General features: G+C 38.6%; 8 protein-coding genes across 19 annotated transcripts; 5 read left to right on the top strand and 3 right to left on the bottom strand.

Moving 5' to 3' along the window:
• Positions 1-14,455: 14,455 nt before the first annotated feature.
• On the top strand, positions 14,456-18,212 carry LOC129724257 (uncharacterized). Its single transcript, XM_055678985.1, has one exon. The coding sequence runs from the start codon at positions 15,016-15,018 to the stop codon at positions 16,018-16,020; it is 1,005 nt and encodes a 334-aa protein (XP_055534960.1). The 5' UTR covers positions 14,456-15,015; the 3' UTR covers positions 16,021-18,212.
• Positions 18,213-23,786: 5,574 nt separating this feature from the next.
• LOC129723483 (cleavage and polyadenylation specificity factor subunit 1) lies at positions 23,787-28,955 on the top strand. Its single transcript, XM_055677724.1, has 6 exons — positions 23,787-24,114; positions 24,171-24,711; positions 24,776-25,026; positions 25,087-25,268; positions 25,330-27,599; positions 27,681-28,955. The coding sequence occupies exons 1-6, from the start codon at positions 23,946-23,948 to the stop codon at positions 28,537-28,539; spliced, it is 4,272 nt and encodes a 1,423-aa protein (XP_055533699.1). The 5' UTR covers positions 23,787-23,945; the 3' UTR covers positions 28,540-28,955.
• On the bottom strand, positions 28,530-30,818 carry LOC129723486 (dipeptidase 1-like). The gene is made up of 4 exons (XM_055677725.1): positions 30,602-30,818; positions 29,914-30,076; positions 29,091-29,851; positions 28,530-29,022 (listed from the first exon to the last, which is right to left on the bottom strand). The coding sequence occupies exons 1-4, from the start codon at positions 30,618-30,620 to the stop codon at positions 28,664-28,666; spliced, it is 1,302 nt and encodes a 433-aa protein (XP_055533700.1). The 5' UTR covers positions 30,621-30,818; the 3' UTR covers positions 28,530-28,663.
• On the top strand, positions 30,604-33,198 carry LOC129723487 (dipeptidase 1-like). Its single transcript, XM_055677726.1, has 4 exons — positions 30,604-31,232; positions 31,303-31,447; positions 32,001-32,764; positions 32,821-33,198. Exons 1-4 carry the CDS (start codon positions 31,208-31,210, stop codon positions 33,177-33,179), a joined length of 1,293 nt encoding a protein of 430 aa, XP_055533701.1. The 5' UTR covers positions 30,604-31,207; the 3' UTR covers positions 33,180-33,198.
• Positions 33,199-37,805: 4,607 nt separating this feature from the next.
• On the top strand, positions 37,806-41,194 carry LOC129722554 (ribosome biogenesis protein SPATA5L1). Of its 4 annotated transcripts, XM_055676083.1 has the most exons (5): positions 37,816-37,876; positions 37,939-38,188; positions 38,249-40,012; positions 40,073-40,185; positions 40,239-41,194. In XM_055676083.1, exons 1-5 carry the CDS (start codon positions 37,833-37,835, stop codon positions 40,243-40,245), a joined length of 2,178 nt encoding a protein of 725 aa, XP_055532058.1. In that variant the 5' UTR covers positions 37,816-37,832; the 3' UTR covers positions 40,246-41,194. The 4 variants fall into 4 exon arrangements, with proteins under 4 accessions (XP_055532056.1, XP_055532057.1, XP_055532058.1 ...); XM_055676082.1 differs by lacking the exon at positions 40,239-41,194 and having other exon boundaries at positions 37,809-37,849; positions 40,073-40,235; XM_055676080.1 differs by lacking the exon at positions 40,239-41,194 and having other exon boundaries at positions 40,073-40,235.
• A 518-nt stretch (positions 41,195-41,712) lies between these two features.
• Positions 41,713-97,530, top strand: LOC129722940 (phosphatidylinositol phosphatase PTPRQ). 5 transcript variants are annotated; one of them, XM_055676811.1, is made up of 13 exons: positions 41,713-41,978; positions 56,209-56,466; positions 56,523-57,773; positions 77,865-79,064; positions 79,127-79,281; positions 79,414-79,573; positions 79,641-79,997; positions 80,062-80,403; positions 80,463-80,936; positions 81,001-81,674; positions 96,628-96,776; positions 96,834-97,030; positions 97,095-97,530. In XM_055676811.1, exons 2-13 carry the CDS (start codon positions 56,274-56,276, stop codon positions 97,262-97,264), a joined length of 5,322 nt encoding a protein of 1,773 aa, XP_055532786.1. In that variant the 5' UTR covers positions 41,713-41,978; positions 56,209-56,273; the 3' UTR covers positions 97,265-97,530. The 5 variants fall into 5 exon arrangements, with proteins under 5 accessions (XP_055532786.1, XP_055532785.1, XP_055532784.1 ...); XM_055676810.1 differs by having other exon boundaries at positions 41,713-41,997; positions 56,212-56,466; XM_055676809.1 differs by having other exon boundaries at positions 41,713-41,997.
• Positions 97,370-163,758, bottom strand: LOC129722942 (tyrosine kinase receptor Cad96Ca). 5 transcript variants are annotated; one of them, XM_055676813.1, is made up of 7 exons: positions 162,919-163,758; positions 121,157-121,955; positions 99,631-99,854; positions 98,758-99,570; positions 98,307-98,695; positions 98,140-98,245; positions 97,370-98,088 (listed from the first exon to the last, which is right to left on the bottom strand). In XM_055676813.1, the coding sequence occupies exons 2-7, from the start codon at positions 121,251-121,253 to the stop codon at positions 97,582-97,584; spliced, it is 2,136 nt and encodes a 711-aa protein (XP_055532788.1). In that variant the 5' UTR covers positions 121,254-121,955; positions 162,919-163,758; the 3' UTR covers positions 97,370-97,581. The 5 variants fall into 5 exon arrangements, with proteins under 5 accessions (XP_055532788.1, XP_055532789.1, XP_055532790.1 ...); XM_055676814.1 differs by having other exon boundaries at positions 162,923-163,758; XM_055676815.1 differs by having other exon boundaries at positions 163,080-163,758.
• LOC129720565 (uncharacterized) lies at positions 126,817-127,479 on the bottom strand. Its single transcript, XM_055672045.1, has one exon. The coding sequence runs from the start codon at positions 127,477-127,479 to the stop codon at positions 126,817-126,819; it is 663 nt and encodes a 220-aa protein (XP_055528020.1).
• Positions 163,759-243,793: the final 80,035 nt, after the last annotated feature.

The raw sequence follows: 243,793 nt of genomic DNA, 5'->3' as shown, positions 1-243,793 counted from the left end.
CCCATTCCCGGCGAAATGATATTCTAATTTTAATTTGAGTTTAACAATTATACTTGAGAATTTTCACGATGGAACTTTTCAGTATGGTTAGAGAACAGATTGATCTTTAATATGCAATGCAGTTTGTTCGTCGATGACAGTTTTTTTTAAACTGTCCAGCAGTTTCGAATTTCCTACCCTGTGCAAATATATTTGCTAGTAAAATTCTCCAATCATTCTTCATAGAATTCGAGAAACTGCACGATGGTCATCCATAAAAGGAATTTTGTGGGCCACAAGAATTTTTTGGTGTTACTGGCTGTATGAAATGAAGCAACTTATTGCTGAAAAATAACCTTTTCATACATAACGTCTTCCGTGAAAAATATCAGAGCTTCCTTTAGCAATTCGGAGTACTTTTTGGAATTCATTCTGGTTTGCATGAAGTTTTTCCAGTGCCATTAATGCCTGTCTAAACTATTACGGTTCTTCTACTGGAAATTCGAGAATCACTCGCAGTTTTCTTTCTTTGGTCTTTGGACAGTCTCGAGAACCATCAAAACTGTTGAGATTAAAACTTTTTTGCTGACTGAAAATTTAGCCCATCCATTATGATAATTTAAAAAATGATAAAACAACTTTCGGAAGAAACCGCGGGGCAGCGATTGTTCAGGACAGCGAAAGGTTCGTCTCGGAGTTTGAAACTTGTCAGATACGACGACTGATTACTGGAATGTTCATTTTACTTTATTTTAGCCTATGGAACCTTGCACTCCTTGGCTAGACTGCCGTTTGTCTCTACCTGTTAAGCATGGACGTCGGCTAGAATGCTTCTTTGGGCACCTAGCTGGACATTATGTTATACGGTATCCCTACTCCTATCAATTTTACGAGCAACCTCCGCGGAAGAAACCCTTTCTTCTTTCCAAACATACTCCGCTCGTTTTTCGTTAAAGCCGTTTCCTTCAGGATGGTCCCTAAAAATCTGGAAATTACCATTATTTTAAAGTACGTATACTCTAAGCAGTATCTTATAACCTTCGATTATTCTGGCTAACAGTTATTTTGAATAATGTTGAAGTCAGATGCATGCTAGCGAATTCAGTTTTTAAACTGTCATGGTGGCGTTATAATTATTTCCATCTCCTAGCAAATATTTTATGCTCACAAACACAGTTATAGCTCAAAATGTTTCCATTATTATGCTGGCTATACTCGTGTGAGTATAATGATAAACCATTGAAATTGGCAATCACACTGATTAGCAAACACTGAGAAAAAAAATAACACCGAAAGTGATGGTGGTGTTATAATTATTCCCACTAGTGTATGTTCTGAAAGAGTGTACATTTTCATTACATTTTGCAAAGCCGCCGCAGCCGCAGCTGCAGAATACAACACTGAACACCGTGATATGCTGTTGCGTGCCTGAGAGTGCACTGCACTCCCTGCTATCTGCCTTACATATAGAATTTAGTTGTTCACCAAACGCAGCGAAAACAAAAGGCAATACAAACGGCAATTATCCTAAAAGGCTCCACTGTTCATCGACAGTGGCAATGTAGTGTTCACTTGGCTTGGCTGCACACAAATAGAAATCGAGTACCGCTGTGCGATGCTGTTGCATGTGCCAGCATGTTATCCTTCAAGAAATCAGTTTTGATAACTTTCTAACTGCAGATCGTTGAATTGTCTGATAAAAGAGGTTGTTACGAACTTTCCGATAAAGCTTTACTTTCGAGACATCAAAATAATCTACGAAGCAAACATTAATTGACCTATTGGAAAGGGAAAATTCTGTCAATTTTTTTGGCGCTGATATAGAGGATACTACAGCAGGCAGTTGGTGTCTACTCATGAAGTCTGTGCCAGATGTGTTCACACGTATCACCCAACCAAACAGAAACTCAAATCGACCACCGTTTGATAGATGAGTGGCACTTTCCAGAGCACTTCGTCGTCAAAACACGTCAGGGCGCTAACATCGAGTCGGACCACTACCTAGTGATAGTTAAGATACACCAAAAGCTATCCGTTGTGAAACACGGCCGTAGCCCGCCAAAATATAACCTCACGCGGCTAAAGCAGCCCGAAGTCGTCAAAAACTATGCGCTTTATCTCGAAGCAGCACTGCCAGAAGAGTACGAGCTGAAGGAAGCCCCTCTAGAGGTCTGCTGGAACCGTTAAGTCAGCCATCAGCAGTGTAGTGGAGTACGTCTTAAGTCGCGAAGCACCGAGTCGACGTAATGAAGGGTTTGACGAGAAATTAAATGCTGCCAGAACGTGGAACGATATAAACAAAAACGGAGACATCAAACCCAGCTCTTCCAGAAAAAAAAAAACGCCGCCAGGAGGACGAACAGTGCAAAGAACTACAACAGCTGTACCGTTCTCATGAAATACGAAAGTTCTATCAGAAATTCAATGCTCCCCGCAAAGGTTATGTTCTACAAGCCGAAATGTGCTGGGATAAGGATGGCAGTATCTTGACAGATGATCGTAAAGTGTTCGAAAGGTAGAGACAGCACTTCGATGAACGATGAACAGGCAGGAGAACAGAACAGCGACGCAGGAGACTGTTGGTGCGGCAAGCGACTGAAAAGTGCCCCCCTCATCGATAGGCGAAGTTAATGATGCTATTCGGTGGCTTAAGAACAACAAGTCAGTTAGAAACAACAGTATCAGAGCGGAGTTTCTCTAGATGGGTTCGGGCATTTTGGCCATAGTTGTCTGTATCGGCTTTGGGTAACGAAATGCTTACTGGAGGATTAGATGGATGGGGTTATTTGTCCCATCTACAAGATCGGCGATAAACTAGATTGTGAAAACTACCGTGCGATCACTATCCTGAATGCCACCTACAAAATGATACTTCAAATAATTTTCCAGCGACTGTCACCACCAACCAACAGATTTGTGGGAAGTTACCAAGCCAGCTTCATGGAAGGTCGGTCAACAACGGATTCAATCTTCACTCTGCGGTAGGTCCTCCAAAAATGCCACGAATACAGAGTCATCTCTATAGATCATCTCTTCACTGACTTCAGAGCTGCTTCTTGCACAATCAATCGTGAAGAGCTATGAAGAATACTCGACGAAAATGGCTACGATGGAGGGTGTGCAGTGTTGTGTGAAGATTTCGTGTGGTCTATCAAATTCATTCGGATTCCCCAGAGGACTTCGACAAGGTAATGGCCTTTCCTGCCTGCTGTTCAATATTGCACTAGAAGGTGTTGTGAGACGAGAGGAAATAGACACGCGGGTCATGACTTTCGTTAAATCCGGTCGATTACTCTGCTTTGCGGACGACGCGTGGGCACTGTCGGCAGAACATTTGAAGCGGTGGCAGATATTGTACCTCAGACTAAAATGTGAAGCAGACAACATTGGATTGAAGACAAATGCGTCTAAAACGAAGTACAGTCGAATCCCTCTATAACGACACTTCTTGTAGCGACAAATCTCGCTATAACGACATTCTCAACAGTCCATTCTGTTTTATACTAACATTCTTCGTTTTATTGCGACATTTCGCTATCACGACCTTCCTCTATAACGGCATACCAAAACTAATACTTGTCCTTTTTTATTGCGACAATAGTACAGTCGAATCTTTCTATAAGGGGCCATCCACATACCACGTGGACAGTTTTTTAACGATTTCACCCCCCCCCCCTCTCCCTCCGTGGACAACTGCCCAAATAAATTCTAAAAAAAAATGTATGGACCGTGGACATTAGCCAAACCCCTCCCCCCCCAAAGCTGTCCACGTGGTGTGTGGATAGCCTCTAACGACATTGCTAAAACTATTACGACATTCTCAACGGTATCTTCTGTTTTACATATACGGTAGATCTGCTTGATATAAACCACTTCTTTTAGTGGACCACCTGAACTTCTTACACCAAATTACACATTATAAATATACTTATTTTGATTTATGCTTTGACAACTTCAATAATGTTCTTCATTAGAAATGATGTTGCAACAGACGTTTACTATAATACTCATCATTAAAGCTGCAATAAATATGTCTTTTAATAACAGTTACCTGTTTTGCCATGGTTCGTTAACGTTTTCATAGGAAATGGCTTTACCAAAAACTGCACTGACATCACACTTTCCGAGCGAAAATAATCAGATTTCTGATGAAACACCTAAAATATTGAAAAAAATAGTGGCCCAATTAAGGGTGGAAATAATACTGTTTCCGTTATTCCGGCATGCTTCATTTCGAACAAGAGCTATCATCGAAATAACGTCGCGAATCAAAGTTACCATAAATTTGTTACGATTGTGTTATTGTATAAAATTGCTGCTAAAATGAGAAAAACAGGAGGGTTGTGTGCAAAGCCACGACCGCAAGATTGAAGTAGAATACTTTTACAAGAAAGATAACCCGGCTGCTTGCGTGTCAGTCATTTTTTCTAGTAAATAAACGTTGACTAATCAAAACAATCGAATTTTACGCTTCAACAAGGATTGACCATTTTCAATAACATAGTAAGCTGCTTGTCATGGTTGGGGCTTGACAATTTTTAAACTTTGAGATGAAATTTTTTCGGATGTCGTGCTCATGACTGAAGGAAAAGATAATTCAGTACGTTCTGAGACACGGAAATAAAGTAAAATTTATAACTTTTACAAATTTAAAAATGTAAATAAACTCAAGAGAAAACATTAACGCTTTAATCATCAGGTTTTCATTTCATCCTGACAAGGACAATTTGTTGTTCAATTTAGTATCGGATAAGATGCCGATTACATCTTTGCGTTATCATTGACAGTGCGAACAAAGTATTCCTTGTGATAAAATAAACAGTGAAAAGCTGATTTAACACTCAAAACTAGACGGCTCACGTGTTGTCAAAAAGAGTCAACTTTTCATTGAATGCATTTACTAGTGCCCACTATCGCACAGAGACTGCATTTCATCAAAGTGCCTCACTGCATTAGCCGCTATCGTTGCTGGAATCCGCTGCAACTAGTGGGCTATCCATTGCTACGCCACAGCTGTGGCCGCTTTCCGCCATCGCTGGTATCCACTGCACTGCTAGTGCTTCTGCTAAGGGAGGACGACTGCTGTTGTCGCTGTCTCGAACTATTATGAGCAGCTTCGGCTGAAACAGGCTCTTATATAGGCCAAATAGCATGTTTTCAATTGCAAGGTATATGATTTTGTCGACCGTGCTTGGGAAGCAATCATAAAACGACCAATCAGAGGTCGAATTTTTCGTTTTGACAAGGCTTGACTATTTTCAAAAGTACAATAGTGTGAATAATAAAATTACAATTATCTTCTTTTGGGAAGAATCTTAGAAGATTTTCCAATCTATTGCTGCAAGAACGAAGGAAATCCATCGAATATTAACCGATATTTTAGCATTTGAAATTGGACATATTTTTCACATATTTCGGTTTTAGATTTTCATTTCACATCCCTATGTAGCCGAACTTCCTGAGAGAAGTATTCTACTTCAAAACGCCGGAAATCGGTAAAAAATATACTGAAGCAGCTGTTACTGAGTGTCTTCAAGCAATAAAAAGTGGTATTTCGACTAGAGAAGCTTGCAGGCGCTCTAATGTTCCACGATCCATCGTAATGTTCCGTGCAAGCAGCAAGTGGTCAGGTAAACCACGAAAAGGTAAACAAACTGCATTGACTGCCGCGGAAGAGGACTCAATTGTTCGCTGGATAACTCGGATTGCACGTAAAGGATTCCCTATTACGGAAGAACGGGTGCAGTCTACAGTTGATCAAGATCCAGAACTCTCAGAGCGTAAGCCAGAGTTAGTTTCACCAGCGGCAGCTACGGTTGAAGAGATGAGACCTGACCCAAATTAGGAAATTGTTGTGGTCCAAATAAGAAATCGGTGGCCCATTAAAGGAAACTGAAACGATGATTTATTTCTTTTATTATGAGAAAATAGAGGTATTATTTAGTTGTTTCTCATGCAGAAAAGATGATAAACATGTTACTTCATGTTCATACATAATGAAATACTTAATTCAGTTTAGATATCAAAAATACACTTTTTCTTGCAAAATTTGCAGCTACGCTACTAAGTGGTCCATTAAAGGCAGTTATACCCTACAATAGTTCTTCGTATTATTGTGACATTTCGCTATAACGACAGTCCCTTGCGATGTCGCTATAAAGGGATTCGACTGTACAAGCTAGCGGGTGGTGCTGAACGCGACAGGGCACGTCCAGGTAGTGTTATGATAATCGACAGTGATGAGTATGAGGTAGTCGACGAGTTCGTGTTCCTTGATTAAATAGTGACTGAGAACAACGATACCAGCCTTGAGATTAGGAGGCGTATTATGAGCGGGAGTTGAGTCTACTATGTGTTCCACAAAAAATTTCCCCATGCAAAGTGCACCTTGCCAAATTTACCCTGCTTACCCTTAAACTAACCCTGCAGAATCTGTTCTCACCTGGTTGTTACGAGACAAAGAGGAGCGCAAAGAGCAAGGTGATTAGACCAAATGGCAAGTACGGGGTGCTGGCAGGATTGGAGGCGGGCAGCCATGGACCGATCAAGTTGGCGGTATTATGTTATGCAGGCCATGTCGGACGCACAGCCATTGAGGTAAGTATGTCTTGGGCCTGAACTCTTTCAGTTTTATGTTTTCTAACTAGACAGGTAATTTAATTTTTGATTTGATTCATTTTTACAACGTGATTTTTCGTGGACTAATATGCTGTTAATCACACTCGTTTTGAGTCTGTTACTGGCTTTCGTGTTAGTTAAATTGTAGAATGGAAAAACCTTTCAACAGCAACTAAAATCAATAGTTTTAAAATTCGGAAGCTATGGACTGCGTTCAAAATCATTAAAATTTAGCATATTTTCGTTATACAAACAAAGCTTCAATTCCAAGCTCTCTGAGTTTGTGATGAAATTTATTATTAGAAACGTAACAGAGGAAAAATTGAGCGATGCATTCTGTGTATCATATTTTTGAGATCAACATATTAATATATGATTGGATCTTTTCAAAAGTTAATTTGATAATGTTATGGTGAACCTTATTATGTTTGCTTGACTGCCAACATACAGTCACTCCTGTTCAGACATTCTTCAATTACTACCTCTTATCTGACTCTTCATTTCTTTCAATGAAAACATGCTATGCTGCCATTAATTTGGCTGAGTTTCGTGCGGGAAGAAGATAGAAAGGGGGAAATACACACAATGCTGATTTAATCAACTTAGATTTATAAGAGAGATAGGTCAGTTTACAAATTTTACGATATAAAAATATAAATAAATAAAATATAAAATAGACAAAAACATTCGCTCAACAAATCTGATTTATATTCAACTGGATCATTTGAAAAAGGTTGGAAGAATGCAGTTTATACTGGTACAGTGGCATACCTAGATTTAAGTGTTTGTTAGTAAGACGAAAAAAAATTATCAAAGATTTATACTGCCCATAACCGCATATTTGTAACATTTGCAAAATTGGTTGTTCGAGCAATTCGCACTTTTATAATTTGACCTTAAATGCATTGTTACTAATATATTCTCGCAAATAGACACTTTAACTAAACTTAGTATCATGAAGAAAGCACTACTTTACACTATGTATACATTGAATATTACTTTTGAAGTCAAATTGGTTGAAATTTTTGCAATGATACATTTATGCCATCACTTTCAAGCTACTTTTGGAATATATCACATGGAAAAAGAAGTTTTTCATGTATTCAACAAGCATGAGCTGAACATCAGAAACGGATCACCGGTGGTTGGTTACCGGACCAGAATAACTTCCGAGTTCCAAAGGATGCAGATGTGGATTTGGATGGAAACTTTTTTGACAAAAAAGATGAAAAGTTAAGTAGTGTGACAATTATGCGGTTATTTACGCTATGTGACGAAACAACTTGGTATTTTTTACGACTTTTTTCACACAAACATAAGCATATTTTTCCAGATGTAAAAAGTACATACTATTCTAAGCATTTCCCAATAAAAAGCACGAAATCCATAAAATGTCGAATGTTACAATTATGCGATCACAGGCAGTATAGTACATACATAGAGCTTGGGAATCAGAGTTAATTGTCACATCCTCATAATTCTCTGCAGTTTGCTTAATACTCCGTCCGGCTGTAAATACCACATCTTAATACAATCAATTGGAAAATTGCCAGAACAAACACGTATATGCCGGAAGGAATCTCCGTCATAACTTGTCCCTGCTTGTTTCAACATCATTTCATCACATTTACCCCGATTGAGGGAACAATATAATGTGTCATTTCCCCCTGTGACGAAATACGATTTTTCCACAATTATCATCTGTCGCCGTCGGTTTTTGTGTGACTCATGGCGGTATAAGGGCATCAAAACTTTGTTAAAATCGCACTCGCCCCTCATTCACTGTGTTGTAGAATTAAAACTCTACTGAGTGATCACCCCATGTGTTTTGCTGTTGCGAGTACCTAATATTTAAAATTTGGGTAAAGAACTTCCCCCTGTTGCATTTGTCGAGTGACGTACCACAATGCGTGGGACCGTGGCTATGTGTGTATGTTCAGTGGCATTAGCAAACCGTAGCGATAAATGATCTTGTTTTCCAATGGTTAACGCGCCACTTAGTTCTACTCAATGACATATTATATCGGGTCTGCGTTATAAGTTTGTTTTATTGTTTTTGGAGTGGTAGTAGTGTGTACTTCTGGCTAGCTGCTGTACTATTTCTACGATGTTGCTTCTGTTTCGAATGGGTACTGTACCCCGTTATTTCGCTTCTCGTCGGGTAATTATCGCTTGGTAAGGTAATTGAAAGGTCATCTCAGGAGATGCTTTCCGCTAGGCATGTGCACAGTAACATATTCTCGTGCCTAGCTTTATTGGGGTGGAAGTAATTACAATATTATATTGCTGATTCATCCGTATGCGAAGACGCTTAGGGCAAAATGTCTGCTGTTTTGTGAAGCCAGCATCAAGGCAAATCGCGACGGTATCATTGTGTTTGTCTCCTGCTTGCATACTTTATTAACATACTCGTTCTCGGCGCTCTCGTCTTGTGAACAACACATATAATTACAAACATTGCCTTTGCAAAGTGCCTATGGTCCACTGAAAGCCAGTGCCACAGTTGTTACGGTTGTCGTAATTCGCTGGTCGATTTGGCTCCTTTAAACGCTGGTTTTTTCTTCTCGCGGCACCTTTTAACGTGCGCGTAAATATTTCTGCTCATGTACCAAGACGAGTAGGCTTTTTTATGACGACGAACGGTTACGCTCGGATGAGCATTTTTAATTTACATTCGAAATTGAAATTATGAAAATCTTTATCATCAGTAGTGGTCGTGTTGTGCAGCTCTCTTTTTTTTTGAATCCATTCCTTACCCCACCCCTAGCCTTTCAGATCTCAGGGACTTTTATGGTATGACTTAGCCATTATGTCTTTCTGATGGGGTGATCGAGCAGTGGGTAGTTTTATTGAACAAACTTACACTCGATATTTTACACACTAGCATACTTTTGTTTGATGGTTTTTATATGCATAAATATAACACGCTTACGAGGGTGTATTGATGACTTCTCGTAATTTCCTCCTCATTCTCTCGCACTTTGGCTCGACACGGTGGCCGGTAAAAGCAATGTATCTTGCGGAGAGCACCGGCCTTGCCTGGTTTTCTTTTGCATTCTTTTGTGTACTCCATTCGATTTGTACAATCACTTCGGCGCTCTTCGGGTGATGCGTTTTGTTAAATGTGGGAGATTGGTAGTCAAGTATAACTCTTGGCAATAACCAGCAAAACGGGGGTAATTATAGTCGCGCACGTGTGTGAGTGCAGATACGAAGCGTTGTACATGCTTTTGACTCTGTACAGTCGTCGAAATCAATTTGAAATTAGAACTGCTATGTCAAATGATTATTTTTCATTCAAGTGTAATTTCTTTTGATAATTGCGTCAAGGGGCGTTATGTTATATTTTTGCGGTGTGCTTACTGTCAAAAAGCTGGAAAATTTTTACCATGCAAATGAATTTTAGAAAAATCGTAATCTTATTTCGATATGTATTTCCTATTTATAATTGTACAACAAAGAATCTGAATGCCAATCTCAGCTATAAAACGCAACATATGCCCTGAGCAAATCGATTAAATCACACACATCAGTCACAAGCTCGCATTAGCTGGCAACGTCAGCGGTAAATCGAACGTCCTTGTTATCGCTTGGAGATACACGACGTTGGGGTGACGTAACTCTGTTCTCATTGTCGTCAGCACACAATCAAGATTTTAAAATCAACTTTGTTTCTACAGTAATGGAATAATGCTTCATCGAGCACATGTCTCTGTTCTTGGCTTGAGGTGTGAATGTTCGTCTTATTTTCTAACGATGTAACTAAGCAGTGGAATAGAAGAGAATTGGACATGTTGCTTCACTTCTATCAATTAAACTGACAGTAATTTAAATTAGTTTTGATTTTTCTATTGTATTCAGATTTTTTTTCTCATCGCATTGTTTGTAGAAGGTCAGAAACCTGCCATTAGCGAATGTGTCACGCGACAGCAACGATTTCAAATTCACATAGTCATTGAATCGAGCATTTGCTGACTGGCCACGCCGTGCGAGAGCGTAGCCGTCTGTCGTAACATCAGTTCAAATGTCGTAAAGCACGCAGGCACTGAATTTTTTGCGCTTCAAATGGCATTTATAACTCAAACCCTCACTAATTAAAGAAGAATAGGTGGAAAACACGAAAATCTACACATACAACGCAACCGCCAAGCAAACGTACTGCCGACGGTCGATGGGATGGAACGGAAGGGAAAATCAAGCGGTATATCCAATCGAAATGAGCTAGATACAATACAGTTTCGCTTTACCTTCACAACCGCAGCAACAAGATACAACTTGTGATCGGCGCTTGATTATAACTCGTGCACACCGTTTAAAGGCATGCCCGCGCGATATCCGCTAAACAGGCCATCACACGTCGATACACGAGGAGAGCCGCACAGAACCGTAAACACCTCGTGTGTTCACTCCCTTTCTCTCGCGTGCGGTTATTCTCTTTTTTGTCTACTTTGCGCTCTCTGATGCTGAGGCTGGCCGTCCGAAATTACGTACGTCTCGTCAGCCTGACACTGTTGTCGTTGCTTTGCACTTCATCCAATTTCAATCCATTACAAAGTCCCATGAAACCTCGTGTCATATCAGGTCTTCATGTTTGAGGGAAACATAAGTGGGTACAGGAATACGGTTCTGTTGATGGAAAAGCGTTGGGATTGTCGTTATTGTATTCTTCGTAGAATAAAATATTCGTAATAAATTAGCGTTTATTCATTCAAAATATGAAATTAAGGTGAAACCTCATTGAATCCAAAAATGGCCTACTTCGAGTCACCACTTCGAATTTTCATAAGCACAAGACTCGGAAATACTCATTGCGTTCCCTATGAAAATTCTATTTTATGTTTGCTTTACCACAGTAAACATAAAATAGCATTTTCACAGGGAACGCATTACCTTGTCTTTCCGAGTCTTGTGCTCTCGAAAATTCGAAGTGGTGACTCGAACTCGGCCATATGTGGATTCAATGGAGTTTCGCCTTAAGCATTAGATACATTTTTATGGCGTGCTAGGCATGTATAGTATAAGAGCCAGTTTTTTGAAACTCATTACTGACAATCATTTAAAATAGTTTCGATTTTTCAACTTGTTATTTTAGAAACAAAATCTCCTGGTAAACTTTGATATGCTAAAATGGTCTTCGAGATATATACAAACAGCAATGGAACATAGTAAATGACGTTTGAAGGAAGCTTCGTTTTATTGAAAAAAAAATAATAAATGATAGGAGAAAAATTCAAACAGAAAAAGTAATATTTCGTACATGAGTACATTACCAGAGGTAAGTCGTAAAATATTTCTGTTTATACGTTTGTTTTGGCGCTGTTTTAGTAATCCACAAGATCACAACACTGTGGACTTAGCAGCGAAATAATAGAAATAAAATTTAAAAAGAAAAAACATGTTTTATGTGAGAACAGTTACCATTTATTTCGGTTTTAACAAACCAAGGATTCAAAACGAGCTCTATGTAAGGTAAGTTTAAATAGCTTGAAAGGTAAATGTTGCTAACAATCTATTACTTCTGCTTTTTTTTATTTCAGGACGTATGGAATTGATAATTATGAAATACGAGAATGATCTTCAAGCGGTGATGGTCATACACGAAAGGACATAGAATCAGCGATTGCAGGCAAGCTTTTGAAAAAGTAATAGAAATAAAATTTATAAAGAAAAAGCAACATGTTGTATATAAGAATAATTATCAAAGGTAAGTCATAAATATAATTTCATTTTAATATGTGCTTTGGCAACATTCTAAGTATTGGTAATAACTATTATCACTGTAATTTGGTCAATTTTATGACAGGTTTATCTTACACAAAACAACACATTGCATCATTCATTCATAACTTTTAAAGTGGACAATGAGTAAGTCATGCGCGCTACGGCATCGTGGGTATTTTCCGCTTTACGTTTTTGTTTATTTTGCTATCGTCAGCAACTCTCCGTTAAATGTCTCTCTCTATATCTCTCTCTCGTTGTGTATGAATTTCATTTTTGTTTCTTTATTTGTGAATTATTTTCGGTTGATTGTGCCCGCTCGGTACGATGATGACTGAGCGAGCGGGTGAGTGCAAGCATTGGTTCACATCAATACAGCGAACAAAAGGCGTCCGCCACCGAATGGTATCCATCCATCGGCCGCCTGCTGCTGCTGCTGTTTTGTGGTGAGTGATAGTCACCTAATAAGATGGTGTTTGTGATGGGATTTACGCGATGGCAGTAATAAAGAGGAAGAGGCTTGGAGGGAAATTATCGGAAGGAAAAAATCTCATTCAAAAGGGTACTTTGTACGAATTTACGTTTCAATATGTCATTCGAAAATGATTTAACAACAATTGTTTTCAATTGACAAACAGTAAACTTTGATATTTTTATGTGAGATAAGTGTTTGTAAACAATATTTTAACTTACGCATTTTAACGAAAGCGTTTATTTAATTTGACGTTGAACAGCCATTAGTTTACCGAAAATTGGTTTTCTAATTTTTTCATTCTCAACTTGTTTTGCTTAGCAGTAATAAGTTTATTTTTAGTTTTGAACAAGAATTTTCATTTATATTCAAATGAGTATGAGACAATTTCTCACACGCTCGCCACGAGTATCGATCGCATGTTTTTTGATGCTCATTCCCACAAACAAGCGTTCGTCATACGTGATGCTTGGCAAAAAAAAGAATCAACTTATAGGGTGCAATGCTATATAGAAGAACACGAAAGAAAACGTTTAATAGTGTGCTCGGGAAATCCGAATGCAGCATACAATGCCACGCGCGAGCTTGACTACAAGAGGAGTGCAGCGCTAATATGTAAGAATGTATGCAGATTGCAGCAGATAAATGACATTGGAAGCTACATGAGAGTGCAAATAGGCAGGGTAACTCCCAGGTGAAAATATAATGATGCCATGTTTTGCAACGAACGATGTCTTTTATGGCTCCCTTGTTTTTTTTTTACTTTTATTGTGAAAGATCAATCACGACAACTGTACACGTCAACTACATGTTTTAATCGGATTTAATTTGTCCAAATGTTCGCTTATTCATTCATAGAAAAGTGGAACGAAGCAATATTCTCTCGAGTCCACCAACACAAATGTGTGCCATGTAAGAGAGCATCTCATGCCTAGCGGTCGGCGATGCTGAACAGATGAATAAAAAAAAAACACTCGCTTTGTTGATACTTGCCTCATAATAAGTGCACGACATCCGATCAGTGAGGTACCATTGAACCGAGAGCAGATGTTGACTTTTGTTGGAAAATTTTCTGAATGAATAATATTAAGTGATGTTGTAATGTTTGAGTTTATTAGTTGGGAAATTAGTATAATTTTCAAATCGGTTATTCTTTTTAAGAAAATAACCCCTATGGCTATTTACGCAACATGTAGTACAATAATGTATTGTGGATAGTGGTTTACGTCAAGAAAATATCTTATATCTAATAAGCACCAGGCAGCATAAACTGTTGCAGCATATTTTAAAATATAAAGTACGTGTGTAAAATATGCAGAAAACAATTTTGACCATCGGCTCTCGCACCAAACAAAAACCTGACTTGACTCCGGAGACTACCGACTGCGGTGGCAAAAGAACCCAAAGCGGAATTTTTCTGTGACAACAACAGACCGCACCAGACACCCGAAGTGTATAGGGTCAATCATCGCGTTTTATCGCTTTGTTTACACGCACACACACAATTGGGAACGAGTGCGGCAGAGTGCTGTTTTGAGGAGTGAGAACGTAAAAAAGTGCATTCGGAAAACACGATTGCGATTTCTTCGTCTCGTGCGAAGACGAACGATCGGATTCTCGCGCGCGCGGTCCGCCTCTCAGCGCCATAATCGCCACATGTCCATGTGAATAGACGTCCGAAACCGAAGGTACGCTGAAGGCTGTCGCTCTTCCTCTTTGTATTATCTTTACTCACTGCTTGTCTCTGCTGGAAATAAATACACCCGTAAAAAATGTAGGCCGTGACGTCACTTTCGTGGAGTTTATAAATATATGCAGGCGCTCACAAAACTTTCAATTTAGTTTCGTCTTTCAAACGGTGCAGATCAGCGTGACCCTCGCTTCTGACGATTGATTTTTGTGTGGGGTGAAAACAGAGAGGAGATTCATATTTCCATTGGTATCAGTGCACTCTTGTGCGATTGGGAAGTGAGAGGAAAGTGAATAATTACTAATAAGCATACATACAAACAAATAAGCGTAAGAAGAAGGGGCAAGGCGCGAAAGAGTACGATTTGTGGACAGACAGAGTGTGTGAAGACTACAAGGCAAACACAAAACTGATTCGAGAGTACATTTGGACGTTAGTAGTTTAGTGGTTTCAATCTACGAGCGCCAATTAGATAAACCCCAGTGCGACGGTGAACGGTTTATGTGTGTGTAGCGGAACATTATCGATAAAATATTATATGCGGACAAATAGCAAGGTACGCGAAAGCAGCAGTGCTAGCAGCGGCCGTTGTGAGTCATCGGATATTTTTGAACAAGGAAGCGGTTCAGCGTTCAACGAAGCAACAACTTCTGGTTCAGTAGTCGATCCGCTGAGGGCCATCAAGATTGATACCATGGCAGAAGCACAGCGTTTGATTGGCATTTCCCTGGCCAAGATAGCTCAATCGCGGGTCTGTCGAGGCGGAGTGTCCTTACATAAAAATTTGCTGGTGGCAACTGTCTTGCAAAAAGCACGCTACATATTCATGGAAGAAGCTTATCATATTGTGCATGGGCATTATCTCCAGCAGAATAAGTGCATGGAGCTGGAGATGGAAAAGCAGCGGAATGCAGCAGCAGCAGCAGCCGCGGCAGCCGCTGCAGCGGCTTCAGTGAATAATGTTGACGACGAAAGTTGCAGTGAAAGTGAAGATAGCGATGAGTCGGAATCTTATGCATCAAGTGAAAATAATGACGAAAGCGATAGCGACGACAAGGAAAATAGTCCGCCCACTTCCAGCAGTGGGGACGATGAGTCGTCATCGGTGTTGTACTTCGATATGGACGTGAAAAAGGTGGAAAAATCAAGTGTCGAAAACAGCAACAAACGTAGGCGCGAAACCACGGAGTGGGAAACTGACGAGGCTGTTCAATCAATCTTACCCAAACGCTTGAAATCGGAGCCCAGCAGTAATTCAACTGATGAGGGTGCTTCTAAGAACGAACCTGGAACTATTCCAGAATCACTCAACCACCAGCTAGAAGCGGAAGATTTGTCACGGCAAGGTGATTCTACCTTACAACATACACCATCTGTCGAGAGCATTGATCGGATAACTTCGCTGGTTTCGATATTTAGCTTTGGCAACCTAAGCCGCTCGGTGTCCACGCCTGATTTTTGTGCAGCACAAGCAAAAGATTCTGAAAGCTCGCTGACTCAACTCCAGCATACGCAGCGAGGTTATCTAACTATGACCGTATAACTATTGCTGCAACAAGCTTCACACTACGACGCCAAGTATTAGAAATTACAAAACTCATACTCCTATGATCCGCGCACATTGTGATATGTTATGCAGTGGCACTGAGGCAGGTGCTACCGCTAACTAAACGATCCAGGACAGCGCACTGTAAGCATGGTGCTGAGCAAGGTGGCTCGTGATCTCGTGCGAGAGGTACAATTTACATACACCTGACGACTATGGCGGTTTTGCACCCGGACTGGTGCTAACCCGAGGTATCAGCGTGAATCAGTATCATCACGGTCATCATATGTGTTGTTCGCGATACGAACTAGACGCCTCTGAAATGATTAATATTTATGACGCGTCAAGACGAAGTGATCTGTTGCTAACCTGAATTCAACGTATCAACATTTGATGACTAATTAGTAACTGTAGTGAGCAGGCAGGTGTGAAAAGGACTATTAGAGCAGATTATACCAACAATTGTTCAACGGTTTCTTGTCGAGTAAAAGTTATTCAGCAGGAAATTAAAATCTCCTGTAAGCAAAGTTAGCGTAGTTCAAGCAGAAATACGAAACGCAATTCGTTCAGGGACAGCGATCTTGCGATGAATAATTGCGCCTCATTCTATTTACTACATATCTGTAGTGCTCCATGCTCTTTTTTGCTCGCTCATTACTACGTCAACCGAAAAGAGAGATTGCACTACTAACATCTTGAAAGATTAAAATCGGTTGACGATGTACAAGTTCAAATAAACTTGATATGTATGTGAAATGAAACGAAACCTAATCGAATAAAAACTGAAAAAATCTATTAGGCTTTGTTTACATTTACAATGCCAAATACCGTTGATAGTAAATCAAACATAATCGTAACGACCAAACCTTGTAGTTATCTACGAAGCTATACGAAATGTAACTGTTTAGCGGTAGCACGTGAGAAATGAAGTACATTTAAAACCATTTTCGCGGTACGACCTATAGCATAAACTCTTTTGCTTTCTTTCTTTCTTTCGATCGCCTTCTAAAGTGGTACCTGTACGCCGATTGTAGACCAAAGGTGATTGATGGTGCCTAGCAGGAAACAAAAAAAAAATGCACAAAAGAGAAAGAGTGCAGGCAGAAGAAACATAGGCATAACTGTTTCGTCTCTACGTCAGCTCCCGTTGATCGCACGATAGTCGAAACATAAGCATTGATGAAGAAAAACCGCTGCAGAGAGTTTTATTGGCGAGAGTTTGTCCACGAGCTTCAATATGTTGTTGCTTCGCCATCGCTGGCGATGGTGTGCTGCTGCATATCTTTTTCTCTCCGTCCGTTACGCGGAGTGCGATGAACTCGCTTAAGTAACGTCACATCTATTCGTATTTTTTTCTCTTTTCGGTGTCAATATAATGGTCCACCGTGTGCCCACTCGGCATGCTGAGGATACGTAGTTTGTCTTGCTACCGCTGCTGTGTTTACTGGTAAATAACCCACCCTGCAGCTAAATAATGCACTGTGAAAGTCTAAATGTCTAAAGTCTAAATAAGTTTATCTATTTGCCTTCGATTTGGACGTGCAAATCTTAAACATATGTTTTGAACCTGGCAAAACTATACGCCAATAATATGTAACATTGAAGAGTAACCCCACTTCAAGTGCCAATATATCTGTAGTGCGCAATCATTCTCACGTAACGCTCTCTGACATGAATTCAAACCAGCACAGGAAAAAAACATTTCGAATGCCTTTGTCGAGATACAAGCGTGCCAGTAGACGAAGCAATTATTGACCGATTATGTAAACGTTAGGGTTTCGAGCTTCATTGGCGATACTACTTTGAGTTGATCAAAACAATACGATGCGGAGTGAAATAAGTATGGTTTCGTTTTAAAATGGCAGCAATGGTTCAGAACTTCTACAGGTAACTGACCACTGAACTGCAAGGTCGTGCGATGCGATGATAATTAACTTTGAACTTTATCCTCGTCAAATAATAATTCATAGTTTTAATTGAGAGTAAACGAAGTGGTACTTTAGCTCTGTACTTTTAAATAGTGTTAAGCGTTAAAATATAATTGATTATTAACTCCGTTTTAGGAGCATTTAACATGTAAAATTTCCATTTAAATGCGATTCAACGTTAACTTATTGAATAGAACATAAACTGTACGATAGTGTAATAAAGCGAGTTTTAATATATGGTATATATCTATATGAATTTTACACTAATAGTTGTTTGTTGTTTATTTTATGATAATATCACTAAAGTCCGTTTACAGGAAAGCGAAACACTGTTGATTGTAAGTTGTGGTCCCAAATCCTATATTAATGTAGTTCGGAACAAGTCATGCCTTGTCGTGCAGCCTAGTTGTTCTGTGAATAAAAATCGAATCCAAAATAACAGTGTATTCACATAAAAATGGTTTCTAAATTCTATACTGCAGTTTTTACCACACGCGGTTCTTTTGGTTCCAATGCGGATGCATTTACAAATTTTCAGCATAAATCAATAACCTCTAACGTAACTTTGAAAACTACAAATCCAGAACCATATATTTGAATAGTGCTCAGCGCTTCTAACAAAGCCTTGTGAATAATCATTTTTCATTCTGGCAGCTTCAACGTATTTTTCTTGTTTACTTATAAATTATCTCATAATAGAATTGTCACCTTGAACGCTAATAGCATTTTTATTAAACACAAAAGTATAAATTGAATAAATAAACTGAATTTCGTCTCGTCGACAGAAAGAAGACGCATTCACACCTCTTTCTTCAACACTGCTGTAACTCAGCTCCTGTAATTGAAAAATGAAATGGAAAAAACTTGCTATGTTACTGTTAGAAAAAAATAAGGCTATAGATTCCCGGTATTTTCTGAGGAATGGAAAACAAAAACTTCATGTAGTTTTCAAAATAAAAATCTTTCTATCTAAACACTTTGTGTACAGGTAGGAAACTCATGAATATCATGCTAATGGGACCTGAAATTAAAATCTGACAAAAAACATTACCAATTGGAAAGAAACTTGTCCGAGACACAATTTTGCTGACTCGAAATGCTATTATTTTGTGGATTTCGGCCAAACTAAAGCTTAATAATTTATAAAGCAACCAGATTGTTTGTTGGGTAATATTCAGACTGGCTTATTAGTCTTTCAGTCTTTGAACTGATGAGCCAAAAATCCAAGCAATAATAGATACACGTCACAGTCGATAGCATTCACATTATTTTTACATAGTTAAAACCATTAATTTGGAATTGGTTATTTTTCAGAATCTGGTGTTTTATGAGATAACAATTCCAAAATGTTATTCAAACTTTTACAATTTGAAGAAGAAAACTCGAATTCTCTGTTCCTTTTTTCTCGATGTGATTTGAAATATATAGAGGTTTGATAAACACTCGAAACATTCGGATCGAGTTTTATAAAACCTTCCAAATTGTTTATTCAGAGTGTCTGTTACATTTCCATAATCACATTTCCGAATTCTCTACGCGTATTTTCACATGTTTTCTTGTGTGCCACTTGTTATACAAGTAAAAGCCATTGAATAAATCTTGATCAATATTTTGTTAGAACGTCACCTTTGTCTGCTTATAGAAAAATACGACTATGTTAAGTACTAGTTGCATAAATTAATAAATTAAGGAAAAAAACGCTGATCTTCATATCCAGTTTTAGAAAACTCTTGTTTAAAAACCTAAATTAATCCACCTAGCGGTCAGTCCCAGCCTTTCTCATTCAATTTTTTATTTGTAAAAACAGATTTACATGAACGCTTCAACCCAATTAATGTATATTCACTCTTTAGGTTCTAAAATATTGATGTTGTAATCTATACATATAAAAATGCAGTCCGGTCTGTCTGATCCATATAGGCTCGTAAACTACCGAACCGATCGACGTGAAAATTTTTATGTAGGGGTTTTTGGTGCCGATAAAGGTTTCTATGATAGTTTGAGACCCCTCCCTCTTCTGGAAGGGAGGGGTCCCATACAAATGAAACATAAATTTCTGCACAACTCAAGAACAAACCAAGCAAATGAAACCGAATTTGGCATGTGGATGTTTTAAGGGGTTACTAATATGTCCATAATAGTTAGATGAAACACAAATTTGTGCACATCTCGAGAACTAACCAACCAAATGGAACAAAATTTGGCAGGTGAATGTTTTTAGTGGTAACAAATATGTACATAATGGTTTGACACCCGAATCCCTCTTTTATAAGGGAGGGGTGCCATAAAAATGAAACACAAATTTCGCACAGTTCAAGAACCAATCAAGAAAATACAACCAAATTTGGTATATGAATGTTTTTAGAGGTAACAAATTTGTCCATAATGGTTCGACGCCCCTCCCTCTTCTAGAAGTACATGTTTCTTCACAAATTTCTGCACATCTTGCGAACTAATCAACTAAATGGAACCATATTGGCAGGTGAATGTTTTTAGTGGTAACAAATATGTTCCATAATCGACCTCAGACAACATTTTGGATTGTAAGATGGCAACTTCCGGTTTCTGGAAAACAGCCAAAAATGGCCGATTTCCACCCAATATAATAATATCCGGATCTAGAATAATATACAGGAGCTAAAATCGACCACAGATAGCATTTTAAATTCTGAGATGGCGACTTCCGGTTTCTGAAAACAGCTGAAAATGACCAAATACCACCCAATATGAGTTTTTCTTTAACCAGTATGCCAGAAATTGTCTCCAAATGCCATTATGAAATTCAAAATGGCGACTTCCGGTGTCGGACACCGCAAACGACCGAATACCACCCAATATGGGTATTTCCGGAACCGTAATGGTGCACTGGAGCCACAAATCGACTTCGGACAACATTTTGAATTGTAAGATGGCAACTTCAGGTTTCTGGAAAACAGCCTGAAATGGACGATTCCCATTGAATATGAGTATTTCTGGAACCAGAAAGATGCACAGAAGCTAAAAATTGATCACAGACACAGTCTTGAATTTCAAGATGGTGACTTCCGGTGTCTGTCAAACAGCCGGAAATGACTAAATACCATTCAATATGAATGTTTTCGGAACCAGAATTACGCCCAGATGACAGAAATTGATTTCACAGGCAATTTTAAAGTCCAAAATGACGACTTTCGGCTTCTGAAAAACAGTCCAAAGTGACCAAATATCACCCAATATGAGTTTTTTTTAACCAGTATCCTAAATACCATTTTGAAATACAAGATGGCGACTACCGGTTTGTGAAAAACAGCCTAAAATACTATCCAATATGAGTATCTCTGGAACCAGAATGATGCAAGGAGCTAACAATTGTCCTCAGGCACCATTTTGAATTGCTAAATGGCAACTTCTAGGCAACAGTGAGAAATGACCGAATAATACTCAATATGGATATTTCCGTAAACGTGATGATGCATAGAAACCAAACATTGACCCTGGACATCATTTTGAATTTAAAGACGACCATTTTAATTTTTGGAAAACAACCTGAATAACTAAATACCTCCCAATATGGGTATTTCCGGTGTCAGATTGATGCCAGAAAATCTGCTGAAAATGACCGAATACCACTCAATATAAATATATTTAGAGTCAAAGCGATGTACACAAGCCAACAGTCGAGGATGTTGTCATTTCGATTAAAACCAATCATTTCGAATGAGTTGTTATTTGACTTTGATCATATCCTATGGCCGATTGATTAAGCATTTGCAGACTTTAAACACATCGCAAGGAATCAATGAATTTGAAACGTTCAAATAGTACGTGTACGATACCACACTTAAATTATGTTAAGGCCACATATATCGATTTGAATTTATTTTCTTTCCATAACTTTTGAGCCGCATATCAAATTGTTATGAAGTTTGTTATTTGTGAGTTTAAGAGATGACTCGTTCGTATGACACTAGTAATGTTCAAATAAGTCATGTACTCTTTGAGATAATAGACTTTCGTTGTATTGTTAACAATTTAATACATAACAGTTGCTTAAGTTCGATTATAATCAAATGAAATGGGAACGTATAGGGCAGCCAAACTTTGAAACCACGTGTTCGATCATAATTCATCAGTTAACCCTTAACTAGCCCGCTCATCTGATATCAATATTGATCAAATCGGTTGTGTAGTTTCTGAGATAATGAAGTTTCGTGATTTTCACAAGTCGGTACATTACAGATGAAGTTACAGTTTGATTACAGTAAAATTCAATAGGGTCTTCTGAGGCAGCTAGACCATTCATTTGACACTAATTTTGAGGAACTCGGGTTAGCCATCTCTGAGAAAAGTGAGTGAGTCCAAGTAGTCATCGGAATATGTTCCTTTGCATAGCTGGATTTCAAATTTTTAAACATAACAGGCAATCTAATAGTCCGATTGCAAAACAAATCAATAGGGTCTTATGGGGCAACCAGACCTTCCATTTGACACTGATTTTATGAAAATCGGTTCAGCCATCTCTGAGAAACATGAGTGAGATTAAACAGTCTTCAGAACACGTTTCTTTTCATAACTTTTGAAAAACATGTTCAATCTTTATAAAATTCAAAACTTAAGGGTTTTCCAGGTAGCCCGTTCTTTTGAGAACAATTTTGTTCAAATCGGTTGTGTAGTTTTCGATATAATGATGTTTTATGATTTTTACTATTTGATACATAACCTCGAAACTAAAAATCCGATTACAATGAAATTAAATAGGGTCTTATGGGACAACAAGACCTTTCATTTGCAATTAATTTCATGAAAATCGGTCCAGCCATCTCTGAGAAAAGTGAGTGAGAATAAAAATCTGCACATACACACACACATACAGAAAATGCTCAGCTCGTCGAGCTGAGTCGAGTGATATATGCCATTCGGCCCTTTGGAGCACTTTTATACTTTCGGTTTTGTAAGTGATTGCTATACCTTTCTAGGAGAAAGGCAAAAAGGCCATTTGCATCAGTACGTCATCCTGGTAAAAAAGCTGTTAACTAATGAATAAAAACAATTCAAAAGTATGATTCCTCTGCTTGTTTTTATCGAACAAGAATCAAAACAAATATCTACATGTCATCAGAGTAAACTCGGCAAAATCTTCACATATCCATACACCTATTTTCGCGCTTTTGAGATAATCAGAGATACCATATGTTTTTGAAAAATCGAGGTGGCGAAATTCTCACAAAAGTCTGCACACATTTTTAGAAAATCTACGCAAATATAAGGAGACTCTGATAAAAATCGGCAAAAATTCTTGACAATATGCAAACATATGCAACTCAGTAGAAAACTGCACACGAACTCTAAAAATCTGCGTTTTGCAGACAAATCCGCACATCTTGTACCCCGAAATAATTTAATATATAAAACAAGGTAAAAATCGGAAGCTTAGTTTTAGTTGTAAATTATTCGCATACTATTTGAAGTATTGTCTTATGGCTTCGGTGAGGCGGATTAGAACCGAAATTGCGGTTATTTAGAGCGCGCTACTCCTTGAAAATTGTTGAGTTACCATGTACACCACAAATGTTATAAGTGACGATGTTTCCCGCTATAAGTTTTTTTTTTAAATTAAAGATATGATCATATATTACGCAACGCACCTAGGGGAGGGGACACCCAACGCGAGGCCGACATGCAAAATTGCGTTATGTAAGTCTTGGGGGATATTGAAAGTTTCTTTGGTGAAATACTCAAATAAATTCTAAAAATACGCCTCTTCACACCTTTTGTAGGCCACATTGTACTCCAGTTCTTGATTGACTTTTCCCTCCGCGCGAGTTGAAAAATTTCAATTCCACAGCTGTCAAAAAAGCCACAAGAAGCCGACGCTTCACGCATGTTTTGTAATCATTCGCTTGCCCGTTCTGGTGCAAATATTGTGTTTTAAGGCGTTTTTTTACCAAATTTAACAGTGAAATATGCATTAACAGATCGTTGATTCTATTCTAAACTTAACAAAAGGTAGTGAAAATGTTTTCGATCTGCAAACAAACCCACGAAGCCACTGCGGTAGAGTTTTCACTCACCTGCCATTTCTTCAACAACAATGAAAAATCGCTGGTTACCGGTGGGGCCAACGTTTTAAAGGTGTACCGGCTGATACCGGACGCTGATCCGGCCACCAGAGATAAATACACGAGTGAGTATGAGCTGCTTAATTTGAACATTTCTTAGCATAACTGTATCCCGCTTCAGCTGTTCGTCCTCCTAATATGAAGCTGGAATGTATGGCTTCGTATACGCTTTGCGGAAATATGATGTCTATGCAGTCGGTGTCCCTGGCCGGTTCACAGCGAGATGCTCTGCTGATTAGCTTCCAGGATGCAAAACTGTCGGTGGTTCAGTTTGATGCGGATAACTTCGAACTGAAGACACTTTCACTGCACTACTTCGAAGAGGAAGACATTAAGGGAGGTTGGACGGGGAACTATCATACACCGATTGTACGCGTCGATCCGGATAATCGGTGTGCCGTTATGTTGGTCTACGGTAGGAAACTGGTGGTGTTGCCGTTTCGCAAGGACAGCTCCTTGGATGAGATAGAGGTTCAAGATGTGAAACCGATGAAGAAAGCTCCCACACAGTTGATTGCGAAGACTCCGATTTTGGCGTCATACGTGATCGAGTTGAAGGAGTCGGAGGAGCGGATAGATAACGTTATTGACATACAGTTTCTGCATGGGTATTATGAACCGACGCTGTTGATTTTGTACGAACCGGTTAAAACTTTTCCTGGGTCAGTTTCAATAAGTCTTTTAGGGAAAATATGATTTCAATGGATAACATTTTCTAATCAACAGTCGAATAGCGGTTCGTTCAGACACCTGCACCATGGTGGCACTATCGCTCAACATTCAACAGCGAGTGCATCCGGTCATTTGGACGGTCAACAGTTTGCCTTTTGATTGTTTGCAAGCGGTGGCCATCAGTAAACCGATCGGGGGCTGCCTGATATTGAGCGTCAATGCGCTGATCTATCTTAATCAGAGCGTACCGCCCTACGGTGTCAGCCTGAATAGTATAGCAGATCATTGCACTAACTTTCCGTTGAGTAAGTAACCGGCGAAAATTAGTTCTTCCACGAGATGATAATTAAATTTGGTTTTCATAGAACCCCAGGATGGCGTTCGCATTAGTTTGGATGGAGCGCAGGTGTGTTTTATCGAGCCGGAAAAAATGGTACTCTCACTGAAGGGTGGTGAATTGTACGTACTAACCTTGTGTGCGGATTCGATGCGAAGCGTACGCAGTTTCCACTTTAGTAAAGCAGCGGCTAGTGTACTGACATGTTGTGTGAGTATCTCCGTTTGAAGTATTTTGTTCCAAAAACCAATTAGTTTTGCTTCGATTTTAGATTTGCGTTGTGGAAGAGGAGTACCTGTTTCTGGGTTCCCGGCTGGGTAATTCTCTGCTGCTACGTTTTAAGGAGAAAGATGAAAGTATGGTTATCACTATTGAAGACAACGAAGTTGTCGAGCCAAAAGAGCCCAAGCGACAGCGGCTGGAAGAGGAAGAATTGGAAGTATACGGCACGGGACAGAAAACATCCGTTCAATTGACAAGCTACATTTTCGAAGTTTGCGATAGCATTTTGAATATTGGTCCTTGTGCCCATATGGCCGTAGGTGAGAGGGCCTCGGAAGAGGAACAAGACGAAAATAAGGACATTCAGTATGTGCCGAGCAAGTTGGATTTGGAGATTGTGACAAGCAGTGGACATGGCAAAAACGGGGCACTCTGCGTTTTACAGAATTCGATTAGGCCGCAGGTCATTACAAGCTTTGGACTATCGGGCTGTCTTGATGTGTGGACGGTTGTGAGCGATAAAGGGGATGATATGCACACTTTCATGATACTCTCGCAGGAAGCCGGAACCATGATTCTTCAGACTGGTGAGGAGATTAATGAGATCGAGAATACGGGATTTGCAACCAACGTACCGACTATCCACGTGGAGAATATCGGAGGGAATCGATTTATAGTGCAGGTGACAACTAAATCTATTCGTTTACTGCAGGGCACCCGCTTGTTGCAAAATATTCCAATCGATTTGGGTTGCCCACTGGCGGCAGTTTCTATAGCCGATCCCTACGTCTGTGTGCGGTCTTCGGAAGGCCGCGTTATAACGTTGGCGCTGCGAGAGGGCAAAGGAACTCCCCGTTTGGCTGTCAACAAGAACACAATTAGTACGACTCCTCCGGTGGTTTCTATTAGTGTCTACAAAGACGTTTCCGGGATGTTTACCACTAAGTATGAAGATTTCTATGATGTGACTAAAGGCGGTTCTTCGTCGTACTCCAGTGGATTTGGTTACATGAAGCCTGAGCCTCATATGAAAATCGAAGACGAAGAAGATCTGCTTTACGGCGAAACTGGTCGCTCTTTCAAAATGACATCAATGGCCGATATGGCGATTGAAACGAAGAAAAAGAATCCAGACTTCTGGCGAAAATTCATGCAACCGGTGAAACCAACTTACTGGCTGTTTGCAGTTCGTGATAATGGAAATTTGGAAATTTATTCCATGCCAGATTTGAAGCTTGTCTACTTGATAACGAACGTCGGTAATGGAAACAAGGTGTTGTCCGATTCGATGGAATTTGTTCCATTGGTTGGTCAGGGTGGAGCGGATCCTGATGTGACTGCTGGTAGTTTCACTAGTCCGTTCGGATTCAATGCCAATTTGTTACCGAAGGAAATCTTGATGGTTTCCTTGGGTCATTACGGCACTAGACCTATGCTTTTCATTCGCCTGGACAATGATCTGCTCGTTTATCGTGTGTACCGGTATTCAAAGGGTCATCTTAAGCTACGCTTTAAGCGTCTTGCTAGCGGTGTGACGGGTCCCATCTTTCGAGTGAGTCGTCAAACCGCCCCGACAGACCAAGAAGGTGAAAAGCAAGACGAAGAATCTACACAAATTCTATATGGAAACGTAGCCATGATTCGTTATTTCACAAACGTTTCCGGCTACAGTGGAGTAGCTGTGTGTGGTGAGAAACCGTATTTTGTGTTTCTAACATCTCGCGGAGAACTTCGTAGTCACCGTTTGTATGGTAAAACCATCGTTAAGGGGTTTGCTCCTTTTAACAACGTAAACTGTCCAAACGGCTTTCTGTACTTCGATGAACATTACGAGCTGAAAATCGCCGTTTTTCCGGGTTACCTTTCGTACGACTCTATTTGGCCGGTGAGGAAAATCCCACTGCGAAGCTCGCCGAAGCAAATTGTCTATCACAAGGAGAACCGGGTTTACTGTGTGGTAATGGACACCGAAGAGATCTGCAACAAGTATTACCGATTCAACGGCGAAGATAAGGAGCTGACCGAGGAGAACAAAGGCGAACGGTTTCTATACCCGATGGGGCACTCCTTTTCGGTGGTCCTTGTAACACCTGCGGCCTGGGAAATCATCCCAGAGACGGCGATCAATTTGGAGGAGTGGGAACACGTCACGGCACTGAAAAATGTCAGCTTGCCGTACGAGGGGGCTCGGTCCGGTTTGAAGGAGTACATTGCGGTAGGCACGAACTACAACTACAGCGAGGATATTACCTCCCGCGGTCGGTTGCTTCTATACGACATCATTGAGGTCGTTCCGGAACCGGGGAAACCGCTGACAAAGTGAGTACATATTAGTAAGAATTGCTGAATTATTTAGTGATTTTTATTTGCGTTATTTTTAATCTCTTACCCCACTTCTAGGTACAAATTCAAGGAAGTGATAGTGAAAGAGCAGAAAGGTCCCGTGTCGGCGATCACTCATGTTTCCGGTTTCTTGGTAGGCGCCGTGGGTCAGAAAGTATATCTGTGGCAGTTGAAGGATGACGATCTTGTCGGAGTGGCCTTCATCGATACGAACATCTACGTGCACCAGATGATGTCGATCAAATCTTTAATTCTGGTGGCGGATGTTTATAAATCGGTGAACTTGCTGCGTTTCCAGGAGGAATACCGTACGCTGTCACTGGTCTCACGTGATTTTCAGCCGCTGAATGTATACCAAATCGAGTACATTGTCGACAACCACAATCTGGGCTTCCTAGTGTCCGATGAGCAGTGCAATCTCATCACCTACATGTATCAACCAGAATCACGGGAATCGATCGGCGGTCAACGTTTACTGCGGAAGTGTGATTACCATGTAGGTCAGAAGATTAATACCATGTTTCGCGTACAGTGCGATTACCACGAAAGTGATTCATCGAAACGCAACCTGAACTACGATTACAAGCACACCACATATTTTGCCACACTGGACGGAGGACTGGGGTTCGTTCTACCGCTGCCGGAGAAAACCTACCGTCGGCTATTCACGTTGCAAAACGTTCTCATGACACACAGCCCGCATTTATGCGGATTGAATCCGAAGTCGTTCAGAACAATCAAAACCGTTCGCAAAACGATCAACCCGGCCCGCTGCGTAGTGGACGGCGATCTTCTGTGGACTTTCCTGACGCTGCCAGCTAACGAAAAAGTAGAGGTTGCCAAGAAAATCGGTACGCGAATCGATGAAATTTGCGCCGATCTGATGGAGATAGAAGCCGTTACGCATACTTTCTAACTCAGTTTTATTTCCTATTATACTATGTATAATACAAAACAACAAAAAAACAACGCTTTACAAACAGCAAACAACTGGTTTTTCGGTAAGTAACACATCTAGTAGGTACAAGTGATGACTTTCCTCAAGGTTTGTGAATATCCATATCGCTCATGCACGGTTGTTCCTCAACACCGGCTTCAACAAAATCCTGGTATGGAATCAAATCTTCGTACGGCGGCACGTCCAACATGCTGTCGCGCACTTGCTCAACGTCTCGGAAAACGCGCAGCAAATTCAGACCCGCCAGCTTTTGCAACTCATCTCTGGTCCAGGGCTCGAAGGTAGTGCCGTTTCGAAAAACACCGTCAGCCAGAATGTCGAACAAATCCGGATACTTGGACACATCGTCCAAACCATCGGGGCTGCTTTCGATTCCGTCGTAGTCGCCCCCGATGCCGATGTGTTCCGGACCGGTAACAGATTTAATGTAGTTTAGGTGATCTGTTTGATAAAAAGGTATGTTTTTTCATTTATTTTGAAACAGACGAAAAATTTATGTAGTAACTTACGAACAACATCGTCAATCGTTTTTCCACCGATGAAACCCGTGTAGAAATTCACCATTATTATTCCGTTGTTTTCAATGAGCTTTTTCAACACATCATCCTGTACGTTTCGATGATGTGGGAAGACATGGTGTGACGAGGAATGGCTAAAGATTACCGGTGATCTACTGTGCTCCAGTACGTCGATCATGACTCCGTAACTCACGTGCGATATATCTACTAACATGCCCAGACGGTTCATTTCCCAGATCACATTTTTACCCCAATCGGTGACATTCTTCAAAATAGCAGTACTGTTATCGTCTACTGGTGAGGCATCCGCCCACGGTGTGTTACACGTGTGCGTTAGAGTCATATAGCGAACACCCAACTCGTAATAGATACGCAACATGGCCAGCCGAGAATCCATCGAATGACCACCTTCAACAGCAATCAATGAGCCTATTCGCTTGTTCTCGAACGCTTCCATGATACCGTCCGCGGAGGTCACATACTGCATGTACTGCGGGTACTTTGCTATCATCCGTTTGATGACGTCGATCTGTTCCAGTGTTCGCTCGACGGCATCCCGGTACTGGGTGCCACAACCCACATACGCAACCCAAAACTGCGCACCCACTTTACCCTCCAAGAGGCGTGGAATATCTGTGTGGCTGTTGGTGGCCGGACCCCACACGGGATCCTCCTTCAAATCTCTGTCCAAGTTGAAGTTATTGATTTTATTGCGTTCGTATGCATACAGATTATAGGGTAAATCGTTATGTCTGTGGTGAAGGAAAAATGAGAGATAGATAAGATTTTTTGCAGTGATTAGACTAAATATTACCCGTCGATAAGTGGCACTTCGTCCAGTACGGTTCGACCGAAGAGTGGATTTACCCCGTCATTGTTGCTGGAAGAGTTGATGGTCAAGGGGACTGCAATTGACACTGCAACAATGGCGACTAGAATGATTATGCCGCCTGCGAGGTATTTGGGGTTCGATAAAGCTGCGGAGAAGGTTGATATGTGAGGTGTGAGTGGAATTAAGTACAGTTGAGAGGTAATATTGTTTTTCTCCGTCAGAGGCAGATTCGCTGAATTTTTGGGGATCTTGGTGTTAAACTGAACTGTTATTAATAAACTGAACTTATATACACGGGGTACAAGTCTGGTCTGGCTATAGAGAATCTAAGCAGAGAGCTGCTTTGAAAGAATTTAAATATAATCCTAAGAATAATTCTAAAGCATTACGGTATTATAAGCGGAGAATTATGGAATATTGAAAATTAAATGTTGAAATGCATTACAGAAATAGTCCAAGGTATCACAGAAAATTCATCAATTTTGAATCTTGCAAACTATGGTTTCCGCTTACACATTGTCGACTACCTACAACTACAGCAATCTCAGTAGCAATCTTTAAGATCTATTGGAGTTTTAACTAGTAAGAAACAATAACGCTATCTAGAACCGTTGCAGTAGTTAAAAATTTTCAAGTTCTAAATTGCCTCTCAATAAATGCATCAACTCACCTGCTCTGATAAATCCCATGCTTGTAACCTACGGCCAATATCTAGCGGCTCAGCGGGTAGCTTGTTATTACGGCGAATATACTAATCACTGCTTATTACGTACGACCGGTGAGACGACCGATCATCTTCGCATCGTCCAGCGATGTCCACGTTTTCAGCAATACTGTGCGCAATTCACTCGCATACGAGAGTTATGATATCAGATGTTCGCGTACAGCGTGGCTGACGGGGCGATAATCAAATTCTTTAGTCTATGTAGATGCTAAACATAGACCTGCTACTTGGGGCGTCCCATTTCAAGTACAATTAGCGAACCCTTCTAGTTATGATTCGCGCTAGTTCTGGGAGCTTTGTATGAAAACGAACTAAAAAGAAATCATATTTTGTTCACTTCATCAGCTTGAACAGATACAAGCAGTTCACATTACTTGATTTGTGATTTGATTTATCACCAAGACGTCACACTACTTTATCTAGTATTCAATCAGTTATTAGTCGGATTATGGCCATCAAGCGAACAATTTACTGGAGCTTATCAAAACCGTGTGGACAAAGCTTTCGAGTAGACCATCAATCATATTTAACACTGTTGATAGACCAAACAACATGAAGTTTTTTCAAGTAAAATCTAGTAAGTTTGAATCGAGTTATTTTTAATAAAAAGTTGTGTGAACGACATGGCGATTAATTGCGTTTACTAGTTCTAGGGAATAAAAAGTTGATGCTAGCATGTATAGCCGCTGCCGTGATTACGATTTGTGCAATTGCGATTCCGCTGATTGTTGTGTCTTCGTTGGACGATTTTTATGGTAGAGATATCCTGGACGAAGTTCCACTAATTGATGGGTAATTTCGAATGTTTTATTCAGTGATCGACATAGGAAAAGTTGAGTCGAGAATCTCACCTTATTTCAGAGTCTTTGAATGGAGACCTAAAATGAAGATACGCTGACTACACTTCGGGGGAATACAAAATTCCTCCGAAGTGTAGCCAGCTTATCGACCTTTGAATTGAAATCAAATAAAAAAAATGGAATCTCCCGAACATTATCTGCTTCAAAAATTTATAACCCATAAGACAAACACCAATAACAGTAAATGATTTTTAGTTCAATATTTAAAGCAATTCGTAAAAAGTTATCTGAAAAAAATTTAAACTTTTTATGGTGAAGGAAAATTGAGAAAAGGCAAACATTATGATTTAAAATCATGGACGGATTGCAAAAAAAAAAATGGTCCGGGAAAATTTTGAAAGTGAACTTCTGTTCTCGAATAATATTCCAATTTTCCTCCGAAAATAACCCGATCTGTTACCTGTTTCGGAGCCCTCCCAAATTTCCGAAACCGATGTCGATCCCTAGCCTGTGGCACACAGACAAAAATTTAATCCTTTTTACAGCCACAACGATCTTCCCTTTAACATCTACAAATACGAACGAAATCTGCTGGCGAACTTCAATTTGGACTCAAACCTGAAACTGCACCCAGTGTGGGGCGAAGCGAATACCAGTCACACTGATCTTCCCCGGTTACGGCAAGGTAAGCTTGGCGCCCAATTTTGGGTGGCATATGTTCGATGCGCCGACACGCAATACTTGGACGCAGTCGCCAGGACACTAGAGCAGATCGATGTGGCCAAACGATTGATCGCCAAGTACCCAAACGACTTGAAATACGTAACAACGGCCGATGGAATTCTGGATGCCTTCGAGGAGAAGAAAATAGCTTCACTGTTGGTGGTTGAGGGAGGTCACTCGATCGACTCTAGACTTGCGGTGCTTCGATTGTTCTACGAACTCGGTGTTCGATATCTAACGTTGACCCATTCGTGCAATCAGCCGTGGGCCGATGCTTCGCCGATCGATGCGATGACGGAGCCGCAGCTGAATAATCTGTCCTCGTGGGGTCGCAACGTAATTTGGGAAATGAACCGTCTGGGAATGATGATCGATGTGTCGCACGTTAGTCACGGAGTGATGCATGATGCTATCAAGCACAGCAAAGCTCCAGTCATTTTCAGTCATTCGTCGTCACATGCTGTCCACGAGCACCATCGTAACGTTCAGGATGATATTTTGCAAGAACTTGTAGAGAATAAGGGAATTATTATGGTCAACTTTTACCCCCAGTTTGTGGGTGGAAACTCCATCGATGATGTCGTTAGTGAGTAAACAACTAACTATAATTAGACAGTAACTTGCATGGATTAACTTTCACAGGACATTTCAATCACATCAAGTCAGTTACCGGATCTGATCACATAGGAGTCGGAGGAGATTACGATGGTGTTTCCGAAACTCCGGTTGGATTGGAAGATGTTTCTAAGTATCCGGATTTGTTTGATATGTTGGCAGCTGGTCGGCTGACATCTGGTGAAACTTTTAAACCCTGGACTAAGGAGGAGCTACGCAAACTGGCAGGTCTTAATCTGTTACGAGTGTTCAAGGCTGTTGAGCAGGTTCGAGATGATATGGCAGATGTAGCACCGTACGAAGATATCATTCCATTCGAGGAGTTCGAAAAGGCGGGTGTTTCAGAGCAGCCGTGTATGACAAACATGGAAATACATAAGCAATGAAATTAAATTGTTTACCAAATTTTTCATCGTTATGTGCTCGACTAGAAAACATCTTTACATGCCCAACGGGATAACCGGGTACCTACAAATTGAAACTCTTGTAACTTTGATAATTTTCATGCGACTACATTAATTTTAGTACTAAAAAAATCAGCAGCTTATTTACTTTTATTTGATTTGCCAATTCCGGAAATATACCCATATTGGGTGGTTTACGGCCATTTGTTGCCCTTTTTCAGAAACCGGAAGTCGCCATTTTGATATTCAAAATGGCCACTAGGGTCATTTTTAGGTCTCTGGACATCATTTCGATTCCGAAAGTGCTTATATAAGGTATTTGGTCAATTTTGGCTGTTTTCCGAAAATCAGAAGTCACTATCTCAAATTTCAAAATGGCGTCTGGAGATGATTTCCGGTTTCTCGGTATCATCGCGATTCCGGAAATATCTATATTCGATGGTCTTCGGTCGATTTCGGTTCTCTTCCAGATATTGGAAGTCGCCATTTTGAAATCTATAATGGCGTCGGGGATTGTCTAACGGTATCCAGATATCATTCCGGTTCTGAAAATACTCATGTTGGATGGTGTGTGACGCTGAATAATTTAATTGTTTCTATGGCCTCTAGAAGCCCCGGTGGAATCTTTTCCGGAAGGACCATTTTGAGGGCATATTACCATAACACCTAAAACCATAAAAATGGCCTGTGGAAGTGATTTTATGAACTTCGGACCAATAGTTGTAATTTTCATGAAATTCCCAAATTTTGAAACATATCCCTGGAAAACCGGATTTCCGGCAATGAGAAAAATCTTTCTAGACACCGCTAACTCTGATTTCAAAGTAGAGAAGTTACTGAATCTTTTAATGCTAAAAGTCTCGAAATCGGATGAAAATTGCCAAAGTTACAAGAATCGCAATTACCCCGTCAGGCATTTAAGGGGTAAAAAAATCAACTCTCCCCCATCGACTACTCTTTGTTAATAAAAACTAATGTTACCAAAAGGGAAGGAAGAAGACGACCACACGGTGTTCAAATTTCGATTATTACCGATTTTTCATGTACCTCTAATTTTTTTTTCGCAGAAATGTTGCCAACTGAATAAGAATCAAGGATCGGAAAGTTAGAAAATATTCCATCGGCGATTTTTTTTGAAAAATTGAATTTATTTGTTTAAAAGACGTTCAGCGCAAAAAAAATTGAGATGTAACAATTTTTGTGGGAATGCAGGAAAAACGTTCGGGAACCCAGAGAACAAGTTTGTCTTTATGTTTTCGTAGAGAAAATTTACTTTAATATTCAATCTTGGTCGGATTAGGTAAATAATTTCATTAAAAACATTTTTCCTTTGAAAAATTCAATTTATTTATAAGTATCTTTATTGTAGTCGTGGACGTGCACATCTCGATGCTTCAGGCCGTGTTCGAAAAGGTGCGTCAACAATAAGTAATTTGACAATAATTAGATCACATTCCACTTAACTTTGGACTTTCAGTAAACCCCCAGATAACAACTTCCGCACAAAACACTAGGATACTTTTTATCATTTTCGTTATTCATAGGCAGAAAGTGAGAAAAGAGCATTTTCTTCCACTGCTCGCCTATTCTCTTCGTAGATTTGGTTTTTTGAAGCACAAGGCTCAAACCAAATTTTACATTTCTCGTGGTCAAGCTTCATGGTTTATTCGTAAAGTTTTTGAAATGAAGTGACATTGCACTATCCTCAAATGCATTGGTTGCTGTGATTTCCTATGGTTAAATCACATACAAACAGAGGTACCTTGAAATTCATATTCATGGATCAAAATAACGGTCAATTCAAATGAGTTTCAATTACGCGGAATAAAATAAAAAAAAAATAAAAAATAAAATCCAAGTTTTTCAAAAAAACGCCGATGAAATATTTTTCAACTTCCAGATCCTTGATACTTATCCAGTTGGCAACATTTCTGCGAAAAATCAGAGGTACATGAAAATTCGATAATAATCTAAATTTTGACACCGTGGACCAGGGGCGCAGCGGGTAAGATGGGTAGACCAGGTGGAGCTAGATCTGGCAGAGAGTACACGGTGTCCCAGGCCATGTCGTTATGAGGGAATGCCACATAAATAAAATAATAATAATGTTACTAAAAGTAGTCATTAATTGAGCTTTGAGATGTCATTGAGTCTTATCACATTTGAATACAGTGAACTATGAAATTTCGTCTAATGAAACCTAAAAAGGTACCCGGATACCCCGTCGAGCACATAACGGTTAAGCCGAATGTCTAGAATCTCTGAAAAAGGTAAATTTCCTTCAATGGGTGCAACTTCATTGTTTGCTATCTAAAGGTTGCAGAGGATTTTCCAAAAACATCTTTACTACATCATCAAAACTTGATTACTTGAGTTATGTATAAGATTTTTCTCGAATCTTTCTTAAAATGGTCGTCTATCAAAGAATACAATTGCATATTTTGCAAGAAAAATCATATATTTAGGTCGCTAGGACTACGGTCATCAACCCCGGCATCTGTAATTTGGATGAAAACCAGAAAACGCCAAAAAATAAAATGATTATGAATTAGGCTCAGAAACGCCGAAAACCCCTTCTAAAGGTCAGAAAAGGCCAAAAAGAAAATGATCCCAAATTAAGCTCAGAATCGCCGAAAAGTGCTTTTAAAGGCCAAAAAAGCAAACGATCACAAATTGAGCTTAGAATCGTCGAAAGACCAAAAAAGAAAATGGTCCCAAATTAAGCTCAGAATTGCCGAAAAGTGCTTCTAAAGGCCAGAAAAGGCCAAAAAAGCACACGATCCGAAATTGAGCTCAGAATCGTCGATAGACTAAAAAAGAAAACGATCCCAAATTAAGCCCAGAGTCGCCGAAAAGTGCTTCTAGATGCCAAATAAAAATAATCCCAAATTAAGCTCAAAATCACCGAAAACCCCTTTTTAACGGCCAGAAAAGGCCAAAAAGAAAATGATTCCAAATTGTGCTCTGAATCGCCGAAAAGTGCTTCTAAAGGCAAGAAAAGACAAAAAAAAGAAAATGTTCCTAAATTAAGCTCAGAATCGCCGAAAACCCTTCTAAAGACCAGAAAAGGCCAAAAAAGAAAATGATCCCAAATTGAGCTCAGAATCGCCAAAAAATGTTTTTAAAGGGCAAACCAGAAAATGATCCCAAATTAAGCTCAGAATCGCCGAAAACCCCTTCTAAAGGCAAGAAAAGGCCAAAAAAGAAAATGATCCCAAATTAAGCTCAGAATCGCCGAAAATCCCTTCTAAAGGCAAGGAAAGGCAAAAAAAAAAAAGAAATAATCCCAAACTAGGCTCAGAATCGCCAAAAGATTAAAGAAGAAAATGATCCTAAATCAAACTCAGAATTGTCGAAAACCCCTTCTAAAGGCCAGAAAAGGCCAAAAAATAATATGAAAAAAATAATATGGTATCATTAGTGTGACGGTTGATGACACTTTGGGCTTAGGAAAATACGGTCAAACCAACCAAGAGACGGTGGTTGAGCTGAGTAATATCACTTTCAATTCGGAATTTTCTAAAACTCTTGGAGGATTATCCGTTACAAAAAATGACATCCGAGCTATCCTGAATCGTACCACAAGAGAAAACATTCTGCTTACGGGCCCAGCTGGATCAGGAAAAACTTCCCTAGTAAAGCAACTGGCGCAGGAGCAAAATAGTCCAGTATTCTATGTGCGTGGGTTGGATTTTATAAAATCACTACCCGGCGAGACAGAGCTAGAGTTAAAAAATATTTTCGAACGTGTGCAGCGTTTTGGTAAAGCATTCGCACCAACGGTGAAGTCTATTCTACTTGTCAAGGATGTAGAGAGTTTGTGTTCAAAACTAAGCAGTAGGAAAGGTGAAGATTTATCCAACATTAGCCGAATTTCCAGTCAATTTATCGCTTTGCTGGATCGTTACCAGCTTGATGGTAATTTCGTTACCCAGAAAAGGCCAAAAAATAATATGAACCCAAATTGAACTCAGAATCGCTGAAAAGTGCTTCTGAAGGCAAGAGAAGGCCAAAAAAGAAAATGTTCCCAAATTAAGCTCAGAATCGCCAAAATCCTCTCTTAAAGGCCAGAAAGGCCAAAAAAGAAAATGATCCCAAATTGTAAAGGCCAGAAAAGGCCAAAAAAGGAAATGATCCCAAAATGAGCTCAGAATCGCTTTTGAAGGGCAAAAAAGAAAATAATTTCAAATTTAGCTCGGAATCGCCAAAAAACCCTTTAAAAAAAGAAAATAGTCCCGAAATTGAGCTCAGAATCGCCGCAAACCTCTTCTAAAGGCCAAAAAAGAAAATGATCCCAAATTAAACTCAGAATCGCGGAAAACCCTATCTTATCTTATCTTTACACATAAATCTCATACAAAGATAAGAACCAGGAAAATGACAAATATTAAAGATTTTATGTAAGCTCCCAAAAAATCATCCTCACTGAATAAACAAATTGGATGCGGAATTGTAAAAAAAAGCTGAATATATTACGCTGTATGAAATTTAATTATGAACGTACAAGTGTACATTATGAATCACCCTGTTCTCACCGCACATTTCTCACGATCTCACCAGTCGGAACTGTCAAATTCACGTGCGTTTGTTATTGTTTACCGTTCAAGCTACACACATTGCCGTTATCAGTTGCCAATGCGAACGCCGCAAGGGTACCGTTTTACGTTTGTTTTTAGTCGGTAATCTCTAGTTTTACACAAAAAATGCTAATTACTATTAATCTTCCAATCACATCCGATAGTGGACAAATATTTCACGCGGCACAAATATGTGAAATAGCTTCTCACTGCATTGCCGAATCAAACGAAGGAAAACGGCTGCGACCGGGTGCCTCGGTAGTGTGTCGGATTTTCGGCAGTAATAGGCAGTTTTTGTGTAAATGGTTTGCTCCCTCCGGGGAGCGGTTGCGCCGAAAAGATCCTGTGTGTTACGTTGATCAATGTGTTGAGTTGTTGAATGATAATGTTAGCGCTGAACATGGGATTCCATTGGTAAGAAAAATGAAGTTGAATTATTAAAACTTATGTAAAATTGTTTATGTTTCTATTCAGGTACAAGATCTGCTGATGATAACTGAGGACCTATGCTGCTTTCAAAAAATAACAATTGAAGTTAAAGTTGATTGTATGCGACTTAATTTAGATTTGGTCAAAGATCGGGAACAATTGGTGGCACTTTTGAAGGACATATTACAAACGTTCTACTTCAGTAAAGGCTGTCTGATACGATTCAACGATCAACTAGCCTGGAACTATGGTATCATTAGTGTGACGGTTGATGACACTTTGGGCTTAGGAAAATACGGTCAAACCAACCAAGAGACGGTGGTTGAGCTGAGTAATATCACTTTCAATTCGGAATTTTCTAAAACTCTTGGAGGATTATCCGTTACAAAAAATGACATCCGAGCTATCCTGAATCGTACCACAAGAGAAAACATTCTGCTTACGGGCCCAGCTGGATCAGGAAAAACTTCCCTAGTAAAGCAACTGGCGCAGGAGCAAAATAGTCCAGTATTCTATGTGCGTGGGTTGGATTTTATAAAATCACTACCCGGCGAGACAGAGCTAGAGTTAAAAAATATTTTCGAACGTGTGCAGCGTTTTGGTAAAGCATTCGCACCAACGGTGAAGTCTATTCTACTTGTCAAGGATGTAGAGAGTTTGTGTTCAAAACTAAGCAGTAGGAAAGGTGAAGATTTATCCAACATTAGCCGAATTTCCTGTCAATTCATCGCTTTGCTGGATCGTTACCAGCTTGATGGTAATTTCGTTACAATAGCAAGCACTAGTCAAATAGAAGCCTTAGATTTGAGAGTCCGTCGTCCTGGCAGGCTGGGGGCTGAGATTTTCATTCGAATGCCGTCGGAACAGCAAAGGATAGAAATAGTTAAGACCGTTTTAGAGCACTGTAATTTTCATTTAGACTCGTCTTCGTTGGATGACATCGTTGCAAGAACGTCCGGCTACGTCGGGGCAGATTTGGAACTGCTGATCAATTCAATTAGTAGATCAATTAGCGGAAATCCATCGAAAAGTGTTCAAAGTTGTATAGACGAGAGTTTGAGGAAGATTCGGCCAAATGCATTGAGGGATTCTATTGGTCTTATTAGTGGGTTGAGTGAAACATTAGACGTCATCGGTGGAATGGATCAGCTTAAAAAGTCACTAAGGACATCGGTTCTAGGGCCGCTGCGACATCGGCAGGCATTTCGAAGATTCGGTATGCGCCCTCTGAAAGGTATATTATTGTACGGACCTCCGGGCTGTGCTAAAACAACCATTGCTCGTTGCTTGGCAGCTGAATCCCGTATGACCTTCGTGTCGGTTTCCGCTGCAGAAGTCTACTCGCCTTACGTGGGTGACGCAGAGAAGTTGATTGCTCGCCTCTTCAACCAAGCCCGGCTGAGCGCTCCAGCTGTGATTTTTCTTGACGAAATTGATTCCTTGGTTGGTAATCGCAGCACGCAAGGTATTCGAGCCAATGATGTTCATGTACGGGTGCTGTCTACGCTGCTCACAGAAATGGATGGAATCGGATCGAGTGTTCAGTCAGCAGTCGGCAGCAGGGAAGACTCGAAAAATATTCTTGTCATTGCGGCCACGAATCGACCGGATATGATCGATGATGCTTTGCTGCGGCCGGGTCGTTTGACCAAGCTCATTCATGTTCCCGCTCCGGACGAGCTAGGAAGACTAGCAATACTGAAAAAGGTGTCCGAAAAGATTCCTCTGGCGGAAGATGTTTGTCTAGAGGAGCTAGCCAAACAGACGGAGCGATACTCGGGAGCTGATTTGCAGAATCTGTGTTCGCAGGTGTGTGTTTAAGGGTGTAATATGAAACTGAGGACAAAATTGCATTAATTTTATTTACAGGCTGCCCTCCACGGTGCTGCACTGGACGAAAACATACAGCAGGTAACGATGGATCATTTTCAGCACGTCATGCAGGAGAGTCGTCCATCGCTCACTAGGGAACAGATTGAATGGTATTTTCGGTATGAAACAAAGCATAAAATTATCTGAGTTTCGCAATTTACAGCGTATGAGGTCATTGAAATTTGTCCACTGATGACGACCCGCCTACCAGAATAGCGAAACTTTGAGATTTCGTATTCTGGAAGCTTGCTCGATCTTATCAAAACATGGCAGACAAAGATAGCTAAAAGAATTGCATTGCCGTTCTCAGTGATACCGAAAGTTCATCTTTGATAGAAATGGAATGTTGTGCGTTCCACAGTATCTTGTGTTAGTTGATAAGAGGTATGTCATTGATGATTTTACATTGCAGTGGGAGAATGCATTTGAATAATTAAAAACGGAAATCGGTTGCTTGGAAGCTTTTGAAAACCTTCACAACGGAAAAATGACGAATAAGTCATAAATCTAACAGTAGCACCTAAAGCCCAGATTATATACTGTTGTTGTGTTGACGAATAGTTTTTCCAGAAACCAATAAGTATTTTTCAATGAATACCATCTATGGTTATATTACAGTAAGTCGCAAAGTGCTGAAAGAATAACAAGTTCATAGAGCAATTGTCCGCAGGGAAAATTGAAAATGAGACTTCTTGATAGGAAAACTTTCCAATAAGCTTGGTTTAATTACATTGGTAACAGAAGTTTAAAAAAAAAATCGTTCGATAAACGTTTCACACCAGCTGGAACCTGGTGCAACAAAAAACGTTTTGGAGGAACCGCTGAAAGGACGCCGAGGCAAAGAGAATATTACAGAAATGACCAGATCTTTTGGAAAATTGTTCCGAACTGCAATGATGACATAATTGGATGGCTAAAATAACGCTTTGCTTAGTTGTACCGTGGATGATGTAATTTTTCTTCGCTTTGCTGTGGTTAACGACAGAGTCTATCGCTTCCAGGGAAGTCTCCGTGTACTCTCACGACTTGAGTAAACTCAAGTTCGTCAATTTTTTATTTAGCACAATTTAGTTATGATAATCTGTTCTGAGTCAGCTCCGTTTTGGGCTATATAGCGGAAAAAAGAAAAAAATTGTATTTGAAGCCACATGAACGCTGTTCGAGAATTCCTTTTGAGAAATATCAGCATTGTGTTGAAATCCATAGCATCAACAATCGAAGATGAATGAAAATGTTTTCAAAATAATACAGAATTATCAGAGGATTTCCGCAACGTGGAGTACTGTCCTGTCCTTATCATAGGAAAATTCAAAATATTCTCTTCGTCTAGACGTCTTTATACCCTCACTATCCGTGCCATGCAAAGTCGAAATCTCCATCTCTATACTGGAGTATGACTGCAAAACAGGATTAATTTGATTAACCCAAAACTTCGATCCCTAGTAGACCGACCATTTCAACGTTAGTTGTGTGTGTTAGTCACGGGTCACCGTTTTGAGCAGTGACCTTTTCGTAGGATGTTGGCAACTTTTAGCCACTATATCAGCTCTTCGATAGCAAAATGGTTCCCGTTAGTCATCTGGTACTGTTACCCCCCTCACATTATCAATTGGGGTGCGAACACTAAATGTACTAAAAGATAAACCGCCCAGACGTACTTTCCTCAGTCTAGTGGCAACCGCGCAAGGGAAAAGTCGTTTCGAACCATTGAAAGCCAATTGTCGGACGGTCGTTTTCGAAGGAAGTGATAAGAGCTCAAATACACTTGGAGGAGGAGTAATAACAAAAAGAATTAAAACTTGTCGTACATGGACCAATGATTGATTGTTTAGTGTTCCGGAGCAGTTGTGACATAAATGATTCATAAACAAAAGCGCGAAATCGTTTGCTGATGGTTGATTCGGTGGCTACAGATTTTGCAAGTACGCAAATATAGTCTAGCAGTATAAAAACGAAAAAAAAGCACCCGGGACAGCAAAGTGCTTTTCGAGTGCTGGACAAATTGTTCCAGATGCGAACACACCGATCGTCTCTGTTATCGTGGTGTGAAAGGCTGTTATCAGAGCAGCACGCGGTCGGTGTCGTTCTGGTGCTGAGTGACATTGCGCGAATGATTACCAATCGATAGGGGGACACTAATTATGGATTAATTTATTTGGAATAAGTTGACTGGATAGAGTAGTGATGGTGGGGCGGGGGCAGGGATGGTAGACAGATGCAGGGGGCGGTAATGCTTGTTTGTACTGATAGTGAACGTATTCGGTTCTGGGTCTTACTGATCGGCACACATGTGATGCTGATGCGTCAATAGGATGTTTCTCGATAAGTTTCGTTTGATTCGCATGGTGTACCTCAAGGAAAACAGGTGATGCATGGATTCTTTATCATCTAGAAAATGAGCAATACAACAGTTGGGAGGACAAAACGGAAGTAGTCATTTTTTCAACAGAACAATTCAAAATTGTTCGGCAGGTTGACAGATAGATGATACCCCCACTTAACAATTTTCGAGAAAACTCGTTCAAGGCTTTAATATACTTTAACAATAACTATGAATCAACTTTAATTGAAAAAACTTGTGATCAGGGCTATCAATAATTTCGACTCTAGTATAGAAGTACTTGTCCAGATCCGTATTTGTTCAGCTTTCCGTGGTAAATTAGTAAAGGATTAGTTTTATCAAGTATCTTACTTAGGCGTTCATTGGTTCGATGCAGTCTGAGGTAATCAGATTTCTTTCTTTTATAGCAAAATGGGATTCTTATTCAACTGCAATGGAAAACTGTTCTATGTTTTATCTCGATTTTTCTTTTTTTTTCCTGTTGGGTACATTTTCCACTGCGACCAGTTATTTGATCTATTGCGGCGGGCCCCGTTTGATGTGAGCCTCATCAGGGTGTCCTACCACTATTTGATTGAGTGGTTTTCTCTTGCTGATTATAGGCATCGTCCCAATAAGGTATTATTGAACGAATAAAGTTCACTGCCTTATTTGAAGAAGTAATCCAAAAAATCTCCTCGATTGTCGAGCTGTTTCATTGTTTTTTCCAGATGTTATCTATTATTGATTTTTCCTACTTCTTGAGTTCCATTCTGAAATCCCACAAAATGGTTCTGGTCCTATGAATGGTTGCGTTGATCCATTTCGCGCCAACAGATCAGCTCTTTCATTTCCTTCAATACCACAATGTCCATGTACCCACAATAGATTTTTCCTGCGTGTGAATGAAATAATGTTAGTTTTCTTCGGATTTATCGATAGTCCTTCTTTTTCACACCACATTGTGGTTAGATTAAGAGCATGTTGAAGTCTATCTCTGATTACGTGCTCATATTTTCCACGAACTATAACTACTCTGCTGGTGCAGATTCGCTACAAGTGGCTATTAGCAGAACCTGCGATTCAGGGTTGTAGCAGAGTTCTATCAGACTAGTATATTGGTCTATGCTAATCGTAAGTATTTTTAAATGCTGTTTTAATTTTATTTCTGTTGAAATAAAACATACAATACACATCAAACTGGTGGATAGTTGCGTCAACAGCTCATCAACTACTAATGACCGCAATAGGGGTGAGAGAACCCCTCCCGGCATCCCTTTGCAGCCTTTACTGTGACTGTTGAGCTTCCATGATTGCAAGTTATTTCTCTTTTTTGTAGCATTTCAAATATCCAATCGACGATTGTTATATCGAAGTAACATTTTCTCATTACATCTTTCATTGAGTTATGAGATGCGTTATCGAATGCGCCTTCGATGTCTAGAAACGCAGATGACATAATCTCTTCGACTTTAATTGTTTTTTCAATTTTCGTTACTAGTGCATTAAGCGCTGTTACTGTTGATTTGCCACTTTGATAAGCAAATTTGTATATATTTAGAGGTTTTAGTTTTAGATATTCTAACTTTATATAGTTATCAATAAGTTTTTCCATTATTTTAACATAAACGACGAAAGACTAATTGGTCTAAACGATTTTGGGCTCGTTTTATACTTTTTATTAGCTTCGGGAATGAAGACAACACGAACTTGTCGCCAACTTTTTGGAATATACTTTAGTCTCAAGGTTGCTTCAAACATTTCAGTTGAGCATGAGTTGAACTCCCTCTACTTTCCTGAATCATGAATTTTATTCCCATGTAACATTCTCGTGAGTAAAAATGCGACTTGCTGGATCTTGTATTTGCTCTCTGGTCGTATCTGGCCCAGATGCACCTGCAATAACATTAGGCTAATCGGAATCAATCATGCTTACCGTCTCTGATCTATTATGTGATCCCTCTTTCGATTTTTCTTTACTCCTTTTTGATTTTTGGCCGTCCTTTGAAGAAGTTGTAGATTTACACTACTGTATTTTGCACCGGACTCCAATCTCGTGCGCCAGTTTATATTCTACACACTTAAATTTTTTTGCCGGGTCTCGGTAATTTTTGCCGAGAACGGCACCACTGAGTGCTCGTTTCACATTTTTTCGAAAATCTCGGTTCAACCTAACTGAAGTTTCGGCACAAAATATTAACGAGCCGAAATATCAGTTAGGTAAACCGAGATTCACGAAAAAATGTGACAGCTGTCCTTATTTTTTTAACCGAGCACTCAGTGGTGCCGTTCTCGGCAATAAATTACCGAGACCCGGCAAAAAATTTTAAGTGTGTAGTAACTTTAGGACCAACATCATAAAACCAGCATCGAAAAATTGAAAAGAACATCTACTAACAATTAGGCTTAAGATGCCAAATACCATGCCATCGAAAGTTGGAAAGCAATAAAATGAAAGTGAAGTGACTCCCGTAATAGGCACCAATATCTAATAAGTCTGATACAAATTTTTAACAGTTTTCATGTCCACGGCTGGCTAAGAGGAGGGCAAAAAATAAATAACACTGAGAAAAAAAAGGAATAGCTTTCATAAAAAATTGTGTGCAAGTTACGACGTTTGTAACTTGCATGCAAAAGTGAGTTGAAAAATATTATTATTATCATTATTAAGGGGTAATATCTACCAAATGCTCAGAAAACAAGGCTTTTTCATGAATTTTTCTAAAGGACATTTGAGATATAAGGTATATAAATAATATATCATTGGATTGAGCAACTCTTGCAGAATAGAAAGAATATTTTTATTGATATTTTTGTTACAAAATGACGGCTGTGCAGCGATTGCCGCGAAGCGCTTTTTTTGAAAGTTGTTCCGCGGCGAGCAGTAGAAGTCGTGCCCAACTCCACCTATCCCTTGTATGAACTTATGACCACTGCTACCATTAGTTAGATATATTGTGGTATGAACTCCACCTATAACCAAAACAAATTTTTTTTCATTATCTACATAAATAAGTGTCGCTAGTGAAGTACACATGATAATATTTTTAGAATTTTTCATCGCAAAATGGCAACGGTTTGAAAAAAAAAGTTCTGTTTCGACAAAAAATATCGATTTTAATTGTTTATAACTTTAGTTGTTGTTAATCAATCGTTAAAATCGTGTGTACTTCACTAGATAATCTAATTAAGAAGCTTCAGGTAAAATTTCAAGTCAATCGGATGTAAATTTTTTCAGTTCTACTGCTCGCCGATTTTAAAAACACGGTTTTGAGAAAAACGCGTTCAAAGTTTCAAATTGCTATAAATCTCAAGAATCGCAACAGTAAAACCCTTAATAATTTTTTAACCTTCAGTCAGCTATCCCTGCATCGTAAAGTCGTCCTTTCTGGGATTTATTTTCTTCTTCTTCCTTTTTTTATCTGATCTAAGACTGCGCCTACCCTCTTTCGCGCTATGAGACAGGCAACGCTCAGTAACTTTGACGCGGTTGGCGTCCGATCCCACGTAAAAACTCAGACTTGTCATTCATATTTAAGTACCTTTGAGTAAAACTCATAGTTGAAAAGTTTAAAAAAACTCAAACAAAGAACGTACACAACGAGAACGGCTGGTCGACTAAACAAATGGAAATTATGAGTTAACACGTGCTCTAGAGCGCTGTATCGGTTGAAACTTGACGCAGCGACCTCTATACTTCAAATTTGAAACACGATATCGATCATAAGTAACTTCTACTAGTTTACAAAGCCTCGAATTCAAAAACAAAAACGAGCATTGCCAAAATAAACGAAAAATGTTATTTTGGAACATAAAAGTTTTTCGGTAAAAATTTGTTTAAACGAATTTTGAGTTTGGATCAGTACTTGGGCGATATAGATTTTGATTCTAGGATAGTTTTAGCATGATTTGAGCCAAAAAGAAATGACAAGAAAAAAAATTATAGATATTACCCCTTAATCATTTGGCTTGCCTTTTGATGACACGTTCACTATCACTGGACTTGTTTGTTGCTATATTAGGCATATAAGCTGTCGAAAAGTCAATAATGTTAGCAAAACGGCTTGAACTTTTTTGTTCTTCCCCTTCCAATTTTCAACATTTTTGAAGGGGGGGTGACATTAAATGAAAATGAAATTTGGATCGGCCTAACTTGGAAAAGCAATAAAAAAGCAGAAAATACAAAACTCAAACTCAAGAAGCAAACTATTTCGAATTAATTGAAAATGTTTGAGAACGCTTTTGGAATCAAAAAAAAAAAAAAAAAAAAAAAGAAAGTGATCTTAAATTTAGTTCAAATTAATAATGAAGTAATTCTACTGAGACGAAAAGTCCAAAAATTATTTCCAATTCAGCCTTAAAGAAAAGAGCAAAGCAGAAATCGATTCCAAATTTATCTTAAAATGATTCCATAGATGAATGAAACTAAAGTGAAAACTGGTTTCAGATTCAACCCACAGCTAAAACAGAAGTACCTCAAAGAGCTACAACAAAGTTTATGAAGAATGATTTCAAATTAGCCTCAGGAAACTTAAGGCTTACGAAGCATTTTTTTACATAACGTTTATTTGACACGGTACAATACATAAAATGTTTAACGTAGCAAAATAACAATTGCATACCTGACCCCTCCAGAGCTTTTAAAAGTAGTTCCATTCCTGCCATTCCGCAAGATCTCAACCGAATATGATCCAACCTTATTTGATAGATCACAAATTTATCAAAGTTTTCGAATCAGCAGGGGACATTTCGAAATCTTTCGTAGAACCGGATTTATTGAGATTCCAGATACACAGGTCAGGTTAAAAATGATACCGAAGCCTTACTTGAGCCATATCAAACTTTAAGAGCCAGTTCGCGAGAGGAGCAACCGCATGTTGTTTTGATACTCTCCGATTGGGCTGAAATTTTCAGCGTTTGTTTGTATATTCAAGGTGGAAAGTTTTGCAAAATTTAAATTTTTTTCATTGAGGTTAAGTGGGGTAAAACGGCCCTTGAAAATGATATGTCCAAAAACGTCCAAAATCTTAAAAGTGCAATAACTCCTGCTAGACTTGATGGATTTTTCTAAAAATTTGTGATATTATTCTACACTAAAAGTACTTCAAAATGCGTGGTCACAATACATTGCAAAGAGGTAAATTGACGAAAAAAACGCATTTTTCTTTTAAAAATTGTCAATTTTCAGGGTCATCCTACTCTTTTAAACATCGCTACAAAAAATATCTGAATATGGCGTTTTGTAGAGCAACTCAAGAGCTTTGATGTCATGTATAAGCCAAGTGTGCCAAATGGGGTGAACGGCCCTAGAAGGTTTTTTTCAAAAAACCGTCAAAATCACCAAAATCACTATAGTTCCTGCTAGACTTAATAGATGTTATTGAAAATTTGGATTATCACTGTACCTTACCAGAACTACCTACTTTACCAGAAGATGCGCAATTTGGGGTAAAACGTTTCTTAAAGATTTTTTTTTCGAAAAAAGCCGTCAAAAGCACCAAAACTGCAAGAACTTGGGTTAGACTTGATAGATTTACTGAAAATTTAGATTATTACTCTAAGTTAATACGAACTTAAGGGCAAGCTAACAAAAGTGACAAATAGATTGACATAACAAAAACAAAAATTTTCTTGAAAAATACTTGTTGATTTTCGGGGTGCTATTTTCTCTACAGAAAAGGTCCAGAACCCGAAGTTAGCATTATATAAAACAACTACAGAGCTTTTATTTGGCATAATATCCAGATGCATCTTTTGGAAACTACAATTTTTCTTGGCTTTTTACTAGGTTTCAAGAAAAGCATCAAACCTTGTAAAAAACAATATCGATGAGACGGTTGCTGAAAGACTGCAATATTTCGAGTTTTGTTAAAGCAATTAAGTAAGTTATTGTTTGAGTTTCATGTTCATCTTTTTAATTTGATTATTTTTAAATTCATTGACATCGGTCTTATTCTTCGCTTTTTTTCAGAGTGTTGGCCAAAAAATCATGTTACTCTATTTGCTGTTGTATCAATGAAAATAAACAATCATTTAAAAAAACACGACTGCGAACATTTATGCTTTACAATTTGTACTCATGATGTTCTTCAACGTTCATCAAAGCACCATCTTCCTTTACGCTAAGTTTTGCCTACATAAATATTGCAGGGAATCGTGCAAATAACGATTTTATTTCCTCCACGGATAAGTAGGAACTCGGTTGGGATTATTTATTTTCGCAACCGTCATATCGATAATATCTTTTACCTTGTTTGATGCATTGACTGAAGTCAAGGAAAACTTTAGTCCTTTTTAGTCAGTTTCCAAAAGATGCATCTGGATATTATGCCAAATAAAAGCTCTGTAGTTGTTTTATATAATGCTAACTTCGGGTTCTGGACCTTTTCTGTATAGGAAATAGCACCCCGAAAATCGCCAAGCATTTTTCAAGAAAATGTAAATCTTTTTGTCACTTTTGTCATCTTGCCCTTAAGTTCGTATTAACTTAGAGTAAAAATGCAAAGCAAAGCCTTGGTGCTACATTCCGTATCGGAACTCGACCTTCTGTTTATTATACACAGACTTCGCAGCCAACTGTTGAGTGTACAGGACAATTGCGGGGCTAGCGCTACGATCCTACTGACACTAACAGTCTCTCCCGAGCCGAGACTCGAACCTACGACGACTGGCTTGTTAGGCCAGCATCGTACCTCGAGACCAGTTGGGAGATTATTAACTTAGAGTAATAATCTAAATTTTCAGTGAATCTATCAAGTCTAACCCAAGTTCTTGCAGTTTTGGTGCTTTTGACGGCTTTTTTCGAAAAAAAAATCTTTAAGGAACGTTTTACCCCAAATTGCGCATCTTCTGGTAAAGTAGGTAGTTCTGGTAAGGTACAGTGATAATCCAAATTTTCAATAACATCTATTAAGTCTAGCAGGAACTATAGTGATTTTGGTGATTTTGACGGTTTTTTGAAAAAAAAAACGCCCTAGAAGCCGTTTACCCCATTTGGCACACTTCGCTTATACTTGACATCAAAGCTCTTGAGTTGCTCTACAAAACGCCATATTCAGATATTTTTTTCTAGCGATGTTGGAAAGAGTAGGATGACCCTGGAAATTGACAATTTTTAAAAGAAAAATGCGTTTTTCGTCAATTTACCTCTTTGCCATGTATTGTGACCATGCATTTTGAAGTACTTTTAGTGTAGAATAATATCACAAATTTTTAGAAAAATCCATCAAGTCTAGCAGGAGTTATTGCACTTTTTAGATTTTGGACGTTTTTGGACATATCATTTTCAAGGGCCGTTTTACCCCACTTAACCTCAATGAAAAAAATTGAAATTTTGCAAAACTTCCTACCTTGAATAGACAAACAAACGCTGAAAATTTCAACCCAATCGGAGAGCATCAAAACAACGTCCCTCAGAAAGGCGGTTGCGGCTCTCGCGAACTGGCTCTTGAGTTGTCGAACTAAAATTTATGATCACTTAAAGCATATTTGGTCACCTGTACCTATATTGGCCATAATGGTTTCGGAACTGTTGTGGTTGTGGATACAGCTAGCTTCACCGGAGCACCCAATCCCCGGAATTCGACCAGAAGTTCAAGTGGCTAAATCAAGAAAACCAGACGTGCTGATTTGTCTGCAAAACGCAGATTGTTAGAGTCCGTGTGCAGAGTTTGAATCACGGATAGACTTTTTTCAGATTTCAAGCAGATTTTCGGTTTTTCGAGCAGTTGCAGATAGTTTTCAAAAACATCTTGCATCTCTGGGCCAAATACCGATCGCCAACAGTGTTATTTTGCAAAAACTTGTAGTTTGATATGTCGCAAGCAAGGTTTCGGTACCATTTTTAATCTAGCCTATGTCCCTGAACGGTACTTACTTCCCCTTAATAAATCCGGAACTACGAAACATTTTGAGATGTCCCTTATTTTTCCAATAACTATGATAAATTTGTGATCTTTTAAAGAAAGTTGGATCAGATTTGGTTGAGATCTTGCGGAATGGCAGGTAAAAGATTTTTCATTTTTTCTGCTCTCGAGGGGTCAGGTACGCAAGTGATAAATCTAATTTCTAGGGTTTCTTTGGGGCCGTTCAACAATTACGTATGTATATTTCTTCACTTTTTTCCCCCTGTATCAATACCCTTTGCTCCACGTCTGAGCTTCAGTTTCCTCATCCTGAGGCAAGCACAATACTTCGTTTCCTCTTCTGTCATTAACCCTTAAATGCGCAATGTTGTTTTAAAACAACACTACTAAAAACGTTTTAAAATATACGGATTTTAGTATTTTTCAGAAATATAATTCATTAGAACAGCTCTCTAGACTCTAACGAAGAAAACTTAACAGCTGGAAGTACTGTATTTGAATGTTTTGTTTTTATTTTTGCTGTTAAAATCTCGGAAACGAAAAAAAAACATGGCGAGATTCCCGGCTGATGGTGACTGTCTTTAAAAATAAATTTTAAAATAAGGTTAGTGGTTAGTGAAAATGTCTGAATTATCAGTAATTATACTAACAAAAGGTCAAGTTTAAAGTTACTGTTAAAAAAAGTAATTGTTTAGACTTTATTCTGCGAAAATGTCACAGTGTTGTTTAAAAACAACATGGTAATATTTGCACATTAAAAAGTAAATCTTTCAATTTTTTTATGCATATTGGTTAGTTTTAAGGCAGTAAACCTGTTAAACATAGACTTTATGTTTTTAGATGATTTTTTAACGTCGTGCGCCTTTAAGGGTTAAATCGAGTTAATCGTCCTTCCGTAATTTTCCTTTTATGAATTTTTCCGTCCATTTTTTAATTAACAAGGTTATTTAAACAGCTGCATTAACAATATTTTTCTTACGTAAGATAATCAATTCACCCCCTTTCCCCGAGGGAATGCCTCTTCCTATCCCTCGCTGTACATTTGACAGAGTATAACATCGAAGATACAAAAACGTCAAACCTGATATGAAAACGTCAAATCTGATGCAAAAACGTCAATGTCGGTCGGATTGTTTTCATTGTTTTGCTGTTTCGGTTGGAACTTAGCCCTTGCGCTTCTTCGGTAGACACAATAAATTTGATTATTAACCAAGAAAATGATGTTATCCAAGTAAAAACCTCTTCATAATTTATATATGAGCACTCCGCTCGGAAAAAAGGAACGGCAAGGTTCATATCTACAGCAAACACAAGCAAGGAAACAGGTAAGAGCAAAAACATTAGATTTGACGTTTCTATGTTGTACTCGATGTTATAACTCATAGCACATTCCCTCGCCTTTTCCCCCCTTGTAAGACAACGTAAGAAAATTGCACAGCCCCCCACCCCCCGTTTTGCTTACGTAATTATTGAACGGCCCCTTATAAGCTGATCAATGATCAATGTGTCAGGATGTTACGAACTGGGACATAGAATCGTATTTCTCGGGCCCTGAGGGAGTCCGAAAGTTGGGATCTGGTGTTACGGAATTCAGCACACACTTTAGATATTTTTTCTTCCTACTTGCAAAAGTGAAAAATCTCTCCCAATGCTTCTAAAACTCAAATGATAATTTTTCCGCATAAGCCTAGCCCAAGTAACAATTTATGTCGTATTGCATTCTTTTAGCGGTTTTCATGACCAATTTCGCAAAACTGCTGTTAAAACTAGAAATACTATCAGAACCTCCTGATAACCGCTATAAGTTTGCTTTAAAGCCAGTTGGCCCACCTTTGCCAAGCTAATTGAAGCAATTATAAGAATGGCAATGAACCTGCTGTAAAACCACATGGAAAGAGTACCGCATACTGTAAGCAGCTGGCATTAGCTCTTTAAGAGCGCAATAAGTTTGGTTGCATTATTGCGCTCTGCTGCTTGCCACAATAAGTCCAATTCAACTTTTCATTGCTTGACAGCAACCGTAATAAGTTGATTTGTTGTGCCGTTCCTGCACACACACCAGAACATCACGCCACTTTTTTTAAAAAGGAAATCTCTCGTCGCGCGAGAAATGTTTCACCTGTGTTGGATATTGTAGAAAGATAAGGAATAAAGAGGGGTTTTTGGTAGGTTTTGTAGATCTCAAGCATATGCGCATGAAATTTTGTCGTGCATTTTGAGAACATAGGCGCTTAAAATTTATGCGCCATCAAAATAGTACGGGCTTACAAAAATGATTTCATTATTAGCAAAAATGAATTGGATTGTTTCAGCTCAGTTTTTCAGACAAAAAATCTAGCCGTGTTCTTTAATGCAGAGATAGATCAAAATCAACTTTGGATGTTCAATTTATTTGTTAGTCAGACGATTATTCGATTTTCGTTTCAAGATCATAGAAAGTTTCAAAAATATCAATATGGCGCGGTTGGTAATTAGTTTGTATCAATCGTAGCCGCAATAAGCCTAGTTTAATGATATATATGTTGTAAGGTGCGGCAAAGGTTGGATATGGTAAATCCCTGGGGCCTAGACAACTTTATTTTTATGAAAAAACTGACATCACACCGACGATAATGAGGAATCAACGAGCTTTGATATAAATAGAGAGGTGCACGAAAAATGCAACGATACATACCTACTTAGTTTAATTGACTATTGAATATATTTCGAAATATATCAATAGTGTCTTGTATATCATTGCTTGCACATATTTGTTTACAAGTTTGTCAGGTTAAAACTGGGCACTTATTACAATTTTATGAGATATTTGTCATAGCCAACTAGTAGTTTTTTAGATTTTGAATGACCGCAATAAAGCTGGTTTCTATGTTATATGACAGCAAGCTGGAGTGGTTTTATGGGCCAATAGATAGTAATAATAAAACCAATAATAAAGCAAAATCGCATTGACTCTTGCCGGTTTTATTGTAAGTTTTATAAGAGTTTCATTGACAGCTATCAGTGTTCATTACGACTTTTGATTTTGGCAACGGGTTTAACCGCCATAAAAACGTTGGTAATATTCATTGCTGTTATAAAACCGTTAGAAAACCAAGTAGCTATAGAATTGTTACTTTGGAGGGCTTCTCTCCTCAAGCCAAAAAATAATCACGTTGTCAAGATGAATGGGGTTATTTTTAGTTGGTCTGATAAGGTTAAGTCGTTGGGACTTGGTTTGGTACACTCGAATTACATAGACTTACTGGTGTTGAACCATTAGAAGCTATGTCAAATAAAATTATTAACAATTTTCGACAAAAATCGTTGCAATCCTCTATTGCTACGATAAGCTCTCTTTATAGCCAATAAGTTAGCAATTAAGTTAGCTATAAGTTTACTTCCCCTTTTCTGACAAGTAGGTTTAAATCCCTACGAACGATAAGTCCTAATTGCGAAAGCAAACAAATCCTAACAATTCAAATTACAAATTTTTAACAGTGTTGAGAAGTCACCATTTGTGATTGGACACACATACTCATTATTCACTAATATTTATCATAAATCATAAATCGGCCTGCCAACAGTATATCAGTACAGTACAGCACGGTTTTTTTTCCAAAGCGGTCCGTAGAAACTAATCTGGTAAATTTTGTGTCTTTTTGCACGCAAAACATGAGTGAAAAAGCTCAAGTCGACACAATATATACAGATCTGAGAGCAGCTTTTGATACTGTTAGTCATACAATTCTTTTGAACAAGTTAAACAAGTTGGGTTGTTCTACGCGATTCTGTAAATGGTTGGAGACATACCTCGTGGACAGGCAACTATTCGTACAGCTTGGTAACTGCCGTTCCAGCCCATTCATAAATAGCTCTGGTGTACCTCAGGGTAGCAATCTTGGGCCATTGCTATTCAGTTTGTATATAAACGACGCAGCAATACTACTCAACCGAGGTGGAAGACTGTTTTTTGCGGATGATCTGAAAATCTACTTGGTGATTAGGCGTATTGAGGACTGCAGAGAATTGCAAAAACTTCTAAATTTGTTTAGTAGTTGGTGTATGAGAAATTGCTTGTTTCTGAGTGTGGAGAAATGTTGTGTCATCAGCTACTATCGAACCAGGGATGCTATCCGCTCCGACTACGAAATCTCTGGAGTGAAACTGGACAGAGTAGTCCAGGTAAAAGATCTCGGAGTAATACTTGACGAGAAGCTAACTATGAAGTCTCACATTTCGGCTACGATCGATAAGGCAAATCGAAGTCTTGGCTTCATTTTCATGGTGACTGTCTTTGACGATCCACTTTGTTTTAAAGCGCTGTATTGTTCCATCGTTCGTTCGACACTAGAATTCGCAAATGTTGTTTGGTGTCCTCACGAGACAATGTGGTCAAACAGAATTGAAAGTGTTCAACGTAAATTCGTCCGTTATGCGCTAAGGCGGCTTCATTGGAGAGAGCAACAGTTTTCAACACCGTATGAAGATCGCTGTCGGTTACTGGGCATAGATACGCTTGACAAACGAAGGCATGTGTCCCAGATCAGTTTTATCTCCAAATTACTGACTGGCGAGTACGATGCACCAGATCTACTGTCACAGATTGGTTTTTATGCTCCCACGCGAGCTTTGCGACCGAGAATGATGCTGCAGGAAGGAAATTATTCGACACAATATGCTGCCAACTCGCCTTTAGCTTCGATGGTTCGCCAGTTTAACCGACATGCAAATTTATTTAGTTTTAACGAGCCGTCCTATTTGTTCGGACAACGTGTAACTGCATCTGCCAACCAAATTATGTTTAGTTAATTAATTTTAAGCATTCATTTAGACACATTCAGTCCGATGAATAAATAAACAATAATAATAATAATAATAATAAATACTTAAGCTACTAACAAATCCTTGAAAAAAAAAAAGAATTCAGCACACACCCAAACTAGGTGTTTACAACTAAGTTTCTAAATAAAGTGTATAGCCCGTTTGGAAAATTACTCTTGAGTAAAAGCGCAAATTTCATTTCAACCGATTTGCGTATTTTCGGCTCATTTGGGTTTGAACCGATTAGGGTGCTAGGAGATAAAGTGAAAACCAAATTATCATCAGACTTCCGCATCGAAAGGTATGGAACATAGGTCGTCTGTCCTCCAGTTAGGTATCTTCGGAACATGGCGGTTTGAAGCTGCGCAGGTTCAAAGTTCCTTTATTGCCCAATTGTTTTATTGAAGCCCGTTTTTCTTTTATCGCCATTCGAACTGTTGTTGTATGATGCAAAACAAGTTTCTTATCTGTTAGTCAACACGCTCAGCACCGGTAGCTAGTAGTACCAATTGAGGGTTGGCAGCTTCGTCAATCAAACCGACAGTTGCTAACTAAGTGTGTGGGTGTGAGTTTAGCCTGCGTTAATGTTCCGATAAAAGTGCCATTGATAGAATTGTTTGGCACCCATTAGAAGAACATTGGTAACCATATATATATATTCACTGTGTAGTAAAAAGTTTGAAGTGTCGGAAGGTTGGAAGACTCTCTCCTTTGCCATTGATAACTGGAAACGGGCACTTAACGGGGCACTGTTATGTAGTTGTCACGATTTGCGCTTATCTTGATGTCTGCCGATTCATTGTAATCGACAGTATCAGCGCTAATTTCTTGATAGACACTACCAGACCCGAAACGCCATAAACGTGAGAGTTTACTTGGCGAATCCGTAAAAGATTGTTGGCAAATAGCTTTACGACTCACGGAAACACTGGAGCTCATTACAGTTGTAAAAGAAAAATTGACACTTTTAAACGACAAACAAAAGACAACATTTATTGGTGAACACTGTGTACACGCGAGATAATTCACTAAGGTTTATTGGGGGGGCTCTTTTCCTCTATCGATTGGTGTGATCAATTATTGTTAAAGTTGCTGATAAAATTGCCAGACCGCCGGTTATTTACTTTGGACCGAAACCTTTCTGATAGCAGGCGGAAATGAAGAGCGTGCAGCAACTCATCTTGGATAGAATTGTTAGAGTAACGTAATAGTAATGCGTTCTGTTGAAAGAAGAAAGTTACGTTTATTGATATTAGTAGCAATTTTAAAACTAGTGACAGCCGAGAAAACGGAAAATGTTACAGAAAGTCCTTCGACTGTCTCAGCAATGTCGCTTGTTGGAACTGCTGCGTATGTCGAGGAGACAACCCGTTCCGGGATAAACACTGACAATCCTTGCCTGACAGGTTAGTATTATTTTTGAAACACCCACGAGCAAAATATAATCCTATCATACTTTCAGGAACAGTAGAAAACTTGAACACGCAACTAGTGTCCAAGTATTCCATTCAGTTGAGTTGGACATTGCCAGACGCTGTTCGGCCATGTGTCCAATACATTCAAATTGGCAGTTCTACTTGGACTGTCAACATCAGCAAGGAGTTGACTGTTTACACCTTTGACGATCTCAAACAGTGCGAACCATTCCAGCTGGATGTACGAATCGTATCCGTGGATGGGACGGTTGGTCCTCCAAAGGTAGCTGAGGTTGCCGAAGTCATGAGTATAAGTGTTACCTATGTATCCACTTCGGAAGCGGAGATCGGTTGGAATTTTCTGTCGGAAGCGGTGCAGTGTTTACAGAATGTCACCGTCGTTGGTGAGCAGTTTGAACAAACAGTGAAGTTTAATGAAACTGTGATTATTTCTGAACTAAAGGTGTGTCATAGTTATCATTTTAATGTGACGGTTAGTTTCACGAATGGTAGATCCTACGCGCAATCTGTTGTAGTAGATAACCGTGATCAGTTACAAATTGAGATGTCGATTCAATCAGATCGTGTTGGCTGGACATATCCACAAGAAGCATTGGGTTGTTTAAAAAGTTTTTTTATTAGGCAGATGATACCGTTGAAACGAATGATATCTGAAAACAGCTACGTATTGACAAACGAAAGTACTACTGGATTATTTTCGTATCAGCTAATCGATCCGGCCGAAGTTTGTGTGGCTCGGGTGATAACTATAATTCCTCAACGTGAAGCAGGATCCGTCAGTGGGAGGCGATCTACGAAAACTTTCGCACCTGCAGAAATCGAACAGTTGAAGTTCGAAGATGTGTCGGTCGAAACTGTGCCCGGAAGAAAAGTGCTACTGTCTTGGAAGAAACCCACTTTGTATGGTGAATGTGTTAAGGAATACAGAGTATCTTTTCTGAACCAGTCAGTTACAGTGCCAGCCCAAGAAAGCAGTGTGATAATCAGTGGATTGGATGCGTGTCGAACTTATTGGCCCATTCTCGAGCTGTTCGATGTAGAAGGGGGGATTAGGTCAAGAGTTTGGAAAAATGTCACTGTTCAAGAAGAAGCCATTGGCAGTGTGCAGTTCCTAGAGCTGGTCGAAAACGATGCAGGAATTCCATGGTTACAGTGGGAAGTGTCCAATGAATGGGCCTATTGTGTAAGCTCTTATAAGGTGGAAGAGAACTACTATGATGCTGCGGAACAAAAAGAGATGCGGAACATTCTCGAGAAGCTTGTCGAAGAACCAAGTGGTGAGTATCGAAATTTTAATCTTTACTTAAGTTATGTTCATAGATAGAACATAAACGTTCATATCAGAACATTGTAAACAACAATAACATGTTTCTTGTAAAAAAAATAATGTCCAAAAATTTTTATGTTCCTAAAAATTATGTCAAAAAATTGTCCGTACACTAGCGCTCTTCTAAAATGTTAGTCTAGTAAACAAGCTTCTGTCGGTCTGTCAGAAGCTAGAGTATGTATTGCATTTCGACGATTTAAGCTAGAGTGTGTATTGAATTTCGATGATTTACGGAAATATCTACTTCTTGTAGCAAAATACCCGTTGAAATCTGGAAACTAATTATTGACCTGAGGAATGGCGCGAACCAAATACTTCATTTCCAATTTTTCCAATGTGTCAATATCAAATGAGCTGTGTGCACGCTAAAATTCAACCCTTAACAACCAATGTGTCTTCTCATTCGCACAACTTTCGCTATGATTTCGCACAAAAAATGTGTAAAAAGCATAACGCAAGTATTGTACAAACAATACAATAACATAGATCGGAATCAAAATCGATCCTATATTTATCTCAACATTTATATTCATTTCATCACTCTTCTCTGTCCAACTTACTTTACCATATTTCTAAGTGAAATTTTCGACTAAATTAAGAAGTAGAACATTTACCTTGATAATTTGAGGAATTTGGATTTAACATCCAGAACAAATGAGAGTGATGAGATGAATTAAAGGGGCGATTACACTCAGAACGGGTGACAACTTAAACTCTGGTGTTTAAAATCTCAAAGAAAGCTTCGATTCGACGACACTGAGACAGATTCGATGGGTTGCGTAAATTAGATGCAAATGTGTTTGAATGGTTCAGGAAGGAAAATTTCCTTCAAACATTCGTTTTGGTACGCATCTTGATTGATAGCCAAACCAATGGACTTGAAACATAATTTAGACTAGAAAATCCATTACTTTAGCCGGTCTTTTATCATCTTCCTGGCGAACTGTTGTTGACATTTGCAGAAATTATACACAGTCCAGGCCGGCAAACTTTCGCTTTAAGGATGGTATACCGTGAACTTCTTGCCAAAAAAAATGTTAGAACTGAGAATAACGTTTGCATTCACACAATGAAAGACCTTCACATGCACTAACAAAACTATTCATGTAGCATCAATCATAGTAACCCATGAGTTAAAAAAATTAACAGCTCTATCAGTCGAACTCTAACCGTGATGGCGAACTACATCGTTACACGCGCTTGACCGGGGTGGTGAAAAAGTACTTGGCAATAATATACATATTAGGAAGCGGCAGTCCCGTCTACTGCACAGTGGGGCGACTCCATACAATTGCTGGCCAAGCAAAAGAATGTCTTCAAATCATGGAAAATACATCATTTTTATGTAACTTTTGGATGCTGAGTCTGAATTTGATATTATTTTTGCATAAAAAATGCATATTTTTGACGACAGGCAAATTTTCATGTTTTATGTATATATTATATGAGGAAAATTTTAAGTTATGACTTGTTTTTTTTTTTCAAAGTGACTATATTGTTCTATTTATCGCATTCTTCTTTTTATTCACTTCTACCTGCATCTTCATTTTTCTGTTCTTTTTCAATATATTTTCAATATATTCAGGGAGGGTTTTCAAAAAGCGGTTTCTAACGTCAAAATAATAATTCACTCTTTGCTCTGTAGAAATTAGCAGGCGATGTATTATGTCATGGTTTGTGCTTACACGATTGTTTTTACATGTGACTGGTATGATAAAGGTATACTTCGATTTTACGCACATTCTCGTTTTTAAAATGTGCGTAAAATCGAATTGTACATAAAATCGAATCAAAATTTTTAATTTTTTTTATAGCCCAGAATTAACTTCCGTGATCGGAAATGTGCAAGAAAACATGTAGGGGTCATCCAATTAGTATGTAACGTTCAAAAGGGGGGATGTAAAGCTTGACAACTCATAGAAACAATATTAGGGGTCCAAAGAAGAGAGTGACATAGGAGCGGCGTCGAAGAAGCAGGCTTCGAAATGATCACGGTAGAACCACTTTTCACTGCGATAAACGTCTTCTTCTTCCTCTGACGCTATCAAGGCTCGCTGTCGGAATACATTCTTAAACAAACATGTCAAATGAGTATCGCCATCACGACGTTATTTTCCTCAAACGTATTTTGACATTTTTTCTAGAAATGAGAATTACGCACGTTGAGTGCGTGTATTCTGGAAATCATTTATATCATTGATCTTGTAATAATATTCCTCAACATAAATGAACGAAGTAGACAGAAATAGGCCGAAATAGCATCGCTTAACGATTGTCAGTGTGCATTTCTTTGATACGCGAGTGTCGTTTGACTATCTTTTTCTTTCTGTGAGCTAGGCGGCGATGGTTTGGTTATTTGACATTTACGAGCGAAAGCCGACTGTGACGCACGCTAAGGAAGCGAGATCAAATGAAAATGGTGACCGTTTACAAGCCTGCGAAGAAGGTAATTATTTGCGTTACATAAATAATAGACGTTCTCTAATGTGCCGTGGGAAACTTACCCAGAACATATGCAAAATGCTTGAAAGGAATTACTTAAAACAATGAAATGGGCGTGTGTGCATGTGAGTATATATGTGTATGTGTGTTTGCGTGTGTACGTGTGCGTATATGTGTGTGGATGTGCGTATATGTGTGTGGATGTGCGAATATGTGTGTGTATGTGCGTATATCGTCCCCTTAATGCTAGAACTAGATAACTCTAAAATTAACGTTTCGAGATAAACGAGTTTGAAAAATTGATCTATTCTGTGATGACGATTCAAATGCCATTTTCAATGGTTCATATTTTATGAAACGCATCCATATCATTTCAGGCCGGTTATAGCAACGAAAAAATCAACAAAAAACCGAGTTATTTAGTTTTATCACAAAACACACTTGGTTTATGTTAAGATATCTAGTTTTTTAATTGATGAATAACATTTTGATGAATATGATGAATAACATTCTTGCAGTGGTGGGCACCGCTAACCGAAAATTTAGCGACGCTAATCGCTAAGTCGCTAACCGGAAAATTTAGCTCGATAATCGCTAAACGCTAAACGCTAAACCCACATTAGCGGAACTTTCGCTAATCGCTAATCGCTAACTTTTTAATATGTTAATAGTCATATCGCTATATTCATTGCTCGTGTTTTGTAAGATTTGGACCACTTTGATCTTTTTTGGTTAAACAAACTATTTACAGTAAGAGGTTTACGAAACGGTATTCATATTTGATTTTGTAAAAACAAGAATAACAAAAGTTATTTAGCTTGCATTGAAAATAGATACTCTTAGGAATGTTTTCATAAAAATTCAATTATTATCTGAATCGAAAAAGTACAACCAAAGTTGTCATAATTTCAAGCGCATTGCAATTTACCAAAGTTTATGGTGTGCCGAAAATTCAATCTAGACCTTGTGCTTGTTTTTCAAAGAATAACAAAAGTTATTTAGCTTGCATTGAAAATAGATACTCTTAGGAATGTTTTCATAAAAATTCAATTATTATCTGAATCGAAAAAGTACAACCAAAGTTGTCATAATTTCAAGCGCATTGCAATTTACCAAAGTTTATGGTGTGCCGAAAATTCAATCTAGACCTTGTGCTTGTTTTTCAAACTGCTCCTGTGACTTGTACGATAACTGGAACTCCATTCTAGGGTAAAAAACTGACAAAAGTAACTTTCGCAGTGAAGCATGTTCATCTTTCGAAGCAATTTACGTACGCCATCAGCAATTCACAGTTTTTCTGAATATTTCTACTGTCGCTTTTCTACAAAATTTAGCGAATTAGCGATTAGCGTTTCGAAGGCCAAAATTTTAGCGACGCTAACAGTTTCGCTAACCAGCTCAAAAATTAGCGAAATCGCTAAATCGCTAACTGAACTTTAGCGTCGCTAATTAGCGAATTAGCGGAATGGTGCCCACCACTGCATTCTTGTAATCGAGGTTCAACGAGTTTTGGATATGCTATAGAGCTCGATGCGATAAATATGTTGGCTAGGGCGGTTCGATTTGTAGGGGATCAAAAAATCGCTTAGGCACATATGATTTTCGGATTCTAGGGATCAAAATAAGATACTTTGCTCAAAAAACCATACCTCTAAAATGAATTCTGATGTCCCTTGTACTAACGTGTAGGTACCCAAAAGGTCAAATTTCAAAAAATCCTGTTTTGACCCATTTAGAGTGACCCAATCGAGTCCAAATGTATGACCGTCCCCCACTAACTTTGGAGGGCCGACCCACCCATGCTAGTGTTACCCCCCCGGGGCCCCTCCTAGGGGGTCTCCCATACAAAAATATAAAAAAATATCAAAAAATCACCATTTTTGGCACTTTATATGCCAAAAATCAGTGAAATGGCTATTATTTTTCCGCACAAATGAAGTTTCTAGGAAAAAAATGTTTTTTTTTGTTTTTGGATTTTTGTTTTCTCCTGCTTCGCATGGGATTCGGTCCTGAGTCTTCAGCGCATACATACACAATTACACATATTTCTGAGCCATTCTCATTACAGATGGCGTTTGCAGTTGGCGTCCTTTTGAACATAAAATCGTATATCACTATGTTACATCATATGTAATATTTTTATTTCGACCAGTCAGGCGAGCACCGCTGGTATGCTACCACAACGGCTACCACGCACGGACGCTCCGTTTCCACTGTTCCCACGCACACTGTAGAACCAGAGTGAATAAATAGAGTGACGCAGACAGCGTTGCCAGGTCATTTTTTTAAAATTTGAAAAAGGCAAAATAAAATTCTGGAAAAAATCTGGCAGTCATTTCGTGAGGTGAAAGGTTAATTTTTCGGATAAAAGTCTTGGGGTACGCAAAATTTGATGTGACAAAATTGCAAAATTTCGCGCCAAAATTGAAGTGATGACCTTTTTGCGGAACAGAGAAAATAAAATCTGGATAAAATCTGGATCATCCATGAAAAATCTGGATAATTGGACATCAAAGCTGTTTACCTGGATACATGTTCAAAAATCTGGATAATCCAGCTAAATCTGGATACCTGGCAACGCTGGACGCAGAGTCTGAAACCAGAAAAACCAAACGAACACTGCAAAGTCGGGTGTTTTCGTCAATGAAATAGTCTGCTGGGAGGCAACAAAAATCCATCCACTGTTTCCTCACAATCGGATTCTTCGGGAACCGAAAAAAACTCACATTCCTTACTGTTTTTTGTTATTACACAAAACGCACTTCATTTTATCTATCTCTATCAAACTTTATCAAACGAACTTGTTTTAAATTTAAATACAATAACTATCTTTTCACTCTGACAATAACAACACTCCGTTGAAGTCAACTGGAACTTGAGCAAAAAGGTGCTGCCAGAAAAATATTTTGGTGGATACATAAAAAACCGTGTTGCTGTTTTGACTGAATTTCTCTCTGCGTCACTCTATCTATTCACTCTGTGTAGAACTAGTGTAGGTTTCGTATAGGATAGAAACGTCCACATAAATCATTCTACATCGTCCGCCAAAGAGTCAACACCTAAAATAAAAACCTGAAAGTGAAAGTGAAAATTGTTAGTCAAAATATATTTTTTTTAGTTTACAATGAACCCGCAAGATGAAATAGCAACAACATCATCAGCTATCGAAAACCCAATGAGTCATATACCCAAGCATGATGTTGCTGTTTTTGGTGTGTCTTCTGATTTGAATGATATTAATTTACCAACCGATCTGGATATCTTGAGATATTATTTTTACTTAAGCGAACGTGCAAAAACAGAACAAAAAAAGTTTTCTTATAAACAATTCTCTAATCACGTAACAGATAGGTTGGTTGGAATTTGGGAAAAACTTGGTATGGAAATAATTTCAAAAAAATATGTTACTGTTAAATTGAATAGATTGGTTGACAAATACCAAGCCGAAATTAAGAAGACGAATAGAGACCCTTTAGTGTTTACCGGTACTCTGAACGAAATTTTTTTTATTGGAGCATGTAAATGCGATTTGACGGCAGCTCAATGTAACTGCGGTTTGGTTCCAGAACGCCTCGAAGAGTTTATGCACGATCAACATAAACAGAGAAGACTAACAATTGATGCATTTCTGATGGAAATTGAAGAGCAAGAGACATCGTCATCAATGTCAACAATGCCAACATACGAAGATCCCGATGATACAACATACGTAGACGTACCGATGACGGTTGATGAAGATGTTATGAATAGAAGCACAAGTTCACAATACACAGAAAGATACGATTGTTTTAACTTTGCCTTGATGTGTGACAGATTTGGTGTGTCTGATAGAGTAGCGTCAGCATTGGCAACCAGTCTTTTCAAAGATTTTGAAATGAAAGATCAGCATGGCGAACCTCTCATCATGGATAAATCGAAAGTTCGTAGAGAAAGAGAGAAATGCAGACGAATAGTGCTCCGCAAAAGGTTTGATGATTCCAGTTTAATAGCGTTTTCATTCGACGGCAGAAAAGATGATATTTATACGAGAGAAAAAATTGATGGTAAGTATCATAGTAGGATGGTAAAAGAACCTCACCTTGTTATTTTGAGAGAACCGAATTCTCGATTGATTGGTTAGCAAGACTGGTAGAGGAAAGTGCTGAATACAAAACAACAAAATTGAATGAATTTTTCAACGATAAAAACATATCTCTGGATGCATTGATTGGCATATGCACTGACGGTGAGCCAACAAACACTGGCACACACGGTGGAATTATACGAAGATTCGAATTGCTGCTAAGAGACCATTGCATTGGTTTGTTTGCCTTCTACACTTCAACGAACTTCCGTTTCGACATTTGTTTGGGGTTTTGGATAAATCATCCACCACTGGACCAACATCAACAACCGGGAAACTAAGCAAGCAAATTGAAAATTCCGAAGCTCTTCCGGTAAGTCATTGCTATCACTCATTTATTATAATTTTCTAACATTTTGAATGGTGAAATCATAATAAATTTATTTAATTATTATATATTTTTAGGTGGTGAGCGACTTTTAGAGAATTGCGTTGGAAAATATGCCTCCTGTTGCAGAACAGCACGAATATTCCACCGATTCGCAGTACTTATACGACATGGCACATGCAATTTCTAATGGCGTGGTTTCTTTGGATCTGGCTAACATAAAACCAGGGAAAATTGTACATTCTCGCTGGCTCACCAAGGCCGCTAGATTATTACGATTATATGTGACAATGAAAAAACCACCTAAAAATTTAAAAATTCTGGTTGAATTTATAATTAAGGTTTATGTGCCAATGTATTTTAATATCAAGTATTACAGCTCTGTCGTGTACGGTAGTGTATTATTTTTCAAGTACATTACTTGGGCACAATTTCTGGAGCCAAATTTACGCACTGTTGTCAATCATGTAATTAAAAATAATCCATATTTTGCACATTCGGAAAATATCTTGCTATCAATGTTGTTTGATGATAGGAAAGAGGTGCGCGACTCTGCTATCAAGAAAATTTTACGATATCGAGACAATGTTGAAGACCCATCGGAACTTAGAGAATATAAAAAACCAGATATAAACTTCCATTGCTTCGATTACACGAAAATTATCGATTTGACTGATAAAAATAACGTATTTGAACCACCATTCACGCGAATCATTCCGTATGAAACATTGATAGCATATTTAAATGAAGATGATTCACCATTTACTGATCCGCATATTCCATTACATATACAAGGAACGGAACAACACGTTCAACTGCTAGCTAGCGTTTCCAAACGAGTAATATCGGAAAATGTAGAGGCTGTTATGGAGGCGACATTAGAGAGCCGTGCGAAATTGCCCAGCGTTGAAACCAAAAAAGACTTCAAACAATAATTTTTTAGTTTCTTTCCTATGTTCTGATCGAATAAATTTTTAAAGAGAAAACAAAAAAAAAAACATTTTTTTCCTAGAAACTTCATTTGTGCGGAAAAATAATAGCCATTTCACTGATTTTTGTCATATAAAGTGCCAAAAATGGTGATTTTTTGATATTTTTTTATATTTTTGTATGGGAGACCCCCTAGGGGGTCCCAGGGGGGTAACACTAGCATGGGTGGGTCAGCCCTCCAAAGTTAGTGGGGGACTCGATTGGGTCACTCTAAATGGGTCAAAACAGGATTTTTTGAAATTTGACCTTTTGGGTACCTACACGTTAGTACAAGGGACATCAGAATTCATTTTAGAGGTATGGTTTCTTGAGAAAAGTATCTTATTTTGATCCCTAAAATCCGAAAATCATATGTGCCTAAGCGATTTTTAAATCGACCCACCCTAATGTTGGCATACTTAACTCAAAATCGACAAATTTCGAGTTATCTAGTTCTAGCATTGTGGGGACGATATGTGTGTAGATGTGTGTATGTATGTGCGTATATGTGTGCGTATATGTGTGTGTGTATGTGTGTGTGTGTGTGTGTGAGAGAGAGAGTGTATATGTGTGACTCACACATTTATTTTTACCCACATACTAATGCTAAGGAGGCATTGAAAACAGCTCCTCTATCTTGTAACAGTACACGTTTTATATAAAAGTTTTAGTAAATACTCCAAAAGAGATTGTGTGTGTACGACGTCAAATATTTTACGCGTTAGACACGTATACAACCTTTAAAAAGTTCGCTGTTTCGCAACAGAGGTCTTGTTGTTACTGTCTCCCGGTTTTCGGCAGATTTCCCAGTCTATATTGACGGCCCTTTATTATATTTATTTTTCTTTATTATATATATAACCCTTCAATACGCACAATTTAATGAAGAAAACATACGAATTTAAAATGTGTTTGAAAAAAGTGTGCGTAAAATCGAAGTACGTAAAATTAAGGATGCGTATAATCGAGGTATAACTGTATAAACTTAAAACATGATTTTGGTAGTCAGTGCTGGTGATCCAAAACATAAACAATGATTAGTTTTTGATACTTCGTTAGTTATCGGAATATAGATGAGTTAAACTTGTAAATATGAAAATAGTATGATTAATTATACTAAAACATGTTCGAAAACGTTGTTATTATCAAACTAATACGAGCCATTTGTTATTCTGTTAACTGTTTGCAATGTGCAATTTAAATTTACGTTTTTAAAGTCCGATATGTGCCGAACACTCGTTATTTCTCTTCGGAAGAAAAGTACTCTGCGCAGGATCGGACTAGATGCATTTTATTTTCCAAGCTTTTTTTTAAAACTAGTGCCAATAGTGTCAAACCCTGCCGTCCAAACTTTAAACGCTGTTTTATGCAGAAAATACGTAATTTTTTTATTTCGCCTAATTTTTTTGAGTATTACAATGAGATTATACATTGTCCAATGATGAGGATTTATTCTCCACTATTTTATATAAAACTTTTCTTTAGACGTCATCAAGATTCAAGTTACCCTTGAGGCTCCAACAAGTTTCGCAACATTGCATTTTTTTTTTCAAGAAAAACGCTAAAAACGCTGATTCAGTACACTTTGGAAAATCATAGAAAATTCAAATTTTGTCGTAAAGCTCTAAAAACTTGGTTTCTAACACTTCAATAGTATACAACTATAGGAAAAATAAAATTGAAATGAAATTCGCATTTTCAATTCTGGGTCGATGGCCAGCGATTCCCCACTGTGCACTGGTCTAGAAGCTGCAGGGAATGACGCAGCGGCAGCGGATGAATATGATGGTCAAGATGATTTTCCCGGCGAATCTCGATGTGGCGGTGGTAATGGACGACTTCATATTTTACTTCCCCCACGAAGGAAGTGAGCTCCGAGGTGAACTTTATTTCACACTCCTAGTTCCTCAAGAAGGTGCTGCTGTGGCTGACAATCATTAAGAAGGGGATGTCAAAGCCGCTCTTCTTTTGTTCTGGACTGAAAATTTAAAGGAAATTTTAATAAAGGATCTTAATGAGCGCCGGGCTCGACTCAATTGACTTCCGAAAATGCACAGGACTTCTATATGGCTCAACCTAGCTCAATTCACGACAAGGTAAAAGCTCAAGAATTAGCCAGTGTAATATTCACGACGTCAAGAGTTGAAAGGGCAGTGGATTCCTTAAAGCCCTTTAAATCGCCGGGGCCAGATGGGATTTATCCAGTGCTTTTACAAAAAAGCAAGGATATTATAGTCCCCTGTCTGGTGGAGATGTTCAGGGCTAGCATGACACTAAGCTACATTCCGAGTAAATGGCGAGAAGTCCGCGTCATATTTATTCCTAAGGCTGGAAAACGTGATAGGACGAGTCCCAAAGCATATAGACCAATCAGTCTAACTTCTGTCATTTTGAAAATGATGGAAAAAATCATTGATATACATATCAAATTATCTTACTTAAAAAGTAGACCATTAAACAAATTTCAGTTTGCCTATCAAACTGGTAAATCAACTGAAACAGCACTCCACACGCTGGTTTCAAAACTAGAGAAGTCTTTTGAGGCTAAAGAAATTTCACTGACAGCCTTTCTTGATATTGAGGGAGCATTTGACAATGCTTCTCACGAATCTATAAAAAATGCTATGAAAAAACGCGGTTTTGACATGTGCATCTTGAATTGGACTATCGCTATGTTATCAAACCGGTTGATAACAGCCAATTTAGGAAGATCAACTTTAACGACAAAACCAACAAGGGGTTGCCCACAATGAGGGGTTTTATCTCCCTTATTGTCTCTCTTGTTGTCGATGATCTTCTTAACAACTTAACGAACCTAGGATACGAAATCATCGGATTCGCTGATGACATTACTATTTTAGTTAGGGGTAAATGCGGATCTGCTATTTCCAATAGAATGCAATACGCCTTAAACTACACACTTAAATGGTGTAACCTGGAAGGACTAAGCGTCAATCCTTCTAAAACAGTCATAATCCCATTCACAAGAAATAGAAAGTAGATTATTGCAACTCTTAAGTTGGGAGACACACAGTTGGTGCTATCCAAGCGAACCAAGTACCTAGGTGTTATGCTTGACCACAAGCTCATCTGGAACGACCATCTAAAGTATGCGATCTCAAAAGCAAACAACGCTCTTTGGGCTTGCAGCAATACATTTGGCAAAAAATGGGGACTCAAGCCGAGGATGATTCACTGGATATACTCGGCAATAGTGAGACCCAGAGTAACTTATGCCTCGCTAGTGTGGTGGCCTAAAACTTCACAATTATCAGCTCAGAAAAAGTTAGATAAACTACAACGTCTGGCATGCTTATCAACAACAGGAGCAATGGCCAGTGCACCATCCAAAGCCTTAGAAGCTCTTTTATATCTTCTACCCTTACATCAGTATGTACAACTTGAAGCCGAAGAAGGTGCTCTTAGGCTAAAACGTGTTAAATTCTTTCAGGAAGGAGATCTACAGGGACATTTACGAATCCTCAAAAATTTCCAACTGAACACCTTAGTAACCATGAATGAAGATCGAATGGACTCTAAGACTAACTTCAGTGTTCCTTTCGAAGTGATTGAATCCAATCGCACCGAATGGGATGAAGGAGATCCTAAGGTTCGTCCAGGATCAGTCATTTTTTATACAGATGGCTCTAAAATGGGCGAGTCTACAGGCGCTGGGGTCACTGGACCAGGAATCAATATATCAATTCCAATGGGGCAGTGGCCCACAGTTTTTCAAGCGGAAATAAATGCTATTCTAACATGCACGAGTATTTGCTTGGCTAGGAAATATAGGTATGCCAATATCTGCATTTTCTCAGATAGTCAAGCAGCTCTCAATGCTTTAAAAGCATACACATGTCAGTCGAAGTTGGTATGGGATTGTATTCAATCCCTACGACAACTAACTGTAACAAACGTTGTCAATCTATACTGGGTGCCTGGTCACTGTGGTATAGAAGGAAATGAAAAAGCCGATCTCTTAGCGAGAATTGGTTCTTCAACTGCTTTCGTCGGGCCGGAGCCATTCTGTGGGGTATCTTCATCCTGTATGAAATCTGAGCTAAGAGGCTGGGAATCAATGATGATTGATGCCAACTGGAAGTCTTACTCCAAAGCAAGGCAATCTAAACTATTCATAACACCATGTAAAAGAATCACACGGAACCTACTCAGTATGAATAAAGCTGATCTGAGTACGTTAACTGGCCTACTTACTGGGCACTGTCCGAGTAAGTATCACCTTAAAAAGTTAGGTAAACTGACAGATGACTTATGTCGTTTCTGTAATTCTGAAGTAGAAACCTCGGAACACTTACTGTGCCAATGCAACGCATTAATTCAGCAAAGACTGCGTATTCTTGGAAAAGGTATCCTCACGCCTAACGAGATATGGTCTGCTGAACTAATGAAGGAACTTCATCAAAGAAGTCATACCTTCTTGGGGTGAAATGCAAAGTCTGGGTGCGACTATCACTGATACCCATAGTGATGGTACGAACTGACAGTGCATAAAAATTAACGCAGAGTATACCACAATATATCTAACTAATGGTAGCAGTGGTCATAGGCTACTACAGGAAAAAAAAAAATGAGCGCCGGGCTGAAAAAGTTTCCTTTTGACTTCTGCACTGAATCACGAAAATTTAATCTTAATCGGAGTTCATTTAATAGACCCACCAAGCGCTTACAATCTTTCGCACGGTTACAATCTTCCGTAAATTTAACACCAGCGTCGTTTACAATGAGTATTTTTTTTCTATTACGTTGGATCACAGTAGAAAAAATCAATATAAGGTTCAAAACTCGAAGAGAAAGCATTGGTTTTGTATGAAACAAGATGGGCTAAATCAAATACTAGTAATTGTTTAGGATTTGAATGCTTGTGTTATTCGACAAAAGCTACCGAAGGATCTTTCGGTTGAATCGTCTGACCATTTTTCGTTTTAAAAAAAGCCAATCCAAATTGTTCTGAGCTCAAAAACCACAAAAGATTCTTAATTTTTTTCCATTACAGAATCACGTTTTGCCTTTCTCCTAGAAAAGTATAGCAATCACTGAAAAAACCAAAGGTATAAAAGTTCCCCTAGGGTCGAATTTCGTATATCAATCGACTTAGTTCGACGAGCTGAGCATTTTCTGTATGTGTGTGTGTGTGTGTGTGTGTGTGTGTGTGTGTGTGTGTGTGTGTGTGTGTGTGTGTGTGTCTGTATGTGTGTAACGGTCTCCCAATCCACTCGATTTTCTCAGAGATGGCTGGACCGATTTTCATGAAACTAAATGCAAATGAAAGGTCTAGTTGCCCATAATGGGTGTTCTTATGGGCAACTAGAATTTTATTGTAATCGGATTTTTAGTTTCGAGATTATGTATCAAAATGTGAAAATCACAAAACTTCATTATCTCAGAAACTACAAAACCGATTTGAACAATTGGTATCAAAATAACGGGCTTGTTTTTCGAACCATTTGTGAAATAATTTTATAATGATTGGACATGTAGTTCAAAAGTTATGCAAAGAAACGTGTTTCAAACACTGTTTAAACTCACTGACTTTTCTCAGAGATGGCTGGACCGATTTTCACAAAATCAGTGTCATATGGAAGGTCTTGTTGCCCCATAAGACCCTATTGAATTTTATTGTTATTGGATTTTAACTTTGTTCGTTATGTATAATAATGTGAAATCAGGCTATGACAAGAAACATGTTTCTAAGACTGTTTGAACTCACACACTTTTCTCAGAGATGAATGGACCGACTTTCACAAAATAAGTTGCAATAGAAAGGTCTGGTTACCTGATAAAACCCTATTGAATTTTATTATAATCGGACTGTAACTTTGTCTGTTATGTAGCAAAATGTGAAAGTTATGAAACTCCATTATCTCAGAAACTACACAACCGATTTGAACAAAATAGGTATCAAATGAACGGGCTGCCTTTAAAACCCCCAAAAAACGAATTTTATGATGATTGAACATGTAGTTTGAAGGTTATGAAAAGAAACGTGTTCAGAAAACTTTATCAAATTCACTCGTTTTGCCAAAGATGGCATCACTGATTTCAACAATCTTAGTTTTAAATTAAAGATTTAGTTGCTTTATTGGTACCCATTTAATTTGATTATAACACTGGTAGACAAAATCGAAAAAAATGCTGCTCCAAAGCTCATAATAATTGCCCTAGAAAGAAAAAATTTCACAGGAAAAGCAATAATTTTCCATTTTTGCTTAGTTTGACCTTCGGGGCAACACTTGTGTTGACCAGTGTAATCGGACTTTTATTTTATCCATTATGTGTTGAATTGTAAAAATATTGAAAATCTCTTCTTTCAAAGATTACACGACTTATTTGAAGAAAACAGGTGTCGCAAATTCGGATTTCAAAATGAACTATGAAGTTGATTCCTGGTCTCTGAGCATCATCCCGGGTACTGAAAAACTCACATTGGGTAATGTTTGTCCCTTTTAGACTGGTAGAAATCGGAAGCTACTGTCTAGAAATTTAAAATGGCGTCTGAAGATGATTTCTGGCCTCAGGGTATCATACCGCTTCCGCAAATCGTATTGGATGATATTTGTCACTTTAGGCTGTAGATCGGAAACTGTCGCCATCTTCGCCATAGAAATACCCAGATTAGGCAGTTCGGCAATTTTATGATGGATTTTATGATTTTATGATTATCAGGCAGATCAGAAGTGGTCATCTGAATTGAAAATTGGGTTTTAGGTCGGATTCTGGCCACTGTGGCCACTGGGTTTCAAGAACCCATATTGATTGGTATTTGGCCATTGATTGGATGCCTCTTAGAAACGATCAGTAATATCAACTGCGTTAAAGAATTTCAATTTCACTGATAAGATCATTCAAATTAATGTATAAGGAACAACATTTAATTATACATTACTAGCTGACCCGACAAACTTCGTCTCGCCCATTTTTGTGTTAAATTAAATAATTTTAAACATTTCAAATTCATTGATTCCTTGCGATTTGTTTATAGTCTGCAAATGCACAATGGTCCTATGGCCGGATATGATCAAAGTCAAAAGGCAAATCGTTTGATATGATTGGTTTTATCGGAATGACGACATCCCCGACTTTTGGCCTCTGTACATCACATCTATTTTGTAAATATCCATATTGAGTGGTATTCGATCATTTTCAGCTGTTTTTTCTGGCATCAATCTGATTCCGGAAATACCCATATTGGGAGATATTCAGTAATTTTGTTGTTTTCCAGAAACTGAAAGTGGTCATCTTTGAATTCAAAATGGTGTCCAGGATAAATGCTTGGCTTCTATGCATCATCTCGACTATGGAAATATCCATATTAAGTAATATTCGGTCTTTTTCGGTTTTCCCGAAACCGGAAGTCGCCATCTTGGATATCAAAATGGCGTTTGGCCCCTGAGAATCATTCTGGTTTAATAAACACCCATTTTGGGTGTTATTTGGTCATTTTCGGCTGTTTTGCAGACATCGGAAGTCGTCATCTTAGAATTCAAAATTGTGTCGGTGATCGATTTGTAGCTTCTGTGTTTTATTCTGGTTCCGTAGGTACTTAATTGGAAGGAAATCGATCATTTTTGGCTATTTTCCAGAAACCGGAAGTTGCCATCTTACAATTCAAAATGCTGTCTGAGGTCGACTTGTGGCATTGGTGCACCAATACGATTCCGGAAATACCCATATTAGAAACCAGAAGTTCCCATCCTTAATTTAAAAATGGCGTCTAGAGTCGAGTTTTGGCCCCTTTGTCGATCATTGTAGGCTGTTTTCCGGAGAACCTGGTTGAAATATCTGTGTATGGGAGACCTGCCTCCCCTTCCAGAGTTCGGAGGAGTATCGAACCACCATAGAAACTATGTTTGATTTGTATGAGAGCCCTCCCATCCAGAAGTGGGAGGGGTATTGAACCACCATTAAAATATTTTTGCCTCCAAAATCCTCCACATGCTAAATTTGGTTCCATTTACTCGATTACTTCTGGAGTTGTGAAAAAATTTGAGTTTCATTTGTAGGAAACCCCACCCTTACAGAAAAAGGAGGGGTTTTAAATTATGGACATATTTGTTACCCCTAAAAATATTCACCTGATTTACTTGGTTAGTTCTCGAGATGTGAAGAAATTTGAGTCTAATTTGTTTAAAACCCCTTACTTCCAGAAGAAGGACTATATACAAAATTTCACGCCGATCGGTTCAGTAGTTTCCAAGCCTATATGGATCAGACAAACAGAGCTGCAATTTTATATGTTTAGACAGTTCAACCGATCGCCGTGACGGTAGCCACCAGTCGAGCGTACTTTTATTTGCATCCTAATTTTCGGTGGTAGGTGGTAGGATGATTTCAAAATAACTGTCGAGAGTCACCTGTTTTAAATTGCTGTCATATTATTGTTGTTCATTGCGCTTTCTGTGATCTCATTTCTTTGTTGTATGGAAATTCTATTTTCGTGAATTTTACCATTTTTCTTTGAATTTCCCGAGTTTTTTCACTGTAACATTTTGCTTTGGACAAAGACGAACACAACAAAACAAAGCCAGCTCAAATCAGACGCTCCGTTGCAAAGTTATGGGCGATCGCACATATGTAACTTTATTTTATATATAAGAAGATTTTAAATCTACTGACTAACGTTGACTTAAAGAATCTGAATATTTATAGGCAGTATATGAGTACAAATCGATTATACCACAATCAAAAACAAAATCGCGTCATATAGTTGAAAGAATTTAATGTTATTTGCATGTATATGTGTTAATTTATATTCATATCGTCGGTTTCGTGCAACACTGGCACAACTCAAAAAACATAGGGTATCGAACGTCTTCGTCAGTGGTTTTTTATCGGCAGCTTTTCTGCAGCAATCTTTTGGAGAAACCTGCCGAAGTAAACCACTGACGAAGACGTTCGATACCCTAGTTTCGAGAAAAACGCGTTTGAAAATTTGCGTCGAAAATTTATTTTTCGATTTTCAAGAAAACTTCGAAGTCTAAGATTACCAATCCTTATTTGACACCTTTGGGTCTATTATGCACATATTACGTGCTCACGTTGTCCAAGTTAAAACCTTTTTTTTAAGGGGGGGGGGGATGTGTTAGTAGCTTAAGTATTTATGATAAATATTAGTAAGTAATGAGTATGTGTGTCCAATCACAAATGGTGACTTCTCAACACTGTTAAAAATTTGTAATTTTAATTGTTAGGATTTGTTTGCTTTCGCAATTAGGACTTATCGTTCGTAGGGATTTAAACCTACTTGTCAGAAAAGGGGAAGTAAACTTATAACTATCCTAATTGCTAACTTATTGGCTATAAAGAGAGCTTATCATAGCAGTTGAGGATTGCAACGATTTTTGTCGAAAATTGTTAATAGTTTTATTTGACATAGCTTCTAATGATTCAACACCAGTAAGTCTATGTAATTCGAGTGTACCAAACCAAGGATCATTTCAAAATCATTTTCAGAATTTTATTCTGAACCCTTTGGAGCGTTTTCTTCCTTGTTGAACAGCAACTTGACCAGATCGGTACAGCATAAAGCATTGCTGGTCTAAAAATTTGTTTGTAAATCAAAAGTTTGTTCTTTAAACAAAGTTTAGATTTCCTGTTATTGAGAGGATATAAACATCTCGTATATTTGATGCAATTGGCTTGTATACTCTCAATGTGCTCTTTGAAAATAAGTTTTAAGTTAAAACCTTATTTTCACTAACTTTATAGAGAAATTTCGATTTGTGCAGCAAAGGCACTTCTACTCATAGCTCTGGAATTTTTGTGATTTTCGAAATGGGATTTCGTGTGATGAAACTTAACAGTATTTGGCATCGTTTGCCATCAAAAACTCAAAAATGTGAAATTTTGAGTTGTGCCAGTGTTGCACGAAGCCGATGATATGTTAAATTTTAAATGTTCGGTATAGTTGTGCTGTTGGCTACCAAAAATTTGTTGTTTAGAATGAATGACAAATGCAGCAGAAATAATCAAGGTGTATTTTTTAAGTGTTGCAGTAAATCTATTTTAACAAATTATAAGTTCGAAGGAGAAAGGCTGAGTCCCACCGCTAGGTGGATTAATTTAGGCTCCCCCGAAAACCCGAAATATTCCACTAGCGTATTGTGAACTCGTTCGGCAATATTTTTGCCGGAGCCCGAATCAATTTTAGGTGCGCCTAAGTGCTTTGCTGGTTTGGTCCATCGTAACTCCCAAGAATTGCTATTCGATTAACATAAGATTTACCGACTATATCTGTTGAAAATTTTATCGTCCTTATGAATCTATATCACTAGTGCAGTGCTGCACTGTTTCACAGAAAACAATAACACGCTTGAAACTGGATCTCGAGCTCAACTAACAAAAACCGAGTTCACTCGGCAAGTTGGGATTCCACCGATATTTCAGCAAAAAGGCGGTTGCCAAAAGTCGTCACATTATTTTGCCGAGACTTCGAAAAAAAAAAAATTAAGCTTGACGAATCTCGTCCAAATTTTTTGCCGAATAATCGTTTAAAACTGTTGACGTCGAGGTCAGCAAATCATTGTTAATATTTCGGCACGAATTTTGCCCGTTGCCGAGATTCGTTAACACAGCATTCGTTTTTATAAACGAGTTGGCCGCCATTTTCCTTCGCACAAATTTGAGCAAACGTGTTACGTACGAGCACAGGGAAGGTAGAGGAAAGTTTTGCTAGAATTTGTGCAAACTACAGATGTTTACAAGCTGGAAAAGTGTTGTTTAAAATCGTGCAAACAAGCACTAAACGAAAAAAGCACCTCAAAGTAGAATGAACCCGGTTAGATAGAAACTGCAAGGGGAGGAGTTTTCCGTAAACATTCAATACTGAAAATGAATAAATTTTTTTACTTACTAAAACTCATCGAGCTTATAACTTATCTTTTGAAAGGAAACTACTTTATTCTCAGCTAAAATATTCTCTGTTATTGGATTCCGCTGAAAAATCGCCTCTTTGCTGTGCCGAAAGACTTAGTTTATATAACCGAAGGGTCGTTAGACTAGTTTGACTAGGTGTGATAATGCCGCGATGGCCGTTGAAGCCCTCTTGCAGGCGCAATCAACGTGGCTTTCAAAACTGAGTTGGTCGTTGACCATAACTCCTGGAGTTTCAAAGACCGCTTTGAGGCTATAGTGTATCACCGGCACTAATTATCGGCTCCTGCTCCGATTTGTGGTTGTTTATCACAATTACCTCCGTTGTGTGGTGTGCTGGTTTCAACTCGATTTCTTCTATGGCATCGCCATAGACTTCTAGAGTTATGTCGTCCGCAAAACCAACAATCACCATCCCGGGAGGGAGCTCAAGTTTCAACACACCGTCATACATAGCATTCCACAGCACCGGGCCTGGAATCTAACATTTCTAACCCTCGTTGTAACCTCTAACCTCTGCGTTGTAAACAAGTATACGATTCTGGGAGTAGTTCTCCAGGATCTTATACAGCGACCTCGGTACGCTAAGGTTCTGTAACGCAAGAGCTATAGAGCTCCAACTGGCGTTATTAAATGCGTTTTTCACGTCGAATGTTACGTTTGCGCAATATCGGATGACTCTCCGTTTACGTTGGAGTGCTATCTAGACTGTCTTAGTGACAGACAGAATAGCATCCACCGTAGACCTACCCCATGCGGAAACCAAACTGGTTGCTTGATAGACCGATTTCACTTTCCGTGAATCTAACCAGTCTATTGAGGATAATCCTCTCAAGCACCTTTCCTGCTGGGTCACTTGGTGGTTTTCGGGCCTTCAGCAGCAGGACCAGTCTCTGTCGCTTCCACTTATTCGAGAAGAGGCAATCATCTAAGTATTTCTGAATGAGCGCCCTGAACTACCCGGGGACTACCTTTATGGCCGTTTCAATTCGGGTTTCCGCCTAGTTCCGACAAAAAAAATAATCAAGTAGAAATTATCGAGGTGTATTTTTTATTTAAAAATTGAACTGTTCGTTTAAATCTATTTTAACAAATAAATAAGTTCGAATGAGAAAAGCTAGGTCTCACCGCCAGGTGAAATAATTCGTGTTTTTATCACCATCCGAAAATGTCCATTTTTTAATGTAAATGTTAGCACTATTGGAACAATACTTAAGTTTCAAGTTCAACCTGATCCTATGTAGTGTTCCTCAACATCTAATTATTTCCCCTTTCTTCTGTAATTTCAGTAACATCCGTTCAGCTCACTGCTCCTGACGTTTGCTTCCTGATGAATGTCAGTGTCACCCCAATTTCGAGGACCAATGTTGCGGGACCAACGTCCTCCGTAGATCTTCGTGGCCTTGTACAGCAGCTTAATGTGCAGCAGAGCTCACCAGACTCGGTTACGATGAGCTGGGAGCCACCGCAGTTTGTCTCGAAATGTGTTACTCACTACCTGATCTTTATGAATGGTCTTTCGGACCCTGTTGTTAATACTTCCTCCAACCGGGTTCTAATCTCTGATCTGGAATTATGTAAAAATTATACCTTTGAAGTTGTAGCTGTCGGACAAAACCGGGTAAGGCATTCGCCTTCGGGCGTGAGCATCTTTTTGGACGATCATATTTCCGCTGTTGAATCCGTGTCGACTACACTCAATACGATTCGCTGGGAAGCACCTACTAGAGGAGCTGCGTGTGTCGCACATTACTTGATCACGCAAACTGATCCAGAAACCGGAAGGTCACTGTTCATTCAAACGGTTAATGTAAGGCTCTTGGATTTGGCGGCGTTTGATAGTGTTGAGAAAACTACTGAAACCTGTGAAATTCCAATGAATGTTGACATAATTCCGATATCTCAAAGCGGAATGGAGGGCGATTCTCGTAAATTGGTACCAACTCTAGGCCCTGTCAGAGAAATCCAGATTGATGATACCGTTGAACGGCAGATCAAAATCCAATGGCAGCCGCCGAAGCATTGCGCAGAATTTGTGAAAGGATATCGTGTGTCGTATCTGGATAAGAGTCTCTTGAATGAGGCTGATGAAACTTCCATAATAATAACTGAATTGGATGCGTGTGTTAAGTACAATTTCACGATCACTCCGATCGACACTGACGACGCGGACGGAAAACCGAGGAGTGTCTCTGCAACGGTTAAAGAAGAAAGCTTGAGTGCCGTGGTGGATCTGAGCCTAGAAGAGGCAGATTTCGGTCTCAGCGTCAAATGGAATCCCCCAGAGAATGGAACCTACTGTGTCGCTCATTATCGTGTTGTGGCGTGGCTTCCAGAAAAGGAGGTCTTCTGGAATGAGACCTCCGATACACACGTAACACTGGCTGAGGTGATGGCGTGTGCAACGTACCATGTGCAGGTAATTGCGGTCTCTATAACCAGCAAGGAGTGTGGGCATGATACCGCGGAAATCACCACTAAAGCAAGGGGTAAGATAAATATGCTCGAGTATGTTCTTAGCTTGGATTTATCGTGCGAAAATGTTTTCCAGTTATTATGAAGCATCACATCCAGGTTGTCCGGTTGGTAAATCACACGGCCCATAGTTTGGAGCTACAAACTAGTCTTACAAGTGAGAATAACAATATGTGCTCGTTGACGATGGCACTGTTTATCTGTCGGATTGAGGGAGAGCAGCCCAAAGAGGTAACGTACTTGGCTAAAACTTCGAATCATTATTTGTATTTCTTTGGTTAGTCATACCCACAAACATACTTTATCTTTAAAGCTTTGATTTGTTGGAACGCCCAAAAACTTGAATCTTTCTTAACATTATAGTTCACCGGAAGTTTATTGATCGAGGACCCGAATGCAACGTACACGGGAGTGGTCACCTCACTGAATCCGTACACCGAGTACAACTGCACCGCAAGGATCGAGAACGCTGCTGGACTTTCCGATGAACCCACTTCGATCGAGTTCCGAACCGATGAAGATTGTAGGTAGCGCAGTAGGTTTCGAACAGTGCTGACAGTTTGAAATTGTGTAACTTGGTTCCGATGTAGTTCCAGAGCAACCCCGCAACCTGACGCTTATCGGCGGAAGTCATTCAATAGAACTCAACTGGGAGCCTCCTCTGGTGAAGAACGGTATCATCACCCGATATCGGATCCATGTAATATCGAGCGGAGCCGATTATCCGAGGCCAAGTTACTGTGAACCGCTGGAGGAGTTTAGCGAAACTTTCGATTATTATCACGAAGAAGATGCATCAAAGTTCGGAGGTCATGGTGAACAGGGATTGAAATATACTGTAGAACATCTGAGACCATTCATCAATTATGTGGTCCAGATAGCGGCGGCCACGAAAGCGGGGCTCGGTCCGTACACGGAGATGTTATCTGGGCGAACTTTTCCAGCCCGTGGGTGTAAAATGTAGGCTGATAAAATGAACCAGCTTTGCTTAAGTTTACGTATTTTTTTCAGAGCCTGACCCTGTTTACGAGTTCGCCGAATATAATGTCACCCTGTCAGTTGTGGACGAGCCGTACAATTCATCTGTGTTTATTTCCTGGTTCTTGCCGTGTTACCTAAATGGTCATCTTCGAAGCTTCATGGGCCAGTTCATTGGCTTTAGGGCAGGTTTGGAGCACGCACTGGACTGGAGCTTGACGATTGCAGATGGCGAGGTCATTAGTGATAAATATACTTTCGTAGAGCATCGCTTGGAACCGGAGTTCCAATACAATGTTTCTATTCTGGTGTTTGTAAATGATGTGGCCAACCATAGCCACCCGAAGTTCCTTTCGTTCGAGTCACCAGCAGGAAGTAAGAGTAACGCAACAAGTTATCAAACATTCTAATGGTTATATTTCGATTTCTTTTAGTACCCGTGATTAAAGATGACATCAATTGGGGCACTGTGGACGTAATGGAGGCCCCAAATCCAACCCAAACGGCGAAGATAAGTTTGTCGCAGGATATTTTCGACTCGCAGGTCGGAAGCATACGACACGTGGCGTTGCTGCTTTCTGAGCGGCGCTGCCAGGCGGATCCAATTCCAAGCAGAAATTTATCCACTGGATGGCCTGACCTGTTGTCTTGGTCGCAGGTATTCGGTATGCATTGCACTGCTCAGTACCAGACGACACCACAAGAGTGGAGCCCCGTTCAGGTGGTTAGTACGAATCAGCAGACCCGCGAACAAGCCCCAGTTGTGTATGTTATCGGAAACGAGACATGCGAGGATCGGCAAGGCTACTGCAACGGGCCTTTGAAACCCGGTACAGAGTATGCGTTGGTTGTTAGGGTTTTCACCCAGAGTGGTTTTAGTGATTCAGCTTTGCAATTTTTTCAGACAGGTATAGAGACGAATTTAGTGCATTCGAGAAGAATTTTAAAATTTTATGAATATATCAATTTCAGACTCTTTAATCCAGCTAACCCTCATCGTGGCCACAATTTTCGTCTGCCTGCTGGTGGCATTTATGCTTGGAATTATAGTTCTTTGGCATCATCATAAACTGGTGGCAGATACGCAAGTTGCCGTTCGCTCGCCGAATGATGAACCAGCGGATATACCGCTGAAAAGTTTTTCCGGGATTTATGAGGAGTTGATTCAATCGAACAGGGAGAAAATTATGAAGGAATATCAATCGATCAACTATTTTTCCGAACAGTTGCTCAATGACCGTTTCTTCGTGGGAAAAGAAAACGAGAGAAAGAACCGATATCTGGGAATTATGCCGTACGATGGTAATCGCGTTCCGCTTGATTTTGACGATATTGTGGGCGATGAGGATGAGGAAGTGAATGATTACATTAATGCGTCCTTTATCGATGGCTACAAGTACCAGCGGGAGTACATCGCAACGCAGGGACCGAAAAAGGAGACAACATTCGACTTTTGGCGTATGATTTTGCAGTACGAGGTGGAATCGATAGTCATGCTGACGCAACTGGTGGAAAACGATAAGATTAAATGCTATCAGTATTTTCCGCGCTACAACCAACAGGCAAGCTTTCGGGATGTGACGATCAAGTGCACCCAAGAGCTGAATTTGACGTTCTACAAGAAGCGGCTGCTAATGGTGACGAGAGTGAGTGTGAACAGACGGCAAAATATTGCCCTCAATCAAAATATTTCAAAGTTAATACACTAAGGTCGCTTTTTACGCGTTTTTTTCTACGCGGGTTTCTTTTTACGCGGCTTTTTTTACGCGGTTTTATTTTACGCGGATTCCGGAATTCACGCGGTTTTTTTGTTACGCTGATTCCGGAATTTACGCGGTATTTTTTTTGCGCGGATTTCGGTTCCCTTCACTAGGAATGCAGAATTACGCCGGTTTTTTTTACGCGGATTCCGGAATTTACGCGGTTTTTACGCGGATTCCGGAGTTTACGCGGTTTTTTATACGCAGACTTCGGAATTTACGCGGTTTATTACGCGGATCGCGGAAGTTACGCGTTTTTTTTTACGTGGCTTGTATCCCCCGCGGAAAAGGCGACTTTAGTGTAGTTCAAATATTTAGACTTGAAGATCGCGCAATATGTTCTAGTACGTGTAGTAGAAAAAAGTAGAAACTCAAATTGAATTCTGGAGTATTTTGTGATGAGGTTGTATGTCTAAACGTAAACAAAACGAGTGAGAGTTATATCCCTTGTACTTCACAAGCACAAATCATCTCTCACTCGTTTGGTTTACGTTCAAACAAACGACCTTATCATGAAGTTAACTCTAGAATTAATATAGCAACAGTTGCTTAACACTGGGATTGAGTTGGAGACATTTTAAGTGCAGTTTTTCATCTCGACGGACCATTTTTTTAATTTACATATGTTCTCATTCCCGATATCCTACACTTTGTTTCAGGTTTGTTTCCTCATGTTTAACTGATAAGTTTTTATTTTCATATTGGTTTTATCTGCCAATCAAGTCCTATCTTGTAGTTCCGTTAATTCTTATTGATTGTTTTTTTTCACCTTGTCTTATACAAAAAATTACAACAAAGATACAGAACCTCAAAGATACCGTCCCCGGGATTAAACATATTATAAACATATATTAATTCCCGAGTAATTTCTCATGATTCACTATAGTTTCTTATACACAAGTGTATTTGCTTAGATTATTTGTTTAAAATATTGTTCTCTTGTTTGCTTAACAAAAAAATTAGCAAATATTCGCTTTCTTTTAATGTAGTTCTTTGCTAATGTTTTCTCTACTAACTTGAATTTAAACTTAGTTCATACTGAAATTTGGTATGAGCAAACTACAGCAAATTGATTTCAGTGTGTCACTTCAAATCACATGTTTGGGCTCTTCAAGTCATTTTTCGTGTAACTTTCGTTGGGAGGTTTCATTACTTCAGATACGGTGATACGGTGAACATGGTAGCTTGTGTACCGCTAGTGCCTCAATTAAAAAGTTTTTTTTTGTGTGAAATCAAGTGCTTCAGGTGATCTAGTGCTAGTGATCCGACGGCCAAATTGGATACCTAAACGGATAAGTAGAAGTGTCTTTGCATGCTTTCGATTTATTCGTTCTTTTATTAATTTAATTTGTGTCAGCGCCGGCCATCGCGTCTACATCACATAGACGCTACGGCTGCTGTGTGAAATATTCATTGTTATATTTTTTTATTGTTCGCTGCCTTTTGCCTTTGCCGTTGCTGCTGGACGAGTCCAGCCGGCGCACATAGGAGTATTTGACTCAAAAAGCTGGCCAAAAGTCCGACATACAAAATACATGATTTCCATTATTTTGTATTGATTTCAGTTGAAACATACCCTCGTGCTATCCCAGATCTCATCGGTGCCTAATCACATACACCAAATGGTTATATTTCAGAGTTATTCCACAGGTAATTGATCAGTTTGAAAAATACGTGCGGGTAGCATGTAAAATTGAAAAATTTTATTAAATAGTTTTTTTTTCTCTCACGGGACATAATGTACAACATAAGTAGAATGTTTTGCAATATTTAAAAAGCTAAATGCAAAAAATAATCCCAGATTGTTTACGAAAAACGTGATAGTGAAAGCCGACCGCGAAAAATCCATAATATTGTAAAATTAATTTTATGATTTTGTAACCTTCCGGGAAAGTCCCGTCAAAACTTTATTTATTAACAGAAAGGTCAAAGCCTACTTAATATTTACGGAAAGAAAAATCTTCCTCCTGGTTCCTCTTTTTTATTTTATTGACGTTTTGATAAATGAAGATTTATATGAAAATGGTTCTTTTGGTAGGGGTAATTAATATGTGACAAAACGTGAAAATGAGTTTTGATCAAAATTTGCGTGGCGTACTTAATGGATATCACCTTGTTATGTACTTTCTCTAGTTTTATTGGTTGATTATACGAAAATAACACCTTTTTGATGTAAATAGATCCAATTACTACCAAAATAGAGCAAATTAGACTTTTGCGGCGGTTGTTTGTGCGTTTGATATGGACTGTGCAAAATGTGGTAATATAGTTAGTGTTAGCGATGATCCCGTTGTTTGCGTGGGTAAGTGCAAGTCTCGATTTCATCGAGTTTGCACACCGCTCACTAAAATAGCGGCGAAAGTCGTTAACGATAATGAGAATATTGTTTTTAAATGTGCTGCATGTTTATCGGCCCAAGATGATGTTTTGCTTGGTGAGATGACAAGGATGATGGGTACTTTGTTATCTATCTCTGAGTCGCTTACAAATACCCAAAGCGAAATCGAAACCAAGATAAACATCGCGGTTGCTAAATCGATCAGCAATTCTCTTCGTGAGAACATGGCATGCATTGAAGCCAATGTTGCCAAAAAGCTGGAAGATTTCAAACTAGACGTAATTGAAAATATTAATCGAGAGAAAAGTGTGCCAATAAATAGAAAAAGATCTAGAACTGAGAGAACGGTTTACTCTGAACTGGACTCTATTGCCAATAAGGAAAAAAATATTTCGAATAAACATGATGAAGCGATTGAAGACGCGATTATGCAAGATAACGAGGTTTTTTTCTAAAAACTCTCCGACATACGCGAATGTTTTAACGGGATCGATTGGAAATACGGTAAATAAATTAAAACGCGCTGAAAACCGTAAGACTCGGCCGGTCATTGTGATTAAACCAGTCGAGTCTTCTCAATCTAGTTGAGACACTAGAATTTTTTTGAAAGAAAAATTGGATCCGAAAGTACACAAAATTAGAAAATTTAAGAACGGGAGAGCTGACTCGATAATTGCTGAGTGTGCAATAGGGGATAATATTGAAGACGTGAAAAAAACATTGAAAGCAATTTAGGTGAAAGGTACAATGCTGTTATTCCTACAAACGCTAAGCCAAAATTGAAAATTGTGGGAATGAGTGATCAATATTCCCCCGAAGTCTTCATTGACTTATTGAAAAGTCAAAATGATGGCAACGGAATCAATGAAGTCGAAGTTATTGCGCAATTTGAAAATTCACGCTTCAAATACAATGAGTACACTATTCGTTCGCTAACTGGGCTGAGGGCCTAGCCCAGTTAACGAATGTCGCTCGCTAACTGGGCTGACATTTCAAATGTCGTCAAATACCGAGGGATGTAATGGCGCTAGGCAAAGTCCCTCAGCGAAAATTGGAAAATGTTTCATACAAATACACTAAAAATCCTGATTGATGCACAGAAAATGAGAAAAAATAAGTTGTTGGCCTTGCGTGTGCTTTATTCGAACTAACCGTTGCCTGGAAACATGTTCTTTTCATAAAATGTTTATTTTACCTGGAAACTAGTGGATGGATATCTTATGGATCGAATATGTGATGACAACCAAAACCATTGAACTGAAAAAATCAATCTCAATTTACAATTCATGTACCCCTATCTCGTTTTGACAACAATACGACAAACGCTGATTTTTGACGTTCATCTGCTTTTTAACTGGGCTATAGCCCAGTTAGCGAACGCCCAGTTAAAAAGCATCCCAGTTAAACAGCACCCAGTTAGCGAACAGTTACTGTATAATACAATTGTTGAAGTTGATAGGGACGCATTCAACCGCCTGATGTCTGCTGGTAAAGTAAGCATTGGGTGGGATCAGTGGCGTAGCTATAGTTTGGTGGGCCTGGTGCGGCAACAAAAATGTGGGCCCCCAATGAAAATGACTGGGCAGATTTTTCATTCATGAAAGGAATTGAGAGAAACAAGAAAATTTGTTTTTTATACTTAGTTATTCCGTTTTCCCCAAAATCGAAAATAAGGTTAATTTAGATACTCAGTTTCCGTGCTTTTCCATTGGGAAAATCAGACCTCGCTCTGTTTTATGTTAGAAACACAGCAACACAGATAGGGGAACTATTCCATTATTCATCTCAGCCCATAATTATAAAACGAAAACTCAATTGAAAACTCAATTGAAAACTAGAAAAAAAAAAACGCATATTTTCCAACTAAACCAACCAACTAATCCATGGAATAGTTTCTTATTAGTCCACTTTAGATATCTCATGAAGCAGAAACCTCAAAAATTCACCTAAAATCTCTGAATTTGTTATTATAGTCAGGCATCTACACTGAAAAACTCGATCATATAACCAAGGAAACGAAATCTACCCATTGCTTTATACGGCTACAACGAGATCCGTTCAGCAGCCAACCACAGTTTTTTTTTCATCATTTGTGGACTACATTTTGTATTATTCACTAAACAAAATCACTCACTACACTAAGAATACATTAATTTTCAAAATGTTCACCTTAAATTTCCCAAAACAAGCTTTAAATTTGAATAATTCCGACATAATTGACATAAATCGACAGCACTGCAGTGGATATCTAGAATACCAATTTGCGCGTAAATAACTACAGCGGATACCTCGGTAACCTACTACGACGATATGCGGCTACGTTTATTAACAAAGTGATTAACTGTGTGATGAATATGCGGGCGTCGTGAGATGAATAACTAAGCAGTGGTTTAGGTTTTGAGATGAGTATGGGAAAGTTGTGAAAAATGGTTTGTTTTACAAAATTCAGGATAAAACTAACTAAGTTTAAAAATTTTCATTCATGGGCGATTCTATGAGAGCATGCAATCATATTTTGTTTATTTGTTCAACAATTTTGTGTGAATCTGGTGTTCGCTCAGGCATTCTTCGTGAACGTCGGCCTAATGAGATGAATAATTAAACAAAAACTCTAGACAGCGTTTTCAGCATCGCAAAAAATCGCTCCTTTGTTACGTGTTTCCACGTTGCATCGAATGTTTTCTGCGATCGGGAAACATTCAACTTCGGTGTCAGTCGAATCACAAATCATATTAAAAATGAACATCGGTATCACGTTTACTCTGTCCGTGTGGATCACGAGGGCAGAGTGGCGAGCACAAATACATGAAGTTGAGTTCAGATGGGCATGTTGACCGGTTCGGTGTTCGCAAGATTTTGGGGCCCCTTTGAGTGGTGGGCCTGGTGCGGACCGCACCAACCGCACCCCCCTAGCTACGCTACTGGGTGGGATAGGTGTTCTGTTCAAGAGGCCATTTATGTTCTACGTTGCTTCGAATGTGGAGAATTTGGTCATAAAAGCACAGAGTGTGTTAATTCCGAAACATGCTCTAAGTGTAGTGCACAGCACAAGACATCGGAATGCTCAACAACTGATTTTATGAAATTGTTTAAAATCTAATAAAAACTTCAATTTAAATTTGGACGCTGAACATCTAGCATCTAGTACACAGTGTCCAGTATTTCGGAGACTGTTTGAGAAAATAAAGAGCAACATGTTGTTAAGTAAATAGCAGCTGAAGAAAACGCAATGTGAAAGGAAATTAGAAATGATACATCTGAATATTGCTGGTTTATCTACAAACTAGCTGACCCGGCAAATTTTGTCCCGCCTATTTTAGTGTTTAATTCAATAATTTTAAACATTTCAAATTCATTGATTCCTTGCGATTTGATTATATCGTTTAAAAATGATTGGTTTTATCGGAATGACAACATCCTCGACTTTTGGCTATCGTACATGACCTCTATTCCGGATGTTTATTGGGTGCATTTCAGTTATTTTCGTTTTTTTTTCAGAAACTGAAAGTGGTCATCTTCTAATTCAAAATGGTGTCCAGGGTCAATGCTTCTCTACATCATTTCCATATGTAGTAGTATTCGGTTATTTTCGGCTGTTTCCCAGAAGTTGCCATTTTTCAATTCAAACTGTTGTCTAAAGTCAATTTATAGCTCTTTGCATCATTCTGGATCCGGTGATACTCATTGGGTGGTATTTGGTCCTTTGGGCAATTTTTCAGGAACCGTAAGTACCCATCTTGGATTTCAAAATGGCATTTGTAAAAAACTTCTGGCCTCTGAGCGTAAATCTGCTTAAAGGAACACTCATATTGGGTGGTATTTGGTCATTTTCGGCTGTTTTCCAGACACCGGAAGTCGCCATCTTACAATTCAAAATGTTGTCTGAGGTCGATTTGTGGCTTCAGTGCATCATAACAATCCCGGAAATATCCATATTGGGTGGTATTTGGTCATTTGCCTCTATTTTTCAGAAACCGGAAGTCGCCATCTTGGATTTCAAAATGGCATTAGGAGAAAATTTTTGGCCTCTGGGCGTCAATCTGGTTGAAGAAACACTCATATTGTGTGGTATTTGGTCATTTTCGGCTGTTTTCCAGACACCGGAAGTCGCCTTCTTACAATTCAAAATGTTGTCTGAGGTTGATAGGTCGATTTGTGGCTTCAGTGCATCATAACAATTCCGGAAATACCCATGTTGGGTGGTATTTGGTCATTTGTCGCTATTTTTCAGAAACGGGAAGTCGCCATCTTGGATTTCGAAATGGTATTTGGAGACATGCCAGAAGAAGGAAGGGTATCGAATCATATGGACACGTTTGTTACACCTAAAAACATTCACCTGCCAAATTTGGTTATATTCGCTTGATTGGTTCTCGAGCTGTGCGAAATTTGAGTTTCATTTGTATGGGACCCCTCCCTTATAGAAGAGAGAGGGGTGTCAAATCATTATGGATATATTTGTTACCCCTAAAAACAATCACCTGCCAAATTTGGTTCCGTTTAGTTGGTTAGTTCTCGAGATAAGCAGGAATTTGTGCTTCATTTGTTATGAACCCCTTCCTCACAGAAGAGGGAGGGGAGTCTAACCACTATGTTCATACTTGTTACCTCTAAAACCATTCACATACCAAATTTGGTTGTATTTGGTTGATTGGTGTTCGAGCTGTGCGAAATTCGTGTTTCATTTGTATGGGACCCCTCCCTTGTAGAAGAGGGAGGGGTGTCAAACCATTATGGATATATTTGCTACCCCTAAAAACATTCACCTAACAAATTTGGTTCTATTTACTTGGTTAATTCTCGAGATGTGCAGGAATTTGTGTTTCATTTGTATGGGACCCCTCCCTTCCAGAAGAGGGAAGGGTTTCGAATCAACATGGACATATTTGTTACTCCTAAAAACATCCACATGCCAAATTTGGTTTCATTTGCTTGGTTAGTTTTCGAGATATGCAGAAATTTGTGTTTCATTTGTATGAGACCCCTCCCTTCCAGAAGAGGGAAGGGTGTCGAATCAACATGGACATATTTGTTACTCCTAAGAACATCCACATGCCAAATTTGGTTTCATTTGCTTGGTTATTTTTTGAGATGTTCAGAAATTTGTGTTTCATTTGTATGGGACCCCTCCTTTCCAGAAGAGGGAAGGGTGTCGAATCAACATAGACATTTTCGTTACTCTTAAAAACATCCACATGCCAAATTTGGTTTCATTTACTTGGTTGGTTTTCGAGATGTGCATGAATTTGTGTTTCATTTGTATGGAACCCCTCCCTTCCAGAAGAGGGAGGGGTCTCAAACTATCTTAGTCACCTTTCTCGGTCCCTAAAACCCCCATATACAAAATTTCACGCCGATCGGCTCAGTAGTTTTCAAGCCTATATGGAACAGACTGACAGATAGACAGACAGACAGACAGAGCTGCATTTTTATATGTATAGATTATGTTGCTTTGCGGCATCTAGTGGAAACAACACGTCCAATTTTAGTATTGCTAGCGGAAACTCATATAGTGGAAACTGATGCATTTGATCAGTATAGCATTCCGGGTTACAAAGTTGCTTTTTGCCTTTCACATTCCACTAACGCAACGCAACGCTTACGCAGCTTTTTCCAAGATTCGTACCAGTTCGTCGCCAAGAATGTCACCTCCGTGGACCAATAGACGTCTTCGTTATTTGAAACAACAACGCTCTAGAACTTTGAGGCTCTACTTAAACAACCGAAATTCCGCCACCAAACAGAGATTCATTGAAGCGAGCACCAAATATAAATTTTACAACAGAGCTCTCTACGGACGGTACGTAATGCGAATGCAAAAAACCTTAAAAACTCAGCCAAAACGGTTTTGGGCTTTCGTTAGTGAGAAGCGGAAGGAACATGGTCTGCCTTCAAGCATGTTTTTGGGCTGCGAAACCGCGAGCTCCACTCAAGCAATATGTAATCTGTTTGCGAAACGTTTTGCTAGTATGTTTGATGATGCAGTATGCAACAATCAACAAATTGAGAGCGCGCTTGCCAATGTCCTTACTGGTATGGTTTCAATGCACTGCCGTGATTTTAATAACACAGATATCCTAGCAGCTGTTAAAAAATTGAAGTCCTCGAAAACGCCTGGACCAGATGGAATTCTTTCGACAGTTTTGATAAAATGCGCCGTTGAACTGTGTGCGCCATTGAAAGCCATATCTAACCTGTCCTTATCACAAGCGCTATTTCCAGAATGTTGGAAGAAGTCGATTATGTTTCCAGTTCTAAAAAAAGGCAATAAAAGCGACGTATCTAACTATCGTGGAGTTACCTCACTATGTGCTGGTTCAAAGCTGTTCGAGATACTTACGATCGCAGGACTCTTCCGGGCAGCAGAGTCATATATTTCGCATGAGCAACATGGATTCTTCCCTGGCAGATCCATTGTAACTTATCTAACTCAATTCACATCACTGTGCCTCGCCTCCATGCCACAAGGGTAATAAATCGATACAGTTTATACCGACCTGAAAGCGGCATTTGACAGAGTTAACCACCGTATCCTGCTTGCTAAGTTGGACCGGCTTGGTGTGTCCTCGAACGTTGTCCACTGGTTCGAATCGTATTTAAGCAATCGCCAACTATCTGTCAAACTGGGTTCCGTGGAGTCAGCAGAATTCGTTAACCGATCAGGTGTTCCGCAAGGCAGCAACTAGGGGCCACTACTATTCACCATTTTTTTCAACGACGTCTGTCTAGCACTACCAGAAGACTGTAAATTACAAAAGCAAAAAGCGGTTTTCGTCGGAAAAACCCTGCTAGAAGAGATTAACGCGCCCTGGAATCTCAATAAATTGGATGTGAACGTGCTGCCACGTTCACTGCGTCAACGAAGCTTTTTGAGGCTCCAACAACATAGGACGGTCTACTCACAAAACGAGCCTATTCGAACTATGTGCGCTCTATTCAATAGATATTATTATTTGTTCGAGTTTCATGTTTCTTCACTGTTTTTAGTGATCGTGTTGCAAACTTTTATGTGCAGATATAGTTCTAGTCATTGGTTTTTAAGTGTTCATTTAGACTGTTTGTCCGATGAATGTAAACAAATAAATAATAATAAATAATAAATAATAAAAGGTAACTTCCTAAGAAGTTGTACCTAGAGGAAGCAAGAGCTCCGCAAGAGCAAAGCAAATGCTCTGAGCTCTCTGGTTCAGATTTGCAGAATCGGCAGGTGTCGTTCAACACTACACCGATTTTTTTCAAATGATAGAAAGCGAGACAGTGTCCGCTAAGGAGTCCCGTGATTATCCGTAGTTCACTACGATCAAGACTAAGTAACATTCTGGCGGTTCCAGGGTTCGGATAGAGTAACTTTTTAGCTTGTCTACAACCCTGTACCTGTTGCCATTGGGATGCTATTTCGAGCCTTTCCTAAGTTATTAGTTCGCTTTTGAAAGCGGAATTTGACGTACCCAGAAACGGCTCGGGGCCAATAAACCGCTGAGCTGATCCCTATCTTGCTAGGTAGTCAGCGTGTTCATTACCCTCGATTCCGCAATGTCCGAGCACCCAAAACAGAAAAACTGAGTTCTGTCGGGAAAGTTCCCGTAGAGTTTCGACGCATTCCCAAACAAGTTTGGAAGCGCATTTGACGGACTAAAGTGCTAGAAATGCTGCTTGACTGCCCGAGAAAATACCGATTTTCGCATGTCTGTAGTTGCGTTTCAGACATCTTTTTGCGCAGATATATATGGCATATACCTCTACTTGAAAAACGGTGGACCATTTCCCCAGGGAAAACGTTTCCCTGATACCGCGTCCGTATATACCAGATCCCGTTAGAAATCCCATTTTCGAGCCATCCGTATAAAAATTGACGATGTGGGGTGGAAGATTGGGCTCTCCATTGTTCCACATAGAGCGGTTTGTTTCCATCACTCTGTACGGAATATCCATGTTGGTCCTAACGCCCATCCAGTCGGAGACTGTAGTTAATAGCGGAGTTAGTTTAAACTCCCTAAGTATGCGAAGGTGGCCGATTTGGTCCCCTTCGGGTATAGATTCCCTCCTTTGCAACCGCTCCCAAGCTCTGCTTCCTTTTTCACATGAAGATGTAGTGGCAGTAGGCAGAGCATAGCTTCCATGGCTGCAGTTGGAGTTGTTCGCATAGTGCTGGTAACCGAAAGACATGTAAGTCTTTGAACTTTTTTGAGTTTGGCTTGAGCAGTCACTCTGTTCACCTTAGGCCATTACACAAGGGCAGCACAGGTGATTCTGGGTCGGGCGATGGTCTTGTAAGACCAGAGTGCCAAGTCTGGTTCTAGTCCCCAGGTCTTACCGAACAGAGTTCTGCAGGCCCTGATCGCCGAGGTCGCTTTCTTAGCGGCATGATCCAGTTGTGCAGACCAGTTCAGTTTCTTATCCAGAATAATTCCGAGGTTTTTGACTTCATTGCTGAAGCTCAGTCTAACTCCATTCAGTGTTGGAGGAGTGATAGAGATCTTCCTTCGTCTACTGAATGGAATTAGGACTGTTTTGACGTTGACTAACGTCTATATCGAAGTTAGGCCCCTGAATTTGAAAATCTAGTAATTCAACCAGGGAAAACCAGAGAAAAGTGGTCAGGTTTTGAGCGCTTATTTTGCAGTCATCTATAATCAGGTTTTCGAGGTTTTGGCATCAATCGATCAGAAATTCTTTTACGGTTAAATTTATGTAACAAAAACAATCTTTTGTTTGAGATACACTATTGAAAAATTGGTAATTAATATCGATTGTCTAAATCATACCGCGCAGCCAATCACTACCTCTCTTCCCAAGCACAGTCGACACTAACGGATACAATCGATCTGACTTTGTTGTTATTGTTGTTGTCACTTTCTGTTTCCGATGTTTATGCTGCTGCTAGCGGAAAAAACCTTGCAAATATGCATTTTTTGTTGGTGTTAATATTACGACAGCGGCCGGCGCCCCATAATTCTGATTCCAAAACCGCACCAGTGACATGCGGACGCTAGGTGATAGCAGCTGAAAGGAGGAAATACAAAATAGTACCGGTCATCTCGTGCCGGTTTCACCCGTTATGCTGGTGGCTTTAGTAGTAAATGGCTACTGCAAAACACTTAAATGGCTGGAATTCTGGACGGCCTAACCAGGAAACTATAATCGGCAACTGGCACCTTTTGTTGCCTCGAAATTTTGGTACAGAAGCGGCTAATTGAATTTTCTGTTTTACCAAATGCTGCTGCTAGCGGAAAAAACTTTGCATAAATGCATGTTTGTGTTGGTGTTAATATTACGACAGCGGCCGGCGCAGCTTTCAAGAAACATTTGTCTCTACCATTCCATCATCTATGTAGCCCCGCCTTCTTTCTAATTATCTGACGAAGCCTTGGTATAAAACGTATCGTTCGAACATTTCACCCCATCAGTTTCACTAATAAACCGTACCGGATACATACGGACGCTCGGTGTTAGCAGCTAAAAGGAGGAAAACAAAATAGTAACGGTCATCTCGTGCCGGTTTGACCCGTGATGCTGGTGGCTACTGCAAAATACTAAAATGGCTGGAATTCTGGACGGAAACCAGTAAACAAGAAATCGGCAACTGGCACCTTTTGGTGCCTCGCAGTTTTAAAATAGAAGCGGTTAGTTGAATTTTATGTTTTACAATTGCTGCTGTTAGCGGAAAAAAACCTTCCAAAAATGCATGTTTATGTTGATGTTAATTTCACGACAGCGCTAGGTGTTAGCAGCTGAAAGGAGGAAAGACAAAATAGTACCGGTCATCTCGTGCCGGTTTCACCCGTTATGCTGGTGGCTTTAGTAGTAAATGGCTTCTGCAAAACACTTAAATGGTTGGAATTCTGGACGGACTAACCAGGAAACTATAATCGGCAACTGGCACCTTTTGGTGCCTTGAAATTTTGTTACAGAAGCGGCTAATTGAATTTTCTGTTTTACCAAATGCTGCTGCAAGCGGAAAAAACCTTGTATGAATGCATGTTTGTGTTGGTGTTAATATTACGACAGCGGCCGGCGCAGCTTTCAAGAAAAAATTTTCCTTACCATTCCATCACCTATGTAGTCCCTCCTTCTTTTTATTTATCTGACGAAGCCTTGGTATAAAACGTACCGTTCGAACATTTCACCCCATCAGTTTCATTACTAAACCGTACCGGCTACATACGGACGCTATCTGGAAAGAATTCTGGACGGACTGACCAAAAACATGGATATATTCGGCACCTGGCCCCTTTTGGTGCCTCGAAATTTTGTTACAGAAGCGGCTAATTGAATTTTCTGTTTTATTACAAAATGCTGCTGCTAGCGGATAAAACCTTGCAAATATGCATCTGTTTGTTGGTGTTAATTTTACGACAGCGGCCGGCGCCCCATCATTTTGATTCCAAAACTGCACCAGCGACATGCGGACGCTAGGTGATAGCAGCTGAAAGGAGGAAAGACAAGAGTACCGGTCATCTCGTGCCGGTTTTACTCGTTATGCTGATGGCTGTTAGTAATAAATGGCTCTGCTAAATACTAAAATGGCTGGAATTCTGGACGGACTAACCAAAAACAAAAATATATTCGGCACCTGGCCCCTTTTGGTGCCTCGAAATTTTGTTACAGAAGCGGCTAATTGAATTTTCTGTTTTACCAAATGCTGCTGATAGCGGAAAAAATCAAGCAAAAATGCATGTTTGTGTTGGTGTTAATATTACGACAGCGGCCGGCGCAGCTTTCAAGAAAAATTTTTCCTTACCATTCCATCACCTATGTAGTCCCTCCTTCTTTTTATTTATCTGACGAAGCCTTGGTATAAAACGTACCGTTCGAACCTTTCACCCCATCATTTTGATTCCAAAACCGCACCAGTGACATACGGACGTTACGGATTTTTGTTATAAAGGTTTACAGCTATAGTAATTTGCTAGCAGTTTCGTCTAGTGCTAAAACGAACATATTGAGAATCTTCGCAATGTCTCGACACATGAACATGATCTATAAGCGCAATTCTCGGAAGCGTGCGAAGGATCGGCAGAAGACGATTTCTCCGAAGGTACGAAGAACGATTGCTGGGCAAGAACGAGATCAAGACGACACGCTAGAGGTTAAAGGTAATACGCTTTCAACTGATTGGGACGCTGGAGAAGGACCTTCGACTCGAGGTAGGAAATTCAATTCAGTTTATAATGAGGTCAGCAAGTTTTCACAACTGCATATACTTGTCGCTGTTATAACATGTTTTCAAGCATATAAATTTGATAATATCTATATTATATTCGGTTTTTGTACCTCTTATTCACAGTAAGGCAGTAATGTATAGCTCTACTTACGGCTGTACATTGGCCTACCCGATCAAACGATTATAACAAACGGGTAACACAAACATATCTGAACTTGATAGAAATAACAAAGCCTGTAATATTTTTGATATGCCAGAATGGTAAAAAGTACAAAATTATATCAAATTCTGTTACCATACACTTGAATGTTCAAAAGTGTGTTTTTCTAAAGCATATTTAAAACAAAACTTGTTATTCAATCAAGAAAATATTGTACATTCTAACTAATTCTGATCTTTTTCTGCCGAAAATCTACAAAACTTGCTATAATTTGTTATAATCAGTAAATGATTTTGATAGAAATTTTGATATTTTAACTATTAACGAGACCAAATTTAGAACACAAGTTGATGCGAAAAGTGCGTTACAATATATCAAGATTTGTTATAATCCTGATATTTTTGACTGATCGGGTACGGCCGGGCGAATATAAGAATACGGTAGTCAACGTCATGCGGTCGTGTCTTGAATACCACCCTCCTACTTTTTTGAGGGGTTTATGTTTAGACCCTCCTGTAGACACCATAACATGGTGGCATTCAGAGCCGCTTGTATTCGGCTCAACAGTGTTGCATCGTGTTTACCTCTGACGATGAGGACGATGTCATCGGCGAATACAATGACTACATAACCAAGCTGTGAGAAGTGCATCGACAACTAGTGACCATAACAAGGGCGAGAGAACTCCTCCTTGCGGGCATCCCTTGATCACCGACATTGTAACAGACGAATCTCCCAAGGTTGCTGTGATCACTCTGCTAGATAGCATTGCGTGTATTCAGCTCCTTGAAGTGTGGTCGATTCCCTTATTGAAAAGAGTCGTATTAATTGATGCAAAGGACGTGTTATCGAAGGCCCCTTCAATATCAAGAAAGGCACATAGCGCCGTCTTCTGATAATTCAGGGATTTTTCAATCAACGTCACTAAGCTGTGAAGAGTAGTTTCTGTTGACTTGCTGCTTTGATAGGCATGTTGGTTCCAATGCAGCGGGGAGTCTTTAAGATCTCATCACGGATATATTTATCCATTATTTTCTCAATCAACTTGAGAAGTGAATTTCTTAGTCCAACCCAAATCCGTAAATGGGTGGTAGCTTGAGTTTTACACTTTGCACGCAAATTCGTTTAAATGATGACTAAGAAAGGGGGATGAAATACAAATATGTATTTTTTTCAGGGAAACATCCGTAGAGCAGTCTTCCACTATCATTTCCTAGTGTGGCCAGACCACGGTTGCCCCGCTAGTCCGACGGATTTGATCCGATTCATCAAAGCGGTACGCTCGGAGCGAAAGAACCTCGCGCTGCCAGTCGTTGTTCACTGCAGGTTTGTCTTCCGGTTGTTTATTTGTTTCGAAATATCAAACCATCGTCTTTTTTTCAGTGCCGGAGTGGGTCGAACAGGGACATTGATTGCCCTCGATATCATCATTCAGCGAATACAGCAGGAGAAAAAAATCAACATATACGACACGGTGAAGCAGTTGCGCCGTCAGCGGGTCAAAATGGTTCAGACTAGTGATCAGTATGCATTTCTGTATCAAAGTTGCTTAGAGTATACTACAAGAAACGGTAGAAAAAGTAAGTATTTCGCATCGTGTTGTGGGGTTTGTTAATTGTAATACATTTTTTGTTTTCATTTCAGAACCAAAGACCAGTAGTGATGAGATTAGTACCGAAAGCAGTTTGAGCAGCAGCGTTCCGAATGGAAGTTTTCGGAAGCCACGAATTAAAATAAAATTCCCTAAATATTTCCAGAGCGGGATTTCGAATGTCAAGACTTACGCACCGGACGACATTGAGAATCGCTCGTAGAATCAGAGTGGATACTGAAAAGTGATAACCTTAAGACTATATATTTGAATTGATGTCTGTGAATTGATACCTTAACTAGTCATTTGAGTAAAAAAATACGCACAATGATAAGATTCAGTGGAAAATCCGATTTTATTAGTATTATATGTACAATTTGAAATACGTTTACTAACAGGAGAAAATACAATGTACACACTAGCCGGAATTTATTGCGCGGCGACTTGTCAGGTAAATATAAATAGTTCACTAGATGCCAAACTTATCACAATTTTAAGATTATTTACATCGTCACCTTTCGGTTTTTAATCTCGGCCGAGTTACAGCTTTTCGCCGCTCATATTGAGCATATTGTAGTAATTGTGATCGGGAAACCGTTCCAGCTCGATGTAGTCCGTCTCAGTCTGCAGCAGTCGGTCCAACATTTCAACTACCTCCGGGAAATCGGGACGCTCGTTCGGGTCTTTGGCCCAGCAGTAGAACATGATGTTGTACAGCTCGCGGCGACAGTGCTCCGGTTTTTCCAGCCGATATCCGTCCCGTACTTTTCGCATAACATCCGCGGCCGCGATGCCCGGATAGGGCGTGGAACCGAGCGTGACAATCTCCCACATCAAAATACCGAAGCTCCAGATGTCCGACTTGACGGTGAAGATGTTGTCGTACAGCGACTCGGTGGCCATCCACCGAATCGGCAGGCGGCCTTCGCTCTTCCGCTCGTACACTTTTGAGGTGACGATGTCTCTAGCGAAACCGAAATCGGCAACCTTACAAGTGTGATCCTCCGTGATTAGGATATTTCGTGCCGCCAAATCCCGATGGATAATCTAAAATGTATAATGTGGAATGAACGATGATGGGCCATTACGAAGACTTACCCCTCGTGAAGTTAGGAAATCCATTCCTCTCGCTACTTGATACATAAATGAGGTCAAATCTCCAGATGTTAGGATTTTTGATTTTCCGTGTGTATTTCCGTAGTGTCTGTAATAGAAAAGTAGACAATAGATTTGCATTTCGCTGATTTCTAACAAGATCAACTCACTTCTCAACACGCGAGTTCCGCAGGAACGTTTGCAGTTTACCCATGTTGACGTATTCTAGTATCACGAAAATGGGGTCCTTCTCGGTGCAGCAACCGAGCAACCGGACCACGTTGATGTGTGGCTCGAGAGACTTCAGTACCTGAAGCTCCGACAGTAGATCGTTCCGTTCCGCTTCGCTAGCGTTTTCCTTCAGGGTCTTGACGGCCGTTGTGGAGATGCCCTCTTTGCCGTCGATGTCGGTCGCCTCGCAACGCCACACCTGGCCGAAGGCACCCTCGCCAAGGATGTTGAACACTTTCAGCCGGTGCCGAGGGAATTCCCAGCGATCCTTGAGGCAACCGTTCATACCCGAATTGTTCGAACTGGCCGACGATAGTTGGGAGGTGACCTGGAAGCATTACAAAAGTTCTAAGCTCAAATTCGTAACGAGGATAAAAAAAATAGACATACCTGCAGATGTCCGTTCTGGTCCCGATCCCAGGGCGATATATAGCGATTGCTGAATGCCATCGGTCCACTCCAGTGATTCATGCCGATCGAGTTCCTGCTGTCCTCGGCTGTCGTGCTCGAGGTGATATTGCTACTGAGATTGCTTTGGTTTGACTTTTTGGCTTTATCGATTTTGTTCTTCTTTTTGAGTGTTTTACTGATGGCGCACAGATACTTGCGGAAGATGCAGACCGCGATCAGACCGGCAGTTAGGAAGATGGCTACCACCGAGATGATCACCGAAACGACGGACGTAAGCTGGTGACCATCGGTGCCGCTGCTGGTGGGTTTTCCACGGATGGGATTTACTGTACTACTGCTGACTCTAGTGCCGGTCGTAGTTGAATGGGACACTGGTGGTATCGAACTCGATGGGCCTGTAGCTCCATCGGTCGACACTGGTGCGAGCTTGGTAACGGTTCCATTACCGGACACCGCTGATGACGCCTCAGTGGTGGAATCCGATCTGTCCGGATAGGTTTTCGTTTGTTTGGTTGTCGATGACAGTGACGGTTGTTGTTGGTTGCTGTCAAAGGGTTGCGTCGGTTTTGGTGGAAAAGGTGGAGGTGGAGGTGGTGCCTGTGGAATAGAACTGATTCCTGGTAGGTGTAAACCGGGTGGTAAGATCCGTCGCAAGTGATTCACGTCCGGTGTGAAGGCACGTGTGTTGTAAACATTGGTAGCATTTTTGTTCAGGATGTTAACGTAGACTTCGTTCTTCGATGTGACTAGACCGTCCGTGACCGTTACGTAGAAGAAGAAGTTTTGTCCAGCCTAAAATGTAGTTAAAATAGTAGTCACTTGGCTGTTTAAGATAATAAATCCGGTACTTACTTTTCCTTCAAGACTTTCATTCAGGTATACGTAACCGGTCTGGGGGTCGATCACGAACGGCTGCAACATGCCATTGCCTAGGGGATCTAATCCAAACTCCAGTTCGTCGTTGTCGCTGTCTTCGGCAACAACTTGCTTGATCATAGTGCCCACGGTGGTGTTCTCCCGTATCAGCCAGTTTCGGTCGACCACGACCACCGGAGGGGTGTTCAGTTCTTGTGATTCTGGAAGAATAACGAACAAAAAAAATTACGTTCAATGCTCAATGCTTTGCTCAATGAGTCGAATTTATTTAATTTTTTGGTATGTTTTTGAAACGCTTAGAATTTGAAATCAATATTCATTTTACAGTAGCGACAGCAAAATGTTTGTAAAAACCTGTTTCTTTCGACAGATATTCAGAAAAAGAAGAAATTTGACGTTTAAAATTCGTCAAAAAAAAGTGTATATCGACCGTGTATGATGTGCTGAAACGTTTTCGTGAAAGTACAATTGTTGTTGGGATCAAAGGACACTTGAAAAGACGCGTTTGAAAGTTGCACAACAAGGCTTTGATGAAGTACGAAGACATGTCATCCATTAGGATGACGGAACGTACGTGAAAATGGATTTTGGGCAGCTCTAAGGCCCTAAAACCTCAGCTGTTTTAAATTTGTTAGGAAGTTTTCGAATTGGCAAACGATTTGCAACTGTGAACAAAAAATCAAGGTTATTCTCACAACAACACCGTGGACTCGAAATAGCATGGGAAAGACTGCCTGCAGAAACGTCTCCTTCCGTTTACTGATGCTTACAAAGGTTTGGTAAAGTTTTGGTCGGATTCGGAAAAGTTTCAATACAATCCAGAGATGCTTCAGTGGTACCGTGATATTAGGGACAATTACATAAGAAAATACCACAATCGATCCAATTACAGGTCGGACTCGATTCTCCGGAACATCAAAAAAAATTTATTCCTGATAATCGAGGTTTCCGGATAATCGAATCACAGAAAAAATATTCAAATTTGCTATTAACGAACATAAAATAACTATTTCCTTTTTTTATTCCACTTGTATGATGCAGTTGTGTTACCAGAAATTATTTCTGAAGCGGAAAGGGGTAAAAAGGGGCTCTTGAGAAGCAAAAAAAATTGGACATTGATTATTTTCACCTATTTCGAACATTTCCCAAACATGCCGGAAGTACATAAATGGTACCGAATATGCCAGAAGGGATGCTAAAGGTAAAATTTCGGAATAAAAATTAAAAACGAACAAAAAAATTAAATTCCGGACTTTTTTTCTGTGTGGACTCATCACTGCGACCAGAGCTTAGATCTATTGTAATATTGCCCAGGTGTTTTCTGTACTCCGCACTTCATATTATTGGCAGTATCACTATTGAAGTAAGTGATACGCTTATCATTCATATCCGTGCTTGTTTGTAAGTTTTTTTTACCTCTCCGTTTCAAGCTTACTGCTCTACTATACCAAGCCTCTTGTCCATCCTAACAATATCGCCTAGTTACAATTTTCTGTAGAGAACTTTCATACGTTACTCACACCAGTTTGATTATGATAGGGACTTTTAGAAGGAGAGTCAACAGAAGTACTGTAGAATTCAGATTGAAGGAAGGGTACGTGGTGGGGAGCCTGGGAATAAACCCATGCTGAAGTCCTTTGACAACCAAATGGCCTGATTCTACTGAGATTCGAACCCACGACCACCTGCTTACCAAAGCGGACTCTGTAACCTTAAGGCTACGGAGCTCCCCCAAATTAAATCCCGGATAATCGAGTCCGACCTGTACTTCCAATTCCACACGTGCCAAAGTGACTCGGGATGCTGCAGACATGAAAAGATCACGGAACAAAACGACAGATTTTCAAAGAAAAGTCGGTTTTAGGCTTTTTTTCAAATAGTTTTTAGTTCATTCAGTAGAATTTCCAAAATCGAATCCCTGAATACTCACTGATTCTACCTAACCTTTCTGTTTTTCATAATTTTTATCTTGAATCAAAGGTAAAATCAACGGTGGGACTCAAATTGACTTTTGGTTGGCTTTTAATGAATATTCAAACAATTTGTTGACGTTACGGTCTACTTTTTGTCTTGATCATTTTCAGACTTTTTTTTATCATACATAAAATTCAACGAAGAATATAAATACATAATAAAATTAGTGTCACAAAATAGATAAGCTTTTTCACAGTTTTAAAACACTTGCGAACAAATTTCCCACGTGGCGGCTTTTTTACATTTAATTCTAAGTTTGCGCGATTACTATCTTGTACTAATATTTATTGAGGAAGTATTCGATAAATAAACGTAACATATGAACGGAAAGGAATAACTATAGACCGTTCCGATAATTATAAATACACTTACGATCAACCGTCACTTCAAATAACGTGCAGTATTCAACCAAACGTTGGCTGCGTCCTGTTGTTTACATACTTTCACCCTAACAAAGAAAGTGAATTGTGCACAACTGGGGCACCGTGAGTGGTCTTTCTATAAGAAAATTAGCCAGAGAAGAAGGTATAAATGTCGGAGCAGTTCAAACCGCATTGCGGAAGTATTGTGAAGAGTGCACATTTACTGATGCCCCAAGATGTGGTAGAAAACCCGGGCCTGTTGATCCCACAATGGACAAAAAGGTTAAGGAATACTACAAGCGGCATCCTTCAGTATCAGTACGAGATGTGGCGAGAAAGCTTGGAACCTCGGCGAGTAACGTTATGCGTGCCAAGGGAAGAATGGGTCTGCAGACCCGTCGGAAGCAGGAGCAGCCAAAACGAAGTCCAAAACAAGCTGAATCTGTGAAACCGAGAGCTCGGAAGCTTTATGACAAACTTCTGACCAAAAAAATGGGGTGTGTTATCATGGATGACGAAACCTACATAAAACTGGACTATAAGACTCTGCCAGGACCGCAATTTTATACATCACCGAAGGGAAAGGATGTCTCTGGACCAGTGAAAGCCATTTACACCGAAAAATTCGGCAAGAAGGTAATGGTTTGGCAGGCCATTTGTGAATGTGGGAACATATCTCGTCCATTCATTACGAATGACACAATGAATGGTAAAATTTACGTGAAAGAGTGTTTGCAGAAAAGGTTGTTACCCATGGTTAAGCAGCATAACAATCCTCCAATATTTTGGCCCGATCTTGCTTCCTGTCATTACTCTAAGGATGCACTAGGGTGGTATAAAACAAATTATGTCACATGTGTCCCAAAGGAGATGAATCCTCCAAACTGCCCTGAAATTCGCCCTATTGAAACTTTTTGGGCTTTGCTGAGGAAATATGTCAAACCAGCGGACAAAAGCTTATGAGTAGTGTTAAGAGAAAAGTTAGAGAACTCGCGTATCCTACGAAAAATAATCCCAACGTGAATTGAAACTGGAAAGAAAACACTTATTATCTATATTTCAGAATAAAATGACCCGAAAAATCCTGTATTTTTTGTTTTATTAAAGAAAGAAGATGTATTTGTAATTTTCGGAACAGTCTATATATTTGTGCCGTGACAAATAATTGATATGTGAGAAAAAACGGAATCGAATATAAAAACAAAAAAAAACAAATAATAAACAAAAGAGTGAAAACAGCAAATACAGGTCGGACTCGATTATATAGAGACTCGATTTTATATGGACTTGATTATATATGATTCGATTTCATATAATTTGGATTCGTCGGGATGCGGTATATTTTTCCAAATCTGTATCATATTTCCAGTTCGCTTATTTCTCGTTCTTTCTGTACTAACATACTGTCTGCTTAATGAACTTGCGTGTTAACGGGAAAAAGCCGTTGTTAAAATAGAAATTCAGTTCGAAAATTTAGCCGTACGGAGCACCTTCCGTAGTTGTGTCGCACTTGCAAGCACGACGCAGACTGACTTTGGTCTCGATCACACAGGTCTATAAGAGTTATCAGCATCAGCTGACTCTTCTGTGTGTGATGAGACATTCCTTTCAGTCTATAAATAACGCTTGCACAGCAGTGTGTGTAGTTAGGGATGAGCAATAGAATAAGCCGACAGCGGAATGTGATACGATATAGATTGTGGAACAGTACCACCGTCCCCCGTAGTTTAATTGGTCAAAACACCATCCCGGAGACAGGGAGATTGCGGGTCCAGATGGGTGAAAACTAAAACTCTTCTTATCTATTCGAAAACAACAAAAAATCTATGTACAATAAATAAAAAAATCTTCGGATTCGGTTATATTTGAAACTCAATTATTCATAGTGAAAAAAAAAAACCGAAACTATATATAATCGAGTCCGACCTGTACAAAAGATGAACAAAAAAAGAAGAAATAAAACATGAAAGCATAAATGTAAGCAAAAAAAAGGAAAAAATGAATGAGGATGGAGGAACAATCAAGTATCTAACAAAATAAATAAAAATGAGATTGTAGAATAGAAAGTATAAACAATTTGAAGGGAAAACTGAAGATAACATACCAAAAAAAACAGAAGTAAAATGAAACAAGAATAGTAGAAAAAAAAAAGTGAACAAGAAAATTTACTAGATAAATTGATGAAAATAAATTCAAAGAAAGGCCATACAGGTCGGACTTGATTATCCGGACCATCAAAAAATTTTTCATTCCGGATAATCGAATCACAGAAAAAATATTCAAATTCGCGATTAACGAACATAAACTAAATATTTCCTATTTTTGTCTTACTTGTATGATGCAGTGGCGTAACCAGAAATTATTTCTGAGGCGAAAAGGGCTAAAATTTTGAGAAGCAAAAAATAGATTGGACATTGATTATTTTAACTTAAATCGTAAATGTCTCAAACATGCCGGAAGTGGTATAAATGGTAACAAATATGCCAGAAGGAATGGTAGAGATAAAATTTCGGAATAAAAATTGAAAACGAACACCAAAAAAATTAAATTCCGGATAATCGAGTCTCCGGATAATTTAGTCCGACCTGAAATTTGTGAAACGTACAACTTCTAAAGAAAACAGAGAAAGAAACCCACAAAAACTGGATAAAAATAGAGGCAAAATCAGGGATTTTGTTCTTATACAATCAAAATGAGTGTAAGGAATCAGAAGTAAAAACAACTGGAGGGAAAATTGAATGGCAATGTACGGAAAAATGGAAGAAAAATGAAAAAGAATAAAATATGAGACGAAAATATGCAATAGTTCCCTATTAGAGATGACGGAACAGTAGCATAAAAAACAGGATAAAAATGGAGCAAAACTGGCGGTAAAGGGGCAAGAAAAGTTTAAAAATGAATACATAATAGAAACAGTAGAAACAATTAAAAAAAAGGAAGACATTTAACGAAGCAATCATGAAATAGAGATGTACAGAATCAAAAAGAGAATGTGTGAGAAAACCTGACAAACAAAATAGGAGGAAAAAATAAAATGAGAAATTCAAAGCTCGGGTGAAATGAAAAACCTAAATTAATCCACCTAGCGGTCAGACCCAGCCTTTCTCATTCAAACTTATTATTTGTAAAAATAGATTTACAAGAACGCTTCAATCCAATAAATGTGTGTTCACTTTTTGGGTTCTAAAATAATGATGTTGTAATTGTAGTATAAAATATGAAATTTGACGTAATGTAAATGCTCAAGAAATAGCGAAATAAAAGAAATGACTCTTAATTTCGAACAATTCAATCACGAGCGATAGCGGGAACATTCAAATGGTACGATACCACATTTAAATTATATTGAGGCCACATATATTGATAAAAGCAGGTATAGTTTTAAATAGCCTTTGATTTTCTTTCCTTTCCATAACTTTTGAACCACATATCAAATTGTTATGAAGTTTGTTATTTGTAAGTTTGAGAGATGACTCGTTCGTATGACACTAGTTAGGTTCAAATAAGTCGTGTAATCTTTGAGATAATAGACTTTCGTTGTTTTATTAACAATTTAATGCATAACATTTGCTTAGTTCGATTATAATCAAATGAAATGGGAACGTATAGGGCAGCCAAACTTCGAAACCACGTGTTAAATCATAATTCATCAGTTAACCCTTAACTAGCCCGTTCATCTGATAATACTATTGATCAAATCGGTTGTGTAGTTTCTGAGATAATGAAGTTTCGTGATTTTCACAATGTCTTTTCATAACTTTTGAACCACAAGTTCAATCTATATGAAATTCAAAAGTTAAGGGTTTTTGAGATAGCCCGTTCATTTGATACCAATTTTATTGAAATCGGTTGTGTGGTTTCTAAGATATTGATGTTTCGTGATTTTCACATTTCTAATCATAACCTCTTAAATAAAAATCCAATTATAATGAAAAATAGTTAAGCGGTGTTTGACCAATAAATAGTTAATGGGTTCAATGATGGCAATTTCGGTCACGGGTTTCTTTAAAACACGTTTTATTATGTCAAAGCCAACGTTTCAAGGATATATTTCCTTTTATTTGCCCTGAGGACGAGGAAATATATTCTTGAAACGTTGGCTTTGACATAATAAAACGTGTTTTCAAGAAACCCGTGACCGAAATTGCCATCATTGAACCCATTAATGAAAAATAGGATCTTATGGGGCAACTAGAACTTTCATTCGCATATAATTTCATTAAAATCGGTGAAAATAAAAATCTGCACATACACACACCCACACACACACACACACACACACACAGGATGCAGCGTGCGCGAAACGAAGATGAGAAGACAGAGCGTCGCGCAGCATCCAGTTCGGCAAGATCGATGCTGAAGAGTGCGATAAAGGCCAGCAAGAGGGCCTGCTTCGATAGGCTATGTGCGAGTGCCAATACAAATCCGTGGGGTGACGCCTACAGGATCGTAATGGCCAAGACTAAAGGCGCGCTGGCGCCTGCAGAGAGATCACCAGCGATGCTGGAGCGTATCATCGAGGGACTCTTTCCACGCCACGAGCCAAGTCCTTGGCCTCCGGCGGTCGAGTCTCACGTCCGACGCTCCAGTATCTCAGACATAGACCAGAGATGGTCGGCCAACCTGCCGAACATCCAATCCGTGAGCGACGACAGCCGTGTCGAGGCAGGGGAGGATAAAAACGGCCCCCGGGCTGTTCAGGGCAGTCATGCAGAGGTGCCTGGATGACTGTCTCTTTCCGGACAGGTGGAAGCGACAGAGACTGGTCTTATTGCCGAAGGCTGGGAAACCGCCAGGGGACCCATCGGCATATAGGCCTATCTGCCTGCTGGACACCGCGGGCAAGGTGCTTGAGAGAATCATCCTCAACAGACTGGTGAGGTACACGGAGGGTGTACACGGTCTGGCAAGTAACCAGTTCGGCTTCCGGAAGGGCAGGTCCACGCTGGACGCAATCTCTTCCGTCATCAAGACGGCAGAGGTAGCAATCCAGCGCAAGAGAAGGGGAATACGCTACTGCGCAATCGTCACGCTCGACGTGAAGAATGCGTTCAATAGTGCCAGTTGGGACTCCATAGCGCTCGCGCTCAGGAGCATCCATGTACCGGTGTCGCTGTACAAGATTCTGGAAAATTATTTCCAGAATCGAGTACTTGTTTACGACACGGAAGAGGGTCAGAAGTGCGTCCCAATTACCGCAGGAGTTCCGCAAGGTTCTATCCTGGGCCCGGTGTTGTGGAATGTCATGTATGACGGAGTGTTGAAACTCAAGTTCCCTGTAGGGGTTGTGATCGTCGGCTTTGCAGACGACATAACGCTGGAGGTTTACGGCGAGTCTATCGAGGAGGTCGAGTTGACGGCCGCACACTGTATATGCAAGGTCGAGGACTGGATGCGCTCCAGGAAACTGAAGCTCGCGCATCATAAGACGGAGGTCACGGTTGTGAACAACCGTAAATCGGAGCAACAGGCGGTGGTCAGAGTCGGAGACTGCACCATCACCTCGAAGCGATCCCTGAAGCTCTTGGGGGTTATGGTGGACGACAAGCTCACGTTTGGGAGTCACGTCGACTATGCCTGTAAGAGGGCCTCATCGGCTATTGCAGCATTATCTCGTATGATGTCCAATAGCTCAGCGGTTTATGACAGAAAGCGAAGACTTCTTGCCAGCGTGGTTTCGTCCATACTAGGTACTAACAGTTACCGTGGTAAACTGGAAAGTACCTACAGGCCCATGTGCCTGAGAGTTGCGAGTGCGTATCGTACGGAGTCATACGATGCAATCTGTGTCTTGTCCGGCATGATGCCTATCAGCATCGCCATCAAGGAGCATACGAGGTACCAGAAGGTCATTCTCGATGCTCCGCTGGCAGCGGGAATGGTCCAACTCCACAAAGGGCAGATGGACGCACCGACTCATACCGGAGATATCCGGCTGGGTCGGGAGACGACATGGTGAAGTGAACTTCCACCTGACACTAATCCTGTCAGGCCATGGTTGTTTCAGGCAATATCTGCACAGGTTCGGACACGCGGTGTCCCCCATGTGTCTCGAGTGCGTGGAGGAGGAGGAGACTGCTGAGCATGTCTTCTTCGTATGCCCCCGTTTCGTAAGAGCGAGGAGCAACAGGATGGCTGTGAGCGGGCCTGGCACTACTCCGGACAATCTAGTCCGGATGATGTGCGACGACCCGGACATCTGGAACGCGGTCTGTGCGGCCGCCTCTCAGATTGTCCTGGAGCTGCAACGTGTGTGGCGGGTCAACCACCAACACGCCAGTGGTAGCTAATTACCAGTCTCCAGGTAGTAAGCTAGGAGGTTATACGAGTAAAGAGGGTGCATCACGCACAAAAGCCACTCCCCGACGTAATACTTAACCGTCGTTCCGGGAAGACCAGGGCTGGAGACTGGAGGGGTTTTAGTGGGTCGGGACAGGGATCAGTAGGTGCCTGGGCGAGTGTAACTACCCATCTCTCCCCTAGTCTCATCCCCAAACCCTGAGTTCTCTTCTCAGGTGTCTGTTTGCAGATTTCCCCGCCACCTTAAAAAAAAAAACACACACACACATACATACATACAAACATACAAAAAATGCTCAGTTCGTCGAACTGAGTCGAGTGCTATATACCATTCGGCCCTTTGGAGCACTTTCATATCTTCGGTTTTGCAAGTGATTTCTATACTTTTCTAGGAGAAATGCAAAAAGTTCAAAAAACTATTAATTAGGAGTAAAATATTCGTGCTGAAGAAATAGCGAAATAAAAGAAATGACTTTGAATTTTGTACACTTCAATCACGAGCAATACCGGGAACGTACGAATAGCACAATACCAAATTTAAATTTTGTTGAGGCCATATGTTTTGATCAAAGCAGTTACAGTTTTGAATAGTCTTTGAATTTCGTTTCTTTTCATAACTTTTGAACCACATATCAAATTGCTATGAAATTTCTTACTTGTGAGTTTGAGAGACAACCCGGGGGAACCTATAGGAAAGCCAAACTTTTCATTTGACACTAAGATTGTTGAATTTAGTCCAGCCGTTTTTGGGAAAACGAGTGAATTTGAAAAGTCACCGGAACAAGTTTCTTTTCACAATTTTTGAACCACGTGTTTAATCACTATAAAACTCATCAATTAACCTTCAACTAGCCCGTTCATTTGATACCAATATTGTTCAAATCGGTTGTGTACTATCTGAGATAATGAAGTTTTGTGATTTTCATATTTTGATACATTACAGACAAAGTAACAGACCGATTACATTGAAATTTAATAGGGTGTTGTGAGGCAGCTAGACCTTTCATTTGACACTAATTCCGTGGAAATCGGTTCAGCCATCTCTGAGAAAAGTGAGTGAGTTTAAGTAGTCTTCGGAATATGTTCCTTTTCATAGCTGGATTTCACATTTTTAAACATAACAGGCAAAGTAATGGTCCGATTACAAAAAAAATCAATAGGGTCTCATGGGGTAATTAGACCTTCCAAATGACACTGATTTTGTGGAAATCGGTTCAGCCATCTCTGAGAAACATAAGCGAGATTAAACACTCTCCAGAACACGTTTCTTTAAATAACTTCTGAACCACACGTTCAATCTTCATGAAACTCAAAAGTTAAAAGTTTTTTTATTAGTTTGTTCATTTAAAACCAATTTTGGTAAAATCGGTTGAGTAGTTTCTGAGAGAATGATGTTTCGTGATTTTCACACTTTTACACATAACCTCTAAACTAAAAATCCGATTGCAATGAAATTCAATAGGGTCTTATGGGGCAACTAGACCTTTCATTTGCAATTAATTTCATGAAGATCGGTCCAGCCATCTCTGAGAAAATCGAGTGAGATTGGGAGAGCGTTACATACACACACATACATACACACACACACACACACACACACACACACACACACACACACACACATACAGAAAATGCTCAGCTCGTCAAACTAAGTCGATTGATATACGAGATTCGACACTTTGGAGCACTTTTATACCTTTGGTTTTTCCAGTGATTGCTATACCTTTCTAGGAGAAAGGCAAAACATGAAAGTGAGTATAGATGTGCATAATTCATAAGAAATAAATCATAAATCATAAAAATACGATAGTGAAAAGGAAAAAAAAGTTAAAAAAAAAAACGAAGGCAAGAAACAATTAAATTGAATAAAAGAAAATCAAGAAATAAAATATGCATTTTATTTTTGCATTCGAATATAATGAAATTTTTAAATAGAATTGAATAAAACAATTGGAATATATATTAGGGTGGGGAAATTGATCGATTTTCCTGAACCAAGTTTTTTTGGTTCTTTTTAGGGTCCCAAACAACCCTAAACTTACCTGAGGTCGATTGGTTTTGTCTCCACTTGGCGCATTGCATATCAAATTTGTATGAAAATTCATATGGGAAAACCTACTTTTTTCATTTACCTTTCTAGAGAGCTAAATAACGCTCTAATAAAGCACAACATTATGTTAAAGTATAGTATTTTAGATGCCTAACAACTTTGCAGAAGACACTGAAGAGCTAGAATGTCCCTAAGAAGAGCTAAAGCTGTTCAAAGTTGAGTATGTCGATTTAAATGCAAAAAATCTTGTTTTCTGCCAACATTACCAATGTACCGGCGTCAGTAGGATTCCCATCAAAAGTAACCTGTCGTAACGAGTTTATACACTCAGCTAGACCAAGCAAACAAATTCAGGTCGATATTCTAGGCGCAAATAGAATCTACAACGTGTTTTAGAGGTTACTTCTGATGGAAAACTGACTGACGCCGGTACGCTGGAAGTGTTGGCAGAAAAAATGATTTGCAGCATAAATTTCGACATACTCAACTTTGAACAGCTATAGTATTTTTTTGGCACACCCTAGCTCTTTAGTGTTCTCGGACAAGTTGTTGGGCATCTAAAAACATACCATTTAAAGTCTTGAAACCTATGGTTTGAGCCATTTTGAGCTCTTTAGAATGAAAAATGCAAAAAAGTTGGTTTTTCCATACAAATCTCCATATAAATTTAAAATGCAATGCGCCAAACGGAGACAAAAGCAATCGACTTCTAATAAATGCAGGATTGTTTGGATTGCAAATAGAACAAAAAAACTTGATTCTGGCTTTCTGATATCAAGTTTCGTTTTTTCTTTATAACGATTCCCCACCCTAATATATATGTATATGAAAAAATAAAAATAGAAGAAAATACTATAATATAAGAATATAGCATATTATATAAGGGGTGCTGCGTAGCCGCAAGGTGACAGAGTCCGCTTTGTCAAGCGAATGGTCGTAGGTTCGAATCTTAGTAGAATCAGGCCATTCAATCTCAAAACTGGACTTTGAGTCATTCTCAGGCTCCCCACCACTTACCTTTCTTTTACGCTGAAATCTATAACACCTTTGCGTGACTTCATCTTAACAAAAACATAAGTCCCTCTTATTAATAAAACTGGCCAGAAGGACGCACGACGAAACTTCTCCAGGGAATTATAATTGGTGATATTTGGTAAGAGGAACGAGCATCGGTATAGTTGAACAGTAAGCGTGTAGAAGGAAGTGTATCACATTACACACAAGAACCGATAAACTATAATAATAAGCATGCCACTTCTCAATAGCGGTATTTCTATGAATAAAAGTGCGGGATACAGCAGACACCCGGGTATATCTCACAATAGATCTACGATTCTGGTCGCAGTGAGTAAGTCCATCAGGGTTGATATTTGTTGACACTCTTGAGTGAAAGTGAAAAAAAGCATCCATAAACGGTATTTTTTTACAATCCTTTCAGAGTTCTCCCTTCCCGCTTTTTGCATGGAAGTGAACTGTCAAAACAGCTCATTATATTTCATGCGATGGAAGCAAGACAACAAAATCAGTTTATCAGTTAACGAAGATTGTCAAGGCATCGGTCAGTGTCAGTGAAAAAGTGTTTCGGTGAGGTTCATTTTGGTTGAGTGGACTGTTTGTTTTTCTTTTTCGTTTTGAAGTGAAGATCATTTGGTTGGATTTGTCGTCAAATTTCGTTCCGTAACCGTGAACGATGCGCGCGATCTATTTCATCTGAGTATAACAGCACGTTACTAGGACGAAAATCAGTGTATCTGAAAGAGTGCTGCGATCATTGGAAGTGAAAATTGAAAATGATATGCTGTAATTTTCGAAGAATATCGCTGGGGAAAATGACTTTTAACAGCACTGAAGTCCACACAGGAAAAAAATAAGAGGGTAGAGCATACCAATTAAGCACAAATAATGAGAGCGCATGAATTTAATACAAAAAAAGAGTAAAATAGTAAGAAAGTTGAAGAAGAACAAAATATGACGAACAATAAATACACCCAACGTAAACGGGGAACATTTTATTACTTTACTTACATATAGCCAAGCACCGCAGTGCATGTGTTAGCAAGACTTCACTCGCTGCATTTGTATTGATGTAACGATCAGGTTAATTTTTGTCCCCTTCATCAACACATAATCAGAATCTCAACCGTCAACCTCGAATGTCTAATTAGAAACACTTTCGTTTCGTCCCCCAGTGTTTACTTGAAATGGAAATATGTAATACTGTCTGACCAGAGTTGCCGAAGTTGCGAATATTGTTCTGGATGGGCTCAAGTTTTGTATTTTCAAACAGGTCCAAATGAGTTTCCATGAACCAATGATTATGTGCTGTAGATAGCTTGCAAGAAAGCGATTTTTTTTGTTTTTCCCTAACGCAGTTTACAGATCGTGATGTCATTTCAAGACGCATTTCAAGTCTTTGAAATCATCTACGTTTGCATACTTTATGACGGGAAAAATGCTGCTTGGCAGCTCTTGTTATATTCTTTCTCTACTCCGTATGCATACAACGAGCGAAGTAATACACGCACACCGGATGAATTGGAGATTGAAGAAACTTGTAACATGTGCAACATATGCGACAGTGTGTGATTTTTTTTGACTTGAGATGGAAAGGGAGCAGTTTTTGACAGTAAAAATCTTGCATGTGGTTGAAACGACCATTTTTGGATAGTCGTACTCCCGTAACACATGCTAAATATATGACAGTATGCGTTGTTACTTGACTGTGGTAGAATTTTATTGCCTTTTAAGTAATAGGTTTGTTACCTAAAAGGCAATTTTGCGCTATTGCTTCTAAAGTAATAAGGAAAAGTTTTGCGTGTAGAAGAAAATGAATTGATAACAGAATGAAATACTTAATACTAATACTAAATCAGATGGTGTTTGGACATTTTTGGCTGTTTTCCAGAAATCGTAAGTCACCATCATGGATTTCAAAATGGCGTTTGGAGTCGATTTCTTTTCATTGGGCATCATTCTAGTTCTGGAAATACCAATATGTCAGGAATTAGACGTTGTTTTCAGCTCTGAATTGGTGGGCGTTCAAAAAGAAGCCTCGAAATTTGTCAAAAGTACAATAGTTAAAATCATGAGATTACAATTTTCCGCTTTTTGGCAGACGCGTAGCTAATTTTCCAATCGATTGCTGCAAAAATTGAGAAATTCCGTTGAAAACTAACCGAGTCATAAGCATTTGAAATTAGACAAAAAAATGTTACATGTTCCGATTTTAAATTTTTGTTTTATACCTAATTTCTCTCAAAAGCCTTGAAGACGCAGTTTTACGTAAAAAAAACTTTTGGTAAGCATTTGCGACCATTTCGAAAAAAATTGGAAATTGCCGTTTGATAAAGTCACTTGCGTCACCATTGTGAGTTAATGCTTGATGGAGACGCATCAGATAAATTTTGATTTTATTTTGGAGATAGTTTTTTGTCAAGGATGGGTAAAATCGTATAAGAGAATTATCATGAGAGAATCCTAAGAATGCTCCGTGAACTTTATAGCCTGTTAACTGTATGCGAGTGAGCGGGGGCCTAGTGTGGTTGGTAACGTCTCCGCCAACCACGCTCTAGACGCCTGGGTTCGAATCCCACCGCCGACATAGGTGTCGATGGTTGTGAGGTGGCGTGATCCACTCACAACCAACCCAACTGGTCTAGATTCAATCCTAGCCGACACCGGGAGATTTTCTGAGGCGAAAAATCTCTGGGATCACGCCTTCCATCGCATGAGGAAGTGAAGCCGTTGGCGCCGGTCCGTTAATAAACGGGTCGTGAGTTAGGGTCCTGGGTGTGGAGTCGCCTCCCTGGGCACCCTTTTTTTCAAATGGCAAATATTTGTTGTTACTATGTGCATAGCTTACAAGCTTTTTTCGAATCTATTTATATTTGCGGATTTCTTTCTAAAATTAATGCAGGTTTTTTGCCTGTTTAAGAAAAACTTTGATATCGGCCAACATACATCAGCGAACAAACCTTCGATGCAAATGAACCGACAAACAAAAGAACATTGAGTTGACATGAAAACAGCAGGCAACAGTTTGTTAAACGATGAAAAACCTATTTCACTGTCAACACTTGCAACTCAGAAAGAAAGGGGGATAATTGTTCAAGCGATCGCAATCGCTTCTTTTTTCCGATAATTATCGTCTAGCGATTTTTCCCTTTTGTTTTGACACTTGGATTCTATCAGCGAAGAGTGAATCATCGGTTTGTAGAGCTATTGGAAATTCCATCTCTGAGAGAGAATGAATTATCTCAGCGAATCTCCGAATTGGTTCACTCGGACTGGCATATCGTACGATGAATGTTAGAACCAACTGAGAGACGAAGTTGACTCACACGCTGAAAAAGTTCGAATGTTTATCGCTGATTTTACCGCCGATCACCATCATTAATTTTTGTATTGACTTCCTCACTGTGACCAGAGTCGTTGAGCTATTGTGAGATATGCCCGTGTATCTGCTGTATCCCGCACTTCTATCATTAGCAATACCGCTATTGAAAAGTGGCATGCTTTTTATTATTGTTTCATCCGTGCTAGTATGTAATGTGACTTAACATTTCCTTTGCACGCTATCGGCTCTACTATATCTAACCTCTTTCCTCCTGAACAATATCGCTAATTTTGTTTCCATGGAAAAGTTTCGTCGCGCGTCCTTCTGGCCAGTTTTATTGATACGAGGAACTTTTTTTTGTTCAGAGAAAATCACGCAAAGGTAGTATATAATTCAGCGGTAAGGAAGGGTAAGTGGTAGGGAGCCTGAGAATAATCCCATGCTTAAGTCCTTATTGACATCGAACGGCCTGAATCTACTAAAATACAAATTTTCCCAGCCCTATTATTCGGTGCAACGCTAATTTTAAGTACAGTTTAGAATTTATTCTCAAAGAATGGCCAAATAATTGCTTTAAAACCGATCAAACGGCTCACAAAGTTACAATTGATAAGATATAATGATAAAATTAAATCGTTTGTTTTGAAAGATGGATATTTTTTTTCACAAAGTTGCCTAAAATCAACGGAGCAGCAACATTGTAGAACAATCTTCAATTCTACCTGCAAAGATACGAATGATAGATATCCCTTACTTGTGATAACATGAAAATGACCGCCTCATCATATGTAATGACTTTGTAAAGAAAAGTTTTTCTCTTCACTATCCAGCTTTAGATCCAAATTTTCCCCTAAGCTCGTTCCCTAGAACAATGTACTTGGTGTCTCCATCGATTCAACAGTAAAAGGATGCGCACGATTAATATTCGTGTTAAAGTGGGTAGGAGGCTTTTTTTCATCCGCGTAACCGAAATGGCTAGGGGCACTAGAACTCACAGGAATGAGTAAATAGCTATAATGTTTCATTTTTTCCAGTTTGAGATTTGGGACCGCACCCATAGTTCTCTTGTTGTAATTTAGTAGCATTGCTCTAGGCGTATCGGTTATTTTGAAAAATAGAAAAAAAAAACTTTTTTCTACAAAGTTACGCAAAATTGACTCTATCCGTGAAGATAAGCAAGTTAGATGCTGGTTTTAATCGAAAATTTGGGTCTCCCTAATTTATGCTTACAGGAAAACGTGCGCTCTATCATATGTAACAACTTTGTGGAAGTTTTTCTCTATAACATTACTATCGAGCTCTAGATCCAAATTTCCCCTTAAGCTCGTTTTCTAGGTTATCAAATAATTAACTTAGCGTCTCCACCGATGCAACAGTGAAAAAACGCGCACGGTTGTCGTTCGCATTGGAGTGCTGACTTACGACTGCTGCTTAAAAAAACCTATCAAAAAGTGTGACTGATGTGATGAGTAAAATATTTATTTCTGGCCCGAACGTCTGAAAATGATCAAAATTTTTTCTAGTGTCTAAACGGTTTGTCCGATTCAAGTGTCTTCGGAAAAGTTGTAGATAATATTTTTATACTTACAAAAAAACCTTGAGTAGTGAGGGGCAAAAGTACATACTTAATGGTTTTTGTACGAACTATTGCAAAAAAACTATCAGAATATTCGGTTTCAAGGTATAAATATCATGTAAATTGTGTCTAGCTTCTAGTGCTGAGATCAAAAATCTACTCCAGAGGATATTTTTGAGTTCAAAATGGTGACTTGCAGTTTGCGGAAAACAATTAAAACTGACCGAATACCACCCCATGTCGGAACTTTCGGAATCGGAATTATGTCAGAAACATAAAAAAGATCATAGATACCATTTTGAATTCCCATATGATGACTTTCGGTTTCCAGTAAACAACCTAAAATGGCCGAATGCCCCCTAGCATGTGTGTTGCCGTAATCGAGATGATGCTTAGAGACTGGAATATGACCCCAGACATCATTGAGGGTTCCAAAAAGCGTTTTCCGGTTCCGGAAAACAACAAAATGTTGCCAAATATCAGAATCCAGATTGGAATTCAAAAATTCAAACGCAACTTTTCTCATAACTTCGCACCATTTCAACGGAATTTTATGTGTTCACATGTGTGCTGCACGATATAATGCTGCAAATTCATACAATGTTGCCAGTTTGTTTTGCTTGTATGTTTCTAAATGGCCAATGTGTACTTCTGCCCTTCACTGCTCTATATTTTAAAATAAATTGAAAATTTTTTTTTGTTCAAAAAATAAAAAAAAGGTCGATTAGCATTGATTTCCGAAGTAGGGTCGAGTGCCTCAGGCGCAAGACTGATAGCTCAACCTGTCTGCTTAATCTCTCAGCCCCCGGTTCTTTAAATCTGAGTTTACTTGATATAAACACGTAATGTTTAAATTGGTTACCTTGCGTGTTCGTTTTATTTTAACAACCTTCTGATAACAGGGTTCGCCGGTGAGCTACGCATATTCAATTTCAACAGGGCCAACATAGAAATGATCGACTATGGTACAAAAACAGCGCATTGGATAGGTATCATGTTCTTAGTAATACATTTTTAACATTGCAATGTGTAACTAGAAAAAAACACTCGAAAGAAAACTTCAGAGTGAAAATGTCAAAATACTCAAACGTTCATAGCTTTTTTATTTTTTATTTTACCATTACCACGTTTTGACAGAAACCGACAAAATGGAAAAAAGTGCATTCCAAAAGCTCAAACCGAAAAAAAATGAAATATTATAGCTATTCGACCATTCCTATGATTTTGGTGCCCCTAGCCACCACCTAAACGCATCAACTTACGTGAAAGTATTGTATAAAAATTGCTCACCGGGTTACGAGGAAACTCATTTGGAATGGTTGAATAGTTGTAATCTTTCTTTTTTCCGGTTTGAGCGCTTGGAACGCACCAGTGTTGTAATCATCACATAAATTATCTTCAATGTTTAAAAAATTGGATTTTTTAAAAAGGTACTCTTTGAAATATTAAATATTTTTGTCAATTTAGAAATTTTTGTCCATCAGTCACTATTTTTGATATGCACTTTTGTTACAGTAGCCGCGATTCTACATGAAGAACTGATATCATAAAATGACTTCTTTATCAAGAAGGAACAACTGTGAAAAATTTCAGCGAAATCGGAAATGATATGCCAAAAAAAATATTTTTTTATAGTGTTGAATAAAAGTTACAAACCTTGAAAAGATAATCTAACGTAGTTATTCTTAGCGTATATCATTTAAAAAGTTTCCCGGTCACTTCCGAATGCAACAATGTAAGTGTTGCAAGAATCGCTACCGGTGCTTAGTTTTGACTGTTCTAGTGGACATCAACTAGTAAACTGATGGGTTTGAGCAGAAGTAGGCTCTTATATAGTCCAAAGAGTGCATTACCGGTTTACTAAGTACATCTATAATTTTGTCGACTGTGCAAGCATCAAGCGACCAATTTTCTGCAATGGCACGGATGCATAGATAATTTTCCAATCTATTACCGCAAGAATGAAGGAAATCCATTGAAAATAAACAGGCTTTTAGCATTTGAACTTGGACAAATTTGTCTTTTTCTCGGTTCTAAAATTTACGTTTTCCCCTTAAAAACTTCCTGAGGGACGTAGTTCTGCGTCAAAAAAAAAAAAATCCACTCAGTGAAAATTTGATATTTTATGTGGAACTTTCTGAGGAATCCAAAAAGGATTTCCTGGCTTTCAAACATGTAGGGCAAAAAAAGGTTTGTATCGTAATTTTTGCATGGTTTTTGTTGTTTGATATTTTTTTACTAATGGCTTATTAATTATCTCGAGCTCGAACTTGCTAATGCATATTCAAAGAGCCTAAAAAGTTCTGTAACAGAATTCTGTATGAGGGTGAGACGAAATTCAATCTCTTCGGATCGGATGATAGACAGATGAAGTGGAGATGAAGTATCAAAAACAGCGAACCTAATCTTAATTAACGAAACATTTTTGATTAACCAAAATTTCCCTAAATCAGAAAGGTAGTTTTTTATGTTAAGCTCAAACATTATGAATGTGAAATGAACAAAACCAACCAAACTCCGTGCGGCGGTTATGTACGCGCACTATCTAATGGAGATCGATTTACCATTTATGTGGTTTTCTTACATTTCTCTCCAATGCAGCATATGGCGCACGAGTAGCTTTCTTACTTCTCGCTCACTCATTCACTCAGTGCCGGTATGATTGATGTGTAAAAATGCTGCATATCAGCTAGACACGATCATAAACGTTTTCCATTTTCGGTTTTTCTTGTACACAGCAACGGTGTAAAAGTGCCGGACAAGGGTACACAGAGGTAACCTAAATGGGCTTTATCGAGTTTCAATTCACACCACATCGAATAAATTACGGGGGCTTGATAGTGTACTAAATCACCGATTTAGAGATGAAGTTTTTTGAAAATAAATAAGCCATTATTATAACTACATTAATAACTTCAAAATAAAAGAATTTCGTGTTGACTCCAACAACTCTCGTACACGTGAACCGAACATTAATGCTTCTTGAAATACCAGCAGAAAGTTTAGATTTATTTTCCCAATGGATCATTTTCTTGAACGCCGTGTGTGAGCGCAATTCATTATGGATACTCAATAACTGTCACACTTGTGTGCCCATGTTAGGAACAAGTTATCATTCCAACAATTGCAATTTCAATTTAAGCTTGGCTTCTCTCGAGAAAGTTGATGGTTTCCCTCATTTACAGCCATACTGTCTAGCGTTGCAATAGATAATGTCGAAAGAAGGAAATTCCTAGCACCTGCCCTGCCACCATCAACCGTGGTATGGATGTTGGGATACTTCAAAGGAAAATTAGTTTACCTTGCGAGTTTATACTCTTGCCATGACCATGAGTAATGGAGCGCAGTTCCCATAATGGTGATAAATTCTTTTTTCCACAACGCATGTCAGCGCGAAAGTCGTCGCACTCCATCACGAGCGTGATGCGACGCGACGTGACGGATCGTTGCCCACCGTAAGGGTGAGATAAGGTTGATCGAGTGAAAATGTTGCTAGAGATTCCATTACTTTTGATATCAAACATGTGCAATGATTAATTACTTTGATTAAAATTATTTGAAAACCATTGATGAAATTGACACTCAGAGAGAAATAAGAATACGTATATCTACGCTCTCCCCTCTTTATGTCAGTTTTTTTTGTTTATGCAAGCTCAGTTCAAGCGTATTGTACAGTTTTAACTTAACTGCACAAAAATATTGACGAGAAATTCACATTAAACTATTTAAACAGCGAAAATCTTTGGTTTCGACTGTGCTAGGAAAGGTAGTGGAATCCAATTCGACCAAGCAGTGTCAGTCAATACCTCGGGGCTAAGTTCGAAATGTTCCTCAAAGTATAAGCAACTTGAAAGAACCACACAATGCGTGGTGTGACGTATTGTTTTTTAGTTTTGTGATTACCCATTGATTGATTTAATAATTTTGTTCTACAAACAACGACTGTCTGTCCCTTGTTACGTGAAATAACTTCCGACCATGTTTGTGTGCGTGTGTTTGTATATGAAGTGTTTACTTCGTCTGACGGAATGACAGAGTACGAATGAGCAAAAAAATGAAAGTAATAATTAAACTCGCAGCGACTTAGAAAGGGTTTTACATCACAGTGAATTGCATTTTTTATGACGCATTGATCGAAGACCGAGAAATGGTGTGACCATCGTCCATCGCAAGGGGCAGTCAAGATCATATTTAAATTGAGTGAAATCGGAACAATGACATTTTACGCCCATGATCACATTGTATAAATTCCTATCCGAGAAATGTAGTGCCTGCTAATTCATTAGCAATAGTGAGCAAGCAAAGTTGTTCGACTGGATCCACACACAGACAGACATACTCATCCGATGACCGGCAGCTAAAATAGATGCAGAAGGGGCCTATTTGTTAGCGCAAATAAAGTGCTATAGGTACACATTTATTCGTGCTACTGTTGAATATTCAAATTGTCAAGTCCTCCTGACGGTATCTTAACTGGCTGCCTTAACGCTGATTTAACTCCGCAGAAACAGCTTCTGCCGCTGGCTGTGGCTGATGGCAGCTTTAATTAAGCTGAACGATTGATTATCAATCTGTAACCTGTAGGGAATGATCGCTCCGGGAGTGGGGGTGTGCCCGGGGGATGAACGCACTTGAACCGAAGGAAATCGGTGAGTGTCCTTTTCGCGATAAGGTTGAATCGATACGAATAAATTGACCAGATCGACGGCTGATTGCAAACCGGTTATCCTACGTACGACAAGGTGCTGGTGCGGAGGCGAGCTAAAATGGGAAGGTCACTTTTGTTCAGTTGAAAACTGCGAGTCGGCAGTCTTTTTCGTTTTTCATCTTCGCTATCTGGCGTGAATCGTGAGATTAATTCGATTTTCGATTTTCTCTTAACTTAATCACAGTCATTAACTCACCTGCTACCGGTGCCAGCATTAGGCCTATCCAAAAGAACATCGAAATCCAGTGACGGTTTTCTGTGGCGAACGCGTAGTCGACGCATGATGGCGTCATTTTGATTGTTCCTTCCTACAGAGATGACAGTCTCATTCACCACTACGAGTTGGGGTGGTGAATTCGAACGTTGGTGAGAGGGTGAATGTGGTGACGCACACACGCGTATGTCCTCCTACCACCGCTTGCTGAGATCATATGGTTCAAAGTTTGCAGACGATCGCTGTTTCACAACTTTTTCGTTCGAATTTGGCACGGGTATTTTTTCTGGTCACTGACCTGAGCAACGCACTCTGTTGTTCGGTAGTATTGGGGACACAACAGTTGTCTTCTTCTTCTTCCTGCTACATACACTACACTGGTGTGACGTGATGTTACGAAATCGTGTCCTCGTTCACGAAAAAAGGCCACACTCGCGCGTGGTGGCTTCAATAAGAAATGCAAAATATTATTTTCGCACCTGATGCAATAAAACGAGTTTTGTTTCTTCCTGAGAGCGTACTTTTCTTCGCGCACTTCGCACTTTACAACATTTCTTCTGCCCGTCTTGGGGTGGCAATCTTTTGGCACAACGAACCTCACTTTACGTAATTGCAAAAAGGCTGAGTTTGACCACGTTTCGGTGATTTTTCGGTTTACGATAACTGACGCAATTTTTCCTCATTTTTATCACTTTGATCATAGGGACGTTTGCTGCGTGGAAAATGGGTCACGATGCTAGAGCACTAGTTTTTTTTGAGTAAGGTTCTTGGCGGTAGAGTTCTGAAATTTGAAGAAGAAACAATAACTAAAGTTAGTGATATAGGTTCATTATGGAACAATTTGGAACGGCTATTTCCGATTTATCGGAAACATTTCTATGGTTATTTCCATTATGAAATGTTGTCCAGTGTGCATATTTTCTCTAGTTTCGCTATATTATAATCTACAACATTAACGGAGACACTATTTCAATCAAACCACTTTAAAACACTTAAAAAAAAATGCAGTCATGTTTTCACGGTTCTCCCACAGAACGTCATTATAAAAAAATGACCAAAAGATCTGAGTACACCATTCGATTCGTTATGACGTCCTGAATCTCGAAATCTCAAAATCTTGTCGAAATTTCAAAATCTTTGTACGGTACATTTTTGAGTAATGCACTTTTGAAGGTCGTAGTGTACAAAAAAGTGATATAAAAACAACGAAATTTTCAAATAAAAAAAAACCCAAATAATCCACCTAGCGGTGAGACCCAGCCTTTCTTATTCAAACTTATTATATGTTAAAATAGATTTACACGATTTAAGAGAAAAAATGTTCCTTGAAAATTTCTGCTGGTTTAATTTTTCACTCTAAATAAGGAATTTCTGATTGACAAGAGCACAACTATACCGAACCTTCAAAACCTAACCTTCACACACATAAAAGCATACATATGCAAATACCATGAAATAAATATGTTTCAAATACATCACGCAAAAAATCCAGATGATTACTTCTGGTTACCGGAATACATCCTAAAATTGCCAAATTTTGCCTAATCCGGGTATTTCGATGGCGAAGATGCCGACTTTCAGTTTCTGGAAAACAAATTAAGATGACCAAATATCATCAATTATGAGTATTGCGGAAGCGTTACACCCAGAGGCCAGAAATCAACTTAGGGCGCCATTTTAAATTTCTAGGGATAAACACTACCCAATGTTCTTCAGGAACATTATCCCGGGCTCGCAAGTCGGCAGTAAACTTCATATTTCACTTTGGAACAATGAAATTCGATAGCAGCCTAAGCGGCAAATAGACCCTTCATTTGACACCAAGATAGGAAGAATCGGTCAGACCATCTCTGAGAAAAGTGAGTGCGAAAAAAAAAGGTGCCCAAAAACACACGTACACACCCACATTACAATGAATTACAATGAAATTCAATAGCAACCTATGGGGCAACTAGACCTTTCATTTAACACTAATTTTGTGAAAATCGGTTCAGCTATCTCTAAGAAAAATGAGTGAGTTCGAACAATCTCCGGATAACTTTTCTTTACATAACTTTTGAACCATATGTTCAATCATTACGAAATTTGAAAGTTGAGGGTTTTGGAGACAGCCCAATCATTTGAAACCAGTTTTATTGAAATCGGTTATGTGGTTTCTGAGATATTGATGTTTCGTGATTTTTACATTTTGATACATAACCTCTAAACTAAAAATCCGATTACAATGAAATTCACTAGCAACTTATGGCGCAACTAGACCTTTCATTTGCAATTAATTTTATGAAAATCGGTCTAGCCATCTCTGAGAAAAGTGAGTGAGAAAACAAAGTTGCACATACACACACATACATACATACATACATACAGAAAATGCTCAGTTCCTCGAAAGGGGTCGAGTGGTATATGACATTCGGTCATTGGGACCACTTTTATACCTTTGGTTCTTCCAGTGATTGCTATACCTTTCTAGGAGAGAGGCAAAAAAATCACAAGGGTTGTATGCAAAGCCACGACCGCAAGGTTCACGTAGAACTACATAAGATTATTTGTAACATTGTTTGTAATCATTACTTTAAAATTTTGTTTAGAAGCGGAGTTGTAGTGCTACCGAATTTTAATTTGCATATACGTTACCGAACAGGAATGGAACAAACATTACAAACAAGTGCCTTCTAATGCACATACTACTGTTGCACAAAGGCAGCTTTTATAATTTTCATTAGAACAATAGTTCGAATAATAAAATTACAATTTTCTGCATTCGCAAGGATTTTCAGAAGATTTTCCGAACTATTGCTGAAAGAAATTCATCGAAAATTAACCAATTAATTAGCATTTGAAATTGGACATACTTTTCACTTTTTTCGGTTTTAGATTTTCATTTTTCATTCCTATGTAGCCAAACTTCCTGAGAGACGTAGTTCTACGTCAAAAATTGCAAAATGTCATAAATGGCAAAAATGCCAAAAAATGTCAGTTGTAAAAATTGTTGAAAATGTTAAAAATATCGGAATCAAAAATTTTCAAATATGTGAAAAATTATAAAAATATAAACAATGTCAAAAATATTCAAAATGTCAAAGTTTTATAATGAAAAAATAAAACCTAAATTAATCCACCTAGCGGTCAGACCCAGCCTTTCTCATTCAAACTTATCATTTGTAAAAATAGATTTACATGGACGCTTCAATCCAATAAAAGTATATTCACTCTTTGGGTTCTAAAATATTGATGTTTTAATTGAAGTATAAAATATGAAATTTGACGTAATGTTAGTGCTTAAGAAATAGCGAAATAAGAGAAATGACTAAATTTCGAACAATTTCATCACGAGCGATGCCGGGAACGTTCAAATAGTACGAAACCGCATTTAAATTATGTTGAGTCCACGTATATTAATCAAAGCAGATATAGTTTTAAATAGTCTTTGAATTTCTTTTCGTTCCATAACTTTTGAACCACATATCAAGTTGTTATGAAGTTATTTGTTTGTAAGTTTAAGAGATAACTCATTCGTATAGCGCTAGTTATGTAGAATAAGTCGTGTAATCTTTGAGATAATAGACTCGTTGTTTTAACAATTTTATACATAACGGTTGCTTAAGTTCGAATATAATCGAATGAAATGGGAACGTATAGAGCAGCCAAATTATGAAACCACTTGTTCAATCATAATTCATCAGTTAACCCTTAACTAGCCCGTTCATCTGATATCAATATTTTTCAAATCGGTTGTGTAGTTTCTGAGATAATGAAGTTTCGTGATTTTCACATTTCGATACATTACAGACGAAGTTACAGTCCGATTACAGTTAAATTCAATAGGGTGTTATGAGGCAGCTGGACCTCTCGTTTTACACTAATTTAGTGAAAATCGGTTCAGCCATCTCTGAGAAAAGTGAGTGAGTTTAAGTAGTCTTATAAATATTTTACTTTTCATTGCTGGATTTCACATTTTTAAACATAACAGGCAAAGTAATTGTCCGATTGCAGAAAAAATCAATAGAGTTTTATGGGACAACTAGACCTTCCATTTGACACCGATTTTATGAAAATCGGTTCAGCCATCTCTGAGATTAAATAGATGAGATTAAATAGTCTCGAGAACACGTTTCTTTCCATAACTTTTGAACCACATGTTCAATCTTAATGAAATTCAAAAGTTAAGGGTTTTTAGGTGGCCCGTTCATTTGAAATTAATTTTGTTCAAATCGGGTGCGTAGTTTCTGAGATATTGATGTTTCGTGATTTTTACATTCTGATACATAACTCTCTCTAGAAATCCGATTACAATACAATTCAATAGGGTCTTATGAGGCAAATGGACCTTTCATTTGCGATTAGTTTCATTGAAATCGGTCCAGCCATCTCCAGGAAAATCGAGTGAGATTGGGAGAGCGTTACACACACACACACATACAGAAAATGCTCAGCTCGTCGAACTGAGTCGAGTGATATACGACATTCGGCCCTTTTGAGCACTTTTATACCTTTAGTTTTTTCAGTGATTGCTATACCTTTCTAGGAGAAAGGCAAAAAAAAGTCAGTTGCAATAATTTTTCATTTCTGTAACTGTCCTCAGTTTTGGGATCTAGTAGGTAGGTGTTAGCTCCATCAACTTTTGAAGACCCTTTACAGAATGACTGTGTGTCCATTCGGTAAGCCCCGCCCCGATAAATCCTACCATTTATACGTACTAAAATGTAACCTATGTTTAGGGTGTCTAAAAAAAATCGATGTTGAATAAGTCAAGGTGCTCAGCCCTAATTTTAAAGATAATGTTTTTATAGCATTTTTGTAGAACATTTCGACTTTCTAAAAAAATATTTTCAGGTGTTTTCAGGGCCCAAACGTGATTTATGAAAAAATGACTTTTTAAAGCTACAAACCTGCTCTTTTGCACTTTTTTCAATTCTGTTCGATTCCTAAATTTTTCCATATATTTTTTTATTTTTGCGGGGTTATTTTTGAATATTTTGCATGGTTCAGTTCAGTATTGCATTCAGTTTTTTGACTCTCAGAGCCCATTAAACATCACAAAAAAAATATTTTTTAAATAATTTTTAGATAAAACACAAAAAAAAAAAATTGATCAATATAAAATTGATCAATATAAATTATACACACAAACGGCGAAATAAAATACTGTGCAATGAAGACATTGAGCTTTAGTGGCATTTTTGACAAAATGCATAGTTTTCCATCACATGTATTAACGCCAATATCTCAGCCCCCCGATAAGAAATCAAGGATCTTTTTTCATGTAAATTTTCGTCCTGAATCACGCTTTGCAGTAAAAATTTCAGTTCTTGATCAAAAAAATTTTTTATATGTGTTTTCAAGGGTTTTATCTAAAAATTATGAGAAAAATTCACTTTTTTGTAATGTTCAATGGGTTCTATGACTCATTTTTCGATTTAGTGCTAACGTAAGAACTGTATTAATCACATAAAAACGCGACGCGCTAACGGACACAACACTTATTGTTCTTACAAACGTAAAAGGACAACAAAAAATTACCTTTTAAGTCGACCGGTTTCGGTCCCCGTGTGGACCATCTACTGGACAATGCCCAACTGATGACATATAGAAAATTGCACAGCTTCATACTGGTACAGTACACGTCGGAAAGGGGGGTGGTGTTAAATTATCTTCTGTTTCGTCAATTGGAATAAGGCAGAAGTTATTGGGGCATCATCTTCGTTCATCAGTGGCTTTTCAGCAGTCTCGATGAACATAGATTCCCAAGCGTTCAAATGTGAAGGTTTTCTGACACATTTTTTCAGTTTTGCGTTATCCCAGTCTATCACATGGTTGTTCTCCTTAGAATGGACGGCCACGCTGGATTCGTTGGGTCTATCGTTGTCAACAGCGTTTTTATGTTCTTTTAATCGGACTTTAAATTTCCTGCGGGTTTGGCCAATGTATATTGCAGGGCAACATTTACATGGGATCTCGTAGATGCCTGACATTTCGTCCCTCGGAATTTTATCTTCCAAAGAACATAAGAGGTCCTTCAGCGTATGATTACTCTTATACGCTGTCCGAAATCCATGTTGCTTCAGATCGTTTTGAATTGTGTTGGTCAGTTTTGGAAAGAACGGTAAACTTATTCTTTTAATCTCCTCCTTCTCTGGTTCTAATGTTGTAGCGTTTCGTCGATGTTTTTTCCTTTCATGTTTCCGGAGAATTTTGTTCACGAACTCTTCATCGTAACCATTTAAATCGGCCGCTTCATGGATTTTCTTCCTTTCTGCTTCGAAATCCTCTTTCTCCATCGGTATGCTGTATAACCGATGTGCCATCGAATGAAACGCGGCTTGTTTTTGGGAGCCGTAGTGGTTAGAATCGCATGTGATGTACCGGTTGGTTGACGTCGGTTTTCGGTAAACGCTGAACTTTACGGCTCTATGAGTCAAATAATTGAATGCGATGCTGAACCAAACCTTGCAAAATATTGAAAAACAACCCCACAAAAATAAAAAAAAATATATGGAAAAATTTAGGAATCTAACAGATTTGAAAAAAGTGCAGAAGAGTGGTTTTGTAGCTTGAAAAAGTCATTTTTTCATAAATCACGTTTGGGAAACCTGAAAAAGATTTTTTAGAAAGACGAAATGTTCTAGAAAAATGCTATAAATAACATTATCTTTCAATTTAGGGCTGAGCACCTTGACTTTTTCAACATCGATTTTTTTTTGGGACAGCCTACTATGTATGTACCAAATTATTACCTGAAATTTGATAATAAAATGCTAAACTTGTAACAAATAATGTGTCAATCAATCGTCTTCGAAATTGCAACACTAACAAAATTAAACTAATAATTATAATGATAAATTAAAAATATAAGCAAAAAAAAATATTTGCAATACCTTTGCTCCATTTACGGTGGAAACAGCAGCACTGTCTGTTCACTCGGACCTGCATAGAAGTTTTCATGCAAGCCTTCATGTGGCAAATGACGCTCCTTTTGATTTTCATTTTCTATGTATGAAGTACAATTTTGGAAGTAACAAAAAAAAACACTTTTAAACTACCTCCCGCATGTGCACTATACTTATCTTTAGCAGCATCGTTTTAGTGTCCACTTCCATCCAATCCACTACCACACGTGATTCCGTAGTTGCAATTACATGACTAAAATTATTTGCATCTAACACTCAAGCGTCACCGTAATAAATATTAAAAATATAGAAACAGTCAAAATCATCAAAAATTATTGTGAAAGTCAAGAATATAATAAATGATAAAGTTTTCAAAAATAACAACGTCAAAATCGTCAAAAATATAAAAATGTAGCAAAAATGCATGCAAAAATTCGAGGGATTTTCAGAAAACTTCCATCGGGTTACATCTTATCCAGCTAATCTGCATCATAAACATTTATATATTCCGATTCATGTTAAAAGAAATTGAATTGATCTGACGGGTGGTCTACTAGAGGGACTACACTGGTCACAAAAGTAAAAAAAAAAAGGAATTTCCCCCAAAGTACAATCTGGGAAAAAACACGAAAGGTTCTAGCACAGACTAACAGACATAACACGTCGAACAAATTTTCAATAAAATCATCGTTTGGATGATTCCAGTACTTTACATTAGTAACACTAGCACCATCTGCTGTCGTGTTCGCGCTGCTTCATGTATTTTGACATCAGCGCCAGCGTTACTGCATGTGTCAAATGGGGAACTGCAAAATATGTATGAGATTGCATGACAGCGCCCCAGACGACGTTTTCGCGCGATGATTGTTATTCGATTGAAAATTTGAAATGAACGTTTTTTGTGGCGATGGAGCTAGGTTCCAATGTTACGTCTGTTAGTCTGTGGTTCTAGCTTTGTATCCAATCCTGTGAATTTTCGTGCCCCTAGCAAACGTAGAAGTGCGTCAAAAGGCTGCATACTGAAGCCAAATCGAAAAGCGGACGGCGAATTTTTTTTCTAGTCCTATGTTATCCATATCTTCCAGGAAGTTGAAAATTGTAACTAATTCCGATGAAGCATAAGAAGGACAGCAGTAAACGAAGCAACTTCCTGTGTGGGCCGCAGAGTAATTGCTCGCCGGGTTCGTCACTCTTACGTTTGCTTACGGTAAGACTTATTTGAATCTCTGAAAAATTAGAACTCTTGAATTTTTCCAGTTTGAGCTCTGGGGTATAACCTGTGTTCACTTTAACACTAACTATAATCGATTCTGTATACAGGATGATTGGTTCCTTGTTGGAAGTAAAGTCAGGTTTTTTCAACGCGATTATTTTTACGTGTTTTTTGCAATATTTCAAGATACAAAATATCGACCTCATTCAAATCACGTTTTCCGTTTTAGGACATGAGTAATCGTATAACAGTTTCTGAAAAAAAAAAATCGCCTAAAATCTGTCCACGTGGTATGTGGATGGCCCCTAAAGTGAACCACGTTTTTTAGAGAGAAAACCTCAAAATACGTTTGAAACAGCTCTACTTCCGAGAACTTTCGCTTCCAGAATGTTTTTTTTTTTCACATTCATTCAGGTATGCAGAAACTTTATCTAGTAGAAAATTTTTTCAGTTTTCAAATGATTCTAATAGAATTGCTCTAACTTCAAAGTTGAATAATTTCGAATAGAATCACGTTTTTTTCATCAAATGTAGCCCTCTATCAGCCCCTGAAATATTCCCAACAAGAAACCAATCACCCTGCAGATTCGAGTCCGACCTGCATGTTAAAAATGTCAATAATTTCAAAAACGTCAATATGCCAACAATGTCAATAATTTTGAAACCTCAAAACTGTCAAAAATGTTGAAATGTCAAATGTCAAAATAAACAAAAATGTCAAAAATAACAAAAATTTCAACTGTGTCAAAAAAGTCAATAATAATATATATGTAAAAATGTAAAATAATTTAAAACATTGTTGATAGTTAAAAATATTAAAATTTTCATTAGTCATGAAGGGAAAGCAAATTTTAACGCAAAATGCTTAAAACGAAAAATATTACATGGTTTTGAAAGTATGAGCATCAATTTGCCATTCGCCTTTTTTAGGTTCCAAATGTCAGTGAAATTTATTCCAAATCCACATTATCTCTAGCGCAATATATTCATAATTTACGGATTTTCGCAGAACAAAAATCGTGTAAAAAATGTTATTGAAAGTTTATTGCAGTTGATATTCATAGTTACGACAAGTTGAACATCTCTGTCTTTTATACATTACATATCATGAAGCATTTAAGGTATTTTACGGGAATAAACGTTGGCATTGATAACTAATTGGTTTATGGATTCAACTAAGATATTATGGCTATGTACAGCACATGGCTATGTTTTATTAGTAATTCAGCAACATAAAAGCTAGACCTGTTGAATTATTGGTTTATTAGAAGCTGTGAAATACTGTATTGCTTCTGGAGCAAGTTAACTTCCATAAAAAGAAAAAATCCTAAGGCTGTGAAAATTACCTATTGGTCCGGCAAAGCTAATCGAGCGAAAGATAAGTACTAAACTACAAATTGATGCCTCGAATTCTAGCTGTGAAACTTTTCGAAACCACTCCTAAAATGCCGGCCTTTTCAGTGGGCAGGCAATTTGATCGTGGAAATAAAAAGAAAATGTAGCAAAGGTCGAAAAACTGCTGCTAGGTTGCCTATTTATTCGCCATGATCGCGTAGCAAATCGGGCCCCGTTTCCCATCGCTACGGTTCATCACGGATTCCTACTTAGCCATTAATACCTTCATTAGGCACGAACATTTTCCTCCCCCTCCCATGCGTTTTCCACGCGGTCCCGCAACGGAGCACATTAATTTGCTGGTAAATTATACCATCGGAGAAGCGCCCAAATTATCGGCTCACGGGGTCGCTGCGCCTAGCATCCGACATTTAGCGGAGCAGCGAAAAATAAACCAGCTTCTCACTTAGCCGAAAAACTAACAACAGTCTTCCGGGTTCGGTGGCCAAGGCTAATCATATGTTCGTCCCTTCCCCCCCTGCGCCCACGGCCGTGGAGCCAAACTTCACCACGCTTGAAAACCGGATTTATAGATTGTGGTCAGTCTCAGCTTTAGTCTCCTCGTATGTTCTATCTGAAACCATGCTAGACCATCAGTTTCGCCTTGAATACCGCTTACACCTTCCAATTCCCGCGCCCAACCGGTGTGGAACCCGAAGAGAAGAAGTTTACCTTCGGCCATTCAAAATTGCCCACCACACGCTAGTCCTCAATTAGTCACTCAATCAGTGACCATCATCACGAGCTAGCGAACGAAATAACACAACACTAGCTAGCTTTTTTTCTTCTTTCTATTAACTGAATATTGTTAGAGTTTTAAAACAACTTCAGCAACTTGAATGAAACGTTTTAATCACCACCGCGTAAACATGGCTTTGTTTTGTCACAGCCAAGCCCAAACACATATCTCAGACGAACGAAGCTCGGGTACCGCCCGTGGTTCGTTAAATGACAGCAGAAGATCCAATCATCATTACCATCACAACTACGCCATCACTCACTTTCGTTCGAGTCACACAGACTATCTGCTCCCCTCCCACTGCTCAAATTGCAACTCAAAACGACTTTCACTTTGGTGACTGTGACTGTGCAAGCGTGGTAATGTTTTTTTCTCAGGTTTCGGAACAACAAACGCTGATCAACATCATCAGCCGGCCCAAAAGGCCAGACAGAGAGCGAAACGAGAGGCTGACCGGTCTGTTTGTCTTTACATCGTTAATTTAAATAATGTGACAAAGATGTAATCACACGAACATTATTATAAGGTTATGTTATTCGATGGCGACGCACGGCGGAATGAAAGATTTCAATGCTTTTCAGTGGGAAACCCGTTCCCGTCGCTCGGCCTTTTTAGTCGAAACAACGGCGGGCGCATCGCGTGAGCGAAATGGATCGTTTTTCGCTTTTTACGATTGGTCAGTATAGTTACAACAACGGACAATCGAGCGGTACACTCACATTCCGATATAAATTATATAGTTAATGTATCTATTCCAACAACTGCTCGCTAATTAATCCAACTAGCCGGCACTCGTGTAGCCCTCGCCGCAGGCCGTTCCGGATGAGGAAACGGGAGTTTGGTTTTATGTTTTATTTTTTTAGTTAGCATGGAACGGGAGGAAAGCGAACAAACCGGAAAATTGGAGCATGACGGAAATGAATGGGCAGACACGGTTGTTAAAATCATCGATTTTTGGTGATTCGATTTGGGGGATCTACCTGCGGCACAGGAAATGTACACCGAAACGGTTTGTATTTTTCACCTTATGATAAAGTGAGAAATGGCCGGCAGGTTGTATAGAAACCCAGATTTCGATTGAATCATGGTCGCAATATGATGTCGAATTGAAATTTTATTGTAGCTCAGTTATGGCTCTTTTAATTTTCTGTGTGGTAGATTTGAATACTGCTGAAAAGCTCACATGAGGGGTTGCATGTTGTTCACGAGTGAGACTAACAACACTGTTTCAAGTTACACTACTGTCTTTTTATTTTTAAAACACGTAATAACAAATCGCTCAAAAAGCGACTTTAGTGTATTTTCGATGGAAATACTACAAGGTATACAGCCCTAGAGTTGTATGAAATAGTGACGTGGGACTAAACACTGTAATAAGGGGATTTTTTGTTACAAAATATACAGAGCCTGTAGACAGAATTAAGGTGTTTGCTCAGCGACTGTACGTATTTTTATTTTCAGCCTCCCCTGGAAATCAATTTTTTGAAAAATATTCATCAAAACTGTAAAGAATATCGTATATATTTGGCGATATCAGTATTAGCCTGAAGTATTTTTTTTTGTGCAGACAACATGTATTTGACAAGGTACAAGCATATCATTCTCATTGAAAAAGCACCAAGAATTTCTCGTAATGCGTCAAAGTCAGAATTAACTCTATATCCTCGAAAACCAAATCCAGTAATACTTACGTTATTATAATAAATGGTTTTGTCTTATTTAACTCTGATTAAATCAAAACTATAATATGGTTCTTACTTTCAAAATAATATAGAAGCCATTACAAAGGTTCATTGATTGGCAAACACAAGAAGATATGTCTAACAAAATTTTTAACAAGTTCCAGCACAAAAACGTAACAATCAACAATTTCATTTTTGTTTTTTACTTGACAATTTTTTTCATTTACCTACAACTACATTCGCTGTATTACGAAGACTGCTAATACACATACGTTCATTATGGTAAAGCTTTGAATAATAATATATCTGCTAACAATTTTGAGATGTAAAAAGAGATTCTAATGAATCTAGTAAATAAACCAAAAATTCACAAGCATTCGCAGACTCTTACTCTTCTATAAATGTGTATATGTGGAATTTACTCTTTCTTTACTATCCGATCGCGATTATTTAGTGAATATCGAAGATAAAATTGAATAAATATCCGTTGCAAAAATTTACAATTCTTGTTGAATAATTTATGTTAATCATATTTATGAGATTAACCTTCAATCACCATCAACAGCAGCTTTGCAGTTTTTCTTCGATTGCACACAAATAGAAATGTACGAACAAAAGTGTACCACTGGAATACGAATAGTACCGCTGCAGTATGAATTGAAGTGTACCGCTGCAATCATAGACGATGAGAGATCTGCGGTTCTTTACTCCACTGGTACTAGTACTGCTTTTACCGGCATGTTCTCTTTGAAGACATCCGTTTTTATTAGGTTCTGAAAGCAGGTTTAGAAATTGTTCAAGAATGGGGATTGTTTCAAACTTTTCGGAAAACTTTTACCTTCGAGACATCATTTTAGTCTATGCTCATGGAAGCTAAAATAAATCGACCTATTGGGACGGGAGACTCTGTCAATTTTTATATCGATAATGATACAGAGAATACCACAGGGAACGGATGGTGTCCATTCACGTCGTCTGTGCTAGGAATGCTCGCATGTAATTGGTTTGTTTGCGTAAGTTTCCCTGTAACTTTTTATCACTTTTCACCGTTGAGCAGTGAAATAATAATGATAACTAGCGTGTTATAAAATTGTTACACATTTTCTCTATCCAACAACATATCGGTTATTGTTATCCATCATGTGGTTATGCTGTTATTAACGTTTGAAACGCAACATTTGCCAGTGTCATTTCCAATTTTACAGAATGCATCCAAGTATAGTAAACAAAGACGTAGTCCCACGTCAAAAAAATCGAGTCATCTGTCAGTCACAGTGAAAACGTGTTCGTTTTATTTTCATTCTTTCCAATTTTCAGAAAATTTATTACCCTAAGTTTTGTGGTGTGATGCGGAATTTCGAAAATTTCCTTTGTGTACTGCACAGTGGCATTACGCGTTTAATGATGGCAGTGTACTTCGATTTTTATTTTACCAGTATGAAAATAACGATGAAGTTGGATTGTCAGTCAATTTGGGATGCAAGTCCTGTGTATCCGAAAAGGTGCTGCGTTGATTGGAAGCGGAAATGATTTCTATTAGCACTGCATCCAAGTATTTGTAGTTCATAGAGATTTTTTTATTATTTTCTCAGGTTTGTTGGAAGCAATTGTCAGCACGAACAGTATTTCGGCCCAGTCGCACATCGGCAATATGCAACACGCTACATTTGCACTCTTGGTGTCTGCTTCCATCCGACACGAGAATAATTTGATTGTCTCTCATTCCAAGCCGTAATACGGCACGCTACCCGGACGAACACATACGATTCGCATAGATTCTCTAGGATTCCTCACATTGGATTCGTGAGCGTCCTTGAAAAGGATTCCTGAAAAAAGAATTCTCAGGAATATATGGATTCTTGAATAAGAATCGTAAGTGGGAATCCTCCGAATCGTGTTTGCGATTCCTTTCACGATTCTGTCACCGTGTTAATCGGTATCCTTACTTATTCTTACTCAGGATTCTCTGCGTGTTTGTAAAGGTACGTATTATAACAACAAGAAATCAGTTTTCGTACATTCGTTTTGTGAAGCTTGGAAAAACTGTGAGAAATTGAAATAAAGGCTAAGCTAGCTTAAACAGAAAATTAATGGATTTTTTTTTTTCGTACATTAGTATTCCTACATACGAAAGAAAAACTTTGCGCAGGTGGGAAATGGGAGAACATGAAACAAAGGTTGAGCCTATTTTATAATGTCAGTGCAGATAGCGAACGTGATGTGACCATGACGCATTTATGCGATGACTAAATGAATTTGAAATTGCATAAATAGGCCTTTTTTAAGGTTATTACATGTATTAGCATAATAAATAGTTTAAGGAAGAACATAATCAATGGTAATGGTCCTTGAATGTTTAAACCTTGTTTCAACTTTTTAAATTTTCAGTATTTACACCAAAAATGCTAATTTTTCTGCGAAAACAGGTATAAAATTCCTCTTGGCCTAAAACAGAAAAAGTGATTGAAATGAGGTCGTATCTTTTACCGTTGTTACGTGTTTTTGAGTAATAAACAAGTTAAAGAGTATGGTTGGCCAACCCTATTAGGCCAGCGCGCCTCACTTCTCTGATCAACCTCTTGTGGGTACACGACGCTCCCGTACGGAGATTCTATACACTGGCGATTGACCGGCCAGCCCGAGCAATCGTGAGTAAGAGAGAATTAATAAAGCGATCAAGCTGATAGCACGCAACGAGGTTCTTTTTGGTTAAAATATAAATTTAATAATTATTCATTTAGTTTAACAATTTGAAGGTTATATTAAAAAAAGCAACACTGAAGGTAAAACTTATTCTTATGTTATGGAATTCTTAAAATTAACTTAGATCAACTTAAACTAGGTCCTAAGAAATTTTGACTATCTACATAACCTATAGAACAATTAAAACTGATTCTACCGTTCCGCACGGTGACACAGAAGCTTAAAACGCTAAGCTGCAAAACTAAGGAGAGACTGAACGAATGAGAAATTCAATTCGATGGTGTGCACTTTTATAAGCGACCAATATTTGCCACAACCCGCCTTCTGCTGCTCGAAAAAGAGCCGTTCGCTTTGCCTCTTGAATACAGAATGGGCGAATTGGAAGAACTAGTATTCTTACATTGCTGCTGGAATATATCAGCTGCTATATATATTTATTGAACCAACGCTTGGAATCGTTTCATCTATCTTTCTTATATCTGCGTTAGGGAAATGCGGCAATCGTATGGAATGTGTATGGGAAAATTCGACCTTGAAACTTTCTCGTAATTTTCACCGCGTAATAAGAAAATAATGGTGATAATTATTATTTTATGAAAATCTTGTATGTTTTAGCTATCAAACGACATATTAATTATTGAATTCGGTACAGATGTGTGTGAGCTATTCGCATTTGAAATCTTTCATTCCGCCAGCCCAAAACGTTACATGCTCATTTCTGTTTTCACAGAATGTATCCCAGTATAATAGAGACGTAGTCGCACGTCAAAACGAAACCCGCGTTAAAATCGTGTGGTATAAGACCGTATCGTACTTCATTAAGAGGGATGTAATGTCTTATAAAAGACGAATATAATTCGACGTCACAGCAGAATTTTGAACTTCTTACTCATGTCTGTCATCGGTTTACGCTAGGGCGAACAGAATTTTTACCCACTCGCACATCGGCAATATGCAACACGTAACAGTCGCACTCTTGGTGTCTGATTCCATCCGACACGAGAACGGAAACATTGTCTTCCTTTCAAGCAGATTGCCACTTGCATGACGTGCTGATTGATTTGCGTTCTGTTGTTATCTAGGCAGCTTTTTTCCATCATTCTAAACATGTAATCAGCTTTCCAGTATTTTATAATAGCTACCAGATACACGAACGCTTCAGCATCAGAGCTTTCCAATGTTCAACACATTTTCTGTCCATCTTTCTTTCAACAGGGTTGGCATAAGAACATATCGCTCGTATTCCCAAACCTATTGCTAGAAATAGGATAATCGCTCCTATATACATCTCAGTAGCTATATTCATCTAATCACAGCTTTTTGATCAATTTAAGTTTGATTTTACTAATTTTTTACTTTCAACCACTTGACAAAATCGAGAAGCAAATGGATTTACTTTCAAAAAATTGTAGCAATTTGACGATAAATTGGACAAATGAGAGAAATAAGATGAATATAGGTGCACCTAGCTGTTGAGATGAATAATGGAGCGATTACCATTGACATAAAATAGGTTGTCATAATTCTAAGCTTATATTATATACCTACAACCTCTTGAACTATTTTTGATCCCTGAGTTTGAAAACAATCCATGAAATTTCAATACTAAGGTATAAAGTCTAATTTTCTCCGTCCCTAATATTTTTTCTAATTTCGAACTTCCAACTGTTAGCGGCTTAATTACTTCTAGAAATTTTCGCCTCTTATCGGTTGATATGTCAGTGCCTGGGTGACAGTTTTCATATTTTTATTTCATCCGAATGCTAGCGCATTTCGATAGCGATGAATATTTATATCGCTTCCTATTTCCATTTGAATAGCCTTTGTTAAACATTCTTTCAATTTTTTTCGCTTTTTCATTTATTTTGGTTTTAAAATGCATGGTTCATGACTTATGATTGTTCAATGTAGGTATGTTCCAAATGAGTATTGAATAAAAAAAGGTTATTAAAAACACGATAAAATTTACTTTCGTGAATGTTGAATGAACGAGTCTAAAATTTTGCCGAAGGGGACAAACACAAAAAGTTTGAAGAAAATCGAAGATTCATTATATCTTTGTCTGTGAAATTGCTGTTATGCTTTAATACTTATTTTGTGTTTTAGTAAGTGTGCTGTGCGGGAAAAATTGTCTTTTTCAATTAATTATTCATTACTTACTAAAACCCTCTAGATAAAGAGAAAAAATTCTAGTTTTTGTATTCGCCTATAATAAATTGAAACAAATGTTTATCACTTGAAAAATACCTTCACAAACACCGTCCTTTTTGCTACGACAAAACTTCACTTTATATACATATAATTATGGAAAAGAATTGAACAAAATCCCCTTTGTGAGATGATTAGGCACTTTGAATACACCGACTTAATTTAAAGTTATAATTCACGAACCGTGCATTTTTTATTCAAAGTTAGTATATCAATCTAATGTAAAATATTATAAGCAACTGAAAGCAGAAAAACATAAATTTTTTTGCGAATTAACGGCCAAGAGTGGAAAACAAATCTGCTTGATAATAATTAATGAGAATAGAATTTAATTTCCAACAATAAACGACCCGATCAGAAAAGATAACTAAAAAATTAAAAAATTCTATCAACGCGAGATACAAATAACACATTTTGATACAGTTTTGTATTTTTCCATATAATTTTGATAACAAAATTGAATCTGAATGTGTTACCTGAAATGAAGTAGTTTTGAAACAAGTCTAACTAATTTTTCGTTTTTATCAAAACCTGTTGTTTCTAGCAATGTTTGTTATTATATTGTTTTACTTTTTTTTTTATTCTCGCTTATTTTCCGTCGGTCTAGTTCCGCCACTGTTGTGGCCAATCACCGACGCCCAGAGAGGCGACTCCACACCCAGGACCCTAACTCACGACCAATTTATTAACGGACCGGCGCCAACGGCTTCACTTCCTCATGCGATGGAAGGCGTGATTCCAGAGATTTTTCGCCTCAGAAAATCTCCCGGTGTCGGCTAGGATTGAATCTAGACCATTTGGGTTGGTTGTGAGTGGATCACGCCACCTCACAAACCATCGACACCTGTGTCGGCGGTGGGATTCGAACCCAGGCGTCGAGCGTGGTTGGCGGAGACGTTACCAACCATACTAGGCCCCCGCTGTTATATTGTTTTATATAATATCTTATTTTGTTAAAAAGCTGATACATTAGTAAGGGCATCTTCAGCGGTGGTCTATTTTTGAAACAACTTCATACTAGATTTACACCAGCGAAACCTGAATAGAACCAGTCAATATAGACCAACTTTTCGTTCTCCGCACCGGTGTTGTATATCTTGTTGTTTTAAACCGCTGACTTCTGTCACATTGTCCACAATTAAATACCCCATGCTATCAGTTTATGAGACATGTTATAATAAAAAGCACTCAATATTTAACAAACGGAAATTCGATAATTTTTACGCACATTAAACGTTTACGACACTTTATATCCACAAGACTTTATGGATTTGACGGTTTGACACGAGCGTCAGTGACATTTCTCAGGATGGATTGGTATGATCGAAAAATTTCTGCTACAAGTAGGGCTTCGGAGGAGAGCGAAAAATATTTGATCGCGTAGATGTTCATCTTCCATTTCCGTCTCATCAATCTATCAGAATCTTGCAGTTCTTTAACATTGGGTCGGTTTTGAAGATATTGAAACAAGCCTGCATTTTGAACTTTTCAGTTCAGTGTCTTCAAGGAACATTTTTCTGGCCTCTTACGGTCTCCTCTAGTCCTATAATTAAGGCGATTAACAAAATAGCCAACATATTTGTTATCCTAGTGGCTGATGGTTGCAAACCAAGTAGTTGAACCTACGGTTATGGTCTTCCAGAATTCCCCCTTTTGCTGGCCGGTTTCCTTGAAGCCAAAAACGACAAACCTGTTCATTTTCTTCTTCAGAAAAGCCACAAAAATGAATTGTGAATTGTCATGAAAAATCTTTGTTTTGTTTATTCCCCAACACTCGCAAAATGCTTATATGGAAATAGCTAAATATGAGGTATTCAATTAAAATATGACATTTTACCCATCTATTGGAGGGTACAAAGGGTTTTAGAACGATCTATTTCTTGTTCCAAAAAGTGACAAAAATAGACCAAAACGTATACCAGTTGCAAATTTCTTCAATTTAGATCTGGTATAAAACAGATTTACACAACCGGTGCAGCAGTGAATTTGAGTTTGTTCCAAAAAAAAAAAATAGAACAAAACAACGATTTGGACCACCGCTGAAGATGCCCTAACAACTTTTGATATGTGTTCGATACTAGTAGAATCATTTCTGTTATAATTTCTGTTGTTTTAACACCTAACGGAATCAAATTGAAAACACAGCCTGTAAAGTTTTTCCCGTAACAAACTAACAGCTTCTGTCACATTTTTGTTTTTTCTTTCTGATCGGGGAGGGTATTTATGATTAGAAACGATTGGAGTTAAAAGTCGGGACACCTCCTCTCGCCGCAAATTCGTACAAAGGCATTTTTATTCCTCGAGGTATAAACGAACAAAACACATGATCCGTTACTTACAGTAAATTACATACCCATTTATTTATTCAACATAACGGACGATTCATTTTGGCCAAACAACTTTGAGTTACAAGACATTGGACAATACTCAGAAAAAAAAAATCAGGACACGTACCGTATTTTAAATTAAATTCAACAATTTGCAGATGATTAACGGTTTCAGCGAAAAGATGATTGCTCTCGCTGCTCCAACCTAGGAAGAATTTCGTTCGCAAAGAATGTTCTGTTCCGCAAGCGACCACGACAACTGAGCAATCTACTATATAAAAATGGAATTCCGTAACGCTTGATCTTATTGATATTATTCCCTCAGTCTCTGTGGTGTACAGTAATCATCATCATTTTGAATCGTTCTAAATCAAAATTAATAAGCGGTGACATGTAGGTTTTTTAACATGAAAATGCTCGCTGATGTTCAGGAAAGACATTAGTTATAAAAAAATAGTTATCTAATAACTAAAACTTGAGATATTATTCACAAAACTACGTAAAACAAGCGAAATTATGACTTTCTGTGCTAAATTTGCCTCTAAATCAAAATTCAAAGCGACGACATATGATTCTTTTTTCACTAAAATGTTTGTTAATGTTCAGGGAAGACATTCGAGGAAAAATAATTAGTATCTGATTACTGAAACTTGAGATATTATTCACAAAACTACGTAAAACATGCAAAATTATGACTTTTTATACTTGGTTTGTCTCCAAATCAAAATTCAAAGCGATGACATGTGATTCTTTTTTCATTAAAATGTTCATTGATGTTAAAGAAAGATATTTGAGAAAAAATAATAGGTATCTAATTACTAAAACTTGAGATATTATTCACGAAACTACGTAAAACACGCAAAATTATGACTTTCTGTGCTAAATTTGCCTCTAAATCAAAATTCAAAGCGTTGACATATGATTTTTTACACTAAAATGTTTGTTAATGTTCAGGAAAGACATGTGAGAAAAAATAATTAGTATCTGATTACTAAAACTTGAGATTTTATTCACAAAACTACGTATAACAAGCAAAAATATGCTGAATTCGCCTCTAAATCAAAATTTCAAGCGATGACATGTGATTTTTTTACATTAAAATGTTTGTAAACGTTTAGGAAAGACATTTGAAGGAAAGTAGCAAGTATCTGTTTACTAATACATGAGATTTTGTTCACAAAACTACGTAAAACAAGCAAAATTATAACTTTTTATGCTGAATTCGCCTCTAAATCTAATTTCAAAGCGATGACATGTGATTCTTTTTTCATTAAAATGTTTGTCAACGTTCAGGAAAGATATGTAAGGAAAAATAATTATTATCTGATTACTAAAACTTGAGATATTATTCACGAAACTACCGAAAACACGCAAAATTATGGCTTTCTGTGCTAAATTCGCCTCTAAATCAAAATTCATAGCGTTGACATACGATTTTTTTTCACTATAATGTTTGTTAACGTTCAGGAAAGACATTTGAGGAAAAATAAAATGTATATGATTACTAAAACTTGAGATATTATTCACAAAACTGCGTGAAACATGCAAAATTATGACTTTTTATGCTGGATTTGTCTCTAAATCAAAATTTAAAGCGATGACATGTGATTCTTTTTTCATTAAAATGTTTGTTTATGTTAAAATATAAAATGTATGTTTGAAGATGATTTTCTGTACACAGCACAACAATATTGCAGCCTTCTAATAGCGCTCTCGATCAACCAGATTAGTTGAGAAAATTCGTTATCGATATTGTTTTAGCACATTTTGCATGTTGTAGGATAAGAACAACGTTACCCCGTGCCCCAGAGCTAAGTCGAGAAAAATTGCAGTTCGAAAAGATTCTCGACCTGATCGGGGATCGAACCCGATATCACAACCGTGTGGGAGCCAATCGACATCGCTAACCACAGAGCCACGAGGACCACATATAGCATACAGAATACAGAAAATCACCGAAAAATATTTTTTTAATTTATACGTTTTTATACGGTTAAATGCGAAACTTTGACTTTTTATCTGAGTCAAAATTCAATGATTTGTTTTTTTTTTTGCAATAAAATGTTCGTTGTTCTTTCATCTACAATTTTTTTTTTGCAGAATAACCCATATCTCGAGCATGAACATTTTACATTTCTGATGTTTTCGTAGTTTTGTGAATAGTTACATTTTACGGCATTCGATTTACTTTTGTACTTTTGAATTTGATCTTTACTAGAGAGCTTTTACCCAGAAGGTCATTCAGCTCTTAATCTTACTGTTTTACTTTTTTTGCGTTAATCCAAACTAGAACTCACATCCAGCTGCAGGAAAGGTTACGATTCATTTGTTTGGATATCGATTAGGAGGCAGCTTAAGCATTAAAAATCTTTTATTTTCTTATTTTCTACAAAGTTTTGTGGATTAAAAAATGGCGACTTCCGGTTTCAGGAAAATAACCTAAAGTGATATATGGCCAACAATTTCAATACTTCCGAAAGTGGACCTCCATACGTCATTTTATAGCGATGACATATTTTTTTTTTCATTAAAATGTTTGTTAACGTTCAGAAAAGACATTTGAAGAAAAATGACAAGTATCTGATTACTAAATTTGAAATATTATTCACAAAACTACATGAAACATGCAAATTTATGACTTCTAAAGTGATATTTGGCCAACAATTTCAATACTTTCGAAAGTGGAACTCCATACGTCATTTTGAAATCCAAAATGGTGACTTCCAGTATCTGTAAATCTGCCCAAAATCACAAAAAAAAATCCAATATGGGTATTTCCGTTCTGCGCGTTCTCAGAATATTGAAGTAGGGTATCGAACGTCTTCGTCAGTGGTTTTCTTCGGTAGTTTTATTGGCGCAATCTTATGCAAAAAAGGTCCGAAGAAAACCACTGACGAAGACGTTCGACACCCTACTTAAAGTGATGATGGAAGTATAAGATGTAAATTATATTTATGAAGTGAGTTGAGCTAATGCAGCAATGAAATATAAAAAAAAATCTATCTTTGAAACCTTTGATCCCGAGCATCGCCGGGAATGTTCAACTAGTCTACTATATAAAAATGGAATTCCGTAACGCTTGATCTTATTGATATTATTCTCTCCGTCTCTGTGGTGTACAGTAATCATCATCATTTAAAATCGTTCTAAATCAGAAAAATAAGCGGTGACATAAAGGTTTGTTAACCGGAAAATGTTCGCTGATGTTCAAGAAAGACATTTGGAGAAAAATAATTAGTATCTGATTACTACAACTTGAGATATCATTCACAAAACTACGTTAAACACGCAAAATTATGACTTTTCAAGCTGAATTTGCCTCTAAATCAAAATTCAAAGCGATGACATGTGGTTCTTTTTCCATTAAAATGTATATTACGTTCAGGAAAGACATTCGAGGAAAAATAATCAGTATCTTATTACAAAAAACTTGAGATATTATTCACAAAACTACGTAAAACATGCAAAATTATGACTTTTCAAGCTGAATTTGCCTCTAGATCAAAATTCAAAGCGATGACATGTGATTCTTTTTTCATTAAAATGTTTGTTATTGTTCAGGAAAGACATTTGAGGAAAAATAATTAGTATCTGATTACTACAATTTGAGATATTATTCACGAAACTTCGTAAAACATGCAAAGTTATGACTTTTCAAGCTGAATTTGCCTCTAAATCAACATTCGAAGCGATGACATGAGATTCATTTTTCATTCAAATGATTTTAAATGTTCAGGAAAGACATTGCAGGAAGAATAATTAATAGCTGATTACTAAAATTTGAGATATTATTCACAAAACTACAAGAAAAAAGCAATATTATGACTTTTTAAGCTGAATTTGCGTCTAAATCTAAATTCCAAGTAATGTGAAAACATGTGATTCTTTATTCATTAAAATGTTTGTAATGTTCAGGAAAGACATTCGAGAAGAAAGATTAGTATCTGATTACTAAAACATGACATATTATTCACAAAACTACGTAAAACATGCAAAATTGTGACTTTTTGTGCTAAATTCACCTCTAAACCAAAATTCAAAGCGATGACATGAGATCCTTTTTCATTAAAATGTCTGTTAATGTTCAGGAACGACATTGGAGGAAAAATAGTTAATAGCTAATCACTAAAACTTGAAATATTATTCACAAAACTACGTAAGACATGCAAAATTATGAATTTTTATACTCAATTCGTCTCCAAATCTAAACTTAGGGAGATGACATGTGATTTTTTTTCATTAAAAAATTCGTTGATTTCTTGAACATTCTAGAAAAAGTAACAGCTTTGAACAATTTGATTACTAAAACTCGAGATAATAATCACAAAACTACGTGAAACATGCGAAATCATGACTTTTCATACTGAATTTGCCTCTAAATCAAAATTCGAATGATCTGTGACTTTTTTTTAAGATGAAATTAAGGGGAAATAATAAGTACCTGATCATTCGAAATTTAAATAATTTTAATAAAACTACGTGAAAAATGTAAAACCAAGATTTTTAGGCTTAATTTGTCTCTAAATCATAATTCATGTGATTATTTTCAATGAAATGTTCGTTCATGTTCAGGAATGACATTTGAGAAGAAATGATAAATATCTGATCACTGAAAATGTAGATATTATTCACAAAACTACGTAAAACGTGCAAAATCTACTATATAAAAATCGAATTCCGTAACGCTTGATCTTATTGATGTTATTGCCTCCGTCTCAGTGGTGTACAGTCACCACCATCATTTTAAATCGTTTTAAATCAAAAAAATAAGCGGTGACATGTGGGAAGGAAAGTAACGAGTACCTGTTTACTAAAATTTGAGATTTTATTCACAAAACTACGTAAAACTTGCAAAATTATGCTGAATTTGCCTCTAAATCGAAATGTAAAGCGATGACATTCGATTTTTTTTACATTAAAATGTTTGTTAACGTTCAGGAAAGCCATTTAAAGAAAAGTAACAAGTATCTGTTTACTAAAACTTGAGATTTTATTCACAAAACTACGAAAAACTTGCAAAATTATGACTTTTTATGCTGAATTTGCCTCTAAATCAAAATTTAAAGCGATGACATGTGATTCTTTTTTCATTAAAATGTTTGTTAACGTTCAGGAAAGACATTTGAGAGAGATGAAAAATATATGATTACTAAAACTTGAGATATTATTCACAAAACTGCGTGAAACATGCAAATTTATGATTTTTTCTGCTAAATTTGCCTCTAAATCGAAATTAAAACGATGACATGTGATTCTTTTTTCATTAAAATGTTTGTTAACGTTCAGAAAAGACATTTGAGGAAAAATAAAAAGTATATAATTACTAAAACATGACATATTATTCACAAAACTACGTGAAACATGCAAATTTATGACTTTTTATGCTGAATTCACCTCTAAATCTAATTTCGAAGCGATGACATATGATTCTTTTCTCATTAAAATGTATGTGAACGTTCAGGAAAGACATGTAAAGAAAAATAATTAGTATCTGATTGCTAAAACTTGAGATATTACTCACAAAACTACGTGAAACATGCAAAATTATGACTTATTATGCTGAATTTGCCTCTAAATCAAAATTTAAAGCGATGACTTTTTTCAATAAAATGTTTGTTTATGTTAAAATATAGAATGGATGTTTGAAGATGATTTTATGTATAAAGCACAACAATATTGCAGCCTTCTAATAGCGTTCTCGATCAACCAGATTAGTTGAGAAAATTCGTTATCGATATTGTTTTAGCATATTTTGCATGTTGTAGGATAAGAACAACGACACACCGTGCCCCAGAGCTGAGTCGAAAAAAATTGCAATTCGAAAAGATCCTCGACATGATCGGGGATCGAACCCGACATCACAACCGTGTGGGAGCCAATCGACATCGCTAACCACAGAGCCACGAGGACCACATACAGCATACAGAATACAGAAAATCACCTAAAAATATTTTTTTTTTAATTTATACGTTTTATACGATTACATGCGAAATTTTGACTTTTTATGCGCAATTCGCCTCTGAATCAAAATTCAATGATTTGTTTTTTTTTTTTGTAATAAAATATTCATTGTTCTTTCAACATCTACAATTTTTTTTTTGCAGAATAACCCATGTCTCGAGCATAAACATTTTACATTTCTGATGTTTTCGTAGTTTTGTGAATAGTTACATATTACGGCATTCGATTTACTTTTGTACTTTTGAATTTGAATTTGATTTTTATTAGAGAACTTTTAACCAGAAGGTCATTCAGCTCTTAATCTTACTGTTTTACTTTTTTACGTTAATCCAAACTAGAACTCTTGGGACATTTAGCTGGAGGAAAGGTTACGATTCATTTGTTTGAATATCGATTAAGAGGCAGCTTAAGCATTAAAAATCTTTTATTTTCTAATTTCTACGAAGTTTTGTGGATTAAAAAATGGCGACTTCCGGTTTGAGGAAAATAACCTTAAGCGATATTTGGCCAACAATTTCAACACTTCCGAAAGTGGAACTCCATACGTCATTTTTTAGCGATGACACATGTTTTTTTTTTCATTAAAATGTTTGTTAACGTTCAAAAAAGACATTTGAAGAAAAATAACAAGTATCTGATTACTAAATTTGAGATATTATTCACAAAACTACGTGAAACATGCAAATTTATGACTTCTATTTCAACTCCATACGTCATTTTGAAATCCAAAATGGTAACTTCCAGTTTCTGTAAATCAGCCCAAAATCAGAAAAAAAAACAATCCAATATGGGTATTTCCGTTCTGCGCGTTCTCAGAATATTGAAGTAGGGTATCGAACGTCTTCGTCAGTGGTTTTCTTCGGTAGTTTTTCTGCAGCAATCTTATGCAAAAAAGGCCCGAAGAAAACCACTGTCGAAAACGTTCGACACCCCACTTGAAGTGATGATATAAGTATAAGATGTGAATTATATTTTTGAAGTGAGTTGAGCTAATGCAGCAATGAAATATAAAAAAATCTATCTTTGAAACCTTTAATCCCGAGCATCGCCGGGAACGTTCAACTTGTCTTTAATAATTTTGAATGTTCGGCATTACAAAATTGAATGTCGTAGGAAAATCAGGACAAATGCTAGAATATGAAAAATAAACTAGGACTTTCCAATAGTATCCCTATTAATAATAGCTCTCAAGGGTAGTTATACGAGTACGAGTAGTTTGCTTTCATAGTGAACTGGTTTAGTGACTTCAGACGTGTTTGAGTGAAGTAATTGTTACATATTTGCCGATCCCATTTCTCTTGTCGTCCCTCCAAGTGGCACGTTCTTCAACTGCGTACAAAATGGTACTGACACCTCGTAGTTCTGGATTGAATTCCGTAAGTAACAGTACCGTGTCGAAATTCAGACTTTCCGATACCCAACACCATTCCGTACAGATAAACGACAAAAAGTGCATTGCAAATTGTGACCCGTTTTCATTCCAGGGCAAAACAAAATAACAGCAAAAGTAACAACATTCACTGTGGAATCATGTGTCCGTGACATTTCATTTGTTCTCGCGCTTTCTGCGAACGCGCTTCGATTGAAGTAGTTTTTTTTCGCCCGTTCACAATGCATCGGTGGACATGCGCCCTTCGGTGGATCATACGGAGCAATGCGAAATAAAAACGAAAAACAAAGAAAGGCAAGACACGTCACGTCAAGTGGTTCACTTCCTTTCACATGACCTTTTAATTGAACAACCTGCGCGCCTTTCAAGCCAGCGATAACCTGTGAAATCGTTAATGCCACCTTGCGGGATAGTGAAATTTTCAATTTGTTCGGTGTTTTGCTGAGAAAGGTCGGAAAAGTACCAGTAAATTGAGGTGGAATTCTTTGGTTATAACGTAAAGCTCTGATAATACTCATTTTAGTTATAGTTTCGATACAAACTTCGAACCCTGAAAATACAATTTTGTTCATTGGTACTACTCTAGCAGAAAGTAACTCGAACTATTTTCTAAAGTCAAACTTTGGCAACTCGAGTGCTTTCTGTTGGCACCGGCTTAAGGGTCCGAAGTGTTAGTTGTGACAATTTTTTTTATTGAATGGAGTATTGGCTTTTTTATTCTCTTTTTTTTCAGAAGTAACGTTTATTAGAGGTAAAGCCATACTTTATGGTGACTTTAATCAACGAAATACCCACTTCATGTAAATTTAAATGTAATGTAAATGTAATGTCGTTGAAGAACACGAAGCACTGCAATATTTATTAGCCGAAACTTTTTTTTTGCTTCTTATTGAATTAACCATGTAAAAAACAAACAAAATTCGTATCTGAACCTTTCATGATCCATGATCCATTCTTATCAAATACAGTCTACACAAATTGATTATTCAAACCCACATAAATTAGGAAACTCAAAAAACATATATCCATTAACCGTATAATCGTTGTTGTGAACTGGCGGGGTTTTTACAGTTCCCATTTAGAAGCTGGAAGCAATTGAACGAAGCGCTTCAAACGTGCCGATCCACCGTTTCAGATAATGATGTGGGGTGGGAACAGTTCGGCTGCCCAATCACTGATGCAATCGCGATAGAACAGGCTCCCCGTAAGTGGGGTAGGTAGAAGCCTTGGAAGTGTTGACTAGTGGTGCTACAAGCTGGCAACAATAGATGTAGAATTCCACGACCGCTTGATGACGCCAAAGGCGGTGCGAGGTGTAGTTGCGATATGCGAGTGTTTAAATATCAACATTGTTTGTTTGTTTGTTTGTTTTTTTGCCTGTTTTGTGTTAGTATACTTGACCCACGTTGAGGTAAGCTGTGTGCGCTTATAGTTATATGGTCAACAGTGTGTAGATTAACGGTGTGAGAACAAAAACGCTATTTAGCCAATTTTTTTCAGCGTTTTGTAGCATTTGTGTCTGCCTTTAATTTCCAACGTCATTCGTGCCTTGACTGTAAGGCCTCTGCCATGCTGAACGCCAACGCGAGAGATCGGGCAAGATTTTTGCCGTAGGTTAAAAAACAACTCTACTTACGGCTGTTCATTAACCTCCGGCAAGAATCTCGCCCGATCGCTCGCGTTGGCTTTCAGCATGGCAGACACCTAAGACAGATTGTAGCTAACGCAAACACGTCGTCTTTAACAATGGATCAAGTTGGGTGAGAACATGTTTAACAATTATTAGTATAGTGACGCTGCTATACAGAAAATGTTTTTTCTAGGATCAAAGTGAGTAGTTAAAAGTATAATATAGGAGGATGGAAATATTTTGAAAAATAAAATTAAAATTCAAAAAAACGAATATTTTGTCGAAAATAATTCCATTAATTGATTTATACCACTGACAAACGATAAAAAAGTTTTTTTTTGTACATTTTCTTATAACGAAATCCACGTTTGAACACTTGAATTAAATATTCGTTCGAACATTAGAGGAAAGCATTGTTTGTCTGAATGTAATTCATCGAAATGCCACAATTTTTACTAAATCTAAATACACATTAGGATGAGGCAAAGTGCTCGATTTTCCAATCCTAACAATCCAAACAATCCTAAACGTACCAAAAGTCGACTGGTTTTGTCTCTGCTTGGCGCATTGAATTTTTAATTTGTATGTAAGTTTGTATTAAAAAACTCACTTATTTGCATTTTCCTCTCTTGGGAGATTATTGTTGCTTTATTAATGAACATAATGCATGTTAAAGTATAGTTTTTTAGATGCCTAACAACTTAACCGAAGACAATGAAGAGCTAGGATGTCCGTAAAAAACTATAATTACGCAAAGTTGAGTACCCATTTCTAGTTAAATACTGAAAATAATTTTTTTCTGCCAACACTAATAGTGAAATGCAAAAGAGGGAGCTTTTCCGTACAATTTCGACATGCAATGTGCCAAGCGGAGATAAAACCAACTGACTTCCGATAGAATCAGGAAAGTTCAGGGCCCCAAATCGACCAAAAAAACTTGGTTCTGGCTTTGTGTTATCAAATTTCTTTTTTTCACACAACGACGCACCACTCTATTACACATGTTATAGTTGAATATCTCTCCACTATGACTACTTTAATTTATCCAAATTTCAAAACCATCGGGTAAAAATTTTCCAAATTCCAGGTAACTTCCGTTAAATTAATAAAACTCAAGTTCGCTTTCATGAATATTTATTATACAATGATTATTTCTTTTATATACAAAACATGAGCCACTACAAACACAACAGATATGATAACCACACCTCACGCCAACGACCTCCTCAGATTTAGCTCAAAGATTGCAGAATTGTTCATGAAATAATCCCAACTTTGTTGCCGATAGGACCACTCCTTGCTCCCTGAGTACCTTCTCTTTTTTTAAAAGCGTGCCGTTTTTCGGTAAATATTATTTTCTTTTAATTATGGCTACAAGAGCAAACTACCCAAAAATAAGCTGATATATTATTTCTGAAGAAACTTATTCAAGAAACCCATAATATCAATTTTAAGCGGTAGTGTTGCCAGATTTGTTTTTCGTTCTGGCATCAATAAATTGGAGAACTATCAATGCATTCAAATTGTAATTTGATTATTCGAACTGTTGCACTATTGGAAATTGTCAAGTCTTGTTGAAACGCAGATTTCGACCTTCGATTGCTCGCTTGATGTTTGCTTTCCCTACCACGGTCGACAAAATTATACACAAAGTAAATCGGGAATGAACTCTTTGGACTGTATAAGAGCCTGCTTCTGCTTAAACCAATCATTTTATCAGTTGATGGCCACAAGGACGGTCCTAAGTTTACGATCTCACGGCCGGCGGTTGATGTGGGTAGTATGGGTAGTAGTCCCCACTCGGAAAATATCCCTGTGGGTACTTAACCACACGGAATTATCGGACAAACCCCAAAAATATTGTAATGTTTTTTGTGGTTTTACCTTTACACGCACTGACGAACAGTATAAACCCTAGTAACCCATGAGTCAGCAGAAAAAATTGGTTCGAACTCTTAACGTGATGGCGAAAACAGTGAAGCTACTTCGTTAAGAAATTTGCGCGTTTAAGGAACGGTACCCCGTCGCGTCTTATACGGACATCGTACGGCACTTTGTGGACGCCAGAAACACCCGTTCCGGCATCTACAACATAGGACTATTGGACAGCAATCACAGCATCGAAAGGAAGCCCGGTTCCGGACTACTGACGACTCTGAGCGACAAGTAGCTCTGCAGGATGCTGAAGAGGAAGACCGAGAGACAAGTGGTTACATCGTTGTATACGTCTGGCCGGGAGGTCGATGCAACCGGTCAAACAGTAAAAAAGTACCTGGCGGACATGGACATGCAGAGGCAGTCCCGCCCACTTTTCTCGAAGCTGCAGGCTATGACGCAACGGCAGCGGCTGAATAAGATGGTCAAGTCGATTTTTCCAGCGAATCGCAACGTGGCGGTGGTGATGGACGTCGAGACCTATCTCAACCTGGATGGCAACGACTGGCAGGGCACTTCGTATTTTGTATTCTCCTACGAAGGAAGTGAAAGCAGAGATGAAGTTCATTTCACACACTACGTTCCCCATAAAGGTGCTGCTGTGGCTCGCAATCAGCGAGAAGAGAATGTCAAAGCCTCTCTTTTTTCGCTCCGGACTGCCTGCCGGAAGTTTCATCGTTCAGCAAGAAATATCATAAGCGCGAGGCACCGTATTCTGATCGGATCTGTCGTTGGCTCACTTTTCGGAGCGATCGTTGAAGAAGGTGACTTTTCTTATACGTTCCTCTGACATACTATTATTAATGTATAGGTCGCTCCTCCCTGGCTACCCTTACTAACACGCAGAGAATCCTGAGTAAGAATCCCCAGGATACCTTTAACTCGGTGACGGAATCGTGAAAGGAATCGCAAACACGATCCGGAGGATTCCCACTCACTATTCTTATTCAAGAATCCTAGAGCCATATTCAGGGCATTCCTGTGGATTCTTTTTTCAGGAATCCTTTTCAAGGACGCTCACAAATCCAATGTGAGGAATCCTAGAGAATCTATGCGAATCGTAGGTGTTCGTCCGGGTACACTTTTGTCACCCAAGAACCCTTCCTATTCCTTACTACTCACTCGGGAAAATAATGTGATGCCGGCCCTGTATGATCTTCTCAATAATGATAAATTATTCAACACAAAACATTAATGTAATGTTCCTGAAAACGTTCAGAATGGCAGAATGGTTTAAAATGGATTTACGGTCAAATAATATCATTCCGGCTCCGTTAATACTTACATAAGCTGGTGTTTAGACATCTTCGATTATTTTCCAGGAACATTATTTCCAGAGAGTTGTATTATTAGTGTTAATAATGAAAGTAATAAAAAATTATCCTTATGTTGTTTCACGTTAACCTTGCGGTTGTGGCTTTGTATACAACCCTTCTGTTATTTTTTGCTATTTTAGGCAAATGAGTATATTCAATTTCAAATTTGTTGGATTCATCGTGTTCTTGAGTAAATTTTACACGAGAAAGGATTATCATAGTGGATTTATCATCTTATCAGTTATCAACTATATTTTCAAGAAATGAAATAAAATTTTCTCTAACTTTAGGCAATCTTCTTTTTGAAGTTTTTTTATATTTACCGAATTTTTTTTATCTGTGGACATTTCAAAGATTGCTTTTTAAAAAAAATTAGTCAAGGAATTAAAAGAATCAATTTTGAGCAGTATTGTTGCCAGATATGTAATTATTGAATTTTGAAAATTAAATTGCGTTTTTCGAGAATGAGTGTTTTTGATTATTATTATTTTTGCTATTATAATTATTATTTATTATCAATTCATCTGACGGGTTATCGTTCTAATCAATAAAAAACAAATTTAATTAAACTTAACAGATGTTAAAAAAGTCTAGTTGATAGCAATTTCTGATGGTCAATATTCGAGGTACATCCAAAATCAAACAGTTGGCTAGTTTTGTTGCAGGTACGGATCATTCTAGAGATTGGTTCAAAATAACCAAAAACAGAGTGATGGAATGGCGTTGAATTCGACCAGGAGCATTCCAAGAAAACTTGCTTAAAAAACAAGTTTTTTTTGAATGTCGATTTCTTCAAGAAAACACTAGCAGTAACCATTGGCTGCTGAATTTTTCGTCTACGTTCCTGAGAAGCAAGTCTCAACAGATTACAACGGTTTACATATGGAGGAAGATTCAGCCTGTCTGTCCTAGGAAGTCTACGGCGTGCAAAACTAACAAAATGCTTTTGCAGCCTCTCAATCCCATCAATTCAAATTGTTTGGTATGGCGCTCACACTACAGCTGATAGCTCTAAAATCGATCTTACTAAGGACAACTTTAACTATTTCAAGGAATGGACATTAGTGAAATATTTAGACACCTTGGATAAGAAATTCTTACTAACGACTTGCACGGTCAATAATTTGGCTCGATGCGACCCAAAAGTCAATTTGTCATCAAGTAATTTCCCAAGATCCTTGATTTAATTGCACACGAGCTAGAGGTGTACACCTGATTGTTTAAGTAGCTTTTATGTGATTTATGGGATTACTAAATCGATGAAATGAAATTGGGGCTTATTTATGGACACAGATAGTCATTTGTTTTTTCCGCCTAAAATCTTCAAAATTATTCAACAGTGCAGCTTTTGGCAGTCGGAAAATTTGTTAACGACCATAAAAATTATCAGATCATCAGCATAGAACAGCATACATCCTCTTCCAAGACGGGCTACGATAACATTTATAAACAAATCGAAAATAAGCGGTCCAAGATTACTTCTTTGCGGAACGCCGGAAGTGTTTGCAAATCGTCGGGATGTGTAGGTTTCAAAATTGAATTTTAGCCTTCTATCACTTAGGTACGATTGCAACCATTTAACCCGGCCTTCGAAGACACCCATTCTAGTGAGTTTGTGGAGTATTACTCGATGGTAAATTTTAACAAATGCAGCTTTGCTAGTCTGTATATACAGCATCCACCTGCTTTCCATTATCAATATGAGCAAGAGCGACACAGTCCGATGTAAAACAAAGCAAGTTAGTTGACACAAAACGACAAGATAAAAACCGTGTTGATCAGTAGAGATGATGCTTCTTGTGAGAAACAGCAGGTGATCACTGAGAATCATCTCAAATAATTTCGAGCCCCAAGTAACAATTCTATAGCTACTTGGTTTTCTAACGGTTTTATCACAGGAATGAATATTACCAACGATTTTATGGCGGTTAAACCCGTTGCCAAAAATAGCAAGGCGTAATGAACTCTGATAGCTGTCAATAAAACTCTAATGAAACTTACAATAAAACCGGCAAGAGTCAATGCGATTTTGCTGTATTATTGGTTTTATTATTACTATCTACTGCCCCATAAAACCACTCCAGCTTGCTGTTATATAACATAGAAACCAGTTTTATTGCGGTCATTCAAAATCTAAAAAACTACTAGTTGGCGATGAAAAATATTTCATAAAATTGTAATAAGTGCCCAGTTTAACCTGTCAAACTTGTAAACAAATATATGCAGGCAATGATATACATACATGTGTAACAAAAGCGGCTTAGTTGGTTTAGTGTGATGCAGAATTCTGTCGCAGTCTCCGTAAGATGTGTGTAAAATGCTTTAGAGCATCTCGCAGCCCATTTGTGAACTTTGGTGACGTAGAACTCCAAAAATCTAATAAAGTAACACGGCAAACTTAGTATTAGTACTTAGTACTGTTCGGTAGTTTTTTTTTTCAAATTTTATCGCCAGTTTTGTCTTGTTTCGGTTGAAAATAATTTCCTATGTCGTTAAATTATGCATCCTTAAAAATAAGGTAGGGGCAAGACACTATTGATATATTTCGAAATATATTCAATATTCAATTAAACTAAGTTTGTAACGTTGTATTTTTCTTGCACCTCTCTATTTATAGCAAAGCTCGTTGATTTCTCATTATCGACGGTGTGATGTCAGATTTTTTATAAAAATAAAGTTGTGTTAGGCCCCAGGGATTTACCATATTTTTCTCTGATAATACAGGCATCCAACCTTTGCCGCACCTTACAACATATATATCATTGAACTAGGCTTATTGCGGCTACAATCTATACCAACTAATTACCAAACGCGCCGTATTGATATTTTTGAAACTTTTTATGATCTTGAAACGAAAATCGAATCGTCGTCTGACTAACAAATAAATTGAACATCCAAAGTTGATTTTGATCCCGTACTATTTGATGGCGATGTAAGCCCGTACTATTTTGATGGCGCATATATTTTAAGCGCCTATGTTCTCAAAATGCACGACAAAATTACATGCGCATATGCTTGGGAGCTACAAAACCTTCCAAAAACCCCTCTTTATTCCTTATCTTTCTACAATATCACCATCAAATAAAATCGCTTGCACGATGATAACCAACACAGGTGGAACATTTCTCCCGCGACGAGAGATTTCCTTATTAAAAAAAGTGGCGTGATGTTCTGGTGTGTGTGCAGGAACGGCACAACAAATCAACTTATTACGGTTGCTGTCGAGCAATGAAAAGTTGATTTGGACTTATTGTGGCAAGTAGCAGAGCGCAATAATACAACCAAACTTATTGCGCTCTTAAAGAGGTAATGCCAGCTGCTCATAGTATGCGGTACTCTTTCCATGTGGTTTTAAAGCAGTTTTATTGCCATTCTTATAATTGCTTCAATAAGTTTGGCAAGGGTGGACCACCTGGCTGTAAAGCAAACTTATAGCGGTTATCAGAAGGTTTTGATAGTATTTCTAGTTTCAACAGCAGTTTTGCGAAATTGGTCATGAAAACCGCTAAAAGAATGCAATACGACTTAAATTGTTGCTTGGGCATGCACTTAGTGATGTTATATTCGAACATCTTGTTTAGTTCCCTTTTTATGTATCGGAGGGATACGCGAGTTTTTCCAAAGAGCTGGGAATTTACCCTATTGTTAAGACCAATCAAATATTTTTGCTAGTGGAATGGTAAGATCACTGGCGCATTTTTTGAAAACGATAGCAGAGATATCATGGAGCATTAGAGGTTTTCAACCGATTCCTCGGTTATCTCAGTATGCAGCGTCAGTAGTAGCAGCGCTTGTATTATAAACAGTAGAAAAATGATCAGCAAACAAATCTCATATATCACATCACATTATGGGTCCATAGTGGATTTATCATCTACAAAAACCTTTGCTGGGATTCCATTGTTATTCCTTCGTTTCGTTCCTGCCAAACAATTTTTGGGTTTCGCCAAACAATTTTTGGGTTTCGCCGCAGATTGATTAGCGTGTTAATAACGTACTGTTTATACAATCGTAAGGCATCTTGAAACAATTGTACAGTACATACAAAGGGAAGAGTAGGCGCGAGTGTATGCATATGATCTCAGGAGCGAATGCAAGCAAGGAAGACAGCGAGAAAGAACGAGAAATAACTTGAATGGAGAATACTCCAGTGTGTGCTATCGGTAGCAACGAGAACCTCACTTGAGGTGTTGCATGTTGTTTATGAGTGAGACTAACAACGCTGAATGCCTTTAATAATCCTTTTTAGCCCACAATAATCCTTTTTTTACCACAAAAGATCAAAATAATGGTCCAAATCTTACAAAAAATCCCTTTTAGAATTATAACAAGCGGTGGGTGTGGGGCATTTATTTTGACGACAAAAACAGCTACTTCAACAACGGTACACTGAAAACAAGATTGAGAATATTTCCCTAAGGGTTGCTGATTATAATATACTGCTGGAAGTTCATCGTTGCCATGAAATCTAGTAAAGCACTGCTGATACCATAACAACAGCTAATGTTTCAGTAATTGTCCACGCTTGATTGAAATCACCACAAAAAAGGATGTTATCAATCTGGATGCATTCTAACGGTTTGCGAATAGACTCTAGAAGTTCTGGACAAAGGCAGAATTATTGCAAACATCGGGCGAAATGTATCCTTTAACCAGGAACAAATCCAACTTCCCCAAAGCGATTCGAACTATAATAATCGGTCCACGGTCCTTACAAAAAAAAAAAAAGAATTTATATGGGCATTTGTGCACGAGGGGGTAATAATCGTTAAAAATCTATCCACGTGGTATGTGGATGGCCCCTGGTTTTATTGTTGTAAAAGCTTGATAATAAGTTATTTTATTCAGTCTTGATGCATTATCATGTAGAAGTAATAAAAATAGCCAAGATATAGACTGACCCACAATTGTGCACCGCAAAATGTAACAATTATGGGTCACTTTACTTATTGCACCGAGTAGAATTATGGTTTTAGTGACTTTTCGACTTTAAATCATTTCAATTAGATAAATGAGGTTACAAGTCAGTTACAAAAAATACCACTGCTAATGAAAATTGTTCAGTTTCGTGAGAATAGACGTATTTGTGTAAAAGTGACCCATAATTGTAGCTGACCCATAACTGTGGAAGCACTGTATATGAATTTCGACATCCATAAAAAACTTCTATTCTATTCTAAGTTAATTCTGTGGAAAGTCCAATTGCACAATCCCAGAGGGCAATACCAAGGGCACCAATGGTGCCTATGGTAAACAGAACTCAGGGGCAAACAATATGGAAACCATGTCTTCCCGAAGAGGTAACTCACGCCCCTCGCCAGACTCTGGAAAACCTGCAAACGCTGTCCGTCAATCAAAAAGCCATGCAGACCCGGCTATGAATACGATGAGAACGGACACACTCACTTTTGGAAACCATTCCAATCATATGGAGCACCTCGCGCCTCTAAATAATGGAAACCAAAACAACAATGCCGAATAATATTAAATTTATTCAGGTGAACCTTCACCATGCAAAAGGAGCAAGTAGCGTCCTATGCAGAAGGTTCACCCTTGAAAACCTGGACGTAGGTTTAATCCAAGAACCTTGGTCCAATAAGAATAAAATACTAGGAATTTTTACACCAAAATGTAAGGTTCTTTATGATAGTACACAAACTACTCCTAGAGCAGCAATTCTTATAAGGGAAAATCTAACATTTGCACCCCTTACAGAATTCATCAGTAGAGACATTGTGGCAATACAATTGGAGGTTCCAACGACCCGAAGAACTACGGAGATCATTGTTGCTTCTGCCTACTTTCCGGGAGACAACGTTGAGATTCCTCCCAAAGAAGTCGCCGCACTTGTCCAAAACTGCACACTTAAGAACAAACAGCTCATCATAGGATGTGACGCGAACGCCCATCACACTGTCTGGGGCAGCAGCAACATCAATGTTAGAGGTGAATGTTTACTTCAATACTTAATTGCACACAACATTAACATCTGTAATCAAGGTAATGATCCAACTTTTGTTACAAGAATTAAACAAGAAGTTCTTGATCTAACACTTTGCAGCTCGAAATTATCCGGTATGATTGGGAATTGGCACGTGTCAGATGAACAATCATTATCGGATCATAAGCAGATTATGTTTGACTATGTTTCAAGGGAACTCGTTACTGAAACATTCAGGGACCCTAGAAAAACTAATTGGGATAGCTATAATTCCACACTTCAAAACAAGAATTTTCTCTCAGTGGACATCTCTTCCATCGAGCAGCTTGAATCTGTTTTCTCAACTTTTCTAGCCAATATAACGGAAGCCTTCGAAGAATGTTGTCCGCTGAAACGAAAAACTTCTAGCAGGGACGTATCTTGGTGGAACAATAAACTTGAAAAGCTTAGAAAATCATCTAGAAGGCTTTTTAACAAAGCTAAAACTACCGGTAATTGGACAGAGTATAAAAGGTGTCTAACCGAATACAATCGAGAGATTCGTCAATCGAAGAGAAGGGACTGGAAGCTTACATGTGAGCAAGTTGAAAGCTTGCCTGCTGTAGCCAGACTCCACAAGGCCCTCTCTAAAGATCACACCAATGGACTAGGCAGTTTGAAAAATAAAAATGGTCAATTCACAACAGATTCTCAGGAAACACTTAGTGTCATGATGGATACACACTTCCCTGGCTCGACTCATTCGACTTCTGATAACGCACAGGACTTCTATATAGCTCAGTCTAGCTCAATTCATGACAAGACTAGAGTTCAAGAAATAGCCAGTGTTATTTTCACGAGGTCAAGAGTTGAGTGGGCAGTGGATTCTTTCAAGCCTTTTAAATCGCCTGGACCGGATGGGATTTATCCAGTGATTTTTCAAAAGAGTAAGGATATTACAGTCCCTTTTCTGGTAGAGATGTTTAGGGCTAGCATGATACTAAGCTACATTCCGAGTAAATGGCGAGAAGTCCGCGTCATATTTATTCCTAAGGCTGGAAAACGTGACAGGACGAGTCCCAAAGCATACAGACCAATCAGTCTAGCGTCTGTCATTTTGAAAATGATGGAAAAAATCATCAATCTACATATCAAATTATCATATTTGAACAGTAGACCATTGAACAAATTCCAGTTTGCCTACCAAGCTGGTAAATCAACTGAAACAGCACTTCACACGTTGGTTTCAAAACTAGAAAAGTCTTTTGATGCCAAGGAAATCTCACTGGCAGCTTTTCTTGATATTGAGGGAGCATTTGACAACGCCTCTCACGAATCTATAAAGAAAGCTATGATGAATCGGGGTTTTGACAGATGCATCTCGAACTGGATACTTGCTATGTTAGACAATCGGTTAATCACAGCCAATTTAGAAAGATCAACTTAAGCGACAAAACCAACAAGAGGCTGCCCGCAAGGAGGGGTTTTATCTCCTTTATTGTGGTCTCTGGTAGTCGATGATCTTCTTAACAACTTAACAAACCTAGGTTATGAAGTCATTGGATTTGCTGATGATATTACTATCTTAGTTAGGGGGAAATGTGGGCCTACTATTACTAATAGAATGCAAACTGCCCTAAACTACACACTCAAATGGTGTAAGCAGGAAGGACTGAATGCTAATCCTTCTAAAACAGTCATTATCCCATTCATAAGAAAGAGAAAGTATAATATTGCAACTCTAAAGTTGGGAGAAATACAGTTGGAGCTATCCAAGCAAACCAAGTACCTAGGTGTCATGCTTGACCATGAGCTTAACTGGAACGACCATCTGAAGTACGCAATCTCAAAAGCCAACAATGCTCTTTGGGCTTGCAGCAATACATTTGGTAAGAAGTGGGGACTCAAACCAAGGATGATTCATTGGATTTACTTGGCTATAGTGAGACCCAGAATAACTTATGCCTCATTAGTGTGGTGGCCTAAAACTACACAAACTACACAAACTACACAAACATCAGCTCAGAAAAAGCTGGATAAGCTACAACGTCTGGCATGCCTATCAATAACTGGAGCATTAGCCAGCGCACCATCCAAAGCCTTAGAAGCTCTTTTGTATCTTCTACCTTTGCATCAATATGTGCAACTTGAAGCGGAAAAAGGGGCTCTCAGGCTCAAACGCGTTAAACTTCTTCAGGAAGGGGATCTAGAAGGACACTTACGAATCCTTAAAGATTTTCAACTGAACAACTTAGTAATAATGCATGAAGACTGGATGGAATCCAAGACTAACTTCAATATTCCCTTCAAAGTGATTGAATCCTCTCGCAGCGAATGGGAAGAAGGAGGTCCTAATACTCGCCCAGGATCACTCTTGTTTTTCACAGATGGCTCTAAAATGGGTGAATCTACTGGTGCTGGGGTTACTGGACCAGAAAGTAATATATCAATTCCAATGGGACAGTGGCCCACAGTCTTCCAAGCTGAAATAAATGCTATCCTAACATGCACAATATTTGTTTAGCTAGAAAATATAGATATGCCAAAATCTGTATTTTCTCTGATAGTCAAGCAGCTCTTAATGCACTTAAAGCCTACACATGCCAGTCGAAGTTAGTTTGGGATTGTATTTTATCCCTACGACAACTGACTGTAACAAACGATGTAAATCTATACTGGGTGCCTGGTCACTGTGGTATAGAAGGAAATGAAAAAGCCGATCTCTTAGCAAGAATTGGTTCTTCAACTGCATTCTTCGGACCGGAGCCATTCTGTGGGGTTTCTTCATCCTGCCTGAAATCAGAGCTCAGAGGCAGGGAAACAATGATGATTGGTGCCAACTGGAGGGCTACTTCCAATGCTAGACAATCTAAACTATTCATTACACCTTGTAATAGAATCACCCGCAACCTCCTCAGTACAGCGTATTTTGGAAAAAGTGTCCTTACGCCTAACGAGTTATGGAATGCTGAACTAACAAAGGTAATGAACTTTATCAAAGAGGGCATTGAGATCAATCGAAGAAATAGTTATCGGTTTCCGTTATACTCTACTAAATTTTTTGGAAATAAATATTGAAATTCAGTCCGCAAATATATATTTCGACTGTGACGTACAGTCTTCTTCAGTGCTTATGTGGACTGGTGGACCAGTCCACATAAGCACTGAAGAAGACTGTACGTCACAGTCGAAATATATATTTGCGGACTGAATTTCAATATTTATTTCCAAAAAATTTAGTAGAGTATAACGGAAACCGATAACTATTTCTTTGATTGATCTCAATCACTCTGCTAAGACGCTCGTTATAGATTTTCTAGAAAGAGGGCATTCCTTCTTAGGGGGAAATGCAAAGTCCTAGGGCCACCGTCACTGATACCCATAGTGATGGAACGAACTGACAGTGCATGTATATTAACGCGGAGTATACCACAATATATCTAACTAATGGTAGCAGTGGTCATAAGCTCCTACAAGGAAAAAAAAAAGTTAATTCTGTTGGAAAATTAATAGCTATGATGTTTGAAAATCTCTGTCTAGAAAAAAGTTCATCGATAAATTTTTCTTTATGATGTTCAAGTTAGAACTTAAAAACTCTGAACTAATCAAAAATTGTTTTTATGTATATCCAAGCTACTGGCATCACTTGCGGTCGAAATTTGTATATCTACCGATTTTCTGGGCTCATTTCCTTCAAATTAGATCTTTCAAAATGCCAATAATCATAACAGTTCAGGAAAAATTAGCAAAATTAGAATATAAATTATAAGTGAATCAAAAGAGGTTTTTATGAGAACTGTAACTTGCGCTATGCTAAGTGGTAAGTGTTTTTCATATAAAATTTTGCCAGGAATAAGATGAAGTCGTCGAATTTCTAATCAAAAATCGCTCATTTGCCGGAAAACGCAATTCAATTTTTCAAATGCAAAAATAACACATCTGCCAACACTGCTACACAGAATTGTGGAATTTTTTGCTAATTTACTTCTAATAGTATCTAGAATGATCACTTATATAAAATTTCCGGAAATATAAAAAAAACTCAAAAAGATGTTTGCCTAAAACCAGATAAACTCTGTGCCTCTGCCTTGAAAGTTTAGACAAATTCCTTCAACAGATTTTTTAACATTATTAACTTACTGAGAATATTTTTTTTCATTAAATTCTACGTTTCAAGGTTGATCTATTAATAAGAGAGTGCTGTCTTTGTAGACAAACGTGTTGATAGCTTTCTGTCTGTGATTTTTCTACAATTCAAAACCATTTCACTTTCCGAAATAAAATCGGATTCTCCAGACTCTACTCAGTTCGGTGTCGATTGCTAGTGCCAAAACGTTGTGAATTTCTATGTGGTTTTTGTTCTCAGTTTATGGAGTTGAGACATAGTGTGATTTTCGTAAAAGTCATTGCCTAAAACGAGCTTGAGATTTTTTGTTACCTACGTGTTCAGCAGCTCTGTTTATCATGGTTTCCAATAAACTATCCGTTATTTTTTTCCACGTATTTTCACCAACTTTTTATGAGCGTAACTTCACACTTCATGCACGTACAACAGGTTCCGTATGGTTTCGAAAATTCATGCAAACAAACGAAAATCACCTTGAAGCGATGATCACCTGTTTTCTGTCTTCCCGTTTCGGTGCAATGCGTCGTAGATCACCAGATTAACTCTCCGCAGCCGACGAACTGAAACTACACTACTTCATTGGTATTCATGTTTCGCCGCCCGTTTCAACGGATTGCCTGCGGGGCAGTACCACGTATCGATATCTGCATCAGGTTCGTTGTTTGTGGCATTTTCCATTTTCGTACCAGCCAACAACTTTCTGCAAGCTAAACACTTCCCAATTCGCAAGCAATCTCTTCATTTCTCAAAATAAAAAAAAAAAAAAAACACAAAAACGAATCGCGAAAATTTCCTCATTCCATTCACTTACTTATTTTTCACCATCACCACTGCCGTTCTCAGCTCGTCATCGTACGTGACAATTGCGGAACATTATTAACCCCTTAATTACGCCATTGTTGTTTTCGCTCACGCACAAAGCTCCCAGAAATATAGCGAACGCGCCCGGCTGCAATCGTTGTCTTCTCTAGCATTCAGGCATTCAGGCACTGTGCCTTCGTGTCGTGGGCTCCCGGAACTTTAGTGGGGGGAAACCCTTCGTATAGTTTGTTCGTTTCACACACGACGTAACACCTCGACTTGTGCCAGCTCGATCCAACTAAACCAACCGAACGCGGTCACCTCCGAACACTAACTGGTCTGCGAGCTCACCTGCAGGTTGCACACAACTTGGAGGTTTCGCGATACGATCGTGAGATCACGGTGAGTTCTTCGCGTTGTGTGTGTGAGTGTGTGGGAAATGATCGAGTCCGCTCTGGCTGTGGGTTGTATTCGTGTTTGATTGTTGCTGCTGGAGTAAGATTTTGATATAGCAAAAAAAAAAAAAACATATCAAAAACAACACTCATAATTAAATAATTTTTATCCTCGTGGTTCTATGACGGATTTTCGATTTTTGTGTATCAATGAAATTAGCTAAAATTAAACTGAAACTTTTTCAGTAAAATGAAACCGATTGGGTCAAAATTGATTCCTTTTTCATAAAGTTATGACCATTTTTAAAAGGACAAAATTTTTGCCTAATTCAATCATTTCACCTATCCCCTGTATGTACTCGAAAAACGGAAAAGTTGCACAATTGACTGCGACTAGTGATGGATGGGTAAAGTCTTACTCCGAATAAAACCGTCTCCGTGATGTTAGCTCTTGAATCAAGCGGTGATCTTCATTGATTTTCAGCGAATTTTAGTGCGTGAAAAATGCGCGTGAAATATTTTATCAGTGATTTACAGCTCACTATAAGGATAAAAATCTAATATATCTGAGAGGTTCGTTTGAACGGTTGCTGCGTTCATTAAAAGTGAAAACTGAAATAAGATTGGTTTTAATCACTGCCAAACTACCAAAATCTCCATCACAATTATTTATAATCTAACAAACACTGCTTTTAACTGCGTCTTACATATTCTAAACGATATAGCTGCGATTAACTATACCTATCCTACGTTCGTGGGATCCCATTTCAGTGTGTTAGTCGTGACATTAGAGTAGTTTCACAAACCGACACTCAACTGCTAGTCTCAACAAGTATTCCGCTATCGTTGTCGTTGAGTCTCCTCCACTCAACTCGGTTCGCCCTTTTGCTTTCCGGGCACGAAATCTCCCCTTTTGACAGCTTCAACCCATCATCGTCGTCTAGGGAACTCGCTCGAGTCGACTCGTAACAACCTTGAACACTCCAAAGCACCGCACGTTTGTCAGACGGGACGGAACGGCACACGGAATGAAAGTTGAAAACCAAAACAGAGCGAACAAAAAAATCTCAATCCAATGGAGCCGCATTCGGCCATGTTTGAGGTTGCGTTGGGTGTCCCGCTGCTGGTAGTGGTGTCGTTAAATGATTTTCATATGCTTCACAACGGGGCTCACTAGAGACAACCGGCGATGGGGACGGCGGCACCGCGATGCGGTTTGGCGAATAAATTTCTCTTTTCTTCTTTCATCCGCTGGTTGTGTACTGTTTTCGGGTGAGGGAATTATGCACTATGCCTAGCCTGCGGCTTGCCTTTCTATTGGTGCTTCAGTAAGGAAAAATGACTTAATAGATTTAATAAAGATTAGGAAAATTTCCAATATCTCGGTTCGGAGAGTGATTATAATGGTCCACCCTTTGTTCAAATTCGAAATGCAATTTATCATCGTTTCGTTTCGAAATCTTCGATGGAACTAATGGGTAGAATGGATGAGGTTAAAATATAATGGTTTTTTTTTCTGTTGCATAATCCTTGTGATGTCGCAGTGGAAAAAGTTTCGTGTGGGACGAGTTTCTCGCTTCTCCTGTCGTTGCAGTCTTCAACGGTACTCACCGTGTGATAGTTCTCTGAACACGCTTTGGGCAAGGTGACTAATAAAACATGACTGGCAGAAAGACTTAGAATACTACGTTCACTGTGAAAATAACGGTCCGTATTTACATACTTTCCTTGTCTGTTTTGTCATTCCGCTTGGCAAATCACATTGACGAATAAATAAAATTTGCATAATCGTGCACGTCGCACAGTCCTTCACCAAAGTACGACCAACAGTAAAAGCATTGTCCGTCTACTCATTCAGCATTTTAAGCACCTAGCCTAGCACTGAGTAAATTGAACAATAAAGTTTACTTTGTTTCGGCATTTTTCGGTTCGACTTACCGAACATGGGCATGCACACACATTAAACCACTAGCCAGCTCTTTTTTCGGCATGTACGATTTACGAATTATCCATTGGTCCCGTTGATAATTAACAACAACTGAAAAAAAACCTCCGCACCATTAGACCATTAGTGCAGAAAGTGCACTCTGGCGGCATTCCGTCACGTTCATCACCGTGTTGATGAAACGAGCACCGAGAGGAGCGACGACACTCAGTGCCCCGCGAATCGAAAGGAAACGCGCGAAGAAAGCTGGGTTCGTCGCCGATGCTTTTTGTCTGAATTAACTGTCTACTCGCCGCCTCACTTACTTTCCTTTTCTTTTTCTTTCTTTTTGTTCATACGCCTATGCAATACGTTTTGCAAGTGTCTCGCTACCATTTTTGTTTTTCCACAGCTCTGTAAAGCGATTGGATTCGCTGGGAGGATCGAAACAAACATGGCCATTCATTTTCCGTGTTTACAGTGGGTTGCTTCTTTTATTTGCCTCGCCAACAGTTTTGTATTCAACTTCAGAGATACACTTTTAACTTTGATTCCTGCTGCGCAGTGCCATCTCTAGGTTCAAAACTACCCGATTTTAAGATTGATTAGATCCAATTTTAGATCCAATCAAAAAATATTGCTCATATTGTCCCTAACTGACCGTCGGTATTTGTTATTATTTATTATTGATTCCATGCTTCCTTCCAGTTTACGGCGAACGGACAGTTTTTTCTTCTTCTGGTAAATGTCCGATACGATCTTTCACTTTCGCTTTCACCCCCCGCGCGCAACGGCTACCGCTTCGACATTTGCTGTTGCTGTTTTCTGCAGCATGAACCAGTTCCGAAGCACAGATATAGAGGAGACGATGGCGATGGTGAATGGTGAGCCTCACGCTGCGGTCTGACTTTTCACTTTTGCCGGTGCTGTGTGTTGCAGCTTGCGTTTGCCGTCGCCGCAATGTGGTGAAATGACGGGAAATATGATTTTGTTATCCGCGGAATGATGTAGACTTGACTGCAACGGCTCCAATGGTTTCTGTTGGAAAGTGAGAAAATCAAAAATGAACAAATAAATCAGAAAACAACATTACCGTTCTTACAACTTAGGTTTAAAGAAAGGGCTTTAACCATGAAGTTTCAATGCTAATTTTATGAACAACATGTTTTGGTGTTAAATAATCGTATTTGTAACATCAGCGTTTTTGTGAATTGTCTATGATTTTGATTGTTGACGCTTTCAGATGTATTAACATAGCTTTAAAAATATTGAAACTTTTTGACTGCTTGTGCCTTGTCTGGTAGAATCTCTAGCATCTTTCTCTAAGTAACTAATTCTAATTAGTATACCACAATAACTAAATTAAAGTAAGCACTAGAGTGTACGTCCCGGGATGTGCCGGTATGGAACTCTAGATTTCCGAGATTTTTTATTCAAATCCTGGGATCCTGCAAAATATTTCCTGTAACGAAAATTATTGGTAAATTGAATGAAATTTTAGACCCTATCGAAATTATGTTGAGCAAGATTGCATAACCATTTGCGAACCCGGTCCTGAACTGTATGAATCATTTCTTAAACTTTTTTTCTATGATTATGTTCCTTAGAGTGCTAATGAAATGTATGGGAAATTTGTATGACCTTCGACTCTATCAGATTTCGAGAAGTGGAGCCTCAAACCGATCAGAGTTTCATTTTTTTGATCGCAAAAAATGCACAGGAAGTAGTCATTGAAATTTCTCAAATCGAACCTTGTTTTTTTGATGCCAAATGTCTCAGAAATACATGAAGCGTCTATATTCTCACGATTTTTTTTTAAATTGACTTTCTAAGACCAAACCAATTTTTAAACTGGGAGAATCTCTAAGTTCCAAGTATCAGAGATTTTTTCAAAAAAAAAAAAAAGAATCAAAAAAACCAGATCTCGACGTTTCTTAGACATTTGACATAAAAAAAATCGATTTCAAAAATATCGTTTTTGTTTAAATTTCGCATAAAAATTGTTTCCGAGGAGACGAAATTTTGTTTTCGAAAAAACTTATTCTGTGCATTGAGAATATCACATTACCACAAGCTGCCTTTTTTAGTACTTGCCTCGTCTACAAGCGTAAATGCTCGGATCGAATGGCTTCTGTCCCTTTTCATAAGTCAAACTCATATGAACAAAATATTGCCCTCAGAGGTAAAAATATAAGAGTGCAAACCCCAAAAACAGGAAATTTTTTTGAAGAGTATAATTTTTAAGCCTTGAAGTAAAAATAAAATAAAATTCAGAGTACCAAAGCAAAAACAAGTGGTAATTTACAAGTGTAAAGCAAAAACAAGTGTAAATTGTAATATTATTGGTTAAAAAAAGGCTTGCAATCCGGAACTAGAATAAAATGTTAAGGCACTGCGAAAAAACGAATAATACTCAATACTTAACTAACTAAAAACGCTAATACTTAACTAAAAAAACGAATAACTGGGATTAACAGATTTTTAATATGTAAAAACATATGATATTCATCAGAGCACTGACGACAGTCAGAATAAACAAAAAATGATTATTAAGATGCAGAAAATGAAATACAGGTCGGACTCGATTATCCGCAACATCAGAAAATTTTTCATTCGATTCGAGATAATCGAGTTTTCCGGATAATCGAGTCTCCGGATAATCGAGTCCGACCTGCATATATAAAAATTAAACCGCCCACGAAAGTGATACCAAACTCAACAGAGCACTTAAAAAAATTAAAAAAGGACATTTTCGAAGATATAAAAAAATGCTCATACTAACTCTGGTGGAATTTATCAAGGCAATATAATTATCAAAAAATAATAAAAAAGAATGACTTTGATAATAAACAAAAGGTTTATTTTTTTTTTCGAACATTCATGAAGTGCCGTAGAAGAATGAAATGTTTAAAAAAAAAATAGTACCGTACTGCATCAAATTTCGAACACCTAAGCTATGATGTAACTTCTTGCATTTAGAAATCAACGAAAAATGAATTTTCTCGTCGATCTCAAAGGTTTCGTTTAAAATGTTGGTTATTTTATTGCTGTTGCAATTAAGTGCCATTTATATAGATTCAAACATGTTCTGTTTATGAAATTAACGAGAATTCAGAACCCGGCTTTGATTCATATTTTGAGATGGTATATAGTAATCATACTTTTGATTACTCTAGCTATAATAATGTGATTTTTATTCTGAAGTGTACGAAGTTTAAGACTGTTCGAAGTTTGAATCAAAACGGTATAAAGTACTGGAAATAAAGAACATAGAGAGCAAACATAACAAGGTTTTAGATTAGTTTTGGACATCAAATAAGACACTAATTACAAAAATATTACACAGAAATGAAGCAAACAATGATCTCAAATTAGACTGAATTCTTTCTGGAGGTCAAAAAGCCGAACAAGAAAATGCTCCCGAATACAGCGTAATAAGAACCTTGTTTGTTGATGCCAAATGTCTTACAGCGCTGTAAGCCAGAAAGCATCGAAATAAGAAGCTGTTTCAAAATATAAAAAAAATCTCTTCTTGAGACTGAAAAGTTGATCATAAAAATATTAGGCTTAATAATGCCTTAAGTCAAGGAAGGAAATGATTTAAATTGAATTAAAATAGAAGAAAACTGCTGGTGAAGAATCAATAATAACGAAATAAAAAATGATTTAAAATTTATCGTAAAATTGCTGAAAATGCTTCTGTGAAGCATGAACAAGATAAAAACAATCCCGAATTAGATCTGAAATTCTGAAAATTTTCTTTTACTTTATTACTGATACATAGGGCATGTGTTCCATCATTCATCTCATTAAGTCGATATTCACGAAGAATGCACGGATTAAACACTAAATTTTCACAAAATTATTGAACAAATTAACAAAACACGCTTACGTGCTCTTATAGAATCGCCCAGCATTGTATGTTTAGTAAACTTAGCTAGATTTATCCTGAATTTTGTAAAACAAACCATTTTCCATAACGCTTCCATATCCATCTCAAAACTGAAATCACTGTCCAATTATTCATCTCACGACGCCCCTATATTCATCACACTGTTAATCATGAATGAATCACATTATCATGGATTAACGTAGCCGCAGACTGTCGTAGTAGGTTACCCAGATATCGGCTGTAGTTGTTTACTTGCAAAATTGGTAACCTAGGTAACCAATGCAGTGCTGTCGATTTGTGTCAATTATGTCGGAATAATTCAACATTTTCAGTATGATTTTTTCGTATTAACAGAAACAGATTTGGCAACTTTTGATTTTCTTCAACGCAGTGAAAATAGATTGAAATACATACAGTTGAAATTTAGGTTTTGTAAAAGTTCATCTCATGTATTTCTGCTAATTCAAGCTTGTTGAATTAGAGGTGAACATTTCAAAAATTTAAGTTTTCTTAGTGTAGTGAGCGACTTCGTTTAGTGATTAAAATAAACATGATGAAAAACTTCTGTTCGGGCTGCTGAACGGGTCCCGTTGTAGCCATATAAAACAATGTGTAGATTTTGTTTTCTGAGGTAGGTGATTGAAATAAATGAGTTTTCGAGGGCAAATGCCCGACTATAATATCAACTTTAGTGCTTTTAAGTGAGTTTTTGAGAATTCTACTTCATGAGAAATCTAAAGTGAACTAAGAAGAATCCATTCCATGGATTAGTAGATTGGCTTAGTTAAAAAATATGCGTTTTTTCCTGTTTTCAATTGTGTTTTCATGTTGTATAAGTTGAATATATGGGCTGAGATTAATTATGGAACAGTTCCCCTAATTGTGCTTAAAATTACTGACAAACTTTTCTAAATTTACAGGGTAACTCCAAAACAGCAAATGACCTCAACTTAGATTTTAATTCACTGCACCCAAATTGTCTAAAACATTTCTGTAGAGCTGTAAAACCAAACAACAAAATCATTTGGGACTTGAACTTGAATTCAGAAGCCAAAAGCCAGATGAAAAATTCATCCCAAATTATATAACAAACACTAAGTATATTGTAGAAAAGGATACTAAATTGGACCTAAAATCGATTAATAACGCTTTAGTTCAAAGTAACCCCCACAACCAACCAACCAACCAAGAAAAGATTAAAGTCTCCCCGTGGCCATACGGAGAAACGATGAATCCGGTGAGCAATTATTCTGCGGCCAGGCTTCGGAAAAGTACTGCGGTGCGACACTATGCAGACGATTGAGCTCTCGTCCCAAGTAACACACAAAACATGTTTTAATTTTTATTTTATTTGATTAATTCCATCTGATCAACAACGATCTACATGAAATGTAATGTGGATGGAGAAAAGCTCATTGGAGGTGGTCACAAGTTAATCTTCCTCAAATGTGCGTAAAAACCCCATCATCTTTTGGCAAGTACAATAATAACAGTCAGTATCTTTTTATCATTGTATGACAATCACATATCACTTTCTAAGATTCTACGGCGAAACACAAAGGAAGGTATATTAAAATCAAATAAATCACTGTATTGATTAAACTGGCGTGCCATAGATGAAACTGGAGCATGAGCAGCATATTGCGTCGACTGATATTCAATTTGCAGCATAGCTCTCGATCGTAGGACTCTTGAAGGTGCATAGAATTTAATTTGTGATAATAATTCGGGCGCATCGGCTTCAGCAGTAATCAACTTCGCAATAAATACAGCTTGTGTTGCGCGTCTACCAGGTGTACTCCTAAGTAATTTCCAGTTTTTTTGCAAATAAAACACATAATTCCAAAAAAAGCGAAACCTATATTTTATTCAAAATATTTTCCATCGCTTTCTAAACATTTTTCCCACCTTTCTGGTAAATTGTGGATACCACGCTAGTGAAAATCATTGCCTTTGAAGGTGAACCATTCCGTGAGCCATTTTCGCACATTTTTGTACGAGTCGAAGCGCTGCTCAGAAAGGGCATGACCCAACGAGGCAAAGAGGTAGTAGTCGGATGGCGCCAGGTCTGGTGAGTAAGCCGCATGATCAAGCACTTCCCACTTGAGCTGTTCCAGCATATCACAAACGACTTTCGACTTATGCGACAGCGCATTGTCGTGGTACAAAATCACCTTCTTCTGTCGTTTTTGATATTCTGGCTCGCAGACGTTTGGAAATTGCTTGCTGTTGAACTTTCAACGCATCTGCAAGCTGTCGTTGCGTTTGCATGTTGTCTTCATCTAATAATGCTTGCAATTTGGCGTTATCGAACGATTTTCGCTTACCGGAGCGTGCGGCCTCGTTCAGGTCGAAATCTCCATTTTTGAACTGTCGAAACCACGTTTCACATGTTCGAAGTGTTAATGCACGATCATCATAAAGTCCCAGCGCACAGTGGCTTTCGGACACTTTTTTTCCCTTGATTGATCATGAAAAGCAATGCATGGCGCACATGCTCAAAATTCGGTATAAAATTCGACAGCACTTGATATGACTGAACAAAATTACATATGGTATGTGTTACCAACAGCGGTACAAAACAGAACATCATCCATCGAAAAAACCGGAAATTCCTTAGGAGTACACCTGGTACGTTGGGCTAGCGTTTTAATTCCTAGTAGGCGACAGCGATCTTCATAAGGCGGCAGGTTTTGCCGATCGTTCCATGGGAGATGAGTCTATCAATCCAACTAGTCTGATAAGGATTCCAGACGACACTGGCAAATTCCAACTTCGAGCGGACCAGCGAACAATATAATGCTTTAAAGCATAACGGATCATCGAAGTCACGAGCAATTTTAAATATGAATCACAGCTGTCGGCTTGTATTATCAATTGTCGAAGATAGATGAGGCTTAAACTATAGCTTCTCATCCAGTATCACTCCCAAATCCTTAACTTGATTGACTCTGGTTAACTTAGTTCAAGCTATATCATAGTCATATAGGACTACGTTCTGAGTGCGGTGGTAACTAATAACGAGGCATTTATCAATACTTAGCATCAATCGATTTTTCATACACCAATCGTAAAACATATTCAATAGGTTCTGCAATTCTCTGCAGTCCTCGAGTCGGCGGATAACCAGAAATATTTTTAAATCATCGATTTGCCGCCGCGATTGAGAACAATTGCCGCATCGTAGAAAAATATTGAGAACAATAATGGGCCTAGGCAGGGCTGGAATTCACCTCAGTGCAGACAGAACCACACAAGTTTGTACACAACACATTTGCCATCAAGCCATGCGTGCCACTCCCGGTTCGGAATCGGGTTGCGCAGTCGAGAGGACTCCTGCGCAGCCTAAGCAGCGAAAACTAGTGAGTAGACCTTACACGCCACACCATCATTTGTGATTACACACCCACACGCCACAATTACACGAAATAAAATAAGTAAAGTGAAGGTTCTTGGTTTTTGTACTTTATCCGCGTAATCCTTGATTACCCGGTAGCTAGCCGATCCTGCGATACCAGCAATAGGGCCTGCTCTGCCGCAACCTTTGCCAGCCGTAATTGTTGGGAAGTCAGTCGGTTTCGAGCCAGCAAGCAACTAATCAGAGGTCGTAATTTTTAGATGCTTTAGAAGATGATTCGAAATGAAATCTGCAGGATTCTGAAGGTTGGGCAAAAATATAAAATGATTTCAAGTTGTGCTTATTGGGATAAAGCTGAAAAGATTGGGAAACATGAAAAGATAAAAGTAGGAGTTGATCCATAACTAGGTTTGCTTGTAAAACCAGAAAAGCACAACAAAAATGTTATTAGGTTAGTACAAAAAGACTAAAAGGCCTGATAAAATCGTTGAAGACACTTCTTAAAACCTTTCCAAAGAAGGTTAAAAATGGTAATAAGCCTATTTTAGACTTCAACAATATGAACAAGCACCAACTAAGTTTTTTTTTCAAGTAGATTAACAAAAATATGTAGATTTTTTTCTGTATTGGTTGATACAATTTCACGATTGAAAAAATAACCTGGCCATCACTTGAATCAAATTTGAATCAATTTAAAATGCTTGTAGAGAATGACATATGCCAAAATAAAAAGTGTTTCATAATTGATCTGAATGTTAGTGGAAAAGCCTTTTGCAAATTCTGAACAAGATAAAAACATTCCCAACTTAGCTATAAAATGGCAAAAAATACTGAAAACTAAATCAATATTTAAGCTTAAAATTGGTGGGTTACTAAATACTAGAAAAATAGATAAGATAACCTTCTCAAATCAACTTTTAAATAACTGAAAATTGTAAAGCCCAAGAGGTAAAATAATATCTCAAGTTCAGCTGAACATTGAAAAATTCTTTAAAGGCTCTGGAAAGGCTAGAAAATTTATAATTAGGTTTCAAATTACTGAAAATATTTTTCAAACTTGCAGGCAAGATGAATCAAAGATTAGAAATGAGCTCAGATTAGGTTTGAATTCAGTTGTAAAATGTATCCGATAATTTTACGAACTAATTTCATTTTTATCTTACGACTACATTTTAAGTTACAGATATTTTCTTTAATTAGCTTTTAATGATAAATATTGTAATTTAATAAATTAAACTAGATGAAATTGATGGCGCTAAAACAGCAAACATTTCTAGAAAAAAAACTTCATTCTTGTCCCACTTTTCAAAGCAATCAATATTCAAAGTTGATCACAAATTGCCCTTCCCGGATCTGCTGAGTCAGAAATGCTTACGTATACATGATCAAATCCAAACACAGAATCCGGCACCGTCTTACACAAGTTCTTTCCAGTCCGTTATGTTGTATTATGGACTTTCCTTTCGAAAAACGCCGATATCAGTTCAAGGTCTTTCCCACTTGGCGACATACGTTGCTAAGTTGTGGTACCGATAGACTACGCCAAACAGCCAACCAAGGCAAATTGACACTTGCCGGCGTTGAAGCCATCTCAACTGGCTCAACTGGTGACGTCAATCGGGTCCGCAAGCGAGCGACTAGCGTTTTTGGTATCCTCACTAGTGAATGTTGTGCCCGCGCGCGAAAGTTATGCCATCGGCGGTTTGCCCCAAAGGTAAATAAATATTAAAGCGCCAGTCCGGCCCGCCAGGCCAGGTTACAAAACGCGAAGCGATGGTTGCTTAAAAGCAAAATACCAAATCCGCTGACGTTGTTGTTGTTGTTGTCCCAGCGTGTTTCGGGTTCACAGTTGCATAATAGTCGTTACACACCCTACCTGCTTCGCCTTCGATTTATTGCGGTAAGCCAACTTCGAGCGGACAGGATTCGATCGTTGTTATTGTAGTAGAAGTTCGAAATTTGTTTTATCGCTATCTTAATTCCGACCAACTATATAAGGTTCAATTGTTAGCTTAAGAAGAAAATTATTATAGTGAATAGTAGCGTGAGTTCGGAAACAGGACACCACACCCTTACTTGGCGTATGCAAGCTTAGCCTATGTATGTACGTAGTACTAACTGAGCATAAGTATTATTGCGGCAAACTAGTGAGATCCGGGTTCGACTCAACAGTGAAGTGTTTGTGGTAATTTTTTTTTCTTCCTGGCGTAGGTTGGAAAAAACAATGCAGTTTCATTACATAATTTGCTCGATACCTAGGTCCTGGTTGTCCTGGAATGTGGGCATTTTGATGTAACGGATAAGGCATTGGGTTAATCGTTACGGTTTATCGTTCTGTTCTGGATCATCGTTCTGTTTGTGACATTCAATTTTGTTATAGTTTGCAACTAATGTAGGGCAGAAGTTTTATCCGGGACGAAGATGAAATAGAACACTTAATAAGTCGACGAGCAACTAGTTATTATAACTAATTATTGGCTTCAAACATTTGGGTTAATCTTTCAAAAAAAATCTACATGTAGCAACAATGAGTAATATTTTTTTCTGAAACCATGGTTAAGCTTAATTCATGGGAATATTCACAAGTGATGCAGCACCCAGCCAACCCTGGAACTTTTGCTCGAGTTATCATTGATTCGTCCATGAGCTAAGCAAAATATCGCAACTTACTGCCGTACTCTCTGTCTCTATCCTGCTATGTGTGTGCTTGGTAAGCTGAAAAGCTCAAAAAGCTAGCCGCGCTCCTTTGTTGATGCTGGTTGCAGACGTTTTAGGCGTATGAGATTAGCCGGTGCTTTCTTCCCAAATCATGGATGAAAAATCGTGCAAATGAATTTCGTTCTTTGAAATAATTTGAAATAATTAACTGTTGCTTGAAAATTTTTCATTTTTAGTACACAAAAACATGAAACAAAATATTCTAATAGTCTATAAGCCAAACCCAATGCAGATCAACTGGGGTAGGGATTAAGATTTATTAGTTTATTAGTTTTATTCTTTCTGAAAGTCTGAAAGAGGTGTGCAGGTCTCAAAGCTGTGTAATCTTTCCATACACTGGCGTAGCGTGGGGTGGGGGGGGGGGGGTGTATACGGTCCGCCCCGGAAAATAATATAATTTAAATCGAATTTTATTTCACTTTTTAACAGAAGAATTAAAAAAAAAATTGGAAAAAGAGAATCCTATGTGCACATATGAGCCGTTGAGAGTAAAAGTGGTACATGTGCCATTTTAACACTTTTTGGTTTTTTTTTGCATGAATTGATGCAGAACGCAATAATGTACTAGAATATCCAAGAAAAACCGAGATCTGATAACCTAAACCAAAGTTACAGCCAAAACAATATTTGGTAATTAACATTATCACCATTTCGTTGAGAGTAAAAGTGGTACATGTCCAGTCTGTGCATGTTAGATGAATTGTAAGTCGAGGATCTTAGGATATAAAACAATCATGTCTTAAGCAGAATTGTTGAATGATTGGATATTGATTTGTCTGCTTTTGAATTTTCTCACGTGGCGCTAGTGTAACCCGTGACTATTTTGTAAAAGAAAACATTTTACCTATTTCAGTATCCACTCGTATGCTGTTACCAAATACATATACACTAGCGCCACGATGCGACAGAATTCCTCAACAAACAGATCATCATTCTATAGTACTCAACCACTTGGACAACTCTGCTGAAGACATGAATGTTCTATGTCCTAAGATTGGAGAACTATAATGCATCCTTCATGCTCACACTGGACATGTACCACTTTTGCTCTCAACGTTTTTTGGTTGTCATTATTTTTCCCATAGAACAAAAGTGGTACATGTTTTTCCATTGAAGATTGTGTAAGTTTCTCAACCAGAACTTATTATGCTTTTATGTACCGTCTTTTGAAACCTTTCCGGCAATGATTTAGTGCAGTTATGTGGGAAAAAATTGTTGAAAATAATTTGCTATTAGAGTGTTTTCGTTTATCGCGTCTCCTGAAAAATTTACTCAATGGCACATGTACCACTTTTGCTCTCAACGGCTCATATAGCAAAGCCTTACATTCCGATTCGGAACTCGACCTTCTGTTAAGTTATAGTCCTACTGACACTAACAGCCTTTCTCAAGCCGAGACTCGACCTGAAGATGACTGGAATATTAGGCTAGCGTCGTACCTCGAGACCGTCTGGGAGAGCACATATATTCTATCACAAAAAGTAAATTTTCACAAAGGACTTTATTTATGTAATCGCAACAAATTCCAGCAAAACAGATCCCGGATCTAGTATGAAAACAAACAAAATTGTCGCTTTTTTGTCGAAAAACTTAAGAAAAATTATTGTAAAACAGATAAGTGCGTTTTTCGGAATCACAGCCAATAAACCATTCTGATTTTTTTTCAAAAATCTTTTCCACTATCTTGAAGATATGTTTTTTGTTTTTCCTTTTCAATTTTTTCGTTCATTTTTTTTAATATCTGAAATTCTCACATAAAATATAAAAAAAAGTTTCCTTGTTTCAATAATAATACATAAAATAATTTTTTTTCTGTTGGGTACATGTTAGGGCCCCGAATCAACCCATTCCCAGCGGAGAGAAATTAGAGTTTACCTTGAAAAATGACCTTCATACTCGAATTACTGAGCAACTACATGCACAATTAACACAAACTGTATTGTATATTGTAGATCGATCTTTTCTCTATCCGTATTCAAAAGTTTCGTCGTTAAAACTGCAAGTATAATTGTCAAGCTACAATTTAAGTTACGGCATCACCCGCCGGGAATGGGTTAATGAAATGTTTTGCTGGGCATCTCGGAGCTATATTTGAAATGGCTCAATGGGCATGCTTTTGAAAGGACATGCCTTATTTTATGCATGTATCCTGTAAGATTTTTTCTCGGCTTTCAAATGCCGGTCTCTAAAGTAAAATCGGTGGTTGCAAACTTCAAAGCAAATTCAAGTTGGCGGTGAACTCAATATGGCGCCAAAATTTTACTCATTTGAGACAACCACGAATGTTTTGTTCAGCTAATATTCTACAGTTTTCATGAAAAAAAAAATCACACAAACCTTTTTAGATATTAAATTTTTAACTGATTTTTCTTAGAAAACACGCTATCTATAACTTAGCCAAGTCATCACCCAGTTTGGATTTAAAATGTTTTTAATCAGAATACCTTTTTTATACAAGCCCTTATAGCAACATCTGTGAAAAGTTCCAGCTAAATAATTGATAATTTTAAAAAATATATTAAAACCTTTTCATTGAAGAGGCCCAATTAATCGATCTTCTTGAGATTATGAATGTTCATACTAATATGAGTTTGATAACGGCAGTATAGATAATATGCGTTTCGAAACATTTTTGAAAAATATTATATTTAGAAATAAATATTTACAAAAAGCTCAGCTAAAAATTTGCACAAAGAATAAAAATAAGAAAAAAAAATACGAAAAACATAGGTCACGTCAGTTCCAGAATTGGAATAAAATGAATGATTACATGATTACAAAGAAATGCCCAGCAAGCATTTAAAAATGTGAAACTTAGTAAGCTTAATTTTTTGCGCACCTAGGGTTGCCAGCTCTCCAAGTCTTACTAGAAGTAAACGCGAATCTTCTCCGGGTCTAGGAGGTAGTTTCCGGGTCTCCGGGTATCAACAACATTTCCCTGAGCTATCGAAATGAATTTCAACTCGCTTTGGAAGCGACATAAGTCATAAACTTAGACATTTTGTTTTCAAGTCCAACGTTTTTGTGTTTCAGTTGACGAATAGATTTTCTTAGCAATGTAGATTTTAAGATGATATTCATGTTGAAAACACTAAATCCTAAAAATTCGTGCATTGAACTTCAACTTTTTTCTCTCACGACAAGTTTAACTAACTTTTTCTTGTCTCATTGAAACCTTTCGAACCATATTAAACACACCAGTATACACCAGAATACCCAGTTTATACATTTTTGCCCAGTCTAATATTTTAATGGCATTGTCACAAAAATCACCGAGTTCCATCGGCTGTTAGGAATGGCTAAGATGGTTAAGGTAACCAAGTATAACAATAGTATAGAACAAAATTGTGTGTTGCTTAATCACTTAAATTTCCAAACCATAAAATTTTTGTATATATCGCAACGAGCAAGTCAATGCAAATCACCCCCCCCCCCCCCTTCCAACGTTTTGCACTTTGAAACTTTCCGGGCAAGATATCCATGTCAGGTGGCAACCCAATTAGCACCGGATTACTCAAAAATACATCGTATGACCGAAAAGCGTGCACAATACTTCAATTTGGAATAAGTTTAGCCGTAATTTTGTTTTTTAAAAAATGAGAATAAAGTGAAAAAAACATTTTGTTGTGTATATATTAACTGGTATTAACTGGTTAACGCTGGTTTTGCCCCAGACCTCAAATTGGGAAAAAAATGAAATATTATAGCCATTTAACCATTCCTGTGAATTTTGGTGCCCCTAGCTATTTTACTTACGCGGCAAAAGCTGTCACCCATTCCAATACGAACGTTAACCGTGCGTCTCCTTTCACTGTTGTATCGGTGGAGACGCTAAGTTAATTATTCGTAAGCCTTCTAGGAAACGAGTTTAGGGGGAAATTTGGGCATTAATATTCTAGAGAGCAACTTTCTTCTACAAAGTTGTTACATACGATGGAGCGCACATTTTCCTGTAATCACAAATTAGAGTGACCCAAATTGTCGATGAAATTCAGTATCTAACTTTCTTATCTTTGCAGATAGAGTTGAACGGTGTTCTACAATGTTGTAGTCCCGTCAATTTTGCGTAGCTTTGTAAAAGATTTTTTTTATATCTTTGCAAATAACCGATATAGAGCTATTTGACTACATCACAACAGGAAAACTGCGGGTGCAGCCCGAAAGCCTAAACTGGAAAGAAATGCAAGATTATAGCTCTTCACTCATTCCTGTGAGTTTTGGTGCCCCTAGCCATTTCAAAAACGCGTCAAAAGCTCCCACTTACTCCAACGTGAACGTTAATCATGCGCCTTCTTTTACTGTTGAATCGATGGAGACGCCAAGTGTATCATTTTCGGAAAAGAGCTTAGGGGTAAATTTGAATCTAGAACTCGATAGTAGTATTCTAGAGTAAAACAGAGAAAAAATTGTTACATATGATGAGGCGGTTATTTTTTAGTTATTTCAAATAAGATTGACCAACATTTTCTATCAAATCAGATGCATATCTAAATTTCGTATCTCTGTAGATAGAATTGAAGATTGTTCTACACTGTTGCTGTTCCGTTAATTTGAGGCAACAACAAAAAAAAAGTTTTTTCTATCTTTCAAAACAACCGACTTGGAGATAACTTTATAATTCATAAATCATGATAAGGTGCAAATGAAACAATTTCTGCCATTATGATATTTAAGTACGAAAACGGCATTGCTTAATTCAAAAGGAACAATTTTTACAATTTGAGTTAAGAATGTGTGAAGGTATGTTTCGAACTTCACAAGTGTACAGCTTGTGAGTTCGGATGAAAGATAGGCTCATCATGTGTATCCCATCAGTTTCATATATGACGTCCCATGCAATGGAATTTGGTCCCTTTTCCTATGAAAGATAGACTGCCGCCATTGCCAAGAATATTGGTGCAGTCGACTTAAGGTATACTAATGGTATAATTGACAGCGGAAGAATTCATAATATTTGTAGGATCGTACCACCGTATATGCCACCGAAAATCAAAGATTCAATAAAACATGTAGAATCACTTCAGTAAATCAGTAAATCATGATTTTTTATCTTTGTTATACTAAACAAAGGTTATAAAATCGGTCGAAAAACGCAAAATAGATCCGAAGACCAGAGGGCCGAATGGCATATACCATTCGACTCAGTTCGACGAGCTGAGCAATGTCTGTTCGTGTGTATGTGTTTATGTGTGTATGTGTGTGTGTATGTGTGTGTGTTGTCTGTATGTATGTGACGCAATATACTAACGCACCTTTCTTATAGAACGCAATGTCCGATTTTGATGATTTTATATGCAAATGAAAGCTACTGTGCTCCCCCAGAATGCTACCAAGTGGATTTTTAATTATTGGCTTAGATTTTGAGATATTGATCATAGAGTATTTTTTAACATAGGGTATTTACCTTTAAACACAAAATGAATCTGTTGAGGGCCAAGTGTCGTATACGAATCGACTCAGTTCATCTGAATGAACATTGCCTCTATACATGTGTGTATATGTAAGTTGGTATTTGTAAATATGTTGTTTATATGTGTAGTATATCAAAATCGAACAAAAAAAATCCCACCTTTCACAAAATGCATTATTCGATTTAGAGTTTACAAGTGCAAATGGAAGCTCCAAACCCTTTTGAAAATCATACTGAGCGAGTTTTTTATTGGTTGCTCGATTTTTAGAATATTTACCAAAGAATTTTTAAACATGGAGTATTTTACTTTTTGGATCATTTCTCTTTCTATCCTTTTTTATATCATTATATTTCTTTCTCTCGCTCTCTCTTTTTTTCAACTACTATTTATTTCTCAGAAGAAACTAAGAGTAAAAGGCATTTGTGCATAATTTTGATACTCTGTGTAGTTCGTTCTAACTGGTGTGAATAAATGAACCTTTTATTTTTAATAGTTTTTTACTAACAATATTCAATAGATTTCAGAGGAAAGTCCGGTTCTCGTTTACTTGATACACTTCGCTTTTGTATAATATAAATAATGTTTTCTTAATTTATTTTTATTCAAATTTATTTTAAATTTATTTAAAGGTCAGTGCAAACAGAGTATTCATGTTATCCCGATCCTCGTTTTGGCAGCAAGTTTTATAAAGTTTGGAAAGTGTTACAGATTTTACTATACAGCCTAGGTCTCCAACAAGAGTTACGTTCCCGAGTATACTTTAAACAGTCACTATTCTTAAGTCTTGCGAAAAACATTAATTTTGAAATAGAATTAATTTAACAACTCTTAACAGCATCTGATGTGTACTGGGAATTGACATTTCAACAGCAGTTATAGGAGTTTCAATGAAATCTTTTAGCACTTGATCCTCACAGATTTTATAAAATTTTTTGTTGATTTCTTGAAATAATCACACGTACTATTCAAGCAACTTTTCTATGGTAACAAAGCATTAAACGCGCTGTATAATTCTGAACTATAATTTCTTAAGAGCAAGTTTGTAGGACTTTGCTGCAATTCGTAGGATATATATTCGATGCTAAGGCTGTGCGAGATTTCGAATGATTTCGTATAATTTCGTAAAACTCGATATTTCCCGAAATTTCGCGAAATTGCCAAAAAAATTTGTTGAATTTCGCTGAATTCCGCCTAAAATTTCGCGAAATTAAACTTCCAATTTAGACGATTACGAAATTTCGAGTAATTTCGGACCAAATTTCCGATGAACATTATTGCATTATTTTCTGGTTTGTGCTCAGTGCGGCTATAAATTAAATTGAATAAATTTCAACAGAGAGTTGGTTTACTAATAAAAGTCAGACATAGAAGAATAAACTCTCAGCCGGTAATTTTTGTTCTTAAAGACAAAACCGGTACATCATGCGGGATGTGTTTTTTTATTCAAGCAGAGCATAAAATTCATGTCATCCCATGTGAAGCCATATTCAAGGAATATGTAGCCGTCCAAATACAAGGTATCTAGTAGTTTGTTGGTAGGAATAAATTTTACGCATCTTTCACGAACATCAAAATGTGGTTATCTTTGCTGCGCACAAGGTTAAAGACACAGTTATCACTTTTTCTGTCCAAATTAAAGCTTTGAACCTCTATCTCACAGGCCAAATGTTCTATGCTACTCGACTAGTAAACATTTTCAAGCTTTCTTTTCGGTTTTCTCTGTATTAGAAGAGTCCTCTTCTCACACCGTAGGCGACATCCATAACACATATACATATCATTTGTATCTATCGCACTACTATTACCTGCAATATAAATGAATATATGCTTCAAGATTTTAGTTTTACCATTTTTGCTATCTTGTCATTGTCGGTTTTTCGATAGCTGAATACCTACGTTACTCTTCGTCGACCAGATAAGCACCTTGCGATCAGCTGCTGAAGTGTACTTCGTTAGCGTGCGCTCCAACGTTTCATATCATTTTACTGCTATGTTTCAGGAACATTCATTTTATTTTTCGAAATTTCGCAGTTTCGCACACCCTTATTCGATGCTACAATCATTATGTCCTTTTCTGGGTCTCGCGATTTCCGAAAACGAAGCCGTTGAGTATTGAGAACCTCATCGAGGTTAGATTCAGTGATGTTGTTTGGTTCACCCCCTGGAAAACTATCTCTTGAATTTCATTTGAAACGATTTATGGTTTACTGGCATAACAAATTTATAATTATAATTGCCAAACAATTGCAATTATAATTGCCTTATAATTTCCAAAAGAATTTTCGCATACCGAATTAAAACTTTCCCAAGCATGGTTTTCCGTTTCTTTGAGTATTTCAGAAAAATCTTTATCATTTAGCATTGTATGAATTTGGGGTTTTGTAAATATATCAACTGTTACCTTCCCTCGCAACGCTGGAGTCAAGGTCAACGATTTTTTTTTTGAAAATCCCGTTTTGCTCTTCTCAGATGATGTATAACAACAATAAATAAATGCAGCACACTCTCAGATAAACTAGATTTTCATCCCTGTAACGAGCTTTAATCCTACTCTGATGAAATATTTCACACGCGTCGTTCATGGTCACGCAGTGAAAATTGCTGCAAATCCAAAGCGGAAATAAAACGCAAACAGCAAGCGTTTTAAAAATGAAAATGAGTCGGTTTCGTTCGAAGTAGTTTTTCGCATGCATCACTAGCCGCATGATGCCACTGTTTGTGTATACAAACCGAATTCACAGAATTACAGTTCACTCAACAAAACTCACGATATTAAATTTTCGAAAACTTGAATGAAAATCAAACGGACATGTGTTCGACTAGAAGCAATTTCAGAAGCGAGTGTTGGAGAGGTGAATTTTGACCAAATTATGTACGGAGGAAATTCGCAAAATCATGGTAGACTTGACTTTCTTTTTTTACGAATGATGAAAAAATGAAAAAAAAAACAAAGGAAGAGGGAAAGAACATTGCATGACAGTGAAATATATCTCAACTCATTCGAGTTCAGGCCAATATAAAACAAAACCTATCAAAATAGCATGAAGAAAATTGCTATTAAAGTATCTATTCAAAGTATATTAGATAATATGAAAGGTACAGCTGGAAAAATGCCAAAATGTATGGTGCAATTCTAAATCCCATTTTCGAATACTTTAAGCAACAATATCAAAACTTTCAAGGTATTTTATTTTTATTAGGTTCAAATTTAATATATTTGAATTAAATTACTTTAGTGAAATTAACCGGTATGTGGGCAGTGGAACACAGCATTGATACTTTTCGTCGGAGCAGAGGGTTAAAATTTCTCCCTTCTTTCACAAAACAAGCAATCTCTTCGATAGAATCACTCGTAGCTTCTTTATTCGCTCCGTAATGAAGTAATGTTATATTCTAGCTCTGGAAGATGGGTGAAGTCTTCATTGATGATTCTTCGCATTGATATTACAGAAATGTTGCCTTCCTTGGTAAATTTTCTTATAGAACGTACCGATCTGCGAAGAATCCAATTTAATCGCTCAAACCGCGGACCTTCACTTTCTGGGTTCTGCTTAGGATCATCCTGTAGAGACTTTTTAATGCGAAAAACTGTGTCCAAATGACATCCTATTACCCTGGAAATCTCCTTCGGCGTCTTCTGGGCGAGATGTAAACTCGTAATATCTGCTTTGGTGCTCACCTACTCAAATTTGTAGGAAAATAATTCCGATGTTCTGACGTAGCACAAAAACAACCATCGTTAGAAACAACAGCTTTTGATAGAGAAGAATAAAAGGGAGACTTGTTTCAGAACAACTTGATTTCATAATTTGCTATTATAACTCATTCAGATTCAATTTTGTTATCAAAAGCATATGAAAAAATACAGAATTGTATCAAAATATGTTATTTGTATCTTCTGTCGATAGAGTTTTGCAGTTTTTCAGTTATGCTCTTCTGATCGGTCTGTTACATGAGGCTGCATCTCGATTCCAAATGCTAATTGTCAATTGATTAGAGATTAGTTCCATCGATCTTTTTTTTTGCTGAACAAAGAAGTAAAATTCTTACTTAATGTCGAGCGTGCTTTTCTTAATCCAGAAGCTACGCTAAATTAAGACCTTCCCTGCGCTGCAGCCGGGTTCCCTTTCAGAGTGCTGTGCATCCTAAAACCATCGATCTTCGGCTACGCGGGATTCTTTTCTATTACCGCAAACAGCTGCTAATTATCGTTCATTTAATTCGGATAATCACAGATCGTGCTCACGTTCACGTTCTGCCTTCGCTCAGCAGAATGGTCTAATGACAAACATAAATCATCGCTCGCTCGCGGAAGGAACACACGATTCTGGTCTTTCTTGCGCCATCTCGGGGGCTCTCAGCGTGCAAGGAACTCAGCCGAGCTGCAGTGCCGCCGTCCTGGTCCTGGCCGATCTTGATGCATCTATTAGCGTGAGGACGACTAAATAGAGTGTTTTCCGATCACTAATCGCACAATAAATCAAAAACGGCTGAGGTCCAGTCGTACAAATTGGACCACAAAAGAAGTGAGAGCACTGGAGCCGCGTGTTTGCGGCCGGACGTGGACCGTTGCGCCTGGCAACTCGCGAGCGAGCGAGGGGTAAAATGCATCACCGTTTTCTAAATTCAACGGAAAGTTAGCACTGCTATAACTGTCGATTGTTGAAACAGTTTTCCAGCATTGCTATCACTAAAACGGAAATGCACTCCAGAACCACGAATCATGTCTCAATAAGTTAAAGTTAATAACAGATCCGTTCGGAACATGCCTCGACGCCGATTCTGGTTTAGGATGTTTTAACATTTATGAGGAGAGTATAGAGATGGGTGAAGGGCAACTAGGGAATTATCAGCCCAGGTCCGGTTGGATAACATAATTGAACACTAAGGAATCGGATCGATAGAGCAGGTTCGAAACGTTGCCACGTAGTGGAGGGTAAAATTATTTCTGATAGTATTTACTTTGGACTTACGAAATGAGGCTGTTGCTTGGTCGGCTGTATGATCAAACAGAAAGGCACAATCACACAGCCGTAACGATTTATTTCAGTTGACTAGGTTATGGCAGGAATAATTATTGCTTCTAAGCTCCTCGGTTGCAGGTTGTTGTTAGCGAGTTCTTTCCTACTGTTTATGCAATGCATTACGGAGCATCGTGATCAATTTAGTGGAAAATGATGTTGGCAATAGATTTCCAGGAATATCGGTACTAACTTAATCGATTGCCATGAGGATTTATCATGCGAAATATCAAATCACATGATGCAAATGATTTTAAATTTTGTAATAAAATATATTGTTGCTAGTAATGTTGACTGTTCAAAGTGTTTCATACTGGTACTAGAAAGGAATGTATTTCCTTTGACAGTACGAGAAAACGGAGCATTTTGAGTGAATCAAGATTAAGCTTACATTTACCTGTTCTGATATTTTTTTTATAAAGTTTTCGTAATCTGAGAATGCAGGAGAAGTTTTAAGGTTCATAGTAATGCATATTAATGCACAAAGATTCAAAGCCACCTTCACTTTGCTTGCTGTATAATCATCGAAATTCATTTCCCCAGCTGCTGCCAATCGTCTAAAAATAGCACACCGCAAAATCCATGGTTAATTCAATTTCTGCACCTTGTACTGCTCGTTTCGGAACAGCAGGCAACAGAGGCAGGCTTGACATTCCTGTAACCAGGGAAAACATTTCCATAACATCCAATCCTCCGTATCAGGAAGCCCTCCACAACACCAACAGAATACCTTCATTTATCAGCGTGCTAACACGAATAAAGTGTCTTTTATCGGTCGTTTTCCACAGCTTTTATTTTCCGAACTCATCGGTTCTTATTGGGGGCTACAAGAGGAGATGCGCTGCTGCACATGCATTCCCGGCGTTCTATTCTCTCAGCCAGAGCGTCTCGACTCGACTCGACGATCAGATCAGATGGTCCTAAGCTAACGCGTTGCTGCTAGTGCTACCCGCTGCAGGTCGGTAGAACACCATCTGCTTTGGGTTTCGCAGAACGAGAATCGAAGCGAGCTTCATGTAGTAAAGCCATGGCAAGACGATGTACACTACAATTAGAGATAAATTTATAATTATGTTTAGTCCCACGCAATCTGTGTTGGCTTTGGTCGGTCACATTTTGGTTGGGATTCCACTACACTTCGGCCGGGAAGCTTTGATTTGTTTGCTGTCGCAGTGGAGGATTAGAGACACCCGCTAGTGAGCAGTCGCGTAGCAAGGTACAAAAAGTTGTCTTCCGAAATGCTGGCAAAGCTTCTGATTACGATACTGCAACGATCCCCACGATGTCTGTTACAATCCCAACCACAGGGAACGAACAACAGTCAGGCTGCTGTGAGACGATGCGAAGCAGGCTGCTCACCAGCCTAGTCATGGTTGGTATACCTTCCTTATCTTGGGGCCCGTGCGGGCGCACGAGAAGGATAAATTTCATGCAATTTGTTCCGATTGCCATAGATGGATGACTGAGTTTGGAGGGATAGGTTGTAAGATTTAGTCAAAGAGAGTTCTATAAATAGATGCAACTGGGAACTGGGGAGAAGAATTTGCTGCCACGAATGGCGGCGATAAGTTGGCATCGTTTACTGGCCATAGTAAATCTAACGGAGTACAGGTGGAGGGTAAAGGTTTTCACAAATTTGATTTTTGTAAATATTGACTTTTGCTAAATGGAAAACTCTCAAAACTGGGAAAATTCAACTCATTTTTGTATTGATAAAAAAATTGAAGTAAAACCTCTTAAAAACATTTGAAAACAAATATTTCAAAAAAAAAGTTTTAATTGAAGCTTAAATAAAACTTAACGTTCAATTGAAAACTTATCCTTCGTTTCTCCATCTTGAACTTAATACCAAAGGTTTTGTTATAACTTACGGTTTCTTTGATGAACTTATAGATTTTTTTCATACTTTTATTGGTTCTCTAGCGCTATGTAGTGCAATCTCCGCCATTTTCCTGTGCACTAAAATAGTTGGCTGCGAAATCTGTGTGTAATAACAGAAGGTCGAGTTCCGAATCGGAATGTAGCACCAAGGCTTATTGGTTCCCTACAATTCATAAAAAAAAAACAATTTTTGTGTACAACCGAAGGATTCTGAACCACAATGTTATTAATTAAACCTTTTTCAAATGCTTACGCTGTTTTAGTAAATCACTCTTTAGTCTGGAAAACTTGTCCATCCGCAGAAAATACTCAGTTTGCTAAGTAAAATACGTGTGCAAAGTTCCATTCAGATAAAAAATTGTTATTTATATATTGAAAATTTCATCATGTTTTGCCTTAACGAATATAAAATTGACAATTTCAACTACAATTAAAAAAAACACACGGATTCTTAGGCGACGCAAAAAGTAAGTATTGGGTTGGTTTGTGCATCTGATGACCTATTTGTTGAAGAGTGCATTTGTTTACATTTACTGTAAAGTGCTGCAACAGAACATCGAAGATTTGGAAGTGACACTCAGAGAAGAAAGGATTGTTGTTGTTTGTTCCGCTGTTAAGTTGTCCAAACTGACGCACATTATTTAAGCCCGCTTCAACCTTCTGATGCTGCAATTGTTAGCTACACAGCTTGTGTAAGGCGCGTGTTATTTTGTTCGACTTGGTGCTGTGCTGTGAAAATAATTGCCTGCAGTGAAGAGTGACGTTGGTACACCGTTTGCAGCACGGAACATAGGCAGCAGAGTCATTTTCGTTCCTCTTCCCAATCCAGACGCGTAGAGGAACCCCGCAAGAGCTGATCCATCAGGTAAGGCTATACCCAGAAGGATATCTAGAGCCTCGGGTTGTATACTTCCGGCTCAAACTTAAAGCATTAAATACGATGCAAATTTGTATGGATTACTAAACACAACCCTAAAAAATTGCGTATTTTGGTGGTACTTGAGGCTTGAGTAAGTAAACTGGATTACTGTTCGTGTGAAAAGTTCACTACGTGTACATTCCAGCTCACGCAGTGGCGATCGAGAGAGTGGTCACCGAGTTTGACCGTTACAGATCTACTGAAGGCTGGAACCGGCCGTTTTAAGGATTTCAGCCTTCAGCCGGTAAAGATACTTGATTGCAAGCAATTGCACTCAGTATCGTTCGACAAGGGTTTAAAAACTGGTTTCGGGTGACATTCTGCCGAGCCTTGCGCTCATGGACAAGGTGCGTCTACCCATGCGCTTGTTTGTACCGCGGGTAATGAACTGTCACAAGTGAAAGCAGTTTTGTCATACTGCCACCCACTGCGGCAAAATAGAACGCTGTGGCAAATGCGGAGAGCAGCACGCGTATGGCGCTTGTAATAAAGGTGCTAAAAAATGCATCTATTGTGGGCAGACTCCTCATGAGCTATCGCTTTGTAACAATTTTGGTTTTATCTAAGTTTTATAGTACTCAACACCCAAAACAGCGCAATAAAACTGTGCTAAAACCAGTTTTGTTATTGGGGTCCGCACGCCCCACGTACAAACAGCGCCAAAACAAAATAAAGCGGTCTCTAGAAGAGTGTTTAAAGTGCTCTATTGCAAGGCCGCTGCCGCCAAACTAGTTTCCCGAATCCTTTCGAAGTTTTGTCGTCCGATGAGCCTGACTCTGATGATTCAGCTGGAGAACCTTTTTTCACTGAACCCGGGAAGTTAAGGAAAAGAAAAAGCCTCTCTTCTCCTAAGCTGCATAGAAAAGATCAAAGGAGATCCCAGGCTGAAATGATGAATACTATAAAAAAATAGAAGTGCTGTTGAAAACCTGAAGTAAACTCTTCGGGATTGCTAAAGCTCAATTTCCACAAGGTGTTTTCAGCTCTTCCAGGAACATCAGATTGTCCAACTGTTCTTTCTTTTTTTTTCCAAAATTTAGTCAGAATCTAGACTGCTGAAGTTTTTAGATATTGTGGACTGGATTTTGGTCAAGCTGTGGATCCACCATCCATGGACGAGGTGCAGAAAGCAGTGAAAGAGCTGAGAAACTGCAAGGCAGCCGAGAAGGACGGCATTCCCGCCGAACTTTTCAAAGTCGGGAGCGAACAGCTGTATCGTGTCATTCATCGGATCATGCTGAGAGTGTGGTCTGATGAAAAATTGCCCTCGGACTAGTTGGAGGGTCTCATATGACCGATCTACAAAAAAGGGCATCGCCTGGACTGTAGCAATTATCGGGGCATAACTCTTCTCAATACCGTGTACAAAATTCTCTCTCGCATCCTGTTCCGCAGACTGAGGCCATTGCAGGAGACCTTTGTTGACGAGTACCAGTGCGGTTTTCGAGGGGGACGCTCCACGACGGACCAAATGTTTAGTTTGCGACAATTCCTCGATAAATTTCGAGAATTCGACTTGCAGACGCACCATCTATTCATAGACTTCAGGGCAGCGTACGATTCACTTAAGGGAAAAGAGTTATGGCAGCTTATGCTCGAACATGGCTTCCCAACAAAGCTGATTAGGCTGATACGTGCCACCCTTGAAGGTTCTACATCAAGCGTCAGGATAGCCGGTAAGATATGACGTTAGATGGTTTGAAGCAGGGTGACGGGCTGTCGAACTTATTGTTCAACATCGCATTGGAAGGTGCTATACGGAGGGCTGGTGTGCAGAGAAGCGGCACCATCATTACGAAGTCGCATATGCTTCTAGGTTTTGCGGATGATATCGACATTATTGGTATTAATCGTAGAGCAGTGAAAGAGGCCTTCGGACCTCTTAGGAGGGAAGCTGCGAGATTAGGGCTTGTAATAAACTCTGCCAAAACGAAATACATGGTGGCTGGCAAAGTGCGTGGTAGTCCGTCGGAGGTTGGTGCTGGGGTGGTGCTAGATGGGGAAACATTTGAAGTAGTCGTGAAATTTATTTACCTGGGAACATTAGTGACATGTGACAACGAGGTTAGCCGTGAGAAAAAAGGCGGATATCAGCCGCGAACAGGGCCTTTTAAGGATAACGTAACCAGCTCCCGCAGTCTGCAAACCCGTACTAAACTTGCACTCTATAAAACACTGATTCTTCCGGTGGCTCTCTACCGGCATGAAACATGGACGCTGAAATAGGGTGATCGACGAGCTCTTGGTGTTTTTGAGCGTAGGATTTTTCGTTCAATCCATGGCGGCAAACTAGAAAATGGTGTTTGGCGCAGACGCATGAACCATGAAGTGTACCAGGCATACAAATCAAGCGGATAAAACACGGCAGGCTTCAATGGGCTGGGCATGTAGCGAGAATGCCGGATGAGCGTCAAGCGAAGGCTATATTCAGCAGGAATCCCGATAGAGGTCGTCGACTTCGGGGTAGACCTGTCGACGTCGACGAGGATGCACGCGAAATAGGTGTTAGGGGGGATTGGAGGATAGCAGCCCAAGACCGAGGGACATGACGACGTATTCTGGATTCGATAATCGATAATCGGTCTGTCGCCTTAAAAGTAAGTAAGTAAGTAAGGACTGGATTTTTGAAAATTTCAATTTAACTCATCCACTTAAAAATTTGTTATTTCTACCTACTCTTGAAACGTTTTTGAAGAAGTTGACTGCTAAATGGTCCCTCTTTGCGGTGATCGTATTCGATGGGTAACTCGTCCGCTGAAGTGAAGGATTCAATCTCCGTATTACAGTGGAATTTCAGAAGTATCATCCCCAAAATTGATTCACTCAAAGTTTTGATTGCTTCATTTACAGATGATGGGTGAAACGATCTTTCAAGTTTTAATATAAAAATATCCTAGGAGACCTGATAAGACTTTATCAAACACCGATGTTACCGGTGCTTGATTACGTGTGTTTTTTGCTTTCTCGCCGCTGCAAACACCCGTTAAATCAAACTCAAGCGATTACAATATTGTTGTTCGCGTATCACCTTAGGCTGCATGCATTCGACCCATCCGATGAGTTTGGAAGTTTTGGCGCGCGTTCTGCTATTGAAAGACCGGTTTTGGGATCTGACTACTCCAATTCTGATTGAAAGTGAGGTTTTGTAACTCTTGATCATTGACAATCTCGATAGGCTAGTTGAACCTTATTCTCAAACTTGTTTCATGACACTGTATTTTAATTAAATGTTCCTAAGCAAAAATCCCTCCTTGTACATCTCCAATCGTACCAACTTGTTAGATACTTTTGATTCTATTGTGTTTTTCGATACGTCCACGATAAAAGGAACTCGTGGAATTCCGGATCATTTACGCATGCAGCAGATCTCTAATTTTTTTTTCTAATAAATATCGAAATATCAACTGTGACTACACCCGGGCAGGAGAGCATAACTAAACCATAACTCGTCAATAACATATTTAGCTATGAGGACTTATCGTGTTATTCGAAAGATATTCACGTTTCAAACATGCATATGAAAATATCATAAAATTTTGATGTCATATCTCGCTATGCCTTCAATAAGATATTTGAGTTGATTTAAAATATCTCATTAAAAGTAAGTTTTCAAGTGAAAATTGTTCGTTATTGATTATTTATAATATATCAGTTATGCATTCAGTGTTCAACAAGTTGAAAATCTCTGAATTGGTCATTATCGTGATTCTAAATGAAAATTATTGGTTTGTTATTGAAATATCAGGCTTTGTTATTCATATAGTCTTGGAGGATCAATATTTTGGTTTTTTTTTGTTATTTTACCAACTATGTAAACCATATTAAGATCAAAATGAGGTATATATCCAATATCTGGTTGTGATATTATAATGATATTTCCTCCTGCTCGGGCACTGACGGACCATTGGGGACCGGTTTCGACTTCAGTTGATGCGATTAAGATGATGTCTACGCAAAAAACGGCCACAATATGAGCAGAGGAACGAAAAGGTGATGCTACTGTATGACAACGCTCGGCATAATATTGCCAAAGTCGTTAAAACATAGAAACTCTTAAATGGGAAGTCCCACCTTATCCGCCTTATTCTCTGCTCGATGATACATGGTCAGCAGTTCTGCTCATATGGAAATATTGCAAAATGACTCGATTCATGAATACCCTCACTCAAGAGACCAGCACTTCTTTCGTAACGATATTCGAGTTCTGCCAAAAAGATAGAACAAAGTTGTACCTAGCGATAAGTAATACTTTGAATGATTCATAAGCATAAATTTTCGACGTAAAACTACGTATTATTTAGCCTGCCATATAGGGGTTTAAATTGAAAATGGGAAAAGGGGACGAAATTTGTCCCCTTTTAAGTGCTTATAAGTCGGTTTTGCCCAAATGCAGACAAATTTTGTTTGATTATGTGAACTATTGTACTATTGAAAATTGTCAAACCTTGAGAAAACGCAGAATTCGACCTTCAGCAGAATTTTATACCTAGTAAACTGGAAAGGTACTGTTTGTCCTACTTTTGCCGAAACCAGTCATAATAGTTCTAGATAGCGACTAGGCCAGTCCTGATTTAGCAGCAGCAGTAGTGGTAGCGGATAGCTGCAGCAGTGGTAGTGGTTAGCAATAGTGATAGCGGTAACAATAGGTGCAGTGACACTTACTCTAAAAGTTGCCTTTGTGTGCCAGCGGCAGTTGTAGTGGCTAGGCTAGTTGCTGCAGTAGCACTCACTCTATTGTAAGGCTGTCTTTGTGCAGTAGCGGGTAGTATCTGTAGTAGGTACATCAGCCGGCACTTGCTCAGTTCCTTCAATGAAGTGTTGCCTTTTTTTGACAACACACTAACGTTCTGGAATGCTGGCATTTAAAATATATGGGCCGTCAAATTTTCAGCTTGGAAACAACTTTTCACTGTGTTATCAGAAGAATGCCTTATTCCCACTGTCAAGGATAGCACAGATATGTAATCATAATTATATCCGATATTAAAGTAAAGAACAAACTGTCCTTTTGAGGATGAATTAAATACCTAATTGAAGAGTTTATATTTGATCGTTTATTCATTACACTCCATTTTAAATGTTGGAGCTGTTGTAAATTTGACTCCATCTCCATGAATCGGAACTACTGAATTTTCTTTTCCACCAGCAACATGCAACACCTAACAGCTTTTGTTATCTGCTTCAAAACAACACTGGATAGAGACTAGGACAGATTTTATCCAGCAGCAGCAGCGGTAAAAGCAGCGGCATTACTTTTTCCTTTATTAAAAAGTTGGTTTTGTACAGGAGCGGCTGCAGTGCATTGGCCAGTAATTTTCTGCAGTGAGAAGCTCTGCCGCATTATGACAACACACAACCGGTTTTGAGATGCAGGCAATCAAAGCTTGTCGGCTGTAGAATTTCAAGCTTTCAAACAGCTTTGCACTGTATTGTAACTAACATATGTACTTTTACGTCAACTTTGCGTTCGTGGCTTTTCAAAATAAAGTTGCATTTTTTTAAAAAACAGCGAAAGCTTAGTTGAGCACCTATTATTGCACAGAAGTTTTTGTCAACAGCGATCAATCAGTACATATTTGTTAATATAAATAATAAATAATCCATTAAATGCCAATAAAACAAAGTACAGTCTGTAGGGGTAACATTGTGTCAAAAAAGAATACGTTTTTGTTCCTTAGTTTGTAATGCACACATATGAGCAATGAATTTGATCTAAAGCACGACAATGCATATTTAAATGTTTAGTTAACAGACTGACACGGCAAACTTCGTCCCGCCCACTTTTGTGTTTAATTACTTTCTCTTCTGGTGAAACATCCCTCAGGATTTTACCTGCGTCACAATGTTACGCCAACGTCCTCGGTCCAAAGCAGCTTGTCTCCAGTTTCTTAAGAGTTTATTCTTCCAAGATATTGCTTCACCTGGTCTAACCACCTGGCTCGTTGTGCACCTCTACGTCTTGTACCGGCCGGATTCCAGACGAACACCATTTTTTGCGGAATTGTTGTGCAGCTTTCGCGATTTTCTGGATACTGGGTTCGCCGTAGGGTTGCGCCAGCTCGTGGTTCATCCTTCGCCTCCATACGCCATCCTTACATACTCCGCCGAGGATAGTCCTAAGCACATGTCGTTTGAAAACGGTCAGTGCTTGCAAGTCTACCTCGAGCATTGTCCATGTCTCGCACCCGTAGAAGACTACTGGGCTTACAAGCGTCTTGTACATGGTGCACTTGGTACGGGGGCGAAGTTTATCTGACCTCATCGTCTTGTGGAATCCGTAGTAGGCACGACTTCCAACTACAATACGTCTGTGAATTTCTCTGCTGCAGTTGTTGTCTGATGTTACCAAAGATCCAATGTATACAAATTCGTCAACCACCTCGAACTCGTCTCCGTCAATTATTACTTAGTCTTTGACGTATTCACTTTCAATCCAACCTTCTTTGCTTCACGTTTCAGTTTGGTGTACTGTTCAGCAACCGCCTGGAACGTCCTTCCGACAAGGTCCACGTCGTCAGCGAAGCAGATGAACTGGCTGGATTTATTGAAGATCGTGCCCCGCATGTTAAAGGCCGCATGTTTTATCACACCTTCTAGTGCAAGATTAAACAGGTAGTATCGTAGGCGGCCTTGAAATCGATGAATAGGTGGTGCGTGGGGACTTGGTATTTGCGACACTTTTGGAGGATCTGCCGCAGCGTGAAGATTTGGTCCGTTGTTGATCGCCCAACTACAAAACCGGCTTGATAACTTCCAACAAACGACCTGCTAGGGGCGAGAGTCGGCGAAAGACGATCTGGTAGAGCATTTTGCAGGCTGCGTTGAGAATCGTGATCGCTCGATAGTTCTGACATTCCAACTTGTCGCCCTGCTTGTATATTGGGTATATTACTCCCTCCTTCCACTCCTCCGGTGGCTGTTCTGTATCCCAGATTCTGACTATCAGCTGGGGCAGACAGGAAGCCAATCTATCCGAGCCCAGTATGACAAGCTCCGCAGTGATGCCATTTTTTCCAGCTGATTTGTTGTTCTTGAGCTGCTTGATGGCATCCTTAACTTTACCTATCGTAGGGGTCGGGATGTCTCCCTCATCCGCTGTGCTTACGAAGTCGTTCCTCTTGCCGTCTTCGTCCTCTGCCTCTGCGCCATTTAGGTGTTCATTGTAGTGCTGCTTCCACCTGTTGATCACCTCACGTGCATCCGTCAAGATTCCTGCATCCTTATCTCGACACATTTCGGCTCGCGGCACAAAGCCGGCGCGAAATGCGTTCAGTTTCTTGTGGAACTTAAGTATTTCTTGCGAACGATACAGCTGCTCCATTTCTTCACACTTTATCTCTTCCATGCGGCGCTTTTTGTCCCGGAACAAATAGGTTTGCTGTCTTTGCTTCAGTGTATATCGCATCACGTTTTGACGGATCCCTTGCTGCAGCACCAATGCCCGCGCTGTATTCATCTCGTCTAGAATCGTCTGACACTCCTCGTCGAACCAGCCTTTACGTCGACTCCTCTCGACGAACCCAATGGCGCCTTCCGCTGCGTTGTTGCTTCGATGAGTTCACCCTCTTCCAGCAGTGCTGCCTCAAGGCTGTGCACGTAATCAGTAACGACTTTGGGGGATTTGAGTCGTTCCAGGTGATATCGTGGCGGGCGACGGTAGCGGATGTTGTTGACAACCAAAGTCTTTGGCGCATTTTGACCAAAATAGTGGTCAGAATCGACGTTTGTGCCACGGTAAGTTCGAAGGTCGATAATATCCGAGAATTGCCTTCCATCAACCAAAACGTGATCGATTTGTGATTCAGTCTGTTGTGGTGATCTACACTGCCGCTCATAGCAAGTCCGTTCCATTTGCGTTTAGGTGCTGACGAGAAAACAGCAATTAAAAATCGTAACGCTTTGGGTGAAATTTGCACTCAAATGCAAATTCAAACAAGACCATCAACAGAATTTAGTACTGCAATGACAGTCTAACACTTTTACATAATAAAACTTGTATAAACACCGAAATTTGATTAAAATTTGTTGAAAGTCATAAACTGGGACTCACATGCGATTACTTTTACGGTACGTAGCCAGAATGATAGCAAGTCAGTCCCATAGCCAGCTACGACCGGTGATGAAAAACAAACTACTGCAAATCGAAGGCGGTGCTGCTTGCGTTTGGAATGATTCCTGGTCAATTCATAAATGACCTTTACTTGTGCTTCATTAAACAAGTTTTTTGTGAGAAGAATAAGACAATGTAGGGGAAAGTAGGTAAAGACGGACACTGCGGGTAAGATGAACACTTTTAATATTTCACAAACTAGAATGTATTATGATAGTTGAGTGATGCGAATACCTTCTTTATAGTGTGTTTATGCTTTTGAGTTGCATTATCGGTTTCCAGCAAGCAAACTGTCAAATTTGTAAGTAAAACAAAGAATATTTTTGTGAACGCGCAATTTGTTGTGATTTTTATTCCACGGAAAATAGTGAAGAACTCGTGAAACTTACGTGTTTTCATTTGTTCACAATAGTAAAGTGATTAATTAGTCTTTCCTCGGTTGTCTAATGAAAATCCAGCAGATTTTCGATGTTCCGGTGAAGAGCTACGATCGTTTGAAAAATTCACAACCAGGTCGGGCAAGACGGACACTCTAAGGTAGGGAAAGATGGACACACGGATTTTCCAAGAATTTTCACATGTAGCATCTGTTGTGTACTACAGATGTTCACAAAGTATACCCGCGAGAGAAACCAGCAGATATTAATCACTTAGCAGTTAGAACAGGCCATATAGGCGGAGAATTTTCGCCTTTATCGAATCCTCTCAAACTGTTCACGTGATGGACTCTAATAACGTAGAGTAATGTATGGCCATCACTTAACACATAAATCAAAAGAATACTCAACGTACTACATCTTTTTTGTGAGTGTCCACCTTTACCTTCGCAGTGTCCATCTTACCCACCCCAAGTGTCCGTCTTTCCCAACCATGTCAAAAAACAGGAATTTGTAGTCTTATTTTTGAAGACCCAAAACACATAAAACTTGGAGGAAGTTCACTAATACCAAAAATGATTATGAAAACAAATGACCTTAAGTTTCAATTTGTATGACTACTGCGATCTAAATAGGAATACCTAAGTAATTATTTAGATTAAACCTTGGGGTGTCCGTCTTTATCTACTTTCCCCTACCAACTGCGCCGCTCAAAATAAAATTAGATTTTGTTTTGAAGTAGAATACTTCTCTCGGGAAGTTCGGCTACATAGGGATGTGAAATTAAAATCTAAAACCGAAAAAAGTGAAAAATATGTCCAATTTCAAATGCTAATAAATCGGTTAATATTCGATGGATTTCCTTCGTTCTTGCAGCTATAGATTGGAAAATCTTCTAAGATTCTTTTCAAATGAAGATAATTGTAATTTTATCATTCAAACTATTGTTCTATTGAAAATAGTCAAGCCTTGTCAAAACGAAAAATTCGACCTCTGATTGGTCGTTATATAATTACTCCCCAAGCACGGTCGACTGAATCATATACCTTGCAATTGAAAACATGCTATTAGGCCTATATAAGAGCCTGTTTCAGCCGAAGCCGCTCTCAACGTCAGCTTTGTGCAACACTGGCACAACTCAAAAATCATAGTTTGGAGAAAAACGCGTTTAAAAATTTGCGTCAAAAATTTATTTTTCGATTTTCAAGAAAACTTTAACCCTATAGTGCCCAAGTTAATTTCTAGACGGGCTTCGGTAAAATCACTATGAAGCATTATAAACACTTTTTAAGTATTTATTAATGCTTTTTAGAGGTTTGACTGAAGCCCGCCAAATGGCGGCATTGGGCACTAGAGGGTTAAAGTTTAAGATTATCAATCCTCATTTAACACTTTTAGGTCTATTATGCACATATTATGAGCACGTTGTCCAAGTTAAAACCTTAGTTTTACTAACTTTATGGAGATATTTCAATTTGTGCAGCAAAGGCACTTGTACTCATTTTTAGGGAATTTTGAAACAAGGTTTCGTGGGATGAAACCTAATTAGATTTCGCATCGTTTGCCATCAAAAACTCAAAATTGCAAAATTTTGAGTTGTGCCAGTGTTGCACGAAGCCGACGATAATAGTTCTAGACAGCGACAACAGCAGTCCCTCCTTAGCAGCAGCAGTAGTAGTGCAGTGGATACCAGCGATAGCACTAGCACTAGTATGCCGTGTCAAATAAATGTTGTGTGTGTGAGCGCACTGGTTGCAGCGGATTTCAGCATCGATAGCAGCTAGGCCTGCGGATGCAGGGACAGCGGATACCAATGGCAGCGTATAGCGGCCACAACTGTGGCATGGCTACGCATAGCGTAGCAGTTGCAGCGGGTATATCTGACCATGAAGCATTTATGCAATAATTGAATGAAAATTTCAATTACAGCAATCGGCCATTTTCAAGGCTACTATATGTTTTTGGAAGAGCATAATAAATGGTTATTAATAAACTGCAACTGAGGTTTGATGCTGCTACAAATGAACAGCAGTGTGATGTTTTTTATGACTTGTTGATACTGTGCATAACAAGCGGTATATACGAAACAAATCCGATTTGAAACAGAAAAGTTCGGCACGTTCTGCTCACGATGCTGAGTCTGTTTTAGAAAATTCACAGCACTTCACTAACAACGATGTAACGTCTTGAAGACGACAGTTAAAGTTTGACATCACAGCAGAATTTCGATCTTCATACTCATGTCTACCAATGGCAATATCGAACACGCAACAATCTGTTTTCATGCGACACGGGAACGGGAACATTTTCTTCTTCCATGTCGCACAACACGACACAATACATGTTATTTTTTGCCTTAATGAGAGCTCTATCAGTCCGGCTCGACAGAATGTCCATAAGAAATCATTTTTGTACATCTGTGTTACGAAACTGAGGATAAACTGTAGGAACTGAAAATTGAGGCGGGGCTTATCAAACGATCGCTCTGAGCCAGAATGAATGAGATGTATTTTTTGTACATTAGTATTACGACATACGAAATAAAATTTTTCGAACGTTGTAGAATGGTATAACTGGAAATAATTAAGTTACACCTATTTTTCGAGTTATATCATTCCACAACGTTCGAAAAATTTATTATGTCAGAGCGGATACCGCACGCTATCTGACCATGAAGCATTTATGCAATAATTGAATGAAAATTGCAGCAATCAGCCTTTTTCAAAGCTACTAAATGTATTTGGAAGAGCATAATGAATGGTTATTAAAAATGACTGACATGCAAGCAGCCGGGTTATCTTTCTCGTAAAAGTATTCTACTTCAACCTGCGGTCATGGCTTTGCACATAACTCTCTTGTGATTTTTTACATTTGGTACTACTGATAAATTCAAAATCAGTTTAGGTGTAGGAACTTGTTATAATTTTGTTCGTCACACGTTCGTGACGGCGGATAGCTTTCACGTAGCAGTGGAAGCAAATATGAAAGAACACCTATAGTTTAGGAAAATGTTTGCTCCGTTGAAAAACTGCCTAGTAACGTACCGAAGTGTTTGATATGACTGACACATTCTTCAAAACGAAATTCTTCACGTCTTTACATAAAATACGGATAAAATACGAAAAGTAGTATTTACTAAAGAATGCTTTAACTAACAATACAAGGACACACCTAAAACGTTCACTGTCAACAAACAACAGCTGAAAAAAGCTACTGGTGGAAACTTTGCCTTGAAGAAAACATTGTACTATCAGCTAGAGCCACACGATGTAGAACGCGTAAAATCCAATTAAACCTCCTATCGAATATCACTAGGTACATCCAATTCTGAATCTGAATACCATAAACACCACATTTTTCATAATCATTATTGGCTGTAGGGTTAAATTGCGAAGATGTTTTCAATGGGACCGACTTGCGATCACTCTTGCTATGGGACAAACCGACTTGCTATTTTTTTGCATAGTTCCTCAGAACGAAGTATTCAACAATATTTGTTTTATCGAAAGTAGATATTAAGAGGAATTGATTCCATAAATAAACTCAAAATTGATAAAAATGCAATTGGGACGGACTTGCCATGAGCGGCAGTGCCGATATGAGAGGGTATGCTGAAAGTAGGTACCTACTACGTATGGCCATGTTCTTGAAGACGGCGAAATCAATTAGTCGAAGGCCGTTTTCGTTCATTAGCCGGTGAGCGCTGAATTTCCCAATAACCGGTCTAAATTCCCCTTCCTGGTCTACCTGAGCGTTAAGATCTCCGATAAGGATTTTGACGTCATGTTTTGGGCAGCTATCGTATGCACGCTCCAGCTGCGCGTAAAAGGTGTCCTTATCGTTATCGTTACTTCCCAGGTGAGGGCTGTGCAAGTTAGTTATGCTTACGTTGAAGAAACGGCCTCTAATCCTCAACTTGCACATTCTGTTGTCGATTGACAACCACCCAATCACGCGCTTCTACATTTCACTCATCACAATAATAGCTGTGTCCAGCTCGTGTGTGTTGCCGCAGCTTACTTGTATAAACCATCTTTGTACGTAGGTATGTTTTTACGCAGATGATGTAAAAATAATCGCGGTAATCGAAGCCTTATCCGACTGCCTGGAACTACAACGTTTGATCAACGAATTCGAAGCATGGTGCACGAAAAATCTGTTGACACTTAGCGTTCAGATGTACAACGTAATAACATTTCACCGCAAGTTTAATCCAGTCTTATTTGATCATACATTGCAACGGGTAGCTCATATTCATGATCTTGGTGTAAAACTTTATTGTGCGCTCACATTTCGTTCACACTTTGATTAAATGATCTCGGAGGCTAATCGTCAGCTGGCATTTATTTTCAAGATAGCTAATGAGTTTCTGGATCCTTACTGCCTTCGATCGCTTTACTGTTCGCTAGTGCGCTTTATCCTCGAGTCTTGTTCGGTAGTCTGGTGCCCATCACAAGCAAACTGGATCGCTAGAATCGAGTCTGTTCAGAAAAAAATTCTCCGACACGCACCTCGCATGCTACCCTGGAATAACCCGTTAGACTAGCCCTCGTATTAAGCTCGATGTAAGCTACTGGGACTTGAAACGCTTGAGCAGCGACGAGCTGCAGTTCCATGATCCGAGTTTCCAATTGTTAGTCCGTTTTCGTTGTCTGGGTTTACGCCGATTGTTCCGGTCTGAATTTACATTTTTTGCTTCCTATACAGATGATTTTTACGGCAGGCTTGTAAGGCCTGCACCAGCCCCCTGTCTCTCCGGAGCGCCATCGTGTCAGCACTGTTTAAAGTCCCACGTTGACACCAGGACGTCGATCATCCGCCCCCAACATGGAGAACAGACGCTGTTTTGAGCCGCACCATCTTGGTGAACAGACGCTCAGGTTGGCGAAGCATTTCCTCTACCGCCGGAATATGGTTAGCGCGCCAATGATCGCGTGCGCTTGTTTAGATATGACATTTAAAAAAAAAACATCAAAATTTTCGTTTTTTTTTTTCAAATATCTCAAAAAAATATAGGGAATAGCCATCCTATTTCTACAGCAAAGGTCATAGTTTACAAGATTTGTAATTGGGAACTCATAGAGTTTGTTTATACAGTTAGAAAAAAAAAATTGAATAGTGGTGACTTTGGAAGAGTTTCATATTATTGCATAATAAACAACTTTGTAGAGAAAATCTAAATTGAAAAAAAGGAAAAAAATAGAAAATTTAGAACTCGTTTAGTACACATTTAGTACAAATATTTTCATACAAAAATATTGCTTGGTTATTCTCCAACACGATCTGGAATTATTAATTTCGTTCCGCTAGATTGCATTCCTGGACCACTGTGGCATTGGACACGTATTCACAACCCTCCGCCCTTTCTTGGCAGTCATCAGTTTATATAGGATAGGTCCAGAAATTTTGGTCACATTCCATAAGTAATATCTGCCATTGTAATTCATTGTAATTTTTCATCTGGGAACTGTTTTCTTACAGTTTTCAGACTTTTGGTCAAAAATATTTTAAATAGTACCATGACTAGAACGCCAACCCTATGTTAACAATGCAGATGTTTTGGTGTACATTGATATGATTTTGTCGTGAATGTGAACTCCTTATAGCTCGGTACAATATCAGAAAAAAAGTGTACAATTAAAAAAAACATTACTTTCCTAATCAAGATAGGATCAATACATAATATTCCTTTAACACATTGGAGACGACATCTGTATGGACAAACGTATGGTATGTCAAAAACTAGTAAAAATGTTAAAAAGGACAAATCTTCAAATTCTATTTGTTATGTATATCTAACTTGTCATTCTCTAACGCTAGCTAACTGATTTCAAAGAAAGGAGCGAATTTTGATGCTAGTTCTTCCCATTGTTCATCTGAAATCTGGCCATCACTGAGCCTCCGATTATGAACCGATGGTATTAAAAGGCTTCATCAGCAGTGGGCAGGCATCATTACGGGTCTCATGAAGGCAGATTTAAAATGTACACAATCGTTTCTAATACCTCCGAAAGGATTCTGTTCAAATCATAAGCAATATGTTCAACAGCAACCGACGCTTGGTGAAGTGAGTGGCAAAAATTTACAACTTAATACTTTGGAGTGACTTGGGGATTTTTGTTCTCGACTTCTCGGCACAAATCATATACTACGCAAATTCGTTCGTTCCTTCGGTGAGGAATTCGCGTCAAATTTGCCAAGGGGCCATCCACATACCACGTGGACAGATTTTTAACGATTTTGACCCCCCCTCTCCCTCTGTGGACAACTGCCCATATAAATTCTAAAAAAAATTGTATGGACCGTGGAAATTAGCCAACCCCCAAAGCTGTCCACGTGGTATGTGGATGGCCCCCAACGCGAAAGAATCGAAAGCAGACGTCTTTTGGGAGACGAAAAAGTGAGAGCAGTTGCGGCCGAATCAGCATGCAGGGCCCGAAGTGTGTGGGTCATAAAAATTTCGTACATCGTAAATTCAATCAACCCTATAATTAAGCTTGCGAGAATAAATAATAATCGGGCGAGCCTCGGTGCGGCGGAATGTTCGCACCGCTTTTGGTAGTTAAGTTTCAGGAGGGAGGGACCAGCAGCAGAGGATCGAATTTGAATGCCCAGCTCGTAGCGAGCGAGAATTGAATTTTGTTAAACTGAATACAATGAAAATTGGGTGCAGTTGAATAAATTGTTTTTTTTTGTTACAAAAGATTGTACAAGAAATCTATTGTAAATTATTTTTAGAATATGTTCCTAGAACTATCATCATCGCTGCAATTTGAGAGGAGAATATTTATGAAAATAAATTACCTGCTTCGTGCAGTTGGCAAATGGACTTGGAAATGGATTTGTCCCTAGAAGCAATCTCCGAGCACACCATATATCAAATGCGACTGCGGAGTTAATAACCTTCTGCTGGCAGAAGTGCACTCCTGAAGATGTCATTCCCTACCCATCGGTCTGGCTTACAGCAATCCAAACTATTTACGCCGGTCAAACCCCAGGGCCAGAAGTCATTATCGCAAGTAGTCGGGAAAGAAATTCTTTATAATATGATTATGCAAATCTCGAAACATCAATCATCATCGTTGTTTCTCGGTATTTGCGATCGCGTCAGTAACAACAGCTGCGAGCTGTCAAGTCATCCGAGGTGATCTACACAGCCAGCCAGTCGGCCAGCCAGGGTTTGGTAGGCTGTCAGCACTCGGCCAACTCGGGGCAGTTGTAGAATTCTTCCTTTCAATATACTAATCAGCAGGTTCGTCATTTCACTGTCATTGAACTCGGAGCAACTGCTTTTCCTTTTACTGCGACGAGCGAAACACGGTGGGGTTAACCGCGAATATCACTTTGTTGGAGCAATCAGAATCGATTGGTTTTATGTGTGTTTGTATGATGCGCTCATCGTTTATTGGGATTGGTCTTTTAAATTTAAAGCCTCTTGCGGTGGCGGTTGCTGCCCACCGTGTGAAAAAAGGGTGATAGTTTGCCTATTCAAACAGCACTTTTTATGATGGACTAAATTGCAGAATCGTGGCTCCAGTCTTCAGTCACCCGGCAGCATTCTACATAGCGACCGAGACTTTGAAGAATGTATTATTTGCAAGCACTGCCTCGGGGACTGTTTCCAGAACACAACAGCCAAATGCGGTGGAAGGGGAGTAACTTTTACTTTGTGGTGTACCAATTTGCAATATCTCTCAAAGAAGTTCTTTGTTGCTTTGTATCTGGCAGAGTCTGTGCTATTTTATGGTTGCACAAGACTTACACAAAGTATGACGTGCGCTTGCAGTGGAATGGCGGCACCTTGACGCGTCAAAATTTCTGATCCCCAGGGATGACCCTGTCGGGTCTTTTGAGTGATGGTGGTTGTCTGCAGCATTATGCACTGCGACGGTGGTTGGAGTTGAGGGTGCACATTCATCATATGGGTTGTAATTTATAGCTCAATGGCTGTGATGGCTAGCAGAATCCATGGCTCGCCTGTGGTTAGCAAGGTGCGCGATTCTTCGAAGGTGAGAAATGAGAAATCAAAAGTTCTCTACATTGAAAAATGGTTTTCATTTCGTTGGCTGGCCGATGACCTCGTGTCATGTGTTGACTGCACAAAAAAGTATCGATAGATGCTCTTGCGAGTTGGGTTTTGAGAACATATTCCGTTTAAGAAAGTAAGACAGCAATTTAGTAAGATTGAGTTTTATTTTCATCCCCAGCGATTATTTAAACAAAAGATCAGATTAATGTTACGATTGAAAATCGTTCCCTGAAAATGTTCGTCTACGTTCCTCGCAGTCCTTTCACTTCAGCAGATCACGCAAATGTCAAATTATGCTTTTATCGCCCGCAGCTATGTTGGAAGCCGATGTAGCCGAAACAGATCACAACAACCCGAACGCATATTTGCTAATCATCTCCATTATCATCAGTGTCAGTTTGATGTTCACCGTAAGTAGCAAACAGTAATTTCAAGAACAGACAAAAAACTCACGAATACTGAAAAATAATTAATTTCGTTTACAGGCAGGCGGTTATAATCACGGGCGAAAACGTGATTATTGTTATTATCAGCACTCTTGCTAACAGCGGCGTTTATTGCGCTCATGTTTTCAACTCTTTTCCGGTGGTGGTGTAAGCAGGTACAGAGCTGTCCGTTCAGGCGACCACAAACGGCGATACTCTTGTTTGGTGACGATACTTATCCTGGTTTTCGAAAAGGGAGCGTCCTCAGGTTAAGTTACGTAAAATTGCTGACTTCAGGAGAAATGAAACTGCGGATCAGTTTTGGAGGCTCCCGGACGATTACTACAAGCGGAACCGCGCCGAAAATTGCAACCGCGGTCTTCGGTTGGGATTGCTGTAGGGTAGGTTAAACACAATGCGAGAGTGAAGCGCGTAAGGAAGACAGCAGACAGCAGTTGGTGAATACCCGAATGGCGTCACGAGAATGATGTCTTCATTACTCGTCCGGCAGCGGCGATGTTCGTGTTGTGGCGCCGTTTTTCCCCTGTCGGGATGAGGAACGATGAACTCACTCACCGCTTATGATTGATGGATAGAGCCCTCAAAAATCTGGGCGGTTTGTAGTGTAGTCATGCGAGGTGATACTCGCAAGGCAAATTATGTAAAATGCAGTTTTGCGTTTTTAACATCAAATGCATGCATTTCCATGCCCATGATAAATGGAGTTTTTGGATAGCAGGACAGTATAATATTGCTTTAATCTGTTTAATGATCGTGAATATCCTGTTGAATTTTGTTCGTTCTCATACTAGCTGATTAGAAAATAAAAATTGCCCAGATAATTTCAAAAATTTAATAGGCCACAGATGATTTATCATCTAACTATTGAAGCGTAGTTCAGTTTTTACTCAGTTATTTCTGCTTTTTTCCACAAAATTATATATAAGTCACATCTCTCATCTCATAGTTCTATTATTACTTCAGATTTGTTTCACAGAACCCAGGAGTCGCGATTCCGGGAACGGGATGATATTTTGTCATTTTAGGCTATTAGCGTAGTGTAAGCATGGTCGGACTCGATTATCCGGAGTATCAACAAAAATTTCACTACGGATAATCGCATTTCCCGGATAATCGAATCACAGAAAAAATATTCAAATTTGAGATTAACGAACGTAAAATGAATATTTCTTTTTTTCATTTTACTCGTATGATGTAGTGGTGTAACCAGAAATTATTTCTGAAGCAAAAAGCGATGAAATAATGAGAAGCAAAATAATATGAATTATTTAATTAAATTAATTAATTAATTAAATAATATGATTGTTTTAACTTAATTCGAACCCGTCCCAAACATGCCGGAAGGTAAGAAAAAATGGTAACAAATATGCCGGAAGGAATAGTAAAGGTAAAATTCCGAACCAAAAATTAAAAAACGAACACCAAAAAAATAAAATTCCGGAAAATTGAGTCCGACCTGTATTTTGTAAATTGCAGACTGATGATTATCATTATCACTCAGATTGCTCGTGGAACGGTGTTTGGGAGTAACATTTTAACCAATCTAAAGCCATCCCCATCTTTACCGTACCTTGGGGATATTAGAAAGGGTATTGCTGATGCGGTACTAACTTAATAGGAGGCCACCGATTTAGTGACACTCCTGTAAGCACTACGGAATTGGAGGAAATTAGGGTATTAGATAGGATTCGCATCAAGCGAGCGATTGCTGAGTTCATTTAGTGCTACCTAAGAAGCACCACGAGGAGGTGGACTTTTTTGTAACCCGATATTCGTTCATTTTAGGGTATTTTCCAGAAACTGTAAATCATTATATCAGAACTCAGAGTGCTGTCTGGAGCTCAAATCCGGCTTCCGGGCATCATCGCGATCCCAGAAACTAAGATGGTAAAACCTGTTTTTTGTGCGAGGGATAGGGACCGCACAAAAAATCGCATAAAAAAATCATTTGAAACTTCACGTGCAGCTATAAAACAATATTTCCATAGCATTATTGAAAAAAAAAACTTTTTTTATGCGGTGGATAGGGACCGCAAGAAAAAAATTCTTAGTTAAAAATAGCTCGAAAGTTGTTATTCTGATTTAGAATACCTATGAGAACAATTTTAAAACATCGGATTGATAAACGAAACTTTTTTAAACATACTCATCCTTTCAACCGCTTTCCTTCGTAGGCAAGCAATTCGTGGCTTTCCCTACGTAAAACTGGCTCAAATAGTAATTTTTGGACGCAACACTTCTGTAATGCGTTGGAATTCATTCCAAGAATCGGAAAAACTAAATGGCTGAAAATGTTGTTGGAAGTAGTCCTTTTTCATATACCGCACAAAAAAAAAACGCACAAAAACAGTCACACAAAAAAAAAATAATCTGATGAAAAAAGTCGCACAAAATAAATTTCACACAAAAACAGGTTTGACTGTATTTGCCATTTTTGGTTGTTTTCAGAAACCCGAAATCGTCATATTGGATTTTCAAATGACGTTGTTGTCCCGGCTTCGGAAATACTTACATTGAATGGTTTTCATGAAACCTAGAGTCGCCATTTTTTATTCAAAAATTGCACCTAGAATTGATTTCCGCCTCCGAGTATCATCCCTGTGCTGGAAACATCTTGGATTGCAAAATGAAATCGGGGGTTTCTGACCTCTAGACTCTAGACTCCCAGGTCCGAAAAAAAAAACCATTTGGCCTTTTAAGACTGTTTTCCAGAAAACCGGAGGGTGCCATTTTGGACTTCAAACTGACATCTGGAGTCGATTTCAGACATTTAAGCATCACCTAGATTCCGGTAATACGGTACAACTTTATGTAAGTGTTTTGAGAAGAAAAAAAGGGTGGTATCCAAGACACGACCGCATGAAGTTGGACTACGGTATAGTTAGGTTTTTTTAACGCGGGGGATACGTACCTCGTAAAAAACCGCGTTAATTCAAAAATCCGTGTAAAGTAAACCAGCAAGAACGGCTTCAGAAAAACCCGAGACGCTCTAGGACCAGTATTCAAAATTATCCCCTTCGACGGTCATGCCGGATCTTCCGGAGGGCGAAGGGTTTTTTTGACTATGTCTGTTACTAATTAAACACTTAGACGTTGGTCACGAAAATACTTTTGAATCAGCGCGGTATCGCGTAAAAAACGCGGTAATTCAAAAATCTGCGTAGAAGACCGCGTTAATTCCAAAATCCGCTTAAAAAAACTCGTAAAAATCCGCGTAAAAAACTTGACTGTATTTTTATATTCCATTAAGACAAATAGTAAACAGAACTGTAATTCTAGTATTTTCTGCAATTTTATCTTTTAGTTCATTTCTTGATGCTGAGACGTTGAAGCGTTATAAATAATAATATATACTTAAAGAAAAAATCTTTTATATCGGCGCTGTCACTTCAGAAAAAAACCTTTGTTCGTAGCTGCACTATCAAGACAATCATTCAATTTAGCGAATTGGGTAAAATTTTACTGGCTGAGCAAAAAGCAAGTCCATGAAACTATTTAAAATTGGAGACCAGAACGATTCAACTCATGCTAGGTTAGCTCCAGCCCAGCATATAACTTCATGTATTTTAAAAAATTTCGTTTATTTCAATGACTTTAGAAAGCAAGAACTCAATTACACGCTGTTTGCGTCTGTAAAACTTTTATAAAAAAATAAAAATAAAATTAAAGAAATAATAATCGGAATATGTATAGTTTGCTTGTCTTTCAGTCACGCGCACGACAAACGAAAGTTACTCAAATTGCCTTTTTCCCAAGCAAACTTTGCTGAGGTACCTACACTAAAGTTTGTTATTTTTTTGTGTGTGGCAACGCAAACACTCCTGTTCTGACTACAAGTTACCTTTGCTTCTAGTCCTCCACTCACCTCCTCTCGCCTGGTATGAAGCTATTCGTAAGGAAATCAAAGCTAACTGCGTCTTAACTAATATTCGGCACACGTGTTAAATTAGCACATGGCTATAGGTTCTGATGCAGGTGCATCGGCAAAAACCGCCAAAAACGTAAAAATGGGCGGAGAGCAATTTTAAGATGTAAGAAAGACATAGTATCAAAGATATCAAGCATGTAAATGAAATCTAAAGTTAGCCAAACCATTGTCGGTTGATTATGAACGTTACTTTATAGTTACATGTCCAATAAGTTCTGTAATGTCATGGCATTGCCATCAAAATTAGGTTGTCAAGTGATGGAATAAGGCGGTACCTGTTGTAGTTTATTCAGGATAGACTATGAAAAAGTCAAGAAAATAATGGGGATTATAAACCCTTTTGCTCGAGAAAATAAGCAGTTTGGATTTTTTTTAAGTGTGTGAAATTGTAATTTTTCAATAGTAATCAATAGCAAAAAGTTGTTTGATTATTAAAAAAATCAATTACGACTGAAGACGTTAATAACAACATTTATAAAAAATTGAAGAAAACCGGCTATAACTCGCCAAAGCCATTTTATGCAAAACATCATATCGAGTTTCAAGTTTAGCTTTTGGCGCGTGACAAGCCGCACTTGAAATCTATCCAACTTTCTCCCTATCACTCAAAACTCTTACTAAATTTACAAAAATGTTCTCGAGAAGTTGTACTTGAGGATAAAGCAATATAATTTTTTTTTCGATATTTTTAAAAATAGAAAAGACATTTAACCTACACAAGACATGCTGCACATATTGTACCCCAAATTGATTCTTCAAGTATACAACGACATTCAAGATGTACGGGGAAAGAGATAATTATTTTGCTGATGAGTAAAAATTTTAGCTGTTTCAAAAAAACTTAGAGTATAAGATAAACCCGACGGGTGACATTCAAACTTTGATTCGGGTTCAACAAATATACTTGAAAATTTTCACGATGAAATTATTCAGTAAGGTACAGATTGATCTTTAATATGCAATACAGTTTGTGTTAATTGTATTTATAGTTGATGAGTAATCAGAGTTCGAAGTTAATTTTTTGAGTTAAAAACTGATTTCTCTCCGCCGGGATCGGGTTAGGCTATTGGTCATTATTTTTAAACATTATGTAAAATCTGATCAACTGCTTTGATTTAAGATAGTTTGATATATCGACATAAAATTTTCAAAGTTTTAAAAATTAATTATAGGTTTATCTACTATCCCGCAAATGCGCTACAGTAAGCCAACTTTTTTTTATATTTTATCAAATAATTTTTGTTTGCTTATGTAGAAGAAGACGAAAACAAAGAAGTAGACAAAGGTGGTGGTGGTGGGATGAGGATTGTTATGTTGTTACGCAACACTAGAAAAGGTTTCTGTGATGGAACGCAGATGACAGATGTTTCATGCGCGTCATTTATCATGTGTCAAGTTATATCGGAGTATTAGAGAAGAATTTGAACTACCCATCGAATATCAAAAGAGGACAGTACTTCGTTATTCCAAGCTTTGCTATTGTTATGGCAGAGACAAACTTTTGCATGTGTGGGTATTTTTTTGAGCAATCCAGTTTTTTTTATAAGCAATGGTCTTTTGTAAACTGTTTTTTTTTCAATCACATTCATTTTTAGATATTTTGTAAGTATATTTTGAATATAACATATGTAACATCAAACAATTGAGAAAATCAACTATTATTCAAGTTATGAAATTTAAAAAAAATTAAATCTTTAGAAAACAATTTTCCGAAAATAATCAAATAATGGAGAAAAAGAGTTTAGATGTTGGAGAAAACAGCTGTGCAGTGGATCCGTATATGAAGCGAGATGCAGATTCGTTTTCGAGTAAGCAATCAATCCACGATCTACTGAACGAAGGATTTATCGCAGTTTAGATAATTAATTAAGTTTTAAACCAGCGCTGGCAATCTGCATCGAGTTGTCGATAGTGTCATAGTTACATCTTGAACTTCAACTCGATATTTCAAAAAAAATAATTTATCATTTTAGATTAAATACCAACTTTTAATAGTCTAAAATGCATTTGAAAGTGGCTAGCCACTACGGGCCAATTAGTATATAATAATAGGGGAACTGCTCCATAAAAAAAAGCAAAGTCTTGGTGCTACATTCCGTACCGGAATTCGATCTTCTGTTTTACTATACACAGACTTCGGAGCCGACTGTTAAGTGTACAGGACAATTGCGGGGCTAGCGCTACGATCCTACTGACACTAATAGTGTCTCCCGAGCCGGGACTCGAACATAAGACGACTGGCTTGTTAGGCCAGCATCGTACCTCGCGACCGGCTGGGAGATGGAGCTGGGAACTGCTCCATCATCCATCTCATTAAGCCGATATTCAAGAAGAATGCGCGGATTAAACACCAAACTTTCAAGAAATCATTGAACAAATAAACAAAATCAGCTTATGTGCTCGTATAGAATCGTTCAGCATTGTATATTTAGTAAACTTAGCTAGATTTATCCTGAATTTTGTAAAACAAACCATTTTTTTCAAACGCTTCTATATCCATCTCAAAACTTGAATCACTGCGCAATTATTTATCTCACGAAGTCCCCGTATACATCACACTGTTAATCATGAATGAATCACATTATCATGAATGAACGTATCCGCAGCCCGTCGTAGAAGGTTACCGTGGTATTCGCTGTAGTTGTTCACGTGCAAAATTGGTAACCTAGATAACCACTACAGTGCTGTAGATTTATGTCAATTATGTCGGAGTAATTTAACATTTTCAGTATGATTTTTTCGTTTAACAGAAACTGATTTGGCAATTTTTGATTTTCTTCAACGCAGTGAAAACAGTTGAAAATACATACAGTTGAAATTTAGAAATTGTAGAAATTCATCTCATATATTTCTGCTAATTAAAGTTTGTTTTTGGAAATTTGCGGTGAACATTTCAAAGATTAAAGTATTCTTAGTGTAGTGAGTGATTTTGTTCAGTGATTACAATAAAAAAGTGGTCCGCTAGTGGTGGAAAAAACTTTGGTTGGTTGCTGAACGAGTCCCGTTGTAGCCGTATAGAACAATGCGCGGATTTTGTATTCTGATGTAAGTGATTGAATTAAATGAGTTTATTTTATTAAGTGATTATAATATAAAATTTAGTGCTTTTAAGTGAGTTTTTGAGGATTCTACCTCATGAGTTAGTAGATTGGTTTAGTTAGAAAATATGCGTTTTTCCTGCTTAGTTAATATTGTGAGATTTTGGCGAGTAACAGAAAAATATATCAACTTCTTTAATTACGATTCAGAGTATTTCTAAATGTTTTGTTATTTTTCACGATAGAGACAAGTTTATTTTTTTCTCTATGCACGAGAAACAAAAACAAAACCGCGCACCGAGAAACAAAAACGAAAATTGAATGTATGCTTATTGAGAAAACTTTTCCAATAATTTATGGTACTCTTTTTACCGATAATTTATTGTACTTGAAAGAGTCTGTTTTGATCTAAATGTAAATTTTTGCTAATAACCGTTGATCATTCATCGGCAGTAATTTTTCCTCGATGAATAAACACTGGCTAAAGAAGTTTTAATCGCTGCTGTAAAGTCGAATTTATAACGTATTCGTTTAGGCGCTTTAGTATGTTCAATGAAGCGTTAATGAATGAACACGAAAATTCTAGATCTCCGATAAACACCTGCTATAGCTACCCACACACGTGCTTTAGCAATCCATACATACGAACGAATGAGAAATTTAATTCAATGGTGTGCGCTTTCATAAGCGACCAATATTTGCCATCACCCGCTTGTTGCTGCTCCAGAAAGAATCGTCCGCTTTGCCGGTCAATGAACGAATGAGAAATTCAATTAGATGACATGTGCTTTTTGAAGCGACCAATAAGTTTTTAAATGGTGCCTCAGAGCACCACTGGGCATACAGGAGACAAAAAAAAACCGATTGCCCTAAATAAACTATATATCTGATTTCATATTTTTGCTGGCCGTTCTTCTCATTACGTGGTGATTCCAGGAGGGAATGAATCAGAAGCTTATGAGATGGGAAGCGACATCGAAGATGAAGTCGCTATGTTTGCGATAGATCCATTACCAGATGGAGTTCATGAGTATTTTTCCGAGACAAACGAGGCAGAAGTAGAGACACCAGCAAAACGGGCCAAGAAAGAAATGAAAGTGGGTCTAAACGTATTGAAAGCGGACCAAAAACGAAAACTTACCATTTCTGGAAGAGGTTCAAGCCAAAATCTAGGTACATGACATCTCAGAGATGACGTGTGCTTTATCCGAAAAATCATGTCAGATTACCTTAGCGTGGGTCCCTTCTCACTGCTCGATACCGGGCAATGAGAAAGCGGACTCTTTGGCTAAGGTGGGTGCAATAAACGGCGATATTTATGAAAGACCAATTGCTTACAATGAATTTTTCGCATTTGTACGTCAGAATACGATCATCAGTTGGCAAAATTCATGGACTAAAGGGAAACTGGGAAGGTGGTTACATTCCATAATTCCCAAGGTATCGACGAACCCGTGGTTCAAGGGGTTGGATGTAGGTCGAGATTTCATTTGCGTGATGTCTCGGCTTATGTCCAACCACTATAGATTTGACGCGCATCTCCGTCGTATTGGGCTCGAAGAAAGCGGTATCTGTGCCTGTGGTGAAGGTTATCACGACATAGAGCACGTTGTTTGGTCATGCCCTGTTCACCGTGACGCCAGGTCTAAACTTGTAGCTTCCCTTCAGGCCGGAGGTAGACGGCCTGCTGTTCCTGTTCGTGATGTCTTGGCGAGCCGTGACCTACCCTACATGTCCCTTATATACGTTTTCCTTAAATCCATCCATGCCCCAGTCTAGTCCAGTTCCCCTCCGTCTACACCCAACAAAACAACAAGAACACGTTTGAACCTTAAGCACAAAACCAGCAACAAGACCCCGCACAATAGAACCAGGACCCAAGGACTACGAGCCTCTGTCCCAACTCACGACATCGCTCAGCAGTACGAATCCATACATGCCATTCGACGATTATCAGACGACCATTGAACAACAAAACACAGATTGGAAATTCCATGCTAGTTTTAAGTTAGACTTAATTTCAGCTCGTAGTCGGCAGCGAGGATAAAAAATTTGCTTTAGTTTTTAAGTCATCAGATATAATTGGCGCCGTTAAACATTAAATTGTGTTTGTGCCGTGTCAAATAAATGTTATGTGAAGAAATAAAAAAAACTCAGAGATGAAGAAAAGAGGAGAACTCGGATATGACAAGCTCTTCAAAATTCGTCCTTTCATCGATGCAGTGAGAGCCAATTTTCTAGCTTAGAAAATTCCTTACTCAATAAAAAATAAATCATCAAATAGTCATAAACTAAGTTTTTTTTCCAAAACTACATTGTTTTCATTATTTTCTATAGTATTTGTTTGAATACTTCAAAAAGTATCAGAAAATTTTTTTTTCGTGTATTTAAAAATGTCCCTGCTGTGCTCATAGGTGCTCTGGAGCACCATTTCAAAATTCGCTTTTTTCTTCAAAATACAATGTTTTACAGTGATTTCAACTACCCTGCAAAGTATTTTGCCTAAATTGACCCGGAAAGTATTTTTAAATCATGAAAAACCTCGTGAGCGGGAGAGGGTTAAAACTAAGGTACCAGCTCACGAATGATCTGGTGAGGTGACCTGGCGCAGGACTCTCTGAACCATGCCAAGGATGTTGTTCCCCGTTCCTCCAGCACCTGAGGACCAGCCAAGCGATTAATCTCAGAGTTTTTGTTCTCGGAGGGGTGTTTAGGATCATCCGCAAGATTTGATCCTGAATAATCTGAAGTTTAAGATGGTGGGCTTATGCGCAGCCCTCCCAGACAGGCAAAGCGTACTCTATGACCGGTAAAATTATTTGCCTGTGAACGGCAAGCTTGTTGGTGAGGTGGATTTTCTATCAATGAGAGGATAGAGGGATTTGGTCAGTACGTTGCATTTGGTATCAGTTTTCTCTACGTGTGAACAAAATAGAAGCTTTTGGTCCAGGGAGAGACCGAGATAGACAACCTCACTCGACCATTCGATGGGAGTGTTATCGAGGTGGACTCTCACATTGGCAGGCGGAACAAGTCGAGTTGATTTTGAATGCGGGAATATAATGGCCTGGGTCTAAGCTGCATTGATGCAGATTTTCCAGCTGTTGAAATACTCGGACAGAACATCTAGGCCCTCCTGTTGTCTACGCGTCAAAGCTCTAATCATTCGACCTTTGTAGATAATGGCAGTGTAATCTGCAAACATATACAGGATGCCACCAACCGGAAGGGGAGGAGCATCTGAGGTAAATATGTTGAACAGGATAGGACCAAGAAGGCTACCCTGTGAAACCCCAGCTTTTACGTTGAACGTATCAGAGGGAGTGTTGTTGAGGAAGCCCTGGAATAACCTGTTCGATAGATAATTCTTGATGACCTTCACGAGGAAGATCGGTAAGTTGATTCGCTGCAGCTTAAATACCAGGCCATCATGCCAGACATTATCGAACGCCTTTTCGGTGTGCCAAAATGCCATGGCAGATGTTTTACTAACGGGCTTGTTTCGCCTTAAGATCTTAGTAACTCTAGTGAGTTGGTAAACAGTGGAGTGACCCTGCCTCAACCCGAACTGTTCTGAGAGGAAGATTGTTCTGGTTTGCGAACTCCGGTAAAAGACTGATACCGAATTCCTTTATTCAACTGCGTCAGGGCATATCTGCCGAGCAATAAAAAAACGGCATCACAATTTAGGAAGCAAGTAAAAAAAAAGTGCCATATAATCAAATCTGAAGGTTATTCCACTGGAGCTGCTCTTTTAGATATAGAAAAAGCATTCGACAGTGTTTGGCATAAAGGTTTGATTGCGAAATTGCAAACTTTTAATTTTCCAATTTTCCTAATCAAAATTTTAAAAAATTATCTTACTGACCGAACTCTGCAGGTTGTCTATCAGAATTCCAAATCTGATAGATTTCCTGTCAGAGCAGGTGTACCTCAAGGTTCAGTCTTGGGTCCAGTCCTGTACAACATATTCACTTCAGATCTTCCTGATTTGACTCCAGGATGCACAAAGTCATTGTTCTGCGATGACACAAGCATTTCCGTAAAAGGAAAAAGTCTTCGTGTCATATGCAGTCGATTGCAGAAAAGTTTAGATATTTTTTCTTCCTACTTGCAAAACTGGAAAATCTCTCCCAATGCTTCTAAAACTCAAATGATAATTTTTCCACATAAGCCTAGGGCTTCTTTCCTCAAGCCAAACAATAATCACGTTGTCAAGACGAATGGGGTTATTTTAAGTTGGTCCGACAAGGTTAAGTACTTGGGACTAATTTATGATAAAAAACTTATTTTCAAAGAGCACATTGAGAGTATACAAGCCAAGTGCATCAAATATACGAGATGTTTATATCCTCTCATTAACAGGAATTCTAAACTTTGTTTAAAGAACAAACTTTTGATTTACAAACAAATTTTTAGACCAGCAATGCTTTATGCTGTACCGATCTGGTCAAGTTGCTGTTCAACAAGAAAAAAAAAACGCTCCAAAGGATTCAGAATAAAATTCTGAAAATGATTTTGAAGCGTCCTCCTTAGTTTGGTACACTCGAATTACATAGACTTACTGGTGTTGAACCATTAGAAGCTATGTCAAATAAAATTATTAACAATTTTCGACAAAAATCGTTGCAATCCTCAATTGCTACGATAAGCTCTCTTTATAGCCAATAAGTTAGCAATTAAGTTAGTTGTAAGTTTACTTCCCCTTTTCTGACAAGTAGGTTTAAATCCCTACGAACGATATTCCTAATTGCGAAAGCAAACAAATCCTAATAATGAAAATTACAAATTTCTAACAGTGTTGAGAAGTCACCATTTGTGATTGGACACACATACTCATTATTTACTAAAATTTATCATAAATACTTAAGCTACTAACAAAAAAAAAAAAAAAAAAAAAAAAAAAAAGATGCCAGATAATTGTTTACGAACTAAGCACGTGCGGTGGTGGGCTGCAGCTGACAAATTTTACAGTGCGCTTCGGGCAGCACGCCAGGTCAAAACTGGGTCAAAATCGAGCGAATAAAGAAGGGTTTTGACAGCAGTTAGTGCGCTTCCAGGCCAAAACGAGGTGAGCTGGTGGAATAAAGAAATTCGCTATGAGAATCCACTTTTCGAACAACTTCGAGATACACGATAATAGGTTAATGGGAAGATAGTTTTTAGCGTTGGTAGGGTCATTACAGGGTTTGTGGATGGGGATCACTTTAGCTAACTTTCAGCGAGACGGAAAGTAGCTGAGCTCCAGACACTTATTAAAGATAGCTGCCAGGTATTCGAAAAATTCTCGACTCAAGTTTTTTAACTCAAGGTTGAGGACTTCATCGATAACGGCGGCCTTTATGTTCTTGGTGCGCTTGATGGCAGCTAACACCTCATCAGCAGATGTTTTAGATTCATCGGGAATGACTGAGGGAAGATCGGCGACTCTAGTTATTACTTCCTGGACGGTAAGCTCGTGCGGGCTAACATGGCATGACAAAAGTTTTGAAAGTTAACAAAATGGTGACCAAGTGTATTGGCTTTTTCAGATGGTGTCATAAGGAAATGACCGGGGGTTGGTGTTGGGGGTGATAGAGTTATTCACCAGACTGGAAACCGGCACATGTAGATCCCTGGCCTGGGATAACGCCTCATCGATGGACTGAAGACACTGGTCGATGTTCCGCACACAATCGACTCGATGGTAGTTACGCCGAGAGACTTGGAATCGGTTAGCAGAGGATCCAACTTTGACTTCCACTGGAAAGTGGTCCGAGCTGAGTTCTTGGTGAACAACCTGGTCGGTGATGTTGCCATATTGGGTATGAACAGGTCGATGGTTACGTGTACTCCGGATCTGCTCAACCGGGTGGGAGCGGCCGGACCTAGGATATTGTAGTGGCCTACTTGTAGGTTGTTGAAGAGGATCAGGCAGTTTTGGTTGCGTCGATTGTTGTCCCAGGCTTGGTGTTTTGCGTTGAGGTCACCCGCAATGATGAACTGTCCCTGCCTACGAGTCAGTTTGATGATGTCGCTTCTTAAGTTCGTTGTTCCAGTGGTCACTTTCAAACCCACGGCCTCGATGACCTTGAGATGAAAACTCGGTAGCAGATGACAGCTTATTTCACGCCGAAGAGCAATAGCCACACGTCCTCCAGAAGAATATGCTCGATCCAGCCGTACAAATCGGAAATCGGGAAGAAAGATGTTCAACAAGCTCGTAATTCTTGTTCCTGATGGAGCAAACGTTCCAGTTAGCAATCTTATTGATTTCACGGTCCTTACTTGGAAGCGATCATCACCGCAGATTGCAGTTGTTCAGCTCTACTTTTGAAGGTGCGAGAAGTGTTGATGATGTGAAACGTATTACTCTACGGTTAGCATGGGCTCGTAGTCAGTTGCGCCAGCTGCAGCTTGGGAGAAAGTCATTGCGGAAGAGTTTCCTTGGAAATCTGATGGAGGGGAACGGCTACCGGGTCTCGCTGCTTCAGCATACGTGCAGGCACCTGTGTCGGATCTGGTGGTTGGACTCAGCAGTAGCATGGCGAGCAAAGGCCTGGGGTGCCTGGAATGACAGGGAACTCCTTCGTGTTGTTTGGGGGCACCTTTCGGCGACCTGGCTGATTGTAGGTGGAGGCCCGCTTTCGAATCTCGGTGAACTCTGCGCGTTTCGAGCACGTTCTACTGGTTACTTTATGGGCAGCACCACAGTGCGTTTGGCCACACTTGATGCAGCTTTCGGCACGTTAAATTTTTCTCCTGGTTTACGAGATATAACTGATCACGGTTTTGTTGTGACGCGTTATCTGATGAATCTGGATTGGTTTAAGTCCTTTTACCCAACAGGGTGTCAACTTCCATGTCAGGGAGGTCGCGAAGAACAACCTTTAGGAAGAAGAATAGGGAATAGTAAGGAAAGTAAAACAACAACAACAAATCGTTTACAAAATCAGATCAGTTGTATCCGTTAGTGTCGGCTGTGCTTGGGAAGAGAGGTAGTGATTGGTTGCTCGGTATGGCTTAGACAATCCATGTTTTTTACCAATTTTTCAATAGTGTATCTCAAACAATAGCTTGTTTTTGTTACATAAATTTAAATCGGTTGATGCCAAAACCTCGATATTCTGAAAAGAATGACTGATATATAAGCACTCAAAACCAGACCGCTTTCCCTGGGTTTCCCTGGTTGAAATACTAGATTTTCAAATTCAGGTGCCTAACTTCGAGATAGACGTTAGTCCAACGTCATAAATGACCTCAAAACGGCGATGCTACGAAAACAGTTTTTGTATGGTTTAAATAAATTTCATAAAGCAAAATAATATCAAGTATATAGAGCACTAATGGATTCGCCAATTACTCAATGTGGTAGTCAAATGATGCCTTAATTCGAAGAAAATGACAGTGAAATAAAAGGAAAAACGACGGTAAAATAAAAAAATTGCTTAGACCACATGACAAGATATTAATTCGCTCAAATTCAACACCCTGATAACCATATCGGTGACAATGCCGTTAACTTCGTGGGGTTAGCCCACTCTAGTCGGCTCGACCCGACCCGCTGCATAGAAAGGTCCCCCAAGCGAGTGACTTTTCCGAGCCAGCTGGCAACGCGTACACTCCCAAACGAACAAATGCTTAGCATTAAAATGTTCATAAAGTGTGGCACGGCCGTCACTTTTTGCGTGCCGCTTTTGATCTTTTCCGCCACTGCACGTAATCAGCCGTGGTCTGAGTGATGCTGTGAATACACGGCTCACGCTAGGAGAAGAACCCGACTCGCAATTCTTTGCAACTGCTGCAGGAAATACCGAAATTTACAATCGCAGAAATGAAAAACCGATCCGTATTTCTTCGACCATTTCCTGCTTGAATCCTCGAGCACCCAAGAAGAGCTGCACAATAAGAACTCACTTTTCCTTCCACCTACCAAGGGACAACCTCCGGCAAATAAACACACAATTTCCCGAATAAAGTCTATAATTGAAATCGTGATCCAACGTATGGTCGGCTGGTGGTTCCCAACAAACCGGAAAGATTGATTGATTCGGACCCGTTTTTCCCCTCCAGAATAATAGAAGTGGCTGTCCATAGGAAGCGCCCTTTCATGATACCAACGCGAAGTAACGGTGATGACCTCGCGAGTAGCAATTGGTTGATAGCCAACATCACGAATGGCACTGAGGACTGCTTCGCAGCTGATCGTTCGAGTAGGGTGACCTACTTTACACTAGCTCTCTAGCAGCAAAAACGAAAACCTCGGTCACCCTACCGGAATCGTCCCAACCTAAACAAAGCAGCTTTGATGATCCCAATCAAATCGAATCTTCCTCTTCGGTAAAGCACGCTGCCATTGTTTGCGGGTGCCAATAAATTCCAGAACGCTTCCGAACTTGGACGATGCTGCCCAGGCTCGGATCGTTTGCAGTATGAGGAGACATGCGGTGGCTCGTGAACGATTGCTCTCGCAACGCAGAAATGCCCCTGGAAAACAAACGACCCTAAACCAATAAAAATAAATCGGAACCGTACGGATTGAGCGAAACACGACGACGACGATTGAGGAATGGTTATAAATCGTGTCTCAGCTGCCTGGGCTGCACTGAAGAGCTACATAGAATGGCCAGCAGTCGGACGCCCCCAATCCCGCTCCGGCACCTCACCATGGGGAAACAGAGGCCCGCAACGGCAAGCAGATTTATTTGATTTCGATTCGCGATTGAAAATTAAACGTTTGGAATAAATTGCTGAAGTTCGCAGGGTCCGTCCGGTACGATCTGCCCCAGCTAGAACATACTAGCGGTATTCTGCGCGATCATCGAATATGGCGTTTGATTTCTGTGCGGGACAACACTGTCCGTGTGGCTGACGGTTCGAACGCGACTGTCATGTTATGGAATAACAGCAGATAAAATAAACAGGTCAAATTGCTGGTTAAAGTAGGGAAACAGTTTATAGATTAAATAAGTTTACATCTAAGATTACTAAGATTATTGAGCGATGATCAGGTAACGGAATGGATCGTAATTTCACTAGAAATTGATTTGTGCTGGACAAGCTTGCCAGACGTCATCGGGATTCCGGGAAAACTGGAGCTACGAATTTGAACATCACATGTACTATTTTACTCCAACAAGCTTCGAATTTCGATTATAAAACAAGTAACGGTTTTAAGTTTTGCTTCAACTATTGATTAATTATGCACGCAAATTGGCGAACTGAAGCGGATCTGTAGGCAAGACGTGAGCTCATACGTTGTAGGGCTCAATGTGAAAATCGACCTAAATTTTACGGAGGTGTTGTTATATCATCAGTGAGATGCGCACTATCGTTATAAAAAAATGGTTGGGGTATAAAACAGAAATACATTTGGTAAAGGTAAAAACTCTTAACGTAACAGTGACCATCGTATGCTGGACGAGAGAGAGAAAAACATTGGGCAAACCAGTAGCGTTTGTTAATGACAATGTTCGACTTGAATAAGAAATTGATTGTGATATGTAATGATATGTATGCTTACTAATTGGTTTCTACCAATCAAGTAGAGCTATTTGAAATAAAAAATGATAGTTGGATGCTTACCATGGGTATCAGCATTGCCACTTGGAATGGGAACGTGTTTATAGTACATTATAAATTAATTTTTGTAGTAAAACCAATTCAGCGAAGTCGTCTTGTATGAAATTACGCATCCAGCCAAAGACATTTTGAAGTTTTTAATATTTTTGACATTTTGTTGCATTATTCTTGAAGAAACACAATAAAAAAATCCATGAAAAATATCAATGTAACGTTTGCGGTAAAAAATGGACAAACATTGCCGATTTTTCAGGGTTTACCATTAATCGCACTGACGAAACTACTTATGTATCATCAATCATAGTAACCCATGAGTTAGCAAAAAAAAAAAAAAAAATGACAGCTCTATCAGTCAAACTCTAACGGTGATGGTGAAAAAAGTTAAGCTTCTCCGTTCAGAAGTGTGCGCGTTCAAATAACGGTACCCTGCCGCGTCGAAAACGGACATCGTACTGCACTTTGTAGACGCCGGGTATGCCCGTTCCGGCATCTACAACATCTTGGAACTATTGGACAACGATCAGAGCATCGAAAGAAAGCCCGGTTCCGGACGGCCAACGAGCCTGAGCGACAAGAAGCTTCAAAGGATGCTGAAGAGGAAGACCGAGGGAAAAGTGGCTAAATCGCTGCGTGCACTTGGCCGGGAGGTTGGTGCATGCGGTAGAACAGTGAAACAGTATCTAGAGAACATGGACATACATGTCAGGAAGCGGCAGTCCCGTTCACTGGTCTCGGAGCTGCAGGCAATGACGCAGCGGCAGCGGTTGAATAAGATGGTCAAGTAGATTTTCCCGGTGAATCGTGACGTGGCAGTGGTGATGGACGACGAGACCTATCTCACCCTGGATGGCAACGACTGGCAGGGCAGTTTGTATTCACTAGCCCCACGAAGGAAGTGAGCTTCGAGGTGAAGTTTATTTGACATACTAAGTTCCCCAAAACAGTGCTGCTGTGGCTGAAAATCAGCGAGAAGGGGATGTCAAAGTTGCTCTTCTTTCGCTCCGGGCTGGCCGTGAACGGGGAAATTTTTAGTACGAAGTGCCTGTCAGAGGTTGCGTCGTTCATCAAGAAATACCATAAGGGCGAAGACACGGTGTTCTGGCCAGATTTGGCGTCGGTCCACTACTCGAAGCGATCGTTGGAGGAGATGGAGCTGCTGAATATCGATGTGGTACCCAAGCTGGCGAACCCGCCTGAAGCGGAAGATCTATTCCAACAATTTTGTCGCGAAAACGGAGGAGGAATTGATAAAAAAAAACGAAGCAAGAGCTTAAAACATGCCTACACGCATGTTTTCGTCCGCCATAGTAAATGTTCCGATTAACTGCCGGAAGGCCGCCCGCATGGGCGTAGATTTTTAATAATATAATTACCATTGATGGGAAATTTATCCAACTCAATTATCTGTCTTAGATTTTTTTCATCACCATTTGAAAAAAGTCCATTTTTTACCGCAAACGTTATAAGTAGCTTTTATGGGATTACTACCTCGATTAAATAAAATTACGGCACATTTCTGGACACTGATAGTCATGAGGTTTTTTTTTTTGACACCAATCCTCAAAAATATCCAACAGCTCTTGCAGCTTTTGACAGTCGGAAAATCTTTCAATGACCATAAAAATCTTTAGATCGTCAGCATAGAACAGCTTACATCCTCTTTCAAGACGGGCTGCGACATCATTTATAAACAAAACGAAAAGTAGCGGTCCAAGATTACTCCCTTGAGCAACGCCGGAGCTGTTTGTGAATTGTCGGGATGTGTAGGACCCAAGTTTGACACTTAGAATTCTATCACTTAAGTACGACTGCAACCATTGAACCAGGTCTCCGGAGACACCCATTCTAGTGAGTTTGTGGAGTAATATTCGATGGTCAATTTTATCAAATGCAGCTTTTAAGTCTGTATATACAGCATCCACCTGCTTTCCGTTTTCAATATGAGCGATACAGTCCGCAGTGAAACAAAGCAGGTTAGTTGTCACAGAACTACCAGGATAAAATTGCATGATTTCCAGCTTGCATGTGCCTCTGGATCACTTTACTGATGTTATTGTCGGCGATCACCAATGACCCCAAATACACGAGCTCATCGACCAGCTCAAGCTCATCGACGTCTACAAAGACTCGAGTCGGGGCTTCTTGGAGCGTCCTGCTCGCATGTATTTCGCTTTCGACGCATTTATCCGCAGTCCGAAACGTCTGACTTTGGCATCGGTTTCCTCCGCCGCACAGTGCGTTGAGCCATAGCCAAAAATCGTTTTTCGTACTTTTTTATTTGGATGCATTAACTACCCAGAAGTGTTCACAGATGTCTCCTGGGTTGTGAACAAGTATTGGTGAGCTTTGGGAAGCATCACAAATACTAATACACGCATAGCAAGCGTCAGCGTCCAGAGCAATCATTAGTTGCACATTTCGTGCTAAATTGTCGCGCGTTTTCTAAACGTTGGTAAAACTTAATTACTCCGTGTATTCCAATAAAATGAAATGGAAAATAACAATCAAGGTTAGTGCAATATATTTCATTGGTAGAGAAACTTGGTTTCGATTGCGCGTATGATTAATCGGTATGATGAGTTGGTGATGGTATTAATCTTTGAAAAAAACGCGAACTCAAACTTTCGTTAGCGTTTTAAAAAAAGTTCAACCGAGTTCCTCTCTAAAACATATATCAAAAGTTTGCTTGAAGTGTCCTCTACAAAATATATAAAAATTAGCTGAAACTTCCTGCAACTTTGCGAGATTTTTTATTTTTCGTATGTCAATGCCGATCGCTCGTGAACCGGCAGATTTTTGAGAAGTGGTTTAACTACAATGTAAGCAAAAGTACATCATGTGTATTTCGATATTTGACATCGTCTCTACCAGAAGGCACAGTTAGCATGTTAATAAAAAAATGCACAAGTTATCTGCTGTATATTATACGAAATTGAACTCGAAATAGGAATAATGTAATAGAATAAAGAAGTATTTCATGGAAAAGCATAAAATTTGGTTGGAATCACCGCTTGCTCTTCCTCGATTCGGTGAGAATAATAATTATGAATAAAACAACATTTTTTCTAGTAGGTGTCCTCAGAAACTTTTTGAAAGCTGCTCACCAGAATTAAAAAACGGCGAGTTGCAGAGCTCGTTGAAAATAACTCCTCAGTGGAACTAATATTTGCTGCTACCTTTTCGAACAACTATTCCAATTCGTCTGAAGATGACCTAAAACTTGACTTGATAATATAATAAGCATCATGAAGAAATTTAAAATTGTTCATTACTCTGGTAATTGAATATATAAAATATAATAAAAATAATATATAAAAGAAAATCTAAAAGAATACCTAAAATAATCTTTTTTTTTCGTTTTAATTACACTTAAGTCACTTTTGCAATTATGTAAAAGTAAGTGAAACAAAGAAACCGCAGTTTTCGTTACAATGTACAACTTTTACAAAGAGATTAACGGTTTATGGTACAGGATGAGTGCGTTGGCGTTTGGGACAGTTTTGTGATTTAGTGAATCACCTAAGACCCTTTTGCATTTAGTAACTCTGAAGGTAACGAATAACTTTCCTTGTTACAGCAACATGTTTTATCGACAAAATCGTGTAGTTTTGATTTTTGTCCCGTCTTACCCTACATTCAACGCACTGTGCGCCGTCTTGAAGGTACGTGCTTTCATGGCAATGTCATCCGCGAATCCTAGAAGCTGAACCGACCTTGTGAAAATCGTGTCTCTCATGTTGACCTTGCCCTCCGGAACACACTCCCAAGGGTTATGATAATCTGCTGAACAGAAAAGTCCATAACCCTTTGCGTGACTCAAGACGCACGTAGTACATTACTTGCGCAGCAATTCTTCCGGGAATCCGCTGTCGTGCATAATCGGCCATTGCTGTTCTCGATCAACTGTGTCATTGGCCGCCGTGAAGTTAATGAAAACGTCATGTGTGAGCATGTTGTACCACTTCGCTGGCATCCGTGAGAAGGTTCCCATTCGCGTCGTTACACATGTCGGTTTGCGGCACATAGCTTCTGCAAAACTGGTTAACCTTTTGGGACTTGACCATGTTCTCCCTCGTTGACTTACCCAGGTCAACCTCGTTCCACATTTCTTCCATTTCAAACTGAGCGTACATGTTTTCGGTGACGATTTTGATGTTTCGACGCGAGCAGCTATTGTAGAGCTGCGCGTAAAACGCTTCTTACTCTACATAGGGTTTAAGCATAATTGTAGAATCCGTATTTTATTCTTTACCTAAAAAACCTGTCGCTGATCACCTGCAACACACGACTCTGCGTTTCGCCCAGCACTGAAAAGACGTTAACCAGCTCGTTGGCGGTGCTACCGCTTTGGTGGTGCTACCAATGGCAGCGTATAGCGGCCACAACTGTGGCATGGCTACGGGAAGCGTAGCAGTTGCAGCGGGTACCATGGAACGGGGTGAAATTGACCAATTTTCATAACAATTTCCAATTAACTAGCTTCATGTACATTTTTCCCGAAATAGTATAATTTCAAAACAAGTACTGGTATGTGCTCCATTAATCCTCTATGGCTATTGGTGAAATTTCTATCGTCTACTTCATGAAATAAATTCGATAATTCTATAAGGTACTATGAGGTAAATTGGGGTGAAATTGATCACCATTGAAATCAATACATTCTTTTGGCAATGTTCTTTTTTTTTATATGCTAAAGATATGTGATGATTTCTGTACTGAAAAATATCAATTACAGCTAGTTTGGAAACGAAAACAACGCTTTTTCAGGTTAAAATTTGTTTATTTTGGTTCACGAGCTGCTTGTTGCTAAATTTGCTCTTATTTGATCGTCGTTAGACCGATTTCATTTCGATTTGTTGCACTAGCTCTGAAACTAAAATCTTTGTGGTTTCCCGCGAATTCATCAGTATTTCTTTCATAGCATGGAATGATCATTGTTGAACATGACATTTTTTGAGCTTTTATAAAACTTTTCTCACTTCTCCAAATTTACGGTAATTAACCCTCAACTAAGATTGCTTTAGGTAAATTCAATACTTTTTTTTTGTTATTTGGAAACTTGTTTGATCCAATTTGATTGAGTTTTGACTGAGTTAGTAGAATTTTTTAAAAATATGAAGGGTTAGCTTTGACAGGTATGTGAATCATGCAAAAGTTTCGTTTAAGAACACGTTAACATTGCCTAGTGTTGTAAGAGCAATATCTTTTGATTAGTATTTTTTATCATGAATTTCCAGGTTATCAATTTCACCCCACTGATCAATATCAGCCCATTCCACGGTATCAGCATCGATAGCAGCTGATGCAGTAAGGCATTTAAGTGAAATGCAGTCTCTGTGCGATAGCGGGCACTAGTAAATGCATTCAATGAAAAGTTGACACAATTCGACAACACATGAGCCGTCTAGTTTTGAGTGTTAAATCAGATTTTCACTGTTTATTTTATCACAAATCACAAGGAATACTTTATTCGCACTGTCAGTGATACCGCCAAAATGTGATCTGTATCTTATCCGATATTGAATTGAACAACAAATTGTCCTTTTCAGGACAAATAAAAACCTGTTGATAGAAAAGTTAATATTTTTTTCTTGAGTTAATTTACATTTTTGAATTTGTTAAAGTTATAAATTTTACTTTATCTCCGTGTCATGAGTCAAGCTCCAATCATGACAAGCAACTTACTATATTATTAAAAATGGTCAATCCTTGTTGAAGCGTTGATCTTGTAAAAGTATTCTACTTCAACCTTGCGGTCGTGGCTTTGCACACAACCCTCCTGTGATTTTTTTTTAATAGTAACAAATAGAATTACTTGCATTTTCCACGAACATAAATGTGATTACGTCTTTAATCCGTGATTTTCAGAGTTTTTAGTAAAACAGTCGCCCTTGATTTGTATTAATCCGAAACAATAAAAATACCGGTTTTTTACCGGTTTTTTATTTCATGAATATCGAAATACCGGTTTCTAGAAAAGTCGGTAATACCGACCACCCCAAATTATTCTCAGGCTCCCTCCCTTCTCCCTACTTGACCTTTCCCTCACGCCGAATTCCAGGAAAATAAAACTTTTCCAGGCGGTTCTAATTGCCGAAGAGTAGAAGAATTTAAATATAAGCGTGTAGAAGGAAAGGTAAAATTATAAAAATCCGTCACTGACCACGGTGACAAAACACGGTGACGTTACAGTCGTTAGAGATGCAGCGGTTAATTCGGTATCTGACAACAACGAATGAAGCACTTCCTTCTTACCTTCCCTAACTGACCTCTAACTGAAGCTGGTGCCGTTATCAGTCTGTACAAAACGTAAGCTACTGAATTGTTGTACTTTGAAATAATCTCAAATTAACCAACTTACGGTGCTTCTTTGTGCAACTTCATTGGCTTAGATCCATCACGGAAAAGGTATAATAATGCAAGCATATAATTTACTCTCAATAAAGATACTAATAATAGTGTGGAATACAGTAGTCACTCGGGCGATATCACAACAGATCAGATTTCTGGTAGCAGTGACTGGTCTATTAATTCATTTATTTATTTATTTGGTCTTTTCACCAACAGGCGAGCAAGTGCCCCAATGGTGTAACTTAAAGCTAACAATTAAAAAAATATCTTTAGAGAGTCAATACATATAAAGAAACGGGAATACAACAATATGACTAGGCAGATCTTAAAAAATATAAACGATATCGCCGACGAAGAAGCGTTCGAGATAAATTGAAGTCGAATAGAGCGGATACTCTATTAAATAATCTTTGGAGACCAACTATTGCGCCAAAAATGCTGTAGTTAGTTCGTTGAGCAGGTAATCGCAGCATCGAGTTGTTTCGTAGAGCACGAGGTTGCACGTTTATATTCACTTGTTCCAAAAGAGCGGGGCAGTCTATGCGGCCTTGCAAAAGGTCTGTGGTAAACAACGCCCTGGCCGTGTCTCTACGGACAGACAAAGGCTCCAAACGTATTAGTAAGCAGCGACTTTCATAGCTTGGTAGGCGGAAACGATCCGTCCATGGCAGTTTACGAAGAGCAAATCTCGAAAAGCGCCGTTGAACTGATTCTATTCTTTCCGCGCCATTGTTGTAATGAGGGGTCCAGACAACCGAGCAGTACTCTAATATAGAGCGAGATATTGCGCAATACAACGATTTGAGGCAGTAAATATCTGTAAATTCCTTAGCGGTCCTGAAGATGAATCCCAGAACTCTAGAGGCTTTGTCGATGGTAAACGAAATGTGAGGCTTGAATGTTAGCTGGGAATCCATAATAACCCCCAAGTCTTTAACTTGGTTTACGCGCTCGCTCTCAGTTCCTAGCAAAGCGTATTTGTAATATAAGGTCTGTTTTTTCCTCGAAAATGATATAATCGAGCATTTAGATGGATTAACGTCCATACGGTTCTGATGGCACCAATCGGCAAAGATATCTAGCTGACGTTGAAGGAAGTGGCAGTCTTCAATTGTGTGAACTTCAAGATAGAGTTTGAGATCATCCGCGTAAGACAACCGTGGTCCTTTAATAACTAGGTTCACGTCATTAAAATAGAGCAGGAAGATAAGTGGTCCTAGGTGACTTCCCTGCGGTATTCCAAACGTAGCGTCAAAATAAGAGGATTGGCAATCTCCAATAGCAACGGTTAGACGGCGACCGGTAAGGTACGATTGGAACCATAGTAACAGATTCCCATTGATTCCAAGATTGTCAAGTTTTGCGACGGCTATGCGATGGTTCAGTTTATCGAAGGCAGCTGTCAAGTCAGTGTAAATGACATCCGTCTGAGCACGTTTCACCATACTGTCACTGATGTACGAAGTGAGACAAAGCAAATTAGTAGCGGTGGAGCGACCGGCTGTGAATCCATGTTGGTCAGTGCTTATGAAAGATTTACAGTGAGCGAGCAAAGGCTCCATGATGACAAGTTCGAACAGTTTTGCGACAACACAGAGTGAGGTGATGCCACGATAATTGCTCACATCGTGTTTGTTTCCCTTCTTGTGTACTGGAAACATGTAAGCCAATTTCCAGCATGACGGGAAAATACCGGAAGTGACAGATAGTTGGAAGACATGCTGAAGCGGAGAAATCAGGTTAGCAATCTGCGTTTTCAGAAACTTCGACGGAATCCCGTCAGGACCCGGGTTTAGGGATGATTTAAGTTTGCTGCAGGCTCTGGAAATCATTGTCGCGTCTAAATGAATGGTGCTCAAAGCTTGACCGGATCGTGGGGTATTACTGGCGGCACGTTCAACGTGATGATCGCTTAGTGTGTCATCAGTGAACACACTGGCGAATTTCTTTGAGAAAAGCTGACAGATGTCTTGTTTAATGGAGTACATATCGTAAAACTGGTATTGTTACTTGGGCTAACCCGGTCCTAAAATTCTCTGTATCATGTTCGAGCATAGTGAAGCTGTAGAAGCTCAGGTTCTAAACCTCAGAATAATTTTAGCATTTGAACCAATATTAACCTTTAGTAGAAATACAGGGGAATTATTTTTTGTCTTCCAACAACTAGAATATGATAGAAGAAAGTAGTACGAGGCTCTCCGAATGACTAAATTCAATTCCCAGAGAACAACTCTGAATCGAAGTAGTTCTTTGAGAAAAACGAGAACAAAGAAAAAAGTTCTCACCTTAGGACTCCGACATAATACATAATCTGGATCGACTGGGGTCAATTCAGGGGAAAACACCCTGGTATCTTCAGGATTGGTGTTTGGCCGATAATAACTATACGATGGACCCAGGTTCAACATTCGGTATACTACCGGTTGCCCTCCATAATGGAAAAAAACACACTCTTAGTATATATTGCTCTCAAATATATTTGCTGATTCATATTCCTTTCAGAGAGCGAGTAATGGCGCTATAACCATAATCAAAAATGCTAGGACTAGAGTTAGTACTCAAGTTCCAACCGTAACAGTTGAAGCGAGTAAAGGCGCTATATCCTTGGTTTGTAAACCCGGACATAAGGAGGAAATACCTATGTTCCATCCCAGGAGATTGGTCAACAAAGGAGTGTACTTTCTTAGCTCTCCCACTCCCAACGAGTCAGTGTATTACTTCTTACATACGGATCGGTTGGTACGGATTGTCCCCGTACATAGATTATATTGTATTATATTGCGCTACACAGTAGGCCTGGCCGTTGACAAGAAAAAATGTATGGAAACCATTTTTTTAAATGGTGGATATAATTTTCCAGGATCCTTACAAGTACAGGCTGTGTTAGTGTAGACTAGACTAGACTAGTATAGGATGTACTGATGGTACGCACTACCCAGTCGTTTACAAATCAGACGAAAATGTCACTTTGATCAGAAAAGAAGAGTGGGAAGGTCCGCGGGGCGAGGGGCAGTGCAATCAGCACCAAAGTTAACTGAATTTTGAGTCAAATCTGAGGTAGTCGTTGACACGATTGTACTTTTTTTCGAACACTTGAGATTGAATGACCCATATACAAAGTCTCATATTTCAGCATGTTGTTGTTAGTAAATGTAAGTTAGTAAATTTATCTTTGAAGTTTATCAAACTATTAATCATAGTAAATTGCATATTCTAATTCTAGAATCGAAACCATAAATGTTGCTAACCTCAAACTTTGGAACTTCAATCCAACTGCGGCTCCTTGCCCGTTTGATAAGTAGGTGTCATTTCCCGGCGTCATCAACGGTTCATTTTAACACCACAATTCCTCCTGCGCCGGTCGGTCGTCGTTTTCGAGTGATCTCACATTCTTCGGTCGACCTTGTTTCTGTTTATAGTAGGAATAGCTTCTTCAGCCTGCAGAACGTGTACAGCAGCACTTTCCCGCCGCCGGGTGAGAATCAAACGACGATGAGATCATAAAATTTAATGATTTATGCTAATGAACGTGCGGTTTAAGATTAAATGAGACTCGCGTGATGACCGCGAATGATTCTCGCGAGTCGAATCGTTTCGCCCAATGAAGCGATAAAACTAGAAGATGACTTAAACTTAGAACCGCACGGATCTGTTAATAAAATGGTACAGTTTTTCCGATTCACGTTTGCAGTTTCCCTTCGAAGAACTGGAACGTAATCTGAGATAAAAGTACTTAAAAATAATATTTCAACCAACTTTCCTGGTGCATCCTGGAATCGAATCTGCATGATTTGCTTGCAAGATCGAGTAAGAATATCATACCAGGTAATCTCGGTGAGACGGAAAGGAGAACGTCAACTTAGTGCAAGCCGCTTTTCACCAGAAAAGTCGTAAAAAATGTAGCTTTGTTCTGTTTGTACGTCCAGTTTGCCATAAATTTAATTCTTCGTTACGAATGGTTTATGTCCCATTCCTGTCCCGGTCCGAGGACTGTGCGCCCTGGTCCGGCTGTAAAAACTTCAAACATTGATTGGATCCCTCTCCTGCACTGCTTCGATCAGCGTTTGCAGCAGCAACAGCAGCATCAGCCAGCACCAGCAACGCTAGATGCCCTTCGGCGGAGATCCCATCGTGCTGTAGTATGCATATCTCGTTAGTTAGTGTGTGTTCCAAATGAACTTGGACCTTTCCGTCTCGTGTTGACCCATTCCAACGCAAACGAAGCGAAACATTCTGATTTAGTTCCGTCTGCGGAAAACTGTGGCAAATTGGAATGGAAAAAAACCGGGGATTCATCCGCCTGGTTATTCAATCTTCTTCGATTTCTCGCTTCGTTATGTTTCATGCTTCATGCCTTTGATGAATTATTTTGATCTTGTTAACAACAGCCAGAGGTATTTTCAATTTCAACATGTGTTGCAAACATAAGTGTCACTTAAATTTCTAATTTAATGTTAACATTTTCAGTTATTTGTTTGTCCATTCAATCAAGTACAGTTCAATTTCGCCCATGATCTTGTGACGTTACGCGAACAACAGTGTTCTCATTTACTAGAAATCCGATCCGAGCTGGTTCGGTTGAATGTAATTCCATTTGTTGGAGTAGCATCTACATATGCTGTAAATATTCATAACTCATTACCGTGACGTACGAGTAAGTCTGCAGTGCGTCGCGTCAACGCCCGCTGCATTGGCGTCGGCAGTCCGTTTGCAAGGCTCTGAGGTGTATTACGTCGTTCTATACTTAGCCTAAGCCTGTGCACAAATGGGCATGCTGCATGCTAAGTAAAACAGTCAACATGATTTATTTTGCTACACCAGACCAGCAGTCAAACGAATCGTCAATTCGAAAGCGAGTGCAACGATTTCAAGCGCATAACAGCATACGCGAAACTTTAGACTAATGAAATGGATTATTGAATTTTATGTGCTTACACTTTGGGTTGGTGCAAATCGTTTGTTGACGTGACACCCACGAGTGAAGTTAATAACGTATTGAATCGTAACCTTTGTACGTGTGATACTTTATACGGAGGAATGTTATATCGAACCTTAACCACAACTACTTATTATCAACTTTGAACCAACAAATCATAGTGCTATTGCGGTTGTGGTTTCTCTTTAAACCGGATTGATGAAGTGATTGATTTTTTTTACTCAGAAGTTAAGAAAGAATCACACTGGTCGACAAAAGCGAAAAACAGAACAATTTGCCCCAGTGCGTCTTGAACTGTCCTACAGATCAGACGTTTTTTCGGTTGCTTGTGGACTGGTCTTTGACTGCCTATAGCTTCAAAGTTTGTGTTTTGTCAGTGTGTCTTTTAAAGACTACCTGAAGGTTATTTCCCATCAGTCTTTCTCAAGACTACCTACTTTTGAATTTAACATTTGTTTTAACTTTTTTCGTATCACCTGAAATGGCTGGACGGAAAAAGAAACCTCGCATCGCTGCGGGGAGGAAAAGAGAGGCATCTCTTTCTGACACTTCGAGTGTCTGTAGTGACAATCCTTTTGATATTTTGCCTGAGCAAGAAGCTGGTGAAATGGAAGTTACCAATAATGAAACTATACAAAATATAAAATCTTTAAAAAAGGAGAAAGTTCCACCTATTGTGGTAAATATTTCTTCTGAATTTAATATATTCAAAAAGGAACTTTCAACGTTTGTTTCTGACGTTAAAGTTACCTATCAAATTGGCCGTAGAGGTGATTGCCGCTTATTAGCCGACTCAGTAAAGGGTCGTGATCGTCTTGTTCAGTATTTAACTGACAAGATGTACAAATTTTTTACATATGACACCAAGAACGCCAAGCCGTTCAAGGTTGTCTTGAAAGGTCTCACCAACGATCAAACCGTTGATGAGATCAAACTTACTTTAACAGAATTACTTGGCATAGCCCCTACCCAAGTAATTCTAATGAAACAAAAATCACGAGGCGAAAACAGCCAGAGAACTGGAATTTCCCTTGTTAATTATTTAATTCATTTTAACCGCAATGAGGTTAACAACTTAAAATTTTTTGAAAAAGCACATGCTTTGTATAATGTGCGTGTAAAGTGGGAAATTTATAGGAAGTATGGCGGAGGTGAAAAGCATATCACCCAATGCCGTACTTGCCAACGTTATGGCCATGGTTCCAAATTCTGTAACATGGACCAAAAATGTCTTAATTGTGGAGACTCTTCTCACAAAAAGGACACATGTCCTGTGAAAGAGAGTAAAAATTTTCGCTGTGCGAATTGTAACGGCAACCATATGTCAAATTTTTATCAATGCCCAGTCCGTTTAGCAATTGTTAAGGCAAGGTAAACAAAATTCAATTTCTCAATTAAAACCAACTTCAAAACAAAATTCTCCAAGCGTACCAGTGACGCATAGTTTACCTACTCCTTTGCATACCCGTTTAACTTATGCACAGGTTACAGGTTGTTCGAACATTATACCGCCTAGTGTTGGTAGTTCGAAAATGACCGTTAATATGGGTAAGCAAAACACGCTAGAAAATAATTGTACACCTATTTTCCAGCTAATATTGCTGCCGAAAATATTTTTTCTAATGTCAACTGCCTGGGGCCTATTACGGCAGGTAAACTTTTTTTTTTGCAACGGGCAATGTTCGATCTTATGAACGCCATGTTGCAGGCAAAATCAATGTTTGAAGCCATTCAAATAGGCACAAATTTTACCATTAAAATTGTTTCTAATTTAAAATTTAGCAATGATTTTAAATAAAACAATTAAAATATTAAATTGGAATGCTCGCTCATTGAAGGCCAATGAGAATGAGCTTTTTAATTTTTTAACAGTAAATAATCTGCATATTGCAATTATTACTTAAACATTTTTGAAACCTAACATAAAATTAAAATATGATCCCAATTACGTGGTTCATAGATATGATAGGATTCAGGGTTCCGGCGGTGGAGTTGCAATTGTTATTCATCGCCGAATCAAACATCGTGCTCTTCCCCATCTTGAGACGAAAGTTATTGAAACTTTGGGAATTGAAGTTCAAACTGAACTTGGGATTTTATTTATTGCCGCAGCATATTTACCATTTCAATGCACACGCGAGCTCAAAAATTATTTTAAAGGTGATTTACAAAAACTCACCAGAAATCGTTCGAAATTTTTCATAATCGGCGATTTTAACGCTAAACATCGTTCATGGAATAATTCTCAAAGTAATTCCAATGGCAAAATTTTGTTCAATGATTGTTCTTCAGGATACTATTCTATTTTGTCTCCGAATAGTCCTACATGCTTTTCTTCGGTAAGAAACCCTTCAACAATTGATTTGGTGCTAACAGATCAAAGTCAGGTATGTAGTGATTTGATCACACATGCTGACTTTGATTCTGACCATCTTCCAATAACTTTTTCTTTATGCCATGAATCAGTTTTAAACCCTATGAGCTCTGTTTTTAATTATAACAAAGCTAATTGGGAAAGATACAAAACTCATATTGAGAGAAATTTCAATAATGAGCTTGATTTGCAAAACGAAGTGAATATTGATTCCGCTTTGGAAGCATTAAAATGTGCAATTGTTGATGCCAGGAATTATTCTGTTCCAAAGGCTCAAGTGAAATTTGATTCATCAATAATTGACGAAAATCTTCAACTTCTAATTCGTTTGAAAAATGTCCGCAGACGTCAATATCAACGTTCTCGTGACCCTGTTTTTAAAACTATTTATAAAGATTTACAGAAAGAGATTAAACATAGATTTACTCTTCTGAGAAATCAAAATTTTGAGACTAAAGTTGAAAAATTGAAACCATATTCAAAACCTTTTTGGAAGCTGTCGAAGATTCTTAAGAAACCTTCAAAGCCTATTCCAGTTTTAAAAGATGGTGAACGTTTTCTTGTATCCAATGAACAAAAGGCTCAAAGACTTGCTCAGCAGTTTGAGAGTGTTCATTACTCAAATTTGAATTTTGTGAGTCCAATTGAAAATGAAGTCACACGTCAATTTGATTTGATTTCTTCCCAGAATTTTTCACCTGCAGAAATAATTGAAACTAACTTGAATGAGATTAAATCAATTATTAAAAATTTCAAAAATATGAAAGCACCTGGTGACGATGGAATCTTTAATATACTAATCAAACATCTCCCTGAGAGCACAATGGAATTTTTAGTGAAAATTTTCAATTGCTGCTTCAAAATTGCATATTTTCCCAAATTATGGAAAAATGCAAAAATTACTCCCATTTTAAAACCGGATAAGAACCCAGCTGAAGTTTCAAGTTATCGACCAATCAGTTTGCTTTCTTCAATAAGTAAACTGTTTGAGAGAATTATTCTTAACAGAATGATGTCACATATCAACGAAAATTCATTTTTTGCAAATGAACAGTTTGGATTTCGCCATGGGCATTCCACAACTCATCAATTGCTCAGAGTTACTAATATGATACGAGCCAACAAATCTGAAGGTTATTCCACTGGAGCTGCTCTTTTAGACATAGAAAAAGCATTCGACAGTGTTTGGCATAAAGGTTTGATTGCGAAATTGCAAACTTTTAATTTTCCAATTTTCCTAATCAAAATTTTAAAAAATTATCTTACTGATCGAACTCTGCAGGTTGTCTATCATAATTCAAAATCTGATAGATTTCCTGTCAGAGCGGGTGTACCTCAAGGTTCAGTCTTGGGTCCAGTCCTGTACAACATATTCACTTCAGATCTTCCTGATTTGCCTCCAGGATGCACAAAGTCATTGTTCTGCGATGACACAAGCATTTCCGTAAAAGGAAAAAGTCTTCGTGTCATATGCAGTTGATTGCAGAAAAGTTTAGATATTTTTTCTTCCTACTTGCAAAAGTGGAAAATCTCTCCCAATGCTTCTAAAACTCAAATGATAATTTTTCCGCATAAGCCTAGGGCTTCTTTCCTCAAGCCAAACAATAATCACGTTGTCAAGATGAATGGGGTTATTTTAAGTTGGTCCGACAAGGTTAAGTACTTGGGACTAATTTATTATAAAAAACTTATTTTCAAAGAGCACATTGAGAGTATACAAGCTAAGTGCATCAAATATTCGAGATGTTTATATCCTCTCATTAACAGGAATTCTAAACTTTGTTTAAAGAACAAACTTTTGATTTACAAACAAATTTTTAGACCAGCAATGCTTTATGCTGTACCGATCTGGTCAAGTTGCTGTTCAACAAGGAAGAAAACGCTCCAAAGGATTCAGAATAAAATTCTGAAAATGATTTTGAAGCTTTGAAGATTTTGAAATAAAATTATTAACAATTTTCGACAAAAATCGTTGCAATCCTCAATTGCTACGTTAAGCTCTCTTAGCAATACGATAGCCAATAAGTTAGCAATTAAGTTAGTTGTAAGTTTACTTCCCCTTTTCTGACAAGTAGGTTTAAATCCCTACGAATGATAAGTCCTAATTGCGAAAGCAAACAAATCCTAACAATTAAAATTACAAATTTCTAACAGTGTTGAGAAGTCACCATTTGTGATTGGACACACATACTCATTATTTACTAATATTTATCATAAATACTTAAGCTACTAACAAATCCCCCCTTAAAAAAAAAGAACAATTTGCCCGAGAGCTCAAACTGGAGAAATATGAAGGATAATTGCTTTCTAGCTATTTTTGGGAACTTTGGTGCCACTAGCGGCGGAGTTTCGATTCAAAACTTATTGTCATTTTCTGAGGCTTCTCAAATACTATTTTTTTTTCTGAAGATAGTCAAGAAAACCAGTATTTGGAGTGTTAATGAAAAAATCACGATTTTGAGCTTTCATACCACTGTACTGCGATTAATTTTACCGGTGATAAAGATCATCCTGAGAATGAAACCTGTGAAAGACTATCAATTTATATCCGCAAAGCTCTTACATAAACATTGTTTTAACATGCGAGCTGGTAACTTTTGTTTTGAAATAACTTTTCGAATAATTGAAAGTAGGCATAACAATATTCCGATTAGCATTCCAGATTTGACACTTCTCAGTAAAAGCTTATTGCAACAAAAACAATTAAAAAATGATGTCTCATAGTGGTTTTATTCAATAAACACCTGATAAAATCGACGAACCATTTGATTGAACAATATTTGTTGTTTGTTGTGCACACCATAACAATAATGTTCCGAGTAAATGCACCAGGTTTCACGAGCAAAAATTTTTATAGCCCCCGGAAAACACACACGAGTAGCACGATTTTCCCGCACATTATCATGCAAATTATACAGTGATCCTGTACGGTTGATTGCGATGGCCCAGGCCACCATCGCAGTTACTCGTATCTTTTTCCCTCCGTGAGGGCCGATCAGCTGGCAACATGCGTAAAATTATCTCAGCTCTTATATTGTTCGTTGTGACTATGAAAGTGTAAAAAAGTGCGCTTGAAACAGGCAGCAAGCAGCAGTTTATCCAATCCTGTCGGCCGCAATGAGTCGTGAAAGAAACCAACGACGACGGATTTGCAACCGTTCGCCATTTGCCGAGGGATGGTGGGTGTTGCGGACTTGCGCTTGGATGCACCAATAAATTAATTTTTCTCGCTTTCGTTTTCATTGAAAAGTAAGCTTAGCTTTGGTTAGATTTTCAACGGTGTTGTGCTGGCCTTCTGGTACCAACTGCCGTGTGTTGAGCGGGTGCTGCTCGGGCATGGAAAATTTGCGTGATCCTCTTGGGCGGTCAGGAAGAAACTCACCTTTTTGTAGAAGTTGATACCGTTTTTTTCATCTGCACGAACTGATCGGGGTCAGGTCAAGTCGATTGCATGATACCTTATTCAGTTTGACCATCAATACCATGAACCTGCACTACGTTTAATTCAAAGTTTGATAAACTATTTCACTCTAATGTTGAATTGGGCTCTCATTCTCTGCCAAAAAGAAACGAGGCCACTCGAACGAAAATGTGGAATCGTTTCGAAACAAAAAGCCAACAAGAGTTATGAATATCATAATTTAGGTAAGGAATTTTAATACCTTACGCTGCAAGAAAAGAAGTATGAATATTGGCAATTAGAAAAGAGGCGGCTGATATAATGAACAGTTGTTTCGACGGCTCCGCTGCGTGCCCGGTGCTGGGATTTTGCACCCCGGGGGAAAATCGGTTCTTAAGCGGGACCACTGAACGTCCTTCCTAAAGTGATTCGATCACGCAAGCCGAAACGTTTTGGAGGGTACGATTTTTTTTTCTTTCGTTTTTATGGAGAAGCAGAAGAAACGGGATGAGATCCAGATATATCTTTTTTTTTTTCTTTCGTGCGAATGCATTCTACCGAAATGCAAGGCCATTGTATCTCGTTCTTTGTTCCCGGTGCATAAAAGGTAGAAAAGGGCGGGAATTTAAAAACGAATGGCGGTCTCATGATTCACTCCCTTCTTCGTGTGGCTTTTATGGAAATTTAATCGATGTTATGATAATTTAATTAAAATCCCATCCATCATTGTCGGAGAAGGAATGCAGCCATATTAGGGTTCTGAACACTTGAATAAACTTTAATCTGTAGAGTATATGTGTCGATATTTCGCACGATAATTGAAACTTATATGATTACTATTATCAAAACGCTCATCACTAATGTTCAGACTTAGTGAGAATACTGTTAGATAGAATGGCTCTGGCTTCTGGCTCGATGAATATTTTCTAACGAAATAATTCGAGCGGGATTATTTTGGTAAATACAGAAAGCAGGTAAGATTGCATTTTGAAGAAAATTGGAAAACCAAAACAATATTACAGTCAGTTTTTTTTTACGCGGGGAATACGTACCAAGTTGGAATGGAACCGCGTAAAAAAAGATTATAATGAGTTGAAGAAGGCACGACGTTTGAACTTTGACTGAATATAATAGTGGTCAATCTAAAGGCCAAAATGCAATATTAAGAATTTTCAGTATTTACACCAAAATTGTGATTTTTTTTTGAAAACTGATATATGATCATTTTTTTTCCAAATCGAAAAACGTGATTGGAATGAGATCGATATTTTTCACCGTTTTTAATTTATTAAAAAAAAGTAACCGCGTAAAAAACCCACCCCAGGTGTCCGTCTTTCCCAACTATGTCAAAAAAACAGCAATTTGTAGTCATATTTTTGAAGACCCAAAATACATAAAACTTGGAGGAAGTACACTAATACTCAAAATAATTATGACAACAAATGATCTTAAGTTTCAATTTGTATGACTACTGCGATCTAAATAGCAATACCTGAGTAATTATTTAGTTTAAACCTTCAGCGTTGCTAAACAAGCGAGAAGCAAAACATATCCACTCCTTTCTGCTCGAGACTGAGATGTGTGCTACGCTTCTCCAGTCGTTCGCACACACACTTTCGAGAAACTCTTTATTATCCATGCATTTGCCAGAGCAGCAGCCAGCATACAGCCGCTCGCGAATTCTCTTTTGCTTTTTTACTCACGCCAAATACGCGAGTACTCGAATAAGAGTACTTGACTAGGAGTGCTTGAAAAAATGTGCCCGAAAACGAAAATGCTTCGTTCACCGACTCACGCATGCGGCTTGTCCATCGCTAAACTGATGCCAAGCAGTTTTGCATCGTGCACCGACGAGCGAAAGTGGGGTGATAAATCTATATAGAATCGCATGCTTGAACGTGTATGATATTCGACCACCTACTCGCAGTGATGCCACAATTTCAACTGTATTTCGAATCTCAGAAAATCACCTTGGTGGTATTTCAATCTGTATAAATATCTGCATATGTACTGGACATATCCCTCAAAATAAAAAACACAATTATGCACACGTTTATGCGTAACATATAAATATAATGAAACCTCCAATACGCTCAATAGCATTTGAGTTCTTTTTCGATTTTCAACTATATCGAAAAGTTTGTTTCGCGATCCACGAAAATAAAAAAAAAAAAAAAATCTGTATAGTTCTGTACTATTTCCAGAAAATCTGTAATCTGTATATACAGATATCTGTATAAAAAATACGCAAAAATCTGTATAAGTACTGAAAAATCTGTATATGTGGCATCCCTGCCTACTCATCGAAATATTTTTTCGCCACTCCGCTTTGTCGTACCTTGTCACTCCGTATCGTCATAATGCGTCTTGACGGTTGTGCTCGCGAGAAAGGGAGGTACACGCGAGTGGGAAAGTACGCGAGCGAGAGTGCGTGTCGGCCTATGAGAAAACTCGCAAGCATCAACGCTCGGTAGTGTGAAATGAAAAAAGGAAAAGAGAATGAGAAACAGTACGACAGGAGTATCTCTAGTGTGAGATTTCGGTAGCGGCGAGAACGCCACTTGGAGTATCGCATGCTTTATGCGAGCGAGTTTAACAACGCTGTAAACCTTAGGGTGTCCGTCTTGACCTACTTTACCCTAATTACACTCTGCTACAAATGAAAAAAAAAACAAAAATGCAAGAACTTCTGGAGTGGCCTAGAGTAGGTTGTAGGTCTTGTTGAGTGTAACATTCGCTCATACTAGACATTTTCCAAACACCCCCAAAATCTTAAGTTATGGTCACAATACAGGTTTTTGGACCTCAGTGCATACAACTTTTTTTTTTAACTCAGTCACTTCTGAACCGATTTTCAATATTTCAGCAGTTTTGGAATGAAAATAATCAGAGCTTTCAAAATAAACACAGGTTTGTACTTATAACATTGAAATATGTTGAGTTGTTTGAGTTTAAATCTAATTTTTTAGATTTTTTCACGCAATTTTTCAAACAAACTTGAAATTTGCTATCTGTTTATTTGTTTATTTATTTGGTCTATTCACCAACAGGCGAGCAAGTGCCCCAATGGTGTAACTTAAAGCCAGAGCTGCGATTAATCCAAGCAACATGCTGGCTATGACGAGAGTGAAGATATTATCGCACTCGTTTCTTTCTCTCATGAATAGCCAGCAACCAAATATATTAAATACCAATATAGTTCACTTACGTGAAATTATGAAGACAAATTGAAAATGACAGAAGCGTTAGTCACCTTTTCGACCGCTAGGTGCACCACTTCTGATTTTGTTCTACACGACATGCGAAATAGAGTAACTTTTGACAATAATATTACCCTAATGGGTACACTGAAAAAAATTCACAATTTATTGTGAAGTGTACTCGGCCGAATATTTTATAATAATAAAGTTCACCTATGCATAAGGCAATCCATGGGTGGTGTTCCACGGTTTGTACGTTTGTCGACCTCCGACAATATTTTGAGTTGTAAAATGGCGACTTCCGGTGACTGGAAACCTGCCGAAAATGACCAAATACCACCTAATATGGGTGTTTTTTTAACCAGAATGACGCTCAGAGGCCAGAAATTGTCTCGAAATGCCAGTTTGAAATCCAAGATGGCGACTTCCGTTTTTTTTTAAATCAGACAAAATCTTGAATTGTAAGATGGCGACTTCCAGTGATTGGAAAAAAAGAGGAAAATGACCAAATACCACCAATATGGATGTTTCTTTAACTAGAATGACGCTCAGAGGCCAGAAATTGTCTCTGAATACCATTTTGAAATCCAAGATGGCGACTTCCGGTTTCAGAGAAACAGCGAGATATGACCAGATACCAGCCAATATGGGTATTTCCGAAATCGTGATGATGCACTGAAACCACAAATCGACCTCAGACAACATTTTGAGTAGTAAAATGGCGACTTTTGGTGACTGGAAAACTGCCGAAAATGACCCAAATACAACCAAATATGGGTGTTTCTTTAACCAGAATGATGCTCAGAGGCCAGAAATTGTCTCCAAATGCCATTTTGAAATCCAATATGGCGACTTCCGGTTCCTAAACAACAGTGGCAAAAGACCAAATAACACTCATTATGGGTATTTCCGGGATTGTTATGATGCACTGAAGCTACAAATCGACCTCAGATAACATTATGAATTGTAAAATGACGACTTCCGGTGAATGGGAAACTGCCGAAAATAACCAAATAACACCCAATATGGGTATTTCTTCAACCGGCCGATTTCCATCCAATATAAGATGTTTCGATACCAGAATGATACACAGGAGCTAGAATCGACCACAGACAAC

Source organism: Wyeomyia smithii, chromosome 2 (assembly GCF_029784165.1).
Source record: "Wyeomyia smithii strain HCP4-BCI-WySm-NY-G18 chromosome 2, ASM2978416v1, whole genome shotgun sequence".
NCBI lineage: Eukaryota > Metazoa > Arthropoda > Insecta > Diptera > Culicidae > Wyeomyia > Wyeomyia smithii.
This window is presented reverse-complemented; position numbering and strand designations above follow the sequence as displayed.

Bases quoted from the DNA above. Each gene is read 5' to 3' on its own strand.
- LOC129724257 (XM_055678985.1), top strand. From the start codon at position 15,016: ATGCGGACAAATAGCAAGGTACGCGAAAGCAGCAGTGCTAGCAGCGGC.
- LOC129723483 (XM_055677724.1), top strand. From the start codon at position 23,946: ATGTTTTCGATCTGCAAACAAACCCACGAAGCCACTGCGGTAGAGTTT. The intron at 24,712-24,775 runs GTCAGTTTCAAT...TCTAATCAACAG, and splicing joins CCGGTTAAAACTTTTCCTGG to TCGAATAGCGGTTCGTTCAG. The intron at 25,269-25,329 runs GTGAGTATCTCC...CTTCGATTTTAG, and splicing joins CTAGTGTACTGACATGTTGT to ATTTGCGTTGTGGAAGAGGA.
- LOC129723486 (XM_055677725.1), bottom strand. The intron at 29,852-29,913 runs GTAATATTTAGT...CCTTCACCACAG, and splicing joins GAAGTGCCACTTATCGACGG to ACATAACGATTTACCCTATA. The intron at 29,023-29,090 runs GTAAGTTACTAC...TTTATCAAACAG, and splicing joins AACGATTGACGATGTTGTTC to ATCACCTAAACTACATTAAA.
- LOC129723487 (XM_055677726.1), top strand. From the start codon at position 31,208: ATGAAGTTTTTTCAAGTAAAATCTA. The intron at 31,233-31,302 runs GTAAGTTTGAAT...TGCGTTTACTAG, and splicing joins GTTTTTTCAAGTAAAATCTA to TTCTAGGGAATAAAAAGTTG. The intron at 32,765-32,820 runs GTGAGTAAACAA...TAACTTTCACAG, and splicing joins CTCCATCGATGATGTCGTTA to GACATTTCAATCACATCAAG.
- LOC129722554 (XM_055676080.1), top strand. From the start codon at position 37,833: ATGCGAACGCCGCAAGGGTACCGTTTTACGTTTGTTTTTAGTCG. The intron at 37,877-37,938 runs GTAATCTCTAGT...CACATCCGATAG, and splicing joins TTTACGTTTGTTTTTAGTCG to TGGACAAATATTTCACGCGG. The intron at 38,189-38,248 runs GTAAGAAAAATG...GTTTCTATTCAG, and splicing joins CTGAACATGGGATTCCATTG to GTACAAGATCTGCTGATGAT.
- LOC129722940 (XM_055676811.1), top strand. From the start codon at position 56,274: ATGCGTTCTGTTGAAAGAAGAAAGTTACGTTTATTGATATTAGTAGCA. The intron at 56,467-56,522 runs GTTAGTATTATT...TCATACTTTCAG, and splicing joins TGACAATCCTTGCCTGACAG to GAACAGTAGAAAACTTGAAC. The intron at 80,404-80,462 runs GTAAGAGTAACG...GATTTCTTTTAG, and splicing joins GTTCGAGTCACCAGCAGGAA to TACCCGTGATTAAAGATGAC.
- LOC129722942 (XM_055676813.1), bottom strand. From the start codon at position 121,253: ATGACGCCATCATGCGTCGACTACGCGTTCGCCACAGAAAACCGTCAC. The intron at 99,571-99,630 runs GTAAGTACCGGA...ACTACATTTTAG, and splicing joins ATGAAAGTCTTGAAGGAAAA to GCTGGACAAAACTTCTTCTT. The intron at 98,089-98,139 runs GTAAGTCTTCGT...TATACATTTTAG, and splicing joins ATTTCCTAACTTCACGAGGG to ATTATCCATCGGGATTTGGC.
- LOC129720565 (XM_055672045.1), bottom strand. From the start codon at position 127,479: ATGGCACATCGGTTATACAGCATACCGATGGAGAAAGAGGATTTCGAA.